Source organism: Clarias gariepinus, chromosome 21, assembly GCF_024256425.1.
Source record: "Clarias gariepinus isolate MV-2021 ecotype Netherlands chromosome 21, CGAR_prim_01v2, whole genome shotgun sequence".
Taxonomy (NCBI): Eukaryota; Metazoa; Chordata; class Actinopteri; order Siluriformes; family Clariidae; genus Clarias; species Clarias gariepinus.
In genome coordinates this window covers 12,846,444-13,114,549 of record NC_071120.1, presented here as the reverse complement: position 1 = coordinate 13,114,549, position 268,106 = coordinate 12,846,444, and the positions used below count along the sequence as shown (strand labels likewise).

At 37.8% G+C, this 268,106-nt stretch overlaps 9 protein-coding genes and 1 long non-coding RNA gene across 19 annotated transcripts; 3 read left to right on the top strand and 7 right to left on the bottom strand.

Annotated features, from left to right (window-relative positions):
- Positions 1-10,224: 10,224 nt before the first annotated feature.
- LOC128509807 (uncharacterized) lies at positions 10,225-12,899 on the bottom strand. Its single transcript, XR_008356073.1, has 4 exons — positions 12,850-12,899; positions 11,529-11,661; positions 10,975-11,063; positions 10,225-10,504 (listed from the first exon to the last, which is right to left on the bottom strand). It is a non-coding gene; the product is annotated as an uncharacterized LOC128509807 (long non-coding RNA).
- A 42,512-nt stretch (positions 12,900-55,411) lies between these two features.
- prdm12b (PR domain containing 12b) lies at positions 55,412-59,230 on the top strand. The gene is made up of 5 exons (XM_053481443.1): positions 55,412-55,755; positions 57,107-57,297; positions 57,385-57,540; positions 57,733-57,847; positions 58,107-59,230. The coding sequence occupies exons 1-5, from the start codon at positions 55,536-55,538 to the stop codon at positions 58,532-58,534; spliced, it is 1,110 nt and encodes a 369-aa protein (XP_053337418.1). The 5' UTR covers positions 55,412-55,535; the 3' UTR covers positions 58,535-59,230.
- Positions 59,231-60,115: 885 nt separating this feature from the next.
- Positions 60,116-81,483, top strand: c5 (complement component 5). Its single transcript, XM_053481655.1, has 43 exons — positions 60,116-60,194; positions 60,417-60,612; positions 61,000-61,150; positions 61,262-61,332; positions 61,412-61,506; positions 61,613-61,695; positions 61,782-61,872; positions 62,158-62,263; positions 62,368-62,500; positions 66,888-67,003; positions 67,117-67,317; positions 67,630-67,833; positions 67,921-68,127; positions 68,228-68,386; positions 68,560-68,686; positions 69,256-69,324; positions 69,772-69,966; positions 71,602-71,673; positions 71,757-71,948; positions 72,076-72,163; positions 72,256-72,338; positions 72,516-72,655; positions 72,855-73,076; positions 73,294-73,354; positions 73,456-73,545; positions 73,689-73,895; positions 74,975-75,053; positions 75,269-75,428; positions 75,864-75,962; positions 76,102-76,273; positions 76,415-76,620; positions 76,891-77,043; positions 77,174-77,236; positions 77,641-77,734; positions 77,817-77,856; positions 79,670-79,772; positions 79,865-79,939; positions 80,052-80,157; positions 80,352-80,435; positions 80,595-80,684; positions 80,829-80,912; positions 81,003-81,147; positions 81,273-81,483. The coding sequence occupies exons 1-43, from the start codon at positions 60,133-60,135 to the stop codon at positions 81,409-81,411; spliced, it is 5,313 nt and encodes a 1,770-aa protein (XP_053337630.1). The 5' UTR covers positions 60,116-60,132; the 3' UTR covers positions 81,412-81,483.
- Positions 81,484-83,171: 1,688 nt separating this feature from the next.
- On the top strand, positions 83,172-118,141 carry cntrl (centriolin). The gene is made up of 41 exons (XM_053481278.1): positions 83,172-83,816; positions 85,075-85,202; positions 85,332-85,462; positions 85,539-85,680; positions 85,766-85,952; positions 87,051-87,244; positions 88,725-88,844; positions 89,361-89,532; positions 89,965-90,083; positions 93,853-94,047; positions 95,346-95,499; positions 96,632-96,852; positions 96,961-97,137; positions 97,276-97,410; positions 98,432-98,577; positions 98,672-98,882; positions 100,768-100,923; positions 101,060-101,239; positions 102,344-102,451; positions 104,237-104,378; positions 104,466-104,608; positions 105,588-105,768; positions 105,856-106,154; positions 106,405-106,562; positions 107,369-107,531; positions 107,633-107,763; positions 107,853-107,990; positions 108,117-108,243; positions 109,340-109,504; positions 110,237-110,396; positions 111,446-111,561; positions 111,706-111,893; positions 112,007-112,164; positions 112,672-112,745; positions 113,338-113,517; positions 115,283-115,508; positions 115,695-115,885; positions 116,724-116,921; positions 117,020-117,082; positions 117,225-117,404; positions 117,595-118,141. The coding sequence occupies exons 1-41, from the start codon at positions 83,699-83,701 to the stop codon at positions 117,709-117,711; spliced, it is 6,492 nt and encodes a 2,163-aa protein (XP_053337253.1). The 5' UTR covers positions 83,172-83,698; the 3' UTR covers positions 117,712-118,141.
- Positions 118,142-121,641: 3,500 nt separating this feature from the next.
- On the bottom strand, positions 121,642-153,167 carry atxn2 (ataxin 2). 10 transcript variants are annotated; one of them, XM_053480694.1, is made up of 25 exons: positions 152,481-153,167; positions 145,044-145,077; positions 144,860-144,919; positions 144,508-144,579; positions 144,240-144,390; positions 143,482-143,496; positions 138,667-138,791; positions 138,468-138,559; positions 137,999-138,178; positions 137,535-137,710; positions 135,657-135,854; positions 132,466-132,648; positions 132,118-132,291; positions 131,918-132,007; positions 131,691-131,761; positions 131,261-131,601; positions 130,514-130,580; positions 129,021-129,167; positions 128,197-128,214; positions 126,653-126,722; positions 125,745-125,935; positions 125,541-125,655; positions 125,005-125,351; positions 123,645-123,816; positions 121,646-122,792 (listed from the first exon to the last, which is right to left on the bottom strand). In XM_053480694.1, the coding sequence occupies exons 1-25, from the start codon at positions 152,603-152,605 to the stop codon at positions 122,764-122,766; spliced, it is 3,243 nt and encodes a 1,080-aa protein (XP_053336669.1). In that variant the 5' UTR covers positions 152,606-153,167; the 3' UTR covers positions 121,646-122,763. The 10 variants fall into 10 exon arrangements, with proteins under 10 accessions (XP_053336676.1, XP_053336667.1, XP_053336668.1 ...); XM_053480692.1 differs by having other exon boundaries at positions 121,643-123,816; XM_053480693.1 differs by having other exon boundaries at positions 121,643-123,816; positions 126,659-126,722.
- Positions 153,168-158,008: 4,841 nt separating this feature from the next.
- mapkapk5 (MAPK activated protein kinase 5) lies at positions 158,009-180,110 on the bottom strand. The gene is made up of 15 exons (XM_053481485.1): positions 179,895-180,110; positions 179,450-179,658; positions 171,783-171,856; positions 167,684-167,759; positions 165,945-166,042; positions 165,755-165,863; positions 165,291-165,380; positions 165,031-165,126; positions 164,835-164,915; positions 164,293-164,480; positions 163,065-163,185; positions 162,763-162,893; positions 160,813-160,928; positions 160,606-160,710; positions 158,009-160,176 (listed from the first exon to the last, which is right to left on the bottom strand). Exons 2-15 carry the CDS (start codon positions 179,492-179,494, stop codon positions 160,082-160,084), a joined length of 1,425 nt encoding a protein of 474 aa, XP_053337460.1. The 5' UTR covers positions 179,495-179,658; positions 179,895-180,110; the 3' UTR covers positions 158,009-160,081.
- Positions 180,111-182,500: 2,390 nt separating this feature from the next.
- LOC128509103 (aldehyde dehydrogenase, mitochondrial-like) lies at positions 182,501-206,533 on the bottom strand. Its single transcript, XM_053480672.1, has 13 exons — positions 206,309-206,533; positions 201,575-201,679; positions 201,275-201,415; positions 195,561-195,640; positions 193,963-194,074; positions 189,068-189,196; positions 188,813-188,926; positions 188,334-188,436; positions 187,961-188,145; positions 184,377-184,541; positions 184,104-184,261; positions 183,257-183,371; positions 182,501-182,892 (listed from the first exon to the last, which is right to left on the bottom strand). The coding sequence occupies exons 1-13, from the start codon at positions 206,423-206,425 to the stop codon at positions 182,860-182,862; spliced, it is 1,557 nt and encodes a 518-aa protein (XP_053336647.1). The 5' UTR covers positions 206,426-206,533; the 3' UTR covers positions 182,501-182,859.
- Positions 206,534-208,990: 2,457 nt separating this feature from the next.
- LOC128509102 (acyl-CoA dehydrogenase family member 10-like) lies at positions 208,991-222,372 on the bottom strand. Its single transcript, XM_053480671.1, has 13 exons — positions 222,271-222,372; positions 221,941-222,098; positions 220,350-220,498; positions 220,037-220,231; positions 217,625-217,783; positions 215,894-216,044; positions 215,637-215,751; positions 215,492-215,560; positions 215,177-215,361; positions 214,716-214,866; positions 213,364-213,509; positions 212,048-212,212; positions 208,991-209,798 (listed from the first exon to the last, which is right to left on the bottom strand). The coding sequence occupies exons 2-13, from the start codon at positions 222,092-222,094 to the stop codon at positions 209,689-209,691; spliced, it is 1,749 nt and encodes a 582-aa protein (XP_053336646.1). The 5' UTR covers positions 222,095-222,098; positions 222,271-222,372; the 3' UTR covers positions 208,991-209,688.
- Positions 222,373-227,773: 5,401 nt separating this feature from the next.
- Positions 227,774-240,470, bottom strand: tmem116 (transmembrane protein 116). Its single transcript, XM_053480513.1, has 11 exons — positions 240,338-240,470; positions 239,936-239,982; positions 239,770-239,833; positions 238,376-238,504; positions 234,666-234,770; positions 234,502-234,551; positions 234,234-234,317; positions 233,416-233,551; positions 231,256-231,400; positions 230,930-231,009; positions 227,774-228,861 (listed from the first exon to the last, which is right to left on the bottom strand). Exons 1-11 carry the CDS (start codon positions 240,401-240,403, stop codon positions 228,679-228,681), a joined length of 1,089 nt encoding a protein of 362 aa, XP_053336488.1. The 5' UTR covers positions 240,404-240,470; the 3' UTR covers positions 227,774-228,678.
- Positions 240,471-260,246: 19,776 nt separating this feature from the next.
- zgc:153044 (uncharacterized protein LOC751678 homolog) lies at positions 260,247-261,955 on the bottom strand. Its single transcript, XM_053481221.1, has one exon. The coding sequence runs from the start codon at positions 261,637-261,639 to the stop codon at positions 261,106-261,108; it is 534 nt and encodes a 177-aa protein (XP_053337196.1). The 5' UTR covers positions 261,640-261,955; the 3' UTR covers positions 260,247-261,105.
- Positions 261,956-268,106: the final 6,151 nt, after the last annotated feature.

Genomic DNA, 268,106 nt, shown 5'->3' with positions numbered 1-268,106 from the left:
GGGTGCCAATCTATCACAGGACATACACATATACACACTCACACACTCATTCACACACTACGGGCAATTTGTGAACGCCAATTAGCCTAATCTGCATGTCTGCCCACCAAGCACAGGGAGAACATGCAAGCTCCATGCACACAGAGACGGGAATCGAACCCTGACCCTGGATGTGCAAGGCGGCAGTGCTAACCACTAAGTCACCATGCCGCCCAGTTTTATATACTATATATTTTAACCATACTAAAGAACTTGAACTGACACTCCATGTTTTTTTTTTTTTCATATTGTTTAATCAGTTGCAGGGGAAATACTTGTGTAGTATATACAGTGAATATAAAACGTCTACACACCCCTGTTAGTTTTTTTTATGTAAAAAAAAATGAGACCAGGGTGAAGAATTTCATTTTCAATTTCAAAATTTTTTTTATTTGTAACCTACAACGTGTACATCTCTACTGAAAAACAAACTGAAATCTTCTGGAGGGGGGGGAGTAAAAATAAAAAAACTGAAATACTGTGGTTGCATAAATATGCACACCCTTATACTAATTCTTTGTTTAAGCACCTTTTGGTTTTATTACAGCACTCAGTCTCTTTGGGTAGGAGTCTATCAGCATGGCACATCTTGACTTGGCAATATTTGCCCACTCTTCTTTGCAAGAACGCTCCAAATCTGTGAGACCGCGAGGGCATCTCCTGTGAACAGCCCTCTTCAGATCACCCCACAGATTTTCAATCGGATTCAGGTCTGGGCTTTGGCTGGGCCATTCCAAAACTTTAATCTTCTTTTGGTGAAGCCATCCTTTTGTTGGTTTGGATGTATGCTTTGGGTCGTTGTTATGCTGAAAGATGAAGTTCCTCATCATCTTCAGCTTTCTAGCAAAAGCCTCGTTTTGTGCCAACATCGACTGGTATTTGGAACTGTTCATAATTCCCTCCAACTTAACTAAGGCCCCAGTTACAGCTGAAGAAAAACAGCCTGAAAGCATGAAGCTGTGTGTATGCTTCACTGTGGGTATGGTGTTCTTTTGGTGAGTGTTTTTGCACCAAGCATACCTTTTGGAATCATGGACAAAAAGTTCACTTTTCCAAATGCTTTTGTGAGACTTTAAATGTGTTTTTACTAAATTAAGCCAGGCTTGGATGTTTTTCGTCACCCTAGCTTATACTGTAGTCCAGACATATGAAGAACACGCAGGATTGTTGTCATGTGTACCACATAACCAGTACAGTACTTGCTGGACATTCCTGTATCTTTTAATGCTGCTGTAGGCCTCTTGCAAGCCTCCCTGACCAGTTTTCTTTTCATCAATTTTGGAAGAACGTCCAGTTCTTGGTAATGTCACTGTTGCACCATGTTTTCGCCAATTGATAATGACGGTCTTTACTCTGTTTCATGATAAATGAAATTCAAATTTAAATTTTATTTGTCACATACACAGGCATACACGGTACAATATGCAGTGTAATGCTTATACGACCGCCCGTGACATTAAAAATAAAAGCTTATTGATATAAAATAAATATGAATAAAAAAGAAATACAATAGAAATTTGATTTAGCTAGGATCAAATAAAACTAAAATTAAATAAATAAAAATAAAAAATAAATATTCTGTATAAGTATATCTTGAAATTCTTTTGTAGCTTTCCTCTGGCTGATAAAATTAACAATGAGATCTCTCTGCAGCTCTCTGGCTTTTGCTGTAAGATGCAACTACGAAAATGTCACGAAAAGCCGATTGGACTTTATTGGGAATTAATCAGAGGCAGGTTTGTACTGACTCCTATTTAACATAAGTTTGATTATGATAGCTTAATTCTAAACACAGCCACATCCCAAATTATAAGAGGGTGTGAATACTTATGCAACCTTATTAATTTAGTGCTTTATTTTTACTACCCCCCTAAAAGAGTTCAGTTTGTTTTTCAGTTAAGATGTACAGGTTAAAGGTCATATTAAAGGTGGGAAAAAATCTGAAATTATTTATCTTGGTCTAATTTTTTGCATCACAAAAAACTGGCATTTTAACAGGGGTGTGTTTTTTTTTAATATCCACTACAATGGTAGTGATGGTAAAGTGTTCAATAAAAATATTAGGATAATACCATATAGTATAGTTTAGCACACTTCCTGTTCTCTAATATTAACACAATCCGGTCATTAGACAAGACCTTAATATTAATAATTTTTTATGCCTTAAGAGCCACTTATAACATCAGAAACCAACACCCGTTATATAGAGTTTTTAAAAACACAGTTAGAGTTCTCATTGCATTTGTTACAGCACTTTGTGAGACCTAAGTTCAGGCCACACTCTATGTTTGTCTGTACTGGGTCGAGATTTAGTGCACGTAGGTGGCAGGGTCAGCCACAAAGAATCATCAAAAAGTTGTTTCTGTTCCCCCATCTTCAAGGAGATCTAAAGACATACAGACAATGATTTGTCATCAGAAATGGCCCTGGTAATTTCCAATTTCATGGGAGACAGAGACAAGGTCGGGCCAGTCAGCCACAGCTCTGGCTGTGTGTGTCCACTGCAGGCCTAGCTTTTGTCCTAAAGCTGTGCCATGGGCCTCTGGGTGTGGGGGGAAACTTCTCCTCCTGATCCTCTGACACCAGTGTGTCACCAGAAAGCATAAGATGTAGAATTGCAACTATTCATAAAGAACACTCTTCACAGTCATCTAAAGGGCTCACGGGTCAGGGTGAGCCAAGTTCAGAGAGTCAGAGTTGTGCTGAGATTTGCTGGTGTCATGCTTGTTCTGCCCTTTGATGTCTCTTCAGGGCAAATATGGACCTTTTCTCACACCCTTTACAAGTGTCACTCATGTCGGTGAAATCTTGGGTTAAACAGCTTCTCGTCAGTGCCAGCAGTGTGAAATTAATGATGCAGACAAATTGGCACGTAATATAATCCACTGGATGAGCACCTCTGCTTGGTCTTTTGTCCAGTACAATAATGTACTGTATAAGCTTATTTGTCAAAGCCGCATGTGAAAAGCGACATACCTACCTTCCCTCGTCACTGGTGTTGTACCATATTTTGTACTGTTAAGAAGTACATTATATTGTGCTTCTAAAAACAATTTGAATACTTATTTATATGCATATGAACTTTTTATAAAGTTAACATTTGTTTTTAATAGCAAAGTTATAAAGGTACTCTACACACATAACAGATTTACAATAGTTCCTTCCATCCGCTTACCTGTTGCCAACAGACCCACAAACTTTCATATGCAAACACACAAGTTCCAGGTCAGCAGGTTAGTGGCTGCCATTGACTGTCAAAGCCCTCAGGGCATCACTTAGCATCACACCAGGGAGGATGACCACACCCAGGCTTCTCCACACTTCCTACCTGACTAAAATTATGAGTAACATTGCCTCTTAACATCAGTGTTGGATAAACATGCGAGCCTCTTTGATCAGAGCATGGGTGACTTGTTCATGTTGATAAGAAGAGAAGGATAGGATGGATGTAGTGAGAGAATAGGTTGCACCATGATGAAGGAAGTAAGACCAACCAGTCTGTGATTTCTATTGTCTTTGAGGGGTTTTGATTGACGAGACACTAAGAAGCTTCAGCCTGAGGGAGATTACACTTAATTACCCCATACTCAGATTACTTCTGAGGTTAGGTGTTCTTTCAAAGCCATATAATCAGTCTATCCAGATAAATGAAAATTATAACTGAGAGTGTGTGTAAGTTTTCATCTTGCATGAACTCTCTTGGAAACCTAGAGCCTTGTCCAACTTTCTGGTATTCCATACTTTCTTCTCAGCCCTTCCACTCGCCTTGCTTTCTTCTGATTATGCCCATGGCTCTCTCTTTCACTCTATTCTCCCTCCTCTCTCTTTTTCTTTCTTTCTCCACCAGATTCTTTTCTCTGGACTCTCAGGGATTCAATTGAAGAGCAATGAGGCAGCTAATGTGCAATAAGATAGAAATTTACTTGCTTTAAGTTCATGCTACAAGCCTCTCAAAGAGAGCATTCAGTGGCCCGCCGCTCCACAATATGGGCCGAATGAATAAAGCCTGTACACAGGTTCCTAGCGGCTACATGATGATTCAGTTCACGGCCCATTTGGCTCCAATGCTCCCCTCTCTCTCTCTCAGCTTCAGGTTTTTTATCCTCCGTTTTCTTTCAGAATGGCATCTCAGAGCTTTCCAGCTGTGGAGGTCGAAAATTAAATGCACTGATATAGACCAAACCAATTTGTCTCCTAAACTGTTTTTAGAGTTTGTGTGGATGGCAATTTCTCCTCACTGTTTCTCTTTAACAACAATTGATAACTATGACCTTAATCAATGTCTTCAAACAAGAAGAGGATTGACTATAGACATATAACTAATGGTCCTCATATGAGGATTGTACAGTACAAGGATATATAGACAAAGTAAATGTGGAAATACTTACATTAGGTTATTCACGTCTTAAGATGTTAAGGGTTTAACTTTTGAATCAGCATAGAATTTAAAGTATGTAAGTATCCTCACACATTAAGTCAGTCGCTAACAGTTGTGTTAGCGTTTTTAAGTGACTGAAGAACACACTCATAAATAAAGCCTTTCCTTCTGTATTTATATGCCTCTTATTCTTTTGTGTCCTACCGAGATACTCAATAGGACACAAAGGATTCAAGAATCACTGGGACAAGATTCTTGAGGTAGAATGCAGGTAATGCCTTCCGAGTGAGGCTTTTTTCCTTTTAACGCTCAGCCTCACACTAACTGCAGCTAGGAAGGCCAACAATCGAAGTTCATTCACTCTCCACTCCACTTCAATAGATGGGCAACAATTGCTTTTATCAGAGATGCAATCACAAGTTTTCTTCCATTGACTGTTACACTTTCTCATAAGATCAGGTATATGTGACCTCACCAACAAAGTGGTACAAAGAGGTATTTGACCTCAGTAGTATGTCTGTTCTGTGGCTGTTCTGCTCTCTCTCTCTCTCTCTTTCACTCACACACACACACACACACACACTCACACACACCAGTTATTCTCCATTGACAGGGAAAAAACATGTAGAAAAAGAAATATAGTGGGTACATTTTAACTTTACTTTATCTTGTTAGATAAAGCATCCTCTTATTACATTTTCCAACTTTAAAATAACCTTTTCCATGCTTTCCCTGTAAACATGTACTGTATGTGCCAAAGTGAAGAATAAATTGAGCATAAATAAATATCAACACGAATGCAATTTCCTTTGCAATGACTAACCTGCTTTCTTGAAGCTCTCCATCTACCACACTGAGCACATTGTTCCTTGCTAGCTCTCTGGTAACATTAATGTATATCACAGCTATTATTGACAATTAAAAAGAATTTTAATAGGCATTAGGGGCATTGTTTAACCACAAAACTCCCTTTTTATCCTGCTTTGCCTTTTTCTCTGTCTTCCCTATTCATCCAAAGGCTATGAATTCCCATAAAGCACTCAGGGGAAGAAAGAAAGGGCACAAGGCTGCAATTTTTTTCACCAACAGGGTCTTGGGTTCTATTGTGTGAACTGGGAGAAATCCTTGTGATAGGCTCAGAGACAGATTGCAAGTAGGGAGACTCCTCCTGGCTAGCCTCATTCACTGTGCCACTTAATTTATTTGAAGTTTTAATCTAATTATTAACTATTTGGGGGGAGATAATAAGCTTTGAGGCTGTAATAAGCGAGTGGTATCCCAGCACTCTTTGACCATTCAAAGCTCTGGCACTGGGGCCAACTTTAGGGGGAAAGTGAGGTCCTTGACAAAGCCCTTGTCCAAAAATATTTTGTCAAGTCTTTTACGTGTCATTCTAACAGGGCTTACATTGGGGTGCTGAAAGGAGGCGAGAAAGCCGCTTATAAGGCTTGATTGGCAACTGCAAGCACGCTAAATGCTAATGAGGCCCAGATGGATGGAAGATTAGTGCGGACATATTTTCCCTGCTTTTTCTCTTCACACCCACAAAAGTTTGCCTGTCTGTCTCCATAAACCCCCCCATGACCCTTTTTGCACACCACCTTCGCAGTCTGCCACCCTTGCTTCTACCGCTAAGCCCCTTTTATTGCTCATTTCAACTATTAATAACCCAGCTAATAGGACCCCCTATTCACATTGAGTTGGGGGACAGTAATTAATTCATGGGATCCAGCCCCTTGATCTGGCTACAGGAGGGGCCTTTGAAGAGGTCCAGAGGCTGAGGCTGGAGTGTGCAGAGGAAAAGTGAGCAATGTTGCATTTCCATAACACCCATGGAAGGATTTTGGGGCTGAATTTGTGTGTCAATGAATTTTAAAGAATTGAACAGTGGCCAAAGTCCTATGTGCAATGCAGTAGATGTTATGTCTCATCTATGATTACGTTCAGAGTGTTTATACCCAAATGCACACACGATCCAACAGAGACAGAGCGATAATAAGCTCAGCTTCAATGTGGAGCTGGTGGGACAGAAGGTGTGGTGTACATGACAAAAGCAAGCCATGAAATTCAATTAAGAAGGGCCTGCCTGTGATTTCACAGCCTTCATGGGAAAGAATAGCTTTTGATAGATTGGTTCTCCTATTTACGGCCCATCTAGGCATTGCTTGTCATTAGCAAGCGCCACACCTCCAGCTCCTCCTTCTCCTTTCTCTCTTCCTTAACCTCACTCCATCTCCCTCTTTCTGTCTGTCTCTCCTTTGACTTTATGCCCCATTCTGGCTCTTTTTTTCTCTCTCTCTCTCTCTCTCTCTCTGCCTCTCAGCTGGTTGCCGATCGAACAGCTTGAAAGCATTTATATTTTGTATTTACTGTTAAAGAATCACCAACTTGGTTTCTGTCACAAAGTTTTAAAATGGCACATTTTTTTGACATGAATATCTGAATTTAAATCTATGTACCAGCAGAAAGTAATTAAATGCAATTAAAAATTCATTATCTTATTTTGTCAATTACAAGATTATTCAAGTCGTCATCTAAACTGCTAATTATAATATCTTATATCAAGTTAAATCTAGTTATCTAGAATCTAATTATTCAATGCATGTATACATTTAATCTGATTTTATTTTTTTTTTTATGTATAGAAGCGCTGCCTAAGATAGACATGGTATTTTACTAATACCTTTAAAGCAGTAAAAATGAGGTAGAGCAGGTTTTAGGCACAATCTTACATACATGTTTGTCAGTACGACTCCATTTTTTTAAATGAAGGTGTTTATAATAGGAATTTAAAAGAAATCCAGAATCTTAAAACCAGATCCAGATTCAGAGTTGTCATATCAGATTAAGTTATTGTAATCATGCTTAATAAACAATTTTCAAATTCAATTTTTTTTTAGTAGTCATTAGATGTTTGGTACACATGAATATTTAAACTAGTGAAAGGAAATACTAGGCTATTATTTCAGTATTGTTAAAGTACTCCTGGAATTGAGAGGTCTCTGCATTCAGAGTATCAACATAACATAACATATTATAATGAATATTGTTGCCTTTCTCCCTAAGACTGTCCATATGTACAGCATAAAGGTAGAGACTTGGACTTGTGCTACAGCTTACGTATGCCTTTTTCCATCACATTCTCCATCAGCTTCTCTTGACCTGAGATAAAACAGGAGAAGAGGGATTGAAATAAGCTATCTAGGCCCGACAATTCTGTGTCTTTTTATATAACTCCATGAAATTATGATCACTCATTGAGATTCTTTACGTCCACTCCTTTCTTGTGTTTTTGTTGCTTATAGACCATTGAGTAACTGGTGACTGGGAAGTAATTAGGGCCAGACTTGAATGGTGGCAGGTACTGGCAGATGTCCTTTGTGAAGCCTTCAATGTGAGGGTGTCTGGGTTGCACAGGGAACACAGACCAATGCACGCACGCACACACACACACACACACACACACACACACACAAACATATATATAGGCAAGCAATTGATGCTGCACATCAATCTGGAAAGAGTTATAAAACCATTTCCAAGTTTGGAGATCAATTTTCTAAAAATGTTCAGTTTTAATGCATTTAATCTTCCCAGAAGAGGATGCCCCAGCACTTTCAACCCAAGGTCAGACCATGCAATTCTCAGAGAAATACAAAAAAACATAAAAGTTACATCTCAGACCTTACAGTCCTCACTAAGCATGTTAAACTCCATAATAGCACAATTAGAAGAAGACTGAACAAGTACAGTTTGTTTGGAAGAGTTGCCAGGAACAAATCACATGACTTCTGGAACACTATCCTATGGACAAATGAGACCAAAGTGGAGCTGTTTGCTCTTAATGCCTAGTACAGAGTTTGACAATAAAACAAACGGCCTTTCAGATTTTTGAGCTTGATCTGGGCTTGTTTTCCTAGGCACCTTGCAGTCAGCGAGTTAACGGTGAACTCCTTTGTATACTAGAGTATTCTAGAGGCAAATGTGAAGCCATCTGTCCCACAGCAAAGGCTTGGTCGAAATTGGGTCATGCAACAGGACAATGATCCGAAGCACACCAGTAAATCTACATCAGAAAGGCTGAAAAATAAAAGAATTAAGGTTTAGCAATGACCAGACCTCAATCCAATCCAATAGAAATGCTCTGGTGGAACCTGAAGAGAGACATGCATTAGCAAATACCCAAAAGCGCCAATAAAATGTAAAGAAGAATAGACCAAAATTCCTCCACAATGTGATGTACGATGCCTGTCTATCAGAAACTGCTAAAGTCATGAAGGAATTCCTTCACTTTTGGTACTTGTTCGTATTTGTTAAATAAATAATGGTACAGTAAAATAAACTACTATATGTTGTGTATATACTGTATGTTGTGGTGTTTCTCTGAGGTTGTATTTTCCTGATGCTGAAACCCACAATTTAATTTTTATTATTTTTTTTACACAAAAAAACATGGAATAAAAAGGAATTAAAGGACATATATAGTAGTCATGCCTTAAATGTTTGGACTCAGCGATATTATATTAAAACATCTTTTTTTATCACTTACTTTTTCATTTAAGTGGGAAATACACTTTAGTGAAATATATATTCCTGGAAAGTTCTTTTTATCAGTCCTTTTTCTGTTTTCCTTTTATAACATTCTTATATCTATATGTAAAGAAAAAAATCTCTTTATTCTACTGACTGAATTTCCAGTTACTATATCATTACATTTTTTTATAATTATAAACCTGAACAGTAATTAAGTATCTTTTCATCCTCAGTCAACTTCAAGGATTTGCTCTAAACTCCTAACCAATTTAAAATGCAACAGATGTAAGAGCAGAAATCAAGCGTGATACCCATCACTGTAATCTAGTCTGTAAGTTTAATTGGTAGAATATTAGTCTATATTTTCTATATCATGTGTTGTTCTTACTGTAAATATGACCTGGTTTAAAAAAGTGATCTACCTTGCTCTGAAACGTAATACTAGATAATAATAATAAAAGAAATGATTACCTTAGATATTATATGACAATTACTGAAGGTTTGTTAGAGGTAAATAACTTTAAATAATTGTTTTTTAAATCTGTGTAATTGAAAACGATACTTTCTGTCCATTAGATGGTGCCTGCAATTTAATCTATAAGTCTAGAGCTAAAACATCCCTTTGTGTTTGTGTTTGTAATTTAAATATGAAGATGTGGCTTTGTGTGTGTGTGTGTGTGTGTGTGTGTGTGCACTGAAAAAAATATAACACTGGTTCAACTTAAAAAAATTGAAGTAATCTGTCACACCTAATTTTTTATCATTGATGTAATGTAAATAAACCATTTACATGTAACTTAAAAATTTTAAGTTCATGTAAACTGATTTCTAAAGGTATATCAAATTAAAAATTTTAAATTGTTCTAAATTAAAATAAATTAGTTGGCTATATTACTTAATCTAAATATTCTGCTAAATCTAACCTAAAATTATAAACTTGATATAAACTACTTTTTGAATGTTTGAGAAAATTAACTTTTTTAAGTTGCATCAAATAAAGATTTAAGGCATTCATTACTTAAATATATATAAAAAAAGATACTTTGGATCAACTTAAAAAGAAATTGCAGTTGTAGAGAAGTTACATTTATAAATGAAGACAATGAACAAACAAGTTCTCCTCCAAAAACATTTATTACCATCCTTGAAACCATACCATGTTTTACTATTAAATAATTTCTCCAATAAAAGACAGAAAACAAAAATAAAATCAATAAAACAATGCATTTTTAATAACTTAGGCTTAAAAACTGTATAATCCTATTTGCTAACCATGTTAAAATCTGACAATTGTTTGACAAATAGTGTGACCAAAATTTAATATTTTAATGCCAATATAGAATACGTTCCCTAAATATTTTCTGCCGGGCCACAAATGTGTGTTTGAGCTCACCAGGATAGCTCAAGTTTAACGCATAGATAAGGCCAAACATGGAACATTCATGTGCGACTGACTTCCTGTGGTGGCTGAAGACAGTCCTCTTCCTCCCTGAGGGCAAACAGGGCCATCGTGCACCTCTCAAGTTCAGCCTGAGCTTCACCTTTCTGAACAACCTAATAAAAGAAAGCACATTTGTTAGACAAGTTGCTCTATTTGGCAAAACAGTGTCTGATGTATGAATGTAAAAATCACTTAATGCTCCCTATGAGTGCAAAAAAACACCTAGGATTATGGTGCATCAAGTTAAATTTAATTATGTCAATAAATAGGCCAAAACAACAAACATACATATATACACACATTATATATTACATTATATTGCCAAAAGTATTGGCTCGCCTGCCTTCACATGCATATGAACTTGAGTAACATCCACTTCTTAATCCATAGGGTTTGATATGATGTTGGACATTTGCAGCTTTTTACAAGTTCAATGAGCATGTATGTAACTAATGTAAATACATACTATGATTTAAAAAAAAATAATGGCCCTGTGTGAAGGTTGTGCTGCAGCTAATAATGCCACTGACCTCGTAACATTTTTTAGTCCTAAGGTTGAAATGCTTCATGAACAAATGCTTACCAGTGTTTAAACAGTTGGTCCACTTCTTCCACTAAATACACCATAAGACATTTCAGGAGATACTCTCTTCATACATTCACCTCCAGGCTCTAGGCATGTAAAAACAAACATAGTATTATGTTAGGCTTTTAAAGCGTAATAAAATGAACATGGCAAACATTGAAACCTGTATTCAGACAGCATTCACTAACCTGTAAACAAGTTAAACTAAAATGTTTTATTCTGCTACATTTACATTTAGGCATTTGGCAGACACTCTTATCCAGAGCGACTTACATTTTTATCTCATTACACATCTGAGCAGTTGAGGGTTAAGGGCCTTGCTCAAGGGCCCACCAGTGGCAACTTGGTGGTTGTGGGGTTTGAACCTGTGATCTTCCGAACCGTAGTCCAATGCCTTAACCACTGAGCTACCCCTGGCCCGGGGTATTCTGCTAGTTTTGTTTTAATTTAGTGCGTCACAGCCAACTTGATTTAAATGCCTTGCTCAGCTCCATTCACAATATTACATCTAACACCAAGCTAATTTCTGTTATTTTTAAGTGAGTACATACCAGATCAAGAACTTGAAGATGAAGATTATATCTCTGTTCTTCTCTCAATGAGTTTGTAGTGTTGCTTGTCCAAGGAAACCAGCAATCTTGCTTGAAGTGGAGCAGTTGTAATTCTCAGAAACTCATAACTGATCTTAAAAAAAAAAAAAGTAAAAACAAAAATTGGACTGGCTCAAGTTCTTAGCAAATCATAATTACAGTATGTATAGAAAGAATCACCACCCCACACACACCTTTAAAATAACTGCATTCTGTTGCCTTGTAAGTGCTCACTACTGATAATACAATAAACATAATTCAGTTTTGCAGGATAACTAAAATTATTCTCTGATATTATCAGATAATTCAACTACTAACTCTCATTTCGAGAGAGTTTATTTTAGGATATTTAGATTACACTGACATTTAATAAATTCACGGCAATTCTATTGTATCATTTCCATTTCAAAATTTATCCACATAGGGTTTTTATTTGTGGATTCTGGGACTTATCAATGTCTGCAGTATGGGTAAAATAATGCCCTTTTAGAAAAGCTAACAGACCTTTAAACACAAAAGTGAATAAAGATTTCATGTTTACTTTTAAACTTCACAGTAATGGGTAACCTCAGCTTGTTGGTCTAAGTGACCACTAGCTCGAAGTGGGACAGTGCTCTGCCTATTAATCCATGCTACTATTACCAAGCAAATTGGAATATATATACACACACACACATACACTGTTTTTGTGTTTTATTTCACATTTTATTTAATTTACATGGTTAATTTAATCGGTCGACTCCTGGACTTTTGTACTTGTAGTAACGTTAAATCAACGTGTAAAATTGCTGCCAGTATTAGGGATTATATACTGATAACGTTAAAAACATGTAATAAAGTGTTACCAGTATGTCAGGGACATGTGCTAATGCCCCGTTTCATACGAGGGAATATAGTTTTAGTGATATTACATTACTTACACGTTAGCAAGTCCAGAAGGTTTTAATCATAACTATAAGTACACTACAAACATCACTCACTCCAAACTGGCCGTTCTATGTTTAGGTCACTTTCCTATTAATTTTTACATCGTTAACCAACGGTAGTTAAATATAATTTATTTTATTTTATTCGGCACAGCCGACTTAGTGTAGAAACTCCGTTGTTTTTGAAAATAACCGCGTTAGTTTGCTAATGCTAAGTAATACTGTATAGGTGTTTTTAGCCAGCAAACACGGACGCAAAACTCAATCTACAAAGTAGTTGTTCCTGACATAAATCAATCGTTTGCTCACGGAAGAAATACATTTAACATAGAAATGACGTGAGTTTGCTTTCTTACCTGTTATTTTCTTTAAAAAAAACGATGGCCGCCAGCAGAACGGGATTCAGTCCTCGATAATACTACGTCATGAGGTCACGTGACACTGCGACCTTTAGGTTTGAAGTAGAAATTGTCCTTTGAATGAACGAATTAAATTCAAGTTTAACCAGGAGCTGAAATGTTTGCTTTTAAGCAACGTACAAATATCAGTTTCGTTTAGGAAATTCATTTTTTTCCATCAGATCAATGTAGAAAACATACTTTGTATCAATGACACAGCAGTTTACTTTTTTCAGTGTGTGTGTGTGTGTGTGTGTGTGTGTGTGTGTGTGTGTGTGTGTGTCTAGTAACACTCTTTGTGATGAAAGGGATATTTAACAGCTAATTAAGCCTCAGCCTATTAAGAGCAATTACAGCCAATTACCTAATGTTGTTTCAATATCATTTTGATTTGGTCCTTGCATAAGCCAAAATGCACATAAATACGATGTTTTGTTAAAAGGGTTCAGGCTTTGGCTATCCCCCCTGTATACAGAATTGTTCTGCTTCATGATTTAATACACTACAAATTCAAAAACTATCCATTGTGTCTATGACACACATATATGTATAGATACATTTTTAAACTGATTTATGACTGGACATGAAAACTTCACAAAATCTGGAAAAAGGCCCTTCTAATGACACAGCCTACCCACCACAATAAAGTGTAAAGTGCGCTCTTAGGTTAACACAGTAAGGAAATGAACCCTACTCTCCTCCACAGATAAGCAGAGCCTAATTACTGGTTTAAGTTTCCTCCAGCCCCTCCTGGCTCTTACCCTGACAATCCTGCCCCACATGAACGAGCATGTGACGGATGAGGCGCTATTAGGTGAGATGCGAATCGTAGATTATCAGACCAGATTAGTGTCCTCTCCCTTTCAGCCACACATGCATGCACACCTGTGGAGGAACCAGGAGCTCCCTCCCTTTGCCCATGTTCCTGCCTCAATCTGCTCCTCCTGCTGCCTCTTCCTGCCTCCCCCTGCACTGGCAGCAACAAAGCCCCTGTGTTCTTGTCCCACTGCATCTCCTAAACACTGCTGCATCGCCTGAAAGGAGAAAAGAGTGGACAATGCAGAAACAGTTCCGTCAGGTCAAAGGTGGCCTCAGTGGCAACGGTGCCTGGAGGTTCAGATGATGCATTCCTCTCTCACAGAAAAAACAAATTGTCAGATATCTGATTGAGGAAAAAAGGGATAGTGATTGATTTCTCTGGGAAAAATCAACATGGTAATATTCAGTCACTCACATCAACATGCCATTATTCTTTAAAGACCTTGCTGAGATTTTTATGCAGATTTGGAGATGTTGTTTTATAGTAAGGGATACTGATGCTACAAAACCCAAGTGCTTATGACGTTTGTTTCATTTACTAATATATGAATAATAGCTACTGATATTTCATATAAGAAGCTCACCAAAAAACATCATTTAGGATTATTTGTGGACTATTCTCAGCAGTTACATGGTGTGTTGTATTAACATGCTACTGGTTTTTGTGTTTGAAGTGGTAATTCAGTGGTGGTACTCCAGTGGTGGTACTTTCCTCTGATGGACAGGATCTTTAGACTTTAGATTATTTGTGCATAGCATCAGTTGAGTTGGTGTACCTAATCAAATAGCAATTATACAAAGTCACCACTAAGTTTATGACCAATGACATTTACTAATGAAAAATAATTATAGAAGCATCCAACCACTCAACAGCTTGTCAAAGAAATATGGAAGTTAACATTTTTTCAGCTAACATCAGTCATCTTGTAGAAAGAATTTAATGCCCCTAATATCTTAAAATATAGCTGTTTATATTTATGCAATGTTTATAAAGATGGCTTCATGACATAATGCAGGTGTGACAGGCCATATATTGTTCAGAAGCAGATGTAGAGATTCTCTATTCACAAAAAAACAGTTCATTCATTATTCAGTATTTCCACATCTTTAAAACCCTCACCTGTAAACCGTACAACACATCAACATCAAGTTCGGATATTAGAAGGTCACATGTTAGAGGTGCATCGCTTTGCATTTTTCTTATTAATAGTACAATAAAACAGCAATTCCACACAAACAGTTATAAAAGTTCACAGATTTGGGACTTAAAACTGCTGTGGCCATTAAAAAAAAAATCACACTAGTGAAACTAACCAAAAAAGCCTTTAGTTTGCGAGGGAGGATAAAGATTGGATTGGGGGCAATGGAAAAAAGATCATGTGGTGAGTTTAGGCTGACCCCATTCCAGAGTGACGGACCCATTGGGATAAGAAGGAAAGAAGCCTCAAGAGGTCTGTACAGTGTGCACTATGTATGGTGGGTGCACACTTACAGGCCTCTTAAGACAGTATTATGATCTGGGTTGGTCAGGTTTATGTGGCAAGAAAATGAAGTCAGCTGACTACCTGAATGTAATGACTGACCAGGTTCTCGTGTTTTTCCCGCCGATGCCACAGGCATATTCCTGGACTCCAATTATAAATGAATTATGAATTATGAATTGGCCAACACATTGCATCTGTTATCAATTTTTTTTTTTAAATGTATGACATTTCTACCTGTCATGTGGAAGACTGGGTTGTCAGTCTCCTTGACAGCCTAGCCAAATCAATTGTACAACTCTTAGTGCTGGCCCCAAGCCTAGATAAAATAGAAGGGTTGTGGAAAGAAGTGCATCCGGTGTAGAAACTCATGCCAAATCAAATATGTTGATCAGATTATGCAAGTTCAGTTTGGGCAATTTTACACAATGTAAGTGTGCTTATTTTCAGTGCATAAAACTATACTAGAATGCCCTTTAAACATACTAAACTATGTTTTTTTTATGTTTCTAATTTGCTGCAACTTATATTGCTTTTAGAATATAATAGAAATACAGTAAAAGTTTGAGATCAGTAAAGATTTTGTATGTTTGCAAAATTATACTTAATATTAGTGCACTATTTGGTAAGCCAAAAAAAAAAAATAGTGTATTTAAGCAGGTTTCAAATCTTTCAATATATTAAGTAAAATTTAAATGATTTTATCTTAAGGCAACTTGAAGCAAAAACTTGAAGCTTGAAGATAAGGAATATATTGTTCATACATACATATACAGTATATGATGCACCAAACCTAGTTAATGCTTTTATTACCTTCAGGTTGGCTTACTGTAATGCTTTACTGTCTGGACATACACATACTTCTAGGTGCATAAACAAGATTCAGTTCTTCCAGAATGCGGCTGCCAGAGCCCTTACTAGAACCAGAAGATATGAACACATCACCCCTATCTTATCCACACTGCACTGGCTCCCAGTGAAATTTCACATTGATTTTAAAATTGACCAACAAAGCACTAAAAGTTTCACACTAGTTTCAGTTTTTCTCTGATCGCTTGTAACTACAGTACTCAATAGTTTAAGACTAAAAATTCCCACAAAGAGGTTATTACCTGAGCCTCCAACAACAAAAGGGGACTTCATATTAACTTAAACACATTTCTCATTAGTGAACTTTAAACCTCATAGCATATAGTAGGGTTGCAAATCAAGCAGGAAATGCAATCATCAAAGACAAACTGCTAATTAAAATGAATATTTTATATATTTTATATATTTCCTCCTGTTTCGAAATTGCTCTGTGACTTTGTGTGGTATATAAACAAAATAAGTAAAAATACTTTTAAAAAATGTGCATGAGTATATATCAACCGAGTGTGTGTGTGTGTGTGTGTGTGTGAAACTCTCTACACTGACTATGTCCATATTACCTGGGTTCTATTAGGATTCCCATCCTGCAAATACATTCTCGATCCTAAATGCAGTGATCCAGGGATGGGCTCCCCCATGAATCTGACCAGGATAAAGCAGTTAATTAAGATGAATTAATTAATAAATCCTGGTTTGGGTCAGGCAACACTGCCCCCTAGTGTACACATTCAGAGTACCTACAAGTATGATGACAGAAACATATGAATGTTTGCACATCATACCCTGAGATGTTTACAGAGGAATAAACATTGCTGTATATTCACAATCACCCTGACCTTGTCCAGTCTGACCTAGTCTACAGATTTGACCTAGTCTGCAGAAACTATTGGAAAAGTGTAAGAGGGACACAGTATATTATGTCTTCCTAGACAAGTGTGACCACATCAAAAAATATATAAGTACATCAACAAAGTTTTATTTTGACTTTTTGGACACTGGATAATATCTTAACCATGCAAATATACTGTACAATTGCAACAACAACAACAACAAAAAAAATGTTTCAGCAGATAATAAGTTATTTAACTCTAACTAGTGCAATAAAAATCTTCTCATTTCTTAAACAACTGTAATGGAAGACATATGCTGTGGTCATGGCAAAGATGTTACTCTCTTTAGGAAGGATCAAATTTTAAGTCAATCATTAAAACAAACTAAAATTGGGTTAGGACCTGTAAAAACACATAATTAAAACCTGGAAATATCTAAATAATCATGATGGTTGATTACGTAAGTGCTTAGTAAAATCCAGAGGTGAAAAGAGTTTGTACTCAAGTAAAAGTACTGTTACTTTAGTGAACTGTTACTGAAGTACAAGTAAAGTTAAATCTACTCAAGTGAAAGTAAAAAGTAGCTCATTAAAAATTTACTCAGAGTAAAAGTTACTGAGTTACATTTTTTTTAACAGCGGGGGTGGGATGGGGGATGGAACACCCTTCCATAATAAATCTGTTCCCTTTGTTGTGCTTGAAATCAAAGTGGTCGTTTAAATATGACCAGTGGTTCGCTTCATAAGAATTTATTGGCATTTCACTTTCAGCTGTGTCTGCATCACTGGCACCTGTTTTGTCCGTCTCCATCGTTCTTGTGAATTCAGCGCGTTGGTTCTCCACACCCATCAATCAATCAGTGCAGTGGTTTCCGGGTGCAATTTTTTCCCTTCCCTGTTGTATAATTTGTGTTATTTTTCATTTTCATTAATTTATTTTTTACTCGGTAGTGAATATGATTTAAAATGTAGTGAAGTACAATACTTCAAACAAAACATACTTAAGTAAAAGAATTAAAGAAAATGTATAAATTAGCTTGGAAGCATAAGGAATAGACTTTGAAGCAATGGAAAAAGGTCAAGTGGTCTGAGTCATGACTCCAGATCTTGGACCGAAGTGATAGGCACATCAGGGTAAGAAGAGGGGTGGATAAAATGATGCACCCATCATGCCTAGCGTCTATCGTATAAGCATGTAGGGGTTGAGTTATGATCTGGAGCTGCTTCCATTGGCCTAGGTACAGCAATGTTATGTGTCCAAAAAATTAAGTCAGCTAATTATCTGAATGTATCGAATGATAAGGTTTTTTCATAAATGGATTTTTTCTTCCCTGAAGACAGTCCATCATTACTTTAAGAAATAGTCGAGCAATCTCAAGAACTTTGAATGTATTTCCAACTGCAGTCATCAAACCCATCAGATGCTATGATAAAATTTGACTGTGCAGGCAAGGAAAACCAAAAGCTACCTCTGCTGCAGAGGGTACGTTTATTACAATGACCAGCCTCAGAAAATGCCAGTTTATGGGGATTAGAGCCTACATACATGTGGTTTCAATGCATATGTAGGCATTCCACTGCATATCGTATTGTGTATGACTGTGTATGTGACAAATTAAATTTGAATTTGAATTCATGCTTCTCAGGTGTTTAAGCAGCAGACATAGTTCAACATCCACTGTTTAGAAGAGATCTCATTAGTCAGGCCATTACTTTGGATGAACAACTAGCAAAAGAGACTTGTGTGGGCCAAAAAAACAGGAATGGACATTATATCAGTGGAAAACTGTCATGAGTCCAAATTTGAGATTTTTGGTTCTAAGTACTATGTCTTTGTTAGATGTAGTGAGAATGAACAGACGGTTCCTGAATGTATGGGTCTTACAGTAAAGCATGGAGGAAGAGGTGTGATGGTGTGGGTTTGCTTTGCTGATGAAACTGTTGATGGTAGTCAAAATTGAGGGCACACTTAACAAGCATGGCTGCCACAACATTTTGCAGCAACATGCCATCACATCTGATTAGTTTTCCAATGGGTCAATAACCCCAAACACACCTCTAGGTTATGTAAGTGATACTTGTCTAAGAAGAAGAATGATAAAGCGCTAGATCAGATGACTTGGCCTCCAATCACCTGATCTAAATCCAATTGAGATGGTTCATAATGAGTTGAACCAGAGAGTGAAGAAAAAGCATTGATCACCTGTTTAACATCTCTGGGAATTTTTAGAAGATTGTTGGAAAACCATTCCAGGTGACTACCTCATGAATCTCACTGTGAGAATGCAAAGAATGTGCAAAGGTGTCATTAAAGCAAAAGGTGGCTACTTTGAAGAAAAAAATATGAAACATATTCTGGGTTATTTAACAAATTAGTTTGACATTGTACCGTATTTGTTTTGTCATCCAGAATATTGGTCTTCTTTTCATGGGACAGGCCTCAGTGTTTGATGGTTTTGGACACTGCACTTGGGGAGATATTCAAAATTATATATCTAAAGATTTTTCAGACTGACTGACATTCATTCTTAAAGTAATGTCGAATGTCTTTTCTCTCAAGTTTTTTTTAAAATAATATTATAATACCCACTTTTCTTCTGCGCATACAACTGATGGACTAAAGCGCATTAAGAAGGCAAGAACTGCCTCAGAGAGAACATGAGTGTGCCAACGTGTTGTCAAAGCTAAATGTAGCTACTTTGTAGAATCTAATCAAAAAAATAATATTTTACGTTGATTACTATACATATTCTGTATTCAGTTGGTGTAAGATCAATAATTAATATTCTTATTCTGGAGGGACGAATACTGATCTTTGGAAAGATATTTTATCTTTGTTTTGCTTAAAAAGAAAAGTAGTGGAGAATGCTGAATACATCAGTACACATCTCTTAGAGGTGTTCAGTTGCAGTTGGTTTGAGGTTTGGTGACTGCAATGGCACTGGCTTGAGTTTTATATAATTTTCGCACTCATCAAACCATTACATGAGCCCTTATGACCTGTGAATGAGGACATATGGATGAAGTGACCACTCACATCAGGATAGAAATGTTTTATCATAGAATAAAGCTGGTCATTTAAAAGGATTTTGTATTGATTTGCAGTGATTACTCCCTTTTAGAGAACAATTGGACCCAAACACTGCAGTAAAATGGCTCCAACAGGAATTTTTTAACCACACAATAATATATAACATATTGTACTGTGCAAAAGTCTTGGGCACATTTCTATACAAAGAAATGGGCCTAAGAAACAAAATTGTTACAACCAAGTTAAACCAAGAGCATATCTGAATGATATGAATTTGCAGATTTCCTTTCAAACCTAGTCGTTTCTGTAGACAAGGCGTTAATTGCTGGAGATTTTAATATTCTTTTTGAGAATCCAGAAGACCCTGTGCGTGAAGCATTTATGTCCATACTGGACTCAGTAGGAGTAAATCAATGTGTAGTAGGACCCACTCATAAAGCAGGTCACACTTTAGATTTAATAATATTCTTCTGATTAAGTATAAGAAATTTATTTACAAGTCCATTGTCTGAAGTTATATCAGATCACTATCTTGTCTCAATTCAAGTGTGTCATAGTCATAACGTACGCACAGCGCCGCGCTACCGTATGAAACGTACATTCACATCAACTACCACACAGAGTTTTATCAGTAATCTCCCAGAGTTACCAACTTTGATTAGATCACCATCTGACCCCACAGAACTCGATCAGGCGACTGAATATTTAGAGTCAACGTTCTGTTATACCTTAGATAATGTAGCTCCAGTTAAAAGAAAAATTATTAGAGATAAAAAACTCGCTCCCTGGTATAACGATCATACACGCTCTTTAAAACAGACCGCTCGGAAATTAGAACGTAAATCGCGGCAAACTAAATTATTAGTATTTCAAATAGCATGGAAGGAGAGCATCCTGAACTATAGAAAAGCTCTTAGTGTAGCTAGATCAACATATCTCTCCACTCCTATAGAAAATAACAAAAATAATCCTAGATTTTTATTTAATGCTGTAGCCAAATTAACCAGAAATAAGACCCTTGCAGAAATCTCCACAACAACATCATGCAATAGTGAGAACTTCATGAACTTTTTTAATAATAAAATTGTAAATATTAGGCATAAAATTGAGGTTTTGAAACCGAACAATGTAATTGATGCAGATGTTAATCTAGCCATGTCAGATCAGAACCTAGAATACTTTACTCCCTATGAAGAGAATGAACTAATTTCACTTATCTCTTCTGCAAATTCATCAACCTGTATATTAGATCCTGTACCGACACATTTTCTTAAACAGATTTTTAAACCCCTGTTGAGAATAATTAATTCTTCACTCAGCATTGGGTATGTTCCAAAATCTTTTTAAATTAGCAGTTATTAAACAGATTATTAAGAAACCTGACCTCAACCCCTGTCAGCTGTCCAATACAGGCCAATATCAAACCTCTCCTTTATCTCTAAGATTCTGGAAAAGATAGTAGCGGAGCAGCTATGCTCATATCTACATAGAAATAGCATAAACGAACTGTATCAGTCAGAATTTAGGCCTCATCACAGTACAGAGACAGCACTCGTTAAAGTAGTAAATGACCTCCTATTGGCCTCTGATCAGGGTTGTGTAACTATGCTTGTATTACTCGACCTCAGTGCAGCTTTTGACACCATTGATCACGCTATTCCTCTTCACAGATTAGAAAATGTAGTAGAAATCAAGGGGGCAAACCCTCTCCTGGCTCAAATTCTATTTGACCGATCGTTATCAGTATGTAGACTTACTGTAAATGGTAATTATTTTGCATGTTCCCTAGTGGAGTTTGGTGTTCCACAGGGTTTAGTTTTAGGCCCATTGCTTTTTTCCCTATACATGCTTCCTCTAGTCAACATAATCCGTAAGCATGGTATTAGTTTTCACTGTTATGCTGATGACACAGTTATATGTCTCAGCAAAACCTGATGAGAAAAAACAGCTTACTGAAGTTGACAATGTGTGCAGGACATAAGAAATTGGATGCTAATTAGCTTCATTCTGCTTAATCCTAATAAGACAGATGTTCTAGTCATAGGACCGCATACAGCTAGAAGTTAGATTCTAGATCACTCTGTAACTTTAGATGGCCTTTCTGTTCCATCAAGTGCAACAGTAAAAGACCTCGGTGTGATTATAGATTCCAGCCTTTCATTTGAAGCTCATGTAGATAATATTACCAGGATAGCATTCGATCACCTCAGAAATATTGCCAAGATAAGAAATATATTGTCGCTAAACTATGCAGAAAAAAATAGTTCATGCTTTTATCACCTCTAGGTTGGACTATTGTAATGCCTTACTGTCTAATTGTTCAGCTACAGTAGGTGCATAAACAAGCTTCAGCTAGTCCAGAATGCAGCAGCGAGAGTCCTCCCTAGAACCAGAAGATATGAGCACATCACCCCTATCTTATCTTCACGGCATTGGCTTCCTGTAAAATTTCGCATTGATTTTAAAATACTACTTTTGACGTATAAAGCATTAAATGGTCTCGCACCGCAGTATCTGAGTGAACTACTAGTGTCTTACGATCTGCCACGCCTACTTCGATCAAAGGATGCAGGCCGCTTGTCAGTACCGCGTATTATGAAAACTACAGTTGGGGGCAGAGCTTTTTCTTAAAAAGCCCCAAAATTATGAAATAGTCTTCCAAATAGTGTTCGGGACTCAGACAAAGTCTCAGTGTTTAAGTCCAGGCTAAAAAACTATTCATTTAGCCAAGCATTTTTATAAATTGATTAGCCTTAGGTAAAGAAGCAGATCTGGGGGATTCATGGAAGTAGAGTATTATGGTGAACTGGTATGTTTAGATGCTGTCCTCCCCACTCTCATTGATCACTCAGGTTTGTTGACAGTGAGGTGATTGTTTGCTTTACATCTCAGGGAGCCCTCATGTTTGTGTTTCCTTCTGGCTCTCCCTTTTAGTCATGCTGTTATAGTTAGTCCTGATGGAGTCTCTGCTTGCACTCTACAGTAAATATACATTTACATTATATGACTGTGACCAGACCTAACTGTTATCTCTTCTCTTCTGCTCTCTCTCCTGCTTTTTCTCTTCCCTATCTCCCCCTCTCTCTCCTTCCCTCGCTCTCTGTCAAGCTACACATGTCATTCCTGAGCTGCCGGTGATCCAGACTCCCTCTGCCCTCTGGACCTGTCTGACCCATCCTGGTGCCCCGCTTCTGGTTGTAGATCTTGTCACATGGATGCCCTGTCTGGTGTCTGGGGATGGTTCTCTCTACCTAGAAGACGGTTCTGGCCTCGACTGGTGTTGGCAGCTGTTTCTCTGAGGACTTGACTGTTCGATAGTTCAGGGCTGGAACTTCATACAAGTCTACCTGAGTTTTCAATAACTACCTGAACTCCATATTAACATCAATTAACATCAACTGTTATGCTGAACTGCCTGCCAACTAACACACAGTATGAATGCAGATTAATTCCTGCTCTCTGTTTCACCCAAATGAGGATGGGTTCCCTGTTTAGTCTGGTTCTTCTCAAGGTTTCTCCCTACCTACCCCCGATGGTAAATCACAGAGTTTTTCCTTGCCACTGTCGCCCTCGGTTTGCTCACCAGGGACTATCTGATTATTTCGATTCATACACATTCAAATTACATATAAACTTAAATAATTCTTTTGATTGTGTAAAGCTGCTTTGGGACAATGCCAATTGTTAAAAGCGCTATACAAATAAAATTTTATTGAATTGACAACGAAGCAAATGGGCTACAGCAACAGATGACCATACTTGGTGCCACTGCTGTGAGTTAAGAACAAGAAATTGGGGTTACAATTCACATGGGCTCACCAAAATTGAAAAAAAGATTGGCTGCTCGGGTAGTAGGGTCAAAAATTGACATAAACAACATAAATCCATCAAATCATGAATTCATCCTACCTGTATTAACGCTTCTGGTGATGTAATGATGTGGGGGATATTTTCTTGCCACATTTTGGTCCCCTTTATGACCACAGGAAAAAACTCCAACTACTGTAATTTCTTGAACATAACAATGAGTGCACTGTATGCAAATAGCCTCTATAGTTACCAGAACCAGTAGAGCACTTTTGGGATGTGGTGGAAGATGCATGTACATCTGACAAATCTGCAGCAACTGTGTGATGCTATCATGGCAGTATAAACTACAATCTTAGTATACAATCCCATTTTATAACACAAGTCGAGATCTGACCATGTAAGAATTGATTTTCACAACTAAAGTGATCTTAAGATCACAATTAAGTAACATTTTTCTATGGAAATATTTAATAAAACATTTGGAGACATATGATGACCATATGGTTCTAGCAAGGAAACCTGTAAACCTCCACCTTAATGCATGCAATGTAGGTATCCAAGCAGCAAATTACATGGTAGCAAATACATGTCAAAAGCTTCAGTTAATTTTTCATCATACATTGGAATATGGAAATAGTTTACTTCTCTGACCAAAAGTTATTCTGTTTGTTTGTGCCAGAGAGGATGGTTTAAGTATAGTAACAGAAATTATCAGAAATTAAGGAATTATCAAATGCAACAGTTAGAGAGAGAAAAAAACACCTGTGATGTGTGCAGGCCAAAAATCCTTGGTAATGAGAGACAGAGCAGAACAGAATGACCAGATTGACAACAACTTTGATGATAAGAAAAGCATCTCAGAAGACATGAACAGATCAAACACAAGCAGACGACCACTTAGGGTTCCTCCCCTGTCAGCCAAAAAAGCAATATACAGTACTGTAAGGTTTTTATGGACACAAACCCACCCAAATCTGATCATTTTGATTATCCAAAATTTAGATTTTTGCCAGTTTTTATTTGTTTCCCAAACTTTCAACAATCCAGCATTTGGATTATTTTATGTATTGTGCTGGTGCCACATAATTGGCTGATTGGATGACTGCATACAGGTAAATGAGTGATATAAAGGTGTTTATATTAAACTGGATGGGGAGAATATAAGCTATAGCTTGATTATACTGCACAAGAACTTAGCCAAGTGTGAAAATACTGTTAGCTGTGACCATATAAGCTAGTGTCTAATTAGGCTATAAATTAGCAGTAATTTGTTAGTCAGTTTATATGTTTGTATGGTTACATACAGTACATGCTTCGGAAAGCCTGTGAAATTGTCAAATTGGCATTCCTAAGCTGAAATATCTTATTTGCACATATCTTAATCACACGTAAAGGAATGCTAAGTATTATTTTATTATGAATTATGTTAATTTTAATAATTATTATTATTATATTAATATTAATAGTGGTAACATTATATTGTACAGTATATTATGTTAATGCATAATATTCTTGACATTAGTATTAGCCTAAAGTGGCAGACACCATTTCGATTTGTTTTTAATATTCCTGATGTTTCTACATTAAAGCTAATGCAATGCAAAAAATAAACATATGAATTGTTTTCTGAGAAAGGTTATTCATTGTGTGTGCTATGCAGTGTTCGTAGAATCCATTAACATAGACAGCGAGGCCTTTTTCCAATTGTTCTCATACTGATAGCTGTAGGACAATCACATTAACGAGTGCTTATCCTTTCATTGCGCTAGAAATTAACATCCTAATATGACTGGCTTTGTTTTTTAGCTATTTACTGTTATAAACACACGCATTGTTTTGCCCACCTTGAACCAAATGAAGTGAATGTTTTTTTCCCCTATTGTGCTTAACATTGTGTTTGTCTGGATAGTCAGCCCAGTGTTCTTAGAATGACAAATATAAAAAAGAGGGAATTTTATCTCTGCAATTTGAATGTTGCATGTAGTGTAATCAAAAACAAAACAACACACAATGTGTCAGCTGTAAATATAAATTTAAAAAAGCACAGAGACATTAACGCATCAAGGCAACAGAAAGCATCAGACTGTTCTGTGAAAAAACAAAGGCATTAATTATACTTTTCGTCCTGCCGGTAGCATAGCACCTTCAATGAATTGCCTTTAGAAATGTCCCTCTTTTCAGGCCCCAGTGCATGTTTAACAAATGAAGCAACAGCAATTTAAAGAAAATTTTGGCAATGAGAAAAGATGTTCGGCCTCTATGCCTTATCAGAGATGATGTCAAGAATGCAGAAGTGCACAAGGATCATTTTTGCCTGAGTGTCTTTTTTCTTTTTTTTTTTTAGATGATTTTAGATGATTAGGTAATATCCTTATGATAACACCAGGACTAAATCAGGTGCCTTTTTGGGTATGTTTGAAAGCAAGCTGTATTGCCTGGGGTAATTCTCTCTCACATGTTCAGCAGTCGCTTTTCACTGGCATACATAAAGATATTTCATATTTTATTTATGAAACTCACAACCATCAGAACAAGAGATAAACTTAAATATTTTTTTCGTAACATTAAAACCACTAAACATTATCTCATTACATTAGTACCTGTCAAGGAGTGGAATTTATGAGACAACCAGCTAACAGTTATTGAAGTGTTTAAAGCTGAAAAAAGGGCGAAAGGGCCAAATTGTCATGGTCAGAAGACCGGATCATAGGGTCTCCAGAAGAGTAGATCTCAAAGGCATGTGTGTCACCAACTGATCATCTTGTGATGTGCTAATGTGTATCCCACAGTGTGAAAGCATCATCATAGCACTATCTCTCTGTTTAAGTTTCAGCTTGTTTTAAATATTACAGGGCATCAATATTCCCAATGCATCAAACCCAGTGCTAGTGAGCGTCTAAAGAATAATGTACTGTATAGCATTTTCTAACAAAGAATGTTTTGTTGTAGATAACCTTGTGTGCTATAATTTTAATATAAATGTTTAATGATAAAAAAACAATGATATACTACATAAAATTGACCACAGATTATTTTTATTTGCTAAGATCTGACAAGACATTCACTTTAGTTTAGGATTAAAAAAGGGACCATGGAGTTGTGATTAAGGGAGAATAAAAGGTAAAGGGTTAATTTGGTGCTGGGCCAAACTGCCATATTTCTATATTTATTTTTAGTTCCACATTACAGGAAACAACAATAATAGAGCTGAGGAACTGATAGTTAAGGATAACGATAAGATTTTAAATCAAAACTTAATGTGGCTTATCCATTGACCTTCTGCTGCTTTAAAATAAGAAGAGAAACTGACAATGAAAGGTAAGATTGCAGCATTCGCTTTCTTCTTAGTGAGACTGGAGTGAGAGCAGTGCAGCAGGTAAACTTTGTGAATGCTTTAATTGGCCTGCCTGTTTCTGTGGTGCCTCCCTGCCACTCTTCTCTAACCCTATCCTCCTCCACATTATCAAATTAGCTTCACTCTCCAAAGGAGGGACAATTACGGGTGCAAATTTGAGTGTGTTCATGTACATTTGTAGGTTTACTTTTAACTTTCCATCCTTGAATTTAAATCCTTAGTAAGGGATCCTTAGCACCATAACATAACAAAAACACACACACAAAAAAGCATTACAAAAATTATATGAACATATTTATCTTTTGACAATTTTGATAATGTCTAGATCATTTATTGCGAAGATGATATCAGATTGTGTTTCTGTCAGCCGAGAACAAAAACCCCAAGCTGCCATGGGCACATCCCGGAGATGTAGAAAGACCAGGTGATTTTTGTTTTTTCAACCGTACAATTTGACCGATGCCCAAATTCCTGTCCTGGATGCTACGAACCAATATAAAATCTTCTCTTACTTTTTTTTTCTCAGTTGATTGATTGTGTCTGAAATATATACCGTAACAATGGCTGTGCATTTGTGTGTATCTACACCCAGGAGTGCATGTGTGCGTATGTGCATGTAAGTGAAAAAAAAATGTATACATACATGTGTGGAATACACAGCAGTAGTTGTTTTTTGGGCTTCTCGACAGTGTTTGTGACTAACAGTGCAGTGACAGGCTCCCCCTGTGCAACACAACACACTGATTGGCAAATTGCCAAGCTTATCCACTCTAGTTCCAGCTCTGTGTGGCAGGTAGAAATTGAAAAATGTGAAGCACACTTTCCTGATGATTGCCCAGGAGATTACCATCTCCTCTCTCTGGGTTATTTTCAGCTTCTTCCTCTTTATATAAACGAAGTAAATACATAACTAGCAGCAACTAGCGTCAACTGTGACAAGCACTCTATTCACCGCCGAAGTGTTAGACACCGACTTCAAAAAGGCGAAGTGTCATATTTGTCATGGTGTTTTCACATGGATGATGGGTTGAGAGAATTGAGTCTCAGCAGCTGTTGCCCCATCATGATGTCAGTCTTGGGCTTCAGTAAAGCCTCTATCTACCTGTCAGCCAATCTGTCAATCCTCTCATACGCCATGATGTAGTTTATTGGTTTATTTACTTTGCCATTTGTATATGAACAAATCAAATTCACTTCGGTGGGAATGAGATGTCTTTATCCGGCTCTAGATCTTCAGTATAGTGATGAAGCTTGTCAGCTTCCAGGCCCTTTAAGTTCACAGTGGACACTGGCAGCCCCTAATTTACTCAGATTGGTCTGAGAGAATGTGGGAGAGTGGCAGCTTTCTCCACAGCAGGTCTACCTTTCCTCTATTAAAATTCTCCCGCTAATAAAAGCAAATTTGATAAATGCCTTTTCTACCTGTTCCATTACTGCCCCCCTGCAGTGCAGTCACACAAGAGCCTTAAAAGAGCCTCCTACCAGAGAGCCCAAGCCACCAAGAGAGCAATTAAATAAAGTACCTTTACTAGCCTGCTTGCTTCTCTCTCTCTCTCTCTCTCTCTCTCTCTCTCACTGTCATTTTGCACCTTGAAACATTCAAAGCTGGCCACCTCATGCTGTTCTTTCGAAGTTACTGAAATGAGAAAAGATAGACGGTAATTTTGGAAAGAACTTTGGTCATCATATAACCGTGGCACATTTTTTGGTACAGTTGAAAAAATTTTTTATATATATATTCTTATTTTTTTGTTTGTGTACACATTAAGATGAATGTATATATATTGTTTTTTTTACTGTTTATCCTGTGTAGTGTTTACAGGAGCCTATCCCAAGGAGCTCTGGGCGGGCAGAAGATGGCAAACTCCCTGGATAGCCGATGTCTTTACACTGTTGGGAGAAACCGGAGTAAAAAAAAAAAGCCACAAATCACATGCAACTCCATGCATACATACTGGAGGAAAGAATTGAACCCCCAGCCCTGGAGGGGTGAGGCAATAGTGCCAACTGCTGAGCAACCAATCCTCATTGATTTTCATGGACTAATGTTGTAGTTTAGGTTTAAGCATAGACATCCCCAGGGGCAGAGTGGTTACCTTTAACCTTTCTCCTAAATCTAGGGTAACTTAGTGCCTTCAGTGCCAGTGCGTATGTTTTTGAACAATTACACTTAAAGGTTGCTTTTTACATGATGGCATTTTTTGAAGTGTTAGAACTAGGAATTCCTTTTCTTCCACCTTTTTTTCTATCAACTCAACATTTGAAGACACTTATTTCCTCACTTAGTTCACCTTCAGTAAATTACTGAATCTCCTTCCCCCTGTCAACATTCAGTAAACATGCTGTCTCATATAGTCATTCCTCAGAAACCTATGAAAAAAATCCTCCTTTCACCTGTGAAAAGACACTCTATGTTAAGAAAGAAGGAGGGTATAGGAGTAAACCCCCCCACCCACACACACACACACACACAAACACACACACACAATTTCTTCTGCTTCCCTCCTTGTCGTTGTTCATGACACTAAGTTGACAGCTTCATTTTCACACTTAAATTTTTCATTTGACTTATTTTCTCCCCGTGTTATTCCACCCCCATCCCCTCCGTTCAGTCCCCCCATCACCCCTACTCACGGTAGCGGCTTAATTGTAGGGTTACCGGAGCGCAGATCCCTTGATGCTGGGCAGCCGTACATGGCCCTACCCTGTCATTTAGCGACTTCAAGCACCACTGAGCCACAGAGATACTGGAGATTTTCACGGTGGGCCCTGAAAGTGGAGTGGACTTGTCTGCCCCTCAGCAGGACCATAATGACAGATGCCTTTTAATGACTGCACAGGGAGCGGGGAGAAGGGGGAGAGCCACGGGGGCGCTCGTCAACTTGAAGGGGGATCATTTTTGTCACCAGTGTTAGACAGACATCAGCCACCCCCCCAACCCAAACTCAAGCTCCTTCAGCTTAATTCTTTTTTATTATATGACTCAGTTGGTTTTGTGCATGTGTGTGTGTGTGTGTGTGTGTGTGTGTGTAAGCATGCTTATTGCAAGTCAATAAACAGCATGACAGCAAAAAAGTCAGTCTGCTTTTATGACTGTTTTGTTGATTAATCTATTGATTTAAATATTTAGAAAAATACATATTACTGTAAGTGTGACTGCCACATAGATTTCCCTGCAGACTGCAGAACAAAAATGTAATTTTTCTCACTCAAGTTATTTTTGTAGTTTTATCCATTTTATTAGCTACTTACTTTTTAATGAAGGTTTTGTTAATCAGCACTGTTTAATGTTCATTGTTTTGTTCTGTTGCATGCATTATCTATTCATCAGTCTTTCATAGCATAAATCAAGTCAATGAATAAATCATGAAAAAAATATAATATCAAGCCTGATACTGGATGAAAGCATTAAAGTAAAGAGTTTTGCAAAATGCTCATTATCAGATGGATGTACCGTTAATCACATGACAATAATGATCTTGTGCTGATTGCACAAGAATTTTATACACATATTATTCCAAAAAAATGGCTGGGAAAAAAATTGTTTTAGTGTACAAAGATAATGATTATCTTTTCATCTATATGCACTATATTGGATAAATTACATAAGATGAATGAGAGAGGCTGTTGTCTCTGTCCCCAGGCTGTGTATGTATATGTGTGGTGACCGCAGCAGGAGCTATAGTCAACTCTGAGCAGCATAAGGAGCCAGATGGTCCCAGTGAAAGATCTCATTGAAAGAGCCTGTCCTCGGGCCCTGGCTCCCCAGCTGCTGGAGAGCTTGCGGTGGCAGCATAAGGTGAGCAATACCTGCTTAAGAGAACTACACACAGACAACATATGTTTCAGATTCACTAAGCTCATCAAGGAATGAAGCAAAAAGCAGAGCCTAAACACTTGAAGATCCCCAGGCTCTCTTGAAGTTCCACCTACCACCAAATAAAAATGAATGCAGAGGAAAATATGCAACAATAAAGGTAAGGGTGGGTTTAACAATTGTACAAAATAAAATAAGGGTAGATTCCAACACCATTACCATCGCTTGGTTGAATCTAAAATATTTTATGACATCAGACTATCTGAAGGTAAATAAAAAATACTTCTCATAAATAAAAAATAATCTCATAAATCACAGTCCCCTTCAAAACTACTGGAACAGCAAGATCATTATTTTTTGTTTTTGCCATATACTAAATATAAGTGCATTTAAGATCAAATATTAATATAAAATAGTAAAAATCTAGATGTGTTACATAACTTAGCACTTTAACTCAGTAAATTGAAATGAACATCACTTACTGTTTAGTTTAATGTCCTTTGCAGTAACTGCATCCAGCTTGGGATCCAATGACATCAACAAACTGTTGCCTTCTTCTTCTTTAATGCTTTCTTAGGCTTATACTTCATGTTCTTTCACTTTGGAAGTGGAGAGGTGTTCTCCCCTCAGGAGGTGAAATGCATGTTCATTTGGGTTGAGAGCTAGCCACTTAGCCAGTCTAAAACCTTTCACATTTCCTGCTGATGAAATTTTTTGATGTGTTATTGCCTTGCTCTAAGTTTTTCAAATTCTTATAAATTAGATTGTATGTCTTTTTCTGTAAACTAAAAGATATAATGTTTCTGCAGAGTTCTTAATTAATTCCCTTATACTGTAAGTTACATTATTAGTTAAGATTAATGAGCATGTTCCAAAAGCAGCTGTGCAAACCCAAGCCATGACACTACTGTACCTCCAGCATGCTGGTTTTGGATCATGAAAATAGCCCTTATTTCTCCACACACTGGCGTTTGCTTCATGCTGTTGGAGGTTTATCCTGGTTCCAGAACTTTTGAGGCTCATCCTCCCTCTGCACTCCACCTGTTTGACTCATCCTGGTGTCCGGCTTCTATTTGGAGATCTTGTCCCATTGAGGCCACTGACTCGCTGCTGAGGATGGTCTGATGTGGTCTGCTTGGAATCCATGTGGTCTTACACTTGGCTGATGCAGACAGCTGTTCTCTGATGGTTTGTGACTCCATACTTCAGTACAAACCTAAACCTCTAATACCGAAAGTGAAGTTAATATTAATTTAAACACCTCTAGTGTTATATTGAACTTCCAATCTCCTAACACACAGTATGACTGAAGATCAATTCTGGCTATCTGATATTATCCAAATGAGGAGGTTTCTTCTTATTGTCATCTCAGGGACTGTCCACTGTCACCCCCGGCTTGCTTTTCAGGGACAATCTGATAGTTTTAGTATTTATATATACATATATATATATATATATATTCCATCACACTTTTTAAACTTATTTCTATATTTTAGCACTACAGGTTATCTTCAAACAAGACTGTGATTCCTTTACCCTGCCTTATGGAGGGTGTTGTTGTCACTGACTCTCATTTTGAGGTTTTTCTTTTTCTTTTCTGTTCTGTTATCAACTGCTGTTTTTTTTTTCCCTAACCTGTGGTTGTTAATACACCAGTGGTTTCTTTCTGGGTTCTTTTCTTCGTCATTGCTAGGGTGTTGTATTCGCAGTTCTTACTTTCTCAGCTTTTTGATGGCTTGCTTTTCCCCGATCCAATTCTCTCTCTTGTCATTCTCTTGTTGCTTTATCCTTTTTACAATTTTTTACTGCAAGTGAAATCCTGAGCTTACACCAAGAGAAGATATTCAGATGTATTAATTGTTTAAACAGTGGATGTAACAGGACACACTGCGGAAACATGAAACGTGTTGCTTGAGAAAAAAAAGTACCACGTTCTAAGTTGTTTAACACACCTGGATGTAAATATCTGGGGGGATTGAAAAACACACACACAAAAACCTAAATTCTAATCAATTGACTTTAGTGCTGTTCCAAAACTTTTCTCACAAAATTGAATTTTATAGTAACTCAAAGTCAACTGATTCTGATTACTTTACGCTCTTGACCCTCACCCTCAGAAATCTTTATGAAATCCCTACGTGTGAATTAATGACTGCTTTTCTTGAAGCCTTGTTACAGTACTGTACATCTAATCAATTGCAAAACTGTCAACATTTGGACTGTGTTATTACGGCTGCACCTACAGACGTTGTGTGATTTAGGCAGGATGTGAAAGTGACCAGCTTCCCTCCACTGATATACTGAAATGATTCTGAAAGAAATACAGAGAAAGCCTGAACATACTCCTCACCTTCACTCACCAGACATAGGTGCAGAGCTGTAGGTGCAGCAGACTGTCTCTCCTGATCACGTTCACTCTTGCGATGTTTATCACGTCCTCTGTCTTCTTTGTCCCTCCCTCTTCATCTGTCTTTTGATTTCTGCTTGGCTACCCACCAAAGCCTTTGAGTGACGGCGTCACATTAGGCGTGGGGTGATGCCGTCGTGCGACAGAGGAAGAGAGAAAGAGCGAGAGCGAAGGAGATGTGGGAGCTCTTTGGCACAGTAGGTAGAAAGTACCGTAATTATAGATCACACACACTGGGGAGGAGAAAAGAACCCCATGCATGCGACTCACATTTAAAAAGAAAGGCGCAAATATAAAAGCAAGTGTGTTTTTGCTCCAAAAGAAAAGAAAAGGAGGACATTAGGTGAGAGAAAAGAAGAGAGTACTTGGGTGTGTAATAGAGGATGAAGAGCTTAAGCTAGAGCTGAAATGCTTGTTTGTGGCTGATGCATGGAGGGCTTTGTAGAATCTCAGTGTTTGTGACAGTGTGTGTTTAGGCTCTTTGGACCGGAGATGCTTTTCTGCTGGTGTAGTGGAAACACGTAAGTCATGTGTATTGTGGGTTTTAGAGATAAGCTGGCCTTTTGGTAAAAACAAAAATTAAATAAATAAAACAAAACAAAGCAGCAAAAACTAAACATGTACACCCAAAAAAAAAAAAAAAAAAACTCTGACTAATAGCGAATAAAATCGGTCTGGTTATTTTCAAGAGTTAAAATAGAAATTTGAACATCACACACAAAATAATGTTATTGCTGTGATAGTTTTTTGTAATATAAAGCCACCTCCTAATCAAGCATCGATAAAGAACATCCAGCATTGTCTATAAAAAGATGCCGAAAAAAATCTTTCTGGTGTGACTTATGAATGATGGGATCAGGTTGATCCAATCAGAGGTCTGTGTAAGAATCCAACTCTCTTGTCAATAGCATGTGAATTTGGATATAATGGCTCATGTCTGAATTGGATAGTTATGTCAATAAACAGAATAAAGTCAAAGCATCTGACAGACCTCAGTGACAGGGTTAGCAACCTTGAGGGCAATGTCAAACACTGCCATTTCTTTAGTACAGCCTCTATTCATTGCTCTTCATTCAATCAAGCACAGAGAATCCATAGAGTAAAATACTGTCTGTGAAAGGCAGCCGTGTGCATAAATGAGTTCTGACATTGATTAAACAATGAGTTACTGCTAAATGCTTTTCCAAAGCTAATCAAGAGAAATCAAAGTAAAAAATAAAATTGAAAATAAAGAACAATATATAAGAAATAAACAGCTTTTTATTTAATTAAAATGTGACTTTCTGAAAGGATATGTCATCAGCTGTCATTTAGGATGTTAAAAGTAATATGTGACATTTCATCATTTGGGTGAATACAAAAACTCAACAAAGTTGCAGTGACTTTTTAATGGTCTACATTGATTATGAAAGCTGTTTCCTTTCTCCTCATTTGGTGCTTAAAATATTTAAGTGAATGTGAAGGTCGCTGTTTATAGTGATGGCCTTGACAAGCTCTTTTCTTCATCTCCTGGCCTAATGGCCCTTAGTTGCTTGTACTTACTCTGTCTGTAAAAGATTCAGGGCACCTGCTGCACTTTTGTGCACAGCATTAAATGCAATTATGGTGGATCTTATAAAAACAAGTCTACTTGTGTATTAGAGCACCTTTTCATGCTAATCAAACTTTCAGCTATGATTTCACTATTGCGGAGACATCCATGTAAGTACATAAACATGTCTTATGAAATCCTGTGCGATCCAAGACTACTGTATAACTAATAGAGGTATAATAATGTAATTAATTAGGCTTTTAGCACATATTTAAAATCAAGGGAAAACAATTCTTTCTCTCTCTCTCTCCTCTCTTTCTCTCTCTGTCTCTCTCTCTCTCTCTCTCTCTCTCTCTATATATATATATATATATATATATATATATATATATATATACAGTATATATATATATATATATACTGTATATATATATATATATATATATATAGCAAAAAATGAATTCACTCCAATAAAAAATAAGGCATTTAAACTTCAGTGCCTTTTTCACATAACTGCAAGTCTTGTTTAAGATTTTGCCAATAACTCAACTCAATGAAGTCTGTCGCAGATTATAAATACTTAACTGTGTCTAATTCAGCTACTTATTATTTTGCAATTATTGTGTACTTTCAAGCAAGCACACTAAAAGATACAGTCATACGTTTATCTTTCACAAAGTAAAACCAGGTCTCGATTTTGGTGGGGCAGAAGTGTGTGACTGAGCTGAAATTGACTCACATTGCATATATCTATATGTATAAAGATGTGGGGTCAGGCCTGGTCGATAGGCAATCTCTCAGCTGTAGCGGAAGTGATGGAACTATTTGAGGCTGGAATGGCTCTGCTCTAGTGGAAGGAAAGGCTAATCTGGTGCAGATGGGAAAGACCCCAGCAGGTGTCTGCTGGTCATGCAACCTGTTCGGACATGAGCTCAGTGAGTGCGTCTGCATGGCAGATCACTCACTCCATCCTACTCCTCCAGAGAAGCTATTTTTGAACTTTCATGGCATTTGCCTTTTGCTTATCTTTTTTTTTTTTTTTTTTTTCAGAATGGTCCCTGATCTTTTTAGGTTTGTTTGCAAAATAAAATATTTGTTGCTTTTGCTATAACATATTTTTCTTGGCATTTTGAGAAGAAAAGGTCATTAAGTTAAAAATCAGCACAGTCCCTATGGACTCTCCTGCCTAATTAAGCTGTAATTAGCTGCCTGATCCTATCTTTCAAGCAGCTTATCTCAGGCTTTAACTAGGCTCTCCAGTGCATCAGAACTGATCATGATTAATTAAGAGATGCTCTCATTGTTTTCTTTTCTAATTGAATGCAATTACTTGGACAAATGTTGTCAATTTGTCTGTCAATTTGTTTTATTTAATTTTTGTTCTTGCCTAAATGTTTTGACTGCCACAAGGTAACTAAAGAGCCAGTGATACAAATGTAGCTGTATAAACAGTATGCTCATTATTCATATTTTTCATATTTATATATTAAGTTCCATGTAAATTAAATAATTAAACATTCATCTCTTTTCACTCAGTGTTTTGGTGTCTTTCAATAAATTAGTAATTGGAATTAAACATTTAATACCATGTGTGATTAATGTGTATGATCAGCTTTAAAAAAAAAATTACATTTCACAAATTTCACATTATGAAGCATTTCCCAGGTTGCCACACATATACTGCAATTCATTTTTTCTCATTTTTGCTAACTTATTGCACATGAAGTAGCATGGTAAAGCCTGAGTGTTGTTTTAATATATAAAACCATACTATAGTGCAGTTTAGATTTGGGTTTAGAATATAGCTTCTTAGTCTCTGCCCTGTCTTGCTCTCAGGTTGCCTGAAACGCCTACAGCTAAAGAGCTACCTGTCACAGTGAGTGGGAAAAGTGCCTTTGAAAGAGGAATTAATGATGCTTGACTTACACCCATTATATCTCTTTAACAACATCAACACAGCCGTTACAACAACTCATGGGAAGCCTTTGAACAATGACAAAGATATTAGGTGCTGTTTTCAGGGGAAATAAAGATTGAGAGAAGACACTTGTACTGTCTTTTGTACATTTCTTTCTCTTGTTTATACTTTTGGGGTGCCACTGTGTGCAAATGTAGTTACGTGCAAAACAGCTATCTCTCCCAAAGCTAAAAAAGTATTATTATTATTACTATTATCACTATAATAATAATAATAATAATAATAATAATAATAATAATAATAATAATATTATTATTATTATTATTAAATCAATTTATTTATGTTGTGTTTAGCTTGCTGCTTATTAATCTGTCATGCAATTAATTCTTTGCTTTTTGGTACTTTTTAAAGGAATCAGCTTTTTCAGTGCTTTGTCTGGTAAAAACATAAATCATTGTAAAAATGTATTCACTGATTTGTTCTTGTAAATGTTTTTATCCTTCACATAATATGGAAATTTTGCTGGGGTCATGGACACTTGATTATGTACATCTACATCGTATAACATAAAAACCATTTCATTGGATATGGCTACCAGTAGTTCCACTTTATAGTTATTATAGGACCACTTTATATTATTATTTGTAAAAACCTGTGCCAGATCAAACGATTCAATGCAGCGACCCCAAGGATAAAACGGACAAAGCCCAAGAAAAAAACACATATGATTTGATTGGAAACATGATCAAGAAGAAACACACAGAGTTCTTTACATGCTTTTGACCAGATGGTTGACATTGTTTATGATGGGTCAACTTTATAAATATACTGTACTAAATGAATAATAAAAAAGTATAACTAGGAGGAGTCATGGTGGTGACAGATAATATTCAGTGATTTACAATGATTCTTAAAAGAATTAAAAACGCTTGTTATCAAGTTGCAGTTGGCAATAAATAATAATTGTTTTAATTACGGAGGCTTCTTATAGTTAAACACAAGCACATGTTTACACTGTATGAGATAACTATATAGGAAATGAAAAATCAAAAGTGAAAGGCTTTAAGAAGTGCTTTGTGTTTTTTAAAATGAGACAAACATGTGTGTGTGTGTGTGTGTGTGTGTGTGTGTGTGCGTGAGTGCGTGTGGTGAAAGAGAGAGAGAGAGAGAGAGGGAAAGAGATCATGGCATCTTTTAAATAACAAAAAAGTACATTTCTCATAAATTCCAGAGCGACATTAGAAATAAACCACTCTCGAACTCGATGCTATTAAAGAAAAAAACTAATTCACATCAAATATCATCTTAATTATTTTTTATAGTAAGTGAAAGAATGCCTGCCTTTCAATAAAAATGCTGTTTAAACCTGTCAATTAACACAGGTCTTTAGTTCTGATATACTTAAATACTCTTATCACATTCTAGTATCTGACCACAGGGGTCAAGTTAAAACAAAACAATGTGTGTTTTTACTCTTCCCAAATGGGGCAGTATATCACAGGGGAAACATTAGATGTGGTAATTCAGATGAAATCAGCAAGCCATATGGACTGCAAAAGAGTAATCTCTCTCTCTCTCTCTCTCTCTCTCTCTCTCTTTCTTTCTTCTCCCCCAGGACATTCAATCCCAGCTGACCCTCATGTGCCAAGGTCTTAGTTTGCTGACCTCGTCACTGTGCACCAGATTCCACCAAAGCTAGAGGACAATCAGGGCGGGCAATCAGTTCCTAAATGGCAGTGTTTGGCTGCTGTAACCTAAGTCCTGAGCCAGGGCTGTGCGGTTGTGAAGAGGAGATGGCTTTTTAACACAGGGTTCAGACATTAGTCACAGTCTCTGCTCTTATGGAACCAAACTGAAGTCAGGGGAGATTCAAGAAAAATGGATGAGTCAAAAATTCGGACGAACTTACTTTAATATCATCTTTCATATGATGATATGAGACATTGCTATGTACAGTAGAGTAAGTGTTTTAAACTATATAGTTTATGCACTTTTCATGCATTACTTTTTATTCGCTTGCTTGTGCGTCTGAGAGCAATATGGCTTGAACACGGATATTCGTTAGAAAAACTTTAACTTCTGTATAACTTAACACCTGCTGTTGTGAATAGCCCTAGATCTCAGAGCTCTCACCAAGTGAGAGTAAAATATTGGTGAGACATTATCAAGGTCACAGATCTTTTCCTTTGGGCCACGTGTGGGGCCACTGACAGAGTCCTAGTGTTCCCCTGTTCTGCAGGGCACAAGTAGATCTTATCAGCCCATAAGGCGCTGCTCATTCCCAACCATCAGATTACTCACCTGCTCACCTACTGGCCACTAAGGAAGTCTCTGATTTCTCTTGACATTCTAGGAGTTGATGTCCTGAGCTAGAGAGTTAGAACTTTTTTAATTTTTAGATGATATTCAAATTAAAAGTAAGCGTTACTGGAAATAGCATATATAGTACTACATATGTCACATTCTGGTATGATTTAGCCGATGATAATTATTCCTGTTCTTTTTTCCCTTCCTGCCTTATCACTGCAGTTAATATAATCAATAAAATGTCTAATAAACTAATTAAATACCATATTAATGAATAATTAGAGATAATCCTGTCATAGAGCAGGGATCACTCGAACGTTCAGCATAAAGAGACTATTTTTAATTGTATCTCCACCGAAACTCTCAATCCATATTTATTTTTAATGAGCATATTTCACATATACTGTAATTTACACATAAACACCAAGTGTATGATGAGGCAGAAAACACATCTGATATTTATTAAAGTAGAAATTATCAAGTGAAAATTCAAATTCCTAAGGAAACACTTATTTAATGTTTGTGTCACCATGATGAAAATTCGGGCTTAGTCTTTTTTTCCCCATGTCTCTCTTTACATTCTAAAAATTCATTCTTAAACATAATGATTTGTGTAACAAAAATAGTTTATTTAAATGAGTATCTGGCTTTACGGTATGTTAGTCTGTAGTCTTACTCTAAAGAGCACACATTATTTTTCTAATCGGTGCCTTGAGGCATAAAGCATTTTGGCACTTACTGTAATTTCTGCAGAATCCTGAAATATTAATATTCTACAAGATTGTAGTGAGCTGCCAGTAAATTCACTCATTTTACCTTTTTACTGTTACACACTATTCTCGCTCCAACCGTTTAGATTTGCTGAATGAGCAAAAAAGACTTCTTTTAAAATGTAATTTATGTTGAATCGAATCGGATTTTTCATTGTAGCGTCAGCAAACTAGTTCCCACTGCCTCTCCAACGAAAATATACGTATCAATCAGGAAGATGTCAGCCTTTCTGTTTCTTTGCCTCCCTCCTACAGAGCAGCCACTCTGACTCTCAGCTTAGATCTAGTCAAAACACTTATCCGGACCCCACTTATATGGACTAAAGTGTGAGTGTAGTGTCAACTATTGACCACAGCCTGAATGGCAGTAAGTGTATGTTGGGAGCGTGCAAGTGAGGGGGCTAAAGAGGTCTCTAACCTCTTGCCAGCTGCTTGACTCTTCAATGGCTTCTGAGTTCACCACACCCTGGGGTGGTAATAATGCAACACCAGCTTATCCTAATCAATATGCTCATTTCACTTGTGGGAACTTTTCAATTCTCCAGAGTCCTGTAGTTTGTTTGCCTGTTCAATTGTAACATAAACTGTTTGATTCTGTTTCATGCACTGAGGCTGTGGTACACTTGAGACTGACAGTTATCCTTATGTACTTAACTTTTAGAATAAAAAATGTACATTGTAAATAGATTGTCAGCTAACTGCATTGTTTATTGATTGAGGCTCCTGAGTGTGCATTTGTCGGCTTGTCCTTGGTTTGAGTTTTTCTTCTGTTTTCAGATATCCAATATCTGTGCATTGGATTTTGTGCTGTGCATATGTGCATTGGCTTGTTTGCTTGCTTATTTATCTGTATGCTTTGTGCTCATTAGAGCATATGTTACATTTACGTTTATTGAGGGGTTGATCAGATGTGCATAAAAAGGCTTTGCCAAGTGGAAAATGGTCAATGGTCAATAAAGTGCTCTTCAAAACAAAAGCATGCCAAATGCAAGCATAAGAAGTGCCTCACTAAGCTGTGTGGGACACATCTGACATCAGTGTGTTCCCAACCCTTCTCTATCCCTTCAGCTCCTCTCCCGCTCAAATAAAAAACAACAACAACAATTCAAATGAGTGGAAAATAAATGTCATTAATGGCTAGATGCTCTTGACTATTCAGGCATTTCCAGATGGGACTCAGACAATATAAGAGCGACAGTCTGTTAAAGTCACATGTTTCTAAATGATAGAAATAAATAACTGAAAGATAGAAGAGTGAATACTTGCAGTTCCAGATAGACAATAGTAAGCCAATTACCGCTAACAAATGAGATGTAACATAGAAAGGCGTACTGACTGCACTAAAACGCTACTTATCCAGGAAATGGACTGACTTCTTTAGAAAACTGTTTCAAGGACATGCAGGCTTCCATTAGTGGAGAAGAATGGATAAACCAAGGATGTTAATAGTCTGAAAAGAATTGGTTGCATATATAGACAAATATAAGTGATATCTTTTGAGAAAGGAAAACATATTTTAACCATTTAAAAAGCACGGGTTGACTGTCCGTTATAATAAAGAAGGTTATGGCAAGTAAAGTATGCCTTGGTATGAAGTGCATTAGTCTTTGCCCTGTTATGCAGTGTATTGTGCAAAGAGTTAATTAAAAATGTCTCAAGCATTTATTCATTAATTACTTAAATTATTTAGCTGGCATAGCCAATGCGATCAAAATATTATTTTAGATTTCTCACAGATGATTGCTTTATTTTACCAGATAGACCATATTACTCAGTTACCCCAGTGTCCCACTAATTGTAACAAATGTAATGATTACACTGATTACACTGAGATATCATCACTCAAATCTTTGGCCTTTTTATGACAAGCTGAATAAACTGATGATTTACATGGAACAATAATATATGTAGTAACAGCGATTACTAAATATTCAAAATTGAAAATAAAAAGCATAAACACGGCCATATATATATGTGTGTGTGTGTGTGTGTATTATATATATATATATATATATATATATATATATATATATATATATATATATATATATATAATGTTTTCTGTTTTTCCCATGCGCAGCCTATCACTCATAATCTGGATGCATTTTGCAACAGATGGAGCAAGAAAAGGTGGTGAGAAAAAAGATGGAAGACAGAGAGGGTGGGGGGGGGCGGTGGGGCAACCTGAGGTCCCCATGTCCCAGTCCCAGAAAAGGAAATATGGGGGAAACATGTGTAATTTTCACCACAGGGTTCTGTGTAATTGAGTCATTTTAAATACAGATACGTAGATGAATAAAAGGGAAGTGCAAAGGTAATAAGATGGGAGAATACACTTAAAAGATCAAATTGGGGATTTCTTCTAAGATCCGCAACTGTTTTATTTCTTTTCATCTCAGAGCTTTTATATGTTATCATTTCAGCCAGATACCTATCTTAAGTAATTTTGTTTTCATTTAGCTCTCTATGTAATGCTCTCCTTTTGTCAAAATGAAGAATATTCATCTTTTCCGGCCTTCTTGATATTTGGGCTAGATTTAAGCAACCGAATGCTTCTGTCCTTGGTCTGCCAATAACATTCATACTAACATACTAACAACAATATATAAAATGATGGCGTATTAAAAAGAGTGTTTCTTTTTAGAACATTAGGTCTGTTATATATTTTGTCAACTTAATTTTGTAACATATATTGATGAAATTGTTCAATGATGTATTTTTAAACTCCTTTGATTGCTTTAGGGGACACATATAATTAACTTCTGTCAGGTCAATTGCACTCTATTAGCAAATGATCATTTATAAAGTATATTACATAATATGATATTCCTACACTACTCACACACACACACACACACACACACACACACACACACACACACACACAAACAAACAAATACAGTAGGCAAAAGGAGTACATCTCTTTTCTGCACTGCGTTTCCCTTTAGTGCCATCTACACCTCTAGCCCAGGTAGTTGGGGAGCTGCACCATGGGGTAGTTAAGGAGCTGCAAAGGAATAGCATTGATCATGAGGATACACATGATCATGTGTTTTTTTATTGTTGTTTTCGGTTGTTTCTATGACCAAATAATAATACCAATATGCTTATTTATTTTAGGAGTTTAACATTTTTGTGACATCATTCCCTATTTAAACATTATTAAAGTGGTGATAACTTTCATTCTATCTGCCGTATCTGTAAACCCAAATATCCAGTTTGAAGTCTGAAGCCTCCCAGTTAATACACACTGGTGAGGCTTCCAAATAAGCACATATTCTTTTTATCGACATTGACCTATGCTGTGTTGCTGGCATGTCCTGTATCTGTCCAACTTAAGTTTTAAGGGTTTTAATAACTGCTGCTGTAATCATGAAGAGTATCCTGTGCTCATCTTATGACATCTAAGTATGTTCAGTATGCTCATACTACACACACACAAACATACACACATAACTAAAAAAAACAAACATTTTTTTTATTGAATATAAGACCCTTCCCACATATTACATAAGTAATATTATTACATTTCATTACATTATCAGATTTTATTACACTATCACATAAGTATTTTTTTCCATAATACCCATAAAGGGTGTTTTAGTCTCATAAAACTAAAGAAAAAACAGTATTTACATAATTTTGTTTATACTCTGGCAGGTTTTTTGCTGTGCTGGAGTCTGTTTAGATCAAACACAAAAAACGCTTTAAACGGCAGTCATTTGGCATATAGAAGATTGCAACTCAGTCATGCAGGGAAGAAGGTAGATAGGGAAGGAAGGTAATTTTTAAAAGTGCTAAGAGATGTAAGGCAAAGCATTTGCCAGCTCCTTCTTCAACACTCCTCCCTAGGCTGAAGAATAGAAAGAAAAACAGAACCACTGGGTCTTAAACAGTCATTTGGCTTTCAGAGAGACAGACAGAGAAACAGAGACATTTTAAGTCACCATTGAGGGAAATACTATTATCCACTGCAATGCTATTGTGCCCTATGATGACACAGTCCTGGGATCTTCTACTATGTTATATCTTTTTATATCTTTTCACATATTAAGATTCCTAAAAAGCTTATCATGGGAAGATACATACTGTGGTGCTGATTTAATGTGGGAGAAAGCAGAACTAAGTATCCAATGTATTAACTTCACATGAGACTCAGTGTGAGGAGGCTAGTGTAGGATTTAAAATGAAGGAAGTTTCAAAAGAGAGATTAAAGAAAGCATTCAAATCTTGCTTTTCAGTTTGTTTCACCTCTTAGCTGCACAGAAATTCCTAAACAGCAGGATGGGTCTGATATTGAGAGCTATTACAGGATAAGTCCCAACAAATTTTTACTTTAGCATGTAAAACTTCTTTGTAAACCTGTTTTTTTTTTTAGTTACTTTACAAAAAAACAAGCAACAAAAAAGTTGCTAAACTGTCCACCTTGACTACTTGAAGGATAGCAGATCAGCATGGTGCCACATTCTACAAATTATTTTCAAACTTGGTACAACATGGTTTTTCTAAACAAGAGTTTTGAGTCTGGTTCCTTTCACGGCTTCTTCCTCATGTTCGTCTCATGGAGTTTTCCATGTCACTGTTGCCTACAGTTTGTTTATTTAAAGATAAACATTTTTTTATTTATATCCAGAATTTAGATTTTTGTACAGCTGATTTGTGATTCTGTTGACTTCTTAATCAATTAAATTGAATTTGAATTGAAACTGAATTGCAACGGTTTGCAAAAAAGCCTTAAATGAGTGTGATGATCAAGTGTTCACATAGCTTTGGCTGTATACTGTAGCATAAAAAAGGGCATCATGTCTTTTGCTCTTTGTGTGCACCTCAACCTTAAAGTGATGTCAGGTGTGTTTTTGTGTGACTCCAGGGCTTTTATTTTTACGTGTTCTGTTTATTTTTCTGTTCCCATTGATTTCTCTGTTTCCAATGCATTCCATTTTTAACTCAGCAGTACAGCCAGTGGTCAATCTGCGGGACTCTTTATATTTCACTTGACCTGCCTCAATCTCATCAAAAAAAAATAATTAAAAAAAATCCTAGTACACTGTTACTCGCACTAACTGCCTAGCTCTTGCCTTCACATAGAGCAGTTGGAAGTATGAGGACGTCATGATACACTATCAACCCAGCTTGCTATCCAATCTGTTTGCAATCATTGGCTCAAGTGTCCACACTTCTGCCTACAGTAGATATATTGTGCGTGCAGGTGAACCAGAAGCCGCACTGGGCTCCCTAGCTGAGAATCTGTTATAGAAAATATTGACAAAGCCTTCTCATTCCATTTTCATTGAATCAGTCCTGAGTCAATACACACTGAATTTAGCACTTTGGCACCCTGGCTACTAAAATTGTTTTCGCATTAAGTTTTTTAAAGAAGTTGAAAGTTTGATTAACTTGTGATCTAATCTCTCTCTCACACACACTCTTTCTCTCTTTCTCATTTTCTCATTTCAACTTCTGCCTCCTCCTTCACAGTAGGTAACCAGCTTGAAGTGATGGAATATCAAAAGTAAGTGAAGCATGCTCAATTTACCCAATATACTGCCAGAGTAGATATTGATTGAGACATCTCATGGATTGCCTCGCCCTTTAAAACACATACTGTATACAGCATATTAGGTCTTCATTCTATCTAAACATGAATGGTCACCCTCAGTGAAATATTATACACTATTTTATGATAAAATTATGTCTTCACAGCTGCATTGCTGTGTTGTTTAATGAAACTATAAAAATAAAATGTATATATTAAATAAATTGTAATTATGCAGATGTCAGATTTTTTTTAACTAATCCTCTAGCTACTGATCCTGGAGCACATTCTACAGTGTTATTATCTTTTGCAATGGCAGTCATTTCTAAGTGAATTACACATTAAGTGCAAAAATATTCCAGTATCTTAGAGCCATAAAGCTTTCTTTATTAAAAGACATGGAATGAAATGGAAAAATTTAAACACAAAGCATCACTAATAACTTCCAAGCCTTCCATTACTACTTATTTTCTATAAAAATATAACTTATCATAAATGACAAGTGCAGGTTTGTATTTTCTTATTACATATAGACTTTCTATAGGCTTTTATTATGTAAATCTTTCCCTATATGCAGATTTTCCCCACTTCACCTCTTGTAAAGGAAGTCATCTCAGGTTTAAATAATGAGACAGAAGCACCTGGGTGGCCATCTTCCTCTTTCTGTTTTTCAGGCTTTCTATTTTCTGCCATTCCCAGCTCTGTTCATGTAGATACGGCTTTTAAAAGTTCCAATGGGTCTCTACGTAAAATGCCTAATGAAGGGGATAATGCATTTAAAGTAATGTGACATTAATTGTTTGAGGTTCATAATAACAGCCCTCAATCATCTGGAAGATTGCCTCGGGTTTTTAATGAGCGCCGTTTTCAAGGCAATGGACTCGAATGAGGGAATGACAGAGTCAAATTAGCTGGTCTGCCATTCATGCTCACTCTATTGCCTGCTATTTAAAAGTCATTGACCATTTAGGAATGGACCATTGGTCTCAGTGAGCAAGCAAGATGCACCAGTGCTTATGTTTGTGTTGCGGGGTGGAGGATGGATGGTTGGGTGGCAGCTCCACCTATGATAATGCTTTAAAAAAGTAGTAGAACTGTCAAGTCCCTATGTGGAGGAGAATGGGACAAATAGGGTGATTTTGAGTGGGCCCCATCCCTGCATTAACATAAGAAACAAGCCAATATGGATGGAAGTCAGCCGGTCTGGCCGCTGTCAGAGAAGGCTTTTGGCCGAGAGTGATTAATGTCTTTACGATACCACACACAGCCGGCGCCGTGGCCCTCCTGCTTGCATCATCCTGAGCTCTCTCTGGAGCACACTTACCAGAGCTGGAGGTGCCCAGCAACCTGCAGAATCAGCATAATGAGGAGTTTAATGTGAAGTTTAATATGTAAGAATGCACTGAAGTATCAATATGCATCACATGACAGTTATTCGCATCTTCATTTGTTTTGGAATAAGAGCTTGTCATGAGCCAAATAACTTCAAAGTCAAAGTAAAAAAAAAAAGATTACATCTTAGTTGTCTAATGTGGCTGGCTGAAATAACTTTTTCAGAGTTGAGGCTCTTTCTCAAAGACCTTACTTTTTGAAATTTTGAAACTCTTACACTGATCTGTGTCCAGTTCTTTTTTGTCTCCTTAACCCTGGTTCATTGAGAGTCTCTTATTATGTCTTCTTGGCATGGCCTACTCCATGAATTGAATAGTTAGTGTCTTTATTTTTCACATTCTCTGACTGGAGACCTCATAATAGGTTCATTAATGCAGAAGTTGCATTTGGTTGACAATGGGTTAATGGCCCAAGGGTAGTCTATTGGCATCGGGAAAGGCCCAACAGGAGGAGGAGACGTTTTTTTGCGGCCCTTTCAGTGTAGGTTCTCCAGGGGTCAACCGAGTGTCACCCAAAAGTGAACAAACATGTAATTGATGTTCGGACATATCTGGCTGCCTCTTTTGAGCTGTGGCTAAAAAAGGGGCTGCTGTCTGGGCTTTGACTGTCCTTTGCAGAATAATGGAAACTGATTTGTGAAAGCGTGGGATGAAAAGAGGTGCAATCTGCCAAGCTGCAAAAAAAGGGGGGATACGCTTGAATTTTTCTCCTCTGTCTCTTGCTGAAATGATTGTGTTTTGCCTGGTGGTTAATTGCTACCCCCCACACGCAGGTCGTGAAGAGGGGAGTCATACACTGCTGGTGTTCCTTTCTCTTCTGTACTGGGAACAGTGTCTGGTTTTGTCTCTGATTTTCATGGACATTAGAAGAAAATGTAGAGAGGAGTTGCAACCCTTTTATAAGGCCATGTCGGGCTGGGTGATCTTGTGCCTTTATTATATTCACCTCTGCATAACAACGGACAGCAATTTGTTCACTGTGGATCACTAATGTGAATGTTTGGGAGAAACCGGTATTCCTATGAAATACATATGAAAGAAGGATGATCTACTCCTGATTTTTTTTTTTATGGTAAACAACCAACAATTTCATTTAATTGTTGGCAAATGTTTTTAGCCTTTACCATAATCCTCGACGTTACTCAAAGGCCATCAATTAACAACCCTGGAAACATTCTAGTAATATCTTAAAACAAAATTAATTTTTGAAGGGTTATTAATGGCATTAGAGTTCAAAATCAGTGTTTTGAAAAGAAAAAGTCATGTGTCCTGTGGTTGGCTTGAACTGAACCCATGTGCCACCCCACTTTACCCTGTGGTCGGAGCAGCGATGATGTCAGTCGGCAAGCCCTTACCAGTAATTACACATCAGATGACAACAACTTGAAATTGATGTTCAATGCGGGAGAGCTAAGTGGGCATTTTAAAAGTTAGAGACAGGAAGCCAGAGAGAGAGGGAGGGCCCACAGTACGAGAAGGGTAGCATGGGAATTGCTGGGGCAGCTGCACTGTATGCACACTACACTAATAGTCATGGAGAACCCAGTGCTAAAAGCGCATTTGGCATCAATAGCAAATGAGTATTTATTTGGTAATGACCCAGAAGGTGTCTCTTAATTGAATAGTGAGAGTGGTGCCAAGCAGTAATAAAAGCAGATAGATTAGGGCAGGAAATATCTTCTTAAGTGGAACTGTAAATACATAAGAACATGCATTTATTTCTCTGACCTTGAGCAAGATAACCACAGATTAAAAATTTAGCTGCTGGTGGGATAAATGGGGATTTTGCTTTTAGTTCTTGACTTTTTTCTATTGCACACAGTGGACCACTCTTGGCTGCCTTGAATATTGAATTGTATCTCTTAAGTGCATTAGGCATTAAATTGACTGAAAAACTTTGAACAAGGGTCTTTGAATAAGCGCTGTTTTATGAAATGAAAGCTCTTTTGTTTTGAGAGCACATTTACTACATTTTTCTTGTCTTGTAAATGTCACAATCACATGAATAATAAAAATGATCATTGGCTACGCATGTTAGATAAATGATAGGTAAATTATGTAAATGTAAGGGTCATGTATGTTAGCTTTTACTTTTCCTATCCAAGGTTCTTCTTATGCATTTCTGTTAATGCTGCTAAGAAGATTTGCAAACAGCACTTGCACTCTGTGGACCCAAGACTTCACTGACTCCAGCATCAGTAAATCAGCAAATAGCCTTATGGGACAAGCTGTTATTTATTTATCAAAGAAAAAAACTCTTTTCATCAAAATCACTGCATTTATAATATATTTCTCTCTGTCATTTTTTTTTGTGTGTGAGTCATTTTGCAGATTACATTGCAAGTTGTTTAAATTTGTTTGTTCAGTTGTAACCAAGATTCCCCTCTCTCTGGTTCAGTGGCCACAAGTTGAATTTTAAAATGTGTTGGCACCCTTTCAAGGGTGTACAATGAAACTCTACAATATAGACAATAGATGGATGGATGGATGGATGGATGGATGGATACTCTTACTATAGCAGTACCTTTACAAAAGGAAGTATATTTTATCTTTTTTCACCATTGGTTGTAGCTACCAGTTAAGCTCAAATTTGTATAGGAAAAACATCTTTAGCCAGTATTAAGACCTTAGCGCAGGGGTTAATAGGATAAACTTTTGCTAAAATCTTATTTTTGTAAGTCACTCTGGATAAGAGTGTTTTCCAAATGCCCAAATGAAATGTAAATCCACAGACAAAAAGTATTCTTTAATACAGTCTAGAAAATGTGTTGGCCACAAGAGAGGAACAATTTTCTGGCGTATGTCCCATTTAAACGACCACAATTAACTAATTTAAATGTTAACTACTACTGTATATGCAAACCAAGTGACAAACACCAGTGATAAGAGATGTGTAGAAGACACTGGATAATAAATAACTTCCTCCTGTGTAATTCTGTCATGGCAGAAGTATTTTTCTTTATAGACATCAACAACTAGGTGTTTCTCCACTACAAAGGGTCCCAGCTAGAACCATTTTAGCAGACTACCCTATATAATATAAATAATCCCATTATTCTTTAAAGAAACAGTAGCACAGTACAGATTAGTGCTCAAGACAGAGAAACTATTGTCACCCATCAAGAAAAATTTCAGATTTAATAATAATTTTGAAGCGACATGTTGCTTTATTTCTCTCTGTGCCATGGTGTCTGTGTTACTTTCTAGCTTTACCTTTTATTCATCATGCAAAGCACTATGTACATAATATACACCCTTTAAGGTAAAAGCATACCTAATAAATTGTTCACACTCTTTGCGAAGTTATTCATCATTGCTAACGCCTGATATATGTGCTTGATCCTGAGTCAGTTCTACGGATGTAGCTTATCATGCTCCCAGAGCAGTGTGATTCACCCTGATTATTTACTTCTCCTTCTACTTTCATTATCTGGACCTTCTGCACCTGTGATTCATGTTCTACTGTTATGGATAGTCCCACTGCTGCCATCACAAAGCCTGCTCTGTGCTCAGCCCAGGACTACTATTTACAGTATATACATAGTGAACATCTTGTTTGACTTTAATTTCATATAATGCAATAGAATTACAGAGTTGATATAGATAAATTAAGTTCCTATTTGTGTCTGGCTCCTTACACAGTTTCTAATTCTGTGTTAAATTTGAGTGGCATGCTTGTGGTCTTTTTTTTTTTTTTAAACTTTTTTATTTTAATATTGTGTGTTTTGGAGTCTGTGGTCTAAATTTTGTTGAACTCTTCTTATTGTTACTTTTCTAAACTTTGTAGTGGTATAAGCATAATAATGTAAGCTACATGAATCCTTGTCTTTAAAGATACAGGTTTAATACACATTAGTATTAAGATCTATGCTTTTCAGCTTCACAAGAAGATCTAAATATGGTGATTTTTTTAAATTGTGTGGAAATGAAGATGCATGTGTTATGTACAGTATGAGCAGCAAAATGTTATATTCATAGAGAAATTATGGTGACAGGTAAAGAATCAGCACACTCACAATTTAAAAATTGTATCTTTTTTTTGTTAAGTACTGTCTATCATTGTCCATTTTAATATGTCATGGTGATTTGCTAAATCCATCCAATGTAGGTATTGAAGTGTCCACCCACTGAGCAAGTCTGTCTCTGTCTCCCATGGACTCTGTCAGCAGCTGTTTCCAAATCCAACTCTTTCAATCTCATTCTGCTTCCAGAATAAATAAATGTATTGATTAATATACAGCGAAATCTCATCATTTATCAAAATTGTATGCTATGTTTAAAGCAATGTAAATGTATGAGTTTTGTGTTTTTGGTGTCTGCTGGATGTAATGTGAAGACTAATAATATTTGCACTGTCTGGTTTTCAAGTTCAGCTTAAAAAGAGTACATTTTTAAAGCTAAAGTAGGAGAGGGATTTATTTTTCATGTTCTGCACCAGGGCTGAGCCTATTCAACACCGTGAAACATTTCTCTATAATACAGAAAAACGGAAAAAGCACCGGTATTGAATGTGGATAATTAACTCCCACTTATGAGTACATCAACTAGGCAGAAGTAATTAAACTCCTTGGTTGATGAAGGAAACTCAAGTTTATTTTCCCCCAGTATTGTTCATAGGTATTTTTAAAAAAAAATATGATAGATTTAAAAGCAGTAATAAATTATGTGCAAATGTATGTGAATAAACTTGTAATACTCTGCGCAGTTTTATCAAGAACCTTGGCAACTTCAACAGTTCCATCAAGGTTCATTTGAAAGATTTGTTATTGGTATCATTAAAATAATGTTTTAAGAAAATAAACTAGCTGTTAAGAATAAAATGGTGAAAAAAGAATTTGTAATTTATATGCGCCAAGGGTTCAGAATAGATCAGTGCCTCTTTGTAGAGATTAGTCTACCGCTTAATGTCAAGATTCATATTGCATTTGCAATTTATAACCAAGGGCAGGCTTCTGTTTTTCAACTCTTCTTGTGCTTTACTTTATTTTATTGTACTTTATTCGTGAATTACAGTTATTAAAGCAGTAAGTACATTACAATCAAATGACCTGGTTGCCTCGAATATATTGGTTGTGACAAAACCAGAACTGTCTAAAAGATTTACACCAAAAAAATAGAAGGGGTATTAATTTAGCATTCTTACATTTGAATACACAAATTTTCGTTTGCATAATATTGTTGCAACAAAAAGGCAATTCACTTAAGCGTATAAATGCCCGTATAAATGAGAGTAATTAAAACACTCGAGCTAAACGCAGACGCTCCTGTACGGGTTCATTCGATTTGTGCACGTGCTGCACTGCGGTCCATTCGTGAATAAACGCTCGGTGCTTTTGCTTTATTGTAAGAAAAAATAATAAACCTCGAGCGATGAATATGCATTACTAGTCGCGGGACGATGCGGGTCGGCGGTGTTAGTCCAGCATTTGGGTGCGTTCCCAAGAGCGCGCGTGTGGAGTCCCCGAGCTCTCTGTTCGAGTCTCCTCTTTCTGTTTTCTTCTCTCTCCCCGCCTCAGCTGGTCTAAGTGGGCCAGACCTGAAGAAACCTCTGTTTTGTTTTGCTGTGTCTCCTCTCTCTTTCAAATAATCAGCTGTGTGCCAAAAGTGTCCCCCCTTGTTTTTACGCGTGCCAGTCACCTGCCGTCCGCTCCGGTCCTTTCCCCGCTTTTTCTGAAGCTCGTCTTAAAAAAAAAAAAAAAAAAGCTCGCCTTTCTCTCTCTAATTCTTTTGACTTTGCGCGGTCTGGATCCCAAGTGAGATTCAGATTGGGTACGTATTGAACCCCCTATTGTCTTTCAAGAGCTGCACTACGCTAATTAAATTTTATATCCAACCATATAAAAACCCACCTTTTCTCCACGCTCCCAATTCAGCTTGCGGGCAGACTCGTCTATTTTTCTTGGTCTGAAAAAATCCAGTGTTCATTGAGTCAGATCAGTTGAAAAACATTTGCAAATCTCTATTATTCCAGGATTGTTGTCCCCTTTCTTTTGTGATAAAAGCAGGACGAAACAGCTTGCCGCTTTGTGCACACTGAAGCGCTCTGGGAAGCAGGATAAGGCCATGAATGCTAAGTGCATTACGCACAAGGAGAACGTCTCTTTATCCCGCTATTATTAGGCTTACATTTATATCCACAATATCATTTGCATCTAATATTCAAATTAAATATTAATTCAAGTCTTTTTAGTGAGATGTAGTACTTCAGGGCGAGCCGTTCTCCGTTAGCATTAGGCTACTTCTTAAACAACTTTTTTCCTCACCTATGTTTAAGACTGAAATACATTTGTCATTTAATAGAATGTTAGCGCGTCACTAGGTACCTGAAACTATTATCAGTGTTTTATTTTCTCTAAAAAGTTGTTATCCAAGCTAATGAATCCAATCTAACCCTACATATCTGTTAGTGCATTATAATCAATTTCTGAGCATGCTCAGCCCCGTGACCAAGCTTTTTGAATAAATAGAATAAAAGAAGATAAGAGTCCGTTGAGTTGTGTAAACGTCATAAACCTCCCTGGATTATTTATTCTATAATAAATTTAGGCAGCATCGGAAAAGGCTCAGTCTACATATGAACAACTTGGGTAATCCCAAAACTTGTTCGTCTCTTTATGTGCGCTTTTACGCGTTTGTCGTGCCGACTGTTAATAAACGTTTATAACTTTGTTTATGAATGCTTGATATGCACTCAAAAGTGCATTATTGATGTAAGGTCCGATACCTCATTATTTTACGCCGTATTTTGAATTGATGTAGATTTATCAAGTAACCAAATATATTTGTTTATACTTCATATCCAATTTTTATTTTCAAGTATAAACTTGAAAATATTTACACATTGATTGAAACAAATAACAGTGTAATAAATATTTAATTACAGTAAATATACACCAATCTAAGTGTGTGCAAATCCTATTCAGTAAAGAGGGGTAAATACCTAATAAGGGGAGAAACAGGGAGGGGGGTTAAGGTCCCTCAAAAAGCAGCTGTTGAGTCCTAATCTGTTTTCATGCCCTGTCACTCACCTACTGGCTCCCTCTCTCTCCCTCTATCTCTCTCTGTCTTACTTTTCCTCTAGATCTCTCTCTCTCCCCTTCTCTGTCTCCCCGCTCTTTTCTTTCTTTATTTTTTTCTATCTCTCTTTCGTCCTCTCTTTCACCTCTCTTTATCTCCTTCACTCTGTTTTCATCTATCTCCCTCTCTTTCACTGTCTCTTTTTCTGCTTCTCTGTCTCTCTCTCTCTCTGTCCACCTCTCCCTTTCTGTCTCTCCTTCTGTCTCTGTCTCTCCCTCTCTCGCCCTAAGGTCCGCGTCAGCACTGCGCTCTTCTCTCCACTCTTGTGCTCAAGTCCTGTTTCACCCTCTCCTCTATCCCAGACTCCAACCTTGACCAGACTTTTATTCGGACTTTACCCTTGTAGTCCCACTAAAGGGAAAAAACACAAGTGCATGGGATGTCAAATCGCCCTCAAAGAACACCGTGAAAGATTGATTTTTGCGGCCGACATTACATCGGAGACAGTTGAATGGGAAAGCCTGCAAGCCAGGGGACGGAATAAAGATGTCCTCCCTGTTGGAAAAGGGGGGAAACTGCCCATTTAAGCTCAGTCCATCAACCTTGAAAAAGAGAAGGGAGAAAGACGTGGAGCTATTCAAAGAAAAGCCCATATTCCCCTCTAACAATACCTAAAGACTTTAAATTAATATCCATGAATATTAAATCACTTTGGCCTGAAAAAGAACGAAATAAAAGACTTGACCCAAGCGGCTTTACACATTATTGAGCTTACGAACGTCATTAAAATCTATTCAACTGGAATATATGCTTTTCATTTCGATATGTTGATATCACGTTTGGTTGTGTTGCCAATACGTTCTTTTTCCTATGCTAAAAACTGTATATTACTGTTAAATATTTAGGTTTTATTAAATGAAGAAAAAAAATATTATTTTCATTGTTTACAAGTGAATACATAAAAAAATATATAAAAGCACGAGCCACTGTTATATTTAGTTTTTATTAATTGGTACAATTTTGTTTAATTCTTGGCTTTTGTTTGTTTGTTCGTTTGTTTATTTGTTTGTTTGTTTGTTTGTTTGTTTTTCTTAATATTAGGAATTGTGGTACATATAGTATCGCGGTGAGATAAATAAGCTCGGCTGTCAGCTTGCTTAACTTCTGCAATTTTGAACGCTTCTGCCAAAATTTAAGTGGCATCATTTTTCTGTTAATCCATCCATCGTTCCAGCTTGTTTTCACGCAGAGACTCCGTGTTGTGTCTCAGGTTAGCGCTTTCCCTGCCAGGAGCGCCAGTGTGTGTGCCATTTTCACAAGTGTCACAGAGAGGCTGCTTATTTTGGTAAAATGTGCTTGTTGAATGTTGAGCGCGCGCGCACGCGCACGCACACACACACACTGCCCCCACCTGATGGCCACTCAATAAATAGAGTGCGTTTTCCCCCTGCGCAAGAACAAGTCTACAAACACAGAGCACACAAGGGTGGGTCATTAATAACTAATTACCGCAGGTCAGACCCTCACGCATATATAAAGCCCACCGGGAGCCTGCAGGAAGGAAACATTTTCAGCACTGCGCAGCACCAGGACAGATCGGGTTCAGACAGAGATCTGTTTTTTTAATAGATATATATTTTTTTGTTAAATAACATTGTCCATACAGTTGCGTAACCTATTTATTTCAGATAAGAAGATACATTTATTAAGATACATTTAAACTAAGGGTGTTAAATCATAGTAAGATTAGAAATCATGGGTTCCGTGTTGCCCGCTGAAGCCCTGGCCCTAAAGGCTGGATTTAAGCCACACACACTGGCTCTCTCAGACATCATCACCTCAGATATCCTGCACAGTTTCCTGTACGGCCGCTGGAGGAACGCGCTGGGAGAGCATCTGTTTGAGGAGAAGAGCAGCGCCGCGGGTCCAAGAACGGCCTTCACCGCCGAGGTGCTGGCGCAGTCCTTCTCAGGAGGTGAGAATTTTTTTTCTAAATAGTTGGAGCGCTTTTTCCCTATAAAATTAAACTTCCTAAAATGATTGTCCATCAATCCCCAAAACTTTTCTGTTGTTCTTATCCATTTTTATTAGTGACGCTGTTGATTATTTCGATTTGTCGGTGCGTTTTCCCCTTAAAACTGTTTTGGGAATCCAGAAACCAAAATGTCTCCTAAAAAAACAAAAATGTATGCTATTTTATTAAGTCCTAATTTATTAAAAGAGTTTCACGTGTACAAACTAAATTATTGAAACACTATACCATCTTATTTTATTTGTTGTATATTAATATTTGTACATATATCTCTGTATATATATATATTTGTTTTATATGTATATATATATTTATATATATATATATATATATATATTTGTTTTATATATATATATATATATATATATGTATATATATATTTGTTACATTATCAATCTAAAATGTATGTAATATGTATAAACATTATATATAGGCAAAAGGCAATTTGAAAAGAAGTATTACGGGCAAAGAAAAAGTCTCTCTGTACTATACTATATAGACTATAAAGTTCTCTGTTCCGACATTATTGCAGCGTGAAGCTCCGATTTTATTACTGTTCACATCTTGTCAACTGTCTAATCTCTTTTTTATTTGAAATCTGAAATCCACCAGGCATTTTCAAAGCCCTCCTTTTCAGTGCAAATTTATTACGTTACCGTAACGTTCTTTAATAGATAACGAGTATGAAATAAAGCATTTTTTTCAAAGCGTGCGGAGTTGTTCATTCACAATGGCATTGAAAGCATAACAAACCCCCTTTCAATGTTTTAAAGAGCCTGTCGTATTTCTCATTCATTTGGGACAGGGTTTTTATGCTATGGTGGGATGTTAGAGCCAACCGTGCAGAATGCTTTAGACACCTATTTTGCTGCAACATATTAATTGAAAGGCTTTTTTCAATAGAATAGTAAGTAGGTACAACCTGTGGATGAATGAATGCACGATTTCTGTGTGTATGTGTGTGAGTGTTGTATAGCTTCTTTTTTATATACATTTTTATGGATTTATCCTTTGTAAATTTTTATATACTTTTACTTTTCACGTATCGCATTTCTTTTTTAGGTATCACTGAAGGCTGTAAATTACTCTTAGCCAATATCTTTAATATGAGTTCTATATTAATTAGCGCCTTTGATCGAAAATAAACTGTTCCTGAAAATGTATGTCTAAAAACAACTATGATCTGTTTTTAGAGACAATTTTTTAAATGTTTATATAGTTTTATTTAAATATCTCTTTTAACTTTATATGAATATCATTGAGTTGTAAACTTTTTTCTGTATCTTTTCTGCAGAGGTGCAGAAGCTGTCAAGCCTTGTGTTACCCAGTGAGGTGATCATCGCACAGAGCTCAATTCCCGGTGAAGGTCTTGGCATCTTCTCCAAGACGTGGATCAAGGCAGGCACTGAGATGGGACCCTTCACTGGCAGGGTTATTGCACCTGAACATGTAGACCTCTTCAAAAACAACAACCTCATGTGGGAGGTAAGGGCAACAGGAGGCTGGAGGTTGACAGTAAACAGGGGTTAAGGGTTGTAAACTAAGTGTTAATTTGTCCGTGTTTGCTCTCAGGTTTTCAATGAGGACGGGACAGTGCGCTACTTCATTGACGCCAGTCAAGAGGATCATCGCAGCTGGATGACCTACATCAAATGCGCACGGAATGAACAAGAGCAGAACCTAGAAGTGGTGCAAATTGGAAGCAGCATATTCTACAAAGCAGTAGAGGTATATAAAAAAGAATACGAGTTAGAACAGGAATAAATATAAAGGACAATCTTATTTAAATTACATAGATATCTAACAGTTATACAATGAGTATACTGCTTCAACTATACAATAAATATAAGTATGGCTTTATTATAATTGTAGGTAATATTTTCATATCATTAAAAAATTATATCATATCATTCTATTTAGACAATCCCACCAGATCAGGAGCTGTTGGTGTGGTATGGAAATTCCCACAATACATTTTTGGGTATTCCTGGGGTTCCTGGCATAGACGAAGAGCATCAGAAAAAGCATAAAAACGGTAAGATATTCATTATTTCGTTATGCGTGTTCCCGTACGTAGAGTTAGCCTACATTTAGATGTCTTTTATAGACAGTGCATGAGCAATCATAATTAAAACTTTTTTTTTCATGAGGTTAGTTTCTCAGCTCTGTTTCTGAGGATGTGACAAAGTTCATAACATTCTTAGATAAATGTGATGCCATATATATATGACCGTTTCCTAATTATTATTAATTTATAGACTATATTTCGACTAACATGGTCCCTCCGTTCTCAGATGATTTTCACGTGTGCGACACCTCGTCCTCCGCAGCATCTCTGGTCACGGCGGGCCGCATGCGCTGCGTGATTTGTCACCGCGGCTTCAATTCACGCAGCAATCTGCGCTCACACATGCGCATCCACACACTCGACAAGCCCTTCGTCTGTCGCTTCTGCAACCGCCGGTTCAGTCAGTCATCCACGCTGCGCAACCACGTGCGCCTGCACACTGGCGAGCGCCCCTACAAGTGTCACGTGTGCCAGAGCGCCTATTCACAGCTGGCAGGTCTGCGTGCGCACCAGAAAAGCGCGAGGCATCGTCCACCCAGTTCCGGGTCCGTGGTGGGGCTCCAGACCCCCTCACCTCCTCCTCCTCCACCTCAGATGGCAGCGGTGCCTCACCCGGCCTCGCTGGTGCACCACATACCCACCATGGTGCTATGAGCTCTTAAATGTCCCTCTGCTTTAAACTTCATAGAGCACATGGCGCTGTTTGAAGCTGCGCATCATCTTAGCGGGTGCTGTGTTGTTCATCCTCTCGGTTGCGTGTTGGAGACTGTGTACTTGATGCACAGCGCGGAGGAGCTCAAGTAGTGACAGGACTGACATGAGCGACAGAGTGCGTTTTTGTACGTTTGTTGTGTTGAATTCCCAGAGGCAGAATGGCAGACTGTGCTGCATATACAGTAAGCCTTGAATCCATTGATTTCTGCCCTATAAGGGTCATCCTGAAGCAATCATTGTCAATGAGGTGGTCAAAGTGTGTAATCGATTAAACTTTGCATGCAAATTTAAAGTGATGATTTGATAAAAGGAGTGACAGCATGTAGCAAACCCCCCACCCCAATATTGAGGTGATCTAAAACAGCCACTTTTTTTAATTATCATTAATAAAATCCCCAAGAATGCACACTATCAGTTTTGCGATGTATATTACTGAATATGGGGACGGTTCAGAAATGAAAACGTTTTAAGCCTCACCCTTTTCCACCGACTGACTCGCATGCGATCACCAGTGAGTAAAGTTCAGGAGCACAAAATTGTAAATTATTTGTGTAAAGTAATTTGAATATAGTTTTAAAATCTACTTCTGCAATTTACTGAACAGTCACTTTATTTGTGTATGTATGTAAAACATAAATAATAATAATAATAACTGGCTATATTATATTGTAATTTGTTTGCTGAAATAAACTCTTTGAATATTCATATTGTATGCTAATAAATGATTCCTTAATCACTTTTAGTATATGCTTATTTATGCCTTTGCTTTTCTTCTCATTATTAATAACAACTCATGCTCTATCTATTTAATATGACATGCAGTTTTGAAAATTTAAAACAACACATATAATTTAGAAAGAAAAAGTGGAGTGCCAAAATGGTCTATATTTAACAATTTACTCTTTCAGTTTTTTATTTACTATTTCAGTCAATCAATAGTAGAATTAATGTGGTGCCCAGAAAGTCATATGACTCTATCTTGCACAATACTGAAAAACCCCAGTCAAAAAGCAAATACAACATTAGACTTTTATATTTGTTTTTACTGAACCACATTTACATTAGGTCATTTCGGACATGGAAGCATTATTTTTTATACATTTACATTAAGGCATTTGACAGACGCTCTTATCCAGAGCGACTTACAAAACGTGCCTCTAAGTTCTGTCATTGTATGGATACTTACACTGGGTTATTGGGTTACTTACACTAGGTTACTAACTAAATAATAATAATTATTATTTTATTTTATATTATTATTTATTTTTTCACAAGCAGAAGATAAGTATCATGAGATGTGCAAGGGCAAGAAATGTGCATAGTTATAGCATTTAAATAATTGTGCCTAAAGTTTGCTTTTTACTGTGTGGTATTTAGACCAAGGTCCAAACATCATCACTTCTTTAGCTCATTTTTCTGTTAGTTCTTGCATCATGAGACACTCTGGTTTGTGATTAACTAAAGCAAGCAAAGAACGTCAAAACGCAGCAGTGTTGTTCTATTCTTTATCTTTCACTGAGTGGAACTAAGACTGCACTATGGTGGGGCTTTTATTTATGATCTGTATTATACATTTGCTGTCAGTTTCTGAGGCTAAAACGTAAGTGTATTATTATTATTATTATTATTGAAAACAGTTACATGAACACAATATTTGAACACATATATATATAAAACACATATTTGAACACATATATATTTGAACACATATATATAAAATTTTAAAATAATTATTGAGCATTAATACCCTTTGTGTGATACAATTGTTGTTGCAAAACTTGTTTTGATTATCTTACTGAGATTAATAATCAGGTTTTGTCAGGTACCTCATCACGGCACCCAAAGTTCTGCGAGTTGATGCGTTAGAGACTGTGGTGGTGCAGTTGTTTGACTATGACCAAGAAACCATAGTAACTCTTGACCTTAAAGAGAATCTGGCTTCTGAAGGCAGAAGTTATGGATCCCAGATTCTCAAACTCAACACCAACAATAATTACCAAGCTGCAGCTACTCTACGGGTACCAATAATGCACTCAATTTATCTACTATAAAATGCTGACTAAATGAAAGCAATTTTACATTGAATAATGTCACAGTACAATATTATATTTACACTGAGCTTATGTAAGTCTATGAGTCACTGGCTTCACAAATCTAACTTTGAAATAAGGCATCATTTTGTATCACTTCATTAATAGCATTAAAACTGTATAACATGATCTGAGCATTCACAATGTCAAAGAATCTCTGTAGATGCTCATATATCATTCTTATGTTTTACATGTTTACAGCGTACTGTAGAACAAGAACACAGGACATCTAATACATTGTAGCACAACATGAAAAAGATCTTCTTAGTATTTACCAGTGTCTCTGTTTTAACACACTTCACTCTTTGTCCACAGATTTTTCCAGACATTGATAAAAAAGTCACACATCTCCACCTGCAGGCCATATCTAGTTCCTTCACTAGAGACATTAGAATACCAGTCATTCATGAAAATGGTTTTATTTTAATTCAGACAGATAAACCATTATACACCCCAGAACAGCCAGGTGAGTGTATAGAAGATAGGGAATAGTGCAACTGAATTTGAATATGTGAAAATCATAGACAGGAGTGAGTATATGCACATAACAATTCCTCTCAATGTTATGGTTGTGCAGTTGAGGTGCGAGTGTACTCTTTGAATGAAGAACTGAGAAAAACAAATAGACCTGTTTTCCTAACATTTAAGGTAAGCTTTTTCAACACATTGCTGTTTCATATTGGATTCACCACCTATACCAATATGAACCCCCATTATTGTATTATAGGACCCAGATGGTGTGAAAGTGGAAATTGTTGAAATGAATTCCATCACTGGTGTGAAACCATTGCTTCCACCATTTAAAATACCATTGAAACCTAAGTACGAATAGGTTTTGTGGCTTTGTTACTTTATTACTTATTAATCAAGTACAGTGTTTTGTGATAAATGTGTAAAACTGCTCCTTGTGCAAATTCATCATCCTCAGATTTGGGGTTTGGAAAATTGAGGCTGCATATGATACTAACTTCACTACAACTGCCCTGGCTGAATTTGAGGTCAAAGAATATGGTAGCTATCACTTCAGAGTTTAACATTTTGATTATTGTGTATGCTGTTTGTCATCTAGTAAGTTGTAATAAATCTTTGTTTCTCAGTACTACCCAGCATCACAGTCCGCATTCAGCCAGAAGCAAACTACATCAGCACAGCAAACTATGAGGCTTTCAAACTGAAGATATTTGCCAAGTGAGTTTCTTGCTCCAGTAAATTGATTGATATTACACCAAAATATGTTCACACAAATTTGATATGACCAAATCATAATAATGTCTACCTTATTGCAGTATATTTTTCCTGTTTAAGCAGTAACTATGTGGTGTTCATATAATCTATGTAGAAATTTATTGGGAGAACCTCAATAAATAAAATATAACTCAATAAACACCCTTATCCTACAATAAACATTGTACCCCTATTAGTAAGAGTTCTATATCTTTGTTTTGATAATTTTAAAAAATGTCTTAACTGCAGATATGTCAGTGGGAAACCAGTCAGTTCAGCAGATGTCTACATTCGGTTTGGATACATTATCAATCAAAATGTGGTCATGATACCACACTCGTTAAACTATTATAAGGTAATGACAGCAATCATGTAAGCTTATAATTAAGAAGGAATAAAGTATTTAAAATTAGAATCAGTGCAACCAGATTAATTCTATTATGTTATTTGTGACTTCAGATGGATGATGGTAAATTGGATGTTGTGTTGAGGATCAAGCAAGCTCTGTCCAAGGTAGATTCTGGGCCTCAGGACCTGTCGGAAATGAACAACCATTTTCTCCGTGTGGCTGTTTTGCTAAAGGAGGCTAAAGGTTAGTCCTGATTGCATAAGAAATAGCATGCAGAATGATCTATTTGTGTAGCATCCTCTTGAATCAACACAGCCTCTGCACTAAGGACTGAAGCATTTTTACAAATGGCCAAAGGAGGCGGTTTAGTGACACATTTTAGGGAGTCAGATTTGGTATTCAGTAAGCTTGGTGAGCTCCAATTACTTTAACTAAGTATAGCTAAGCCATATTTAAGCAAATAATTTCCATCTTTATAAGCTCTTTTTATTAGATTATAGTTTACAGTTAATTATATATCATATATTTGAGAAGGAAAATCACAGATGAAGGAAAATCCAGTAGCAACCTAAACTTGTCATTGTTTTGGTGTTGCAAATGAGCAAGCAGTGTACACAAATCAGGTAACAGCTCAGAATTTAACAATCTAACCTCTGGCTGAGAGAAGCATTAAGGGGGGGGGGGACAATGGTTATGGTTTCAATTATGCCAGTCTACATGATGTGACAAACACAAGCCTGCTTTCATTCAGTAGTGCGAATAACATAGCCTGTATCACTTAATTTCTTATAGGTATAGCTTGTTTAGCCATGAGCCAAGCTTTATATACATTTTTACATGTGTTACTAACATAGCCCAGCGCATTACAGGGGATGGCAGCATTCTTAGACAGGAGGTCTACCTTTAAAATGTTTAAAGGACCTTAAATTGAATGACCACACACCAATTCTGCAGGGCTAAAACCTAGTGACTGCTGCATTGCTTATTGTATTACAAATAAAATCAGTGGAACCTTTTTAATCCCAATCTTTATTAGACTCTTTGCAATTTTTTTAAAATTGCAGTGAAACTGCCTTACAGCACCTGTGGTACTTAAGTGCTAGAGACCTGATAACAGATTTTCAAAGAGGTTAATGCTTGAAAAAAGTTCCCTCATCAGTCTGCAGTCCTCGGAGAAGTCCAAAATTTGAGAAAAACTCAAAATCAGAGTTTTCACAATAACTGGTGCAGTGACCTTACACAATGGGATGGCCTTAGGAAAACACATTGCTGTACAAATAAGGGTCAGCAGGTATTGATTTTCAGATTTTGTCTTTGGTCGAGGACCTACATAGTCAACTAAAACCAACACAATCTGCTTACATTTACAGTATTTAACAGATACCCTTATCCAGAGGGACTTAAATTTTTATCTCATTATACACCTGAGCAGTTTAGGGCCTTGCTCAAGGGTATTGTAGGGACAACTTGGTCGTCATGGGGTTTAAACCTGGGACGTTCTGAGCCGTAGGCCAATGCCTTAACCACTGAGCTACTCCTGATCCCTCAACTTTAATTGATGGCTGGGGTCGAGGCTCTAGAAATTGACTCTCCTGCAATTCAAGAAAGAAGGGCTTAGAAGGAAGTTAAGCTACAAAGAAGCTCCAAAGAAATTACGGGAGCAGGTGGGATAAATGAACAGGGACATCCATTTCTGCCTGAAATTCTAATTTCTAATCTCCTTCTCTGTCTCCAGTTTCAACTTCCAAATAACTACCTGTAGCTCTCTTTTCATACTGCAAGCCTTTTACTTAGCTTCCCTCTCGATATGAGCAAATTTTACATTCAGATAAGGTTTATCTCTTTACCTTTAGGCCTAAACTGCTTTAAACAAAACACATATCAAATGGACCCATATTCTCCAAACTGTTCCAACCTTGCAAGTTCAAACAAACCACCACTAAGAGCACAATTTCTTTTAGGCAATGACACTAGCTTTATGTATTTTATTTTAAATATATTGTTTAAACCTCCAACTATACCTGGGATATGTAATGTTACCAGACGATCTCCCACTTGTTATGGCCATGCTACAGTTGGGCTCTGTTGTAAGGGGGAATAGTGCAACGGTTGTAACATGAGCTGTAGATTTAGGATGTAAAGCTGGGTAAGTGGGGAAATTAGTAAATTTTTAGAACTGAAAAAGGTATTTACAGCATTTAGTACAATGTCTACAATACATACAGTGGCAAGAAAAAGAAGGTGAACCTTTTGAAATTCATGGTTTTCTGCATTATTTTGTCATAAAATGTGATCTGATCTTCGTCTGCATCAAGAGTATTGACTAATATATTGTGCCTAAAAGAATAATACAAAAAATCTGGTCATTCATATCTTTATTGAGGACAACCATAAAATCCTCATAGTGCTAGTGAAAAAAGTATGTGCATCCTTGAATTAATGACCTCAAAAAAGCAAATTGAATTCAGGTGTTAGCATACCTGGGGTCTTGTTACGAAAATGAGTTTGAAGGTGTGGACTAGATCTACTTATTAAAAAACACAAACCCTTTGGATTTTCTCTACACAAGAAGAATACACTAATGTGATGTATGTCTCACTGAAAATAGTGGATCTATGATCAAGAATTGTTGATTTACATAAAGTTGGAAAGGGTTACAAAGTGATTTTAAAGACTTTTGAAAATCACCAGTATACAGGTAGGTAAATGGATACACTTTGGGACTACTCTACCAAAAAGTAAACCCAATCTACTAGCACAATGAAGACCCATGAATGAGGTAAAGAAACAACATAGACCACAAATTTAAAGGCATCATTGTAACCGGCATTGTTACATCAAGAACTCCAGCAGAACTATAACAGCTATGACAGCATGAGGACATGAGCACAACTGGCATGTAAGGCAGCCAGCCAGAGTAGGGGGAAGCAGGATGACAGCATCCGAACATCCCAGCTTACAATAAAACTTTATGCCTGTGAAACTTCCAGATATACAGTGAGGTCAATAGGTATTTGATCACTGTGTGATTTTGCAAGTTCTCTTACTTAGAAATCATGGAGGGGTCTACAGTTTTCAGCATAGGTGCATCTCCACTGTGAGAGACAAAATCTAAAAAGAAAAATCCGGAAAATCACATTGTATGATTTTTAACAATTTATTTGTGAATTACTGTGTCAAATAAGTATTTGATCACTTGCTTATCAGCCAGATTTCTGACCATCAAAGACCTGTTATTTTGTTTTTAAATAGTCTATATGCTTCTTACTGAGCCACTCCTTGGTTTTCCTCCTTTGGGTCATTGTCATGTTGGAAGACCCAGCCACGAACCATCTTTAATGCTCTGACTGAGGAAAGGAGGTTTTTGCCCAATATGTTACAATACATGGCCCCGTTCATCCTCTCCTTAATACAATGCAGTCGTCCTGTTCCCTGTGCAGAAAAACACCCTCCATGCTTCCAGCCCCATGCTTCACTGTAGGTATGGTATTATTGGGATGATACTCATCATTCTTTTTCCTCCAAACACAGCAAATGGCGTTAAGACCAAAAAGTTCTGCTTTGGAGTTATCTGACCACAGGACTTTCTCCCATGACTCCTCTGGATCATCCAGATGGTCCCTGGCAAACTTCAGACGGGCCTGGACATGGGCTGACTTAAGCAGGGGAACCTTCCGTGCGATGTAAGATTTTAAATCATGACGTCTTAGTGTATTACTGATAGTAGCCTTGGAAAAGATGGTCCCAGCTCTCTTCATGGCATTGACCAGCTCCTCCCGTGTAGTTCTGGGCTGATTCTTCACCATTCTTAGCATCATTGATACCTCATGTATCTACTTGTGGGGTGCACAGGTGTCTTTATGACAGCTAACGACCTCAAACAGGTGCTACTAATTTAGAATCATGAGCAGAGTGTAGCTGGACTATTTAAAAGCAAAATAACAGGTCTTTAAGGGTCAGAAATCTGGCTGATAAGCAAGTGATCAAATACTTATTTGACACAGTTATTCACAAATAAATTGTTAAAAAAAAATCATACAATGTGATTTCTGGATTTTTCTTTATAGATTCAGTCTCTCACAGTGGAAATGCACCTATGCTGAAAATTGTAGACCCATCCATCATTTCTAAGTAAGAAAACTTGCAAAATCACAGGGTGATCAAATACTTATTGACCTCACTGTATTCCTATTCTAAGACAATCTATTCAGAAAACCCTGACTAAACAAACAAGATTTTCAGAATGTGGGGGCTTTGTAAAAGAGTTCTGTCCTTGCTGTTGTCTTCATTATATGAGGTACCAACAAACAGCCTGCACCTTTTAAACAAAAACCGATCATATATACCAGTGGTTCACCACAGACAGACAGACAGACAGACAGACAGACAGACAGACAGACAGACAGACAGACAGACAGACAGACAGACAGACAGACAGATAGATAGATAGATAGATAGATAGATAGATAGATAGATAGATAGATAGATAGATAGATAGATGCCAGTTTTGTTCTCCTTCCTGTTAAATTGCATTTACAAAAATATTTACTTACGTAAATGTGTGGCATGACTGCTGCCCTTCCACATGTTTTTTTTTTTACTGCAAGTGTTATTTATCCTTTATGGTCAGGTGGTATTTCCCAGGAGGCAGTTCTGTCCAGTGTAAAGTTTGTCCACACTCCGTTTACCCTGAGTCTTATTGCAACACCTCCTTTTATCAAGCCAGCTTTACCATACAGCATCAGAGTAAGTCATATCAGCTACTTGTTAATGAAACATCTTAACACACAAGCTTTTGGATTATATATTTTTTGATATGCTGCAGTTCTTCAGCGTTTTTCTTTTTTTCCTCTTTATAGGTTTTGGTGACAGACCCACTGGGTGAACCAGTAAGAGGTGTGCCAGTAAAATTAAGGGCAACAGTAACTAATGATAATAATGAACAAGAAGAGCAAATGTGCCAAGCACAGCTACATGAAATCACACAGAGATCAAGAGATGATGGTGTTGCATATTTTGTTTGCAATATTCCAACAAATGCTATAAAAGCTGTATTTACTGTGAGTAAATATGTCCAATACTATACTAGTGTAGAAATGGCAGACAATTGCAGTGTTTTTTTTTTTTTTTAGCAATTTTTGTTTCATGAAATTATTAAAAAGTATAATAAAACTGATAACCTCTTATTATTATGTAATTTATTCACTTAAAATTCTACCCTCATTTATAAATAATTCAGTTATTTTTAAAATTATGTGTTTTAAATTATATAAAAAATTATTTTAAACATGTTTAGGTATAGGAAAAATGGCTTTCATGGTATTTGAACCTGTTTGATCAATGTTTAGTGAGTTTTAATTTTGTTTTTTTAGTTTCAAACAGATGACCATAATTATCCACCAGAGAGCCAGGCTCACCTTACACTCAATACTGTGGCCTACAAGTCTGTCAATCAGCGCTATTTGTATATCAATTTACCTCCATATTCCTCAGTTTTTGACGTAGGCAACTATGCCAATATCAACATCAACTTTCATTATCGTGACTATCTTTCACTGAAGACCTTCAGTTACCAGGTAGGAGACTGCCAAATATCCAGACTTTTCAATTAAAAAAGTATTTGTCTAATTTTATGCATTTCCTTGTTTATTAATTTTTTATAGATCATTTCAAAGGGCAAAGTGGTAAAATTTGCCACCGAACAACGGATATCTGATAAAGTCCAGAGCATTAACTTTAAGGTGACTTCTAACATGGTGCCCTCTGCCCGCTTGGTGGTCTATTATGTCCTTACTGGAGCACAAACGGCTGAATTGGTTGCAGACTCTGTGTGGTTCGACGTCAAGGCCAAATGTGTCAACGATTTAGATGTAATATTATAGATCCCTAATTATTAAATGACTTTGACAGTAGATACTTTGACAGTGTTTTTAGAATGGCTTCATTGATATTTTCCTTTTTTTGTTTTAGGTTAATCTGGAAGCTCAAAATAAGGACTACAAACCCAAAGAGAAGCTTACATTGTCAGTACAGACTAAGAGTGGGAATGAAAACTCCCTGGTGGCACTCTCAGCTGTTGACACAGCCCTGTACGACCTCAGAGCCAATGATAAAAACCCACTAAACAAGGTCAACAATATATGCTCTTCTATTTATGTTGATTATTTAAACAGTCTTTAATCATTTCACAAAAATAATTATGAGGGTTTTGTGTATGCTAGCTATGGATGATGCATCATGAGAACAGTGATGATAAAGATGATGTAGTATATTCTAATAGTGTGCTGGTGTCATTTTTACAGGTTCTGCAGAAGTTTGAACGCAGTGACCTTGGCTGTGGAGGAGGAGGAGGCCGAGATAACGCTGATGTCTTTAGCCGCGCTGGACTGACTTTCCTTACAAACGCAAATGCTGATGCCTCCAATGCAGGTAAGTATTCAGTTTTCAGGACTTTAGGAATTAGGATGTCCATTTCAATCTGCAATGAATGGAGATCAACCTTGAAATGAACCAGTCTCAGAAAGTATCCCATCTGTGGTATTATAAACCATTACACTGTATAGGAGGAGAAGAGAAAACGTTCACAGTACAAGGTTCAAGATTGTTGCAAGAATATTTAATATGAAACTGTGAATGGTTAAAGAATAGTCTTTATCATTATAGCTGCAGTTCTTAGATAATACAAATCCACAGTATCAAGGTGAGATTCATTTACATAAGAACACATCTTTTTTTTAAGCATCAGGATGAACAGGGTATTATAGAAAGTAATGGACAACTATTTATGCCATAGTGTCTGTTTTTTTTTTTTCAAACGTTGTTTACATATAAATTCAGTAAATGTATACATTCATATAGCTTTAGTAACCATGTTGCGATGGTCAGGGTCAAGGTGGAGCCAATCTCTGACACATGGGTGTGCTTTTATTAAAGTAGAAACAGGGAAAACAAGCTTTCTATGATTTACGTTTATTAAAGGAGGTGTCTTTATTTCTCAGATGAGACTTGCACAGCTGTGCTCAGACCCAAACGCTCCACTCTTTCAGCCAAGGAAATGGAACAACAAGGTCAGTCCTTCTGTGTGCTCAGATTGATCAATCAAAACTATAAGAACCCTTTTCAGTAATTATGCTTCCTTATAAAAGTTTTATTTATTCAGTGGCTTCTAACAGCAGTGTTACATACACTTGGTTCTTTTAGACAACTAATCAGAACAAGGTTGTCATGAGGTCAGTATTTCTGAATAAGCTTTGCATAAATGGTAAAATGCAGACTTCCTGTGCAGCACAGTGTGGTTTGCGGGGGTTATTTTGTCTATTATAGACAAAATAACCCCAATCCACTTAATCTGATTGGTCACCTATGAATATAAACACTGATTGTAAATCTGTCCTAATAATGTTCTTCAATAAATAACTACAGGTAATAGTACAGTATGTAGCTGTGCACAACTGTGGATGAAAAAAATATACATTGCAAATGATTTCAAATAAATACTTTTTTTCTCTTCGTAGCCAGTAAATACAACGCTTTAAAACCATGCTGTCTGAAGGGAATGGAAACCACCCTTGTTCTAGAAACCTGCCTGGATGCATCCAACAAATTTAAAACTCCATACATGGAATGCAAGAAAGTTTTCCTGGCATGTTGTAATTTTGCAGAGAAACATCGGAGAAAAAATGAGGGTCCTGTCCTTTTTCACAGTCCAGGTATTCTTTGTTTGCTTGGCATAATTTTCAGCATTGGTTATAAGAATCTTATGTGAATCAAATGGCATGTCTGGTCTAAAGAACTTGGATGAATTTTAGATGTACTCTCGCTGATAAACTGTGTAATTGAACATTTGCAAAAACTGAGCAAAGAAAGGTCCAGGACTTTATAACTATACAGTGCATCCGGAAAGTATTCACAGCGCATCACTTTTTCCACACTTTGTTATGTCACAGACTTATTCTAAAATGGATTAAATAAAAAAAATTCTCAGAATTTTACACACAACACCCCATAATGACAACATAATTTTTGCAATTTTTTTTTTTTTTAATTAAGAAAGCACATGTACATAAGTATTCACGGCCTTTGTAAACCTGAGCTCAGGCGCATCCTGTTTCCCCTGTCAAATTTGACTTGCCCTTAACTGTGACCCAGCGACCTGGATTTAACTAAGCAAATAGGTAAGAGCCTTTCATTGGATAACTACTGCTGTGATTAATATGGATCAGATGGCAACAACTTATTTAACCATAACTGATGCATTGAGTAGCTTCAAAACTTTACAAAAATGTCAGAAGACATATCCTTTGATCGTGCAAAGATGTTTCTCTGTTTCAGAAGAGTTCAATTATTGTCCTGCATCAAGCAAAGAAAACTAGCAAAAATCTAGCAAAAACCCATTATAAAAACCAACAGTAGAACTCACGGCTATGTTTACGCACACACAGTGAACAGTAGAACTCACGGGACTGGGACTAAACAGCTGTAAAGCCTTAAGAAAATGTCATTCTGGCTAATCTAAAAAAGGGTTTAATTTGCTGGGGAGCATAAAGAGTGGATTGTCGAGCATTGGAAAAATGCCATGTGGTTTGATGAGTCCAGATTTATCCTGTTCCAGAGTTCTGGGCACATTGGGGTAAGAAGAGAGGGAGATAAAGTGTTGTACCCATCATGCCTAGTACCTGCTGTGCCTGTGGGGGCAGTGTTAGGATCCAGATAGCTCCCCCCGCTTCCAATGCATGCAGCATTGCTGAACCTGGCCTGTCTAGGTTCAGCAAAGCTGTGTGCCTAAAAAATGAGGTCAGCTGACTACCTAAATATACTGAATGACCAGGTTTTTCCATTTAAGGACTTTTTCTTCTAATGGCATCTTGGGCATATTCCAAGATGACAGTTACAGGATTTATTGTGCTCAAATTGTGAAAGGTATGTGATTCAGGGAGCATGAGACATCAGTTTCACACATAGGTTGACCATCACAGAGTCCAGACTTTAACCCTGTTGAGAATCTTTGATATGTGCTGAACAAGGCTTTATGTCAACTTTCCCATCATCAATACAACATCTACTGTATGGTCAAAATATTAGTGTGTTTGATCATTTTCACCGTGCAGTGTATCCGATGACAGTAGAAGTTCTGTAGCACCTTTTTGTTTTGGGAGGCAGGGGAGGATATTAAAGCATTATGGAGGGTAGCCCAACCCAAAGGTTCAACATGTAACTGAATTATTAAGTTTGCTTCGTCTTACCTGGTTTCTGAAATTTTCTTTGTCTTTGGGGGGAAATGTCTACATATTAAACTCAGGTACGTACTTTACTAAAATATAATTTTGTTTTATTGTATTTATTAGGGATTGAAATTGAATCTGCTATCCGGAAAAAGCGGTCTTTACCCGATTTGAACGAAAGATTACAGGAAAATGGTGGGTTGTCTGCTAGTATCAATAATATTTTTTTATTTTTGAACAGAGATTTTGTAGATATTTGGACTGTTTCTTCTTCGCAGCTGAAAGATACAAATCTTTTAAACCATGTTGCTTGGCGGGAACTGACAGTAGCCCGACTATGGAGACCTGCCTTGAACGTGCCCAGAAATTAAAAACCCCGTACCAACTATGTAGAAGAGCTTTCCGTGAATGTTGCAGCTTTGCTGAAAAGCTTCGGGCAGAAAGTATTGGCATCACCCTTGCCCGTACAGGTATTCTTTAGTTGCTTGGCACCATGAGCATTTCGGTTTTATGCAAATGTGAAATACTTATTTTAACTGTAAGATAAAGAACTGCTTAATATGAAGGGGATAAATGTCATGTCTTATTTGGATGCAGAAATTGAGTTTCTGCTGGACTTGAAGACAGAGCAGGTCCGCAGCTATTTCCCGGAGAGCTGGTTGTGGGAAGAACATGAAACTGAAAAGTGAGAACATTTTAACATTAACATTATAACATTACCTTGTAATTTTTAACTTGAATAGATTGAATTTTTAATTTGAACAAAACAACATGTAGGTCTGGATTGCTACACATCACTAAAAGCCTTCCTGATTCGCTGACTACTTGGGAGGTCAGAGCTGTTGGGGTGTCCAACAATGGTGAGATACGGCATTTGCCACTGCCGTTAGAATTCATAAAATTACATAAAAAAATAAGATGAGAAATTAATTAATTTACATAATGATCAAGTAAAATTCATTTTGTCTTCATAGAAGATCTTGATATTTTTTGATGTGTTCTATTAATGTATCTCATGTTTTGCTGCCACAAAAAAGGAATATGTGTCGCGCACCCCCTAAAGGTGTCAGTTCAGCAGGCAGTGAGTGTAGATGTGCCTCTGCCTTACTCTATGGTTCGGGGGGAGCAGATCGAGCTCAGAGGCTCAGTCTACAATGAGAATTATGCAGCTACAACAGTAAGATTTTTAGTCTTCTTTCTTAAAAACCTTTTTGTTTGTGTTTAATATTTTTGAGGTGAATGTGTCTATTTCATACCATAATGAGGTACAGTCTTTACATGAGTAAAAGGTTAGAATGTATTACCATGGCCTATAACTAATACCCATCTTTGGGTCTCGTCTTTCTTTTTCTCTTTCTATTTTGCACCATGATCAGTACAGTGTAACTTTGTCAGCATCAGAAGGGGTTTGTGTGTTTCGTGGAACTCTTCTGGCAGATGATGGTTTTCAACAATTTAACCAAGGCAAGATTGAGGGCAATTCTGTGGAACTTGTCCAGTTCTTCATCATGGCATTAGAAGTGGGCAATCATAAACTCAGCTTCACTCTTACAACCAAATGGGGAAGAGAAACAGTGGTCAAGACACTGAGAGTGGTGGTAAGAAAACACCAAACATTCCTTAAGTAAAAAATAATTTACAAGTCTTATTTTTAATGCCTATCAGGTCTGAACATCAACATTTTCACTATTTTAAAAATAACTACAGTAGGTGCTGGCATAACTTTTCTTCTTCTCATGTTGTCAACGTAGATAGAAACATACTGCAATGCTATATTTTTTTAACAGCAGTGTTATTTATTTACTTTTTTATTAGCCAGAGGGAATTAGAAAGGAAATATTAATTGGACGCAGGATTGATCCAAATGGCATCTTTGGTAAGAGCTTTCATATGAATTCCATTTTGTCCTGGAAAGATGTAATGTGTGAAGTAGTAACACTACGTGTCAAGTAGTAATGCCAGGCCTTTTTCAATCAGGCACATCTGTGCTGCGTATTGAGCTAAGAAACTCCCTTCCTCAAAAGATTGTGCCCAAATCCACTGTGGAACGTCTGCTAACAGTGAATGGTGAGTTGCCTAGAGAAGAAAACCCTAGAGGTTTAAACAATGTCAAGCTTAAAGATTTCTTAGAGGTTTTAAGGAATAAGCGTCAAATACTCTATCTTGCCCAAGTTCAATACATTCAAATATCCTACCCTGTCTCTGTTCAGGTGAAGTTCTGGGAGAGTTGCTGTCCATCATTGTAAACCCAAAAGGGTTGACACAGTTGACTAACCTGCCCAGAGGCTCTGGAGAGGTGGAACTCATGGGTCTTCTTCCCATATTCTATGTGTATGATTATATCGAGCAGTCTGAGCAGTGGGGGAAAATAAGGGGATTTGAAAACAGCGTTTTTCTAAAAAGGAAGCTAAATGAGGGTAGGTCATGTTTTATACTAGACCAGATATTGAAGGACATTATGTCTCTAACACACTAATTTATGTTGATGATCATGAGGATTTAAACACCTGTAACTGTAGAGCTTTTAAGAAGATCTATGTTTGTGGTAAAATTAACAATACACACTAAGACTAGAGAGCTGTGTAGCCATAAGAAAATCACTTGTTAGTAAGACAAGTCGGCGAAGATACTCCCATTTTTTTTTAGTAGTATAAAGATTTTGCTTTAGAGAAATGGAATACATTTTGCTTGTGTTCTGATGAGTCCAGATTGGGTATGTCAAGGTAAGAAGGGAGGTTTGTATGATGTGGGGTTGCTTCAGATGGTCAGGTCTAGGCTCAGCAAAGTTATGTGGCACTCAAAAGTCATCCTGAATGTACTAAATGACCATGTTATTATGCAATCCAAAAATCATTTGAATTGATCATCATTAAATGTCTTTTAGAGCCTATAGAGTGGTTTGACTCTCCCATACATAACTGATATATGATACTGTTATAACAGGCAATATATGCAGATATGTGATGAATTATAGAAAAAGCAACAAAAATTACTTAAATAAAGGGCTGGACCACCACAACTTTTGTGAAAAAAGTAATACCATTGTTTCTTTGATATATTCCCCTTAACAGGTGTTTAAATAATGGGGTGAGAGCACTGTATGACACATTGCTACAAAATCTCCCATTGGTTTCAATGGTGTTGAGATCGAGTGAAACTGTGAAAACTGTGAAAGCTATACCATATATTTACACCATTTTTATAATTATTAAACGATTCAATAAGATCTCATGTTCTGAGGATGGGGCGGGTCAACATGGAAGAGAATGTTCCAAATAGGATAGAAAAAAATATCATGACAAGATAAAGGTGATCAGTCAGAAAAACTGTAGCCAAACCATGGCAGCAAATCACACTCTGAGTTTAATGACAGCCACTGTTTTTTCTTAACCTTGTCACCCATTTTGTACACTCCATTAATAATGTAAAGACAAATGATGAAACTTGTTTGTCCTTACTGTAAGCATGAATTAAAAGCATCTGCTACTTCTTTCAGGTATCACCAGTATTATGTCATTTAAGATTAGATATGAACACTGTTTCAGTTTATGGAGGAACAAAGAACCCAGCACATGGTAAGTAACAATCTGAAGATGCAGAGGTTTTATGCTTTCTTCACCACAAATTATCTAATCTTATCCAAACCCAGATTTATAAAGCATCATGGTTTATCCTTTTTAAATTACTGTGATTTTTTGATATCATGCACATAATTTAATTGCTGCAATCCTAACTAGACTGATATGCATTAATAAGCGATTAAACCCACTCAAATTTAATTCCTATACAGGTTGACTGCTCTGGTGGTGAAGACTCTGGCATCTGTAAACAAATATGTAACTGTGGATCACGATATGCTGTCTGGAACTGTTCGCTGGCTGATTTCAAAATGCCAGAATCCAGATGGCTCCTTTAAAGAGATATCCAGCTACAAACCTATAAAGCTTATGGTACAATCATCATACTATTTATGCATATTTTTAATTTGACATTAAATGTAACAACATTTTTCCACAGTAATACACAGAAACAGTAATTGCTTGTATCAGGTGGAATGGCTAAAATCTAATAACTATCAATAGCTTTTCAATTAACCATTGTGTCTAGAGGACTCTTGTAGGCCCTGAGTTCCACGTGATAGGTTCCAGAGTCCACATGACCCTATATAAGATAAGCGATTTGAAAGAAGGATGGATAATAATAAAAATAATAATAATAATAATAATAATAAAAATAAAAATATCCCCATTTCTCATTAACAAATGCTATAAGTAATAAATGTAAATAATGTAAACATAAGGCAATTATGTGCCTGGCTGTGTCTAATAAGCTGCATCTATGCATTTTAATAGTATATACTGTATTGTGTTGTCTCGATTTTCAAGGGTGCAGGGGCGGATGCCACTGAACAGTCTGTGTATCTCACATCCTTTGTTGTAATTGGGATCAAACATGCCTTGACAGTTCCCAAGTCCAACCTGGAAGTAAGAATTATCTTGTCTTTAGTTCATTCATCCATTAATATGCTCTGCACAAAAAAATAACATCTTAATAATCTATCAATATAGTGATGTAGTATTTCATATGCAAGAGCCTAACAAGGAAAATCATCTGTCTCACCAGATGTACGCACAAGGAGTGGAAAGGGCAGTACGCTACCTGTCTTTACATGTTACAAAGGTGAAAAGTTTGTATGTAAGAGCCATAGCGGCATATGCCATGACCCTTGTTGACCTCAACGACCGACATGCAGTCACACTCACTGATAAGCTTAAAAAAGAGTCACAAGTTAAAGGTAAAGAGTAATTTCTCATCTTCAAAACACCAAGCATTAAATGTATAACACTATTAAAAACGGTCACATTAACTATTATACTGTATGTGGAGTGACACACCCATACAAATAGTATTATTTTATGGAGATTTCTGAATTTAGGAAACCCAGTAACTGTCCGGTTTTGGGAGGAGAGCAAAGCCCCTGAGGACCCACTGAAGCCAAATAGAGCCACTGCACTCTCAGTGGAGACCACGGTCTATATGCTACTCAACACTTTACTCAGAGGAGACTTAACTTATGCCAAGCCGATCATCCAATGGCTCACTGATGATCAACGATATGGAGGAGGCTTCCATTCAACTCAGGTACGTAGCCACAGTAGAAAGAACTAAGCTAAAGGCAAACCAGGGGAAAAAAAGGATGGCATGCAATATGCCAAAAGCAAGCACAGGCCAGTAAACATAAGATATTTTTCTAAATTCATATTCTTTCTCGCATAACATACTGTACAGTAAAATTACAGAATATTAAAGACCATTATAGCCTCATACACAAACATACTGTACGATATACTGTAATATGGTAAAATGTCCAAATTCTAATGCCTCTAAGGATGCTTTTGCTCTGATTATCAGGACTCTATTTTAACACTGGAGGCCTTAACCAAGTACAGTATTTTGGGTCGTAAAGCCGTTTTACAAATGGAGATTGATGTGTCATACCGAAAAAAAGGAAATATTGGTCGTGTTACTTTGACACAGAGCAACCCTGTGGGCAAACCCATTGAGGTAAGAATCCTCTGTGCTGTGATAGTATTTACTATTCTTAAACACTGTGAAACATTTTTGTTAAGTGTATAAATAAGTGTATTTATTCCTAAAAAAAAATAAATAACATTTTGACGTTTCTATTAAAAAGATAGAACATGCTGAGGATGTCATCCTGAAAACAGGATACAGCACAGGGGTGTCATTTGCTAATGTGAGTGTCATGCAAATATCACCAAAATACTATCAAAGACAGATATTTCTCTTGGGTGACATTTTGTCCTTGTTAATTATCCAGATACTGTAAATCTGTCAATTTGCTGTCGAAATGTGTTATTTTTGAGGGGCATGTGGGTATAATAATTCTTCCATTTCTTTCTGTGTTTAATATGAATTTTCTTCCATTTTCTTTCTTCCATTTATTTCTTTAATAAGTTGATAAAATTGTCTTTAATAAGTTGATAAAAATGCCATTTTATACTGTATGTTGCTCACAAAATCCTTAATATCATACAAAGGGTTCTTAGGGCATATGCCTACAGTATATGTCTGTGTGGCTTTCCATTCCATGGCTTCCAAAAACAAACAGTTCATTAGCTTATGTTTTTTCTTTCACAGTTGAGAACAGTGTATTACGAAATGACAGAGAGCAATGATAATTGCAATTTCGACATAACAATAGAAGTTTATCCCCGTAACCAAGCTTCAAGAGGTATGTTGACGTAATGATAAATATATTTTTAACTCTTTCAAAATAAATATCAATTATGACAAAGATCATTTTATTTCACCAGATCCTATTCTTCTCTCACCACGAATAGTCGCCTGTGCCAAGTGAGTACCCATCTGTTCTATAGAACAGCAAATTCTGTGATCATTTGAATAGGAGAAATCAAATGTTTCCGGAACGTTGGGGTACCCGTTTCTATCTATAGAGCTGTATAACAGAAAGGAGTAATGTAAAAGCTTAATCCAGTGGTTCTTAACCCTAGTCCTTGAGGACCACCTGCCCTGCACAATTTCTCAGCTCCCAGCACACCTGGTTTATCTAATCAGCTAATAAACACCCGTGTATTTTACTACTGCAAATGATGAAACAGAAAGGCCATCCAGAGTTACTGTGTGATCAGAAAGCATTTGTATAGATGCATGAAATCATAGAACAAGTAGAGGAAAGTTAATTAGCATTTAGTGTCTTCACACATCCCTCAACTTCATCTGGCTTCGCGGAGACTACTATGCGCCATCAGCAAAACAGTGGAAGCTAATACCATGCTTATGAATGATGCTGTGCAGAGGAAGCATGTAAAGAGAAAATAGCAGAGGCCCAAAAACTGAACCCTGTGAAACACCAAACTTTACTTTAGTATATATAGAATAGTCACCTAAGATCTAAGCCAGTCACATAAGTCAGAGTCACATAAGATCTAAGCCAGGAGAGGGCCTCCCTTACCTACTGCAACATTTGATGCATGATCAGTGATGTCAAAAGCTCCTCTAAGGTTGGGTAATCCAAGCAATGGGACACAACCCTGATTTGAAGGAGATAATCTACCACTTTAATCAGCAGACCCCACAGAATGAACATAAATATGGTGTGTCGACAGAAATGACCAGATTGAGAGGAAATCTGAGTACAGTCATGGGGGTCTGTAAATAATAATCCACTGAGCAGACTTATTGTTTGTGGATACTTTTTATGTTAGTATAGATAACTTTAAATGCATTAAATTTGCATTTTGTACCATAGTCTGAAATATCATTATACAGTAAATAACTGTGATGCCTCCCCTCCTTTAATAGTTGTACACACACAATGCAAAGACAACTGTAGGTATTGGGACTAAACAGCTGTGGAGCCTTAAGAAAACCACTTCTGAGTGAGGTTTATCAGAAAACAAAATTGCTAAGGAGCATAAAGAATGAACTGTGAAACATTGGGAAAATGGTCACCTGGTTTGATGATTCAAAATTGACTCTGTTCCAGAGTCGTAGGCCCATCAGAGTCAGAAGAGAGGTGGATAAGGTGATGCACCCATCATGCCTAGTATGTTCTGTGCAAGCATATGAGGGCAGTGTTATGATTTGGGGTTGCTTATGTTGGTTAGGTCTAACAATGTTATGTACCCAAAAAAATTAGGTCAGCTGCCTACCCGAATATACTGAATGACCAAGACTCAACACGCTCAAATTGTAAAAAATAAGGCAGCAGGTTCAGGGTTCATAAGACATGGATTGTCCACCACAGAGTTCAGACCTTTCCCCCATTTAGAGTCTTCCAAATGTGCTGCAGAAGCCTGAAAAAAAGAAGGCTTTATGCAGAGGTCTCTCATTAATACAAGATCTCTGGATGTAAATAAATCTTGTGTCGTTGCATATAGTCCTGCGTTGACAAAACCAGTCCTACAAAATATTAGACTGTGAAACTTTTTTGGGCCAGCCAGTGTATGATATAAAAGGATGTGTAATTATAGCACCCTCTATTGGCTAACAGGACCATAGAAACAATTCTATGTACAACTGTCTCCTCTACTTCTTTACAGCACATGTTAACCCATATGTAAAATAATTTCAAGCATTGCTTGTGTGTGTGTGTGCGTGCGTGTGTGTGTGTGTGTAATGTCCCAGTAATGTTTATGTTTTACAGATATAAGAAACGTATAAATGAGGTTGAGAATGAGGCAGGTCACACAGTAATGGAAATTAATCTTCCCACTGGTGTGAGACCAATCCAAGAGGACCTTCAAAGGGTAAGGGACAGATATAAGGTTCTTTATTGCTGCTGAACTCCAGAGTTGTAGGAGAAATTTAACAGTGCTTTATTTACTACACGTATTTGCAGTTTACTGATGGACTTGAGAGCCGAATTTCTGACTATGAAATAACTGGCAACCAAGTGATTGTGCAGTTAGATTCTGTAAGTATAAATTCTGACATTTTTTAGCTGATTAGTAACAGACACTGAGTAATAATACTAGTGTGTTCACATCTGTTTGATTCTAAGTTGTGCTTTTTTCTGCGTCTTATAGATCCCTTCAGACGAATTCTACTGTGTGGGCTTCCGTATTCAAGAGGTGTTTAGAACTGGCTTGAACAGCGGCTCTGTGTTCAAAGTGTATGAGTATCACGATCCAGGTGAAAATCATGTTTATAAAGGGGACCTGTGGCCCATTCTTCTGAATTAAAGTATCACTATACTTTAATTCAGAAGAATGGACCACAGGTCCCCTTTATAATGCTTTGATACTATATGATGAGTACCATATAGTATACATATATACTAAAGTATATATATATATATACACTGTATGTCTTGTTTTTGTCTACAGACAATCAGTGTACAAAGTTCTACTATAGTCAGAGTCGCAGGCTTCTCCGTCTCTGTGATGGAGACCAGTGCCAGTGCATGGCAGGTAAGACCCACACACACACTTTTATACTTACCCAGGGAAATACAGTACTGTAGAGGTTTACTAATGGAACCCAATGACTGATAAGCTTTGTAAATTCTAAATAATAAAGACCAAAAGGTATTGACATACCGTCTACCTGTCTGTCTCCTGCCCCTTCAGCTGAATGTTGCAATTTCAAGGCCGGCATTGACCCGAATCTTACTGTCGAACAGAAAATACGTGATGCGTGCAAAGAGAACATTAAATATGGTAAATACACAGTCAATAAACTATGGAACTAATAATAATGTGCTAAAGTAATGAAAATAGTAAACGTTTCACATCATCTACCACTGTAGTCTGACATTTTTAGTAACTGCTTCTGACAAGTTCTGAAAATGATCTTTCTCCCAGTTTTAAAAGTAAAAATAACATCAACTGAAGCAGACAGTGATTTTATGACATACAATGCAGAGGTGGAATCTGTCATTGAAAAAGGTGAGTGCACACATCTCTGGCTTCACCTTCTATAAAATTATATTTCATACATGTAACCTTCATAATTCCAACTAAATGTCTTCGTCACAGGGATATTAGACATAACTCGGGCAGGTTCCTCTGAGGTCAGCTTTGTAAAGAGGGCAACTTGCACATCAACAAATTTGGAAATTGGCAAACAGTACCTGATTATGGGTGCAGATATCATGCAGCTTCGGGTAAACCGTAGATACAAGTAAGTCTCTGACTCTAACTTATGCATACCTTATGCAACTGCATCCAACATGATTTCTGGACTAATTTTCATTAATATATTTGAACAATTGAATGTTGTATTATGGTTTGTTTTTCTCTAATCAGGTATAAATTTCTATTGGACTCACAAGCTTCGGTGGAGTGGTGGCCCTTGGATTCTGACTGCCAAACAAACTCTTGCAAACAATACACCAATGTTTTAAATAATTTTGAATTTGATTACCTTACTACAGGCTGCCCTTAGGGTAGCTGTTCTACTTTATAACAGCTGTATTTTCATTTATTCTGGAACATAATATCAAAGCATTGTTATTTTGCATTGTATAAAGCATTGTTGACTTTCACAAATGAATGAATTTGAAAAGTTGCTTAAACATCTATACAGACTAATTGAGAAAACATTTTAGTTGTTGTAATTATCCAAAATACACAAAAGTTTGTTTATACCTGACCTTCACACCCAAATTTAGTTCTTCCAAAAAAAATGTTTGCTACAAAGTTGGAAGCATAAATTTGTATAGGACAAATGTACACTGTGCTGTAGCATTACAAATATAATCACCCTTCATCAGTTTATCAGACCTCATTCATGTGCCTGGAAAGCCTTTTTGTATTTGTGGACGTTATTACTGTATAGCAGCAAATTTGAACTAACTTCGCAATGGCATGTAAGAAAATACAAATGGGTTTGATGCACAGGTGTCCACAATATTTTGGCATTATCAACTACTGATCTACTGTTCCAATATGTTAATATATCACAGTAACATTATTCCCAGATACCTGTATGGCGATGTGCCACACTCATTGAAATGAATAACCCTAATAATATCTTCTTAAAAAAATAAAACAAAAAAACATATGCATAAACATATAACAATTGTTGATGTACAATATTTGTAAAAAGATACATATTTAACAGTTAAGAAAGGAGTCAGAAGTAAAGCTCTAACTTTATGGCTTTCGTCATGAGTGTACTCAGAGTGAAAGGTTTTGCAGTAATATGAAATGTTGTTAATATTTCTGCTAACTTCTCATGAGAAAAATAAAACACTTGAGGGTAAAAATATGTTTTACACCATCCCATAGCTCACCACCCTGTTAATAGATTTTTCCCCGCAAGAGTCTTATTATTATTATTATTGGATATCAAATTTATCAGGACATTCATCTTAAATGTTTTCTACTTACAGTACCTCAAATGAGCTCAACTTCTGAGCTGGAGTGTTTTCTCAGCTCTTAGTACACCTGATGTAAATAATCAACTAATTAAAAGCCATTTTATTTCAAGTGGGTGTGGTAGAGCAGGAAAACACTAAAATATGCAGGGCAAGGGGCCCTACATAAATAAGCTTGAGAAGCAATATGGTAATGTTTGCAGGCAGTTAAACTGGAATATTATTGTGTAAAACCATGTAATGTGTTAATTTCCTCAAAAGGGTTTTACTTAGAGTTTAGTGTACTATTACATATGCAGTCAGTTTAGTTATATTATTACTTAGAGAGTACTGCCGTACAGAAAGACAGACAGACATGTACATGGGCTTCAACCTAAAATAATATCATGGATTACATTAAAACTGATCAGCTTATTTTTAGCTTTAACCTTTCTAAAAAAAAAATAAATAAATAATAATAATAATAATAATAATAATAATAACTATTTTTCTGTCAACGCGAATTATGCTAGTATATTCTAAAACATAGGTATTGATAATGCTATAAGCACGTTAATACTTTGTACTGGCTTCGTTTAATAATGTAATTTGTCTGTTTTGTGTTCCATTAAAAATATTACAGATTTTCACCTTTTATTTTGTTCGGACTCTTATTTTGACAGAAGTTTATTGGCTTATTTTCGAGTGCGTTAAACCCACAGAGCTCAATCATTATCTGAACTGAGGATGTGTTAATAAATAAATACTGTCACAAACCACAAAACTTTTAACCAATCAGGCTATTAAGAGACTGCCTGTTTTGTTTTTGTTTCCACCTCCAAGAAATGTTTAAGAAATCACCCACAGCTGCAGAAATGCACAAATACAGCGTTACCGTTAAACGGCATTACCTCTGTCCCGCTGTGTAGCTCAGTCTCCATGGAAACATGGACAGCACGCTGGCAATGCTGCTTCTTAACCGAGCTAACAGCTTCTAAAAAAAACTAATGCTACGTAAATGGCGATACAGTGAGGCTAAAGTTTATAAGGAGATAGCGACCTGATTAGTTCATGTTATTAAACTATTCGGGGACAGGTGGAGCGGTTAATTAGCAGCCTAATTAGTTTAGTTAAACACGCTAGCCAACTGAGTTCAGGGGTTTACTGTAGCTAGTTAACTAAGTCACTATCCGAAATTATAATACTCATTATCAGAAGACTAAAGCTATGACGTAGCTGAGTTATAACGCGCTAGTATACGGAATATTGAGGTTTTTTTTTACACGAGGTAGTTTGTGTTGTGAAGGCGAGCTCATGTGTTTAGCGAGCTAGCTAACCCTGAAACCTAGCATTGTGCTTTTTTATCAGGTCACTATGAAGCGGATAAGTGATTCACACAGAGCCTGGTCTGTGGAGGGACTGAAGGTGTTGAGCTCAGCTTCTCCTCCTGACCACAACCTAAGTCTCACAGCAGCTGAGCACAGTGAGAAGGGTAAACTACACCTCATATCATCCTAATATATATTCCTTACACAGCGAGACAGAACTGTCTGTAGACAAATCTTACAGTTATGCAGTGATTCTGTATTTCTTCAAAATTTTTATACTGAGGGTTTGGATAAGGAGCAGCATGTGATATTCATTCATTCATCTTTGGAAACGGCTTTATATACCAGTGAGCATCCTGGTGGATCCAGAGCCTAAACTGGGACACAAGGCTGAAAAATTCACGCCAGATAGGGCACAAGCGCTTTTTTAGCGCACCCTATGGGCACACACTTTCACACCTAGAGGCAGTTTATGATATTCAAGGTGGTGGAAAGAAACCAGACAACCCTGAGGAAACTTGCAACCTGAGCTTAGTATTGATTGCTGATGCTGTGAGGTGGCACTTTTTAAGTGAAAACCAATTAAACACCTCACCTCACCTCACCTCACAAATCTGTTCAAAACCTTTTTGCATCAGTGGAAAGCCAAGTGAAGCAAGTTTATGTATTTTATTCTGAGGGTTTTTTTCTGGATTTAGTAAAGAAATAGCACCCTGGGTCCCAGGAATATTAGCAAGGACAGTAAGCAAGAAGAAAAGGCAACCACTTTAATTTTCATTTTTAAAGCAGCCGGTGCTGAGAGAAATCATAAATTTAGGTTAAGTGAGGTTTAATGTCTATTTATTTTATATTTTACTTAATTCACATGTCTTTTATAAATGGTTTAATCTATTTTATATGCAAAAATATGATTATATTATAATATGATTTGTCTGGCTGTAACGGATTATATGCATTTACATTATTTCCTATGGGAAAATTTGTTTTGCAATACGAAATTTTGCCTTAAGAACTTGCCTCTGGAACGAATGCTGACACTTAACATTATATAGTAATAAAATCTGCTTTTAAAAAGAACATGGATGTTCATTCATTAAAAAAAAAAATACGATCATAAACACCCAACCCAACAAGAAATAGCTTGTGTCAGTCTGGGTTTGACAGAAAACTGCTGGAAGGTGTAATAGCTACACTTCCCTGCTCTTTAGTTGGGAACATGCGTGTACTGTATGAGTGTGAATGTCTGTGTGTGTTCCCATAATCTGGAACAGGATAAAGTGGTTACTGATGATGAATACATGAATTCATATAAGTGCAGTACTATAAGTGTGTCAATCATTTGCTTTTTTGTCATTTCCTAGCTTTCCATGATTAAGGTTGTAATACTGCTGGCACGTTCACTTACTTTCATTTGGTTTGTAGATAAAATAAAATGTACAGGAACACGGTACATTACAGAAGACTTTATTAAGAAGTTGAGCAAGCAAGACAATTTATCCCTTGTGCGCTCCTTAAATCTGTCCACTACTCATGGAGATAAATGCTTCAGGGTAAGAATGACAACATTCTTCAACATAAACTTACTGATTATAACATATTCCATCAAGTCTGTGTTCAGTTATATATTATATATTTTCATTGTATGTTATATATTTTCACATGTGCTTTTTATCTTTAAGTACATTGAGAATTTGGACAAGTGTGACCGTGTTCAGGTTCTCAACCTTAGTAACAACATCATTGAAAAAATTGAGAAATTGGAGAGGCTTCATCAGTTACGAGAGCTGCACCTTTCTAATAACAGAATAAAGTAAGTAATTTTTCTGATATAAGTTTTGATTCAATTGAAATGTTGTTTAATTAAATTTTAGTTTTCTGTCATGCAGGAAAATAGAAGGACTAGAGCAAATGGCAAACCTACAGATTCTGAATCTCTCCAACAATAACATTGAACAAGTGCCGGTGTGGTTGGGGAAGAAACTTAGATCCCTTCAGAAGCTAAACCTTCAGAAAAATAAGATATTTTCTGTTAGTCTTTTCTCATTCTTCCTACAATATTTAGCAAATATTTGTGCATGCCTCAACCTAACTTTCATCCTCTTTTGCCTTTTAGCTTCATGAGCTTGCCAAGTTAAAGCTTTTAAAAAGCCTAACTGAGCTGACATTAGCAGAGAATCCTGTGTCTGACCTTCCGCACTACCGCCTTTTCTTAGTCTTCCATTTGAGGTCACTGGAGTTTCTGGACGGAGAGCCAATCAGCACGCAGGAGCGAGAAAATGCACATCAACGCTTTCATGCTGGTATACAGTTACTTCTGGCCACAGTCTCCTGTGAATGAAGGGGGAAATATGCTATTTGATAAAGTTCAGGTTGTTATTGCTTCAGCAAAGTTGGTTATAATTGTGATACATCTCGGACTTAATGTTATTTATAGTTCTGCTAGTAAGTTTACATACCCTGGCGAAATTTGTGAAATATCTGCTGTTTATGACCGATTAGACAGAAATTATTTTCTTTATCCAGTTATCACATTATTATGTGAGCCATTGCTAAAATAAAAAAGATAACGGAAAGCACTCAAATTACTCTGATCTAAATTTTTAATACCTACTGTATAAGTGTTTGACCTTATATTATACACCCAAGTTGACAGACACTGATTTAAATGGGTCCACACTTAACTTGACTGTAATTAGTGTCTGTGTATAAATAGCCAATGGGTTTTTGAGCTATTTGAGTGTAGACCTACGTATGCATATTTCATCCAGCTATGTACTAACATGGCTGTCAAAGGAGCTTAAAAAAAATGGTAGTTTATTTTATATATAAGGAAAAGGAATTAAGAATATATACCTATTAAAAAAAAAAAAAAACTCTGAAAAAAAAGTGGTTTTGTTGACACAAAGCGATGGTCAGGTAGACCAGCAAATTGGGATTCTTAGGGAACTTACAGACAACTTTAGCTAAAATCTCTTTAAAAAGGGATACTTTAGTTTCAGTACATGCAGTGCAGGGAAGATTAAACAAAAATAGATACGTTTATTACAATCATTAACTCAGATGCTAACAGCCAGTTCATGCAAGACAAACCAAGAATTTAAAGGACCTGAAGGCATTTTGCCAAGTAGAATTGGCAGTTTTTTAACATAAGAGAATAAACGCTCATCCACAATGATCACAACGACCACAAAGCTATCATTGATGCTAAAGGGCGACACCCATGATTTGAAAGTTATGAGTATGTAAGTGGATAATACTTTGCACAGACGATCTAATTATTTCCGTTATTGTCATGATTTGTTTAATCAAAAATTACAAAAGTAGACATTATGATTATTATAAAAAGTCATTTTGCAGCCCTGTGTTCGGCTACTCTCACCTGTGCTGCTGGGTTGTAGAGGAGGTAGAGCGTCTGGAGCAGGAGCTGGAGGAAAGAGGAGCAGAGATAGAACAACTTCAGGAGGAGAAAGCTGTAGCTTTAAAGGACTTGGAACATCAAGAGAAGCTGCAGGAAAGCCTAAAGCAGCAAAGTCAGGAGCAACAGCAGCGACAGGAACAGCTTGAAATGGAGCTGGACACCAAGTCCGAACTGGTGTGTAACAGAGCTGTCTTGTCCCTCAGTGCTAACGATAATATTTGAGTTTATAATATGAAACAACTTTGTTATGCCAATTTTCAAATTGTGGTAACCGAGATTAAACTTTTGTGTGTTTACAAATTTGCCTGTTTACGAAAAACAGCGTACTGTTAAACCAATTTATCATAAAGACAATCTCTCCTTGCACTTGATTCCCTTCTTCTTCTTTTTTTTTTTTACTAGCCAATTTCTTCTTCCTTTCTCACTACTTTCTATAGACATCTGTCTGTCAGCTGCTTTAAAGGTAGTGTTAAATACTGAATATACCGTATATACAACTGGTACTGCTTTGTGAACATAATTGAGTGCAGTGTATAGTGTTTATCTTAGTATTATAATTTCCATATGTCTTGATTGCCTTTATTGTATTGACAGGTGACAAAGGAAAAAAAATATATAAAGTGTCTTAATAAGAACAGTATTTAAACTAACTTTGTATTGTTTAGATGCTGCCCTTGGTTTTTAGAGAAGAACTAATGCTACAGTATAAGGAACAGGCTACCTTTAATCAGTCAAGTTCAATTCAGTTGTGAACCTATCGAATAACGCTAAAGTACAAAACTAGTAATGTTATATAAAAGTTGTGACTCACTTGCTTTAATGTTTAAGGGTTTTAATTTGTAACAAAATAAGAAAAAAAACATAAAATCAGGATACTTATGAAATGATGATAGTTACACAATGACAATATGAATCGGTGTCATGATAATATCGTGCCAGTTGGTCTCTGGTAATTCCCATCCTTAATAGGTAGATATAGCTGTCTTAGAAGCTGTCCTGCCCGTTGTGATATATATGTTTAATCACAGGTTAAAGGTGATCAGTCAGATGAGCTTTGTGTATTGTTGGCAGTGACTCATTCTTCAAGGGCACAAGCAGACATGACACACGCCAGCAGAGTGAATAAACAGGCTTGCACAGCATAACAGCCACGATTTAAACTTTGTCAGCTGTCTGTACATTTTATTTCTATGTTTTTTGTTACAATCTTATCAGACATGCATGTTCTCTTGTAATCTGTGCATGCCATTTCTGTCTGTATGCTGCTTTCTCATGCTACATTCTCAGCCTTCATTTCCCGCTTCCCTGCTGGATTCTTTCTACAAGGTATTTATTTGTGTCCAATCAGTTTTTGTTAGATCAATCACCAACCAGTTCCCGAAGTCCTAGTGAAGTGAAATGTCATGACTTTCTCCTGTGCCACCAGGTAGTTACTTAGAGTGATGTGAGTGATGTAATGTCCTTGTAAGCATGCTGCAATACTCTCTGCATGTATAAGTCAAGTTGTTAGATCAGATACGTACATGCATTTTACATCTGCACTGAATATGTCCAGTGGCCTTTGTGGAATATGTTTGCAGTGCAGTTTATGTTCTATATTAAATGCTTTGTACCTGAAGTATTGGCGCTTAAATACACCCAATTTTTTTTCCAGCTTAAGCAGAAGACTATGGAGCTGACTCGGGCCTGCCAGAAGCAGTATGAGCTTGAGCAAGAACTGGCTTTTCATAAGATAGATACTAAGTTTGAACCACTTCCGTTTTATCCTAATCATGTAAGCTTTATCAAGACTGGATTTTAAATATGCTTGTGCATTTACAAAATGGTCATCTCCTTTTATATACAGTACCAGCCACTTTTTCAGATCTTACATTTACTCAGTTTGCCATACCCACATAGGAATGGTGAGGGCAGTGTAGCATGTTAAGACACTTTAGCAGCACACTATTTAAACAATGAGGTGCAAATGGAACTTGACCATGAAAACCTGTCCCCTGTCCCCATTTTAATCCTTAATATTCATACAAAAAATATAAAATTTAAAATTATTAATTATTAATCAAGCTAGCCATGTAGCAGCCAAGTGTGCACATTTACACATAACGTATAGCACTGATTCTATATTGTACTGCAGATTTTTGAGCAGTTCTATCTATTCTATCTAGCAGTCTGTTATCCTGATGCATCATGATGATATTTTATTTTGTGAAGCTACTTTGAGAAAATAACCATTGTTAAAAGCGCTATATAAATAAAATTTATATTGAATTGAAATGCATGTGCTGTTCAGGACCTGAGGGCAGAAGATGTGCTGGGTGAGAGTCCATACATTGGAAAAGCCCGCCACAAAAGGAATACATTTACATTAGACAATGTCGATGCAGGGGACAGACGTCTGGCCACAGGAGGTGTCATGGATACAGACAAACTGGAGGAGGAGTCTAGCCATGACTTGGCAAAAGGTACCGGCATCCAAAGAGTACAGTTGTTGTTTTTTGTTTGTTTGTTTACAGCAGTTAGGGCTAAAGCAGACTAAAGCTTGTTGCTATATGGTATATAGTGTCAGCATATTCCACCCGTGTGTGAAATATTTTTTGTTTAAATACACAACCTGGAGTGTATTTTTGTTTATCACATAACATCACAAATCACAGTTTTAGTGGTTTATCTACAAGTCAATTTAATTCCTGTTATAATGTACATTGCAATACATTAACGTGAATTACAAGACCCTAAAATTCTAGCAGAAGTGCATAAATTTACTATTTAATAAATGTTACACCCAGAGCTACTGCCTGTGACATCAGTTATATTAATAAAACCAATGTATCTATTTTAAGATTCTGTTACTGCATTGGTTAGTAAACAATTTTTTTTGTATACAATACATGCAGTGGCTATAGCAGAGGAGCGTCTACAGCAGCTTCGCAAGGAGATGGAGTTTACAGAGCGACAGATCCTGAGAGCCAGTGAGGAGCTGCAACAACTAGAAGAAGCAGCATCTCAAAAACGAGTGAGTGTTTTAAAACTATCCAAATTAGATTTTTTTTTTTATCATGCTCATTATACTGTATATAAGGTATATATGGTGTGGCAGCAGTGTGACTCATTCTTGCACTCAAGCAGATACAGGTCACTACAATACAATACTTTGGTTAATGTTTACATACAGTATCAGAATGGGGAAAACCTGTGGCATGGTTATTGGTGCCAGATGGACTAGTTTGTGTTTTAAAAACTACTAACCTCCTGAAAAAAACATGCAGTTTTAGTGATTGTTGGGGGTGTGGGGGTGTTTAGAAGTGTTAGTTACAACAGTGGAAGACTACATAGAGTTTTACTCCTGACAACCAAGAGCAGGAATCTGAGACTCACTGACATTCAGTAGGCAGTATGAAAAACTTTGTATGGTCAACATAAATCTTAATTTTTGCTGCAGCAATATGCAGATTTTATTGTCAATATTTGCTTGCATGCAACATTTAGACAATTATACGGTAAAAATCATATACAGAAACGGTGTTTCTTGGGGATGCCACTGAAAAATTGTAGCCAAAGTAATCAAAATACAAAACAAAACAAAAAAGAACTAATAGGCATACAGCGAATTGTCAAATCTAACACCTTACCAGTGTTATTGTAATGCTAATTATAAACTGTGTTTTTTCTGCTGAATCAGTCATCCCAGACAACCCCAAACAATACTGTCTGTTTAGGTTCAAAGTGTGTGTATATAGAGGAGTGCACAGTAGCTAGCATGTGATTTGAGGAAACGCTACGGTTAACTGTTGGTGGCTCCTCCTGCTGGTGGTAATGTAGTGGGATTGGTATTTTTCCCTAGTACAAATTAATTCCAATCAACCATTATTCAAATACTTGAGCCTATCTGAGTGTTGTTGCTGACCCTGTGCATCTATTTATGTTTGCAGTTTACCATATGATACATAATTCCAGCATTATAAGGTGCCTATAATGAAACACAAGACATAAACTGGTATCATGAACCTTGACATTGAGTTCAGTGGAGCATCTTTTTGTTCTTAGGTGACTTCTGCCCCCTTATTTTTGGTTGGTGTTTCTTAGTGAATGCACAGCGGTCAACCATAAATGCACAGCGATCGCCCACAAACTGTTTTCTCTCCTGCCTTCTGGTAGGCGCATCAGGTGTCCCAGGTCACGAACCAGCAGTCTGAGGAACAGCTTCTTTCCCAGAGCTGTCTCCTTATTGAACTCTGCCCCCCACTGACACCTGCCCACACCTCACACACCTATACTCTTCCCATTACCATTACACTATTTAATATGGACTGCACTAAAATGTACATACCTGTTTGAAAATATCCACGCACAATACATTTGTAAACTTCCGACTGAGTATATATTCGCACATGTCTACTTGTAAATTCCTGTCTATAGAAAATAGCAACCTGTATATTGTGTTCATATCTATTTGCAAATTCGTGAATATAGTTAATAGCAACTTGTATGTATATATAGTTTATCCATTGTAGATTTATAATTATAGTTACTAGCAACCTGTATATTATGCCCACACAGTATCATTCTGTAATAGTTACCCATAGCTTCTCTCTGCACATATACCTTTTAGGTGTACTTAGAACTTATACCTTTATCCTGCACTTTCTGCTAATTGCACTTCTGGTTAGACCCAAACTGCATTTCGTTGCCTTGTACATGTGTAATGACAATAAAGTTAAATCTAATCTAATAATCTAATCCAATAAAATTAACAATAAAATAACAATAAGCCACTGTTGTGCAAGCCCCCCTTGTGCCAGCAAAACAGCTGTGATTGCTCAAGTGACATGACTCCACAAGACCTCTGAAGGTGTGCTGTTGTATCTGGCACCAGGATGTTAGCAGCAGTTCCTTTAAACACTGTACATGGGGCCTCAGTAAGGTGGGGCCTCCATTGATTAGACTTATTTGTCCTGCACATCTGGGGAATTTGTAGGTCTGCTATGCCCCATATGCAGCAAGGTGTGATGCACTGAGTGCTCTGATGCCTTTCTACCTGACATCCTAGCCTCTGGTCCCCACAGAGGTCAATTTACCTGACAGAGGTATTAGTATTGTGGCTGATTAGTCTATATAATTTAAGATTGGTCACATAGTCTTATTCCAGTTTTCAATTGACCAGGTTTAATGAGTCTTTGCCTACTGAGCCACTGATACTTGATATTTCAATATGAAATTGGCTGACATCAGTGGAGCCTGATGTGGTCGTCTGCTTTTAATTTTTTTGTCATGCTGCGTATGTGAGATACTTTTTCTGATCAAATTTGTAAGTTGTGTTTGTTTAAATTAAAATAGTCTTCCTGTCAGCTTGAATCATTTTTCTCTGGTCTCTCTCATCAACAACTGCTTCTTACTGGATTTTATTTATTTTATGTAAAAATACTAAACTACTAATTAAACAATGCGCTGTGATCACATTCCTCCCCATTCTGATGTTTAATGTGAAAATTAACTGAATCCTTTGACCTGCATCTACTTGATTTTATGCATTTTCAATGCTGCGTCATGATTTGTTAATTGAATAGGGAGTGTGTACATCAACAAGAAATTTGTTTGCTTTGTGTTAAAATAGTGTTTTTATTTATTATAGTAATGGATTAGGGGGTTTTTACATGTGTGCAGCCTTATAGCTTATTTTTTTGCAATAATTAATTGCAAATTGTATTTTATTTGATTATTTCATAAAAATATCCATAATTCAGGTACATATCTTTTGAGAAGATGAAATAAATATTTGTAATCAGAAGTATACACCTATTTTTTCACATAGAAAGTAGGTTTAGTGTGTAGTTAATACTGTTTTTTATTTATTTATTTATTTGTTTGTTTGTTTGTTTGTTCATTTATTTTTCATTTCATTTCATGAAGGTGCCAATATATATCACATGTTCCACCCACTTGTCAGTTGGCTATATTAAAAAAAAAAAAAAAAAAAAAAAAGTGTTAATTTTTCCCAGCACTGTATATATTATGTGCCATCCTGTTTTTTTATTTTATTTTTTAATATTTGTTACACTTAAATGATTCAAATCTTCAAACAAATATAAATATTACAGAAAGATAACATGCGTAAATACAAAATTCATTTTTTAAGGTTATTCTATTTATTAATGGAAAAAACATGGTTTAATCAACTATGGCAAGTCGTCCAGGTCTCAAAGCCTTATAAATAGTGTTATAACCCTTATAACCCTTTCCAGACTGTTCTTGTATTTATTCAGATTGTGTTGCCTTTTTAGATGCTTCATATTGCTGGACTGGTTCAAATGATTTCTTGATTCAACAGGTCTGGCAGTAATCAGGTCTGGGTGTGGCAAGTAAAATATAACTCAGCTTTCCAAACATCGCAGTTCATTCATGATTTTGCAAGAAAGGGGCAATTTTTTTGACATATGGCCAGGTCGGCTTGGGCAGCTTGTCCCTTAATAAATGAATTAATTATTTAAAAACTACATTTTGTATTTACTCGCGCTATCTTGGTGTAATATTAAAATTTGTTTGATGATCTAAATCATTCATTTGTGACACATATGCAAAAAAAAAAAAAAAAAACTATTAGGAAGGGACAAATACTTTTTCATGGCACTGGAATGTATTATGATGATCTGTATAATAATATTATTATGATTCATTTTAATGCTGGATTATCACAACAGTTATTGTAATCCTGATTCCCTTTCCCCACATGATAAAGACCCAAGGTTAGCTCGAGACAAATTAACAGTGCATGTGGCCTTATACAGATTACAGAAGCTGAGAAGGATAATCTTAGACAACAGCTGCACATGAAGATCCAGAAGCTGAGCGAGATGCAGCAGGAGGCGGTGACCCTGGAGAAGCAGCTGGATAGACAGAGCTCTGAACTCAGTGAGGCTCAAGGGGAGCTGGACCAGCTCCAGAGCTTACTGCACACATTAAAGCCAGAGGACCTCAGACACGTAAGTAAAACCTCTACCTCAGACACTAGATTTTGTCATCATTAATCTCCTGGAAATGTTGAATTAAAAACAAAAGGTGATTTGACTGCTAAAAATATCTCTGCCTGCAACCTTGATGATAGCAACTATCCTGAATGTTGCCTTGGTTCCACACCATGGCAAACAAGCCCTGCCTCCCAGTGGAATACACAGATAACCAGAGGTGTCTAAAAAGAATACTGAAAGCGGCAGCGAAATACTACTTTGTTTGTGTCTCTTTAAGGAAATGGGAAGAGTCGTTCTGTAGGGAATTTGGGTGGAGCTTAAATAGTTTTTTTAGGGGTATTGTCATAGCTGGGTTAAAGGCAGTGATTGGTTGGACTGAGAGTTTCCTGTGTTGATTCAAAGCAGGAGCTGAAGAGAGAGGGGGAGAATACAGAGGAACAGTGTGGTGTGTGTGTGTGTGTGTGTGTGTGTGCGCGTGTGTGAGATGGTTCGGGAGGTGGGGTGATGAAGTGCAAAGCAGGGGAAAACCCTGTACTATGGCTAAAGTCTACTAGCAAGAACTTTGTGGCTAAAAGTCTGCAAGGACAAGGAGAGGATCAGAGAGACAGGAAATGCTAACTGTCAGCACACAGCCTACATGCAGCCTCACTTCAGCCAGTAATAGAAGAAAAGCAGGATTTGTATTTGTGTCAGCCACTTTACGTTAGTAAGTACCCCAGCAAAGTTAGGGAGGGGTGCATAGTTATACGGTTGCATGTTATGTGTTTTCACAATGCTGTGTACATGCCATTATTTCATGCTTAAAGGAACATTTATTTTTTTGCTTGATGATAAAAAGTGTTTGATTCAGATATCCTGGCTCAAATAACATTCTTCCTTTTCACTATCTGTATGATTCATAAAATTTTATGACAACCGTTTGCTTTTTGAAATATGACAAATATTTGATTTTTAAAAATAGACTACCCTGCCACAATGTAATAAGAATAGGGCATGAACAGTAACACAAAGCCTTTTTTGTGTTTGTAAAAAAACTGTATTTGTTAATGTTGTGATAGTGGAAATTTTAATAACACCGTGTAACACATGTATAATACAGGACTATGTTTTATGTAACACTAAGAAAGTGGATCTATATGTCCTGATTTTCATTTATTAGCAGTTGTCACTCTCTTAAATATTCTTTTTCTGTTTGTTTGTTTGTTTTTTTTTCGGGTTAAATGGTAACTGCCTATGGTAAAGACTGCAGTGGGAGCATATACTGAAACCAGATTTTTTATGTACAAACTCTTTTTCTTCTGCTTTTTTAACAGGCTCATGTGAAGGCACAGTTAGCCAGTAAGAATCAGCTGCTGGCCATCATGAGCAGGAAGCAGCATGAGTTGGAAGGCCGACTGGATGACATGCTCAGTCGCATCGCCGAGGAGACACAAGAGATCAAAGATCTGGAGCAACAGCTTACTGACGGTGAGAGATGTTCTGACATAGTTATGATGTCTAATTGTTATGAATGAATGGAAAGATGCTATTTCAAGCTGCAGACAGAAGAAGATTTTATAACATGGGTTGTGCTGAATCGTTTCCTGCTGTGTGGATTTGTTTGACTGCTGAGTGCCAGGCATAGAGAATTCCCCAACCACTTAATTAGTAGTATACCGAAATAATAACGACACAGCAATCATGTACTGACAAACTACACTTACTGAGCACTTTATTAGATTGAGTCCTTTGAATTTTGGTCCTTTTTGACATGATTGCATCACACAAGTGCACTTAAGTGCTGTGTATCTCCTATTCAACCTCATCCCAAAGCTATTCTGTTGGATTCAGAGCGGGTGGCTGGGAAAGCCACTGCAGCCTCACTTTCTGTTCTTAGTTGACCCCGATGTGGTCTCCTGCTGTTGTACCTCTTCCTCCCAGTGTTTTCACATGTTGTGCATTCTGAAATACTTTTCTGCTCACCACAGTTGTACAGACTGGTTATCTGAGTGCCTGTAGCTCAAACCAATCTGGCTGTTTACTGATGATATCTCTCAACAACATCCGCAAATTCTTTTTAAAAAATTTTTTGCACTATTTTGAGTAAACTTACAGTACTACTAAATGACCCAGGTCACATTTTCACTATCACTACTTGACATGGACACAGGCTCGTATCTGTGTGATTTTATGCATTGTCCTGGTGCTGTACAGTTGGCTGATCAGATAACTGCATAGATGAGTAGGTGTACATGTGGAATATTAATAAAGTGCCCTGTGTGTATGTATTATGTATTTACCAATATTCCAAATGTTTACCTACTTATCTATGCAGTTATCTAATTGTGTTTTGCTTTATATGCTGTAGTTTAAAATATAAACGAAAGTGCATTTGTCTTTGTCAATGATTAAAGTCTGTACACTTAATTTCTAATATTTCAGTATAAACATCTTGGTTGGTCAGTTGGTTGAGTATTAGTTTGGGACTCTTGAGTTTTAGTATGGGATTAATAGGGTTGACTTTGCATTATTCATTATAACATGACCTTCCATGTTAGCAAAATCTAGATTAGAAACTCAACTGAAAATATTTGGTTTCCGATTATTTTCTCTCATGCAGGTCAGATAGCAGCCAATGAAGCACTGAAGAAGGATCTAGAGGGCATTATCTCTGGCCTTCAGGACTACCTGCATGGGGTAAAGGATCAGGCTCGACAGGCCCAATTTGACTGTTTACGTCTCCAGAAGGATAAAGATGCTTTACAGCAACTCCTTTGGGACAAAGATCAGCAGCTCAGTCGACTGCAGCAAGTAGCCCAGATATGTGACAACACAAAGAAGGTTTGATGGAGATATTTTTGTGCAGCTATAAGACTAGATTTGATGACCAGAATTACCAGTTGTGTAAACTGCATGAAAAAAGTAAAATGGTTTTTGTTTTTTTGGTAGGATCTGTTGCAGCACCAGGATGAGTTGCAAGCTCTCCGAATGGAAAATATAGAGCTGAAGGAGGCTCAAGGTCAGGTCAGTGCCTATGAAGCTGAACTGGAGGCTCAGCTGCAAGAGAGGGACTCTAAGGCCAGCCACCTGAAGGACGAGCTGTGTCGTTTCCAGCGGCTTAGTCAGGTAGCTTTGTGATGATTAGATGAAATTAGATATCATCATATGTGCCATTGTGAAAGGATTTCTTCCTGTTCACTAAATAATGCTTTGTATATTGAATGTAGTGCACTGAAATACTTACAGTAACCTTCTTACTTCTAGCTAGAGCAATCTGCACTGCAGGCTGAACTGCAGAAGGAGAGACAGGCTAAAGAAAATGCACTGGCTCAGCTGCAGCTAGCTGCAGAGAGCGAACTGGAGAACACTCATCTCCTGCAACAACTTAACACACTGCAGGTACATTTTCATGGACAGATGCAGTTCTCTGGCTATGTTCACAATAGGTGTTTTTTTTGTTTTTGTACCCCAGTGTTTAATCTTCTTGTGTACAAGACAGACAGTGAGACCAGCTCTATTGCTTAGAGACAGTGTCAATGAAGAAAAGACAGAAGGCAGAGTTGAAGGTAGCAGAGATGAAGGTGCTAGGGTTTTCTTTGGGAGTGACAAGGATGGATAGGATCAAGAATGAGTTAATCAGAGGGACAACCCATGTTGGCTGTTTTGGAGATAAAGTCAGAGAGGCCAGATTGAGGTGGTTTGGACATGTTCAGAGATTGAGATTGAGATTCATCAAGATTCAATCAGAGATTGTGAGCATATTGATAGAAGAATGCTGAGGGTGGAACTGCCAGGCAGGAGGTCTAGAGGAAGACCAAAGAGGAGATTTATGGATGCAGTGAGAGAGGACATGAAGTTAGTTGGTGTGAGAGAAGAGGATGCAGAGGATAGGGTTAGATAGAAGCAGATGATTCGTTGTGGCGACCCCTGAAAGGGAACAGCCGAAAGACAAAGAAGAAGAATGTTTAATCCTCTGGCCAATTCTTATCCACTATCTTACTCATACCTATCAAGCACATAAGAGACTTTTGAGACATGTGAAACTAGCTACCATATTTTTCCAGTAAGGGTTGCAGCTCAGGGGAAAGAGATCTTCTGTAATCAAGATAAAGCTCAGGGTGGAAAATTATATTACTATTATGTTACTACATGAAAATGAGCAGCTAACAGAAGTATATTTCAATGTTTACCAAAAGGAAACACTCGGGTATCATTGAATAATTTTTGGGACCAGTCTCTGCTCTTGGGAAACTTAATTAACTTGTCATTAGTGCTGTTATGGTTACCAGAAAGACCTAGGTTAAACATTACCTTGTATGTTTGCTTGAATAAACCCTGTTAAAATAAATCATAATGCTGTCTCCATCAGCAACGATTGACTGTTTACTTTTCACAATAATGTGTTCATGTGTTACTGTAGAGGGAGAAGGATGTTCTATTGGAGAAGGTCAAAGTCCTGCAAAAAGACTTGCAGCAGAGCAAGAGTGAGTTGTTGTGCCCTAAACAAGTGGCTAAGAGTTTGCAGGGGCTGAAGAGAATCATTGCCACGGGATCAGGGGAACTGAGGTGTGACATCATGAATGTATTAAAAAAAAAATCTATATCTCTTAAATGATACTGAGGTAAATGTTAATTATGTGGATGTGGGCTTAACTAACAGCAGAGCGAATGGTGCTGGAGATGTGCTGAGTAAAAGCTTGGCTGAACTACAGGAAGAACTGCATCTCACAGTGTCTGCTGCGTTGAGAGAACGAGATGAGGCCCAGAGTGCTCAGGATAGGCTGGCACGTGAGATGGCCTTTCTCAGAAACAGGCTTACACACTATCAGCAGAAATACCAGAATGCATGTGAAGAGGCTCAACAGGCCAGGGTGAGTTTAGTATTTTGCACCGTCCTCTGACGATATAATTGGTCTTATATTTGGAGTATTGAAGTCATTTTTTTAGTTCTTGCACACAGACAATGTTTTTTCACATCACAGCATGAACAGAATTGCTGCTTCTGGTTTATGGGAGGATTATTTGTTTTTTAGCGTAGTACCTCCCTCCCCCCCAATGCCACCGAAAATAGAATGAAGGTGTATATGGACATTACACAAATTACAAGATAATTTGTTTTTTTCAAATGGTGAATGGTGATAATTTCATTAATGCCCTATGGAGGTTATTGTTGATATCACTCATATGACTCATTTTTAGTTTTTTCTTCACGTCTTGGTCGTCAACTGCTATTACCTTCCTTGGCTCATCTGTTTGATGTCTCATTTGTAATACACAAGTGTGTTTTTTTTTTTTTCAGTCATTCCACAATTTGGCTCCGAGTGTTTTTTCTTAGCTTTAAAATGACTTGCTTTTATCTCACAGTTTTCTCATCTCCATGGTGCTTTATTCTTTTAAACAACAAATGCACTACTCACAGGCAATACCAAGGTTTCTGTTCAAGAGAAGACATTCAGAGCTATTAAAGTGCCCCAATTATGCCATTTTAAAGGTTGCTAATATTGCTTAATGAGTCTCTTAAAACTGGTTTACATGTATGCAAGGTCAAAAAACACTTTAGTTTTCTCCAAAAGTAGATTTAATTTTACCCCATTTCTAAATGATGTAAACGACTCGTGTGAAGCAGTTCGAAGATTCAGTCTGTCTAAACCCCTCCTTTCCTTGAGCCCTCACTGCTGTGATTTGTCAGATGGCGCGGTGATTTATGATTGGTCTACCGCTACAGCGTGTGTCGGAAAACGAAACGCCCATGACCATAACTGAACGACGGCTCTGGAGACCCGTCAATACATAGAAAAGATGGCGTCGGTTTTACCGTGTAACAACCAGCTAATTTTATATTAAATGTGGCTACAAAAATCGGGAGGTTTTTTATCTTTGTGTCGGTGTTGCGGTAAAAGGCTGGTGAGCCTAAAGGACAAACACAAACAAGTAGATAAAGCAAACGTGTATTATACAAAACTAAATAAAGTAAACTAAAAAGGTGCACAACAACCAAAAGATATAAACGATTTTTACAAACTATATATAATAAACTGTATGTGTGCGAGTGAGTGGAAAATGTTCGAAGTCCGTGTTTATTGTATGTGTGTTAAGCCGGATTCGGACGGGACTAGTTTTACAGGGGGTCGTTAGAGAAATTTCTGTTTTACAGACGTACTTTGTGATTTTAATCCCGCCCAAATCTGCCATGTCTGTCTTTCTCTCACCCGACCTCTGTAAAAATTCCAGAGCAAATTACCTACTGTTTTTCAGCAAATTTGGAGGTCCTCTGAGAAATCGAATCCCGTCCGAATGCGAATGTCTGTTATTGCCGGATTTTTTTTTTTTTAAACGCGTTTTCTTTTGTGTTTTGTTCAACGTGAGCTACCGTACTATCACTAGCGTGCCGGTATTCAAGTTTGCGCACCAATAATGGATGTAGATGTGGACATGTGATCTTGTGCAACGCCCACATGTAAAACACAGACACTTCTACCTCCGTAATAAACACGGGGATGTTAGTCCCGTCTGAATGCATACATGAAATGACAGACGTCGTCTGAAAAAAATTCAAACTCGAACGTCGTTTGCAAAACTAGTCCCGTCCGAATAGGGCTTTAGAGGAGTATGGTTCGGTCTCATCGGGGTTAATGAAGCTTTGCCAGCTGAGTCACTGTATTTTAAGAAGACAAAAATTCTTATTCTAGTAAAACCTACCTCATATAGTTGTATAAAAATTAGTTTGGTGATTTTTAATGCATTTAGTCCCAACAGGCAGCAGAACGGCATGAGGACGAGGCTGAGCTCCTCCATCTCAGGCAGGAGCTGCAGAAAGCACAGGAGCAGCAGTTCCTGACACTGCAGCATCTGCATGAAGTCGAGAGTGAAAAAGATGGTTTGCTCTTGGAGTTAAAGAAGCAAGACAAACAGGTATGTGAGCATGTGCTATGTAGGTTCACTCAAAGATTTTTCATATTAATATATAAGTATACAGTAATTATACTTATACTATAAGTTGCATTGAACAAATGTGTGCTGCATATCTGTTTTCTGTCTTTGTGCATAGGTAAAGGCTGAGGAGACTCTAACACAAGAGCAGTTACAATCCTTGGAGCTGGAGTTAAGAGAGCTTAGGAAATCCTTCACCATCGCTGAACAACTGGCTGCTGAGCAGCTAAATGCTGCCACAGATCAGCTTCGCTCACTCCACAGCACAGTGCAGAGGATCAGTCAGGAGAGAGCAGAGGTACAAATGTGCAAACCATTTCATTGCTTTTATGTGTTTGCAGTCACAGAATTTAGTTAATGTCGTTTTTGGCCTGGATTACACCTAGCATTAAAACTTGTCTAAAGTTATCCTATTAAAACCAGTCAGTGCTAGTAGAAACACGTGATCAGTTCCACAACAAAGACTGATAAACGCCATTTTCAGACTTTTACTGATTCTGGAAAACCATTTTTCTATACCCTGTTGTCTATAACAAAATGCTGGTTTTGACAACTATTACAGTACATATCCTTCTCTTAGAAGCTTTGGTCTTTTACTTTTTTTGCCAACCGCACCACAGAGTGCCTGCATTACATAGTCGAACATAAACAATGAAACATTGCTTCTCTCAGTCACATACTAAAGCGAAAACGTCACTCTTGGCAAAATTGCAGTTTCTGTTAATGAACCTAATAGGTTCAGTGGATTTTTGGAGAATATTAAAGCCAACAAAATGCCTGCAGTTATCCCAGCATTAATATGGTGCATGTATGCATTACTTACCATCCACCATATATGCTGCACCTTAATGATTTTGTGTTGTTTCAATGTTTTTCATAATCTTTAACAACCTTTCATATATGTTGACTTAATAGTTTAAATATTTGTGAGTGTAAATGTTCTGTTGTTAACTGTTCTGGTTAAGAGAGCTGTGGTTATTCAAGGGAAAAACTAACAGCATGTACCTGCTTTCATGCAACCCATGTTTTGTTTTTGATTTCTATCCCTTGGTTAAGAGCTCTTTTGTGTTTATTGAATTGATAAATGAACCACCAATCAAGCCAAACAGCAGAGCTTTACCTTGTACAATCCTCGTATGAGAAAAAAAGTTTTTATTTTTATAAAAAAAAAATGTTTTGCCAAAACTCCAAATGCAGTGTACACAATAGTAGAGTCTGGGCCCCAGGAGGTTAATGTACATGTGCATTGAATAGGTTTTTATTTTAATAATGTCTTGGAAGTGATTATCAGGTTGTTGTAGCAAATTTGGTAATCCACCTTAGTCAAAAAGCTCATATTTTCTTTGTGATCACTCAAGACAAATGTTAATATTAGGTGTAAATGGGGCTTTTGTGTTTGTAGGATGCAGAGCTGCTAGAAGAATCCAGGATGCAGGCTGCTCAAGCCATGCAAGATCTCACCAAGGCAGAAGCAGAAATACAAGATCTGCAGAAGCTGCTTCAAGACAGGGTATGTTTCACACAATGTTACACACTAGTAATTATACTGTATAAGAAGTTTCAATAAATATCCCATCATGCTTTTTAAAAGCGGATTTAAGTGTTTTAACCACATAACCAAGTACACATAAGGATTACTATTACTACAATAATATTACTAAGTATTACTTATTTAACTCCATTTATACTATAATTTAGCAGTATCACATAACAGTGCTGTTGTGCTGAATTTTAGCATAGCTGTAATGCAGCCGTGTGTGGCAAAGATAATTTAGTACAACATCACAACCTTGAGAGTGATATTGCCTTTATACAGCAGTTCCACAAACACCATATATTATCAACAGATTTAAATTTGTTATTTTAATTTAACCGGTTATTTTGCTCCCAACATCCTTCCACGACTGGAGAATACTGTATGCGTTAGTGTAATTACCAGGGGTGAAAGTAATTTTTTATTCTTACTGGTACTATGTAGTAGGGCTGCACAATATTGGAAACTGACATGGGATTTTTTTTTTCTGCAACGTATTGAGAAATACAGGAATTTTCATCAGATGTCTTAAATTATTTAAAAAATAAATATTTTAAAATCCTAGAATAATTGGGATAATTTTGTAAGCATCTTCATAGAAAATAAATATAACAAAAAAGTAGAATAAAAAAACCTGAAAAATGGCTTTCTACTTTTTGCCTTATTTTGGGCTGTATACACTATTTGATTCAGTTTTCTCACTATGAATTCACGCAAATCAACAATCTAATATGTTATGATAATAATTAATTTTGCTTCTTACCCTAATTAAGGGAGCTCATTTTTGAATGAGTTTTTGAACAAGTACAGTCTTGCATCTAGAAGAATTCCAGTTATGGGGAGGCCGTATGTGTGCAGTACAGAGTGACATCTTTTTTTCCAGCACAACCTAGGCAATATGATAAACTAAATTTTATTTAATTTTAACCAACTATACAAACATCCCTTAATTTGAAAATGTTCTTAAAAAACAGATCCGTGCTGCTTCAGTTTTAATCCGACTGTGTCTTTTTTTTTTTTTAAAGTGCAGCCCATTTACTGTGCAACTGTGTTTTTTTGCAGAGGATGTGCGACCGTCAGTACGTCATACTTTTTCTGTCAGGTGGCATCTAATGCATTCCCTGCATCTCAGTTCACCGCCCTGGCACTACCTGTTTATTTTGATAGAGCATGAGGGAACTGTTTGCTACTAGTTAATCGATCGTGGATGGCAGATGGACAGGTTTTTAAAAAGGGCACGCAAATATACTTACCGCCTAATGCATTACCGGCCTAATGGCCGTCAATATACTTGGGTGGTCCATCCATAAAGTTATTTGGGATTCAACCTTGTGTTAGAAACTAATTAGCTTTGTGGCCAAAATTGAAAGAACATGGACAGTTTAGAGTAATTTGTGATGACTTGGAAGCAATTATTGAGGAGACAAAGTGTTCTTTAAGATAATATAACATTATCAGATATCACCCATGCTGCAACTGACAGTCTAATTAACGATTGGTAGAACAGCTGTGATGTGACACAGCAGTTAAACGTCCTAGTTATATACAGTACTCTATTATTACGACTCAAGAAACGCATCTCGCCCAATCCAAATGAACTGTTGTATAAAGGTTAATATTTCATGTCTGTGTTGTATTGTCAGTTAGCATAAGCAGCATTTACAATTTGTTTCCTGTCATGTCATGTGATGTGGTGGCAAGTCATTATTGAAAAAATGCTGGCATATTAAAAGTGTATCCTAATTTGAATTTTGTTTTTAGGTTGCTCTTTCAGACATCGATAGCCTCAGCATCCCACACCTCAGTTTTCAAAATCAAGAGTTAGCCAAACTGAATCAAGTTTTGAAAAGCCAACAGATTCAGACCAAACGTCTTCGAGAACAGCTCGCTCAGGCACTAGAAGGTAAGAGCATCAACTTACACATTATTGATTAAATCTGTCTCTTTCAGTGAACTGGGTTATTAATGCTTTTACTACATGTATGTGTAGATAACAGCGGAAACCTGGATGAGCTGATTGAGGAAATTGAAGCCCTTAGAGATACTCTGCTGCAGCAGAGCAATTACCTGTCCAGTTTCGAGCGTACACCACACAGAGGAGGATACTGGTACTACGTACCACCATACCAAGATGTAAGTTGATTTTAAAACCTAGACAGCTTTCATGCTTGTAAAACAAAAAAAGAGAGAAAAATGTGACGGACGTCAACAGTATCTTGATGTATAGGAGCTCTGGCAGGGCCAGGCGTAGTTCAGTGGTTAAGGCATTGGACTACGGTTCCGAAGATCCCAGGTTCAAACCCCACAACCACCAAGTTGCCACTGTTGGGTCCTTGAGCAAGGCCCTTAACCCTCAACTGCTCAGATGTGTAATGAGATAAAAATGTAAGTCGCTCTGGATAAGAGCGTGTGTATGCCTAAATGTAAATGTACTGTAAATGTTAGGAGATGTTAGCTGCATCCAGCTGCTGCTCACACAGGCACATTAGCAGAATTTTCAGTCACTTCAGAAGAAGTCATTCATTAGTTGGACATATTTAAACTGATATCTACATTGATCAGAACTTACTCTTTCAATGATATCCTACATTTAATATACATTGGAGGACACGAAATCAGTCTCAACATGCGCGCAGCAGTCCGAGGTGAGTGTTAGCTTTTAACTTATTTACAGTAAAAACTCTGTAACCGTCTACTAATGGTAGTTTGTAATAAAAATGTAATGGATATTTAAAATAATTATTAGTATTGTTAGCATAGTCAGAAATAGAAAAGGAGAATCGGCTACAATTTATGTATTAGTGTGGCTAAATAATATTATAAATTATCTGCTAATCATGTTTAACTGTGATAGTTTATATGACAACGTTGCATGTAAAGCAGTTTGTACAATATTGTGCACCTTGCCTTTTGTGTTTTAGGGACTTTAGCTGCAAAATGGCTGCATTGGTAGCCCTGTTCTTTTCATTTTCATCTCTATTGCTCAGAAACCCGCAAAAATTATAGATTTAATTACTTTAATTTAGAATTATTATGCCTACTCGACAAGTATCCTTAGACTTTATACCTCAGTTTCAGAATTTTTCTGAAAGCTATATTTTTATTCCTCTAGCACCCCAGTCTTGGTTCTCAGGCTACACAGGACTCTGGCCTGGGTTCTCAGTATGTCTCATCACCTGACAGAGGCAAACGTTACAGACGCCATCAGCAAAAAGAGACAAGATCCTCTTCCAGCTCTGGATACTGGGTTTATTCTCCCCACCCACATGACCAACACAATTATGGGAGAACAGGTGATTAATGTTAGCTGTGTATATTAATCTACTGCTTCTGATATCCTGTCCAGGAAAAAAAAAACTTTCTCTTTCTGATTCTCATAGAATCTTCATACAGAAACAGTGATGGTGAGAGTGATGTGGATGGTGTTGGAGGAACTAATTTTTCTCCTCCACCGGGCTCAATCATCTACACAGTCCCCCCTGATGGCACCCATCTTCCCCCAGGCATGGTCATCTATGCCCCTCCTGTACCAGGCCTGGCAATAGGCCCTGGTGCAGTGTTTTATGGCCCTCCACCCGAAGGGGTCAGGCTGGTTTATGGCCCTCCTCCCAGTGGTCTACATAGTCCTGTAATCCCTAATGGCGCTCTACACTGCAATGTGCCTGGCCATCTGAAGATGGTGAGAATCATAGATACTATTGTATCACTGATAGCTATTGTATTTAGAATTAAATATTAAGTAGGTAATACACATTTATAATTGGGATCCTATTTTGGACCATGGTTTAGGATGGATAGTCTTCTTACAACTTAATTTTAGTTTTAAAATTAAGTTATATTGTAGCTGATTGTGGCTTTGTATTTTGTGCTTTGTGTATTGTGCTTCGATTTTATGTCATAAGTCTGGTGAGTGTGGGCTTCTTTTTCAGACACACTCTTCAAAAGTGACAGACCATTCTTTAAGAGAGCAACAGTCAGAAAACGTGGCATGTGAGGAGGAACTGCTGAGGCTGGAGGAGCAGAGATCAGATTTCCAGATGGAGCTTAAAGAGCTGCGGGGGGCTGTGAGCCGACTTCAGCGCCACAAGTAAGAGAAAACTGACCTATTAACAGTCTACACCACACTCTCACCCCTGTCCTCGGTCTCCACACTACTCTCACCCCTGTCCTCGGTCTCCACACTACTCTCACCCCTGTCCTCGGTCTCCACACTACTCTCCACACTACTCTCACACTCATATGTTCTGAAACGATGATGCTAATTAAAGAAGTGATGTGGAACATCACTGTGAGATAAAACACTTGTTGTTAGAGCGATGTGCACAGCAGTCCAAGGTGAGGGCATGTAAAATACCCAAACTGAGATTCTTAGCCTTTAACTTATTTAAAACTCTGAAACTATCTACTAATGGTAGTTTGTAATGAAAATGTAATGGATATTTAAAATAATTAGTATTGGGCCTCTCGGCCTCACTCTCCACACTAATCTCACGCCTGTCCTTGGTCTCCACACTACTGTCTCTCTTTCTCTCTCTCTCTTTCTCTCTCTCTCTTTCTCTCTCTCTCTTTCTCTCTCTTTCTATATATATATATATATATATATATATATATATATATATATATATATATATTAATAGCTACAATATATATATATATATATATATATATATATACGATTTATATTCATCATTTTTGTGTTTCCATGCTTACTATACTATAATTCAAATTATACAATTTATACTCTTTGCTTATTTGTTCCAGAAATATTTGGTCAAAACATTTATAATGCTACAATTCTCATTTAAAGCACATCAGTCAGATGTGTTTCTTAAGAGCACAGTGTGTGTATATATTTCATTATTATTGTTGTATTTTGGTTATTTCTAACAACAGGAAGCTGCTAGAAAAGTCATTGAGCCGTGCAGAAGAAGAAGACACTGTAATGAATGAAACTGAGGTTTTGGAGAAAACTCTGCTCAAACGCCGGACTGATCTTCGAGAGGTGGAAAGCCTGCTATCAGATGCAGAAGCAAACCTAAATGGTACCAGAGCTAAGGTCTGCCACATCCACACATTACCACATTGATGCGATTAAGAAGTTTTCACATCACAACTATAGATTTTAACATGATTATTTGTTTGTCTGTGTATATGTAGAACAAAGATACTTTGAAACGCTGCAGTGAAACTGAGAGGCAGTTAAAAGAGGCAGAATGTGAGCTTGAGGAGATTAAACTGCAAATTCAGGATAGCACCAGGCAGCTAGGACACACCAAACAACAGCTTCGGTACCACCTGAACATATATTACAACCTTTAAGATTATTTATTTTGCCCAATAGAACCCGCTGACAGTTATGTCTAACTCTTTGAAACAGGGATCTTCAAGAAGAGATAAAGGATCTGCAAAGATGTAAGCGGGATCAGGAGAACTCACTAAAACATGTGGGAAAAGTATTTGCAGTTCAAGATGAGTTCCAAGAAGTCAACCGAAATCTGAGGAGAGTAACTGATAAGTAAGAGTCCTTCTGGTGTTAGATGATAGCTTTCCTAAAATCTTTTTTATTTATTTACTTATCTATTTATTTATTTATTTATTTTTTATTTTTTGTCCCCATCATCTTGTCTGTATGGTGTAAAAGAATGGATGACATGCAAAAGGAGCTGAGAGCAACACAGAGCCAGGAAGCAAATGTTTTCATGGGCTACAGGGACTCTGAGGACATCCTGCACACCCGCAGGAAAGAGCTGGAGCATCTAAACACCCAGGTAATGTAATGCATATAAAAAAAACACATGTAACATGTAAAAAATTTAAAATACTAGGATTAAATATATTGGTATGCTTACACATCTTTCTTTGTTTTAGACTTTAGTTATAGCTTCAGCTCTAGCTCGGATTCTGTAGCTGTCACATGAGAGCGGACTGGTGGGTGGGAATTATCAGGTCACCAAATCGGGCCAAATGACAAATTATAAAAAGAAATGTACACACTGACTGACAGCAGAGCAGAATGGCAATGCATTTTTAGTGATACTTAAATAGGTTTTACTTGGGATGATTCTTCCAGGGTGCTTAAATAAACAAATAATTTCTTTTGTGGGTTTTCTTTAAACTGGCAGAAGGATTGTGATGAAACACATCCATCGTAAGGGTTACTTCACATTGAGATTTTTCTTTTTTTTTGTTGATTCATTGAAGGTTTTTTTGTTGTGATTTCAGATTTAGTTTTGAAGTGTGGTAAATTTGTAGCGTCCTACATCTCTCGGTGACTGTCGTATGTAAATTTTTTACTTCAAACTTTGCAGACTTATACTTTTATTCCCCAAGTGCAAAGACACATTGTGCTTGCCTATCGCACAAAACAATTATACCCCAGTATGGGATCTAACTCCTAGACACTTCTGCTAACCCTAACTCACTTATTATTCTATAGATTTCCCTTTTTTTTTTTTTTTTTTTTTTTTTAATTTTACGTTTTTCCTGAATGTGGTGCACAGAACCCAGAAAAAGCATGCTTCGTCATTAAGGACAGATCTGAGTCACTTCCATGTGTGGACCTTAAGCGGACACTTATCAGACGTGTGGTCATGTGACTTGAATGAAAACAGGCACTATAGAATAATAAGTGAGTTAGGGTTAGCACAGTCTTAAGAAGTGTCTATGAGTTAGATCGCCTACTGGGCTATAATTGTTGTGTGCGATAGACAAGCACAATGTGTCTTTGCACTTGGGGAATAAAAGTATAAGTCTGCAAAGTTTGTAGTAAAAAAATTTGCAAAATTACTGGTATACATACGTCGCTAATTTTTAGTTCTCTTAACTTTTCTTGTTCTTGTTAACTTTTCTTGTGCATGTGTGTAGGTGCTGCTGCAGAAGGAACAGCTGTCTTTGCTGGGGCGAAAGCTAGAGCAGTGGCGGGAGGAGGAGAGCGTTGTGAGGGCAAATGTGGAAAAGCACAGGCAGAGCCTGGTGGAGGTGCTGAGGCAGGGAGAAGAGGATGCGCACAGCCTGCAGCAACACATTAAGGTTCACAGCTGTAACTACTGTCATAGCAACCTATTAGCATTGCTGCAAATGTTATCTCTTACAGGAAATACATCTTGATCATCTGTATCAACCATGTCTGGGGTTTATGATTGATTGAATTTCTCTGTAATAAGAAAAGAATGCAGAAACTGTCTCTCAGATTTCTTTTAGGGTCATATGTACACACATGGGAGCTGAATTCTGTTAATACTATTTAAATACGCAACTATTACATTCAAAGCTACAAATTTAAATCTATTAAATGTTCGCTAATAACATGAGAGAATGTCTTACAAAACCTGCTGTAATGATATGCCACTTTATCCACTCTGACATGGTTTGTTTATATGCCTACATTAACAACACTGTCTCACTCATTCTCTATACTGCTTATCCTGGCCTCATGGGAGTACTTACTCTACACCGCTGTGTCACCATTAGTAACACATTAACAACAAATTCTTTCCCCGGAAAACATAGTCCAGTCTCTGAAAAGACACATGATGCATATTTAAAACTTGACTGAGTCAGTGTGTTGGGTAAGGGCCCTGAATAATGGTGTCTGCCAAATGCAATAAATATAAATGTGCTGTATAAAACTTAGTTTTCAGTTTGCATGTGGTTTTGTTTAAACAAGTACCTGGATAAATATCTGCTTCTCAATATGGAAATGTCATTGTTCGAGGGAATGCCCAGGCTATCAATCATACATGTGCATGTGCAAATATATAGGATCTGCGTGCAGATGTGCAGGCTCTTGCTGTGCAAAGGGGGGAACTGGATTCCCAGCTCTCAGAGCGGAGAGGACGACTGGCTCAGTATAAAAAGGAAGAGAAGAAAATGCAGGAGAAGGTGCACAACCAACGTGCAGTCATTGACAAGCACAAAGCAGGTAAAATTTAACACTTTTGAATATTACAATAAAGTTCTGCAAAGACAGTACAGTCTCTCTTTCTCTCTCTCTCTCTCTCTCTCTCTCTCCCCCACATACATGTTAACAGACTCACCATCAAGGAATTTTGGAGTCTCCCTGACTAGATTAGATGTCAGGGTGGACACATGCAGACCCAGCAAGGTTTTTTATTTGTAGTGTAAAAATACGGATAAATGACCAGAAGTAAAAAAAAAAAAAATATATATATATATATATATATATATATATATATATATATATATATATATATTTTTTTTTTATATAATGAATTTATGTCATGTCTGTTTAAACTTACTGTACACACCTTGCTGTAGCTATGAAAATTGGTTGATTTTAGAATGGTTTTTGATAGACCTTTTCACTAGTATGCACAGACCACAATCATTTTAGAACAAATTAATTAGATTTGTGAACAACGAAAACAGTATATAATGCTTTTATATGCTGTAGCATTATAATTTCCTGGAACTAAGAGGGCCAAATTAAGTCAAGCATGACATTTCCTAAAAAATGCCCTAAGCAATGCTCTGTGCATACAAAGCAAAATATGGCTTGCCAAAGTATAAATAGAAAAACTTGAGTGGCCTACACTGAGCCCTGACCTCAAACCAACCGAGTTGGGATGAACTGGAATGCCGACTGAACTCGGGCTCAACATCAGTGCCAAACCTTGATAATGGTATTTGTAGCTAAACGAACACATTCCCACAGTAGGGCTATACAATTTGATAAAAAGAAAAATATTTTATAGTTACATATTTTAACAAAATCTACATACATTTCAGACTATGTGTGTGTTACCTGTAATAAATTGCCTGCTTTTGCGATTAATTAACATTAACTTGGAACATATAACTTAGATTTGGCCTCAGAAAGAGAGTGACCCAATAAGAGGTGTTTGGGGAGTGAAATTTGGCCCTGAGGTTATGCGTTTCTGATTGACAGAATAGCTGTGGCATTAGTATTAGGAACTATTTTTAGGAGCTTGTGTTTCTCTCTATGTGTAGAGCTAAAGCATGTCCTAGACATGATCCAAATGGAGAGTGTGGAGCTAGAGAGAGTGAAGGTTCAGCACAACCAGAAACTGGAGCAGCTGGAGAAAAGCCAAGAGACTTTGCTACAGGTGAGACCATTTAAGCCAGAACTTCCCATTCTTCTCATACCTGGTTTGCTGCTTTGCTTATCGCTGAAAATAACCATTTCTGCTGCTCATCAATTACTGTTTGCCAGAAACATTTTAGCGGAATTGATGCGTTCTGCCATGCAGGTACGCCTGGAACTGCAGGAGGTGGAGAAGGAGCTGCAGGAGCAACACGCTGAGCAGGAGAGGCAGCGGAGACTGCAGGAACAGGAGCTCCTCACATTAAAAGAGCAGTCTAATGCTGCAGCTATAGAGAAGAACAGCCTGCTGGAGCAGTGCTCCAACCTGGAGGCCCGCCGCTCACATGCTCAAAGGTGGAACGTCTTAAGTATTTAGACTTTTGACTTTCTTATCCTTAAAAAAACAAAACAAAAAAACATTATTTAATTTATGATCTGTATTAAAACACTGCTGTCTGATGTGGCAGGAGTCAGGAAACAGCAGAGGAGGGGGAGCGGAAAGCAGAGGCAGAGTTGCTGAAACTGCAGACGGAGCTGGCCAAGCTGAAGCAGGAGCACAGACATGCCATAAGTATTCGAGAAGAGATCACCAGAGATTCTGCCAGAACCCAGAAACAGCTAGAAGGTTTAAGCCTTATTTACATCTTACATACAGTAATATGGACAGTCTAAAGTTAAAAGATATTTTTGTGCCAGTGAAAGCGCAATTAATGATTACCTGAAGCTAAATCTATAGTAAATTAGTCTAGAGTAAATTGTCACATACTATATCAGAACAGAAGCTGTTCTAAAGGCCAGAAATCCTTTAAAATGCCCATTAAGGTCATGCATTATAAAAGTCCCCTACATCTATTACATATACTGTATATGTGATAACACACACTCACACACATGCTCATCCTGCTATATATATACTTAGTTCTGAATTTACCAATTTATCGTCTGCATGCAGTAAGCAATAGTGTTTAAACAATAAAAAGAACAAGAGTTAAAGACCAACCACCCACATGCACAGGTGGAGAGCTCAACACACTCCCTTCAAAGTTGAACCCAAGGTACACCCAAAGTTCAGCAGTTATGGCATGAGTTACAGTAATGTGATGTGTAGTTAACCTGATTTTTGCTCCTACAGAGAAAGCTAAGGATCTGAATAAACTGAAGGAAGATATTGAACACTCAACAATTCAGCTAGAAAAAATCAGAAAGGTCTGTATAAAATCCACATCCATATGTTTCTGAGTAGACATTAGACATCCATATACACTGCCTGGGCAAAAAAGTCACACATTCTTTCCTGTGGCATCGTTTAGATAAGCTTATGCAAAATTACAACATTTGTTTTTGTCCAAAGTTGTTTACGTAATATTCTCTCCAAGATCTTGTATTGATGATGGACAAGACCGATTACTGCGTAAAGTTTTCTTCAGCACATTCAGCAGGTAGCTGCTGTTATACACGAACCTACTTTCACCCATGTGGGTTATTAGAACACCCATGATGCAGTGCGATACATATCATTTAAAGTCAGAGTGCTGTTACTGTCTATTATCACCTCATGTGCAATGCGTGTGCAATGTAAGGACCACTCTCAACTAACTGTTGTATAATAAAATATTATGTAAATTACAATGCTATTTAAAATTATTTGTTTTAAGTGAGTATCAATACTGAGCGAACAGGCGAAAATGTTTTGAAATTCTTTTTCATGATAACATCTGAAGTAGCCAAAGAAAAGAAAGAAAATATTGTTTTCCTTCAAGTCCTAACTGCATCTACTGTGTTGCTTTTCCTTGTACAGGAGGTAGAAGGTGCTCAGCGAGAGCTGGGTGATGTTGTAAAGCAGCACCAGCATCAGAAGGCTGTGATGCAGGATAAAATTCAGAGGAGGCAGCAAAGAATTGACAAACTGGAGCAGCAACTAAAGGAAATTGAATCATCTGTGGAAAAGAAAGAGATGCAATTTGAGCGACAGGAGGAGGTAGAGTAATCTTTTGTCTTTATTAGAAATTACCTGGCAAAAACGTTACACCTACTAATTTTTTGTTTGACTTCCTTAAGATTTGGAGGGTTTTATAACCTAATTATTTAGTACATGCAGGTCGCTATTTTATTGCCACATAATTAGCTGACCATGCAACTTTACCAAGCATTTTTTCTGACCACATAAATTTCACAAAGTTCATGCATCACTATGCTTCTAGGTTTTTGTATAATGTGTTGGATAATTTAAACCCAATTCCAGCAATTCTGATGTTGTCTTTGTTTGATGCAGGCCAATAATTTGACTATTCTCAAACAGCGTATTAGTATAAATTGCATTGCTTGTCAAAAAAAAAAAAAAACACAGTTTGGAATTATATAAGCAAATACTTAAGAGCCTTTGTTTAGACAACTGCTGCAGTGATTATAATGCTTCAGCTGGAACAATAACCCTAACTGATGCAGTCAGTAGATTCTCATTTCATGGTCTTGGAAAGGGGTTCACCATTCTCCAGTGCATTATTAAAACCGGGGAGGATAGTGATAAATCATTAATTTCACAAAGAAATATGGAATAAAGAAATCATGAATGAGTGTAATCATACATCACTTATATACCTGAAGTTACATTGTAAAAAAGATAACGGTACAATTAAAAGCTAGTGAAAGAAAGATCTGAAAATGTTTCAGTTGTTCAGGTCTAGACTCAACAACATTATAATGCAATAAGATCAAGTCAACTGATGATCTAAATGTACTGAAAGACCAGGTGATCATGTCAGTGGATTTTGTTCTTCTCTGATGGCCCAAGCATATTCCAGGATTTTAATTGTCAACGAGTGGTTCTGGGAGCATGAGGAATTGTTTTTACACATCAATTTGCCACCATGAAGTCTTGTCTTTTGTAGTACAGCCCAAAGACTTTCAGAGTGGTTTGACTCTCCTGTCTTGGTTGCTCTGGGATGCCCAAGGTCCTTTCACCTGGTTTCATAAAACAACCAATTAATCTTGTAGCATTTCTTTGAGGCAAGCCCTGTGTTCCTTGTTGTATCTGTTTTTGTTACCTTAGCCCAACTGTCACAGAGGAAAGACACTTTACTACACACATACTGGACATCATTACTCCTGCCCATAGACAGCCCCCTAAGGTTACATGCCACTGTACATGAAACACCTTCGATCAGAACAGACTGGCCCGATCCGGAATGATATGAAGGAATTTTCAATTGAAATCTTCTTCTGTTGAACAAATTGATTTCCTCAAAGTTGGGGATTGGGGATAATTCTTATTATTGTATTTTTGGCACATTAATCACTTCACAGCAACCAGAAGCACTTCAAGCATGTCAGTAAACTTATGTAGTGATGAAACTTGTGTGTGATTGCCAGGCCACAGTTGTAAATAAGAAACCTTTTCTTAATCTGTCTTGCCTGGTTAAATAAAAGTAAATAAATAAAATAAAAATAATAAACCCTTTAAACATGTAAACACAAATCTTGATCCCTCAGCGTCCATGTAAACAGTCAAGTTAAAAATCAGAATCATTTTCATTTGTATTGAAAAAAATATTGTTCATGTAACTGCAGCTACTGTGGCATATACTGTACATGATCTGTGATTTTTAAAGCCTGTCCAGGACAGGAGAAATAAAAATAAGGTTACCTGCATAGTAAATATTCTATGATACATTTTAAAATAACTTTTTTATGGTAATCGAAAATAGATAATAGATAATACTAAAGTGCAGTGTTTTTGTTTTTAGCGCCTGATGATCCAGCAGCAGCAGAGTTTAGAGCTGGAGGAGCTACAGAGACAGCAGCAGCAGAAGTTGCAGTCTCAGCTGCAGGCACTAGAGGAAGCTCTGTCAAAGCGAGTGGAGAAGATGGAGCAGGTTTCGGTTGCTGTGGAGCAGCTAGAAGTGCAGAAACGCATCCTGTTGGCAGATCAGCAGCAGTGTGCTTTACTGCAGGACAGAATAGCACAGCTGGGTAAGTTTACATTGCCTCAATACTGAAGTATACTGTAGGACCTTACTGACTTTTACAAATGCACAATTATTTGTAACTCATGTGGTTGACATACAGGTTTTAAATACAAACACCATTTACGTTTATACTATATTTAGATGTATTTCATTCAGGTGATTAAAGGCAGTGATGTGTGTGTGTTTGTAGAGCAAGACCTGGCTGAAAGTGAGGCGAGGCTGCGTTCTAGCACAGAGGAGCAGAGAGGAGCAAAGGAGGAACTTGAGACCTGTCGCTCTGAAATCCAGATTCTTCAAGGGAGTCTAGCCACCGAGAGGGAGCGTGCTGAGACCCTGATAAGCTTCAATCTTACTGACCGGGATAAACATCAGCAGGCTGAGGTGAGAACCATTTCCTCAACTGTGTGCCAAATGGTTTAAAATAACATTGTATAAGAATTCCTGAAGCTGTCTATAGGATGGTTTATTTTAATCCCATGTCCTGCTTAAGCCCTGACTTTGGCCACCTCGCATGCAAACTCTGCTCGTATAATGTATCTTGAATATCTCATGACGTATCTTCAATATCTCGTGGAAGATTTGTGAGATAGATGTAAAATTATCCTTATAACCAGCAGATTAACTGATTAAGTTAAAAACGTATGGCCAACTTAGACATCTGAAATAGTTTTTCTTCGATAGTTTACTTCCTGTGTAAAAAATGTTTGGAGGGGATTTCAGGCATGCAGGTTTGTAATAAGAAGTAGACTTGCTGCTGATGGAGGTATTCTTGTTGGTATCAATTCCACTTGTCTACTTTTTTATAACATATAGAAAATCCCCTACTTTAACATCTCCTTAGATATTAATCTAAGTTTTTAGCTAAAAAGCTAAAAATCAAAACAAACATATCTGTCTTGGAATCCTTAAAAAGAGAGGAACCGCATGTTTAAGTCCTGTTATTTATACACCATTCACCATATTTGGATGTAAATACACTTAAATTAAAGTTAAAATTCTGTATTATGTTCTTATATTCATTATGTAATATCAACTACTATATGTAGTTGTAGACTGCAAAAATAATAAGTTTTTGAATTTGCAGATATTTATGGACCCGTCACCTAAATGTGTGTTTGGCATTTTAATAGAATTAGGTGTAAATGACACTTATTCATGAAACTCATTCATAAATCCTATGAGCTGCTAATTTAGAATTTGTGTGTATTTGTGACCTCAGCTATGGAGTTGGGGACAGGAGGAGAACCACATGTGTGAGATTAAGGACACAGTACGCTCCCTGAGGGCTGAAGTCCAAGCAGAGCTGGACAGTGGTTTGAAAGAGCTAGAGTTGCAGCCAACATCAGACATGGCCAATGACGAGGAGAAGCACACATCAGCTGTGCGGAATCCGGGGAAATTATCCTACAGCACCAGAGTACGGCCCGAGACTTACAGAGAACAACAGTCATATAAACAAAATAAAACGCACGACTGTGTAAAATGCTGATGAACTGTTTATATTCCTGTCTGCAGGATGAGCAGTGGAGAGGAGAAGTGCTAAGAGAGAAGCTGAGACAGCATGAAGATAATCTGAAGGTACAGCAGAATAGTGTCCTTTAGCCACTATTAAAATATAACTTTGACATTTATTTTTTAATTTATTTAAATTTAATATTATTAACATTTCTACTAAATGACAAAAGATTTTTTTTTTTTTAAACACTTTCTTCCATGGAAGGCGCAGCTGCGCAGGTGCATGTTCTCTCAGCAGGAGGCGCTGAGTCTGCGCAGGCAGCAGACGGAGGGAAGCATCCAGGGCCTGCGGAGACGAGTAGACAAGCTGGACCAGCTACTGACCAAGTCCGGCCATGATTTTCCATGCACAAGTGACTTCAGCCTTCTGCCCAGTTACATGTGTGTAAGTGAGAACTGAAGATTTGGAGTCTGCCCCAATCCTTGCACTTTTATTCTGCTGATTAATTGAGAAGAAAAAGAACACAGTCTGTTTTCCTCGCAGGTCATTATTTATGTTTAAAGACTCAGAAGGTGTAATGATGTGAAGTAAATAAAAAATGTCCAATTTAATGCTTTGCTTTAACTTCATGCAGTCCGACACTGAGAGGAGGCGGCAGCGAGAGCAGAGAGAGCGATCCTTAAGTCCAATCAGGCTGGACCCCACTATTCCTGAGAAAGAGCAAACACACATGCTGAGCCAAGTGCACTGAGGCCAAATCTTTCACTCTGCGTATAGAAGATTCACTCCTGTGAGTACATGAGGATGGTAAATTTAAAGGTGCAAATATTCTGGGTTTGTTCATGTTTACTACCTCAGAGCCAAAAAGAGTCAGTGTTGCTTCTTTTGCTTGAGGGAGACTGTTGAAGTGTGATGTTTATATGTTTTTTTAAAGAAGATTTTTAATAATGTTTTTAATAAAATTATAAAATGTGCCTTAGATCCGTAGTAAATGTGAAGGGTTTAAAACTTTTATTTCATCTTGACTGTTAAAAATGACTGGTGGTTTGGTGCCTTTTTACTATTTTGTACTATACATACCCATGACAAAGTACCACCAAGTAAAATATTTATTACAGCACTTAACATTTTATATACTATATTGTTACTTAAATATGACAATTGTGTGCAATAAAATTATTTTTGTTAGTACCCTCATGTGTCATTGTTCATTTTACTTAAAGTTTACAGCATTGTGTATATTTGTACAATTATTTAAAACCTGAATATATTTATTGAGGAAGGGAACTTCATGGCATTATACATATTTGTAAGACTCATAAGGGATTATGATGTAAATAAAAAGTGTACAATTGAATGCTTTGATTTAACTGCAGTCAGTGCTTGAGAAGAAGCGGCAGCATGAGAGAGAGAGAGAGAGAGAGAGAGGGAGTGTTTCTTACATTCAAATAATTTAAAAGCAGCCAATTTTTCTGTTTATGCAAACAAATTCTTCAGACTTAAGAAACCAGAAACATTAATTTAAAATGTGATTAGCTTGTTACATAATCTTCATGTTGACTTTTAGCTCTTTCAAGTCCTGGAATATGCCTGTGCCATCAGGGAGAAAAAAATAGCAAACAGTTCGATTCTTTTTTGAATGTTGGAGAAAAAAATTTTACTCTCATGGTGTCACACGTCTGACATACTGTACCATGACCCTCACTAGGGCTGGAAGCACAAATCTCAGCCTGACATGGTAAAGCTCATACTGTCTATTTTGTACTAATCTTTTTTTTTCCTTCCGGGAAAAATAAAGCAAAAACAAAAAAATCCACAAAATCCATCTCAGAGGCCGTTCAGGAACTGGTTTGCTGCTGCTGATGTTTTGTTCGGTTTAAAACGGAGTGCCTGAAGTTTTAAGATGAATTAAAAGAAGATAAAAGATTCAAAGATTTTTAGTCACGTCTGCCGCACCTCGAATACACTTACCAGCTAATGTTTGATCCGGGAGAGAGACACACACACACACACACATGTATGTGTATATATGAAGATCCTTGTTTATTATCAGCAAAGAGAGTATATTTAAGCTTTTGGCCAGGAGCTGTGCCACATACGTGCCCACATTCAAGAGAACCAATCAACATGTCAGTCCCAGAGAGACCCAGGGAGACAAAGACTATAGGAAATTCATTAGCATTTTCTGGTTAAACAAAAGGGTTCCAGCAGACATAAGCTTTTTGAATGTAGGTTCTCGTCATATTGTAAAACCTTACAAGAGTGAAAATCTCATACGTAGGTACTTTCACAGTTTTGTGATGATCAGGAAACAACTTGAAAATGTCACCGCTTTCTTAAAGGTTTTATATTTTACTATTTCTTGAAGTAGCTGACGACGATCTCAAAGCTCCCCCAAAGTGTTAATGCTCCAGCTGAAATACTACTCAAACAATGGATTTTTTTTCATATCTTAAATTTCCTTTATTTTTTACTCCTCCTGCAAACATGGCATTTCAGTGTTTACAGTCAGGTCTATACATTTTAAAACAAAAACATGAGCAAAGGCTAGAGCATTTTGTTTTAAACTAAATGTGGTGGTGTACAGGAGCCAAATGGCAAAAAAAATTATATATATATATATATATATATATATATATATTTATATATACACTCAGCAAAAAAAGAAACGTCCCTTTTTCAGGACTGTGTATTTCAACAATAATGTTGTAAAAATCCAAATAACTTTACAGATCTTCATTGTAAAGGGTTTAAACAATGTTTTCCATGCATGTTCAATTAACCATAATTAATTAATTAACATGCACCTGTGAAATGGTCGTTAAGACCGTAACAGCTTACAGAAAGTAGGCATTTAAGGTCACAGTTCTAAAAATGCAGGACACTAAAGAGACTTGTCTACCGACTGTGAAAAACACCCAAAGAAAGATGCCCAGGGTCCCTGCTCATCTGTGTGAACGTGCATTAGGCATGCTGCAGGGAGGCATGAGGACTGCTGATGTGGCTAGGGCAATAAATTGCCATCTCCGCACTGTGAGACACCTAAGACAGCGCTACAGGGAGACAGGAAGGACAGCTGATCATCCAGGAACACACAATCCCTCCATCAGTTCTCAGACTGTCCGCAATAGGCGGTCCATGAGGAGGAGATGCACTGCAGTACTTCAAGCAGCTGGTGGCCACACCAGATACTGACTGGTACTTTTGATTTTGAGCCTCCCTTCATTCAGGGACACATTGGGAAACATTTTTAGTTTGTCTTATGGTGTTGACTCTTTTAGTGTTCATACAAATATTTACACATTAAGTTTACTGAAAGTTAAAACAGTTGAAAGTCAGAGGACGTTTCTTTTTTTGCTGAGTATATATAAATGTATATATTTTGTTCCAAAATGTATGGACCTGACAGTATGTAAAACATGGAACAATGCAGGACATCAGGAAAAACAATCAATGCACTAAAGCAATTCGTGATGTCTTTTTTTTTTCAATAGTTGTTATGGAACATCCACAGAAACAAGTAAGTTCCTGTTATCATTTGCATTATAACAGCTAAAACACTCATCAGCCTGACCTTTCATACCTTCAGGTTATTAAGATGCAATGAAATGTAAGCAGCTTCTAACTGCATAACTTCAATTATAAAAATTCTCCATCCTGAAGGTACTGCTGTGTTGGAAAACTGCGACACTGGAGACTTCTTCCATCAATGTCCATCAGATATCAAAAGATCTTTGTAAACATCTTTATTAATAGTTTTAGATTACGTAGACGGAATGAGTGTAGAATGAACATATTGAAACAGCTTTCTTCTGGCTGCTTCCATCAAGGGGTCACCACGACTTTGACTCAGGTTTTACGTCGGATGTCCTCCCTGACGCTGCCTTTCCATTTTATCTGGGCTTGGGCGCGGCGCTGTTCCTCAAGTTACAGCTGGTATTACTAAGCTGCTGAGCGAACAGACTCAAGAATTTAACAGCACTGTAGTGTAATGAACAATGCATTAATAATTGTAATAAAAATTCTAATCACTAATAAACTCCAGAAGTACAGGAATTCAATGATGAGTATGATTGAGGCCGGTTTCTTTCAGCGGGATTTCGCAAACTGGACTACTGGATTATAAGTAATAAAAAAAAAAAGAAACTCCCTGTTCTCCTAACTGTTGTTGACTACTGATATCCTCCCTGCCTCAACACACCTATTTATCCAGGCTTGGGGCTTGCACTAAGGATGCCCTGCATCTCCAGTGACTATGAATTATATATGGGCACAGGGTTAAAAGCCTTGCAGGGTCAAGGGCTTTTACAACCCAACAGTGGTCGGGCTCGAATCCTCCGATTAGGAAGCCAGAGCTTCAACCCCCTGAGCGCCATACACAATACTTAAAGAAATAAGTGAAACATGACAAAGTACATGGATATACTGTATTTACATTACAAATAAAGTGCCATGAAAATAATATTTTTAATATGCGTTTTATACAATGAAGTTTATTCCACAACATGAATCATATATTCATATATATATATATATATATATATATATATATATATATATATATATTGGGTGAACAATCAAAAACCAACGCTTACTAAATCTGGACAAAGATTTATAGTAGACTAAAAAAATGACACCATAAAGGTCCTTAAACAACCATAAGTTGAGACTGTTTGGATCTTGCTGATTGACTTAACTGGCCGGGTACGAATATTTATACATAGTGTCAGTTCAACGTGCAAGCACGCACATGTGCACACACACGAATTGGAAATGCCAGTTATCCTAATCTGCCTGTATTTGGACCGTGGGAGGAAACCAGAGGAAGCCCATCAAGCAACAGCCTGCTAATCTCTACAATGAGTTTCTCTACATACACATCTGGTCTCACGTTGTGTAAATTTAGCCAGAGATTTCTCATTATTAGGCTCGCCGTAGGTATCATCTGTGACAGGCTACAAGACAAAATGGTGAAATGTTTTGATTGTGGATCACATGACCATAAGAGCTCTACAGGAGATTCTAGAGTTGTGTGTTAGGAAGCATTCTCCATCACTTTCCTGAGAGAATCTTTAAAAAGAATTGGTGTTCATCACTTTAGTACAGTTCCAGCAACATTCAAGCTTTTTAAGTGTGAAAGTGTGAAGAAAAACACTTCATTCACTCAACAATGATGAAACACATAAGCCATTACCACTTTTTACAACTTTTTTAATGTTTTTATTCTTTTTTTAATTTATTTATATTATCTACAAAGTAAAATTTTCTTTAACTTAGCAGTCTTTTGACAGTCAAATGTAATTGGGGCCCGTTCAGTTTGATTAATAAATTGTAATTAATATTTTTTGCCAAACATTTTAATCATTGTAAGTTTTTTTTTTGTTTAATTTGGTTAGAGTAAATTTTGTTTTGTATTTTTTTGTATGTTCCTGAACATGGCAATAGCAGCAGCATTTAACAGTAATGTTAATACTGTCAATTTACTGGAAGAGTTTGTTACATAGAAGGTGCAAAACAAAATGCAAGTCCCAGTTTCTTGACATTCAGTTTCTCACTCATGGCATCTAAAACAGTCCCCTCATGTTAAAACATATGTAAAAAAAAAAAAACATCTGGTCACTGCAACTTTGCTTGTTAGCATTAATTTCTGATAGATCAGCAAAAGTGCAGTGCGGCAAGATGGCGTTTAGTGGCCGTTTCACTGGGCATGTAGAGAAGGAGCAGGTGAAGGATCGCTCAGCCAGTGGCTCACAGGGACCGAGCACGTCACTGGAATCAGCTGCAACGAGCCGATCTTCATCCTCTAAAGCTGCTGCTGATGGTGAGGTTGTACTGAGAAGAAAAGGGGGAAGGAATCCATTTTACAATGTGCGAACTGCATAATGTATATTTTTACTTATGGCAGTATTTTGAGAGTACAAGGACACCCAATTACTGCTCAGGAAGATTAGGAAGCTAATTTGGATGTTACACACGCATCAGGAGGTCTTCACCTACGAGTGTTCAAGTCAAACTGGGACTTGTGATGAAATCTCTTGTGAATGAAGGAATACAACCGAGATATTTACTTCTTTTTTGAGATATTGGCTTCAAGCGGAGTACGGTGATGAGATTCAGTAAAACATCTGAACTGTGCAAATGTTTTAAAGGAGACCGTACATCGGTGAAAGACGATCCCGGGCGAGGTGGCTCAGAGCACACAGCAGTCGTTCCTGTGAACATTCAGTGAGTGGAACACCTGAAAGTTGTGTCTCTCCGGCATGTTGGTGACAAGTTGTCTGTGGGAAAGGAACTGTTCACAAACACCACTTGCACATGAACTCGGCTGGTAGTTACTGCCGCATCCCATGTATAGTCTTAACCTCGCTCCACATGTTTCTACACGTTTGGGCCAATAAAGGAGTTCCTGGGAGGCCAGCGTTTCAAAAGTGAAGCAGGCAGTATGATCATGGCTCCGGTGTACTCAGAAAATGTTCTACCTTGGTGGATGCAAGCACTAGTGAAACACTGGGATAAGTGCAGTAGTGTAGCAGGGGATTAAATAGAGAAATAAAGGGAGGATTTTACCCTCATAACTTTGTTGGTATTCTGTACAATCAAAAGTCCCAGCTTGGCTTGAACAGTCCTCAAAATATGAACTCTACTTATGTTCATAGTGTTTAGTCCTGTTGATAAAGTTGATACCTTGAGGATGTGCCATGTAGGAGAAATGTGTGGTTGAGGAGACAGGGATGGGGTTGAGTGTGTTCTGGGGTAAAGGTGGCTGTGGACCAGCAGGTGCTTGTGTAGCCATCAGCATCACGGGGTGAGACGGAGTGCCATGATGTTGAGGCACCATTCCTGACTGCATGTGTGCCTGCAATGTTCATGGATAACAAAGACAGAGGGTTAGGACACTTAATGCACAGTTCGTAAAAAACAGCTACGGATTAATGTTTAATTATTTTAACTGTGCAATGTTTGACAGCCTAAAAAAGCCCAATACTTGTTTAGAAAAATCATTAATAAAAATTAAGATTATTTTTTTTTTAAATTGTTACAACCATAAACACGGATGAATGTAAACAGGCTCTAAAAACCCACTGAAGTTGCTGCCTATGTATGGCCACGGTAAAGCTGAGGCCTAATCAGTTAAGTTCATGACCAGATTCTGCCTGTAAAAATGGCTGCAGTGCTTCTGTGTTACATCCTTCAGTGGATTTGGTTATAATTGGGGTTTACAGAGACGACTTACAAGTACATATTAAAACAGATTATAATAAAACCTCGGATTACGAGTAACGTGGTTTGCGAGTGTTGGAAAACGAGCATTGTTTTGGTTTACGAGCACGGAGTATCATATATCACGCATGCAGTTCTTGAATTGACGGCGAGCATCACGTGATCACACAACTGACCCAACGTTTTTTCTCTCTCTTGCGCTGCGGGTAATCGTCTACCCTGCTGGGTCTTAGTGCTCGTCTCTTACTGGTATACCCAACATCCGTGTGTGTGTGTGCGCGTTTTTCTTTCTCTTGCGCTGTGGAATGTGTGTTATGTGTGGGCGCGCGCAATTTGACACCATGCCGGTTCTCTCACACACACTCTCTCATCTTTAGTGTGTGTCAGTGTTTGAGTGTGTGTGTTATGTGTGCTACAGGTGCACTAATTTAACACCACGCCGGTTCACACGCGCACGCACGCACACACTCCGCAGCGCAAGAAAAAAAAAAACACAAACACAGCGCCTGTGTGCATAAATGGAAACACTTATCTGTATGGATTTATTTTAACTTTTTTTAAGGTAACGTGCAGGTTAATTTGTTTCATTTTTACTTTATATTTTGTGTTAATTATTTTTATGTATTTATTTTTTGGGGCTGTGAAATGAATAATTTAAATTTCCATTATTTCTTATGGGAAATTTTGCTTTGGTTTACAAGTGTTTTGGATTATGGGCCCGCTTCCAGAACAAGTTATGCTCATAATCCAAGGTTTCACTGTATAGCACTTGGTGAAACAGTTGCCAAAATAACAACTAGGTAAACAATTCAGAAGAACTGACCTGCTGCACATGAGCCATGTGGTTGGGATTGTACGAGTGCTGGACCTGCTGAGGGTGGATGTAGACAGCCTGCGGGGACTGAGGAGATGGACCGGGAGTCATGGATGGCGGGGTCGGCGTCAAGGCCGAATACATCTGTTGCTGTGGTGGAGCTGCACCGGCCAGGTGGAGAGATGCCTGGTGCTGCGCATGCTGGACAGGGCTAGCGGCGGCGTGGCTTGCGCCACCATGTTGCCCACTCTGCTGGGCCTGAGCCGTGGGCGTGGCTGAGGGCTGTGGGGGTTGAGGGGGATGTGGGTGGAGGGTGGCACCAGGATGCGGGTACTGCTGGTGGATGGGGGTAGAGACTACAAGGCATAAGCAAGAGAGATGCAGTAGTTACTTTAGTTGGAAAATCCAACAGATTAGAAAGTAGGCTGGAACAATTTGGAACAAGTGGTAAAAATTACCCAGAGTCTAGGCGGATAGACACTCTGTCCAAATACACTAAAAGTAAAATAATAAAGATACTCAGCAGGGTAGGGTGGGGTTCTTACCATACATTGTGTGGGTCTGTTCACCATACTGGGTAGTGGAGGAGGAAACCAGACTGTGCTGGCCATGACCAGGTGTGAGCATCCTCGCTCCTCCCTGCATGAACACATGCTGGGCCTGGAAAGAGAAACATTTTTTTGCAACGTTGGTTTCAGATAAGTGTATTTGGACATGCAATAATTTACAAAAAGGTTAAACATCCATACCTGGGACTGGAAGTGGGGCATCTGTTGCATAAGCGGCTGGCTGCTGAACTGCTGAGGGCAGGTGAAATACTGAGTTGTGTAAGCTGGGCTCTGGGCTACGATTGGAGGACCTGCAGCTGTGGCAGGGTGCATCATGGGTGATGTGCCTGCTGGGTGATGCTGCTCAGGTCGTTGCTGTTGGATATTGGGTACTGGGGCACACAGTATTGTGAAAAAAAATAATGAATTTCTTTCTTATGCATATTACTATAAAATCATATTCAAAGGTCAGTGTCCCTCTTAATTCTTAAGTGTCCCTTTTAATTCTATATTGTTTTTTGTTGTTTTTAAAATCATAATAAAAGTCATCCATCGTAGCATGTTTCAGCATTAAGCAAATACAAGCTCATAAGAAAAACAACATTACTTTTCACCAGGGCGTTATTTATTTACCACAAATGAAGCCCCCGCCAAAAAAAAAGTGGGCAATAATAAGTATCTCTATGATTCAAGAGATTGTAGATTTACCTTTAGCATCAATAACTTAAAATGTCTTCTTTACAACAGTGCCTCATTTCAGAATTTTCAGTTGGGTTGAGGTCTGGACTTTGACTTGGCCAAAACTTTATATATATTATATAAAGTATATTTACTTTATATGAAGTATATTTAGTATTGCACACTTTTTTTGCTTCATTTTTATTAAATAAATTATGTTTTTACACAAAAAAACCCGGTACAAACTTTTGAACATTGCATTTGTTTTTTTGTTTTTTGTTTTTTTACAGATACTGTCTTTATTTGTGATCATTGAGACCAATTAAAAAATTTAACTAATGACTCTTAATTTAATCTGTGCATCTATTTAAAAGTTAAATCCATGATGCAGTCACACACATGCAGACACCTCTGGAAAAATGCATTCTCACCTTTACCTGGTCTGTACGGCTTGGACTGGCTTACAGTCATGTGAGGAACTGGAAGATGATACACAGGTGGCTGAGGGAGGAGAAACAGCAGTTAAAAACAGCATTACTCTAAAACACTACCTGAAGAGCTGTGTGATGCTTCTATTCATAAGCAACCTCACATTCACTTCAATCAGCAGTCTTTAAAAGGACCAGTGATCTTTAATGGAATAATGACGGAGTGAAACTCTGTTTTGTTTCATACTAAGTTTCTACATGTCTACTGTGCCAGACTTCATGTTCACTCATTGACCAAATGACCGATCAGCATTACAGAAACTCTCATGTGCAGTTGTCTCTTAAAATTCTGTGCACTCTGTACACCTAAGGAGGGGTGCAGTTGGGTGAAATTAATTCATTAATTGATGTATTAATAGTAAAACTCAGCTATTACAAATAACATGAACTTATGTATTGTAAATCCTATTTTAAGTGATCTAATATTTTAAGAATTAATTTTTATTAAAATGTAAAAAAATACAAGGCTGTAAATATTTCACTTTACATGTAATGAAGATAAAATATAAAAGATTTCCATTGCAAATTCAAAAAGCAATATTTTTAGGACATTTACATTTTTTGAGATGAACTATGCACACTTTTTTCCAACTCTACAATGCTTATACAAATATTTAAGTTAATCTGTATCAGCCAATTGTTTGATCACAAAAGAATGAAGAGTGAAAGAAGCACCTCACCTCGCAAACCACGTGACAGCACTTAAAATAAAGAGCAAAAACTTTACTGGAATGATTCCTTTTGGTCATTAACTCGGCTGACATTGATATAATAATTTTATTGGCTTGACGTGGGTCTGTGTTGACTGTATAAGTTTGCATAAGGGACATTTTGTGTCATACAAACGCATCATAAATGTGCCAGTGTATCGGTCATGAGTGCCTTTTCTGTGCTAGCTCACTTAATAGTGAGAAGGAAGCCCAATTAAAGTCTATTATGTTGTTATATTTCCTTAGAAAGGTGAAGTCTCAGTCCTTTATACTAGGGCAATATTCTGTATAGTCAGTTGCAATTATTTACAACCACCTTCATTACTAACGGTGGTGGAAAAAACACTGCAGTGCTTGTTACACAAATGTCCCGTGTGCTGTTCTGTTGTGGTGCCTGATTACACATATACCTCATAAACTGTACAAAGACAACAATCTCATAAATATTCCACACTATAATGTTTTAAATGATGATCAATCATGCAAATAAATACTTAAGGCTACTTAAACAAGAAAAAAAAACAAAAAAGTCTCATTTATAACTAATAAGTTAAACAAAGTGCCCATTTGTAAATTATAAACATTAGGAAAAAAAAAAAAACTATTGGTATAGTTATTCTTTTCTTGTTGAATATTGAAGAAAAACAGAAAAGAAAAATCCAAGCTTAATATCTATGGTTTAAAATAGGCAAACCATTTTCAGGGCACATGAGCAAGCAAACATCTCAGCATTTGATCAACAGGGGAAAAAAGTAGAAAGTTTAGAATTGCACAAACCTTCCAGATAATGCTTTTCTAATGGAGAGAGGAAAGAAGGAACAGAAAAAAAGAGCCAGCCTTTAGTTTGATAATTGTACGTCTCATACCATTTGAAACTATTGCTGTATCTATGTTCAGGCTTTCCTTAGGATAGGATGAATGGGTTTCTACAAAGCTGTGATTTAAAGATTATTTAATGTTCGCTGTCAAATATTAAAACAGCAACAAAAAGACTGGCAACACATTTCTGCACACCAGTTTATAAACTGAAGTTATCAGGAATTAGATAACTTTTTTTTAAAAAAGTAAGTAAAACATGACTAATGTACACAGACAGGTTCATAAATATTTGGACGCTGACAAACTTACCATATTTTAGTCAGCACAGTATACTGAAGCTAAAATAACTTGACTTTCAACCCTAATTTAATAATATTTACATCCACATGAGGGGAACATGTAGGATTTACCGCAATTTTAGCTCATGTACTCTGTTAAACAGCTAAAATTACTGTCAATGTCAAATTGAGGCTATTAGTCATCAAACTGTATAAATCCTCATGATTATGAGTACATGACACTGGTTTTCAGCAATTGACTAAAGAAGCAAGATAGTAGGCATGAAAAAAAACAAAAAATATAATGATCTTACAAATGGCAGGCATAGAACGAAAACAAATTGCAGTGGTAAGCACAAAGCAGAGATGGAGCGTGAAAAAGGTGTAATGCCGAAAAACAAGAGCATTAGTCTGAAAACAACAGATTAGTACACAAACCAAAAAAGGGATGGAGCACAAAGGCATTCCTGAGCTTATAAAGATGGAATTGTGGGAAATGTTCACCTGCACTCCAGGGCTGACAGGGTTCAGTGGGTACATCTGTGGGAAGCACATTGGCTGGGTATAAACTGTAGGAGGCTGCTGCACCACAATAGAAGGACTCGGCTGACCCTGGGGTCGTGTCAGAGTCGGAGTAGTGGCTGGTTTGGGCTGAGAATGAGAAAAGTGAAATTTTATCTGTTATTTACTTCAACCTTTTCCACATCTGTAGCACATTTTCTGCTTATAAAAAGACATTTCTTCACTTTAAATCTGTTTTGGAAAAGCAGCAAATAATTTAAAATGTTTATTAAAGTAGGTCAGTATAGTTTAAAAAAATAATAAACATAGAAAAATGACAGCAATATTATAGGTCTGCCAGACAATTTTAAATTTGCTGTTATTTATATATACACTCACTGGCCACTTCATTAGGTACACAAATCTCTAATCAGCCGGTCACATGGCAGCAACTCTATACATTTCGACAAGTTCAAGACGATCTCCTGAAGTTCAAACCATCATCAGAATGGGGAGAAAAAGTGACCTTGAACACAGCAGGGACGTTGGTGCCAGACTGTTCTGGGTATTTCCAAAGAGAAAATATCCAGCAAGCAGCAGTTCACGAGGTTTACTCAGAGGAGTATGGCCAGACTTGTTCGAGCTGATAGAAAGTCAACAGTAACTTAAACATCTTGTTACAACCAAGATATGCGAAAGCGTATCTCTGAATGCACAACATGTAGAAGACCACACTGGAGACTACAGGCTACAACTCACATGGGCTCTCCAAAATGCACAGGAGAAAACTGGAAATATTCTGCCTGGTCTGATGGGTCTCGATATCTACTTTGGATTGTAGGGTCAGAATTTGGTATAAATAACAAAGGCATAGATCCATCCTGCCTTGTATTAAAGGTTTACCCTGGTGGTGGTGTGATGGTGTGGGGATATTTCTTTGATACCCTTTGTGCCCATTAGTACCACTTTAGCATTGTTTAAATGCCACGGCCTACCAAAGTATTGTCCCTGACCATGTCCAGACCTTTATGATCACAGGATAACATGTGATGTCACAATGCTAAAATCATCTCCAACTAGTTTCTCGAACATGAGTGAGGGTTCACTGTACTCAGATGGGCTGCACAGTCACCAGATCCCAAGCCAATAGAGCACCTTTGCGATGTGGCAGAACAGCTAATTCACATTGTGGATGAGGAGCTGAAAAATCTGCACCCAGTGTGTCATGCTATCATATTAATATCGACCAAAATCTCCAAGAAACTTTTTCAGCACCTTATTGAACCTATGCCATGAAACATTACAGCAGTTCTGAAGGCAAAAGGGAGACCAACCCATTACTAGTAAGGTGTACTTAATGGTGTGGCCAGAGAGTATATAACAAATATATTTACAGAACTTTTAATGATCTAAAGACAAAACTAACGATCAGTGCAGCCCTAAAGTAAAAGTATTATTTAATTATTAATTCATTACTGCATCAGTTAGATACTCACTGGAGTGCTGAATGGTCTGGGGTTAAACTCCTTGGCGTTAGGATTAAGAGTTGATTTTCTAACACTCCTGCATGGGGCAAAAAAAAAAAAAGATATAAACACACTTTTCTAAACATAAGAATACAAACAAGACTCATTAACTTGCTTTACATCGTAAACCTTAAATACAGAGTACTAGTGCAGTATGGATGGAGCTTAAAGGTCTGTTATGTGTCTGGTTTCGAGTTCAGATCGTGTTTGGAGTTGTTCTAGTGCACCAACAGGGATGATTTTGCTACTGTGGTAAAAACATTTAAAAAAATGACAAATGCAACTGAGGTACTGTTGATTAGTCATGGCTAATTCCCACACCCATAATTAGTGCCACTAAATCCCATTAAAGGACTCTAAAGCTTAAACTAGGCAAATGACTTAATTACACAATGCTCTCTAGCTTCTTCCAGTAAATAATTAATGAAGGGATGAGTGGCTTTTTTCGAGATGACCTCCTCCCCAGGGATTACACAATGGGTGGCTAGTGATGCAAACAGTGTCCAAACACATGTCAGGACAAAATTAAGATAGCAATTGTTGCTTACTAAACCTCTGACTTAATCATTTTTGTGATTCTATTGCTTAAATAAAACAAGCAGATGATTTTGAGTACACAGCCTGGACTACTAAAGAACAGCAGCACCGACAACCTTCCTGAGACCCTACATCTCACTGTTCCTTAGCAGCACTTATGAGGGAACCACGAGAACTTACTCTGATACAAGGTCCTTCTTGTCCTCTTTATCATCTGACTTGACAGCAGTAGGCGAGGAAGTCTGGACACCCTGAGATGTCACATCAGGTGAACGTTTTTGCTCTGTGCTGTGAGTGGAGGATGAGGGAGAGGGAGAAGGAGTTCCAGGTTTACTCCCGACAGATGCACCCATAGATGCCGACACCTCTTCACTGCCAGAAGACTCTGAGCAAACTTTGGGTCCTGTGGACTCCGTCATGCTCTTATCACTGGCCGACTCCTTAAGCTTCTCTCCAGAGTCCCTTGGAGACTTCGTCATCATTGTCTCAACTCCGAGGTCTGGATTAGAGCTGGACTGCAACTAAAAACCAAACAGACAAACAAAAAAAATTAGTGTGTACAAAGAATTATACATAGTGCTAAGGTACTAAAGTTGCAAACTGAACTTACCCTAAAATCCACACTGAATTTTTTTAAGTTGTCTAATTGCTTTCTATGGTCAGATGGCATGCTTGGAAATCCTGCAAAAAGAAGAAACCAAAGAATCACTTGGATGCCAATTACCAAAAAAAGTGATATATTTGGAGATATTTGGAGAACCTGAAAGTTCTACGAGGCTTGTTGTCTATAAATAATAATAAAAATAAATAAATAAATAAATAAAAACCCACACACACCTTTACTAACTGGTCTACTGCTTGGGGAAGATTCCACAGGCTTTACATTCTCCTTGTTGGCCGAGGGAGAATTGTGCCTAATTTCTTTTGCTACATTTCCAAATAAAGAAAAAGAATCAAAATAAATTTATACATACAAGTCTGGAATCTACAGTCACTAAAACAAACATTATATCTACATGTTTTAAACTGAACAGAACCTTCAGTTACTGGTATTGCAGCCATGTTGGATGCAGGACTCGCTGAAATCGGTGATGTTGCCGAGGTGGGTGTGGCCACTGAATCGACTGGTACTGTGCCAGCTTGAGGCGACGAGGAGGAGCCAGGAGGAGCTCCTCCCACAATGTGTTGTCTAGGAGAACGAGGTCTGTGTCCTGTGGGGGAAACAGCCACAGTTAAATTATTTCCCTAGTGCTTTTAACGATAAACAATAGTTTTAATGGATAGCTGCAAACCACTGCCTGCATGTGTGATGATGATGAACAAAGATCATCAAAATTCACCTATAAAGTTGATTAATACACATTGAAGTTAATCAACTATCTCACCTCCACTGACCACTGAAGACCAAGTGCCACCTGAGGAACTGCTTCGGGCAGGAGTCGTCGTTGATGCCTCTCCAGATCCACCCTGAGACATGAATTCCACCCCAGGAGGACCAGCTCCCCTACAGGAGGGCCCTCTGTGCGCCCTGGGGGTCCGCTGGGACTTTGGGGACATCCTTGGTGGACCTATAAAGAAACCAATCATGATGAATGACCGCACTCGAAGTAGGAGGTGTGAACAAAACTGTTTTAGTGGTTGAGGTTCAGGGTTGATGGATAGAAGATTTTAAACTCAATTCCCAAAACTGCCAAAAAAAAAAAAAAACACTATTAAACCCCTCACTGATTAACTGTGTCAAAAAATCAAAGCAGGGACTAATTCACCTACCTACGAACAACACATACATTCACCGTACACTTTAATACCTGTACATCTGCTTATTCATACAGGTCTCCTATCAGCAAGACATGTTGCATTAACACAATAAATAAACTCATCTTGATATAGTTCAAGTGTTTCGGTTAAAGCCCAAACACCAGAATTAGAAGAAAAAGTGTGACTTTAACAGTGGTTTGAGTATTTTAGAAATGGTGATCGGGGAATTTTAACATTAGAACAGCAAAACAGTGTAATTCCTAAACAGAAAGAAATTACACTGTGTCTGAGTAATGATTATGTGGCCTGAAACACCTCACTGATGAGAAAGAGGTCAAACAAAAACGGCTAGATTGGTTCAAACCGCCAGGAAGGGTATAATACCTGCTATAATCATAATTTCCACTCAAGGTGAGGAGAAAAGCATCTTAGCATGGCAAAACATTAACCCTTGAGGTGGATGGGCAACAACCGCAAGAGAACACACTGGGTTCCACTTCTGACAGCCAAGAACAGAAATCTGAAACTGTCTATACAGTGGTACAGGCTCACCCAAACTGGACAGGGAAAGATGGTCATTTGTCCAGTGTTTGTGATTCATGATTTATAATAACCTTAAGCTTTGATGTGTTATGCATCACTTAAGATACTTTTCTCCTCACTGCAGATATAAACAGTGATTATCTGATTTACTACAAACTTCTTATCTCTCTCATCAGCAAGATGGTTTTTTTTTTGCATCATTCTGTGTAAAACACTAGAGCTTAAGGTCCAAACTCCAGGTCCAGCCCACACCTTGCGTTAGGAATGCAATGATTCAGTGTAATAAAATGCGTTACCTACTTTGAAATGAAATGTGTTACGTCCATCAATAAATTTAGTTTTGTAGTCCATTTCAAGATTCTTACTGTGTCTTGGATAAAGCACATGACGGACATCATATTCATTAACAGTAGAACATTACTCCATGGTTAAATGGGATAATTTATACTGCATAAACCTTTTTTATGCACCCAGCCTAGCTGCTCCTATTTTACTATAAGCATGCAAGTGAAAACATCAATCTTCTGTTTACCGATTAAAACGCATTGGTTTAGGATTGTGACAGTTTATAACTAACTGAAAACATGCAGACCCACACACACACACAGTGCTCCATGGTACATAGAAACACTTCCGCCAATAACCTGAGCAGCAGAATTCTATCCAAAACACAGGGTCTATAAGTTAACATTAAAGTGTGTTTTTGTAAATATAAGTTCACCTCTACCTAACAGCAGCTCAACCATCACTTAAAACATTCACAAATAGACAAAACATAGTATTGGTGCTGATTTTATGTCATGTATATTATACAATGAGTATATGCTACTCCTGAGATTTTGCAACATGGAAGTGACCAATCTTCTTTCATAAATATTTCAAGTTGTTAACTTCAGCCGTTTTGAAGAGCTGATATTATATGTGCCCCAAAAATGGTTATTCAACATTATACTGTCTCGCTTCAAACAATAATAATTAAAAATCGCAAACTATCCATAAATAAAGTTGCTTAAATTAATGCGTTCTGTTTTTTGGCAAAAGCTTGCAAAGTAAAAAATGTGTAGTGGCTGTAACCATATCAAATTTATGTTGCAATATCTTCACAATTCTGCATTTTAGCATAATACACTTTTTCAGGTTTGTGTCCTTTTATGTAAAATCTAAAATGGCCAAGTTTTATCTGAATGACAATTAAGATCATTAAAAGATTTAAAATCATAAACAGTTACAGGGTATGAAATTGTATTTAGCAAATTAGTTTCTTTTTATCTGATAAAAATATAAATGTGTATGCATATTTACAAAAAATAAAGCACTGATCGGAAGATAAGAAGCATCATGTAATTAAATGGTGTTAAATGATCCTATCTGAAAATTACTTTTTCACCCAGGTGAGAGGCTTTTTAGCACCAATGCCATGTTTTGGCTAAAGGCAACACGACCCTCTTTAAGCTGTGTGTGTCTGTTTACCAGCAGCTTACCTTCAGCTGAATTAATATTTCACTGTTTTTCAATTGATATTTCATTTTACCAAAAGAATTCTCCATAAATAATCCAGAAAGCATAGAAAAACCCACAAATGTAACCTAAGGCTGTGAAATAATACTGCTGTATGGCAAAAGGTTTTATATCTAAATGACTCTGTTGGCAAGGTTTCTGTAGGCATGTTGCTCTGTTAATTATGATTAGATGCATTCTTGAACAACAGACTCAATAAGGCTCTTGTAAGGTACCAGGTTACTGTACTTGCAGTTTTATACTGAAGATATGATACAATGTGAGTGAGAATGTAATAGAGAACTGCTTGCCAGAAACAGAAATCATAAAAGCTCATAGGAATGAGGGATTCTGGGGTTTGTAGTGTTACTAACTTTAACATCTGTTAAAGATTTTGTTACATAAGAGCAAACTATTCAAGAGCAAATTGAATAGTTTGCTCTTTTCATCAGGGTTAAATAATTCCAGTCTAAAATTGTGCTTTTTATTTTTTTAATGTAGTGAAATTTTTAACTTTCTAAATAACCACAACAGGCTACACCAATAGAATAAAAGATGCCACAATCCTGTGCTTAAGCAAAACCAGTGAGTCCAAGAGAAAGCGAAAAGGTAGAGGGAAAAGTTCACAAGTGGTAAGGTGAAATGTTAGGAACACACCAGCACTCATAACCAAACAACACATTCCACACCCATTAGTTAGAGCTCAGAAGAAAACCTTCAACACAATGTCATGCCAAAAAAAAAAAAAAAGTGGCCCACTCCAGGTGTTTTCTAATACCTTCCAGGGAGAGGCGTTTGGGAAGAATGGAGAGGGTTGCTGGAGAGCCATGGGCAGAGGGGTGAGAGGGTGGCCGCGAGGGCCTGGATGGGGGTCTGGAGGGAGGCCGAGTGGGAAGGGAGGCGTTGGAGCCTGACTGGTAGCGAGAGGAAGGGCGAGAGGAGGGAGATGGGCAGTGAGAGAGCCAATGCTGAGCACCTGACAAAGAGTGAATGGGGAAAACAAATGAGAGAGAGGGAGCAGAAAAAAAATCAACAAAGATGTACATGTACGTATAAGAGCGGAGGTCAAACATGAGAAAGGGAGATTTAACTATACAGTGGGGGGAAAAAAGTATTTATTCAGACACAAGGTATAATTATGGGTATACCTTAACTATGAGAGACAAAAGAGGGAAAAAAAAATCCAGAAAATCATATTGTAGGATTTTGAATTTAACAGTTAATTCATTAAAAAGCCTACAATGGAATTTTCTGGATTTTTTTTCTTATTTTGTCTCTCATAGATGAGGTATACCCATGATGAAAATTACAGGCCTCTCTCTTCTTTTTAAGTGGGAGAACTTAAACAATTGGTGGTTGACTAAATACTTTTCTGCCCCACTGTGAATGTAGTAAAAATGACAATGAGAAAATGTTTTCCGAACAAAGCAGAAAAAAATTAAATATACTAGGAAAATAAGTACTGTAACAGGCTAGCTGCAGGAAATGTTGAAATGTTGTACCGCAGCTAACTATTTAGTCCCATCAGCAATGGAGAGCTAAGGTTTACACTCATCATGAAATGACTTGCTAAAGCTTTCTAACAAAATCACTGAATATAAAAGACACACGTATATAAACCATACCAGAGCAGACCAAGATGGACCGCCACAAATATCATTAAATTTCTTTAAAATAAGATTCATGTGTAATGGTTTTAAAAAGGTTTCCTGCCATATGATTTTTTAAAAATAAAACTGTGCAATTAAAACTTTTGCATCAACAAAAACTGGCGGCAGACAAAGCGCTGTTTTAGTTTGCGACCCGCATTTCAACCCTAGATGCCTGCATCTTCATATGCAACAATGGTTGAGGCCAAGCTCAGGCCCCATCATCTCCTAGTACGAGACTTACTGTTTAACAGTTGATTGGGAGCAATTGGATGTCATATGGTCAGATGAAAACAAAATAAAACTTTTCAAGTGTAATTTCTTTAGAAAACATGAAAAAATCCCAAATAAACATCTGAGCAGCTTATAAATACAATAAAACCAAAAAGGAAAAGCAGATACTTGTGTTCAAAAGGGCACTGGAAATAGCAAGACAAAGTCGAGGAACGCTACAGGCTAGCAAGAGGTGGGGGAACGGTCACTGTAAAAACTACTGAAACAAGGACAAACAAAAGCAGAAAACAGCCATTTTTCAAAAAGTTCCACTTGACTTCATTTTCTTTTTAAAAACAGCTCCCATCAGCCAAGAAATAACTTCCATGGAAAAACCTGAGTGATGGAAGCTGTTTTTGGCTTCAGTGACCAAAGGTTTATTTTTTTCAGCCCTGTAATACAGCATAACACATAACTTGACACAGTATTGCTTAAAAGCGTTTGCTGGAAACCTCAATTCCCCAAAACATTACCACTTTACTGGTTAAACTGGCATTACATGTGTTGTGACAGACTCTGAAAGAGAAGCTAACCTACATGTTTGTGTGTTTATATAAAGCTTCAAAGCTGTTACTGATAATAACCTGATAATAACCACATGTTCTTTTGTGCACAGAAATCTCTCAGCGCATCTGCCAAGCTCAGCTCAGGAACAGCGTTCTTGAGTTACCAACAGTTTAACAAAGAATCTTTATGGTCTTCACAATAAATCTGCTATTTAGTAGTGACCATACCTCCATTGACAACACGCTGATCCACACCAGTAAGTGTGCTGTAGTCGTGAGGTGAAGCTCTGGGTGTAGCAGGTCCAGGACTGCACTGCACCAGTCTGGGTGAGTTCTGTCGTCCTGCTCCCCATGACAGTCCTGCTTCTCTGTTCCTCTGGCCTGGAGGAATGTATTTATTTTCCCTGTTGTAGCAAAGAGGAAAAATGGGAGCGGTAAATCATGGCGAACTAAAGCATCTGAAGCTTTAATCTTTAGGTGACTACAGTAACTGTTTTATCCTGAAATTTGACAAGTGTACTTTGAATTTCTTGTTGGCTCGTTTCAAGGGGTTGTTCATCCTTTGCTGAGCAAGTAAAGGTATTTTTAAATTAAGGTAAGACAATACCACAGGTTCAAATTATACCAATAGTTCTATATGCTTTTATGGGCATATTTTAATAAAATATCAATACCCATGAGGTATATCTAACCTGCTAAGTGTGTGCGTGTCCCGCACTACAGCTGAGTATTTTTCCTCTTCTGATCGCTCATCGTTCTCTAGTGCCACACGGGCCTTATAGATGGCACTGGCCTCAATCTCCTCAGCCAGCTGCGCTGCTCGAGCTTCCCGCTTGAGGAATTCCTCGGAATTGTCTCGCTCCAGTGGAACTCTGGGGAATTGTTATTTGAAATAAATAAACAGCAGGAATATATAACTAATGGTGTTTAAAAGCTGCATTCACATATGCTGATACTGCAAATGATGAATAACACGAAGAGATTATTGCATTTGAATAAAGCACATTCAGACCAAAATATTAAACACAATATTTCGAAACCAGAACCAGGTGGTTATATATATATATATATATATATATGTGAATGATGCATCATAAACAGAGACCTTGTTAATATATCTGTTTCATGACATGACAAAGGAAAAGAAATAAAGATACTCACGTGTATGAGGACAGGCTGCTATCATAGGTAGACTTCACACCATACGTTTCCTCATTGTATTTAAACATGTCATCAGGGTCCCAACCATTTGACTAAAAATGCAATGAAAATGTCCAATTAGTAAAAATATTAGATTAAATATAGTTTTATTGGCAGAAATTTAGGTTCCATCAAGTTAACTTAGTTTACTAAGTTTTACCAAGTCAGTATCAAGAGACTCCAAGCTGCCAGACGCATGCTGATCTCCTCCATCCCAGGGCTCCAAGTCTTTCTCTTTATGCTCTCCATTTAAACGGGCGCTTAATGAGTTGTCTGTAAGGTTATCTGGCTCAAAGAGAAAGCACACAGACCGTATTAGGAAATGAAACGCACATGACAGTAATAACGGCCAGAGGTGTTAATGCTCAGGTAAAAAGGTGCACTGGTGTCCATTTGAGATTGATGCAGTACTAAAATAAGAGTGCTGGTACTACAGTATACACTTGGCTGCATAGCTTATGTACAGTAGGATTTGGATGATTAAAACCAATATGCATTAGATGGCACATCAGAGCAGATTTATCATGCTATATGAGTCATGTGAAAGTGCATGAACGCTTTTATTACAGAAATATAATTATCGATTTTAAAAGTGGCACCTCCCTCATCGGTAAAAGGAGAAAAATACTGAACGTAAATGTTTAAGTTCACTGTGTCTTGTGATGTGGGTAGGTCAGTGAGGAAAGCTGTAGTGCTTACTTTTCACTTGAGATTTTTAAGACTTCTATTCTGAACCTCTTGATAAACTTGCAAAAGGAGGTCTGTTTAACCTCACACACTCACTGCCTAAACTTACTGCCTAAGCTTATGCATGACGGATGCACAACACAGTCATAAATATGCAATAAAGTTTGTGCACCATAAACTCAGTTTCTGTGTCACAAAGAAAATATAGTCAAGATTATAATGTATAATAATAATTACATATTACATTAACAGTATGATAGCTTAGTGGTTAGCACTGGATCCGGGTTCGATTCCCACCTCGGGGTGTGTGTGCATGGACTTTGCATGTCCTCTCCCCATGCTTGATGGGTTTCCTCCGAGTACTCAGAGTTTCTACTCACAGTCCAAAAACATGCAGATTAGGCTCATTGGCATTCCCAAATTAACCGTAGTGTGTAAATGAGAATTAAGTGTATGCGTGTGCCCTGGGATGGATTGGCACCCTGTCCAGGGAGTACCCCGCCTCGTGCCCCAAGGCTCCTGAAATAGGCTATAGGAACCCCCACGACCCTATATACAGGATAAAGCAGTGAGTGAGTGAGTGAGTGAGTGAGTGAGTGAGTGAGTGAGTGAGTGAGTGAGTGAGTGAGTGAGTGAGTGAGTGAGTGAGTGAGTGAGTGAGTGAGTGAGTGAGTGAGTGAGTGAGTGAGTGAGTGAGTGAGTGAGTGAGTGAGTGAGTGAGTGAGTGAGTGAGTGAGTGAGTGAGTGAGTGAGTGAGTGAGTGAGTGAGTGAGTGAGTGAGTGAGTGAGTGAGTGAGTGAGTGAGTGAGTGAGTGAGTGAGTGAGTGAGTGAGTGAGTGAGTGAGTGAGTGAGTGAGTGAGTGAGTGAGTGAGTGAGTGAGTGAGTGAGTGAGTGAGTGAGTGAGTGAGTGAGTGAGTGAGTGAGTGAGTGAGTGAGTGAGTGAGTGAGTGAGTGAGTGAGTGAGTGAGTGAGTGAGTGAGTGAGTGAGTGAGTGAGTGAGTGAGTGAGTGAGTGAGTGAGTGAGTGAGTGAGTGAGTGAGTGAGTGAGTGAGTGAGTGAGTGAGTGAGTGAGTGAGTGAGTGAGTGAGTGAGTGAGTGAGTGAGTGAGTGAGTGAGTGAGTGAGTGAGTGAGTGAGTGAGTGAGTGAGTGAGTGAGTGAGTGAGTGAGTGAGTGAGTGAGTGAGTGAGTGAGTGAGTGAGTGAGTGAGTGAGTGAGTGAGTGAGTGAGTGAGTGAGTGAGTGAGTGAGTGAGTGAGTGAGTGAGTGAGTGAGTGAGTGAGTGAGTGAGTGAGTGAGTGAGTGAGTGAGTGAGTGAGTGAGTGAGTGAGTGAGTGAGTGAGTGAGTGAGTGAGTGAGTGAGTGAGTGAGTGAGTGAGTGAGTGAGTGAGTGAGTGAGTGAGTGAGTGAGTGAGTGAGTGAGTGAGTGAGTGAGTGAGTGAGTGAGTGAGTGAGTGAGTGAGTGAGTGAGTGAGTGAGTGAGTGAGTGAGTGAGTGAGTGAGTGAGTGAGTGAGTGAGTGAGTGAGTGAGTGAGTGAGTGAGTGAGTGAGTGAGTGAGTGAGTGAGTGAGTGAGTGAGTGAGTGAGTGAGTGAGTGAGTGAGTGAGTGAGTGAGTGAGTGAGTGAGTGAGTGAGTGAGTGAGTGAGTGAGTGAGTGAGTGAGTGAGTGAGTGAGTGAGTGAGTGAGTGAGTGAGTGAGTGAGTGAGTGAGTGAGTGAGTGAGTGAGTGAGTGAGTGAGTGAGTGAGTGAGTGAGTGAGTGAGTGAGTGAGTGAGTGAGTGAGTGAGTGAGTGAGTGAGTGAGTGAGTGAGTGAGTGAGTGAGTGAGTCAGTGAGTGAGTGAGTGAGTGAGTGAGTGAGTGAGTGAGTGAGTGAGTGAGTGAGTGAGTGAGTGAGTGAGTGAGTGAGTGAGTGAGTGAGTGAGTGAGTGAGTGAGTGAGTGAGTGAGTGAGTGAGTGAGTGAGTGAGTGAGTGAGTGAGTGAGTGAGTGAGTGAGTGAGTGAGTGAGTGAGTGAGTGAGTGAGTGAGTGAGTGAGTGAGTGAGTGAGTGAGTGAGTGAGTGAGTGAGTGAGTGATGCATGATACATGTGATAGCCCCGTACGCAAGAAGTCACTATGCACCATGTCTTCTGATTCCTTTCCATCAAAACAAGCATTAACTTTTCAGTAGTTTGAGTTACAGTAGCTCTTTTATTGGATCGTGCTAAACGAGTAAACCTTCTCTCCCAATGAGCCTTGGCCGCTTATGACCCTGTTGCCACTTTTCCTTGCTTAGACCACTTTTGGTAGGTCGATTGGTAGGCAGACTGGGAACATGCCACAAGAACTGCACTTTTGAAGTTGCTCTGACCCAGACCTCTAGCCATCACAATTTGGCCCTTGTCAAAGTCGCTTAAATCCTTATGCTTGCCCATTTTTTCTGCTTCCAACACATCAACTCCAGGAACAAAATGTTCATTTGCTGGCTTATATACCCCACCCACGTGCAGTTGCCATTGTAATAAGGATCAGTTATTCACATCACTGTCAATCATCATAATGCTATGGCTGATTCATGTCTGTACTATAGCCAAAATTCTAACCAATGCACCTTTAAAGAGAGATATATACATGTGTTAAATCAGCTTCAGGGTATCAGATAACACTATGCTTAATTTTTAAATAACCTCTTATAACAGCATGTTGCAGTATTCTTAAGCCTTCTCAAAAGAAAGCATATAAAGCACATTTCCATTAGCCACACTACATTAATTCAAAATAAAGCATTTACAGACTCAAGGTTTTTTAAGTCTATCCAGTTTACATGCATGTTGTATGGGACAAAAAACTTAACTTAAAGCCAGTTAGTGATAGACAAAAAGCTTTTCTTTTCTTGAGTATATGTCCTAGGTCACTAGGATCATAAAAGCATGCCAATGAACCAAAATCACAAAACACAAGTGTATAAATGGTAAGAAAGAAACCAAGCGCTAAATCAAAAGCAAATGCAAAGCATAAGGGCCATCAGGTTTTTTAAAAAATGATTACAAGGACAGCAGTTCAATTTTAATATCACTGAAAGCAACAGAAAACTCTTATTTAGTTTGAAGGACAAGCCTGCACTTATACACGTTTTTATGGCTAATCTTGCTCAATGGCTTCATCAAGGAATTTAGATTTTTCTATGTATTAGATAAGGTGCAACCCGCCTGATCCAAGCATTTATTTATTTCTAACACTTCAGAAGCAATGTTAAGAATGTGTGAGAAACTGATGGAAACCAAAGTCTCTCTGCAGAGAGTCAAACAGTTCTGAGCACAGACAACTATACCAGTAGGTCTTAACTAGCAGTGTTTCTTCTGCCTGTTTTTATCCAATATCTGTAAGTACTAATCAAAATCAGTCCTGTCCATTCTGATGTACATCTTTATATATATATTTTTTATGTCTGCCAATCACATAAATTATGAAGAAACATACTAAACAAAGTAAGTGTTTTATCCAACATGAGTATCAATAATATAATTAGTACAATAAATCATGTGTGGCATTAAATACTCAAACTTGGTAAAGGTCGTGGCTTCTAAACAATTTATTTAAAATCTCATGCTTCGCATGACCCGTGTCCATGCGCTGCACATTACTGACTAACTGGATTCATTCCTTTTTTGTCCTTCGAGCTTGTATTTGATCACATATTAAAACAATACCAGAGATGGATTTAAAGTGATTTCAGTAGTCTTATGGCTGCCTCATGAAGGCAAACTGGATCTTAAACTAGCAGTTACATGCATGACAACAAATGTGATAACATAAGTTCATCATGAGTGGGAGACACGACTCCGTGTGTAAGGTGAAGAAATGGCAAATCATGCAAACAATGTTTAGTTAAATAAAGTAATGCTGGCTGTAAACCAAGCACTTTTTAAGATACTAAAGGATTTTCAAGCCTTCTCATTACCCAAAAGTAACATTTTAGTCCAAAATCCAGGTTTGCTCCTATGTAGAAATGCAGTATTTTAGGTAGATCTGTCTCACATTAATCTTGAAGTTTTAAGAGTTACACTTTGTAATACAACACCTTGGAGCCCTGCAATTCTATTAATTTATGATTTAAGATCAAACTACAAAATGAATGAATGAATGGATGAATAAATAAATAAATAAATAAATAAATAGCACTATTACAGCTCAGCTTCTTAAACAAGTCAGTCAATCACTGGCTATAGCACGTACTGGTTTATGTCAGTGTCATCTACAGCATCGCAAAAATAATAAAAATAATGTCAAATGGGGTAATAAGCCAGATTACCTTGCTCTGAAGAGACTACAGCCATTGAAAAAATAGGAGAGAGACAGAATAAAGAATAAAGATCAGCGGGACAAAATGGAGCAGATTATAAAACAGTACTTTGCAACTATGATAAACACAAACATTTAAAGATAAATAAATAAATGAATATTTTTTAAATCAATACTTGTAAATGAGCAGAGCATGTCTTACAATAGTTTAAAAGCAGCAAAATACTCCAAACATCAGAAACGCAAATATAAAAATGAATTTAAGACTATAAAAGGTAAATAAGTGTTATAAAATCAATGAGATTTGATTGAACCAAGAAAATGTAAAAAAATTCTTTGCCTCCAGTGGAATTGATCATGTGACTAATATCTTAAGGGTGACTTCTTTAGATTACTGTGCATACAGCAGTTTTCAAGTTTATATTAAAATAATCAAGAACTTAATTGCATTTTTTCCTGGTCTCCCCCCCCCCATAATCATAATGTTAACCATTAGCCAGATAATAATTTACTGGCATAGCGTCACACTACAGCAGCATTTTTATAAATAAAAAAAAAAAAAAAAAAGATTTTGCACCTAAGAGTTTACACATTTCACATATCCAACCCAGTTCATTTTAACACACCTACATTTCATCACATTATGCTGCTCATCCCAACCCTAGTATACAAAATAAATACGCAGACTAAACTCTCGTCCACACACTGCAGGGTAAGATTAATGAAATGCAACCTCAGCAAAGTTTAGCAGATAATATAATGTTTCACCTTTTTTGGCATAGCCCAGGTCCACATCTTTAAAATGCACCACCACAACGTCTGAGGCCTTGAAGATGATGCTCTCAACTATGTCCTCACGTCGAGGGCCTACGCTCGGCTCTGGGCTCATCCTGTGGGCTGCATCCAGAACCAGATCGCACTGCGTGCGCGCACACACACACACACACACGTTAGTCAGAATGACTAATTTAAAGTAATGTAATAGTGGATATAAATTTTTAAGCTTTTGGGATTTCATTGAACTATCTTTCTGTACCTCTGGACCGTAGGTTTTGAAGACGCCTTCATAGATTGCCCCATTTTTCACTTTCAGTTCACACTTGGCTCCCTAAAAAAACAAGTTAAATAGTAATATCATCTTAAATGCTTCTTTGTCTTTTGTACAAAAGTAACAGAGAGAAAACAAAATGAACTTTCTAAAAATCTGTGAGATAAGCACCTCACTGTGAACACGTTACATCTGTACACTATAAAAAACAAATGACCTTCTACTAGACCACAAGTGTGCTACAGAGTAATAATGCTGGGGTTTAAACCTTAAAAAAATAAAGAATTATTCCTTTTATTATTATTTAGAAGGGGGAAAAAAGGTGCGCCCTTTAACTTACCACCACAGAAGTTAAGACGTGGACCATCCTCATATTTGCATAAACTCCACTGAAGGCCACCTAAATACAGAACACAGTGATCAGTGTTACAGCCGGCGCTAGCATGCATAGACTCCATTTCATCTGAATGAGTCTGACTCTGTGCATACATGGTGGCAAGCTTTAAAAAGAAAACTGAACTTACTGGTGTGGAGTGTGTTTTGGCGCTGTTGCGTCCCCTGCAGAAAACCAACAAAAAACTAATTAAGTTCGAAGTAAAACTTAAAGATATTAATTAATAAATAATGATGGATGTCAGGATACTGCAAATTTCATTTTCATTTATTACAAAGTTATAAAAACAGAAAATGTCTTTCATAACTCTGAGACTTCACTACTATAAGCTCTTAGACCACCGTCAATGAGGAGGCTAGTGTATCACATCGAAAGGTAAACATTCCACTCCGTCCCGAAAGCAATAGGCACATGCTGAGACTTTGAGTCTTTTTAGATATTTTATAGCACAATATCTGCATTAAAATGCTTAGCAACAACACCTTTCCCCGATAAAAAAAATTAATTAAAAAAAACACTAATATTTCATTTAATCACCTTTAGCTTTGATAAGAGAACACCATGAGGTGGCCAGGTCATGTGTAAGACCGATTCCTCATGCTCTGAGAACCACTCTCTCATTATTTGAGTCCAGGGATAGTCTGTGCCATCAGGGAAGAAAAACCCCACTGATGTGATGACCTGATCATTCACTAGATTCTGATTTTATTTTCACATAACATTGTTGAGCCCAAACCTGAGCATCTGAAGCGACCCCAGATCATCACACTGCCTCCAGAGGCTTGTAAGGTGGCCGCTATGCATGATGGGTGCATCGCTTCATGTGCCTACTTTCTTACCCTGACACACCAAACACTATAGGGTCAGTCTGGACTCATAAGACCACAAGACATTTTTCCATTGCTCCAAAGTCCAATCTTTATGCTCCCTATCAAATTCAAGCCTTATTTCTGATTAATCTCTCTAGTGATTTTTTCCCTTATGGCAACACATCTGCTTAGTCCTGATCCTGTGGGTTCATCACATTGTGTGTGTGGAAATTATCTTAATGTCTCTATTAAACATAGCTCTGGTTTTTGGATGTTGATTTTTTTACCATGCAACTTCATCAAGTCTTTAAGTGATCATCAGTCATTATATTTTTCCTACCAGATTTCCTCCACAAAGTTCAGCACTCTCCTTCCACGTTTGATAATGAACTGAAGTATTCTTAAACCAGATCCAGTCAATTCAAAGCTCTTACTAAGTAGATTATTAAGGAGACATTTTCTTTGCTTTTTCTTCAGCCCAATAACTTGACCATTCTGAAATAGTGACATTTTGGGAGGAAGGGGCGGGGGTTGGGGCAGTGTACATTAGTGCAGGAAAATTGTAATGCTGCACAGCATACAAAAGACATGGAGATAGAGAAAGCTGATGGAGAAGTACAGAGAAGGTAACAGGGAGTTGCATTGTGTCTTTGTAGATTTAGAGAAAGCGCATGACAGGGTGCTGAGAAAGGAGCTGTGTGATATGAGGAAGTCTGGAATGGCAGAGAAGTATGTTAGTGCCAGGGGTAGCTCAGTGGTTAAGGCATTGGACTACGGTTCAGAAGATCCCAGGTTCAAACCCCACAACCACCAAGTTGCCACTGTTGGGCCCTTGAGCAAGGCCCTTAACCCCTTAACCCTCAACTGCTCAGATGTATAATAAGTTAAAAAAAAATTTAAGTCACTCTGGATAAGAGTGTCTGCCAAATGCCTAAATGTAAATGTTAGAGTGGTGCAGGACATGTATGAGAGCTGTAAGACAGTGGTGAGATGTGCTGTAGGTGTGACAGAAGAATTTGAGATGGAGGTAGGTCTGCATCAAGGATCAGCTCTAAGCCCCTTCATGTTTGCTATGGTGACGGACAGGATGACAGCTAAGGTTAGACAGGAGTCTCCATGAACAATGATGTTTGCAGATGACATTGTGCTTTGTAGCGAGAGCAGGGAACAGGTGGAGGAGAAATCTAGAGAGATGGGAGGTATGCTCTGGAAAGAAGAGGAATGAAGGTTAGACATAACAAGACAGAATACATGTGTGTATATGAGAGGAACCTAAGTGGAACAGTAAGGCTACAGGGAGTAGAGGTAAAGAGGGTGCAGGACTTTAAGTACTTAGTGTCAACGGTCCAGAGCAACAGAGAGTGCAGAAAGGAGGTGAAGGGGCGGGTACAGGCAGGTTGGAACGGGTGGAGAAAAGAGTCAGGTGTGTTATGTGACAAAAGAGTATCAGAGAGAGTAAAAGGAAAAGTGTTCAAGACAGTGGTGAGACCAGCGATGCTCTACGGCTTAGAGACAGTAGCATTGAAGAAAAGACAGGAGGCAGAGTTGGAGGTAGCAGAGATGAAGATGTTGAGGTTCTCTTTGGGAATGACAAGGATGGATAGGAGCAAGAATGTGTTTATCAGTGGGACAACCCATGTTAGATATTTATGAGATATTCAGAGAAGAGATTGTGAGCATATTGGTAGAAGGATGCTGAGGTTGGAACTACCAGGCAGGAGGTCTAGAGGAAGACCAAATAGGAGATTTATAAATGCAGTGAGAGAGGACATGAAGTTAGTTGCAGTGAGAGAAGAGGAAGCAGAGGATAGGGTTAGGTGGAGGCAGATGATTCGCTGTGGTGACCCGTAAAAAATAACAGCTGAAAGACAAAGAAGAAGACAGCATACAAAAGACATTTTCCACTATTGTGGGCTTCTAACATAATGGCAACAGTTTCGGGAAGAACAACATATGGGTGTGATAAACAAACATCCACAAAACTGCTCACAAAGCAGTAGACTGCTGGCTAAGTGGGAGTTTATGTTTCAGTGCCTCTGTGTTTGTGAACACGTGAAAGAAGGCGAGAGAAATAATTTGCAGTAGCACTCCGACACCCTTCATAAAGTCCTACTGACGCACAACACTCTGCATTGTGACACAAATAAGGCAGACGTATAGACCAGTCTTGCAACAGCATTTTGTATCTGCAAAGTGGTTGTGAGATCAAATCCCTTCCAAGTCCCTTGGAATACAAGCCTCAGGCAGATGAGCTGAAGATTAATGTTTCTGCTCCTATCTGCTGTTGATTTTATACAGTGATTGGTTAAAGTCCTGCACGGAATTTTGAGTCAGAGCGAGAGCAGTCAAAACAAACAAAAAGGGAAAAAGATGAATGAGACGTGAATACTGGCAAGCAGTGATTAATCAGATCAGTGAACATGTTGCGGTCAAACCACTTGAAATCAGTTCAGTATAAAGCGAAAGAGAACATAATCCCAGTGTTATCTGGTTTCTCCTGCGCCAGAACAGAGACCTGTTGAAAGCAAAAGCACCTACAACACTGCGTGGACTTCACGCTTAACAGATAAACTCTCTAGTATTTTAAACAACATGGTGCAAATTGCATTTCTGTTGGTGTTACCGTCCATTTCTTGCTGCGTTTTATTTCACTGTGCCATGAAACAACACACACGCCTGGATAAAGGTGCACTCACAGCGAAACAGCACAGAAGAAACACACAGCACAGATCCAGCCATTATAAGAAACAAAAATAAGACGTTTCTGTGCATGTTGTGGGTGACAAAGATAAGGGAAAGAGATTACAGTAAATCACACGAACTGGTAAATCAAGAAAATTCGATTATTAGTCAATCTGAAGAAAGTGATTATGTCGCTGCTATGCTGCATCTCAATGTTCATCGCCAATGACACAGACTTTTGCACTGGAAGGTTAATTTTTTTAGCAGGCTGAGCTAAGTGCTGTCAAATGGCTGTGATTTAATTATATATTAGTTAACGTAGGTCCTTCTGAAACTGGAAGGCAATTTACTGATTTTCACAAAAACCAAAAAACATCTAAATCGACTCAACAGTCAGTACGTTTACATGCAGGGTTATGCCGAGCTATAGTTATTTTTTTGTAACAGGTGTAAATGGCTCAACTAGGCCATTTAACTGGACTACTGCTCTTGTCCTGGTATACAAGCACAACAGGGGAATTGATTTATTGGCCCAAGCATGTCAGACTCTGCTACAATAAGCAACGATATCCCTTTTAGCTTGTTAGTACTGTATTCCCTTTTGAACCGTTGCATCACCAAACAAAACAAACAGATAAACAAGTCAGCTAGCGGCAAACTTGTAGCATGTCGAGAGGTGAAAACAGACATCTTTAAAGCTCTGTACATTTCACGTGAATGACTTTTTGCACAAAAACGGAGTCTAAAATCAGTCTCCGATTGAGGTATACAGACAAAAGTAGCTCGACTTCTATCTGCATTAAATCTGGGTGTACTAGTGCGACTAAGTAGCACACACTGAAGTTCGATTTAGACAATTTCAGTCGGACAAATGTCTACAGTTATTTTCAAAAATACAGTTTTAGTCAAACTAACATCAATAATTACAATGTCAGGAAAAAAAAATATTACATTATATTATATTATATTATATTATATTATATTATATTATATTATATTATATTTTTGCAACAAGTAAGGAATTAGGAAGCTTTCCACCACTAACTGACAAACCATGTCACAAATTTAACAAAGTCTGATTTTATCTAAAAAAAAGTACACAAAAAAACACTTTACTGAAATCACACTCGAGGACAACTCGCTGACTGTAACCGAAGGTTAAGCTACTTTTGTTTAAATTTCTCATTAAATGTCTTCGAGGCCTGTGCTTTCATTCAGTATGTTGATATTTTCTTTTAAAACAGGAAGTCAGAGTTACAGGGTGACAAAATATTTGACTTGATTTCCACAACAGCTACAGGCATGAGATACATCCCAGCCAACCCAACAGAACATTCACAAATATAAAGAGCAATACTGTCAAAGTCTAGGTGCTGTGTGATCTTTGAGTTATTCCATACACTCGAGCTAAAGAAAACTGTCAGCAGCATGGCAGTAATTGAAAGCGGTGAGATCGCCACCAAGTGGCATCTGAGCAGCAGGTAACAGGAGATTACTGACTCTTACTGATTGAGAAGCCGTGACCGTGTATAAAGACAGAACAGTGATCAAAAACAGTCAGTTAGCACTGTTTGACTACCGTTAAAAAAACAGTGCCAACTTGCATAAACTTCATCCTCCTAAAAAAACTTAACAAAGAAGATTTTCTCTCAGCAAATAAGCGACTAAAAAAGTATACATTATACGGCAAACGTGTTAACGTTTAACGTGGCACTGATAACTCCTGTCTTCTGTTAACAACCTACTGAGACACTGGCACAAGGGCAGGGCGGTCGGTTACAGGATTGACTCCAACAACCATGCGACAGATTCAATGGAAAGAAATTTGATTTTCCTGGAAATTATGTCTATAAAATGGCAATGTCTTAAACACTTTGTTGGGAATTTTATTTTTCTTTTTTTTGATTAATCTACTGAAAGATGCTGTTTAAGAAGTGCTGCAAATATTTCTTGCTGCCAATTTTGTTCTATAAAATAAAAAAAGAACTGTAAAATATCTGCAGAAACCCGTCAAATGTCACAAAGGATGGATTTTTAAGAAAAAAAAACTCTGAAAACTCACATTTACCTTCATGTTTTTGTTTTCTGATAAATATAGACTTAATAATTACATTTCAAGAAAGCATATATGTTGTTAGTCTTTCAGCTGCACACGTTGAGGGGTCGTTACAGCGGACCATCCGAGGCAACAAAACTTGGCACAGTTTCGGCTGCACACGTTGAGGGGTTGTTACAGCCACTGCATCCAGTCGCTGGAGTTTGGGGTTTGGGTGAGGATCAAACCCTGGCCTTCCGCATGGCAGGCGAGTAACCTACCCACTACTGAGCCCACTACCACTGAGGTGTATAAGGATCCGGTTTAACACAATCATTCGTCTAAAGCTACAAGCTTGCTGTATGTGCACTCCTTAAGTCCAAAACTGAAAAATGCACTCACACACTGCCAAGGTGACACAAACAGTCATTTTAAAATGTTCAAATAAACTTGCATGAATTTTTTTTTAATGGAGCAAACTGAACAGACGTCTGGCTCTGATGGGGGTGTGACCCTGACCTCAGGTGACACGACTGCGTCCTAGTGCAAACCCTTTACGATTCAGTAATCTTGGTGCTATTGTGCGCACGCGCGCGCGCAGACACACTCACACACACAGAGGGAGACGATCATCTAGTGGAGATGGACATAAATCTTTTCATGCAATCTCTTACAGTTAAAAAGGTACCGTGACTTTAACCTGTCCCTAATTAAGACCTGTGTACTCTCACACTGGTGCGTTTATATTCAGAAGACCAAACGTCTGACACACAGCCATATATATATATATATTTTTAAACACATCGTGCATCTTATAAATCCTACATCTTACATTTTATATACATGCTGAATTGAGACTATTTCGTGCATAACAGCGCTGCCCAGTCCAAAAACGTGCTAAGACAAACGTCACGTCTGTAGGGTGTATTTTTACGATCAGCGCCACGGTTGGACCGCCTGACTTTGGCCTCCGGATCGCTCGTCTTGTGATGGTGTGACCGGACGCCGACACGCACCGAAACGCCTACTACAAGGGAAAACTGGCGTGTTAATCCTGCCTACCTGTATTCAGACAAGGCTACGCCTCCTGTCACAGAATTGGCTGGCTCGTTCGTTCTCGCCGGCAGTAAAAACCTCTCAGCCAATCCCAGCTCAGAGGGCGGGGCATGACTGGCCAATCACGTGGCAGAATGCAGACCAGGGCCGCACAAGAGGAAGGACGTGTCGGAAAACGGGTAGTAAAGTAATGCTAATCTGCAAATGACATTACTGCTGTGCATCACAGCTGCAAAATCGAAACAATCGCACCTGAATGCTGGTTGTGATTACTAACATTAGTAAAATAGTAACCATAATTTAGATCTGTTTTTTTTTTTTAGCGAGCTACTCTACTACATGAGGGTGCAGAAGGCTAGTGCTTGCCCTGCTAACTGCACTAAAATCCCCGAGTGTGTCAGTATAGTGTTTATTTAAACGCCTGTGTGTGTGGTTTTGGGCAGTGTAATAACTCAGCAGCCTGCTAGTGTAAGCGTGTTAAAGGTCAGTGCTGTAATGTGGAGAAACTGCGTTAGTCTTACACTGGACTTTAATACATTCATGACTGACAGAGTTCCTGTAAAGTGGAAAATGATAATGTAAATGTTAAATGTGACCAATAACATCATAATGAGCTGTGACTCTACAGAGAAACTAGAGGACACGGCTCAGTGTACCACTCGCACGACTTCACCCTTTCATTTGGCAAACATTCAAATGCATTTTTCCCTACACTTTGACGTCAATTCCAGTCTTTTCCCAAAACCGAAAGAGAGAAGAGCAGAAGCAGAGCCCAGCCTCTCCCTGCACGGCCTAAGCTAAACTCTCCCAAGCTAAGCAGCTAATCACTGAGCTACAGCCCTGCCGCAGACACCAGAAACCTCACCATTACAATGTGTGAGTGTTACACATCTGACAGTCACCCTGCCCACACTTTGAGCTTGTCTCTAATATACCCAGCGCCCACAAACACACAGACACCCAGTTTGGGTTACAGTGAGCTCACCTTGTTAAAGCGTGTCGCCCCGCAGCAGCTCCTGCGCATCCCCCGGCTCCTGAGGCCGCTGCGGCGCCGCTACCGCTACTGCTACCCGGTTTGCTGCGATTACCGCCTGTCTGCTTCATTGACATGATTATCCCATAAACGAGTCCTTGAGCAGACTATTTGAGCAAATGTGTTAGAAAAGATCTCCGTACGTAATGCTTTAACGGTCTAATGAGAGTAGAGCTAGCACGCGACAGCTCGCTGCTGTTGCTAGGTGCTGATTATTCCAGCCTGCTCAGTGCGACTGACGCTAAGGCAGAGACAGCTAGCTCCTTTCCTTCTTGTCTCCTTTTATCAGTGAAACAGATGTATATTATTCATATATATATGTAGACTAGATAAACACTAAAAACGATTTAAGTAATTATTAACAGCTCGCAGTAGATGTCTGCGTGTGAAAGACACAGACCTAAACAGTCTGAAAAGACACGGAAAGCTAGCGGAAGGATATATACACAAAACAGGCGTACGCTTATTTGTTTATCAGTCGTGTTTCGCTTAAAACGTTTTTAATCTAACGTAGGTTTTCTACGCATGCGCTAATTCAACATAAAACACAAGAAGAAGATAACTGTGGCATTTAAATGGAGTGTTTTTCTTTAAAGTTTGCCTAAATGCGGTTTAGAGCGCAGCGCACTATTTACAGGAAGTGAAGTCGCTCACAGCGGAAGCGGGACGGCGGTGCTGCGGCGTGGTGCACGTGAGCCGGTCAGGGTCGGCTCCTCGCTGTGCGTACAGATCTCCACAACCCGCTTAAAGGAGACGCGCTGCGTGCACACACAGCCTTTTAACATAACTAAGAATGGGGGGGAGACATTCTGCAATTTACAGAAGTATAAGAACGGGACTGTACAATCTGTGAGGTCAAAAGTTTGTGGACATCTCACTGTCCCTCTTTACTCTTACGATAAGCTCCATTGTCCATGGAAGACGTTCCACTAAAGTGTAGATCTGTGTGTTAGTGAGATCAGGTGGTTTAGTGGTTAGCATTGTCGCCTTGCACCTTAAGGGTCGGGGTTTAATTCCCAAATCTGCTCACATCGTTTGAATGAGCATGGGAGTGAGTGTGTGTATGTGTGGGCCCTGAGATGGATTGGGACCCCATCCAGGGTATACACACAGCGTGCCCTTAGTCTCCTGGGATAGGCTCCAGGCCACCCGTCACCCTGTACGCAGGATAAACCGGTATAGATGATGAGTGAGTGAGATCAGGCACTGAGGGGCCCTGGGGTACAGTCGGTGTTCCAGGTCATCTCAAAGGTGTTCAGTGGGATTGAGTTCTTATGTTCTTTCACTCCAACCTTGGTACACCATGTCTTCATGCTGTAACAGGTTTTGTTCCAGGAATATTGTAATGCTACAGCAGGTAACATCATCCTCTACAGTTGTTTGCTCAGTTTGGGGCAGGAATACTCTGTCTAGTGTCCACATGCTTGAAGTTTTAAATAATGTTCACATTAAACGTTAAAATGTCATTTAGATTTGGAAACGCCTCTGCATGTCTTTGGACTGTGGAAAGAAACCAGAGGAACAGAGGTTAGTGAATCACTAACTGTTGAGTTTGTGCTCTTAAGTCCTGCCTAATTCAGGCTATTAAAAAATGTCAAAGAAGATAATACAAGCAAAATCCCTGATTGGAATCAAAAATGCATTGCAATTTTTCTTATTGTTTAGAAGATTTTATTTAAATACTTGGCAATTACACTGCCTGACCCGAAAAGTCCCTATTTCAGAAGGGTCAAATTATTTAGGTGCATTAATCAAAGAAAACAATTAAGGAGATTTGAAATTACTAGAGAGGCCTTCAATGCATAATCAAAAGCTGGAAGGATAGTGCTGAACCGTCAAGTTTAGGAAAGAAATGTGGCCATAAATGGAATGGAAATCCCTTCCCTGCACACAGTCTGATGAGAACTTTCTGGGTTGGGACTTAACAGCTGTGTGGCCATAAAAAAAAAAAAAAACACTTGTCAATGAGATTAACCAGAAAAAAGGCTTTTGCCAGGTACAGTATCATAAACATTGGACTTTGGAGCAGTGGTAGGTTGTGTGGTCTGGTGAGTCCAGATTGACTCTATACCAGGGCGAAGGGCGTGTCAGGGTAAGAAAGGAGGCACATGAACCGATGCATTCGTCATGCATAGCGGCCACTGTACAAGCCTCTGGAGGCAGTGTGATGATCTGGGGTTGCTTCAGTTGGTCAAGTCTAGACTCAGTTATGTGGTAATAAAATGAAATCAGCTGATGACCTGAATGTACCGAATGACCAGGGTCATATCAATGGAGTTTTTTTTTTTTACTGATGGCACAGGCATATTCCAGGACATAAATGTGTGTGGGTATGAGAGCATGAGGAATCCTCCTCTCGCATGAACCTGATACCACATTGTGTGCTGTAATCAATGCTAAAGGTTACTGAATGATATCTTGTGCGATTTCCTTTGTCCAGAAAATTTACTATAAAAAATCATGACCTTTAGAAACAGTAAGCCAAATTGGTGAAAAAACAGTCCATAATACTTTCTATATATTGTCTATTTACTATCAAATACTATCAAATACAATATACTATTTGATGTTGTATTTATAAAATACTGTACTATAAATAACAGAAATATTTTTATAACAATTTTAATGGGGAAAATGATGATGATTTCTAGCCAGGATTTCTAACTGAATGTGTAATTTCCTAAAAAGAAAAATCCAATTTACCCTCTTCTCATGCATAACAAATTAGCTGAGACACATGTTCTGCTCACGTGACGGATTCTTCTTCAAAAGCTTTGAAATTCTTCCTCGTCTTCCAAGATTAGTAACACAGGAAACTCATTTACATCAAATACATTTACAGCATTTGGCAGACGCCCTTATCCAGAGTGTCTTACATTTTCATCTCATTATACAGTTGATGTAAAACGTCAACACACCCTGTCAAAATGGCAGGTTTTTGTGATGTAAAAACTTAGACCAGGATAGATAATTTCAGAATTGTGATCTATAACCTGTACATCTCACCTAAAAAAAACAACTAAAATCTATAAGAAGGCAATAAAAAAATTAAACTAAAATCATGCAATCACATCTTGTTAATTAGGATTCAGTACACATCTGCCATCATTTAAAGTGCCTCTGATTAATCCCAAATAAAGTTTATTATGCCATTATTTGTACAGTTTGTTTATTTTACTTATTACATTAATTTTTTCATATTTCTTTTTATTAATATTTATTCCTTATATATAGTTTTTATTTTCTTTTTAAGGTCACCGGCAGTCGTACAAGCATTACACTGCATATCGTACTGTGTATGACTGTGTATGTGACAAATAAAATTTGAATTTGAAGTTTAGCTGTTCTAGTAGGCTTTTCCTGACATTTTCTTAGTTGCATCTTATAGCAGAAGCCATGGTCCGCAGAGAGCTTTCAAAGCATCAGAGGGATCTCATCGTTAAAAAATGAACACAGGTATCATTAAGTGGAGAAAATATGGTTTAACTGACATTACCACGCACTGAGGGAGTGGTGGCTCAGGTGGATAAGGCTCTAGGTTGTTGATTTTGAGGAACCCCGCTGTTGGTGGGTTGCCATACCCCCTACTACCCAGTGCCAATCCCAAGCCCAGGTAGAAAAATGGGAGGGATGCATCGGGAAGGGCATCTGTTGTAAAAACCTGTGCCAAGTTGTGTGTGGCTTGGATGGTTCGCCGTGGACACATGCTGTGGACTTGATGTAAGCAGCCGATAGAAAGTTTAGTAATGTTACCAAGTGTCGAACTAGACGATCCTCCAAAATTGATGAAAAGACGAGAAGAAAACTGGTTCGGGAGGCTGCCAAGAGGCCTAGAGCAACATTTAAAGGAGCTGCAGGAATGTCTGGCAAGTACTGGCTGAGTAGTACATGTGACACAAATCCCCTGTATTCTTCTTATGTCTGGGCTATGAGGCAGGATGAAGAGAAACATCCAAGCCTGGCTTAATTATTGACAACGACCGAAAGCATACATCCAAATCAACAAATGGATGGCTTTAGAAGAAGATGATTAAAGTTTGGCTCAGCCAAAGACTAGACCTGAATCTGATTGAAAATCTGTGGGGTGATCTGAGGACTGTTCACAGGAGATTGATGCAATCTGACAGATTTGGAGTGTTTTTGCAAAGAAGAGTGGACAAATATTGGCAAGTCAAGATGTCCATGCTGATAGACTCCCACCCAAAAAGTGCTGTAATAAAATTAAAAGGTGCTTAAACAAAGTATTAGTATAAGTGTGCATATTTATGCAACCACATTATTTCAGTTTTTATTTTTACTACTATAAAATATTTCAGTTTATTTAAATAAACTGTGTAGACGTTTTATATCCACTGTCCACCTATGCAGTTGATGGCTTTGCTCAAGGGCCCAGCAGTGAAAACTGGTGGAGTTTGACCCTGGGACCCTCTGGTCAGTGATCCACCATCTTAACCATTGAGCTGCCCCTGCCCCCAGAGGCCTACTGTCCCCTTCTACTGTTTGACTGAGTGGTCTCCTGTACAGACAGACATAGGGATGTTGTATTGCTGGTTGTCTAAATACTGTGTTTATCAATGTGTCCGTCAGATTGCCTCTTTCCAGGTGGTTTGTGAAATTCTACTTTAGACTTAATCATCCAGACCCTATCAATTTTTTTAATGAAGACGGGTAATATTCTTCACTGACTAGACAGAGGTTATCCATCATAGATGCAGTATTTGACTTTGCCTAATAAAGGATGTTGCCATGCTAGAGCTAATTAAAGAAAACCATAGGTAAAAGGAAACCGCTGTAGGATCTTTTTCAGGGGGGCAAAAATGATCATGTTTGAAGTTCAAGAATGGAGGTCTCCCTTTCATCATTTCAAAGCTACTAAAATGGTTTGACAGAGACATAAGGCCTACAATAAACACTGTCCGTTGATCATTTTGTCCCAATATTTATTGGAAGAGTAAGAAATCTAAATTCTACCCTATCCTCACCACTGTGAGATCTACCCTGATTAAGAATCTCTGTGCAGCATGGCCTTTAAGTAAATTCACTAGAGAGCCTTTTCCCCCAGCTTTATCCTAGTGCATGACCTGCATGGACTATCTATGAGCCTACTAAGCTTTGACCTTAATGTATTGCTTTAGTACTGAACTTGTGAAAAGGCTGTTCAATGCCAGGGATGTGTCATTAGGACTGTGCCACTCATTGGTAGAGTCTATGGCAATCCTCTAAAATAATAAAGGGACACATCTAAATTACAACTTCAACCAATGGCATTTTTCTTAAAAGAAAAATCAAATGTCCCCTCTCCTTATGCATTAGCATTAGACACAGCTAAAAGGTTGACGTTATAATCCGACTTTTAAAATCAACCAGTGAGACTCACCCCTGTATCAATATCCTGCAATTCATACAGCTATTGATTAACTAAACATATATGTGATAAAAACCATGAAAACATTTTCAATTTTTAGCAAGGAATTCCTTTAATACAAATATTTCAGCATGGTCAGAACCCCCCACCCCAAACCCAACCCAAAAAAACAAACAAACAAAAAAACTGTCTGAGGTCTACATGTGTTCCATCATGAAATGATAGTAAGTGCTCATGTGCCACATCATAAAACGGTAAGATATGAAATCAAATAAATTAAAATACATTAAAAAAAAAAAAAACAGGAAGCACTAGAAACACATGGATTTTGTTAGTAGTAGCAAACTTGGTATAGACACAAAGCCTTTCTGTCCAATTCAGAGAGAACAAAATATCACCATATTAAGATGGCAGTTTTAGGATTTGAGAATTTGCTTCGTCATGGTTTGCAAAGGGCTGGGAATAAGGCAACCTGACTATGGCTCAGCAGTTTTGTTACATACAGAGGATCTTCCCCAGGAGCACTGCTACATTGTAGAATAATTGTCATTTTCTGACCGAGAAATCAGCAGATACACAGGGTGTGTGTGTGAGATCTTTGGGTTCAACTCAACAGCTTTTGGTTCTAGAAAAGTGTTTACAGTAATCTAAATAACACTGTAACTGAAATAACACTTTAAAATAACAATGTCAAGTGTTATTAAGGTAGACTGTACTGTGTTTGTGGGTTCATACCTGGAGGAAGGCGTGTGTATTTAACGATGAACTTCGAACTGAACTTATTAACACACATTCTTTGATATGAAGGTTAGTTAGAGAAAGAAAAAAATCTGTTGGTATTTTCCTGCACTAGGGTAGTGCTGGATCTGAGGATTAGTATTATTTGGGGACTTGTTGCTACAACATAAATGTTATTTTTAGCTCGATATTTAGGTGATATCGCCTAGTTAATAATAACTTAAATTGCATTTCCAATGCATCAAGGTCTAATGATTGATAAAGTGTGTTACATATTTCTTTGCATTTTCTATGTTGTCTATAGGTATGTTTAGATAAACTGTATAAAGAAAAGGTCTTGGTAAACAGCTTATTATTACATCCATCGTTTCATATAAAGACAATGAAAGCAAGTAAATTAGGCCCTGGATTGTAATCCTTAAAAAAAATACATTAGTATGTTTTTACTAAATCAGATTAATAATATGCCACAATTAAAACTTACCAGACATCTTTAAATGGGGAATTATTTTAGCATGTGTGGACATGAGACCTAGTCAGGCAGCACAGGTGCCTTATGCAAAATTATTAAAACTTTAAGGCTGACACAAACATTACACAAATTATAACTATACAGGTCAAATGTTAGACTTATTTAAATTATGCCATGATATTTGGTTTGTATGAACACACAATATCAATAAATATTTATGACCCTGATGCTTTAGGAAAACCAAAAAAAAACAGTTCATGTAATGCAAATCGTATGTTTAATAAAATTAGAGCGAAATCCAACAGCCCAACAGCCTTGTCAGAGCTGAACTAAAGGGCGTTTGGTGATAAATCAAGTTGATTGAAGAAAGATTACACCGGCATGGCTTGATTTTGCAATAGTTTTTGTGATATAGGCTATAGGAATTATTTAGCATTCCAATTCAGAGAACTGCTGTACAGTTTCAGGGAGCAGAAAATGATGGATTGATATTTCATGCTGTAATTCATAGTTATGTGATATGACGTGGTATGAAATTATACTTAATCATAATTTCATCTTTAACTTCTGTCCAGACCCCCACCTCAACCCATTTTTGAAGCCTCCATATGTTAATTTGTCCTTTGCAAGCTTTGTGGTAAAACAGCTTTCGTTTCTTATAAATAGATTTGCAAGCATCATTAAAACAAAAATAAAAATAAATCTCTTAAATGAATTACAAAAGGCTACTGCCTCAGTTGGTACTTTTTCCTTGCAAAAACTAAAATAATCTTCTTGAAATGTTCCGTCACTGTCGTCTGTAGAAAAAAGTACTCGTACCAACAGCTTGGCGTTATCTACAGCTGTACAACAGGTTCACGAGCGTGTCCGTGGAAGGGGGAAAATATGCGCTTCAATTTACATAAAATTACACTTTACAGTTATTTGCTTAAGAACAATTAATAAACAGTACAAAAGGAAATAGAAATGCAGCACTTTCTATTGGGAGTCTTCAGAGTTTGTTTTTTCTTCGATAGCCTGTTTTACAATCTCTGCCAATTTCAAACGATCCACTTTATCAGAAAAAACCCGACCTGAAAGAACAGAAGAAAAAAAAAAGTTTTTTTTTATTGATTGATACTTTTTATCATCATTACAATAACATCAAAAGCGGTTAGTACAATTGATTGATCAACAGCTTTTTTTTAATTATTATTATTTTGGATTTTTTCCCCAATTTTCTCCCTAATTTAGTCATGTCCAATTCCTTTCCGTCACTAGGGGACTCCCACATTAAGACTACTATAACCACTCAGTCAGGAGGGCCGAAGACTATCACGTGTTTCCCCCGAACCACGTGACGCCAGCTGACCGCATCTTTTTGAACTGCTCGCTCACGCACCGTTGGGGGCGGAGTAACACACTCGGAGGACAGCGCTATCTGCTCCTTCCTCTTGCGTGAGCTCGGAGGCCCCAATTAACAACTTTTGAAAGTATGATGATAATACTAAGAGAACACCTACCATCCCAGGTCAGTCCCTGCAAGCCATCGCGGAGCAGCTTGCAGTCTCTGTTGAAACGCCATGCTTCATACATCACCTCATTCAGCTTCTCGTCCTCATTTTCTCCTGTCAGAGTCACAAACCAAATAAGTGTACAGACAAGTGTGACATGCCCATATGCCATTTATCGGTGCTTGTCCGGTCTGTGTGTTTAGCCAACTCGCTCACCGGCCTGAGGGAAGATGCACTGAGCGATGACATCCCGCAGCTTTTTCAGGGCCACATTGGAGTCTTCTGCTCCATTTTCAGGGTCATTAATGAAGAAGCCATCACTGGGCTTTGTACTATAGTAATAAACAAACAGAAATCACACCAGTCACATTTACTGAGAGTGTAGAATCAGGCTCATGCTTTTTTTAACACGTAACTGAGAAAAGCTGTTAAGTTTAAAGGAACATCAATTCTGCAAAATTTACTTCTTGATCATTTTAGTCCCATTTTGGAAGACTGCACAGGACTGCTTAGTCAATCAGAGATAGAATGTATTTGCAAAGAAAGAAAGGTAAATCGTGTCTAGATAAGTCAAGATGTCTCAAACTAATCGTCTCACCTAAAAAGACTGATTATAGTTATAAAATAGAAAGGTGCTTCAACCAAGTTTTCTCGATTAAAGCAACAGCACCACCAAGCTGCAATCTAGAAATCCTCTTCAGGGCCACTTTGTCATAGCTGACCCTGCGCTCCGACCCCAACTGACCAACACGCTGGGATATGAGAAGGGAAATAATTGTGTTGTAATGTATAGGAGGCTCCTTCTAGTAAGGAGATGTATACACTTATGCAAGTAGCTTAATTTATTATTTTTTATGAATGTTTATCAGTGTAAAAATTCAACAGTAAAATAAATAAATAAATAAATACATTTTCAGAAGAGGGGAGTGAGTGTTTATGCTCTTACTCTCTTAACCGCTTTATCTTGTATACAGGGTTGCGGGGGCCTGGATATTTCCCAGGAGTACACCCTGGATGGGGTGCCAATCTATCGAAAGGCACATACTTATACAATCACATGCTCATTCACACACTACAGGCAATTTGGGAGGAAACCGGAGTACCCAGAGGAAACCCACCAAGCATGGGGAGAACATGTACTCCGACCCAGAGGCGGGAATTAAACCCGGACTCGAGGTGCAAGGCGGCAGTGCTAATTAGTAAGTCACAGGGCCGCCATGTGTTTATGCTGATATGCTTAATTTTTAAATACAAAATCTTATGCAAATTTTGATGAAATCTACCCACAGAACATGAAGGTGAGAATAACTAAAATAAAAAGAGTAAATTATTATATCAGGCTAGAAACGAAACAATAATTAGACACAGCAAGTCCTAATCATTTTAAACTCAAGATGTTAAGTCAAACTCGTTAAAAGATAAATAAATGCTCTATGTAGACAAATGCCTTCATTTTCCAATAGTTTAGTGAAGGTGTATTTACAGTAAGTGTTTTTTAGACCAAATGTCACCAAAAATTACCACCACATTTATAAGCGTTTCAGTAACACCACATTTTAGTTTCACTAAGATGCTACATACTCAGGTGGATGTCAGAAAATAACCAATTACATTCATAGCACAGCTGATCAGCATTTTTTCAAGCAATTCCTTAAGCTCACAGACCAAATGACGATTCGTAATGGCAGAGTGAGTTGGATCTAATGCAACTGCAGTGTGGCATCAGAGGCTCACACCAGCCCTTCCACATCTCCTTTGCCATAATCAGACAGTCTTATTTGTCTATATTGATGTTTTCTTTTGGATTGCTTTCTTTCTTGGCCAAATTTATAAATGCATATATATGCAGGTTTATGCAATAAATAAGCATAACTCTAATAATTCTATAATCTAATTTTATATTGCAGTAACTCAAGATGATTACACAAGTTAAAGCTAATCAATCAAGGTTCACATTAGTGAGTCATTCTATATACACACATTTCCCTTAAAAAAAATAATAATAATCAGGAGTTCTCGTAAGATACGACAAATATTTCCTTTTTAACATTTCATGAATGACATTTGTCATCTAAAAGTCCCAGCAAATGATTCCCAAATAAAGCTCATCATAACCAGGTCGAAAAATTAGGTGACCTAATTACTGATGAAAAGTGCAAAACCAACCCTAGCAGCTTTCTCTTCCTCAGAATGGGGTTGTTTACAGAGCTGAGAGGCTTCAGGCTGACGTTAAGGTCCTGTATTCTCATGTTGGCCAGTTGTTCTGCATGAGCTTGCTGGATCCCAGCAACCACCGCCTGCTCACACAAAACAAGACACACACACACAGTCCATGTTATTGCTAAAAGTGTTTCCACTCTTCTGAGAATGCATATATTCTATTTTTTATGGAGTGTATATTTCTATTTCCTACACACACACACACATATATATATATATATATTTCTGATGCATCAAACAGTCCTAACCTTATCCATCATCATCTGAGCAGAAGGAAGCACATTGTCCAAAGCTTCAGTGCAATTAAGCCAGGGGTGAGCCAAGACCCCCTCGATGGTTAGCCTTTCTTCAGGCTTTACCTTCAGCAGCCTGACACAGGATGGAAAAAAAATATTGTTAATAATTTTGTTGCCTCCCAGTCATATACTAAACCTGTTACAAAATTAACACAGCCTTATTTCACACTTATTTGAACAGAATGAACTGATGATACAGTCCATCTAATTCTGGGGAATAAAATCAAAAACTGATAAGCTAATATCATATGCTGAATTGCTCCTGATATTCTGTGCCTCTTACATGTACTTAGTTAGTATTAAAGACAGTGAACCCATGTACGTGTACAAATCTGTACGTTTGACTATGCATTTTTCTTTCCATCTTCCTATTTTATCGTATTTTCTATTTTGGGTCACAAACAGTCCTATAAGCATTTCACTGCATAGCATACTGTGTATGGTTGTGTGCGCCACATAAGATTGAATATGCATTTGAAATTTGATATCAAACCAGAAAATTGTGTTTGTAGACACTGAACCAATTGTGTTGTTTCGTTTTAGTTGGTATGCCCTTCAACTTCCATACATTTAACTTCTTTGACTGATCAGATTGTTTTCTCGTTTTCTAACCAGTTCTGCAACTATATGTTTACTTATCCAGTTCAGGGTCACGGGCAGCCTAAAGCCTATCCCAGCTAACCTGTGGCACATGGTGTGTGGTACAACCTAGTTGGGTTACACAAACATCGTGGGGCACAGCCACACACACACTCAAACTATGGACAAATTGGAAATGTTTTGGACTTTGGGAGGAAACCCACCAGGCAAGGGAAGAAGATGTGAATTCCACAAACACAGGTCCGGGGGTGAAATTTTAACACTGACCCTGGAGGTGCGAGACCAGTGCGAACCGTTGTCTTGTTCAATTCCTCTCAGATAGATGCCAACTTAAAGCGAAATAAAGATGCATGGTCTCACTAACTGAAAAACTTCAATCCATGCCATCCAAAGCTTTGGGGTAGGCTGTTCAATACCTGGGATCATTGACTCGTCTCTTTGGGGTCGACTTTGATGTGAATATTAAAAGCAAATATTTTATATCAGTGGCCAAACTATGTTCATAGCCAAACTGTACTGATTGCGTAGCCTTACACCACACAGACTTTAACCCAGGCTCATGACTCTTTTCCCTACTCACTTGCGGACAATGTCCTTCGCCATTTCAGATATCTGGCTCCATTCATCTTCAGGAAAATCAAAGCTGCCCGTCATGATCTTCTTGCGCATGTCTTTCGGGATGGTGCGGCTGTGGTGCTTGGAATAAAACGGAGGATAACCGCACAGCATCACGTAAATGATAACGCCCAAGGACCATAAGTCACAGCTCTGCAAACAAAAACGCATGAATGTCAAAAGGATAGCAAAGAAAAAATATCTTGAAATGAGATCACATGTCCATTTCATCATTTGTGAATTCACATTCATATTTTTTTTTATTTAACTTAAAATCACGTTATTTCATTTGTCTTCCCCACTGGCAAAAATTTAGGTACTGCACCCAGTTCGCCACGGCAACATGTCCTGTATTCACAAAGCTCTCTCGTGTACGCAATCATGTCAATTAAGTAAATTATACTGTAGCACTAAGAAATAATGTCACTAAAACACTTTTTTTAGCTCGTTTATTTACTACAAAGCTCCACAGGGAAATGCCCGCCACCTCCTCCTGCAGCCTCTTACCTTGTTATATGTGTAAGGAGTGGGTGAGGTAGGTATTATTCCAGACTTTTCTTTCTGGTGGCGTCTTTGTGCCTCCAGTACCTGTAAAAAACAAACAAACAAACAAAAAAAAAATATATAAAAACTATGATATTAGAACAAGCAAACAAGCAAAAAATGCAAGGGATTAAAAATATAACATCCTGATTACCCTCACCTGAGGTGCTACATAGTAAGGAGTGAATTGTGGGGTCATCAAATCACCTTGGTCGATTTTGGCGAAACCAAAATCGCACAACTTTACAGGAGCGTCCTGAAAGGTGGAGTTTATACGGCTGTAAGTAAAAGTGTTCTGAACCAGTGTAAGGATAGATTTAATTAAGGAAAACTCAATGCACTTAAGTAAGTCGCTTTGGATAAGAGCATCTGCAAAATGTCTAAATGTAAATGTATTCTGTACAATAAACCATTACTTACAAGTGAATTGTCCTTAAACAGCAGGTTCTCCGGCTTTAGGTCTCGATGTGCGATGTTAAGTGAGTGACAGTGTTCCAGAGACTGGGCAATCTGAGCAAATTAATTACATGGATGATTAACAAAACAAAACAAAAAAAAAACACAAAGAATGCCAAGAGCTGAACCTTTGGCCAATGACATGCTAAATTTTTTTTTAAATGTGCAAACAGGACATGGTGTGTATGCTGAACCAACACACTCAAGTAGCTAAAGCACTGGATCTTCATTAATGCACATCATTTTCATTAATATAGCATTATTATAGCTATGAGTCTAGTCTTACAAGCTTTAAGATAACCAGTACATGAGACTGGGAAAGCACAATAAACACTTGAATTATAAATGAATATATGATTCGTTCACCCCCCGAGATCAGATGGAACATAAGTAACATGTGAGCCGTGTGGAAAGCTGCAGCATGTTACCTGTTTAGTGACTTGGCTGGCCATCTTCTCTGTAAAGTGCCTGTGCTGGCTGATTCTGTGGAATAATTCTCCTCCCTCCATCATCTCCATAACAATTAATAATCTTGCTCTGTAACTCAGGATAGGGGACAAAAATAAACCAGGGACCATTTAAGTTAAGAAGAGACAGTCGGTCTGGTGTGCGTCTTACCGTGGGCTGGACTCATGGGGAAACTGCACACTGTTGGCATAAACCTCCAAGATGCGTACAATGTTGGGGTGTGCGGCACACATCATGTGAAGTCTCACCTAATAAAGAGAATGATGAAGGTGATGATTAAAATACATTTTAAAGTGGTCCAAAGAATGTTTATTGTTTTTAAGTAAATTGCCTAATACCACATTAACTTTGTGATACGTGGTATGGTTTAAATTTGAGGACTAAACATCTAGTGACCACGAGCCATTCACATGTTCTACTACAGTTGTTTAAATTAATTTTCTCTCATTAATCTACACTCAGGACCTCATAAAGACAAAGTAAAAACTAAATTTAAGAAATGTCTATAAATTTCAGAACCCTTTACACCACCACATGATATTTTGCTCAGGTGCCTCCCATTTCCCTTGATTGTTGCGGAGAGGTTTCTACACCTTGTCTGTACTCCATCTGTGCTAAATTAACCTGCTTGGACATGATTTGGAAAGGCACACACCTCCATGTAGAAGGCCTCAGAGCTGACAATGCATACTGTATCAGAGCAAAACAAACTGCTTGCAGAGCTCAGAGACAAGACTATTATAAAAGCACAAATCTGGGGAGGGCTATAAAAAAAATCTGCAGCACAAAAAAATTTCAAGTGCACAACGGCCTCAAAAATTTAAAATAGAAGAAGTTTTGGCGCAACCAGGACTTGTCCAAGAGCTGGTCAACCGGCCAAACTGACCAACAAGCAGTTTAGTAAAATAGCTGACCAATAACTCAAAGGTCACTCTGACTGAGCTACAGAGATTCCGCATGGGGAAGGGACAAAAATCCAAAAAGACAACCATTACTGTAGTAATCCACCGATCTAGACTTAATGGCAGCGTAGCTAGACAAAAGCCTTTTCTCAGTACAAAACACATGAAAGCCTACTGAAGATTGAACTGTTTGGCCTCAATTCTAAACGTACATCTGGAGGGAACTAGTCAGAACTCATCAACTGCCCAATACCATCCCAACAGTAAAGCATGGTGGTGGCGGCATTATGTTGTGGGTGTGATTTTCAGCAGCAGGAACTGGGAGTCTGGTCATGGTTAAGGGAAAAAGTACAGAGATACCCTCTTATAAAACCTGTTCCACCGCACTCAGGACTCATGTTTACCTTCCAACAAAAGGCACATAGCCAAGACAACATACATGTGGATTCAGGGCAACCTTGTGAATGACCTAAAGCAGCCCAGCCAGGGCCCTGTCTTGAACCTTATTAAACAGTATTTAAGTATTCCTTATTAAACAGTTTCAGTATTTCTTATTGAAGTTTGTCAGTTCTCTGGAGAGATTTGAAAAACGACTGTCCAGTGAAGGTCCCCAATCAACCAGACTAAGCTTGAGCAGATTTGTTGAAGAAAGGCAGAAAATCCACCATCCAGGTGTGTAAATCTCATCGCGTTATACCTACAAAGACTCGAGGCTGTAATCACTGCCAAGGGTGAAAATTCATTCCTACTGAGTCGGATTACGTCTAACTGAAGCGTTTAAATGATGCACTTTTATTCTGATTGGGCTATTATTCAGAGTATTAGTGACACAATAGGGTTCATATAAACACCAAATGTTTATAATAAAAGGTAAGGAAGGCAGAAAGGCATTTTCACTAATTACACTCCAACAAACTATAGAACTGGATTCAAATTAATGAATAAAAAAAAAAAAAATCTTTTGGCAAAAATCAAGACCCTCAGTACCTCATTGCGTGCTTTAGGTCTGTCAATCAGGATCTTCAGAGCTAACCGTTCTTGTGTTGACTTCTTCACACACACCCTGGAGAGAAAAAGAAATTAGTTACCTTAATTTAATAGGTATGTTTTTCACATTTTACAACATTCTGTTGCTCATAAAACAACATTAAACAAGGTTTTCCAAAGGCCTGCATGAGCATGGAGGCTGAGAAGAAGTGCTTCAGTTCCATTTAAAAAGTTGCACCAAAGCTAACAGGAGAATGTACAGTTAATACACGTGTGACTACTAAAACACTAAGTTATGTTCTGCTTAACATAATAAGCTTAACATTTCATTTACATGAATAAAAAATGCAGTACAGATGCATTACAGCACAAACACAAAGTAGCTATAATAACAGTATTCAAATATAATTACAAGAAAAGAAAAGGAATAACTGAAAGGTAAATAAAAGGAACAATAAGATGGATATAGAATGGTAAGGCAAAGTGGGAAAAGGGGGCGTTTGTGTTTTTTTAATGAAAAATAACTTCCTGGGAACGTCAATAAAACATCTGTTTTGAGGAAAGGCTCTACACTACATGATGCTCAAGACGGTACATGGAGGAAACAAATGTAAAGCAGAAAACATCCAAACAATCTGGACAACTAGGAGTTTCTATTTATTTGTCATCCACCGTCTGTTAATTTATTTTATATTTTATTTAAAAAAAAAAAAAAAAAAAAAAAAGAAAAACTCCCACTGTTGCTTAAAATAAAGCAATTAAGTATACCAGTGTGTTGGCAGGGGAGGGAGGCGGCACACATGGGCTTTAGCAGGAGAAAACTCCAAACAGTCAGGACCTTTCGACGCAAAGTTTTATCGCTCGACCTGATGTGCGAACTCGCACTGATGCTGTTTTGCTGCAGTGTATTTCTCAAACAGGATGATTACGCAGCCAAAAGCGAGCTATTAAAAAGGAGACGAGCAAAAAATTAACCCTCCTGCTAAGGACTGATTTATACTGCTGTATATACATCTTCAACATTTTCCGTAGGAGTTGCTCTACACCATCTACAGAATAAATGACCACATTACACAGAAAGGAGAGTTTAAAAGAAATGCTAGTTTTGTGTTTCACTCTGAGAATAATAAACAGAAGATAAGGGACAAGTTTGTTTTGGGAAACATTCATAAGAAAAAAGGATCCCTTCTGTGATTAATGAGAGATCACCTGAATTCTCCTTAAAAACATTCCACTTATTTCAATAACATTTTGAATATTTTGTATTCTGCAGCAGGAAAGGGAATTAGTATTTGTTTTTAAATAACTAATGTTTAAATCCAGTGTGTTGTAATCCTGCAGGATGAAAACTTTCATTGTAATAAAATGTAACAAATCATCACTGATCAGCCATAACATTAGACCCCTGGCTCTGCAGGACCTCTATGGGTGTGCTCTGGTGTCTGGCACCAGGATGTAGGTCGCGGATCCTTTGGGCCTCTGTGGATCAGACTTGTTCTGTCATAAACAAACCATGAGTGCTCAACTGGATTGAGATCTGGGGAAGAAGGACGCCGGGTCACAGTCTTGGGCTCTTTGCATGCCGGACTACGTACATGGGCGAGTGCTGGGTGCCCATGAACCTGTCACCAGTTTGCTGGTGTATTGTGTTGTTCATTTCACTCGTCAGTGATGTTAATGTTATGGCTGATCTGTGTAATTATTGATACATAATCCCTTTATTGCACATAACTGAATTTTTTTTTTAAATGGCATTAAACAGAAAAAACACACTTGGGATTTTTGCAATAAGCTGGTTAATTTAGTTTTTCCACTTGGGAACCTTTAAACATCTTATATCTAGGCATGCACCGAAAGATACCACTTTTTCTCAAAAAGAATACGAGTACAATTAATTCCTTTTGGGTACTCATTGACACCAAGCACTGATATCAGTACCTCGCAGTGCACCATGTGAGTACAAATTTTTTGAACGGCAAAACGCTGTTCCAGCCAATCAGCACTAAAGGGAGGGAGCCTGTGGTCGAGCACAGAATGAGGGGAAATGTTCCATGTTGAGCTTGAGTACTAAACTGGTATCCCTATCAAGACTTCCCAACTTATATCTGAATTCTTAACATCAAATATTTTATTTACGTTATCCACTTAACCTGTCAGTAGTTTTAGTGTTACGTCTGATCTAGTTTTTAAGTACTGTACAGCTCATCAGTCAGACTCTGCATGTAACGCATCAATAATCTACCAGACAGCAGAAGACATGTATCGCAACCTATACAACAAGTTCTTAGGCAAATATGCATCAATACTGTAATCAAATGCAAAAACATATGTTACAGGGTTAAATCCAGTAACTAGAACTGAATAACGTCTTTCACCACAGTTTAGCACCGTCCATACTAAACACAAAACACATTTTTGCAGAAACAGGAGAACACAGGAGGCCAAAAAGGAGGATTTGTTTTATTCGATTTCACAACGGTTGCATGCACTGCCAACAGAGCTAAGAAACAAAGATAATGGAGGAAATGTTCCACTAAGTGCAGTTTTGGTTTGTTAAGATCACCAGCTCAACCTTCCTCTGTCAAAGTCAATGAGCAGGCAAATTCGCACTACTTTTCTCTGTTGAGTTCTCAAGCTGTCAAAGTGAAATCAGTAATCTGCAAACTAAAAAGAAACGCTCGACTGAACCCGAACATAAGAAACCAGTGCTTGGTGAAAAAGGTTGCAGGAGGGACCACAATGCCAAACAGATAAGGCATGGTGCAAAATATGTTGTGGAAATCCCAATCATGCTAATAAAAACTGTGAGATTTATTGAAGAAGAAACAAATTGTAATCATGTAGCTTTTAATAAGCATGGGGATAGTAAAACGATATTATTATTATTATTATTATTATTATTATTAAGTGCAAACAGTCAGCATAACAAACCCAGCTGCCCATTTGACAAGTGGCAGAATAAACTGGACGTAGAACAGCGTTAAACATTCTGTAATATTTTCCTACTGGCTTTCCAAAAAGTGAAACATGCATTCATATGAGGTGGATATTGCACATTAAAAGTGTCTTAGAGTTTATATCAGCAGGAGAGTCCTTTTGCTGGGTCTTTGACAGGACACTTTCTACACTGGGGATAGGTCAAGCAAACTGAAGTTTCTCTCAGACTTCTTTGGATTAATTTATCTGGGTGTGAATCAAACAGTGCAGAAACTAGGGAATAGACTCCTGAAACTTTTCCATGCTTACGGCTTTGGGGATGATGGGAAAAAGTTTTATAATATTATGTGGTCTGCACAGAGACAAGAAACTCGGATGAAAATATGGAGGATTTTACCTGCCATTTAAATGCAAGTGAGGATAGTCAGTGGATGTCTCCAGAGCGGTTTCAGTGGTTTCTAGTCTCCCTCATGCTCCAAAATAGGATAACTGGACAATGAGAGCATTAGGCAACATCCCTTTAAAAAAAAATCTGCACTCCTGATGATAACGCTACCTGCACATTAGATGTGTAACTACGGTACACACACTAGAAGGCAATCAGAGATAGGACATCCTTGGCCAACAGCTTCCCATGTGAACTTGGCAGTAACATGTTAAAGGTCCTATATTTTACCACTCCTTTAACAAGTTAACATAGGTATCAGATGTTCCCCCTAGGTGTGTGTGTGTTTATGCTCTAGCAGATATATGCCTCCGATATATAGTCTATATTTTTTACATCTCATACTCCCTTTATTTCACATCTCTTTTAAATGCATTATTTCAGTGTCTATGTGACTGAGAGACTGCAGAGTTACGCTCCACCAGAGAACCGCGGACAAGCCCGAGCAACAAGAAGGAGTAGGGTTTCCCCTTTTATGACGTCAAATCTAATCTAATTAGCTTGTTTAAGCCCTGGCCAATACAAAACTAATAAGAAAACAAACTCTTGTTTGTTTGTTACACGCAGACTCAAGACCCACCTGAATGGCTTAAACTGACTCGTAAAAGTATTTTGTAAAACAACTAAACTTTAACGTCTATATTAATTCCCCAGGCAGTTTCCCCACTCAGGGAAAAAAAAAATAATCATCTAGATGAAGCAGAACCATAATCTTACCTTACAGGTCCACTGATTCCAGCACCGAGCTTTTGGGTCCAGTTTATGCTATACTCTTCCAGGATGGAGCTCTCCTGTGGGTGTGATATTAACGTTAATTCAGCAGACCATAATAGGTTGCTATTTCACATAAACAACAAGAGACAAACAAAAAAACATCTTTACCCACTAGAGTCATGACAGAAGTAAAGCCTGACAAAAATGTGTGTTTAAACCTAGTAAAGCGATAAACTGTTGGCAGGCAGAAGTGACAGGATGTGACATGTTACCACCCTGAATAAGTGTCTTATTCTCATTATAGGACAATGACCAGCAAACCACCAGCCAAAGACCCCACAAGTCTTAAGGGTATTCAAACTAACAGCGAGGTGAAGACGATCACATGCTTCCTATGAGACGCGTGACTTCTGCTCACGCAACCTTCTGCCTCCGACTGGCCAGTATGGCTCTAATTGAGGTGAGAAAGCAAGCATGCCACAGCTTTTAACCTGTCTGCTCCTCAGTCTCCCGGCTACGGGTGCAAGACTACTCTGGAGTTCTCCAAATAATAAGGCAAACACTGTTGTGTTGCACCACTCACTACTCATTTTTTTATTTCTTAATGAATGACATCATTTATAACTCTTAGGTTACAGCAGGTACAATTAATTATATGATTATCATTAATAAACTGCAATGTGCAAATCCTGACAACTTACACAAGGTAAAAAACACACTTAGTATTAAAACTCGCCAACACCTGAGACGCTTTACATACATTTTTTATCAACATCCTCTAACAGAAAACCATATCAATATGCACTAGAGCTGAGCTATTAAATCACGATGCCAAAAATCTAACTGAATCAAATCAGCAGTTTATGTAGCTCTCTTTATAAAAAACAATGTTCTCTTAATCTGTTTATTTTTCTCGGATTATATGGATCATCTGCATCTGAAGTGAACAAGTTTTCACTACAGGAATGATACTGAGTTAGAATCAGCACAAACTCATTCTTTACATTCCAGCTGAAATTACTGTCAGAGCTACACTGTATAATTAATGCACACCTTCTGAGGAGAACCACTACTGCAGTTGGTTGGCAAATTAATAAATAAATCCATAAAATTACTCACTCGCTGACTGTAATGCAGTGTAGTGCAGCACAGTAGGTTGGTACAGGAATTATTTGATGTTTAAATTGATGAGTACAGTGTGAAAAATCTCAAGCCACCACTTATTTCTTCATATTGAATAAAAGAATGAATAATGTAGATAAAATAAAAAGAAGTGCCAACAAATGGTTTTTGCAACATGCCTCTTAATTTTACAATTTAAAATTGGTTGTTTATGTAATAATCTCAGCAGCTACCTCATTTCCCCTCTCGTCTTACCAACCACTTAGCACTCAGCATCACCAGTATACTAATCATCTGCACCTGTTTCTCGCTGGTTCATGCCTGAAGTTAGATGGTTTTTGGTGCCTAAATGATTTATAGGTCACTGTGTGGCTTAACAAATAAAACGCATTTCTCTGAAACTGCTCATGTACGGAGAATAAAAAAAGTCTTTCTGAAAGCCCAAGAACTATTCATTAAGACTACATAAAATACTGTAATAAAAGACCATTTGGAAGCATAATACAGTGGAACCTTGGCATACTTAAGAATTTCCACTGAAATTATGCAAGAAATTTGTCTTGGCATATGAAGCATTTTCAACATAAGAGCGAACAAATCGATCCACCAGTGAAAAGCCAAGCAAAGTGATTTTAAATATATATTTTTTGCATTTTCTTTCATAATAGATCCCAAGAATGTTCTCAAGGATGGCAAGGAGGAAGAAAAGGGAGCCACTTTCAATTCCTTTTTTTTTAATAGGCGGTGTCAAGAGGACTCAGAAATTAAGATTAAGTGAGGTTTAATGTTTATTTATCTCATATTTTACTTAATTAACATGTCTTTTCTAAACGGTTTGATCGATTTTATATGCAAAAAATTATTATAATGTTGAAAATCGGTAATATTTTGGGTGGCAGGAATGGATTATCTGCATTTACATTATTTCCTATGGGAAAATGCATTTTGCAATATGAAATTTCACCTTAAGACCTCGCTCCCAAAACGGATCAAATTCGTATGCTGAGGTACCGCTGTATAAGGGGAAACGGAGAGGACTAGATTTTTGCACAGTACTGTACCTTTTAACATAAATTTATTTTTAACCTAAATACATGAGCTATGTTAGTTCACTAAGCAAAGAGTAAAAGGTTGGAGCATTGAGACTATTTACACACCATAACTATCTGCCAAGAACAGATTGTACAAGGCAGTTCTCTTGCAATATAAAAAGCCATCAAATAAAATATAATCATAAACAACAGTTTCCTCATTTGGAAAAGGTAATGGTTGCGTTGAAACTTAATTGGCTTGCTTACTCAATTATACAGAGGAGAGGAAACTCAACAGAGATGTGTCTGGTTTATTAACAAACTTGTTCCACAAATTGCTTTTTCTTATTATTATTATAGGTAAATAAAAATGATTTATTTGTTTTACTGGTGTTTTTCAGTGTTCCCAGGTCATAAAAAAGGCACCTCAAACATGTGTGTCCAATTTAAATCCATTTGCAAATACAAATATTAATATTTTGAGCACTAAACATATATATATATATATAGTATACATTGTCAATGTACACAGACAAGATGCTCGTGCAGCAAAACAACACAATGGCTGTAAACGAAGTGATAATACAGCTGGTGCAAGGACAACGATGTGAAGAAAAACAGGACATAATGCAATCATTTCAGTCGTGACAATTTGACCTTAATTCCAAGCTCTGTGAACACTGTATGTCTATCGGCTAACAACTTTCTGAATGCTGCTGAGACAAGAATATTCTGTAAATTACAAAAGTTATAGATGGTGCAGCTACATCAGCGCAGTCAGCTCTCCACAATTTCATTCCAGACTGGAACAGAAGCACCAGAACTGGACAGAAACGTCATCTACTTAATGAAAGTTATTGATAAATTAGAGAGTTAAGACTATTACCAATCAATTCAATTCCAGTGGAGTAAATCTGCTAAAATCCTGTGTACTGTTTCACAATAACACATCAAAATTTTACATAATTGCATGTAAATATACAGCATTTGTCTTTTAGATAAGCTACTTAAGCATGGTACATTTAGACAAAACCCACACAACCTACAACTACTTCTAATAAGTTTGCGTTGACTTTGTAACAATTATTTTACTTTTATTTAATAAATATATTGGGAAACCTAATAAAATCAGCTACCCATAAAATAAAGCAAACAATATTGGCTGATTTTATTTGGTTTATACACATCATAATAAGAGATATAATGGTAAAAAAATAATAATAATAATTTGTGGGTAAACTATTACTTATGCAATTTAGGTAAAGTAGACCCAAAAAAATTGAATATTCCTTGGGAAAAAACAGAAGTTGCTGCAAAAATTCATAAAGAAAAGAAATGACCATAGCTAACGTCCATGAAAGTATCATCAATTAGACTATAGAACATTGAAAAAAATAGTATGGAAGATTAACATTAGCCACTTTTCAAAGAACTGAATAACCCATCATGAGTTTAGCCTTCACAACAGCGATGGTTAAAATGTTAAACATTATTATTATTATCAGGGATTAAGGATGAGAGATATAACTAGATTGATAGTGTAGTGTAACTGATAGTGTAACATTTTTTTGAGATATACAGGACTGTGCTTTAAAATATGAAGAACTGATGAGTGGCTCAAGACATTTGCACAGTACTGTATATCTCATAAAAATGTTTCAAACTTTGGTGTATTTTTTTTTATGTAATTGTGCAAAATAGGTCTGACCAAGTTCAAAGGAATGTTTTTATTTGTTAAGCCACACAGTGACCTATGAATCATTCACGATTAAAAAAAAAACCCAAACATTTAATTTAGGCCATGAACCAGTAAGGAACAGGTGCAGATGATGACAGACGATCAGGACGGTGATCGGTACACTGGTGATGCTGATTGCTATGTGGTTGGAAAAGACGAGAGGGGAAATGAGGTTGCTGCTTCGGTTGTTACTGTACATAACAGATTTTTAAAATGTATTTTTAGGCACTGTGCGAGAAATGTTGTTTATTATATGTTTATCCAAGGATAATTGAATAGTGTGTTTTTCTTAAAGTGAATCTATTGTGAAAATGTAAACCTTATTACACCCCCCCCCCCCATTTATAAATTGGCACACATTTTCTTTAGATTTGTCCTTATTTATGACAACATTCCTGAAGGGAATATTTAGAAAATAAATACATTTCCCTAAGTGATTCACCATTTATTTATGGTAATCCAACAACTATCCTGAAATTTGCACCTGTGTATTACCCATTTCACATTAGACTGCTTTCTCAACGACTAACAATTCTGTGCTGGTTTTGCGAAAATACAAAAGTGTGATTTTTTTTTTATTTTAGAACCTGAAGCTGTAAATTAACTATTGTATCGTTATTGTTTGTAAGGTTAAGTGTTGTCTTTAGGCACATTGTGACACTAATGTTGGTAACGATAGCTTGTATTGCATGCTAAAGAAGGATAAGCATTAGTCATTTTAAGCAGTAGTGATGTATTCCAGAGGATCAATGCAAAACTTTTTAGGCTAATTTCATGGGCTTTTAGTAGCAACAGGTCCATTGTGGGTGTTATTTCACAATGATATGGTCAATTTTATTTTAATCTGTTAAGTGATAAAATGTTTAATGTGACTGATATGGAGGTACATCTCGTTGTGTTTTAACTTTTACAATTATGTCACCGAAAATAAATACTCTGTTACTAAAAACTGTTCTTCCGCTTGTTTTATGTTATGCACGGTTAGAAAAGCGTTGTTGAAATTAGGGATGCACCGAAATCAAAATTCTGGGCCGAAAACGAAACCGAAATTTTTGGATGCACTTGGCCGAAAACCGATACCGAAACCGAAAATGGCTTCATTAAAAAACATGTTTAAAATATTTTCTTTTTGTTTGTATTAAAAAATGTTGCATATTGCAACTTTGCTGTCCTCATCTGAAACTTTGAAGTGCTTCCAAACCGCCGACATACTCCGTGTTTGATGCGTAATGACAGCGCGAACGAGACGGGAGGATGGGAGAGGCGTGGGGACAATTTCGGCTTTTATTTTCGGCGCTTTCTTACGTTTCGGCCGAAACCGATAATGCAATTTCGGCCGAAAATTTTCGGCGGCCGAAATTTCGGTGCATCCCTAGTTGAAATAGTGTCAAAAATGACAAGGTGATATTTTGCTCCATACTGCTCACCTCAGTCAGTTATTATACTAATGCGTAGAGAATTCAGTCTGCTGTTGAGTTGAACAGGGCTGAGGTGGTGTAACACTACTCTCACCTTACACTGAAGTACACAAAGACAAAACATCTCAGGGCATGCGGCTGAAGGAAAATAATCAACCACTGGGTGGTACGATGCAGCTTTCTGCTTCTGGATATTTTACCATACAACCATTAAGTTGATCATTTAACAATAACATCATATCCCGGCATATTCTATTCCTCTCATACCCCAATCATCTGCCTACGCTGCACTTTTTATATTTACAAAAAAACAAAAAACAAAAAAAAACAAACACCTAATTCGTTTTCAGTTTATAGTTTAAATTAATGTTGTGAAACATCAATTAGCTCCTGTAAAAGCTTTTGCCCTACACTATGAGAAATCACTTCATCCACTCTCTCACACACACTGCTTGCTAATAAGAAAACAAAAGGAGCTTGTCATAGAACTGAGAAAGGTTTTCTCTAGAGTAAACAAAACAGCTTTAGCTCTGACTGAAGTCTTCCTTTATAAATGTTTTTTTTTTAATTTTATTTCAAAGCGTACAGAAAACATTTATACTTTTTTCCATGTTGAATAACCACAGCTTATTTCTGCAACCTGCTTATTATTAGGCTTGTGAGTGTCTAACACACAACTCTGTGGATATGCTGTACTTGCATAAATGATCATACTACAACCAATGCATTACAATAAACCCTGTACATTTACTCTATAGTCAGGACAACTACCAAAGTTGCATTTCTTACCCCATTTGGTGCGAGCATTCACTGTGTTGGTGTACAGACATTTATTCTATCCCAAAATCTAAATCAGCTCACAGTTTTACGGCACAAATCAGCACAAACTCCTGTTGAGTTTGTTTTAAATGTGAGGTGCCAAGTCCAGTGAGGTTATTCGGATGCCTTGCATGGGTTTCCTGTGCAGCTGGACTGCAAGACGGCATCTAAAATGACATTTGTCCTGCCAGAGGCTCTAAACTTAAAATCACTTTACTGCTGTGGTCTGGTCTCGATGGGATGAGTTAGGATTCTGACTATAGCATGGGGTTCGGTTTTCCACACCACCATCGAGTTACAATAACGTCAACTATTTCCAACAGTGTTTTGGATATGGAGGACTGAGAGGTGTCTACGCAGTTTTTTTGCACCCTGATACTTTTGAGTAACAAGAGGACGGCCTTTACTCGAGTCGCGTGTGCCAAAGTTCGGATCAGGCGTTGTTAATGGAGCCGTTTGGCTCAAACCCCAACACAGATTCAGGTCGAAGCGTTCCATGTACTGGGTATGAATCATTTCACCATAAAATGTAAATGATTTACATTATCTACAACTTAAGAAGCGTGGACTTTAATCAGGAGAGAAAGGACAGGAATTCCGCAGATACAGATAAAATCATCTGGTGTTAATGTGAGGATAAAAGAACCTGATTAGTTAATTGCATCATTCCTCATTACATATCCAATCCAAACATTCTGCACACTACATTACTTTCAATTGCAGTGTTTGTGGTGCAGTGTGTATTACATGTTCGATTTGTGACATTTTTGCTTTCCCTATGTAATCTGTATTTTTCACTGCATTATTTTAATTATTATTAGACTGGCTGAAGTACCTGTCATTGATGGAAAAAAGTTTTTAGAAATAGTTAAATAGTTAAAGCTAAAAATAAGCTGATCAGCTTTAATGTTATTAGTGATGATATTATTTTAGGTTAAAGTTATCCCAGTGAAAAAAAAAATTTAGTTTAGCTTTTCTTATTAATATCCGGCAGATAACTTTTCATAACAATTTTATTCAATATTTTGGTTTCATTTATGGTGCAGATTACACTAATCAGTTTATTAGTACTGATAAGGGAAATATTCAAGTACTGCAAAAGTTTCATTACATTCTGTCCTGCCAGTTTTGCGTAACGCAACAAAATCTGGGACATAACTGTTCATAGCATTTTGATTTTATTTATGCCGCAGATTTAACTTCAGGCAAATACCTAACTACTGCCAAAGTTTTATTAAATTCTGTTTTTCGATTTTGCCTCATTCGGTGACAAAATCAAGCTGGACAAACAGACAGAACATTTACTGAGACTGGTTTCGGGTCCTCCAGTATATGAGACGTAAAGATCCGAATGAAAGAGCGAGTTCTAACCAATGTACAGACTAAAGCACTTTTTTTTATTTGTACATACTGAGCTGTATTTCTGTTCGTGTCACAGCTGCTTTGATCAGCATGTAATGATGAAGTCATGCAGAAACACTACAGACACTAGAGGGTGAATGAGGTCAGAATAAGACAGACTTCAGGGTAACCAGCTCTCACCTTAATAAACTTATCTGCATTGTTGTCCTCAGACATGGTGCTCATGTCCTGCTGCGTCTTCACACACGGCCCCGTCTGATCAGTGTGTGTGTGAGAGTGTGTGTGTGTCCGGCCTCGGGTGATCGACTCTCTGGTGTTTTTCCCGAAATGCAGCGGTGACTTTCCATTAAATTTGAGACAGTCGAGTCGGCGTGCTGATGTGTGTGTCGCTGATTCAGGATCAGTGACCGTCAGAGTTCAGTACAGAGACACAGAGAGAGAGAGATTGTCTGTAGCCACTTTTAGATGGACGGGAAACAAAGCCGTGTATTTATAGCTGGGCTTCTCCCTCTCGGCTCGGTACACCGGCCCGGCTGAGCCTCAGCACTGTTGCTGTGTCGCTCGGGACAAACAGCGCTGATTAACGGAAACCCGGCGATCAGCAGCGGCTTTACTCAACACTTACCTGCTGTTTAGCTCGCTAGCACACGCAGCGCAAAACAAAAGAAGCGACGGCGCCGTCGTGTGAACAGGCCTGAACTCCAGCCAGGCGTGAGCGGTTTAAGCGCCGGGTATCAGGACACTGTGTGCGCAGTCCGCTAAGCGCTCGGGACTTATTTGGCGAGTCGCTGTGTCTCGGCGCTAGCAGGAGCAGCAGCAGTAGGCTCATCCCTCTGTTAGCGATTCTCCCAGGAAACGGGCAGAGAGCGGTGCGGACGCGGGCTGTCCCTCATAGCGCCTGAGAGCATCAGAGGAGAGACTTGCATCATATCTTCCCAATTAATCTCCTATATTGTGTGTTCGTTGTGCTAAAAGGCTTACGTAGTCTATCTATTCGAAATAGTGTGCATATCTATTTTTTTTTACTGAACATGAAGAATGTATTTGAGTCAGGCAGGTTGATGGACTACTGCAGCAGCGGCTCTGTTGGTGACGCGGCGGGGTCCTCACCCATCTGCTCACACGCGGTGCGTGTAGTAATGCAGACTGGAAACCTAAACACTGGGTGTGTGTGTACAAAATATATAGTCTGACGTACCTTACCGTGGGGTTACAACTGGCCTGTGACAAGACAGTGTCCTGGAGCCCTGCGGCCTGATCCTTAATTTCATGCACTCTTCCCTGGGAGTGCTGTTAACGGTCCTTTCTGCAGGGATTCAAGTAACGATTATTTTCAGTGCACTTGAACTTTATTGTATAAATTAACGTCAGTGTTCTGGTCGCACAATCACTGATGCTTACTGTATATAATCAGCACTGAACACAAGAGCAAAAACTCCCCTGCATTGTCAGTTTTAAATTCAATTTTTATTTGTCACATACACAGTGAAATGCTTAGACAACTGCTCGGGACCTTAAAATAAAAGACTATGAAAAGGAAATAAATATGAAAAAATAGAAGGTAAACTTAACTAAGACAGAATAAAATAAAATTAAGATAAAAGCTGCAAAACAAAAATACACAATATAAAATTATATGAAGAATTATAGAACAATAAGAACAGCTGTACAAAGTGGATATAGATTTATGGCATTTTTATGCGGAATGAAGTTAGATATAAATGGTGATAAAAAAAATGCTAATGTTCAGGGTTGTGCAATCCACATATCCCTGGACATTACCATTTTTATTACCATTTATATCTAACTTCCTAAAAGCGGCTGTTGGTTTAATTTGTATAAATAATTAATAAAGCATGGGTTATGACTTTATAAAAACATTTGGTTGCTACATCACCACTCTCAGCTGTTTTATTTATTTTAGAGGTAAATTAATACCACTAATTATCTACTATAATCATACTTTAACTTGACTTAAATTTATAAGTGCTGTCCTGTCACTCAGACATTTTATTTTTTTTTTTTTTTTAGAAATAGCAGTGTCTATTAAACTAAACGCTTTATTCCATCAGTTACACAGAAAACTCCTGGAGAAGGAAGCTCACAGCAGGCTCTAGCAGGAAGGATTTTGCTGGATATCAACAGAGCCGAAAGTTTGTGGACACTAAACCATTACACCCACATTCCTTTCTCAATCTGTTGCCACAATTGTATAGATTGTCTTTGCATGATGTAGAACTACAATTTCTCATCAACTGAATCAACAGGTCCAAACCTGTTCTGGCATTACAATACGCCTTTGCACAAAGCAAGGGTTCCTAGACGTTTTCTCAAGGCTGGAGTGGTAGAACGTGTGTGTCCTGCACAGAACCCTGACCTCAGCAGCACTGAACACCTCTGGGATGAACTGGAGTAGAGACAGCAGCCCAGGCTTCTTCCAACACCACCTGATCTCACTTACGCTCATGTGGATGTGAACACATTCCCACAGCCACAAAGAGTAGAGGTTACTAAAACATTGTTAATGCCACAATAAAAACAGTTGGTCACAGGAGTCACAATGACCTAACGCCAGTGGTCATTGTTGTAAAGGGAAGTTATGCTGCTGTGCACCCCAACCACTTGCAACCCATAAACACACTTAAAATGTGGAAGAACCAATCAGCCTAGAAGTAAAATAAATAAACAAATAAATAAATAAACAAACAAACATCAAAATGCAACCTCTAACACACAGTCCTAAGACAAGATTTAAACCATCAACCCCGAAGGTCGAGGTGACAGCACATGGGGTGATGATCAAGTGTTCAGGTTTGATTCCCGCCTGTGTGAATGAAAGTTGCATGTTCTCCATGTGCTTGGTGGGTTTCCTCCAGGTACTCTGGTTTCCTCCCACAGTCCAAAGACATGCAGATTAGGCTAATTGGCGTTCCCAAATTGCCCATAGAGTGTGTATGTGTTTGTGTGTATGCCCTGCAATTAATTGGCATTCTGTCACCTCATGGGATAGGGTCCAAGCCCTCAGCAACCCTGAATACGGGATAAAGCAGTATAGATAATGAATGAGTAAGTAAGTCTGGTACAGAAGGTCACTAAACTTGAACGCATGTTACACAATGTTTTTTCCTTCTATTTTTTCCTTGTTCATCTTATCTACACTAATCAGTTCTAAAATGGCAATATAATCACAATGTACAAAAATGCATAAAATACTGTACACAACCACACAAATGAAGCTTTGAAGCATTTATTTCAGAAAAATTCCATTTCAATACTTGTGGAAAAACAAGCTGTATTTCTGAGTTTCTATTAAAATGAAACAGAAGTAACATTGGAACAGGAATAAGAGTGGAACAAAACAACTATATATTGGATAAATGTTTGCGTATAACTTGTACATTTCCATAGGTATTTTTAAAGATATTTTTTAAGTGCTTGAGGTTGAGTAAATAAAGACTCTTGAAAACAGAACAGCTTTAAACATTACCAAGAAATTCTCAATCAATCCATCAGCCTTGTACTTGCACAGGGTTTTATTCCATTTTATTTGGCACTTAGTCACTGGTTTCTTCAAAGGATGTCGAAGGCACTTAGGAATTTTTCTCTGGAATTTTAACTATTACCTGTAGGACCAGAAAATTTTTTTTATTAAAAGGCCACAGTATGATCATACACTGATAAGTTGTGATTTATGTTTTGAGCTGATAGAGATCAGCACATAATACAGTACACATCAGTGTAAATCATGCCATAGTCAATTAACCAGGAGGCTTAACCATGATTGCTACACTGCAACTTGACTGAAACAGTTCACAGATTATAAATTAAGGCAGGACTGTGTTTAATTTCAATATTGTAAACAATATCAAACATTTTTCTGTCAATCACAGATGTTTTAAGTTATCTTCTCACATCTTATCAGATATGAATATATGCTAGATGTAATACATTTCTTGTACTGTTTCCCAAAGAGGTGTGCATGCTTACGGTTTTGACTTCAGTGTAGTTTTCCAGGCCATACTGTCCCATTTCACGTCCAGTCCCTGAGGCTTTGTAGCCACCAAATGGTGCCTGAACTTCAAACACATTGTAGCAGTTAACCCTGTAGACATGAAAGATATGAAAACCTTATGCGTGGTATTAATGTCACCTTCACTTTTCATATAAACTTTTTTTTTTTAATAAAAAGTACTCCATAAAATGTGCAAAATGTTTAAATTTATTTGAAATCAAAATCCCATCCAGTAGAATGTCAAATGCAGATTGTTGACATTCTTTATTTAATTTAATGGGAAAAAAGCTATGATGTTTATATTTTCACCACATGGTGGCACTGTATTGTTGTTATTATTGTTTTATTCTCCTCACTTGTTAAATTAGTTTTTATTCAAAACCACCACTTCAAAATTGTAATCTCTACATCTAATATTTAGGAATATAGAGAAAAACAATGCACTAAGCCTCTTCCTGTAACGTCTAACAAGTTTGGAAAGAACTTTCAGGAATTCATGGACATCACTTTTCAATTCAGACAACAAACTTTCATTCAATTATCTTCAGTCCAGTCATGGATCCAGAGCTTATCCTGAGAACACAGCGGATTGAGCACCAGTCCACCATGCACACACATTTACACCAAATTCACACCAAATTAATATTAGCAGAACCCACTCAAAGTATGTTTAGGATCTGTGAGAAAAGTGGAGAATCTGGAGAGAACATGTGAACCCAATAAACATCAACGATCTCTACTGACCGACCAGTGCATTGTTTTCATGCTGCACAGCTCGGATTAACACCTAACCCTTTGAATGAAATGATGTTGCTGACATACCAGACAGTGCCTGCACGAAGGCTGTTAGAGATGTACTGCGCCTTGTTGATATCTGTTGAGAAGACAGCGGCTGCCAAGCCATACTTGGTGTCATTGGCTCTCTCAACCACCTCCTCTATAGTCTTAAACTTCAGAATTTGCATAACTGGACCGAAGATCTATTAACGAGGTAACAGTGTAATTGAGCGTTCACATTGAATGAAGATGTAGTGTTTCTATTGAGTTTTGGTATAAAGGAAGAGTCAGCTAGGAGGCTAATAGCTTCAGCTTCACCTCTTCACGAGCGATCGTCATGCCATCCTGAACCTCTCCAAAGATGGTAGGCTGGATAAAGTAACCGCGGTCTCCTGCTGCATCGCCTCCACACATGAGCTTGGCTCCCTCACGTTTCCCATTGCTTATGTAGCCCAGAATCTTCTGGTACTGCTCATCATCAATCTTAAACCAAAAGAGCAAACAATAATATATTATCATTATTAATAATAATAATAAAATTAAGAATAAAAAATAATACATCTGGGTATGGATGCAACTTGGGGTCAAAAATCAGAAATGAACACTTTAAGCAAAATGTAACTTCACTTACCGTGTATATTATTCTACAATAAATATACATAGTAAAGTCCATAGAAATGTACAGTCGTGGCAAAAAGTTTTGAGAATGACACAAATATTCTCACAAAGTTTGCTGCTAAATTCTGTGATGTACTGAAATATAATTACAAGCACTTCATACGTTTTAAAGGCTTTTATCGACAATTACATGACATTTATGCAAAGAGTCAGTATTTGCAGTGTTGGCCCTTCTTTTTCAGGACCTCTGCAATTCGACTGGGCAAGCTCTCAATCATCTTCTGGGCCAAATCCTGACTGATAGCAACCCTTTCTTTCATAATCACTTCTTGGAATTTGTCAGAATTAGTGGGTTTTTGTTTGTCCACCCACCTCTTGAGGATTGACCACAAGTTCTCAATGGGATTAAGATCTGGGGAGTTTCCAGGCCATGGACCCAAAATTTCAACGTTTTGGTCACCGAGCCACTTAGTTATCACTTTTGCCTTATGGAACGGTGCTTCATCGTGCTGGAAAATGCATTTTTCTTCAACAACTGTTGTTGGATTGCTGAAAAAATTTGCTGTTGGAGGGTGTTTTGGTACCATTCTTTATTCATGGCTGTGTTTTTGGGCAAAATTGTGAGTGAGCCCACTCCCTTGGATAAGAAGCAACTCCAAACATGAATGGTCTCAGGATGCTTTACTGTTGGCATGACACAGGACTGATGGTACTGTAGCGCTCACCTTTTCTTCTCCGGACAAGCCTTTTTCCAGATGCCCCTAACAATCGAAAAGAGGCTTCATCTGAGAATTTGACTTTGCCCCAGTCCTCAACAGTCCATTCACCATACTTTCTGCAGAAGATCAATCTGTCCCTGATGTTTTTTTTTGGAGAGAAGTAGCTTCTTTGCTGCCCTTCTTGACACCAGGCCATCTTCCAAAAGTCTTCGCCTCACTGTGCGTGCAGATGCGCTCACACCTGCCTGCTGCCATTCCTGAGGAAGCTCTGCACTGGTGGCACTCCGATCCCGCAGCTGAATCCTCTTTAGGAGACGATCCTGGCGCTTGTTGGACTTTTTTAGACGCCCCGACGCCTTCTTAACAAGAACTGAACCTCTTTCCTTGAAGTTCTTGATGATCATATAAATTGTTGATTTAGGTGCAATCTTAGTCGCCACAATATCCTTGCCTGTGAAGCCATTTTTTTGCAACGCAATGATGGCTGCACACGTTTCTTTGCAGGTCACCATGGTTAACAATGGAAGAACAATGATTTCAAGCATCACCCTCCTTTTAACATGTCAAGTCTGCCATTCTAACCCAATCAGCCTGACATAATGATCTCCAGCCTTGTGCTCGTCAACATTCTCACCTGAGTTAACAAGACGATTACTGAAATAATCTCAGCAGGTCCTTTAATGACAGCAATAAAATGCAGTGGAAAGGTTTTTTTGGGATTAAGTTAATTTTCATGGCAAAGGAGGACTTCGCAATTCATCTGATCACTCTTCATAACATTCTGGAGTATATGCAAATTGCTATTATAAAAACTTAAGCAGCAACTTTTCCAATTTCCAATATTTATGTAATTCTCAAAACTTTTGGCCACGACTGTAAAAACAGACAATATTTACAATAGGTGAAAGTATACCAACAGCACACGTGTCTCTATATAAAGAACCAAAAATAACTAAGTGCACTGTTTAAGCCAGGTTTAATGTAAAATCCACATTATTTCACTTAAAATTCAAATTTCAAATGTCACATACACAGTACAGTACGATGTGCAGTGAAATGCTTGTACGACCTCCGGTGACCTTAAAAATAAAATAAAAACTATATATAAGGAATAAATATTAATGAAAAATCAATGAAAATAAATGTAACTAGTAAAATAAACAACCTATACAAATAAGGGCATGTAAAAATATCACAAAATATAGAAATATAGGAATATGGCGGGGATATATATATATATAAAATTTAAAATGTTTTAAAATGTTTTAAAGTGGCATTAAAATATTTTAAAGTGCTTTAAAGTAAAATGACTAAAATTCACCTGCCACAGTTGAAATCTCATAAAGTATCTATTTCTAAGAGATCAAAAGTAATTTGGAAATCTTTTGTAAGCCAACGAGTGCCTGAAGCAACAGATGCTTCCCTGGTGATGCTCCACCAGACCATTGCTGTAGCTGACTGTAGCTCCTGTTTGTTCTTTGGGTTTTGTCTCCAGCAAGTTATTTGCTAAAATGGATTCAATCAATCCACTTCCTTGCCTTAAAAACATTCATGCATACATATACATACACACACACGTACATATACAGTATATTTACAGTACTGTGCAAAAGTCTTAGGCACCATATTATATGATGTACCAATTTCGTTATACTGTATATGTTTATCATCATGTGTGCATAATTATGGACAAAATAAATAAATAACATTACAGAAGAATATATGCGTGGCTGTAAAGAAAAAAAAAAAGTACAAGACAGACCAGTTTTCAGATGGACCAATTTCCTTTCATTACACCATTACATGGGTGAGATGAAGACGTCAAAGGAGGAAATCTATACAAGGTGAATTAAGTGGTCATCTGAGTGTCATAAACTGATGGAAATTTATACCTCTACGCTAAAGATGAAAAAAAAAAGAAGTGGGGAAAAAAAAAAAAAAAACCCTAACTGTTATGCAACCATCTGTAACTGTCAAATTGCACACATGCAAGATGATGAAAGTCCAAGACGATAAAAAGTGGATGTGGGTACAAGGGTGCTTTTCCCCAGCAACACCATGAAATGGATAGTATTCTGTACAGTGGAATCTAAATTATTCTAAACCCTGCTTTCATACTTTGCGCTGTGGATTTAATTCAGAATGGACATTTCCCATTTATACCCATTAATCTACAGTTAACAGTGCATAATGACATCAACTTTTACTGAAAAATCACTTAAAAATAAAAACTAAAAAAAAATAATATATATATTTTTTATGTATTTGGACCTCTTGCTTTGACACTCCAAACTGTAAGGAGATGCACAAGATGGAACAAAATATTCCTCTTGATTTTACAACCTACCCACCCAGAACACTCCAAAAATAAATATAAATATATATATATATCAAACTATTCTAGTGTGAACTTCTCACTAGAAAACCACAACTATAAGGATTTGGCAAAAATCTTCCAGAAAAACAGTCATATCTTACAACACCTACTGTAGCAAGCCAATGTTGTTGTTTTTTTTTTTTTAAATAAAATGTTTTATTCGGTAAAGGTGTTCATTGCAGTCTTACCTGTGGTCCATGTTCGGTTTGAAGGTTAAAGGGATTTCCCACCACTCTCTTCTTTGCTTTTTCTACACTGCGCTCAACAAACTCATCGTAGATGCTTTCCTGCACGTATGTGCGTGAACCTGCGCAGCAGCACTGACCCTGGTTGAAGAAGATGCCAATGTGGGCCTGGTCTACTGCTTGCTCCACTGCAAGAACAGAGAAGCAATTAACAAAACATGGACTTTTGTCCTGGAATTAAAGGTTAATAAACAATGCACAATGATTTCTGCAACAATGGAACTGTAACATTTTTTAAACTGCTTATTAAAGAGATTCACTGAATTTATTAAAAATAAATAAATAAGTAAACAATCTACACAGAAAATGTACTCACTGTTGGCATCAGAGAAGATAATGTTGGGACTCTTTCCTCCTAGTTCCAGAGTTACTTTCTTTAGGTTGCTGGTGCCAGAGGCTTGCTGAATCAGGTGACCTACCTACAGAACATGTACTGGAGTCAAAAATATAGCGACAAACCTATACTTTATTAGAAAGTATGAAAAGGAACAGCCATGTCTGGAAATAATTAGGCAGAGAGCAGCACTGTCTGGGGAAAAGTATTCAGGAATGAGTATTTTGTTCTTTGCACAGTGGCATGAAAAGCTGCATTACTTTGTCTTATTAAAGACAATGAGAGAGCGAAAGAGAGTGCATGTGTGTGTGTGAAAACGAGACAGAAAGTGTGTGTTATGTTTTAACTTCTTAAACATTAAATGGACATTTTACTTAGCACTTAGTTAACTGAATCTGGCAAACACACATCAACTGACGGATAAGGCATTCACATTTACTTCTGGAAATCTCCGATGTTACCTCAGTGGAGCCGGTGAAGGCGATCTTGTCCACATCGGGGTGAGAAGAGATGGCGGCACCAGCAGTAGGACCCATTCCAGTGATGATGTTCACAACGCCAGGAGGGAAGCCCACCTACAGGTGAAGGATCAATAATGATTAACGCACAATTTTGTGTGTGTGTGTGTGTGTGTGTGTGTGTGTGTGTGTGTGTGTGTGTGTGCTGTTTATCTGAAATGCAGGTATCGTGGGCCTATTCAGGCCTACAGCTCAAACCTCCTTGATAAGTTTGGCCACGTAGAGCGCGGTGAGAGGTGTCTGCTCCGCCACCTTCATCACTATGGTGTTACCCGTAGCCAGAGCGGGGCCCAGTTTCCATGCTTGCATCAGCAGAGGGAAATTCCACTAGCAGAGAAAGGGAAAGATGATAACAGATGGTATCATTACATGGGTGAGATAAAGACGTCAAAGGAGGAAATCTATACAAGGTAAATTAAGTGGTCATCTAAGTGTCATAAACTGACCAAAATGTATATGTTTACACTAAGGATAAAAAAAAACAAAAAAAAACAAAAATTGCACACATGCAAGATGATGAAAGTCCAAGACGATAAAAAGTGGATGTAGGTACAAGGGTGCTTTTCCCCAGCAACACCATGAAATGGATAGTATTCTGTACAGTGGAATCTAAATTATTCTAAACCCTGCTTTCACACTTTGCGCTGTGGATTTAATTCAGAATGGACATTTCCCATTTATACCCATTAATCTACAGTTAACTGCGCATAATGACATGAACATTTTTTGAAAATCGCTTAAAAATAAAAACTGATTTTTTTTTATTTATTATTATTTTTTTAAGTATTTAGACCTCTTGCATTGACACTCCAAACTGTGAGCCAATGCAAAAGATGGAAGAATGTTCCTTTTAATTTTACAAACCAGAACACACCAAAAATATATAAATAAATAAATAAATATATAGATTTAATATATACATATGAAATAAATAAATAAATATATAAGGATATACACACACACACACACACACTCAGACATAGACACATACATACACAGCTTTTTAATTATATCATTATATTTTTTTTGTTTGTGGGAAAGGTTTTGCCCTTTATAAAGTATGAGATCGCCATAGATAGAAAAATAGCCATTTCAAAATTAAGTCTGCTATCCTCGACATATGACAAGATTTTGAATATAGCTGTCCAGAAATCAAACAGTCTGGGGCAAGACCAAAACATATAAGCCGCTTTAGCAAAGTGACATCGCTCACACGCATCATCTACATTTGCGTACGTATATCTTTGATAGCCTAGCCTTGCTGAAATAAAGCCTGTGGAGAACTTTAAATTAAATTAAACCCAAGAGAGTACAGGAGGTTGTATTATTTACTCTAAGCAAAGCTTTATTCCAGGTTTCCTCAGAGATTTCAGCTGCCAAATCCCTTCCCTTAATGCTTATTAATGAATATGTTATAAACTTTTGAGATTATACCCTTTAAATGTAAAAGAATATTTATAATTGCATCCAAACTGTAGTGGGAGGAATGGATGTGGAACAATGACTTTAACTTAGATCAACAAAAAGATCACCAAACTTAACAAGACCCAAAATCGTTACCAATGAGCAAAGGCTAAGTCTAGTTGAGCTGGGACTAAGAGGTGTTTCTTACATATAGGACTGGCTATGGAGAGATCTTTAAAACCAAAGCATTATATAAACTGAAACAAATCCTGAGGGTATTTGCTACGACTGGGATTTGAGTCTACAGTGAAATACAGAGGGGTAATTTACTGTAGATAAAGCTAAAGCAGGAAGAGATGAAATAGTACAAGAATTTGCCTCCGAGATACACCAGACCTCTTTGCAGTTTTGAAGCCAATTAATTACTTTAGAGATGTTTGGTTAATTTAGTAATAGCCCCTTTCAGTTCATTTGTTGTTATTTCTGCTATCAGTAATTTATTCTGCTCATCAGTAAGGGTCGGTAATTCCAATTTGTCTAAAAAACAATCAATCAATCTAGATGATTTCTATTATCAGGCATTTTAGAGTATAATTTTTTATATATAAAAAAAAGTTTCAAACACCTCTTGAATATTCTCTTGTTTATTTCATATTATATTGGTTATAGGATCCTTGATTTTGTATATTGTTTGGTTAGTTTGTTGCTTGCTAAATTTTCATGACAATACTTTCATAAATTTTGACCCATTTTCATAATATTTTTGTTTAGAATAGATCATTTTTTCTCTGTCTCTTGAGTATACAGCATATTAATTTTGTTTTTCATTTTTTTTATTTGTTCTAATATTTTTGGATTTTGCCTGTCTTTGTGTTCTTTTTCTACTGTGATTTGTTTAGTTCCTGTTGTCGAATTTTCTTTTTATATGAGGCAAATGCTATAATTTTGCCTCTTAATACTGCTTTAGCAGCATCCCTTAATATTTGAGGTGTGACCTCTACATTATCATTATTTTCTAAATAACAGTGAATCTCATTTTTAATATATATTGTAAATGAAGCGTCATTAAGAAGGTTCAAATTAAAGTTTCCACAGGGTATCTTTAAATTTATTATCTAGTTTCACTTTTAGATAAATTGGGGCACGGTCACTAATATCTATTGTTCCAATATCACAGCTTTTTACTCTAGTCCTCTCTCTATTAAACACAAGATAATAATTAATCTTGGTATGACATTATGTGAGGGAGAGAAATTAGTCTCTCCATATATCAATTATGCCAATATCATTCATCAAAGCATTAATTTTTCAATGTATGGGTTTAGGAGTTATTGCTTTCTTGTTTGTAGAGTCTAATTCAGGTTGTAGATGTATGTTTAAATCACCTCCACAAATCAATATACAGTACCCTGTGTTTCAGAGGCCATCATCTGAAAAATATTCTACCAGGTGGGGCATAAATATTAAATAAGGTGACATGTGTTACATTTAATATTCCATGGACAAAAATAAATTGACCTTCTTTATCAACATATTTAGATTTCTTTTCAAAAATAACCATATGAGAGATCAAAATGATAACTCCTCTCCTATGCCCTGTATGGTATGATGAGTAATAGATCTAAGTAAAACCCATTCTTTTCAATTTTTCATGCTCATTGTTATTTAGATGCGTCTCCTGTAAATATACTATGTGAGCATTTTCTCTTTTCATTTTACTTAAGATTTTTTTCCCGCGGAGGTGGGTTTTGCTCTAATAATCTTTGATTAACTGGAGTGGCTCTATAATCTGAACTAACTGTATGCACTTTGGAAAGGAACACATCAGGGAGCCACAATTTATACTGCACTGTTAGGACATAAACCAAACTAAAGTCCAAGCAATCAAACTGTGGAAATATATATATAGTAGATGTAGGGTAAGAATACAGAACAATTTAAAAGGCTGTAAGGGTTTAACATCAAATCATCCAGGGAAGGAGTCCAGTGTAAAAGAGCTCAAACTTGTTGGACATGTATCTCTTCAACACTCCATAACTCAGACCTTCACTGCTGAGTGAAGACACATGGACATGTTTTTTCGGTCTGAACCTTTCTGGAAAGAGCAGCACACACTACGCCTGGCAGGGTTAGGGAGATTGGCAACAATGAATCCAGACAAAATTAGAAACAAACCAGAAGGAAAACTTTCCAAGTTAACCTTTCAACATATCATTGACCTACTGTACGTATACAGCCAAAATAATACTGTAGTAGATTTGCGGCACAATTCTTAAAATATGCATGGTGCAAAAACAACAAAGTTTATCGCACAAAGAAGACCAGGACATTTATCCAACAAAAAATTTGCTGGCTTCTGTGAGAACAGTTAAATGAATGCATTTATTTATTTGGCCCATTAAATTCAAACATTCAGTTCTTTAATATAATACACCGTTCAGTGCTTTTTACAGAAACATACCACATCATATCAATGCAACACAAACATGACGCCAAACTGAAGTCCTGTTTTACCTATTTCAGGGCTGATAGTGGAAAAAATTCTTGAGCCTGAACTTTGTTTCCTTGCCCCCGAGGTGAGTAGGGGTGGGGGTACTATGTATGCGACGCACTTTTAACACATAACTTGTTGGCCCCTGGGCCCAAATATATAAACAGCCTATGTATAACCCTGATCATCATTATTGTCAAGTGGCTCTTTTTTTTTTTTTTTAGATATTTTCATATTTGCATTATGCCCCCAGTAATGTTCAAGAAAACACAGCATTTTCTTCTCAATATGTTCAGTGCCTAGATTGACATTATTTGCCCATCTTAGTACAATTACTGGAAGTAAATGTTACAGATGCTACAGCCATACCAAGACAGGTCAGTAAGTGGCAATAATAGTACTCCAAAGTACACAGGAATTGATTAACTAATTGATTATCCTCCTCTAATTTCTTACATAAAGTGACGAGTGGGTGGGCGATATTAAATAACAGGTCAAGCTTAGCAATGAAAGAGCACAAGCTCTTTTTTAAATCAGTCACACGATCGGTCGCTGAGGGTGGAATATTATGGCGTTATATTCCTGCCACGATTCTGCGCGTGCGGTGTCTCCCCTGCTCGCTCAACATGTTCTCCGCGCATGCGCGACTTCTTGATTTTGTGCGCGCTCGACTCTGCCTGTATGCTCGCTCAACTTTGTCCAGTGTTACAAAACAGCCACAAAACTAGCCGATCACAGACTTCCACACACTACTGCTGATTTTCTGTTCCTTCTCTATCACCTGCGCATCTCAGATCTAGAGAAATGACAGATCAATATCCGCAAACCTGATTTTGTTTTTTCCCCCGCAGCCACAGTACGCCGAAAATCCAGGGTGGTGCCAGAACGCTATCACCCCTGCTTTTATTCACGTGTAGCTTTGCTCAGAGTATAGATATAAGTCATGGACCTGCTGTGTATACGGGTGCTTAAACTAAGTTTTTGGGTTTTATTAGTGTTCTTGTTAGGACAGCAAATCATCAACTTTCTACTCAACACTAATAGAAATGTAAAAGTAACATCTAAACATACCTCCAAAAACACAGTTTTTTATTTATTTATTTTTACTGCTTTTCATGCATGATGATAAAATATTATTAAATAGTTTTTAGAAACTATGTAATCTACTGAAGCATAATCATCAATAATCAATACTTACAGGAATAATCTGGCCACACACTCCGATAGGCTCATGCCGGGTATAGCAGAAAACATCACCGTCTCCTGGAATGGTCTTTCCCTCCCATTTATCAGCCCAGCCAGCATAATACCTGCAGAATTCCCAGAAACAAACATCTAAAATATTTGTAAAAACAAATCCACAGATATTGTACATTGAAAATGCTTGCACAAACATATTGCCAGTTGTTATGTTGGTTAGACATTAGATTTATATATACAAGAGCTTATACAACACACCTTTATTTCCTTTTATTTACATTGGGCAGATCCTCTTATCCAGAGCCTTTTAGTTTCTATCATTAAATTTACCCTTACACTGGTTCACTGGGTTGCTAACTAGACGAACCATCAATCAAACACTGTGGGTAAGATTTTTTTTTTTTAAATCACCTTCATATCAATCTAATATAAACTTACACACTCACTCATTTATCGTCTATACCGCTTAATTCTGTATACAGGAACATGGAGGGCCTCGTTAAACCCTCTTTAAATGTGGAGTTTGCAACCTTTCTAGGAGGGTCCTGGTACAAAAAAAGTCTCACAAACATGAAACCCATGCCATGAAAAAAACTGAGGCTGTTTAAGAGTAGTGTTGCTCCGATCACTTAACGGAAATTACTCGCGCGACTTTTTCACACGTGCATGCACGGCGCACAGGTAAACAACAGCAGAGCAGAGCTTACCAGTGGCAACATGAGTTCTTCCGTCTGGAAGATTTTCTAAGTGTCCAATAAAGACGTAAAGTTAGCCGTTTGCAATGTATGTCGTGATGAAATCCCCCGAGGTGAAAGCAAGTTTATTTTATTTTTTGGGTCTGATGTAGTTGGTTTCTTAACTACATCAGACGTTCATAATAATAACAGAAAAAAACACTTGCCATAGTTTTGTCCTTTGTGGCAGTAGCCAGTTTAGATGTAACAAGTTTTACATTTTGTTGCCAATTATAAAATGTAATCCGTGTATTAAGAGGCTACATCCCATTTAGCTGATCTGATGTGTGTTGATCTGCCCGCTCCTCTTTGTTTAGAATAACTAAGTTACTCTGCCTTATTTGGGAAAGATGGCCTACAGTAGCCTTAAGTTCTCATTTTCTAAAATAAACACTTGGTGGTTCTTTTAGATCTTGACTGTAGCCTATTTCTACAGTTTTTTTTTTATATAGTTAATTTAGAGTTAGTTTTATTTCTACAAATGGTGCAAACTGCTAGATTATAGATAAAAGATTCCCATTCCCCTGCCATTCTGTGATCGGCAATCGGAAGATCATGATCTTGGTGATCGTTAATCAAAGATCATCCCCAAAAATGCTGATCGGAGCATCTCTATTTAAGAGCAAAGTGTTAGTAGTGTTCTTTAACAAATGATTGGTAAAATTTAGCTGTGTCATTTTAATTAAAAGCATTTAAGTAAGACACACTGATATTCTAACTATTGCTAGATCTGTTGTGGTTCTCCACTGTTCCCTCAGTTCAGTCAAGTACGAGACTTTTTCAATATTTTTGTTACAATAGTACAGCGCACTGCTGTCTTGGTCACAGTTCATCACTCGAAAGTAAAACCATCAGCTCTTACCTTAATGTTTTGACCACCATGGGCAAATCGACAGAGTAGGCCACAGCATATGGCTTTCCATTGTCCAAAGTTTCCAGTTCCTGCAATCCAAACAGCATGAATAAAGGCCACTGTTGGCCTCGGATTTTGACGGAAATGTTTATTTTCCACAGGTTGTCTAGTACAATTTATTAAAATTCTTTATAAATTTTTAACAATACATAAAGTTTGAACTTTTAATATGGGGTACAAATAAAATGATTATATACATTTAATTCCACAAGTACTTAATTTTTAAAATAATTTTTGCTTCTGTATATCAAGCAAATCTTAAACGAAGCAGTCAATGGCCTACAAGCAATTTGAGAACACCTATTAGCCCCATCTGCATGTCTTTGGACTGTGGAAGGAAACCGGAAAACCTAAAAGAAACCCACCAAGCACGGGGAGAACATGTAAAGTCCAGGCACACAGACCGGGGCAAGAATTGAACCTAGAGGTGCAAGGCAGCAGTGCTAACCACTAAGTCACTGTGACGCCAAATACTACTATTACTATTTTAAACAATTTACCACCTAGATAGCCCGAAATTATTCATACCACTGGCAAATTCTTACTTAAAGTTACTTTTTTTTCAACCAGCAAGATTTTTTTTATTTCTATCGGAAATGACACAGACGTCTTTTTAAAGATAAGATGATGCACAAGAGGCATCACTGTGGAAAAAATATATTTCTCAGCTTTTACTGACATTGAACAAAAAGTGGCACATCCAAAATTATTAATACCCTTTGGATTTTTATCTATTTTCCCATAGACAGTTTGCAAAGTTCTATACCATTCCAAATAGTTCAAGCTGTTCTAATGCATCCTAATTACCCTGATTCATTGGGAACAGCTGTTTTAAGGGTTGAATGTAGGTATATATGTGTATATATATATATATATATATATATATATATATATATATATATATATATATAAAAATACATATATATAAAAATACAGAGGCTTAAATACAGGAGTTGGACAATAAAACTGAAACACTGGCCAATTTAATGTTGGAGGGTCAATGTACATGGCCAGGCTGCTATAGCTAAACCTTTGGTCACTCATGCCAATGCCAAACGGTTTCAGGTGCCAGCAGTGAAAATCCTGGGCTTATGTAAAACCTGCATAAGTTTTCCTCCACCAACATCAAGTAGTAACCTGGCCACCATTCTGCAAGAAAAATGTCTCAAAATCCCTCTGGCCACTGTGCAGGACTTGTATCCGTCATTCAGGACGAAATGATGCTGTATTGGCCACAAAAGGAGGCCCTACACCATACAGTGGAACTTCAGATTGCAAGTAACGCGGTTGGCAAGTGTTCTGCAAGACAAGCAAAGAATTTTAATAAATTTTGCCTTGAAAAACGAACAAGTCTTGGTTTACGAATACCGAGTATCATGTAGCACGCATTCAATTCAATTTAGTTCAATTTTATTGTTATAGAACTTTTAACAATAGACATTGTCGCAGAGCAGCTTTACACAATTAAACAAATTATTCAAGTTTGTATGAGATGTGAATGTGTATGAATCAAAATAAGTAACATTCATGGTGTCATTAGCGATGTTCCTTGTTAATTTTTCAGATAAAGCAGTCTTTCCATTAATGTGTGCTAGGGCTGCAACTAACGATTATTTTGATAATCGATTAGTTGGGCGATTATGTTTTCGATTAATCGGATAAAAACCTAACCACTTCTTTAATTTGATATTTCGCTTATAACTAATATATATATATATATATATATATATATATATATATATATAAAATCAGGGTATTATTTATGTATAAAAATAAAGTTTTAAAAATGCAAAAGCCACATAGAGTTTAATAATCTTTAATTTTGACATTTTAAACCTTAAATGAAATGCAGTATAGTTTAAAAAATACACTGATATATTCAGTTGATAAGGTTTAAACAGCTAAAATAATGTAATTTTGTATAATAAAATTATGTATGCATAAGTAAAACCACAGTTAATTACAAGTTAACTTTGTAATGGACTATAAAAAAAAAAAAAAAAAACTGTAGAAATGCAAAAAGCTAATAGTCACAAATGTACTGTTATTTGCATTCGCTGAAAACCACAACAATCACTAAATGTAATATTCTACTGTTATTCACACCGTGTAATTTAAGCTAATCTAAAATAGCGCCATTTAACTAATCACTATTGCTCATGAGGTGATTGCGCAATGTGATGCTAGCGAGTTGCACGTGAACAGATCTAGCGCGACTGTCCCGAAGTTAGCAAACAGTTTAAACAAAAGCACTTCAACTTTTACACGATGAAGGGATACAGTTTTACTGACCCTGCTGACGTTTCGCCATCCGTAACACCAACATGTTTTTTTTTTTTAAGTGTTCGTGCATGACATGCCATGAAAGCTCGGTCTTGCATAGCGTGCAGGTTACCGTCTTCTTAGAGGCATTTAATGTAAATCACTTCCATACCTTGGAGGACTCAGGGCGCGCGCTTTTTCCTGCAGACGCTTCTGTAACCTCCATTGCACGAGCGGCTGTGTATATTTGTGCATCTTGTGGTCGCGCGCCTCAGTGACGTGAGCAGCCCAACTAATCGATAACGGCATTCGTTGACAACAAATTTCATTATCGATAATTAACGATTTTCTCGATTAGTTGTTGCAGCCCTAATGTGTGCGTGTGTGTGTATAAAAAACTCAAATAAGAGAAGATGAAGAGTTGCTGTGTAAGATGAGAAGAGGGTCTGATTCCACCTCTTCTCTTACTTTAGCTTTACACACACACAGACACACTGCGCATAAACGGAAACACTTATCTGTCTGAATTTATTTTGACTTTTTTTTAAAGGTAAAGTACAGGTTAATTTGTTTTATTTGTACTTTATATTTTGTATTAATTATTCTCAAGTATTTTTTTGGGGGGCTGTGTAACGAATAATTTTTATAATAAAGTTTTCATTATATCTTATGGGGGAATTCACTTTGGTTTATGAGACGTTTTAAGTTTTATTGTCCAAGCCCTGTATGTATATATATGTATTTTTTCTTAAAGAAAGGTATGCGCCCTTTTGCACATTTCTCCTTTCCTGTGCTCAGGAAATTACTGCCATTTTTCCACAGTTTACATGTTTTAGAAGTTTGTATATTTACAATTGAATTTCATGAATGGAAAAATTATGTCTTTTTTTACACTTCGCTATGTTTTCGGTACAATGAATCATGACTTCCAATATTAACCAATGTCCATGACTTCCATGTCAATACAATGCTTTTTTTCTTTGATATCAATCCAACATTTACACCCCTAGTTTACACACATATGTATACATACACAGTATAACTGTTGGCAAATCCAACAGCACCAAATCAGGGTCTCTTATTACATCTGCAGTTCTTTAGTCTAAAAGTGTGCAATTTTGTTCCAAGTATTTTAAGTTAACTGATGTCTATTATACCTATTAATTATCACAAAGTCAGTGCCACTGTGGTCTCTGTACAAGCCGAATCTGCTAAAACCTTGGCTAAAATGCAAATATGTAGGTAAGACAACCAAGGGTTTGGTGCTTAATATTGGCAAAAAAAATCCTAATATGATTCATTCACCATCCCTATATATATACTAAGGGTTGGGCTAATCAGTATGTAACTAATTGCTAAACATGACCTGAAGTTGACATAAAAAATTGGAGAACAAAGCATTCTCACATCTGGTAAGATTGCTGAATCACTGTAGGCATTCATCTAAGATAAGCTTCTTTTTTTTTAAACACATGTTATTCACCGCTGAAGCAAAATCATGATGACTAGGCAACCTTTATCAAGCTCCAGATCTCTTTTCCTAGAATACATGCATACACTGTCCCAATACAAAATATTAGTATGCTTAAAGGCAACAAACAGCTACCAGTGCATACTGTTAGTAAGTTTTATTATTGAGCTAACCAGTTACACATGCCACATTGTAACATCATCAAAAAGGCTCTAACAGTCATTGTGACCACCTCTGAGTATCTTAAAAAATATACACTACCGTTTGGGGTCACTTTCTGACTCCATGATGGTTCCTTATTTTTATTTCTTTCTACATTGTAAAGGAATGCTGAAGGCGTCCAAAAAATGCATTAATCTCCTTTGACCAGTTAATGGTGAGATGTGTCTGCTACTTGTGCTCTGTAAAGACTTCATAACGCCTCTAATCTGAGGTGCTGTTAATTGGTCATTGTTCAGGCTGATAACTCTAAATTAACTTCTTGTCTGTGGCAGAGGTAGGTTTTGGTCTTGCCCTCCTGGGATGGTCTTCATGAGAGCCAGTTTCATTATGGTGCTTGACGGATTTTGCAAATGCACTTGACAATACTGTTCTTGCAAGAACTATTACAGAAAGGCTGACCTCTGTGTCTTATAATAACAACTAACTGTTGTTTTTGTTGTTGTTACGTAATTACCTGATACCATATGTGTTATTTTATAGTTTTGAAATCCCCAGTATTGTTGTAGAATGTAGAAAATAAATCACTAAACAAAAACAAAGAAATTTGCAGTGGAATAGTCAAAGTCCAAACTTAATTCCAATTGGGATGCTGTTGCATGACCTTAGACACCTTCTCGAAGTGTGGGGCGCGCCCCACTAGTGGGGAATACAGACATGACAGGTGGGGCGCAATGAACGGGAGGGAATTAGTGGAAAATTATAGGAAAGTACCTATTCTAATCCATGTTTTTCTTTATTGACAATAAAGATCGGACACTGCGTTTATGCTTTAAACATGTATAATTTATGGCGGATGTAGCTTAAAGGCAATGTAGAGAGGAAATATATGTGGGTATCATATTTGCGGGTTTATTTACGCAGCTATTGAATTCGGAGATGCGAATATCAAATTAACTTTACTGCGTACACAAACCGGGTCAGTGCGCTTGGATTCATGGTGGGGATGGTGGGGGGCAAAGGAGAGACCCGTGTGTGTTTTGTGTCTTAAACCGCTGGCAGCAGACAGCATGAGACCCAACAAAGTAGGAAGACACTTGGAGACAACACACCCCAGTCACGTTAATAAGCCACTCGACTTTTTTAAAAGAAAGCTCTAGATAAGTGACAAAGTAAGCATGTTATAACAATTGCATGTGTATTTGATCTGTTTTAAACTTGTTGTTATTTGATCTAATTGGTTTAGAAATTGATATTTTAATAAATAGTAAACTTGGCTGATTTCGGTATCATTTTGTTGACAAGTGGGGCTTGAAAATTCACCCACCCCTTAAATAGGGAATGACAGAAAATGAACCACTGCCTTAGACTGTTCATACCTAAAACCTCTTAAAAAAAAAAAAAAAAAAAAAATTATTTTATTGTTGCTGAATTGAAACAATTCGAAATGACAACTAGGCCAAAATTCCTCCAAAGACTTATTGTCAGTCATTGCAAACATTGGCACAACCAGCTATTAGGATTAGGGGGCAATTGCCTTTTTACATAGAGTGGGTTTGGAAAATATTTCCTTAATAAATGAAATCATTTAAAGACCTAATTTTGTATTTACTCTGGTGATCTGTGTATTATACTAAAATGTATTGATTATCTCAATCATACAAGTGTGACAAAAGTCTGACAAAGTCAGGAAGGGGCAAATACTTTTTACAACACTATAGATTCATGCACACAGTTTTCATTACAATAGAATAAAGCAGTCATCACTCACTGCGAGGTAAGCCGAGTCCCTCTCAATGCAGTCAGCCAGACGGAAGAGGAGGAGTCCTCGCTGAGATGCATCCATGCGGCGCCATGGAGAACCGAGTCTGAACGCGTCCTTTGCAGCCTTCACTGCTTTATCTACATCTGCCTGAGAAAAGAGACCAACAATTAAGGTAATATGCACATGTTTTCTAGAACAACGAGAAGGTAAAAAACATTGTTGACAAGAAACCTCATGGTTAAAAGTGACAAGTCCAAACACGATAAAACTGAAAAGTTTTAACATGCACAAAGACACAGCACCAACCTTATCTCCTTCTGCGACCTGGCAGATGACTTCACCAGTGGCAGGGTTGATAGTTGGAAAAGTTTTTTTGCTCACTGCGTCATGCCATTCATTGTTGATGAAGAGCTGAAAGAAAGTAAACAGAGAATATAATGAGCAACTCCATACAGTACAAAAGCCTGCAAGTACAAGTGTTAAAATATTCACACACATATTGCCCAAAAAGGCTGACTCACGACTGTGTAGCAACACACAGTTCGAACCACATCATTAAGTTCGCTGATGACACGACCGTGGTGGGTCTCATTAGCAAGAACGACGAGTCAGCGTACAGAGAGGAAGTGCAGAGGCTAACGGACTGGTGTAAAGACAACAACCTGTCTCTAAATGTTGACAAGACAAAGGAGATGGTTGTTGACTTTAGGAGGACACGAGGCGACCATTCTCCACTGAGCATCAACGGCTCCTCTGTGGGAATCGTCGAAAACATCAAATTCCTGGGTGTTCACCTAGAGAAGGACCTCAGCTGGTCCCTCAACACCAGCTCCCTACACAAGAAAGCCCAACAGCATCTCTTCTTTCTGAGAAGACTGAGAAAGGCCCAGCTTCCACCACCGATCCTGACCACCTTCTATAGAGGAACAATCAAGCATTCTGAGCGGCTGCATCACTGTCTGGTTTGGGAATTGTGCCATATCGGATCGCAAAACCCTACAGCGGATAGTGAGGACAGCGGAGAAGGTCATCGGGGTCTCTCCCCCCTCTATTGAAGACATCTACACCACACGCTGCATCCGCAAAGCCACCAGCATTGTGGCTGATCGGACACACCCCTCTCACACACACTTCACACTCCTGCCATCTGGAAAAAGGTACCGAAGCATTCGGGCACACACATCCAGACTGTGCAACAGCTTTTTTCCACAAGCCATCAGTCTTCTCAACAAAAAGGGACTGGACTGATAAAACACACACACACACACACACACACACAGACACACAGACACACAGACACACAGACACAAACATTATCACACAGCTTAACTCAACTACCTCAAAATATTGGGACTGGACTGACTAATCAACACAAGTGCAGACACACTGACCTACACCACCAAATTATCGTACACACCAACCTGTAAATGCTTCACTGTTTATCTTTTTGCACAATGATCATTACTGGACTAATTTTTGCACTAATTCCTCAATTCTTGCTGCTGTTTTTAAAGAATGTTTACGTTTACCCACTACCTCAACACCATATTTTATGTTCTGTAACTGTTACGTTTACGTTTACCCACTACCTCAACCCCATATTTTATGTTCTGTAACTGTTACGTTTACGTTTACCCACTACCTCAACACCATATTTTTATGTCCTGTTATGTCGTGGTTGCGCACTGTCACTTTGTTGGTGCTCTTGTTTGCACATTTGCACGTGCACTTTATGTTGTCTGTTAAAATAGTTATACTTAGCTAGTTAGTTTTTGTTAATTTATGTTGTAATTTATGTTAGGTCTCTCTGTCCTGTCTCTGCTAGCCAGTTAACTAGGCCTCTTGGTTAGCTAGTTTAGTGTCTCTGTTAATTTATGTTGTAAATTTATGTTGCATGTAGTAACTTGGTCCTGGAGGAACGTTGTTTCGTTTCACTGTGTACTAACTGTATATGGTTGTGATGACAATAAAGCCTACTTGAACTTGAACTTGAACATTATGTTTTACATGATATTTTAGATCACAAGGATATTTTGATTATATTCTCAGGTTCATAAACGTTGAAACAAAGATGAATTGTTTTTGGTATTTGGCCACAATGATTTTGAAATGAAACACTCATGGTGTGAGGCAAGTTAATACTTTCAAAAGTTTGTCATTAACAATTTGGGTATTGTAGCCATTTTCATACACCCCACCCCATACACCCATTTCGGGGGTTTATGAATAATGGAACAAACTAACAGTTACAAACATAAGGATACTTATTTAATTTTTGGATGAAAGGCAATGACTGTCTGAATTATAGGACCAATGGACATGACCAAATGCTGGGTTTTCTCTCTCTCAGCTTTGCCAGGCTTTTACTGCAGCTGCTTCATACTGTATGTGGGTATTTCTGCCATCAGTCTGGTCATAAATAAGTGAAAAGCATGCTCTGTTAATATAAGGTGGCCATTAAAAAAATCTCTCACTTCCTTCCTATGAGAAACTCTTGGGTAACTTTTACTGTATGCATTATGTTATTTTTCATTTGCAATATAAAGTGTATTCTTCATCAGTTTTGCAGCATTTTGCTGAATCTGAGCAGAGAGTGTATAGTCATATACACTTTAGAATTCATCCAGCTACTTTTATCAGCAGTCAGGTCAGTAATAAACACTACTTATGTCATAACACTGCCTCCAACATATTTGTTCCTTTTTTTCCCTCTTCATAGTTATCTCTTTTCATTATCCTGGTACATGGTACAATTGGGTAAATCATTAGTTCAAAGAATAATGGAGGCTTAATGCCAAACTTGTCTCAGTTCTTGAATCAACGCTGGAACACTCGTCCCAAATTGTAAAACTGTAGATAATTACAAGGAGATTAAGTGCAATCAATTGTTTAAATTATATGTAAAAGAAAATATCCCTCTTTTAACTCTATTTTTTATTTATTAGGTTTTACACTCTTTAATGGGGCAAAGTAACACTAAAACCAATTTAATACAATTTTATTAATAAAACAAATCAATACCTTTTCTTTTGAACAATCAGAAACACGTTTTAGGCACAACATTATGCACCATTTCTGGAAAATATGGTATGTGCCAAAATATACAATCCTGAAATTTGTGCTTCTCTGTTAATGGGGTCGTAGCTCCAGCCATGTGCTACAGAAGTCTGCAGCAACCTTTGTTCCGGGAATCTGTTGAGACTTTGCGTGAACGATATGAACACTGTCTACAGGAAGGGGGTGCCACACTTCAAACACTTATATTATACACACCCTGGTAAATCAAACTGCTAAATGTTGGTTTCTTTCAAGAGAAATAAATTCATAGATGACAAGGTGATATTGTCCACCTTTTATTTCAGTACTGTCTATTTTGGCACATACTGTTTTGCACTTCTTAAAAAATATATATTATCTGTTAAGCCAATAGTGGCTTCATATGGCGTGCCGTAAAATTAATATGTCACCCAACACTCACTCACTCATCTTCTATACCACTTTATCCTGTATTCAGGCTCGCAGGTGCCTGGAGCCTATCCCAGGAGACTCAGGGCACGAGGCAGGGTACACCATGGACAGAGTGCCAATCCATCGCAGGGAACACACACATACACACAATCATACACACACTACGGGGAATTTGGGAATGCCAATCAACCTAACCTGCATATATGTGGACTGTGGGAAAAAACTGGAGTACCCGAAGGAAACCCACCAAGCACGGGGTAAACATGCGAACTTCATGCACACAGAGACAGGAATCGAACCTGGACCCTGGAGGTGCAAGACCACTGTGCCGCCTGCCACCCAACAACAAATTCAAATAATATATTTTGTATGAATTTTTGCACATTATGACAGAAAAAAAATCTATTATTGCAATAAATGTCAATGTTACATTTTGGTCTTAACATATAAATAAGTATTAAAAAGTAGTAATAGAATTTGCATACAATAGTATTATTTCGCACTAAAATATTTATAGCATTAATTAATGTACTAACCAATTTTGTTTGTTTAATCTGAAATAAACTGTCCAGAACACGTTCTTGACGATAGATAGATAGATAGATAGATAGATAGATAGACTAACTAAGATAGATAGATAGATAACTGATCACAAAGAAAATTCCAGATATCCAGCAGCAATAAAGACAGTAACACAAAGAGGAGTGAGAGCGCACTGTGTATCTTAAACACTGTACAGCCAGAATACATGTGAGAACTGAGCAGAACTTATAGTGCAATTCTAAGAACAAAAAAGAACTACAAGATACTGTATACAAGAACATAAATCACAAGTAAAAAAACAAAAAAAAAATTGATAACAAGTAAGATTAAGTTCACTGCAGTGAAACGTTGATGTGCAATTGTACCAAGTGTGTGATGACAGTGCAGACAGCAGTAACTGTGCAAAGAACAGCAAGAATCTGAGTGAAATATGTAATAGAATGAATATGCAGCTGTGGTCTAATTGTGATTATAATAACTTGCACTACAGTCTGTTTATTTAGTCATTAGATTTTCGTTACAAACATTCAAGTTAAATAGACTGGAGAAGGCCAGATCTACTGCTTGAATTTCATAAAATGATTTGCAATGTTTAATCTGTGAGTATGCAGTAACACTAGTGTGGTGAAATGTCCTGCACTTTCCCTCTGCCAGGCTGTAAGATGATGCTCCCAGTCTCAGGGTCTCTCTTTTCACATTTTCTCTGGCGCACTTTATCGACGGTCCCCGATGAGTTCAGGCTCGTGATCAGGAAGTGTGGAGTAAATGCGGAAAAAGAAATTCTACGCGATCTGAACTTACATAAATTAATGAAACAACTGAATTCTTAATTTTAACCATATGCTTTAGACATTAAACTGAAACTTGTGCTGAGCTGGGTGTTGTTCAGTTTAAAAGTAATGGAGAGTAAATACAGGAGAGGAGTGTGAAGTGTTCAGTTAGAGACTGGCGGCCGTGGAGTGTGCAGCACTGACACGCAGAGAGCAGTGTGTGGGAATGCTCCAAACGCCTCATGGCCTGATACTCTACCTTGTTGTGGTGAACCTCGGGTTGCGGGTTTGGTGCGGGGATTGCTGCAGCGGAAAACCTGCACGCGGAGACGCGGGAAAAGTGCGGGCCGACCCGGGAGAGCGCGGTGCGGAGCATGGCGGATTCACACAACAGGTGCTTCTCAAGTTAAACTCCGCAGACCGAGGATTTAAGACCGACGCGATGTTTGCTATCCCACAGTTAGTTCAACACATCCCGCCCCCCGTGCAGTGATAGGACGGTTTACTAACGCAAAACCCCAGACTTCCGCCAATCCACGCGCAGGTCACGGGATTATGCTGGTTGCGCTAAACTAGCCAATCAGAAAGCAGGATAAACGCTGGGATTCCATGTGATCCGCTGCTTATTTTTACAGGCCAATCACAGCGCAGTGTGCCAGCCAATCACAGCGCAGGAGGTGGGGTTTAGCAGTGTCGCACTTTTGTTATTCTATATTAATAAATATTATATGGAACTTTAGTACAGTATAGCATAAGCCATTGTCTCAGAACAAATGTAATGCATAGATAAAAAAAAAAAAAACAGTTAGCTATCCTTCGTGGTCTGCGTTTGGACTGGCCTCTCCTTTAATCATTATAACATCATTATAACTTCTTATGAGGAGAAGTTGAATGATTATAGAGCTGTAAATGGCTTTCAGACGTCTGGTGAAGCAGTTAAATGCACTGGCGAAAACACTTAGTGTTAGTAAACATTAACAAGATGATGTCACTTCATATAAATACAGTGTGGAGTTTAAAGATGTCTAATGGTGACGCATGATTCCTCATGATGAACTGGTCCAGATTCTGTGATTCCCTTCTTTACAACAAGTTGTACCTCTTTTGTCGTCAGCCAAATAAACTGACTGTTCACATGAGAAATCGAAAAAGTAGATCGAATAAAGGTGAAGTTTTGTATGAAAACGACTCCAGCGAGTTAAAATTCACTTATAGCACTTCAGGGATGTTATTTGAATTGTATTAACCCCAGTATAAAATTAGTTTAGCCTTTCTAATTATTATCTATTGGTGCAGATGTTTGTTTACATCGAGCAGGTAGTTTATTATAAAGTAGATTATTAAATCTGTAATATAACTAACTGTTCATAACATCACTTTTACTCAACATTTTGATTTGACTTGGTGCAGATTCCCAGCAAACACTGGGATAATACAGATTACACTGAGGTTGCATGTGTAGCTGTGACTTTGACTTTTAGCTAAGTGTTGTTCAGTTCATTCCCTCTAGCAAAACTGTGGACGATTGATGACGGTTTATGACAGCTGTTGTGAATCAGATAACATCAAACACGTCTATTCAACTTTCATTTTGAAACTATTTTTGCACCACGACGAGCATGTTGGAGTGATACTTTTAACTTTACCCTTTAAACTAATGCCCTTTTATTACCTCATGTATGTGTTTACTCTTACATACAGATGTTGTACATGTATCTGGCACAATTATATCTACATAACCCCCTTTGTCTTTTCCCCTTATGATGATTTTTAATAATATCCTTTTTATGTTTGTATGGAGATGTGGATATAAAGTATGTATAACTGTATATAGTATTTGTAAAGTCCTATTTATTTCATTTATTATATCATTACTTAGCTCAGAAAGCAGCAGGGGGTCAGGGTGTGTGTGATGTGTGACATTCAGGTCATGGCACATACTTTACTCATCATTACATACATGGGTAGCACACACAAACTTTACTAAATGTACCTATACATGGCACTATGGACACACACACACTGTACAAAACATGCAGGCACACACCTACCTCAACAAGAACAACACACTAATCTAAACATGGTCTTACAGCAGAAGCTATACACAACCGTCACTGACAGTTACAGATGTTAAGATGATATTTTCCCCACATTCGTCTCAATCTTAAGTAATTTATAGGATACAACTGTTGCATTTCCCTCTGTTTTATAATGATCTTATCCTGTTTACATTCTTGTTATAAAAATCCCTTTTCACCATTGGAACATTTAAATTATGCAGAACATAAACTTAAACAAATATTTCATTGGTCCTTAGAAGGGGGTGGGGTATCTGACTGTACAGTCTCCGTCATCACTGGAAGAAGTCTTGCATGCTCGAACATCTCAGCTTGCCTGAACATGCCCTTAATAATAACACTGACGCATGCCAAGGTGAAGATGGTTGCAGGAAGATCATCCTGGTTCAAATAGCCTATACACTTTAGATCAGTGCTCAGATTGGACGCTAATTTTCATCATAATTTATCAGAATACTAAAGTTCACAACTTTGGATGTAAATAAATGAACATGTTACCTAGAAACATTTAGGTCATGTCTAGGAAAAGCAAAAACTAATTCCAGTTCAAGTAAAAAAATTGCAGTTCAAGACTGAAAACGCATAATAAAAAAAAAAATACATAATTATTTCACAAGCATTTACGCTTACATACAGAGAACCTGTTGGATCTAAATGTATTTTTCACAATTTAAAACTTTTTTACATTTTTGAACAAATGCTTTGTTTTTGCCCCACTTTCATCTCCACTGACTCTTACAGATCAATTTAAGCCTGTTTATAAAGAATGAATTCATCAGTTGTTTATTTGAACCGTTTTATTTCATTTTAAAAATGATAAAAGACCTTAGGCACTCAGGTAAACATGAGACAACACCAGTCACTTAAAATCAGGAGTGTTTTATATTTTTGTCACTGAAACGCATTAACACACTAAAAGCAAAGAACATTAGTGTAATAATACAGTTTTACAAGCATGATTATACCTTGTTAAGAGTTTATCAGGCTACAATACTGTAGCTGACCTTCAGACTGTCAAACACAAGCTGGGTGGATGTTGGCACGGCAGTGTTGAGTAATGACAGATTAAGGTCTTTATGGATGAGTTATGACTATTTTTAAAGTGACACTGCAATTTATTTAAAGCCATTTCCTTAATTTTGTCTTTATACCTGAACACTAATGAAAGGTGCTGGGGCAGATCCATAGCGAGCTCTATCTGGGGATTGGGGTGGTGAATATATTACAAACATAATATACTCTTATAAACCTTTATGGTAACTAATATAAAGAAACCATTTTATTTTACACAAAAAAACATGACAATTAAAAGACAAAAATTACAAAAATAAAGGCCATGTATAAAAACAGGTCACTATTTGGTGCTCGACAGTGATGCAGCAAGAGGATCTCTGTCTCTAGACAAAATGATTACTGAACCTTGGCTACACTGTGCAACCCTGACCTCATGGTTAGTACACAAACCAACTGATACCTCCCTGATTTTAAAGCACTGTGAAGCACTCAACAGTTTTCTCGGCCTGCCTTTTGATTTAGAAGTATTGTTGTGTGCATCATTTCCTCAAAGGCTGGCTTCTCCAGGCAAAGCTTTAAAGATACGGAATCCTTCCTTAGTCGCAAAATCCCACGCCAGGTGTGCAATGTCTTCTACTTCACTTGTCTTTGTAGTGCCTTAACAAAAATGAAACAATATAAAAAATATTGCAATTAATAAATATACAAGTTAAAATGTTTGGACGAACCCTCTTATTTAATGTTTTGAATAAGGTCTGGTATTTTACAATCTGCTCAGTTACTGGGATTTTCACGCACAACCATTTCTAGGGTTTACAAAGAATGGTGTGAAAAGGGAAAAACATCAAGTATGCGGCAGTCCTGTGGGCGAAAATGCCTTGTTGATGCTGGAGGTCAGAGGAGAATGGGCCGACTGATTCAAGCTGATAGAAGAGCAACTTTGACTGAAATAACCACTCTTACAATCGAGGTATGCAGCAAAGCATTTGTAAAGCCACAACACGCACAACCTTGAGGCGGATGGGCAGCAGAAGACCCCACCGGGTACCACTCATCTCCACTACAAATAGGAAAAAAGAGGCTAAAATTTGCACGAGCTCACCAAATTGGACAGTTGAAGACTGGAAAAATGTTGCCTGGTCTGATGAGTCTCGATTTCTGTTGAGACATTCAAACAGAATGAGAACATGGATCCATCATGCCTTGTTACCACTGTGCAGACTGGTGGTGGTGGTGTAATGGTGTGGGGGATGTTTTCTTGGCACACTTTAGGCCCCTTAGTGCCAATTGGGCATCGTTTAAATGCCACGGGCTACCTGAGCATTGTTTCTGACCATGTCCATCCCTTTATGACCACCATGTACCCATCATCTGATGGCTACTTCCAGCAGGATAATGCACCATGTCACAAAGCTCAAATAATTTCAAATTGGTTTCTTGAACACTAAAATGGCCCCCACAGTCACCAGATCTCAACCCAATAGAGCATCTTTGGGATGTGGTGGAACGGGAGCTTCGTGCCCTGGATGTGCATCCCACAAATCTTCATCAACTGCAAGATGCTATCCTATCAATATGGGCCAACATTTCTAAAGAATGCTTTCAGCACCTTGTTGAATCAATGCCACGTAGAATTAAGGCAGTTCTGAAGGCGAAAGGGGGTCAAACACCGTATTAGTATGGTGTTCCTGAGTGGTGTATAGTGGTGTAGGTGAGTGTATATTCAGCTCTTTGAAAACTCTTTCATTCTCTCAGTGATCCTCATGAGGTAGTCACCATCTTGAGTTCCCAGAGGTGCGGAATACTTTTTAGCAGCTTTTCCTTCACCCTCTGGTCGAACTCATTACAAACTATCTCACCTGGATCAGGTGATTGTGGAGGCCAGGTCATCTGATGCAGCACTTCATCACTCTCCTTCTTGTACAAATAGCTCTTACATAATCTGTGTTCCAACAGGTCAGTGACCCCAAAAACAGATGATCGCCCACTAAGTGCAAAAAAGATGGGATTGCACGTCGCTGCAAAATGCTGTGGTAGCCTCGCTGGTTAAGTGTCACTTATTTTTGACCAAGTCACCAACAGTGTCACCAGCAAAACACCCCCACACCACCATGCCGTACCTCCTCCTCTATTCTTCACAGTCAGAACCACACATTCAGAAACCATGTGCTTACCCTCTCTACGTCTAAGAAACATGGCAGTTAGAACAAAAATTACTTCAACCAAAAGAGACTTGATCTAATGTCCATTCCTTACGTATCTTGGCCCAGGCAAGTCTCTTCGGCTTGTTTACTCTGTACAGTAAATGTTAAGAGATGTCTCCTGAGGCTCTGTGTGTGGGCTCTGGTCATTCTAATAAACCTATCCTCTGCAGCAGAGGAAGCTCTTGGTCTTCCATTCTTGTGATGGTCATCATGAGAGCCAGTTTTATCATAGTGTTTGACAGTTTTGGCGAATACAGTCTTTTCTTTTCACTTAACTGTTTCTTGCCATAAGATCGGTTTGTACAGTAGTTGTAGTAACACTAATAGGGTTACTGACTCTGTACCCAAGCTTTCCCTGCACAAGTGATGATCTAAAGCACATTAAGAAGGCAAGAACTGTAACAACTCTTGACAAGACACACCTAAGAACTGAAAATCATTCCAGGTGATGAATCTGATGAGAGAATGGCATGAGTGTGCCAAGTTGTGCCATGGTTGTTTAACACATTTTTATTTACTACATACTTTCATACGTGTTCCTTTAATATTAGGACACCTTCGGTATTTATTTTGAAAATAATACAAATAAAGAAAAAACACTGAAGGAGGGTGTGTCCAAACTGTTGACTGGTTGTGTGTAATTGTAACACAATGCCTCAGAACGCTGTATACACTGTATCTGTACTGTATACTGTATGTTACCTGTAAGTGATGTTTTATATTTCGTCTGTAAGATAGCAGCCTGGCGGAAGAAGCAGAAAGCCATGTAGAACTGCCAGTTTGGAATGTCCTCCAATCCCATTTCTTTGCCATACAGCTCAAACATTTCCTTTGGACTTGGAATATCCATCTGAACAAACTTCTTCCCTTTAAAAGCATAAAATATAGCAAGGTTCATTTAAGATTATGAACCACAGTACCAAGCAATCTAACTGGATGAGAAGCATTTCAGGAGAGGTGATAATGGATGGTAAAACCCCTTCCTGGAATTTTAACTATATCAAGAGTGAAAGTAGGTCAGTGTGGCCCACCATACTGAGGAGAGAGCGGCTCCATGCCAAAATGTACACCGGAAACTAGTCAGGGACGCATTTTAGCAGGAAAACACACCTGATAACATTGTCTTCTTAGGGCACTTTCACACCAGCCACAACTGATTTGTATCGTGCTTAGGAACAGTTGCTCAACTGGCCAGCGTTCACATGATTATTTTTCTTTTAAATGATTAATTATTGTATCCCTTTTATTTCTTATACTCTGGTACAATACAAAGCTTTAACCTGTGTAGTTTTCTGGATAGAGAATTTGCATCAATAAAAAGTAAATTTAGTTATTTAGTAATTGTTTAGGCAACACTGTGGCTTAGTGGTTAGCACTGTCGCCTTGCATCTCCAAGGTCCGGGTTTGATTCCCGCCTCCATGTTTGCATGTTCTCCTTGTGCTGGGTGGGTTTCCTCCGGGTACTTCGGTTTCGTCTCACAGTACAAAGACATGCAGATTAGGCTAACTGGAGTTCCCAAATTGCCTGTAGTGTGAGAGTGTGTATGTGTGTGTGCCCTGCGATGGACTGGCACCCCATCCAAGGTGTACCCTGCCTTGTTCCCCAAATCTCCTGGGATAGGCTCCATGCCCTCGTGACCCTGTATACAGGATAAAGCGGTATAGACGATAAGTGAGTGAGTAATTGATTACACAGACATTTGCCAGTCTATAGTTGTACTTTACTTTTTTGATTTCAATTCGAGATGGACACAAAATAGCAATAAGCCATAAAGTACATAAAAAAATAAAGTTTTGTGTTTTATTATTAAACTATATTAGGATGTCTTGCATTACATAGTCCAGGGTCCAGTTAAACTGATTTTGCACAATGTTACCTGCTGATAACTGTTGATTATTGTCCTGATTCTTTTTTTTCACAGCATACAGCTTCAGCGAGCTCTATCTGGTTCATCTAGAAGAGTTCATATTTAACAACTTCTAACCAACTGTCTTTGGTGAAATGTTCTTGTCCTTACCTGGTTGTCTAGAAGCAGTAGGGGGAAAGGAGAGGGACATACAACAGGAAGCCACATCCACAAGTGGGTCTCCTACAGTAGAAAGACTCCAGCCCAATACTGCCCTCACATCTGGAGTCTCGGAGTCAAACACCAACTTGTTCAGGCTGTAAGATGATAATGATGATTATTATTGTTATTATATTTTATACTCTGTCAGTTTACTGTATGAAATAAGAAGGTTAGCCCTAGGCTTCTCTCATCCCATCTATAGTCTCCAGCTTCCTCTAAGGCACACCAGACATATTCTAAAATGTTACAATAGGGAAAAAAGTCTAGCATTTCAAATAGGTGCTCAATAAATAGTTTACAAAATTACAAAACAGAAGGCTACAAGCAATGCAATACAACAGTAGGCTCCATAACCAGATACTATTCACATAACACAGTTTCATTAGACAGCAGAATACACAACACTGTTTTCCCAACAGGTTTCTTCACACGCAGTCTGATGCATGTTAACAAAAGTAAATGATTATAAATTACTCTCGTATATGTACCTTCGGCGTCCTGACAGGCACTTCATGAATAAAATACTATTATTAATAGGGGTACAACTCAGGGTGCAAAATAAAAAAAATTATTTTGTATAAACGAAGAATTCTACTCTTTTCCTCGTGGTATCTGATATTAACATGTTAATTCGTCCTTGCTGCTTCCTTCCTGTCTCCTCTTGCATCTGTTCTTAACGCCCCCATGCTCACGCTCTCTCTTTCTGCCCCCCTAACTTGAGCCAACGCTCCTGGATAAACATCATTTCTTCAGGATTTCACCAGGACATTTTACAATGGTTTATGTTCTCCAATCCCATTACAGATAGTAACAGATGTGGATGGCACAGGCGTTTGGTCATCTAAAGCATATAAAAACTCTTTTCCCTGTTAATAGACAGAGACCTTCCTGACAGTTAAATAAGGCCTGCTTGTGTGTTTAACTGTGTCTCTCCTGGTGCTAGAAAAGCTTACTGAAGCTCAGCGGACAGACCGAGCGACTCGCTTATTCAACAATACAGCTTTAAAACTTTATGACTCTTAATGACTCGGTCATTGGGCTGTATTGTTTATTGTTTTTTTGTTTATCCTTGACTGAGATATTTAATATTCATTAGGAATTCGTGCACATCAGCCTGGTGAGTAGTGTAGGAGGTGGAGAGTGTGAGTTTGGCAGTGTGGATGTAGAAGCTGTGTTAGATATGGGAGTACAGCATGGAGCACCGCTGTAAATCTAAGCTGCAGAAGGTCATGATGCAGTGAGTGGCGCCCTGGCTGGAACGCGTCACTGTCAGCACTCCTGTGTGCATGGACATATCACACCTGAAGCTTCCATGGATCAGTGTGCGTCTCTGATGTTTAGGGAGATGCATCAGCAGCCAGTCCATCAGTCTGTCCATGGCAGGAACGGGCTGGATCTCATTTTCCTTGAACTCTTCTGCCCACATTTTCACCTGAGATTCAATGAAGTCACCTAAAATACAAACTACTGATCAAATCACATTTTTTAAGTAGCCAAGTTATTCTATTAAACACACAGAGACTGGGGTCTCGCTAGTCATCAAACTTTATAATCTGTTAAACCACTGGTCTTCAATATGCCATATAACCTTGATAAGAGAATTAATGCTAAAATCATACCGAAATATCACCATTTATTTCTTAAATAACACGTTACAAAAATGTGGAATATTCATGTGGAATAATATTTTCAGTTGTAGCTTAAACTGGTCCCCTTTATATAATTTTCGTCTTTAAAATGGGGGAAAGTGAAGACGTCCTACCTGGATCGCTACGGTTCTCTAGACCTGCAGTTTTCAGATCAACTCTGTGTATCTGGCAGAGGGTTCTCATCATAGCCTCATATACACATCTCTTCCCATGAGGACCCTCTCCTGGTACAGAGTGGTCATTAAACACTCGACCCGGGCAGTGACTTGTCAAGTAAAATGGAGCTCCTAGAGGATTGCTAAAGGACGAAAAAATATACATATAAAAATATGAATAAAAATACATAATGCGGCTTATTAAAAACACCAAAACATACAGCAATTACACATTATATATATTTATGTGATAATTTATGAATGTTTGCTTACCTGGACGTCTCGTCCTGGACAAGAACACTCGGCACAGGGACTTTGGCCTCTTTAAGGGCCTTGAGAAGTCTACAGATAAAAAAAATACTACTAAGTAGTACGCAAAAGAAATAATACAGATGCTCAAAAGCTCATTTAAACAAACCTGCATTCCTTCTGCAGAGCTTCAGTAGTTGGTTTCTTCCTCAGGACAAACTGATGCTGTGCAGAGCTCAACAGGAACGTAGAATCAGTCAGATAACTCTGCTTTACATGGTGGTCTACAAAAACAGAGTAAAGATCAAAACAACTAACTTCAATATGAACTAGCAATGCAATAATGCAAGAAATCGATTCATGACACACAACATTAGGCTGTTTAATGTCTAGTTTTACAAAGTATAATAATCAGCTCTGCTCTACCGGTCAGTGGGAGCGGAGTAGTCTTCTTGAGATAGTGGGTCAGCTGTTTCATAGGGAGCTGCCAATCAGAGCGAGTTCCAGCACTATAGCCAGACAACGGGATCTTTAGCACCTGCTCCAGCTCCTTCACAGCCAATCCAGGATCTTTAACCTGAAGATAAACAACACTATGAACGCCGGAGCGAAACGACAAAACAATAATAAATTTGCCATGTGGAGAAAAGTCCATCCACGAGGCTTTGTGTCCCTGACTGGGCAATATGTATTGGAACTCCACTACAACTCCTAAATAAATCTCTCTTTTGATGGAAAAAAGAGATAAACTCTCTGGATAAACACTAATCAGGCTACGAGTTTCACAGATAGCAACTGATCTGGAAAATATCCCTTAAATAAAAACATACAGGATTGTAGATGTTTACTTTGCACAGATTATGGACCATGGACATATACACTCACTCACTCATCTTCTATACCGCTTTATCCTGTATTCAGGGTCGCGGGGACCTGGAGTCTATCCCAGGAGGCTTAGGGCACGATGCGGGGTACACCCTGGACAGGGTGCCAATCCATCGCAGGGCACACACACACCACACACACTACGGGCAATTTGGGGACTCCAGTTAGCCTAACCTGCAGATCTTGGACTGTGGGAGGAAACCGGAGTACCCGGAGGAAACCCACCAAGCACAGGGAGAACATGCAAACTCCAGGCACACAGAGACGGGAATCGAGCCTGGCCAGGAATTCAACCCGGACCCTGGAGGTGCAAGGCGACAGTGCTAACCACTACACCACCTATGCACTTGTACACTTCCTGGTCATTTCCAGTTATTGCCATTTAAACTTATCTTTATATCCTTTTCTCATTGTATAGATAAGATTTTTATATTTCTTATATATTTTTTGAAGTTTTTATATTTTGTTCTATTCATTTCTTGTTAACATTTTTAAGGTCACCGGCAGTCGTTTAAGCATTTCACTGCATATTGTACTGTGTTAACTGTATATGTGACTACTAAAACTTGAATTTGAATGTCAAAGGCCATATTCAGAGCAAACAGCGTATATTAGTATTCAGACCTCAGACCCGACTACAACTGGGGATCTACTCAGAAACTATGCGAAGACTTGGGTTTGCAGGGAAGAATAGTGCCTCAGTTACAGGACACTGACCCTGGATTTCCTTATCAGCAAAATGAAGACCAGCACAACTCGCGGTTGTGTGACATGACCACAAAATGTCACGGTGAAATTAGTTTTAGGCAGTAAAAATACAGTCACAATAAATAAACCAATGAAATACCTATTTAAAAGGCTAAGAAACACATCTGGCACTAATTGCCCACTTTAACTAATTCCTATTTAATGTGCTTCTGGTAAAATTGCTGAAGCGTCTTTCTTTCATATTTAACTGACGAGCTTCCGTCGTATAGTCAGAAGTCTCAGTGCAGTTATAGGAAACACAGGACCTCTGTATTAGGCTGCACGTAGACCAACTGAATTAGTGGACCAGAACAAACTGCTGTATGAATTATACACGTACACTCATGTATAAGTTGGGGAAAGATTACATTTCTGATGAACACTATGTGCCAGGTGTGTAAGCAGACTGTCTCTGAGGCTGTAGTGAAACCAGTAGACATATGAAATGCTTTAAAAACATTAAACTATACTATCTTAGTGTGGGGAAACACTCGCAACTACATTCCTGGGAGAAAAGAAACTAACCGTGATGCCATGCATTCCTAATTGTACTGCAGCCTCCACATTGAAACTCAGATCATCCAGAAACACTACTTCATGAGGCGACACCAGCAGTCTTTCAGCACACAGCTGATAGATCCTCACATCTGGCTTACATAACCCCACTCTGCAGGACTCCACTACCTAAAAGATAAAAAGAAATGATTTTTTAAAAGAAAATCACGTTATAATGATATGAATTGAGAGAACAGTCAGGGAGTTCAGTGTATGTATCATGAAAAAGAGAATTTATTGATTGAAAAAGTTATGAAAGTCTTTAGAACAGAAGAAGTTCTGAATTTTTTCATACAGTTATTATGTTCCGTGTTGTTCCAAATTTGATTATTCACTATAGAACGCCTGATAATGATAACCTGGATAGGATCGGTGTGCATACAATGGTTTGTAATCACACCACTGAATAATGCAACATTATTTTGTTTATTTCTTCTTTCATGTTAGAATGCTTTTTCTGGTTTGCATTAATGACTTTGTCTGAAGCCCCATTACACACATACAGTCACACCTAAGTGCGCGCACACACATGCACGCACAAACACCATCAACATGTTAATCTGTTTTTTGTAAAAGGAATTGTTAAAAAATTAATACATACTGATTTGAAAAGGAATTAATTTATTGGAAAAAAAAGGATACATAAAATAAACCTTCATGTGCTGTATTTAGGACTTGGATCGTGCTGGTCCTGACAAAGCAGGGTTACTTTCCGGTTTTACTGCATAGTTTAGTTTAGAGCCATCAGAGCTGAAGCAAAGGTACCGGAAAAACTATTTACAATATGCAAGGCAGGAGGAACACAATAGAAAACAAATGCCAGGTTTAGACCGGTGGAATTAAACCCTGGTGTTTCCGCACAGTTAGTTTGTGCAAGTAAAAAGCAATCAAACTTGGGCGAAACAAACATACAAGGACAGTTTCCTTTTTTGGTTGGGCCTTTTTTTTTTTGGTTTGATTAATTTTCTGCAGTTAATAAAAAAAAAAAAAAAAAACACAACAGGAACTGCACCAACAGTATCATTTTCTCTAATAATAACTTAAAAATGAGGCATTTCTTTTCCCCAGACATCCTGACCCCCCCTTTCTCTCTCTCTCTCTCTCTCTCTCTCTCTCTTACACACACACACACACACACACACACACACACACACACACACACAAAATAGATTCCTAGTTTAGATAATGCAATAACACTGCTCTTGTCACAGGCTTTTCGAACTTATTGTTGCCATGTCTCATCATATGAATCCTTACACTTCTTGCAGGAGGTATAAAGTGCTATATTCGTTTCCTGCTGGTCTTTTGGCTGCTGATCCAGTATGTCAGAGCAGTTCTATAAGAATAAACCGAGGCCTCTTACTTTTACTACTTCTATGCTCTAGAAGTTATATAGTGTTTGGCAGTAATATGGTAATGTGACACCGCAGCAAAGTTAAGGCTCGTTAACATGGACAGGGGTTCAGGAATTCAGTGAAATATAAGCAAATAAAATAGAACAAAGAAAAAAAGAAAAGAAATTTGGATAAATGTAAACAGAAGAATTGTCAGAGGTTCAGCCTGGACAGTTGTATATTCTGAATACATTAAGAGACTTTACTGCACTGAGATTTGTTCATTGAGGAAGGTTTTAAACACAGGGTTTCTGTTCTAAAATGTGCTTTATGATTATAGAATACTTTGGAGCCTTTCTTTCCAATCTTCATCCCTCACAATCTTTTATTTTTCAGTCCATGGAGAAAGAGAAGGACCTCTCAACTTATCTCTTCATTTATTTTTTAAAGATTCTGAAATGATAGTTATATGCATAAACATTGGATTTTTAAAACACACACACACACACACACACACACACACACACACACACACCTATCCATAATGAACGCAATATTACAGCTACATGTCCATATTAATTGTGCTGCCTGCAATCACCCTCTAACTGCTACACAAATTGTCCACTAGATGTCATGAGCTCATAAAGGACGCTTCTTAAAATGAACTTAGTGAAACTATTGATCTGTTACAGTAGACTATCAACCTAAAGCTACACAGAGATTTTAGTGGCACAACTTTTACACACTTACTGATAACAGCACTGGCAGCAGAGGCCGAGCACTGCAAGCATAGCAAGTAGACTTTATACAAAACAATGATCTGCAATGAATAAGTAACAAAATCAACACAGAACAGTCTGAGTTTACGTCCCCTCACTTCCTCCAACAATTAGTTTGTCAGGAAAATGTAAATAATGCCTGAAACCCTGAAACAAGACAAAATTATAAAAGCTTGTTTCCATTTCCAGTTGTGCAAGTCGTATTTGAAACGACTAATTAAAGGAGCATAATCACAATTACCATGTTTGTTTATAGTTAATTCACTCACAATATCGAAGAGAGAGGTGTCCACTGGGAGGTAGGACTTTCCCCCAGGCAACAGGAAGTTGTTGCTGAGAACAGCGGTCTTGAAGCCCTCGGCACGAACACACCGCACAGCATCGGTTACAGCGGTCACAGGCCGGGACATGGAGTCGCTGGTCAGCGCAGAATGGAAAGAGCCAATATGGAGCTGGAAACCAGCCTGAGAGCAACATGCAGTTTATAACACAGGCAGATTTTAATCTCCTTTATTACACCAATACAGTTTAACCCGGGTCCTTATCTACTCAATTGAAAAACGACAACAGTGAGAAACATACAATTCGACTGCAGTCCCGACTAAAGGCTTCCACAAACTCCTCTGCCCCCAGCTCTCCTCTCATGTATTTCCTCCAGGAGTTGTTGTTGCCCCCTGCCCGTATAGCTCGGCCTATCGTGCCACGAGGGACTCCATTCTCATCTTCCCATTCTGCCAAAAAAGTGGAAAAAATATGCAAGTTATATCACACTGATCTTGGCCTTGTTTTGGAGTTGTGGTATCACCAAAGAAAAATAGCCGTGATGAAAAAGGCTGCAATTCATTACAGGTGATATAATCATGCACTATAGTGCCAAAAGTATTCGCTCACACATCCAAATCATTGAATTTCAAATCACTTCCATGGTTACAGGTGCATTTATGACTATTTATCACTTTGGACTCCTCACACCCAAGCCACCTTCTCTTTGAACTTTTGCCGTCGGGTCGACGCTACAGAGCACCGAACACCAGGACGGTCAGGCACAAGGACCGTTTCTCCCCAGGCAATTTACCCTCATGAACAGTTAAACATTCTTCTCACGTTGCAATTAATATATCTGCAATATTGTGTGCAATACCACTGTGTAATATACTGTGCAATACCGCAGATATTTATTTAACTTTTGATAGAATCCCACAACATACTCCTTTTGTTGTTAACTTTTTGGTTCGTGTTGTTTTGTCTTGTCATTGTTTTGTTCTGGAAGCTCCGTCACAAAAAACTAATTCCTTGTACCTGCAAGAGTACTTGGCAATACAACTCTTTCTGATTTTGAAAGAGTGGGTCGCTCGCAGGAGCTCAGTGAATTCCAGCATGATAAGATAAGATCCACCTGTGCAGTTGAGTTTCCTGGCTACTGAATATTCCACAGTCAACTGTTCATATAGTGATATTATAACAAAGTGGAAGTGATTGGGAACGACAGCATCTCAGCCACGAAGCGATAGGACACGTGAAATCACAGAGCGGGGTCATCGGATGCTGAGACACAGAGTGCACAGAGGTCACCATACTTTCTGCAGTCAATAGCTAGAGACCGTCAAACTCCCCACAAATGTGGCTTTTAGATTAGCTGAGGAACAGTGCATAGAGAGCTTCATGGAATGGGTTTCCATTGCCGAGCAGCTGCATCCAAGCCTTACAGTATATCACCAAGTACAATGCGATGGATTAGAATGCAGTTGAATCACACTTCTCTGTCTGATGATCCGGTAGACGAGTCTGGGTTTAGTCGTTGCCAGGACAACGGTACTTGTCTGACTCCATCATGCCACGCTTGAACCGCACAAGTTTTCACAGGCTTTACGCCAGATGCCCTACCTGATGCAACCCTCCCATTTGATCTGAGCCTGGGACCGGCACTGCATCCAGTGGCTGGGAATCAAACCCAGGCCTTCTGCATGGCAGGCGAGGCACCCGTCACTGGGCCACCAACACCCCTTATGTGTATCAAGTAGAGTCATGTGCAAAATCTTAAAACCAGCATTATGTTAATACAAAAAGACATTCTATATTTCCAATCATGACTAATCCTAAGAAAGATCTGAATGTTTCAGTAAGAGTGTATTATTGGGAGGACACAGTGAGGAGGTGCAGCAGTCAGTCCGACCTGTGGCTGTAGGGAGAGGTGAAGGGATCAGCACCCCGAACATGTCGAACACAACAGCTCTGTAGCTGGAGGACGAGCAGACTCGCACATGGCGCTGGAGGACACGGAGTGGCCTGACACGGAGAACCCACGCAGCTCCACGCTGCAGCTCCATCACGCTGCGCACACACACACACACACACACAGCAGAGGAATAACTACTGATCCCAGACCTGAGTATAAACAGTTTAAGCGCTCAGCAGCTCCACATGCAACATAAACACTGACAACAACTGTTCAACCGGAATCAACACATCACATAAACATCGCGCCGAATAATTAAACACACACCTGCCGCTTCTTAACCTGCTCTTCACACTGACCGCTGCTTAAACTAGCAGAACTTCAGCACTTCATCATTAACGGCTGCTGGCGCGTGAGACTGCGGCATTACGTCATAGCAACAAAACACCACGTGAGCTTTACTTATCAAAATAAGAGTCTCGTTAGAACGAGCAGCGTGTGTGTGTGTGTGTGTGTGTGGTTACTCCCAGGTGAATAACTTCAAATTAAAGAATAACTTTATGTATGAATAACTTCAAATTAAAATAAATAAACTTATGACTCAGCTTTGTTTCTTATCTTTTTATTAGAATTCGCTCACCCACTCTGACTAATACAATATGCTCCAGTGTACTCACTACTTGTGCCTGTAGGGGGCGCACATCGTCTTTTTAAAATATATTTCGCGAGAGAGTACAGTATTGTGAACAGCATGGGGTGTGCTAATTACACCACACAGAGAAGCTGTATATCTTTAAACTGTGGGGGGAAACCAGAGCACTCAGAGGAAACCCACCAAGCACGGCAAAAACATGCAAACTCCATGCACACAGACCCCGAGGTGGGAATCGAACCCGGACCCTGCAGGTTGTTTGAGGGTAGAACAAAGTAAAGAGAAGGTTTTTATTTGGACCTTTCCATTGGTACAACTACCATGTTAATTTATTTAAAATGCCCAGTTTATCAGTCCATCCATCCATCCATCCATCTAGGAACCTCTGTAGTCCAACTAGGGACTGTGGAAGCCATCGGTGATTACCGCTGTTATATTCCCATTTTACAACAATGGTGGGACCGCTGGTCAACATTTACACAAACACACACTCACACTACGGCGACAGTGCTAACTGCTAACCCACTGTGCAGCCAGTTTTACAGTATGAGACATGAATAATCAGCCTTGTGTAAGGGATGGAAACATCTCAAGCTGCCAAAAACTAACCAAAGTCTAAAGGACCTCCTGGAAAATACCATATGTCATATAAAACTGCAAATTTAATCTTTTCAAAATTAATTCTTTTCTGCAAGAATGATGCATTTTGCACCACTAAAATTTCAATTATTCTACACTATGTGCAGTATAATACTGTAGCTCTTTCATTATACTAACCAGTCCAGAGTTCAGTCCACCGGTTACAAGATAAATATCCTTAGTCTGCTAGGACAATCTGTAAGTACTTGATAAAAAATTTTTTTCTTTTTTTTCTTTTTATTATTTTCAGTATGTAAATAATACCAGACCAGACCCAGAAAGATTGTGAGGATTCGTTTGCAAGGGATTTATTGACAATGCACAATCCAGATCTTTATATGAAACACACAGAGATAAAAAATAATGGCAGATTTAGAGAATAAATGAGAGAACGATTATCTTGTGGTTTCAGGCAAGCTTCATCATGGTGAGTCTCGTGACTGTGTGACACATCGCTCCCATTTGTGTGATTTCTATCCAGGTTTCCCTAGCCACGCTGTTACCACCTCCTCCATCTGTTTTCACTCCCTTCTGATGGAGGATATAGCACAGAACTTTACCTGGATATACAATTTGCTTTTTCTAATTTGAAAAAGTGATACATTTTCTCCAATTTTTAGCACTTTTTGAACTTGGTATTTGTATTCAAAGCAAGAGAAAATGGCAGAAGATTATTTTCCAAACGTGAAAAAAGCTACTGTAGTTCCTATTGCTAAAAAGACCAGTTGTCAACAAGTAGAATGATTATAGACTAAAATATTTCCTCAAAAAGTGGTATCAATTTTCATAACAGCAGGACAATGATCTATTAAAAACAGGACAGGATATTTTTGGGATTGCGCTCCTCTTGTTTCTTAAATAAATGTGGTGCACAAACTTTTCTGAAGATTAACTGAAGCTCTTGACTTGCATAGTAACTGTGCTGCACTGCTAATACACAGTTGACTGAATTGATAATTGCAGAATAAACTGTGTACAGGTGTTTCTAATAAAGTGTGTGGGGGGGGGTGTGTGACTGTATATGACACACAAGAGAGTGGAATCGGCATTAGTCTCTTCTCACATTGTGTACACACCTCAAAAAATTTTCAATATTTCACTAAAAGGTAAAACACATCTAAGAGGCTAAAAAGGCTAGGTCAGCCATTAGATAACTGCTAACTGCTAACAGCTGACCTAATCATACTTAAGCACTAAAAATCACTAGGTTAGCAGTGGTTAGCTGCTACCTGTTAGCCTAGCCTTATTTACCATAGCTCTTTAAGATGATGCCCAGAGAATGGCAAAGCAGAGCACTGGGGGAGGGTCTCTTGGTATATGAGGTCACTATAGGGGGGGAATCTGATTTGCTTGTTTAAGCCCCGGGCCAATCGACAATGGAAAAAGGACAACAGCAGCAAATGTTTTTTACTTATCTTTTTTTGTGTGATTATGCAGACTGGTGAGGCTTCTGGTTGTCTAAAAAGTGAATTTTGCATAACAGATTTCTACTAAACATAAAATAATCTGTGTGTAAAATTAGCACTCAGTCATGCTCTTATACCTCCAACATCATGTGAACATCATATGCAATCCCCTGCACTGGCCTACCTCACAGATACTTCCAGTTCTTCTTTCTTCTGCTTTTTTTTCAGCCACTCCCATTAGGGGTCGCCATGGCAGACCAACTGTCTCCATCTAACTCTGTCTACCACATCTCCTGCATGTCCTCCCTCACCACATCCATAAACCTTCTCCTGAGCCTTCATCTTCTCCTCCTGTCTGCCAGCTTCATCTCCAACATTCTCCTCCCAATATTCCCCTCATCCCTCTGCTGCACATGTCCAAAGCACCTTAATCTGACCTTTCCAAATTTGTCCCCAAACCGTCCTACCTCCCTCTAATAAACTCATTCTCAATCCTGTTCATTCTTCTCTCTCCCAAAGCAAAATCACAGTTGTGTTTAATAATAATTATAATAATGTAAACTTTATTTCTGACAAAAATTTTTTTGAGTCTGTGAATCTCCATTGTGACAATGTTGACCATAAAATGTCCAGAATAATACAAAAATACATAACTAAACTCAGTATATAAAACAGACAGAATTCATAATTCAAGTGATTACTGAACTAAAAGACCTTGTTTAAAATGGACTGGAATATAAAATAGAGTGCAATTTAATAATAGAGGTATTACACTACCTCAGGTTTGCATTGTATTTCTTTATACAAAAACACACAAGACACTAATTCAGGTCAATTGTTTTGTACAAAGTTCACCAGAATCATATACTGTATACTGTATATGTTTACAATACAAGACTTAACATAGAAATAAAACATGACAGTGGATCTGGCCAATACAAACATATTGAAAAAAACATAGCTCAACCCTAAATTTCCTGTTACAATGACACCTATTCCATGAGTATTAAATGAGTATGCATGTCTTACAACCAACATCTGTTTCCTCTTTTCATAATCCCTCACAGTCTTGACCTTTCTAACACACTGCAGTCACTTATTCTCCACCTCCACATCTGCTGTACATACAGTAATCACTAATTTACTGATCCCAAGTGGTTTCAGTTAAACTACAAAAAACTGTAGTCCTGAATTATGAATATGCACACACAGATGTTGATATGGATTTAAGCTATGTTTGCAACAGATAAGCATGTGATATAAATCATTGATTACACTAATGAAAAATACAGTAATAAGAGTACAGGACTGCTCTAGATCATGTGGTTAACAGTTGCCTGGTCCTTGCCCGGATCCAGTCTTTGATTATCAAATTTACAACGTGGATTTCTTTTCTCCTATCAAAAAAATCGGAAAAACATACATTTGGTCTTTGCTGCTATGACATTTCTGTGAAAGTTCAATTCACAAACACTAATGTGGTTAATAAACCACACACATTAATTTACAGTATATCACATTTACAAAAGGTGCTTTTTAAAATTGTACAGTTTGCCGTAGTCACTTCTAAGATCAAAATCTGAAAATCTGAAAACAACTTGTACAAATTAGCCAACATTTAGACACATCATAAAAGCAATGGCTCATTCTTTTAAACTAATTGTAAATGCTTTGGAATGTTGGAAGTGTTAGATCTACCAATGACCAATCAGTTTTCCAAATATCTGGCTGCCATGCATGTAACACCAGCCGACGCCTGAGGAAGCTGGATAGGACTTTTTTTGGCCAGATGCTATTTTGCACCCAGGGGTCCCAGACAATGCTGTTTGCACCTTGTGTGAAATAACTCATGTGGCTCGTTTTTGTTCCCATGTGTTTGTAGACAACCATCCTGTTCTCTCCCTGGCGTTGTATACTCACACCCCAATTCTATGTGCATCCTTATATTTACTTTGACTGTTACTTAATGTAAAGACTACAGACTTTTCAGTTTATCGCTACAACTTCTGTACATTTGCAGGTCAGTAAAAACACCTAAAATACCTACGAACTTTTCAGTGCGGCATTTCATGGGAAGATATGCATTACAACGTGGAAGAGAACCTGTGGTTTAACAGACAGGAACATGTAGAAAGACTGCACTGTAATTCCCCATAAGGGGTGTTCCCCCATTTTACATTTCTAGTTTTCTATTTGTTTCCAATGTGCTGTGCAGTACTGTAAATAGTCATGCTTTTTTCCTGCAAATGGTGGAAATGTGAACCTGCCCAATTTCTTGCAGTCAGTCTCCCACCTACAGTAAAGTGCAACTTTTTACTGCTGAAATTGATATATGCCCCAAATAGAAAGTGCACTGTCAATCATTTCCATCTAATCCAAGCCAAGTTAATCAGCAGTATATAATCAGCAGTTACATACAGACTACACTGTTATACTGACAACATGGCTAAGCAGTTTGACTATCCTGTTTCTAACGAACACCTCCATGATTTGTCATTCTTCTGAGAGACAAACTAAGGGTTATGAGCAAGTTAATGGCTTTGCTTGTATTCCACTGAAAAATGCTCTTACTATTATACATAAAGTGTAACTGTGCTGGGTTTTGTAGTACTTTACAGGACATGTACTACTCAGAATACTCTATCGGTGGAGATAGACACTCTGATTTGTTCAAGTAAAGATCCCTATTTTGTCGACTTTGTGGCATTTCCTGTGGGACCTTTTGGGAATTTGTCTGTCTGGTATCAGACTAAAGTACAGTAAAGATACTTTCTTCCTTCCATGCCAGTGGCCAAAGGGATGTCATATATCACTTTTCAGTCTCTAACCTAGAGATGGGAATCAGCAGTCACAACCCAATGTGATATTATCACCATACATCAGTGCCGTATGTAAGTATCATGATTTTATAAATATCCCAATTAAATCTTACATCTTTTTCCTATTCTTATCTCACTTAAAAAGAAGGGCAGCGTTTAAAAAATACAAACTAACTTCAAATACAAGAGTTTAACAACATTTAACTTGAAATTAAACATAATAAAAAGCAAATTCTTAATTGAGCAGCACGTATCTCTGTCATCCACCATAATTATTATTTCTAAAAAAAGCATAGAGTTAAAAATAACTCAACACGACCTGAGATGCTGATGTGTGAATAGTTTTTAGTGTAATGCCTGTAGAATTATAAAAAATATTATTTTACTGCCTCAAATGCCTCCAAAGTCTTCACCTCATGTTAATTAGTTATGAGAACATGGCCATGCGTGGCTTCTAATTCACGTTTTGAGACTTGAAGTGCACGTGGAGTTTTGATACTGGTATAAGAGTGTGTAATGAGTGGGTTTCAGGACTAATTCACTCACAGGGTTTGGAGAAAAAGGTCAATCGGAGGCTTTTTAACACACGCAACTTTTAATAATGTAACGGCTTAAAAATGTGTTCCTGTTGCCGCTCAGAAGCTCCTGCACTCGGCACAGCATCGGTTGTCCAATGTGATTGGCTGATCAAAAACCGGCCAATTCCGGTCACTGGCTGATCAACTGGTGCATCTCTATAACTATTATAATACATCATTAGAGAAAAAAAAGCGATTTTGGAGTCAATGTGGCAATACATCAGCACACAAAAGAAGTATGCTTCATGACTGACCCTTTTTTCCATCTCCACTCTAACCTTGTGTAAAGTTTGCTGCTGTTTATAAACCTAGCTAGAGGTTCTGCAAATAAACTCGCTGACATGGCTTTCTGGTGGCAGGTGCAGCAGCAGGACTCATAACAAAACCAATACTAGACCTCCTCCTTCGTGATCATTGTCACAACTCTCAGATAAGTTTTTTTTTTGGCCCCATCTTGACTGGCCACCTGGCAGTGTTGCCAGAGGAACAGGTGTACTGCCCTGTGTGTGACCATAGAAGTGAAAAAAAAAAACATCTTCAGAGACGCATTTCACGCATGGATGTCCAGATTAAATTCCCTCAGGACAAAACATTAGTCTTGTAGATTAGGCTTTGAAAAGTACTTTTCCTTTTTGCATTCCTTAGAAGTGTTGCAAGTCTGTGCTGGATGAGGCGAGGGTGTTATAAGCTAGCTTCTGGGAGCGCAGCAGTGGTGTTTGAGTATCGGCATCCCGCACAGTGGCACTGCTTAAGGTGCGGAAGTGCTGCTGGGTCCAGCCATACACCAGACAGTTCAACAGCCCCTGAGAGCCTGAGGTAAAGGCCTAAAAAGAGAGAGGGGAAGAATAAAAAAAAGACAAGAAAGGTTGAGAGAGAAAAAGTGTAAAAAGCAAAGAGAAAGTGCACTGTCAATCATTTCCATCAAATCTTAGCCAAAGTTATAATCAGAAGTTACATACAGACTACAGTGTTATACTGACAACATGGCTAAGCAGTTTGACTATCCTGTTTCTAACGAATACGCTGTTTCTAACGAATGCGCTCACACGAGTGGCATGAGCGATGTTCCTTTCTAATTTTTCAAACAAAACAGTCTTTCCGTTAATGTGTGTGTGTTTGTGTAAAATTCAAATAACAGAGGATAAAGGTTTACTGTGTAAGATGTGAAGGGGGAGACGGGACGGGCTGAAAGAAAAAGTCTCCTTTTACTTTAGCTTCACACACATACATATACACACACACACACACACACACACACAAACACACACACATACACAGCGCCTGTGGGCATAAACGGAAACACTTATCTGTTTGGATTTATTTTTACTTTTTTTAAAGGTGAGGTGCAAGTTAATTTTTTTTATTTTTACTTTATATTTTGTATTCATTATTTTTAAGTATTTATTTTTTGGGGGCCGTGGAACGAATAATTTGCATTTCCATTATTTCTTATGGGAAGATTTGCTTTGATTTACGAGTGTTTTGGAACACGAGCCCAGAACCTTGGATTACAAGCATAATTGTGGCAATTATGGCAATTATGCTCGTAATCCAAGGTTCTACTGTATTCCACTGAGAAATGCTCTTACTGTTATACGTAAAGTGTAACTTTGCTTGGTTTTGTAGTACTTTACATGTACTATTGAGAATACTCTATCGGTGGTGATACACCGACTCAGGAAAAGTGTCAATAAGTAAGAAAAATAAAACTTTTTTGCTTGTCTGAATTCTACTAAATTATATACAAAGTATTACACATCTTTTTTTTCTTCACATGACCGTACGAGCCACCAGTGATCTTGCTCATATTTTTCAGGCTGATATAATCAGGATAGAATTCCTACAGGAAGTCTGGCACTGATGTTGGTTGAGGTCATAGCTTTGTGCCACCCACTGGATTTCCTTCTCACCAAACCCGTCAAACCATAACTTTATAGACCTCACTTTGTACACAGAAGCAGAGTCCTGCTAAAACAGGAACTAGCATTGACCTTGATTCCACAATGTAGGAAGCATTTCATTGTTTAAAATGTATTTGTTACAAACTGTGGAAACCAAGGGGCCAAAACCCTGAAAAAAATTTGGCAAAGATTACTGTCCTTCCTTTACTTTTAGTTATTGTGCTCCTAGCATTTGCCAAACTCATATACACTTTAGCTTGCCCTTCAGTTTAGCATGATTCCTAACTCCAGAGAATGTGTTTCTACTGCTCCAGAGTCTAGTGGAGGATCGCTTGACAGCACTCCAGCTGATCCTTCACACTGCCTCCTGTCTCTTTCAGGCTGTAGTCAGAGATACAGCACAGGATTAGCTATTTTTATTCTCTATGTGGGTCTGCACTCACCAACCAGGCTCTGTGATTTTGCAGTCTCTACTCCTGCGTCATGGCTGAGGTGTGGTTGCTCCTACTGTAGATGCTTCCACAAGAATCACACTTAACAGTTTCTGAGTAAATCCAGCAGTGAAGATATCTGACAAACTGACTGCATCCTAAGACAGTGCCATGTTCAACGTTACTGAGATCTGCAGTAAAACTCTACTACCAGTCTGTCTATAGAGACGACATGGCTAGGTGATGATTTTATGTCATGGCATAAAGCCATTTTTCAAATTAATTTCCTTAGTGTCTATTTTTTGCTATCTTATTTGACTTTTGACCTTCCTTTTTTGTTTAAGTGCTTAGTAACTCTGACAGTGATGAAATGTGCTTTATATGTTAATGAATAAACTGAATTGCTCATACTTTATATTTATAGCACATTACATAGCATTTATAGCATTTTAACCTGGGAGTAACAAGGTAGTAACAATTTAAAAGGACATAAACAGCTGCTGTAAAAGTTAATTAGATTACTTTGAAATCAGTCGTACACCAGATTTATTTTGGCTTACCTGGAGAATGTACAGAATAACTCCCACCTTTCCTTCCACTTCCTCCGGTTTGAATAAAATCATAGTGGCCAGAATAATTGCTGTTCAAAAGAGGAAGATACAGATATATGTTGCTCAACAACAAGACACATGTTGCTCAAAATAAAAAATCTGGTACTTTTTGAGTTCCTCTTTTGCTTGGAACCCAAAAAAAAAAAAAGATTCCACCAAATCCAACTGACATTTGGTTAACAGTGTACTTAATGAAGTATATTTATGATCCGGGACATGCATAGCAGAACTTAGTTGCAGTAATAAATAAATATTCCTTTTAAACTGGTGTTTACCTGGTCCCCAGCAGAAAAAGAATGCAGATGGGTAGAGAATCATGCGCTGCTCCAGCACACGAAGTGTGGCCCATTGACGGTCAGCGAAGAAACCGTGAGAAGTAACGCAGCGCTTGTACAAAGAGCGAGCTTTTACCATAAGCACCTGGAGCAAGAAGAGCAACAGATCCAGCGCTGAGTGGTATCATTCCAAATAATTAAATATATGTATTCTATGATACACATAGCCAAATCACTTTTAACCACAGAGACATTAAACAAATCACTTGGAATGTGAAAATTCAATAAGTGAATTTTTGGAAGAAAAAAAAAAGTACAGTGGAACCTCAGATTACGAGTAACATGGTTTGTGAGTGTTCCACAAGAGGAGCAAAAATGGTTAATAAATTTTGACTTGAAAAACGAACAAGTCTTGGTTTACGAGTACCGAGTGTCATGTATCACGCATGCATTTCTTGTTTTGACACCGAGCGTCATATACACTGTGACCACGTGTGTGTGCGTAAAACATATTTGATTTTTATTTTTTATTTTATAAGAACAATGAAATAGAAGCCGATTCAAAAAATAAATAATCGGATTAAATCTTTTAGGCTGTTTTTGGAACTTCTTGGATTTCCAAACATTATTATTAATACCATTTTGTAAATCCACCACCATTGTCACTGAGTTGCTGGGCCTAGTTAACATCCTAGGCCTGCAATCAAGCAGATGACGGTAAGAGTAATTTTTGTAAACAGTTATAGCAATTGTATTTTATTTAGTCATCTGTAGATGATATTAAAAGGCAGTTTTCCAGAGGGTGCTGCACAACTGTAGGACTTTGTGTTGTTTATTTACTTTTTAACTGTATGTATTTTATATTTAGCATTTTTTCCACATATAGTATAGTTCCCAGTTTTCTGTTTGTTTTCTGTCATGTCTATGGTTTATGAGGGTCAAAGGGTGCATGGAGAGGCTAAGAGGGTGGACCAATATTACTGTCCTACTATATTTGCAGAGACACACTCCCTGCACGGTGTACAAAGGACAAGCTACAAATTGGACAACACTGTTTGTAAGAGCTGTAGCAGCAAGATCTAGCTTTCTAGCTCACTGAGCTGGTTCAATACTGGGCAGAGGAAAAAGTCCCAGCCTAAGGTAGTTGAACTAAGTAGAACTAGGTCTGTTGAAGACAGAATTATGTCACGTTGCCAAATCTTATGCCAGGTTGTGCCCAAATTATGCCCTGTACAGCCATGGTATGCTTCCCTGCAGCAATACTCTGCACTTAACCAACTCCAGCAGTGCCGAAGACGTTTTTGATGGGCCCACCATAGCCAAGTGCATCCTAAATCCAGTCCCAGTCCCCTAGCCACGTCCTGGACCAAAGTCCATGTTAAGCTCCTGCCTCGCTCCCATGTCAAGCACTATTTAAGTTCCTGAGTTAAAATACAGTCACTGGCCCAAGCTCAAACTGGGTCTCAGCCTTAGCACAAAGCCAAAGTCTCTCAGTCCCCACTCCCTGTATCTCAGTCTCTGTATTAGATCCATCAACCTGAAAACTGGGTGGGGTTACCCTTCATCACAGGTCACAGGTTCATAGCTGTTTGTGTTTTAGTTACCCTGGTTTACCATCTTGTATCTATTTAATTAGTGACTGTTTCTCAGTTATGTCATAGTTCCCAGTTTAATTAAGTTTGATTGATCTCAATCTTTACTTGTTGTACTGTACATAAACATCTGCACTTATCCCTCGTTCACACACAACAATCCACAGTCACATTGTGGGCAGTGATATAAAATTTTGCTGTATGTATGTATGGTTGCTACCACATACTTCTATCTCGTACTCCACGGCCGCATCCTGACCAGTGCTATTTCATATCTCATCACTTCTCATTTTCAACAAAGCAGAGAAATTCTCATTTTTTTTATGAGAACTGATGCTTTGCAGTTGTCTTACCCAAATGATTTAGGGTGTAAATGTATGATTTAATTTAAAGTTTAATATACTGTGGTAGACAGCTATAATAATAAATAAAATGTAACAATAAAATCTATAAAAAACAATTAAATGTATGATTATCTAAATATTTATTGAGTTTTCCATAGGTTAAACTTTATTAATTGTGTTCTAGTCATATCTAAAACCTTCACACAGATTAAAAAGCAGCTCACCACAATTCCAGTAAGCGTGAAGAAGAAGGTTATTAGGAAGATAGCGATGGAGTAGTCACTGATGGTCTTACAAGGCTGGAGTGTCTCACTCTCCTGTGAGGTTAGGTAGAGAGCACCGGTGTGTAACAAAAGGCATCTGGAAGTAAACATTAAAATTATATATTTACACTATACAGTATATACAGTACGCTATATGACCAGAGGTTTGTAAATGTCTGGCCATCACACCCGTACTGTACGTCCCCGTTAAGACAGAGTTCAATGGGTTTGAGTTCAAGGCTCTGAGACTCAAGTTCTTCCACTAAACCATGTCTTCATGGGCCACACTTTCAGCAAAGTCAAGGTTAAACGAAAACGTTTGAGCCCTTCAGTTCCAGTGAAGTGCCTTTTCTGTGTTACTTCACGGTAACACTGTGTCCATATGTGGGTGTGTTTGTCAGGTGTCCACATATATGTTCACATATACCTTTCTTTAGAAGTAAATTCTATTGTCAGTAAACAAAACCTCTTTTGGCAACTAGTTGGTAACAAACTAACGAACCATTCATGCTGTTGTAATGTCTGTAGTTCAACAAGTTAAAAAATAACCAAAGAAAAGAGAAGACATGCACACAAGACAACCAAGTCTGGGCTTAAATAGCTGCAGCCTTGTAGAATCATCCCCAAACACGGAGCTTTCCTTCCATATAATCTGAGGTTTGAGTCATTCTTCCGTGTACGCTTTAAGTTTAAAGTATCTAAAGACTGGGGATTATTACTTTTCCAATAAGCTTTGCTGGGGTTTTCCAGAGGAACACAGAAGTTTAAAACAGATTTACCTGTAGGGCTGGGTAAAGTTCACGTAACAGTGAGCCACATTTCCTGTTATGAACACTGGCACTGTGAGGATCAGGGGCAAAACACTGGAATGAGAAAGAATATAAGACTGAATGCCAAATTGAAAATACAGACATTCATGCATAATACAGTGCACTTAATATACCGTACTACACAGTCATGCATTCTGGTGGAATAAAAAATAGTTGTTTAATATTATGGGATTTATCATATTCTAGTATAGAGAATCTGCAATAATGTTCTACATACCAGGACATAACTGCTGCCAGCTGATTGCATGGGTTTACTTGGGCTGGAAGCTGAAATAACAGAGTCGCTTAAGGTTTATTACACAGTGTACAGTCCTAAACATATTATTATTATTTTATAAATGAATGATCATCAGAGCAAATTATTATGACTATTTTTATTACCTGAGCTGGGAAACCATTCAGTCTGCACTGATGCTTCTTCTTCAGACCAGTATAGAGCACCCACACATAGTGGAGTGTATAGAAAAAGGAAGCCATGAAAAAAGTCTGTTTAAAAAAAAAAAGGGAAAGTTACAGTGGAGTCGAGGAGAAGATTCGATTAGAATAATACTATTTTGCTTTACACTGGTGCGTATCTAACTGTTGCCATTAAAACTCTACACTTCTGCTGGATTTCATGTTACGAACTGTGACAGACCTGAATTACATTACAGGCAAGTGAGAAACTGTAAAAGGTAGAAATCACGGCCTTTCCCCAAAGCTTGTGACATTATGAAACCGTATCTTCCATACACATATTGTAGTCATAAGACAAAAAATGAAAAATAAAAATGTGACTGCCTCATACATTATATCAGACATTTACAACAAATAAATCCTGAAATGAGTCAAATGACTACAGTATGTAATCTGCCTTTCAACCCTCCCAAATCAAATATTGTCAATCCAAAGCTCCAGGTTACAGGGCAGCAGTTTGTCATGGTGTTGCTAATGTATGAGCTGCCTGTGTCAATAGTGTCAGGAATGTTCAGCTGCCAACGTGTTTGCGCACCGATACACAGTAACTCACTTGCGCACTCATTCTCTATAGTGCTTATCCTGTACAGGGTCGCAGGAGGCCTATCCCAGTGGACTCGGTAGGACTAGGCAGTGCTCACACAAGCACACACACTCACACACTACGGGCAGTTGTGAAACACCAGTTACCCTAATCTGTGGGAGAAAACCGGAGTACCTGGAGGAAACCCACAGGGGAGAACATGCAAACTCCACGCACAGACCTGAGTAAAGGACTCCAACCCTCCAGCCAGAAGGTACAAGACAACAGTGCTAAGCACTACGCCACCAAGCCCTGTACACAGTAACCTGGCGAATAATTACCATAGACATTTAGCTAAAATTTGGTGGCATAGTGGTGCATTATAGAGAAAAGAATTTCTAAATGTAGAAATACGTGATTGACCAAACACACGATCCCACTGATCACACACATGTACTAATTACATCTAATGAGAACGATCTTTAAATCCCTTTTAATTAAGGTTCCTTAAGTTCCTTTGCGTAGTTTGTAGTGTGTTCACTGCCTCGTTTTCACGTTTTATAATTAATATAATTACAATAAAAATAAAATCTGTTTTTATCATTTTTTTGTTAACACTAACGCTTGCATCCAACTCTAAGTCACCTAACAATAAGCCTTAAAGACTTCTTCTCCTAGCGGACCTTTTGACACCATTAAAATGTCCTACCTTTAATATACTCATTCCTGTCCCTGTCCATTCATGGTGATAAACTGAGAGAAAAATTCTAGTCAAACTAATTGTTCTGGCTAGAATTTCATTAAAATCAATTAGAAGATAAACGAAAAAATCTTTGGGTGCAGTGACAATAGAATTTTACTGTTGTGGTGAGGACTATAACAGAAGAAACAGCCCAAATGGCCTCCTGCCCCGTCAGATTTTTATTACGTCATTTCAGGGATTAAAACTACAATAAAAGCTTTCAGTAAAATAATAAAAATGCAGAGCTAGGTCAGTCATGATGGTTTCCTAAAATAAAAGTGAGAACTGGCGAGAAAGGGGTTTGTGAATAATATAAACAAGATAGCAGGTTAAGCCTACAACCTACAGTATAGGAGCATTTTTCTCTAAACAGATGAAAAGATTAGTGATAAATTTGGCCTTTTTATGAGGCGCCGTATAGGGCTTAAATCAAACTTTACTCACGCACACACATATGAAACACTTGCATACACATATATGAAACACTCACACAAACATATATACTACTAACTGCTCAAACAACTACATATGAAATGCGCGCACACACACATACATACTTTCCGCGCACATACATACAAACTCTTCTCGCACATTCACCTATGAGATTCTCAGTGTAACCGGAAGGCATTTCAGTGTAAAAGGAAGGCATTTCAGTGTAGACGGACTTGTCGCTTCATTCTCCCTGAATGGTAGTACTGGTTTGTATCATCACTGCTCAATCACATGGCATATTCAGAACTATCCACATAATGTCTGAATATTTCAGCGGCAGAAAACGCAGGTGATGATTTGCAAAAAGAAAATTAAAGCACGGAATCTGTGGCTAATATGTCGGATCCTACAACAGAAAGAAATACTGTTTTGTGAAATGTGTTTCCTCGCCTTCGCTAATATGAACAACTCATCGGAATCCCACGGGACAAACATTGTTCCGACCCCCCATATCACCCACTTTTGTGGTGATAAATAAATCACTCGTTGTCTTCTAAACTGTCCATTAACGGTCTATTTAAGAAACGCTACTACTAATCAGGGAGAATGAAGTTCATATACATTGAAATGACTACTCCCTACACCCTACTCCCTGCGCAGGAAATGTCTGAAAAGGGAACTTCACTCTACAAAATTCCACCATTCAGAACACCATGCAACGTCACTTCCTCCTTGCGTTACCATGGTAACACAAGCACCTCGGATACCTGCTGCTGTGGAAATTTCACGCTACGGACATTAAATATAGATTATTTATTGAAACAAAAACTGATACCATAAAAAAATATAAAACGTATTATTTATTTATTTATTTTTACAGATTACTAGCCTATATAATACGAATGGTTTCTTTATTAAATCAAAATGTAAATTATTGTGTTCTATTTATATGATGTCCTCGCCTCGATAATAATTATAATAAAAATATAAATTCTTTTTCGAGTAAAATTTTTTCACACTCCAGCGATATGTAATGACTTATAGGAAATTATCCATTCCCTTTTCCGCTAAACTAAAGATCCGTTGTTCACTCGTTCCCTACACCGCTACAGTTGGCTTTGTGCGCGTGCACAGAAAGTATGTATGTGTGTGTGCGTGCGTGTGCGCGGAAAGTGTGTATGTATATGCGCGGAAAGTATGTATGTATGTATGTGCGCGGAAAGTATGTATGTATGTGCGTGAAAAGTATGTATGTATGTGCGCGGAAAGTATGTATGTATGTGCGCGGAAAGTATGTATGTATGTGCGCGCGCATTTCATATGTAGTTGTTTGAGCAGTTAGTAGTATATATGTATGTGTGAGTGTTTCATATATGTGTATGCAAGTGTTTCATATGTGTGTGCGTGAGTAAAGTTTGATTTAAGCCCTATACGGCGCCTCATACCTTTTACTATAAAACAAGGTTTAAACTTTAAAACTCATTTAAATTAGATCTTTTTAAATACAAATTTTAAAATAATGTTAAATACAATTGAAACAGCTAAACATCAACGCTAACAAATATGCCAACTGTCACGGCTCATTGTGTCTGTGCTTATTGTGTTTCCCTAATTCAAGCCACATGAAGCAGGCTCTGGTAAACAGGCTGCACCATGTGGGTTATGTTAGACAGGAATTAAGTCCTAAAGGCACTGACTCTCTGCTACAAAACACAACCCAACATATTATTTATATAATCATCAGAAAAATAGCAAAACATGAATGCCTATATACATATTCTTCTAAATAACAGTGTGTCAATAGATATAAAATAGAATAAATAATCTAGTCTGATGCAGGGTAATCATATTTCAAGGCAATATCATAAAGTATGTACGAAAAAGTGAAGCTTCCTGATGGAAGTGATGATAAAGTTCTAGTGATGTTATTTTATTTACCTGCTCTACAGTGTGGAGGTTGTAACAGGTAGCAGGAGTGTCACAGGAGTTGCTGAAGAGAAGCGCGCCACTCAACCAGCTCCCGGCTAACAGCATGTCCGTTAAACTCAACAGAAACAGGGGTTGTACCTGCAACAGCAAGTGCACACACACAGAGAGAGAGAGAGAGAGAGAGAGAGAGAGAGAGAGAGAACTTTGTTAATCCCAAAGGTAAAGCATACACACCAATCAGCTAAGAAATTAAAACCATTAGTTAATATGTCTGAAGCAGTAAAAATGGGCAAGCATAAGGATCTGCGTGCATGGGCAAGGCCCAAATTTTAATGGCTAGATGACTGGGTCAGAACAACTCCAAAACTCCAGCTCTTGAGAGGTAATATAGTGGAAATTGCAGACAATCTGAATGCTGGCTGTGGGAGAAAGGTGTTAGAACACACAGTGTATCACAGCTTGCTGTGTATGGGACTGCGTATCTGCAGACTGGACAGAGTGCTTGTGCTGGTCCACTCTTCTTGCAAGAACTCTTCCAAAAAGGCTGACCTCTGTGTCTTAAAATAACAACTTACTGTTGTTAAATAATTCCATGTGTGATTTCGTAGTTTTGAAATCCCCAGTATTATTGTAGAATGTAGAAAATAAATCACTAAAAAAAAACAAAGAAGTTTGCAAGTCATCCCAAATTTTTGAGCGTGTTGTGTTTATATAAACCAGTCACCTGAACATGGCATGAACATGATTTATACGTCTGGGAATCACCGTCATGCACCACCCGACACAATATCCTAACCTAGGTGCTGATTCAATTTGTATTGCTATTCTGTAAATATCAAATTTTATAAACATCCAAATATTCTAATTTGATATATTAATTTTGTTACAATTCTAAGCAAATGTGGTAAATAATTTGCTCCTGCAGCACAGGATACTGTGTTGCCCATCAACCTTTAGCCACCTGTAGGATCATAAAGGAACTGCATCATTTTACCAGCTCAAATCTATGACGAATTGCCACATAAAAGGAATTTGTGATACACGACTAAAATGATTTCCCCAACCCGTAATAATTTATCTAAAATGAATTATAATTAAATATTAACAGTTTTATCCTGGTCAGAGTGGATCCAAAGCTAGCTCTGGAAACACTGCGTGTGAGAAGGGAGAACACCATAAATAACACCATGAATAACACCATGAATAAATGCCAGTCCAATGTATTGCAGCGCACCATGCACACACACCAGTCAACTAAAGCAGAAAAATACTGCCAGTAGTGTTTAGCTACAACCTTTACAGAGTCAGAGGTTATTACTGGGTTAGTCAGCATTAACTCTAAGGCGAAGCTTTATATATTATATTATATTATACCTACAAGACAGAAGGTTTGTACATCTCACCTCAGAACTTCTCACATGTCTTTGGAGAACAGTGTAGAAAATGATGGAGCCAGAGCCTAAAATACTGGATTGAAAAAAAGGTTCGAACGATATACAAATTTCATCAGTTTACAGAACACACAACATGCATTTCTGACATTTTAAATAATTAGGACATTTGCTTTACCTGAGAAGTGCCATTGACATTTGAATCCACCGCACAGCTGAATAAACCTCAGGGAAGAAGGGGAAAGGAGATGTATAATACAAGAAAGCAACTTAATACAATAATGTAATAAACAGTCTAATAACACAATAATATAATATCATAAAAATATTTTTTTAAAGTAATTTATACAATAAACATGTCCTCTGTGTAAATATCTAACCAGTTTACATTATTTTAGATCATTACAAAATTATATATATATTATTGTTATTATTATTATTATTATTATTATGATCAGCCCCCTGTGTGTTAAAGCAGCTGCTCTGTCCTAAAGCCTGCCTTCCATTATAAACCCTCCCTTCCATTATAAAGCCTCTTCACCAGAATAAAAAGACAAATCTTATAAATATCGCTACTTACAGTTCTCCAGTCTTCACTCGGCAGTGTGGTATTCATCTGAGGGCTGATTAAATTAAACATGTCCATCCTTAAAGTCTGTTACAATACGGACTAAACCACAGGATCAGCGCGCGTTACTGAGTCAGAATCTAAACTAGACTTGTGTTCGCACTTTCACTCCGCCCTCATCAGCTCAGGAACACGTGACTCGTCATGACTCCGCCTCTCCGGGGGTGAAAACTTCTGCCGTGGAAATTCCGGCTGTCTGTACCGCGTCAGTGCGCTGCGCTCTCTGTACTGTACCGCTCTGTAGGAACTGCACTTCCTTCAGTTTCAGTCCCGCTTCTCCCGAATGTAACTGAGCAGTGTTATAACCTGTACATAACAAAGTGCACTGCTGTATATACAGTCATTATATGGTATATACAGTAATAGAAATATAATCGTGCATTGCTCTATACTGTATATACGTTTGTGTAGCTATATACTATATATACCGTATGCATACTATAGAATATCATTTAAATATAAATGTCTTATATAGACTCAATATATAGGGTGTAGAATATATCATAACTGTAATTGTGCATTGCTTTATATACTAAATATTTTACTTAAAATAAGTTAATCCTATTAATAAAGTACTATAGTTATAAGAATTTACATTTTGTGTAAAATTAATAAATATAATTGTGCATTGTTGGGTGTGTACATACATGTAATTATGCATAGTAAATTTGTATGTATACTAAATATATGCTTTATAATATAATATAAATATAACTGTGTATCATCATATATACAGTTAATATATATTTCTGCATTGCTTTATATGTAGTAAATATATACTATAGAATATGATCTTAATATAATTGTGCCTGTTGTGTCTGCTTAACTTTAAGCAACTAAAAGTTAAATACTGATGAGGAAAATCATATTATAATAAAATTATGTTCTTGCTTAATGTTTACTTGTAAAACATGTAAGGAATACCACACTGTGAGTGTTTCATGTTGGGTTGTATTACACCAGCACTTCAGTGACTTTCTATGTATACTGTACCACAGCATTTTGCCAAGGATTACAATTTTTAACCTATTAATAGTCATTCTTCTCTCTCTCTTTCTAAAAGTTAACTCAACAAAAAAAAGGAAACTGAGAAGCACAAACTTGTCTGTCCTAAAAACTTTCCTGGGTGAGGAAACTTATTGATTAGACATGCTCCGTAATATTTCTTTCATGATCATAATAATGGCTCAGGCAGAAAAATTAATGCATTATATATATATATATATATATATATATATATATATATATATATATATATATATATATATATATAGTGTGGCGTGGGCGGGGCGGCGGCTGACGACCAGCATGCCTTGCGGGGATGTCGGTGTGTTCACCATGATGGGGAAAGGTGTTTGGGTTAGTGACTTGGGCCCTGTTGTGTGTGTGTGTGACGTGTGAAATGTGCTCCAGTTCAAGCTAGTGCTGAATTGGATGTAGGCTCCTGAGTGAAGGTGCTGCTCATGCCTTTCATTCTGTGTGTTTAATAAAGTACTCCCAGCCATTGCATTGGGTAGCAAATAAGCTCGCTCGTCTCTCCAGCATTCTTCCCGGCGTAAAAACGCTACAATATATATATATATATACTGCATTAATTAACACCTCAGTCGGAACATTGAGGATCAATCGGAATGAGAGGGGGTGTGTAAACCTTTGATAATCTGTTCAGTAGGTAAGCGTAAACACTCGATCTGATAAACAAGTTTATTCTTCTATTATATTTCAAAATAAAAAATCATTACATTGTAAAATTCTAATTAAATGCTTGGAGCATATAAACATAAATCTTATCATATCAGTGTTTATGTAAAGAGTGAAGCTGGAATCTCTAATCAGAATGATTTCAGTCAAATTGAATAAATGCTGTCATACTGAGACACTTTCCACCAATTTTACATAAATATTTCCCAACAGAAGACTCCCCTATATCAACAGTTATATTGTTTTTATAAAATTATAATCAAGTACCATAATTTCATTCAGAAGAAAAAAAATACATTACACCCTTTACATGCTTTAATTCAAAAACCAGAAGAGCCAACTTTAGCAACAATAATCAGTTCATTAATGTTTGAGGTCATCTATTTATACACAGCTCCATTCCATTTCAACATTTTGATTTGCTTCTTCCTTTTAGATGTTGATTTGCTGGTGTGCTTGGAATCCCTGTCCTGTTGCATGACTCAGTTTCAGCACAGCTTAAGCTCCAGGGCAGATGACCACACATACATGATTATACATTTTCAGGTCCTGTTGTTGTAAGCGAGCCCAAATCATCACCCACCACCAAGATTTCTTCCAGCTTGTATAAAGTGTCTGTGCGTGATGAGCAAACATCTCCACCTTCATCATATCAATGCAAAAAATATTGTTAGAAAACTTTTGTGAGTTGTTTAGATGCAATTTTGCAAATGTATATCAGGATTGATTGGAAGCAATGATGACCTAAAAATTCTACATTCTACTGAATTCTACAAAATACCAAGTTCTGTTTTTATAGAGGTAATCAAATTTCTTGATAATTTACTCATAATTTATATTCCATTAGATGACATCTGGTAAACAGTGACTCTCTTAATGATTGCAGAAGTAGAAGGTGTGTACGTACTTATTTTTTGCAACCTGGTTTCTGAATGTTAGTTTTTATTTTTTTTGGAATTAAATATCTACATATTGAAAATTGCTGTTGTTGTATTTAGTTTTTTTGTTTGTTTATAAAATATAGTCAGGACCACACAATCATTTTTTAGGCCTTGAAAAAAAGGCCTAAATAAACCTATAGGGCAATGGTTATGTTGTACTGTTTTTTAATGTGTGCAGAGAAAGAGAAAAGGTGTTTAATGCTCGTCAGGTGATTATTACCCGTCTAAACTTGTGTCAGTGACTCACTCTGTGATGAGCCGAGGTCCACTAATCCACTAAACTACAGGTTTAGTTTTTTGTGTTTAGATATTTTAGTTGCTTAAGTCATATTGTGATTTTTGGGTGTTTAGTGCTGCTACTGTACATGACTATAAAGAAAATTATCATATATCTTAGGTAGCTTCAAAGTAGAGTGAAAATGACAAATGCTCTTCTTTTGTGAGAAAGCATTAGACCCATGTGCAGAGATGTTCAGTATAAAATAAACCTTAAAGGGAAACTTTGCCCATTCTGACATTGTCATGTTAACAGATCTGTGTGTCCTGAGTGATGTTAGAGCCAAGCAGTCAAATAATGAATAATATTGAATTAAAAATGATATTAATATATAATTAAAATTTTATATTAAAATAATGTAATGTTAGAGCTATAATAAATCACTCACTCTCTTTCTCTCTCACTTATACTCTATAGCGTTTATCCTGTCCTAGAGCACAAGGCGGGGTACATGCAGGATGGGATGCCAATCCAGCGCAGGGCACATAAACACACATTCACCATATGAGCAATTTAGAAATGCCAATTAGCCTAATCTGCATGTCTTTGGACTGTGGGAGGAAACCGGAGTACTCTGAAGAAACCCACCAAGCACGGGGAGAACATGCACACAAAGACGGCACTCAAACCTTTGACGGGTGGAGGTGAGAGGTCACAGTGCAAACCGTAATAAATCACAGTATGTTAATTTGATGATAAATGCTTTTACTTAAATGCTTTTATATATTAGTAAAAGTTCTACATTTACTGGAGAATTATTTTATCTAGGTTGTCTCTACTTTGTTTCCAATACAAGCTGTGTGTTCTCCATCCACCACTATTTTATGAAGTAAAATATTTCATGAAGTGCTTTGAGCGGCTCGTCATGAGACACATCAAGACCCTGCTGCCCTCCTCACTGGACCCACTGCAGTTTGCGTATCGTCCCAACCGCTCAACGGACGACACCATCTCCACTACACTACATCTTGCCCTCACACACTTGGACAAAAAGGACACATATGTTCGAATACTGTACATAGATTTCAGCTCAGCATTCAACACTATCATCCCCCAACAACTGATTGGGAAGCTGAACCTGTTGGGCCTGAACACCTCCCTCTGCAACTGGATCCTGGACTTTCTGACCGGTAGGCCTCAGTCAGTACGGATCGGAAACTGCACCTCCAGCACCACCACACTGAGCACTGGGGCCCCACAAGGCTGCGTGCTCAGTCCCCTGCTGTTCACACTGCTGACTCACGACTGTGTAGCAACACACAGTTCGAACCACATCATTAAGTTCGCTGATGACACGACCGTGGTGGGTCTCATTAGCAAGAACGACAAGTCAGCGTACAGAGAGGAAGTGCAGAGGCTAACGGACTGGTGTAAAGACAACAACCTGTCTCTAAATGTTGACAAGACAAAGGAGATGGTTGTTGGCTTTAGGAGGACACGATGCGACCATTCTCCACTGAGCATCAACAGCTTCTCTGTGGGAATCGTCGAAAGCATCAAATTCCTGGGTGTCCACCTAGAGAAGGACCTCAGCTGGTCCCTCAACACCAGCTCCCTACACAAGAAAGCCCAACAGCGTCTCTTCTTTCTGAGAAGACTGAGAAAGGCCCAGCTTCCACCACCGATCCTGACCACCTTCTATAGAGGAACTATCGAGAGCATCCTGAGCGGCTGCATCACTGTCTGGTTTGGGAATTGTGCCATATCGGACCGCAAGACCCTACAGCGGATAGTGAGGACAGCGGAGAAGGTCATCGGGGTCTCTCTCCCCTCTATTGAAGACATCTACACCACACGCTGCATCCGCAAAGCCACCAGCATTGTGGCTGACCGGACACACCCCTCTCACACACACTTCACACTCCTGCCATCTGGAAAAAGGTACCGAAGCATTTGGGCACACACATCCAGACTGTGCAACAGCTTTTTTCCACAAGCCATCAGTCTTCTCAACAAAAAGGGACTGGACTGATAAACACACAGACACACACAGACACACACAGACACACACAGACACACTAACACAAACATTATCACACAGCTTAACTCAACTACCTCAAAATATTGGGACTGGACTGACTAATCAACACAAGTGCAGACACACTGACCTACACCACCAAATTATCGTACACACCAACCTGTAAATGCTTCACTGTTTATCTTTTTGCACAATGATCATTACTGGACTAATTTTTGCACTAATTCCTCAATTCTTGCTGCTGTTTTTAAAGAATGTTTACGTTTACCCACTACCTCAACACCATATTTTATGTTCTGTAACTGTTACGTTTACGTTTACCCACTACCTTAACACCATATTTTTATGTTCTGTTATGTCGTGGTTGCGCACTGTCACTTTGTCGGTGCTCTTGTTTGCACATTTGCACGTGCACTTTATGTTGTCTGTTAAAATAGTTATACTTAGCTAGTTAGTTTTTGTTAATTTATGTTGTAATTTATGTTAGGTCTCTCTGTCCTGTCTCTGCTAGCCAGTTAACTAGGCCTCTTGGTTAGCTAGTTTAGTGTCTCTGTTAATTTATGTTGTAAATTTATGTTGCATGTAGCACCTTGGTCCTGGAGGAACGTTGTTTCGTTTCACTGTGTACTAACTGTATATGGTTGTAATGACAATAAAGCCTACTTGAACTTTAAACACATATACAGTTTTTGCACAGTTAAAACATGTGTTACTGGTTTGTACTGTAACTCCTGGAATTTCAACGAGCAAACATGCTTATACTTGTAGACCAAGAATGAACATGATACAGTATATAATCTTTTTATATAATACAATGCTTGAATGGATCAGGATTTTCCAGGGACCCATCATGGGGACTTTCCCCTGTGGCATTGGCCTTTTTTAAATATCTGCACTACTGTAGACAACACCCATTTTAGAAGAATGTATTTTGTAAGAAGGAAGTGACTCACATAAACAACTCTTGCAGTAACTTGGTTTTACTTTTGCTCCACCAGAGACAAGATCCTAAAATAAAACAGGAAAGGAAAAGAAAAACTGATTTTTTAGGTGTAATACCCTGGAACTTCACTTATACATGTACCTGACTTGATTCTCTCTTGGAGAAATGAAATAGTTGAGTTGGTTGACTAACAAAAATTTTTTAAATCATACATTACAATACATTAAGTAATACATTCTCCCAAGAGTAAACAATCTATAGTCCTTGTTTTTGTGAAACATTTAGTAAATCTCTTAGAGGCAAATCATGTCACTGCTTTTTATACCATCACTTACTGTTCAAAAGTTAGTACCCCCTCTTTTAAATCATCTGGGCCCGTATTCACAAAGCTTCTTGGAATTCTCTCAGAGAGCTTCTATCTTAGCCTAAAAAGTCCTAGCTGGGAAAAGACTAAAAGTGATTTAGAAAACTTCTTAGAGCAACTGTGAGGAAGGAAAGTACAAAAACCTTTATCTTAGTGAAGAGGCGTAATGGACCCCATTGCTAGGTATGATGCAGCAATTCAAGGACTGTGATTGGTTGATTAAAAAAAATCTGTAAAGGTCTTAAAATGGACTCTTGGTAAAAATAGAATATATGAAAATAGAAATTATAATGTTTGTATATAAAGAAATTGTATAATCATGACTCCAGGCTACTTTATGCAAAGTTAATTAAAACAGCCAAATATTGAAAATGTGTCTACTTTTAAAGCAACCAATTTCCACACAGCAGGTACTATATTAACGTTCTTACATTTATTTACCATACTGATTTTATTACTTGTAAATACCTTTTAAATTGATTGGAGCAAAATGGCTCAGCTTTTACCAATTTACATGATTGCAGGACAGTCTATTTAAGCTGCACTTTTGCATGGTATGTAGCCAACAATCCAAGAGAGATGGACGGAAGTAAAAGACCACGAAAACCAAATTGGACAGAAGAGCAGTGTTTACTTTTAGCTTAGTTAGTTGAAGAAAATAAAGCAATTTTAAAAGGTAAATTTGGCTCTGGTGTCACAGCTCAAGGAAAGAGGCAGACCTGGGAGAAAACATCTCAGCAGATAAACTCGCACCAGTGAGGAATGTGAAAAGCGGTGGTCTGTGTTGCAGTCTCAAGCCAGGAGGGAGATTGCAGCACACAAACGAGATTCTTCAAGCACAGGTGAGTGATTATTGCAGTTTGTTACTACATCTGGCTTGATTGAATATGCCTACAGAACTACTGTGTTTTTAGGTGGAGGACCACCCGCTAAACAACTGTCTCAGGTAGCGGAAACTGTATTAAATGTACTTGGACACTCAGAAATATCTGTCACTGGGCTGAAGGAAGGCACAGACAGCTTAATGATCCAGCTAACGAAAATACAACAAAGGTAGGACAAAATTTTTAAAGTATACAATAGGCAAATCATAAGATATTTTTATTTTTTATTTATACTAAAATTCTGTATTTTCTATATTGTACAAAATATTTTTAACCTAACTAAATTTATTTTCTATTGTATTTCTTTATATTCATATTTATTTTCTATTCATAAGCTGTTATTTTTAAGGTCAGGGGTGGTCGTATAAGCATTTCACTGCATATCGTACAGTGTACGTGACACAGGTGTGCGACCCTCGGCCAGTGTACCAGATAAGCCAGTCGGCTGCAGCCACCTCAACACCATCCCTGCTGGACAGAAAATTGGAGATCAAAATTGATACTCTCACACAGCACAAAAAATTCTCTGTTTACAGGAGGAGTATTATAAGCTGAAAATTGAGCTGCTAAAATATAAAAAGAATGAAAAATAAAAATTGTATTATGGTCATGTGTTCTTTATAACATCATTTGTGCTTAACTATAGTTGTATGGAATATTTGTTCAATGGGCTACAGACAGCAGTTACTGTCAGGTTACTGTTTGTAACTTGAGCTCTGTGACGAAGCCCACTCTGGGACATGTCTCTCCCCTGGGTTACCATGGCTGCTTTCCAGAGGTTCGGGGATTTGTCGTAGTTTGCAGATGTTGTGAAGCACTGCACAGGCTGTAATGACTTTGCAGACCTTAGCTGGTGACAGGCGCACTTCTCCATGCAACACATGAAACTTCCTCTTCAGCTGGCCAATACCCCGCTCAACTACTGAACGTGTTTTCTTGTGGGCTCTAAAAGAGAAAAAATCAAAAGATATAAGTTAAGGTGGACTAATGTACTCAACAATAATGTGGATATGTTTGATTAAAGAGCCTTCTCTTGTTTGTAGTATATTCGAGCACATTTCAATTCAATTCAATTCAATTTTTATTTGTATAGCGCTTTTAACAATTTCCTTTATTTTACACAATCAAAAGAATTAAGTTTGTATGAAATGTGAATGTGTATGAATCAAAATGATATGACTGTCTCTGATGAGCAAGCTGAGGACGACGGCGACAGTGGCAGGGAAAAACTCCCTGAGATGGTAATAGGAAGAAACCTTGAGAGGAACCAGACTCCACAGGGAACCCATCCTCATCTGGTTCAGTATAAGAGGAGATGTGTAAGATTAAAGTCCAGTTTGTTCCTGGAGGCTCAGGTAGACTGTAAGAAATTCCAGTCCTAAACTTTTGAGTGACTGAAGTCACAGGTCCTCAGAGAACAGCTGTCTGCATCAGTCGAGGACAGGAGCACTGTCATGGAAAAGTGGAACCAACCCCAGTCACCACACACATTCCAGGCAGACCACACGGGGCATCCATGCGATGAGATCTCCAACCAGAAGCAGGACTCCAGGATGAGTTAGACAGGTCCAGAGGGCAGAGGGGGTCTGGATCACTGGCAGCTCAGGAGCGACATGTATAGCTCGACAGAGAGATAGGTAGAGGAAAAAAGAGACACGGGGAGAGAGAGAGAGAGAGCAGAAAAGGAGAGAGCAAAAGAGATGGAGAAATAACAGTTAGGTATGGTCACAGTCACACAATGTATAATGTGAACGTATATTTAGTGCAGAGTGCAAGCAGAGACTCTGGCAGGACTAACTATGACAGCATAACTAAAAGGGAGAGCCAGAAGGAAACACAGACATAAGGGCTTCCAGAGATGTAAAGCACCAATCACCTCACCGTCAACAAACCTGAGTGATCAATGAGAGTGGGGAAGACAGCATCCAAACATACCAGTTCACCTAATACTCTACGTCCATGAGTTCCCCAGATCTGCTCCTTTACCTAAGGCAAATCTATTTATAAAAATGCTTGGCTAAATAAATAGGTTTTTTTGGAAGACTATTCCATAACTTTGGTGCTTTTTAAGAAAAAGCTCTGCCCCCTGCTGTAGTTTTAATAATGCGCGGTACTGAAAAGCAGCCTGCATCCTTTGATCAAATTAGGCGTGGCGGATCGTAAGACACTAGCAGTTCGCTCAGGTACTGCGGCGCGAGACCATTTAATGCTTTATACGTCAAGAGTAGTATTTTAAAATGGATGCGAAATTTCACAGGAAGCCAGTGCAATGTGGATAAGATAGGGGTGATGTGCTGATACAGTATCTTCTGGTTCTAGTGAGGACTCTCGCTGCTGCATTCTGGACTAGCTGAAGCTTATTTATGCACCTAGTTGAACAACCAGACAGTAGGGCATTACAATAATCCAACCTAGACGTGATAAAAGCATGAACTAGTTTTTCTGCATCATTTGGTGACAATATATTTCTTATCTTGGCAATATTTCTGAGATAAACGAATGCTATCCTGGTAATATTATCTACATGTGCTTCAAATGAAAGGCTGGAATCTATAATTACACCGAGGTCTTTTACTGTTGCACTTGATGGAACAGAAAGGCCATTTAAAATCACAGTGTGTTTAGAAATCTTACTTCTAGCTGCTTGTGGTCCTATGTCTAGAACTTCTGTCTTATCAGGATTAAGCAGAAGGAAACGATAACGATCAGTCAAATAGGATCTGAGCCAGGAGAGGGCCGTTCCCTTAATTCCTACTACATTTTCTAATCTGTGAAGGAGAATAGCGTGATCAATGGTGTCAAAAGCTGCACTGAGGTCGAGTAATACAAGCATAGTTACACAACCCTGATCAGAGGCCAATAGGATGTCATTTACTACTTTAACGAGTGCTGTCTCTGTACTGTGATGAGGCCTAAATCCTGACTGATACAGTTCATGTATGCCATTTCTATGTAGATATGAGCATAGCTGCTGTGATACTACCTTTTCCAGAATTTTAGAGATAAAGGGGAGGTTTGATATTGGCCTGTAATTGGAAAGCTGACAGGGGTCGAGGTCAGGTTTCTTGATTAGTGGTTTAATAACTGCTAATTTACTGTAAGGGATTTAGGAACATACCCACTGCTGAGTGCACAGTTAATTACTTTTAGGGATTCTATTATTGCTGGAACTATCTGCTTGAGAAAATGTGTCAGTATAGGATCTAATTCACAGGTTGAGGATTTTGAAAAGGAGATAAGTGAAATTAGTTCTCTCGCTTCAAGGGAAGTAAAGTATTCTGATGTAATGGGATTCATTTATCATCTTTATCACTTAAATTGTCTGGTTTTAAAGCCTAATTTTTATATATATATATATATATATATATATATATATATATATATATATATATATATATATATATATATATGTTGTATTGGAGATTTCTGCAGTGGTCTTGTTTTTAGGTTATTAAATAAAAATCTAGGATTATTTTTGTTATTTTAAGAGATACATTGATCTAGCAGCACTGAGAGCTTTTCTATAGTTCAGGGCCCGTATTGACAAAGATTATTAAGCCTAAAAGTTGCTCCTAGTGAGGAAATTCTAAGAAAATTCTTAGAATTATGACATTTTCTTAGAATTTTCCCTTAAATTTAGGATTAAATCTTCGTTAAGATAAAAATGATTCACGAAAGATCTTAGCCCTAAAAACAGCTTGTAAGGTAAAAATTGTTACGAGTAGAGAGGAAGACTTTTAAGAGGCTCTAGAGTTTCTATAGCAGAGGACAAAATGGTGGAAAGACGAAATATTCTCCAAATACTGAACATAAAGATAAAAGAAAACACTGCTTTTCTGTCCAATTTGGTTTTCTTGTTGTTTTACTTCCTTACATCTCTCTTGGATTGTTCGCTACATAATCTCCATTTGCAAACATGCAATCATGTAAATTGGTAAAAGGTCAGCCATTTGGCTCCCATCAATCTGAAATGGTATAATAAAAGTAATAGAAAAAATAAATGTAAGAACTTTAATATAGTAACTACTGTGTGGAAATTGGTTGCTTCTAAAGTAGACATATTTTCAACATTTGGCTGTTTTATTTTACTTTAATATATTTAGTCTATACAAACATTATAATATTATGTATTCTATTTTCACAAAGAGTAAAAAAATTTTTTTGTATTTCAAAACATTTGCAGAGGTCAGAGGTTATTTTTTATCAACCAATCACAGTCCTTGAATTGCTGTATCATCCCTAGCAACGGGGTTGACCACACCCCCTCACTAAGATAAAGGTTTTTGTACTTTCCTTACTCAAAGTTGCTCTAAGAATTTTCCTAAATCACTTTTAGTCTAAGACTCCCAGCTAGGATATTTTAGGCTAAGGTAGGAGCTCTCTGAAAGATTTCTAAGAAGCTTTGTAAATACGAGCCCAGGATGCTCTCCTTCCATGCTATTTGAAATACTAATAATTTAGTTTAATGCCATTTACGTTCTAATTTCTGAGCGGTTTGTTATAGAGTGCGCGTGTGGTCATTATACCAAGGAGCGAGTTTCTTATCTCTAATCATTTGTCTTTTAACTGAAGCTACATTATCTAAGCTATAATATTGATATTTAGTCACTTGATTGAGTTCTGTGGAGTCAGATGGCGATCCAATCAAAGTTGATAACTCTGGGAGATTATTGATAAAGCTCTCTGTGTGGTAGTTGATGTGAATGTACGTTTAAGGCGGCAATTAAGGCTTTGTCTACGAAAACAACAAGCTTGAGAGGAAATCTGCAAATTCACAGAGAAACTCAGAGTACGGTCCTGGAGGTCTGTAAATGATGATTAGCGGAATCGTCTGAGCTGACTTTATGTTACTATAGAGAATTTCAAATGCATTAAATTTACATCTGTGTTTTTGTACAATAGCCAGATTATCGTTTTAAATAACTGCGACGCCTCCTCCTCTACCAGTTAGCCAAGACTGGTGTATGTAGCTGTATTCAGGAGGACTAGCACATTTGTAACTACACTTTATTTTCATAAACAATGATTCACTGTTAGCCTACTGTTTAGTTCTGTACCTGTTGTAGTTTAGCTGTGGTCCTGGGTCTGGGTGGAGGTAAGGTGTGAGGAGCCATGGTTTGCATGGATAGCCACTGTACCCTAACAAATGACAGTTAACTGGCACATACTGTAATGTCCTTTAAAAAGGGGGACGAAGGACAGAATCCTGGCATCATGTGTTGAGCCTGGCCACTTTGCAACAATGTCTAAAATCTTGTAATCTGCACTGAAAACAAGTTGTGTATTGATGCTGTGAAACTTCATCTTCATCGGTCATTTTCCGAAGGTGTGATTATGCAGATGTGTGTCCCATCAATTACACCGACAACACCGGGAAACCCTGCTATGTCCATGAATGCCCTTTCGTGAGCCTGCAGAGTGTGAACGTCCAGTGGAAATGAAATGAACTGTGTCACTATATAAGACTTTATGTGAAAGCGCTTCAATAGTTTGTGTGATCGCTCTGCTGATGGAAGATTGTGACAGACATAAGTCATGACTACTGCACTGTTGCATTTTTCCAGTTGCCAAATACCTCAGTGTTGTAATCACTTTCATTTCTGGCGTTATGGCATTACTATGTTGAGTGGGAGATGTGAGCGCATCTCTAACAAGTTCCACCACAAACATTATCCCATCATGATCCAACTCAACTGAATTAACTCACGATCATTCAGTGTTTAAAGAATATTTCTCCTGTCTGCCATTTTGTCCTTTGCTATAGAAACTCTTGAGCTTCTTAAAAAGTCCTCCTCTCTACTCTTAACAAATTTTACCATAGGAGCTGTTTTTAGGGCTAAGATGTTTTGTGAATCATTTTTATCTTTACTAAGATTTAATCCTAAATTTAAGGGGAAATTCTAGAAGATTTTTCTTAGAGGAGCAACTTTTAGGCTTAAGAAGCTTTAAATAAATACGGGCCCTGATTGTTGCAGGTCTTGGTATTAGGCAAACACAACCTCAGGTGTCCTACAACATATAAACATGTAGGCAAAACTAAGTACGCCCATGATTCAATAGCTTGTAAATCCACCGTTAGCAGCAATAACTTGAAGTGATCCTCTAGCAGTCTCTGATGTCACTGTGCAGGAATTTTGGCCCATTCTTCATTGCAAAATTGCTTCAGTTCATTAAGATTTTTTTGGGAATTCGGATATACATAGCTCTTTTAATGCTGCTGTTTTCATCTTGTGGTTTGTTCAGATGCAGTTTTGCAAACCTCTGTCGTACTTTCTTGTTTTTTAGACAGAAAAAGCTTTCTCCTGCAATGCTTCCATCGAATCATACTTTAGTCTTGTTCTAATTGTGCTGTTATGGACTTGAACATTTACCATGCTTGGTGAGGACTGTAGGGTCTGAGATGTAGCTTTTGGGTGTTTTTTATTATATATTTCCCTGAGCATTGAATTACAAAAAAAAGTAGCGCTCTGGAATGCAGCTTTGCAGGTTACTTTTAGAATTGAAAGAGTTTAATGCCAAAACTTATTTTAGCACTAAGGCATCATCAGCATTTAATCCACCTCTGTAGATTTGCAAGCTGATCTCAAAGAGGACTCCACTCAAGCAATCAGACAACAAACACCTATTTGCTACAACATATGAAGTACAGTATATCAATAAATACCTAATGCAGTATATTAATAAATACCTAATGCAGTATATCAATAAATACCTAATGCAGTATATTAATAAATACCTAATGCAGTATATCAATAAATACCTAATGCAGTATATTAATAAATACCTAATGCAGTATATCATTAAATACCTAATGCAGTATATTAATAAATACCTAATGCAGTATATCAATAAATACCCAATAAAGTAGATCAATAAATACCCAATACAGTATGTCAATTAACATCCAGTAAGATACATATAAAATTGTAGTTATGTACATGAAATTGTAAAGTATATGAATCCAACTTTATTTTTATGACAAACAGGAAGGATAAGGGCAAAACGAGCACAGCAGGCTGAGGATTTAGAATCAGAATCAGAATCAGAAAACTTTATTGATCCCGCAGGAAATTGCTTATGTGATGACGACCATAACACACAAAGACACAGAGACAAAAACAAAACTAAATATAAGTAAATAGAATAGAATAAATCTAAATAAAATCTGAATAAAATCTGTAAAAAGAAAACAACCACAATACAATATACAGACTATGCTACACACAATATCTATCTATCTGTAAGTCCCGCAGCTGAGTGAAAGACTACTGACATAAGTGGAAGTTTAGTATAAGTTATTGCACTGTGGAAAATTAGTGGTAATTAAATACTATTTGTTATGATTATAAATTATTGTTATGAAAAACAATTACATTCATAAAACAGCAGTTTATGCTTTTCTATTAAACTTCTTTCTATAAAATTTTATTAAAACATAACCTGTTAGTACAGTGCAAGTATCTCTGGGTTTCACAAAGAAGACAGGAGTTTGATTCCCGTACAGAGAACCCAGCCATACGTGTACACAAGTCAGTGCAGTCAGGCGTGAATAAAGGGAGTGGTGTGTCAGGAATAGTATAATAATCTTTGCCAAATCAAATATGACATTTTACTACCAGAAACAAATGTCGCCCAATTAAATAAAATAGGTAGAAATGCTCTTACTTTCAGTATTAAACATAGCCGTGTTTTTTAAGGATTTGATTTCACTTAGTGTTACAGTGTTTACAGTAAATTATTTCCCATGCAAATGTTTTTCTGACCACGCGTTTTCCTCAGAAATGATGCTTCACCACTATCCTTCCAGGTTTTACCCCAATTTTAGTAGGTTTAGCAATTTCCTTAGTTGTAGTCCTCATTCCAAGTTGCTGCTATGATTCACTACAAAAACAATTTTCACTCAAGTAAAAGTACTGTTACTTTAGTGAACTGTTACTGAAGTACAAGTAAAGTTAAATCTACTCAAGTAAAAGTAAAAAGTAGCTCATTAAAAATTTACTCAGAGTAAAAGTTACTGAGTTACATTTTTTTTAACAGCGGGGGTGGGATGGGGGATGGAACCCCCTTCCGTAATGAATCTGTTCCCTTTGTTGTGCTTGAAATCAAAGTGGTCGCTTAAATATGACCAGGGGTTCGCTTCATAAGAATTTATTGGCATTTCACTTTCAGCTGTGTCTGCATCACTGGCATCTGTTTTGTCCGTCTCCATCGTTCTTGTGAATTCAGCGCGTTGGTTCTCCACGCCCATCAATCAATCAGTGCAGTGGTTTCCGGGTGCAATTTTTTCCCTTCCCTGTTGTATTATTTGTATTATTTTTCCTTTTTACTCATTTATTTTTTACTCAGTAGGGAATAGGATTTAAAATGTAGCGAAGTACAATACTTCAAACAAAACATACTTAAGTAAAAGTAAAATTACAGATTAAAAAAAACTACTTTAAAAAGTAGAAGTACACAAAAAACCTACTCAATTACAGTAATGCGAGTAAATGTAAATCATTACTTTTACTTCCGACTATACTTTGCAAAAACACAAAGTATAAGTTGCCTCTATTTTTTTACCCCATACTGTGTAAACTCTAGAGAGTGTTGCATGATTAGATTTCAGTCTGTGAGAATTTCTGGTTCTGCTCAGTTGTCATCATAACAAATCATGAGATATGATAGTTAGATATAAAATAAAACTTCTGCATGGGTAACATTACACCACTCTGCATGGGTAAAGTTTTGCCATTGTTTATCTGAAGTAGAGCCTGTTTTAGCTTTACTGCCTGACACATGGCTTGTTTTGCCCAATGCATTCTCTGCACCATCTCAGCCATGGCCCACCACTTCATGGCTTATAGAACATAGCGATGCACAGTTGTCTGGCTTGGAGTACTCTGTGACTGCAGCACACACCAGTTTCACTCATGTTCATGTTCCTAACGGATTATGCTGGTTTATGCTCCTAACAAAGGCAAGAAAAGCAAACAGCCAAAACACAGTATTGTTGCTATTTTTATTTTATTTTTATGTTATACATATAAAACCTGTTGCTAAGGATGATGCAACAATTCAAGGACAGTGATTGGTTATTAAAAATAACCTCTGACCTCTGTAAAGGTCTTGAAATGCACTTTTTGTGAAAATAGAATATATGATAATAGAATAGACAGTGAAATCATAATGTTTGTATATAAAGAGATTGTATAATCTTGACTCCAGGCTACTTTATGCAAAGTTTCTGTTATAGGCAAAATATATTAAAGTTAATTAAAATAGCCAAATGTTCTGACATTTTAAACTGCTCCTTTGTAACAAGTATCATGACATCAGAGAAGGCAGTACAATAAACTGTTTGTCTGTAATAGTGATAAAGTTTTCCCTTTTGAAAGTTCTTATGCGACACTTACAGCAACTGCAGCAGTTTCCTGTTTAAAAAGCAAATAAACACAATGAGCTCAAAGAACACATCCAAGAATCTGAAGTGGTGCAGCTGTAAACTCAAATCCTTTATATTTAGTTGGTGTAATTATGACATTTATTTCTGAGCTGAGCAACTCCACCTTGATTGCTTCCTGATTCACTTCCTGACGACGTCATGGGCAAGCTAAAAACTGTCCACATCCTGTCCAGAAAGGAGACGCCTTATCCTCTTTTATGTCTTCTCACTTAACACTAAATGTGTGTAAGACAGAACTGGGTGAAAGCAGCACTCACCTGTTTGTTGGCTGCCACTAAACACATCAGTAACTTCTCCCAATCACAGACAGGAAATTCTGATTGTGGATGCTTTCTGACATTCTCTAAATACAAGAACATGCAACATGAGTCAGGACAAAACAGAATCTATTTCTTTAATAACAGAACGTTTTTAGAGAAACACCTTGCAGATGGCAGCTTTAGGCCACATCTGTAACACCGCTGTCTACAAACTAAAGTCTGCAGTAAAAACACACTGAAACTAACTAATAGTTAGCTTTGTTAGCTTTATATGAGACACTATAAAAATGTGAAGACAATCCTACCTGGCCATCATGCCATGCCCTGTATAAAGATTCTTTTCAATTTACTGCTGTGGAAGATACAAGATTCCAACCTCCCACTAATGTGGGACTGAGCCTGAAACACTGAGTTACCGAGTCAGCATTCTGAGAGTTCCTCTTCCTCCTGTCCACCTGATCATCTACACTCATGTGCAGGTAAGAGCGACTCACCCAGTAGAAGGTTTGCTTAGGACAGCAGAATGAACTTACCATGAGTTCCTCATAATGCACGTGGACGAGCGTCTCCATGCGACAACAAGAGCAGCTCGTTCATTCTCCCAAAAACTCATTTACAAGAAAAAAGAAACTATTTGTTTCTCTTCTTACTGAAGTGCAGTGTGCACTGTTACAGGTAAGCTCTTACCTGTATGCTGGTAGTTTTTATATGATGTAATTATCATCTATTCTCAGATTTAATGTTATATGTGATGTGCACTATTATGTGATGATTCCAGCAGCGCATCTTGCCGAGGATAAACCACACACAGCTGACCTACTGTATAACTCTGCTGATTCTCTGCTCAACCTCAACTGACTAGCAAGAGAAACACATTATGCTTAAACATACTCACAAGAGGGTACATTTCTCTGATCATCTCTGATTTTAATAAATTATCTAAAACAGGAAGATTGAACTCTATGTTTTCATAAATATTGTGGCGTGGGCGGGGCGGCGGCTGACGACCAGCATGCCTTGCGGGGATGTCGGTGTGTGTTCACCATGTTGGGGAAAGGTGTTTGGGTTGGTGGCTTCGGCCCTGTTTGTGTGAGGGGTGTGTGACGTGTGAAATGTGCTCCAGTTCAAGCTAGTGCTGAATTGGATGTAGGCTCCTGAGTGAAGGTGCTACTCATGCCTTACATGCTGTGTGCTTAATAAAGTACTCCCAGCCATTGCATTGGGTAGCAAATAAGCTCACTCGTCTCTCCAGCATTCCTTCCGGTGTAAAAATGCTACAATATTATTTGCAGTTTTTATGAAAAAATGTGGGGATGTATGTTTGGCAGTTGATCTGGTTACTTGGTATTTATTGGTATTTACAAAAGCACGAAGATAAGTTATGAACTGTATAAAGTTAGATTATCTGCACAAAGTCATCCAAGTCATTCAACACTATTACATAATTACTGTTTTCATTTGTTTTCACAACCTGACATTATAAGGGTATCATAAGGGCAGGTCAGGTAGTGATGTTGGCGAAGAGCACTGGGGCGCAGTTGGCATTCAGTTTAATGAGGTTAAGGGCAATAATAGAGGCAGTGTTCACCTGGTGATTGCAGCCAATTAAAAGTGATTTAGGTTTCTGATATTTAACTTTTTCTGCACTGGTGCTATGATGGCTGATTTGATGCACTGGGAAACTGACGCTTAAAAAAGAAAGGTTTAAAATAAAACAACTCAGCCAGCTCTTCAGCATCGTCCTTTGGAATATGTCCCCAGGCTCGTACCTCTGTTTCTTGTTGTGGATTAACCTTTCACAGAACTTACATTGTGGGTGTTAAACCCAGGCAGGCAAAGTAGTTGTTTAGAAAGAGGTTGTTTAGCTTATGCTTGACATCTCAGTGAGGGTCTCAGAGGGATTACTCTTGTAGTTTGCAGTGGATGGGATGCCTCGCCACACTTGTTAGGTGTATGCTTGAAATGTGTCTCAATTAGTGATTTGAAGGAGTCTTTGGTGTTCTTTTTGTTTGAACCTAGAAACAACCTGTACTCATTAGTATTACCAGTATTACCAGATCTAGATCCAGATCATTGCACGGTTTAGAATGATTTAGGACCTCCTTGTGCATCCGTGATTTCTGGCTGGGAAACATGATGACATACTTATATGGATTATTATAAGTGCAATGCAATAGGATACAAGTCTTTTTTACAGTAACCTGTATTTACCTGTATAAGCCATTGCTTCATAATTTTCTTCTTAGAACATATATTTTTGTTCTAAATGCAACTGGTTTATGGGAACAAGAACTCTTCAATGATTTGCTTGTAATTAGAACCATCCACTTTGTCTGTGATTGCAGAAAGCTTTCGGTTCCTGTTTATTTTTTCCCACCAATTTAGCACTTTGTCTTAATACCAAATGGTTCAAATTTAGTTTTGATAAACCACATTTTTCTTCCCTAAAACTTATTTTTAACAGTTTTTTTTTTCTTTGTAGTGGCTGTTGATCAACATATGTCAGAGAGGTCTTCACAGGTTTTACTATTTTAGCCAGTGAGCTCTGTAACCCTTCATTGTGGTAGTTAGACTCTTGGACACTTTCTGACAATTTCCCTTCTACCTAGGCATTTAGTTTGGCCTGATTATGGTGGTAAATCCGTTGTGCCATATATTCCTAACTTTGTTTTAATGTTTTTCGCAAGTCTTTTAAGAAGATTTAAAACTTTGTCAATGATCTTATGAGTTTTATATTTATTTTCATTTTTTTTTTACTTTTAAAGCTGCATTTCCGTTCATTGGTCTTAGGAACTGATCTGATCTAACAAATTAGCTGGGAGACCTCCCCGACACAGTCAAACACTGTTTATCGTACATTATGTAGAGTGAGCTTTGGGAAATAAAATACTAGTCCTAAATCAGATTGATAAAGCAGTGTGTGTGAGAAAATGCAATGTTCAGCAATTATGTACATTTAAGACTTTGAAGGGAAAACTACATTTCCCATAACTTTTTGTCTGAGATTTATGTACCATCTTAATGCTACAACTTCCTCTATTGTGCTTAAAAGAAAGCCACAAAAATAGACATACGCTAAACAGGCTTATTGACGAGCGCATTTTAATTTTTTAGCATTTATAACCTCTTAAGTTAAAAGTTATACTACAAAATAATTATTTTATTAATAGGATACATTTTAAATAAAGTTTTTTGAAATGTAACCAAATAATGTTCTCTTCTTAGAAGACATTTTATTTCCTTCTGAAAAGCCGCTGGAATGTGAATACGAACATCCGTTGTGCCAAATAACTGTGCTTTTACTCTAAAATAAGCCAGATATAAAGGCCACCAACACACAGTTCACAAGGCAAGGACTATAAAGACATGGTTTGATGAGTTCGGTGTGGAGGAACTCGACTGGCCTGCACAGAGCCCTGACCCCAGCCGGACAGAGCACCTTTACTTAAAGTGAACTGGAATGGACATCATTTATGACCTCATCAATGCTCTACAGAATGAACGGGCATGAATTCCCACAAAAATACTCCAAAATCTTGTGGACAGCCTTCCGAAAGAAGTGGAAGCTCTTATAGCTGCAAAAGGGGACCAACTCCATATTGTAATGTATGTATTTGGATACAGTGTCATAGCAAGTTTGGACAAACACTTTTATATTTTTGTATATATGTTGTGTATCATTTAATTACAAAAATGTTTTAGAAATGAAAGAGGTTAACTGAGGTCAAAAAAGAATTAAAGCATTTTCACATATTTTTTGGCAAACCAGGACTGACGTGTTTAGTGGTCTTAACAGAAAACCAGCCTCATCATGCAGTTTCCCACTCAGGCGATTGTGTAACTCGGGTGATCTTTGGTGGGCTTCATTTCCACAGATGGTATTTAGAGTTAGAAGTGGTATTAAATGGTATTAAAAGTGGTAAAGGTTTAAAGTGGTATTAAATCTCTCGTGCTCTTTTCATACAGATCCGGAATCAGTCCCAGCGGCGAGTCCACCATCATCACAGAGTTCACTCCGCGTAATCTGCGCTCGTAGTCAATCAGCTGTTCCCAGAAGCCGCTGTTGGGGCGAATGATCGGCCTGCGCGCCCTGACCAGCGCGTGCGCGTCCACTAGAGACATGTCGCGGTGTTTCAGCAGGTAGGCGAGACACAGCGTGGCGGAGCGGCTCACTCCTGCACAGCAGTGCACCAGGACTCGGCCGCGCTCAGCTTCAACAGCATGGATCTTATCTGCGACTCTGTCGAAATGTTCGCGGATCTGAGCTGCAGGAGAGTCTGCGACAGGAACCCGGAGATACTCCACAGCGGGGCCGCAGGGCGTGTCCGCATCCTGGGTCGCGTTAATGACGCAGCTGATGTGGAGGCGGGTCAACACCGAGCTGTCTTTAGCCGTCTTACCGTTGCTGATGTAAAGGTAGTCGGTTATCTGTCCCGGCCCAGACAGTCGAGCTGCAGACATGCTGTGTCCATCAGGTGTTTCCCCTGTAAACAAACAGAACGGTTAGACTTAGCGCCTCAACTTGTTTTTAGCTACCAGCAAAGCGAGCGTGTGCACGCGGTCTAAGTCCTCGAATAACCGCCAACATAAAGATATCGCGTTAGAATTAGTTTACTTTGGTGACGTCACGCTCGATACTGCCCCCCACAGGCCTGGTGCTCTTCTGCGCTTAAGTGTAACGATGGGTAATTTTTTTGTACGTTGCACCACCGCCACCTACAGGCCACATTGTGCCCCACAGTTAATCCACCAAATTCAAATATCAAGTCACATACGTACACAGTATGATATACAGTAAAAATGTTTTTACAGGCCATAATCTAAAAATTAACCCTCCCCTTATATTTGGGGTCAATTTGACCCCATTCAATGTTTAAAGTCTTAAAATAAATGACTGATCTTTTTTTTTTTGCTTCATATTCATTGGCTTTTATACATAAACTTGGGCAACAATTTTTATTATTTTCTGGAGATTAAATTGCTGGGGTCAAATTAACCCAAGGATAAAAGATGTTACATACATAACCCTTGAACACTATCTTCACATACTGTACTAAAGTACAATACCAGTCAAAAGTTTGGACACAGCTTCTAATTCAGTGTTCTTTGGTTTTGATTTATTTCCTACATTCTAGAACAATGAAATGAAAGAACACACCAGTCATTCTTGAGAACTGGGACAAAACATGTTCAGCACCTAATATTTTTTGTGTTTTTCTGTAAAATTTGGGAAATAATTCATGTTAAAGTTACGATCAATTTTATGAGCTGAATCACCTCAGCATAACAAAATACTGTACTGTAAAATGATTAATATGTTATTTGTTAAAGTGTCCCCACTAGACCTGTAAAGACTATACTACAGTATACTGCTGTAGTTACAACCATAACTTGTCAACACCGTATGTCTTAAATTATATTTAAATGAATAAGTTTCAAGCACATAAAATATGCACCTGCCAACTTATGCAAAAACAAACTTGCTCTTACAGTATCTCACAAAAGTGAGTACACCCCATACATTCTTGTAAATATTTTCTTATATCTTTTCAAGGGACAACACTAAAGATATAAAACTCTGATAGAATGTAAAGTTTCAGTGTACAGCTTGTATAATGGTGTAAAGTTGATGTCCCCTCAAAATAACTCTACACACAGCCATTAATGTCTGAACTGCTGGCAACAAAAGTGAGTACACCCCTAAATGAAAATGCCCAAATTGTGCCCAATTAGCCCTGTTCCCTTCCCGTTGTCATGTCACATGTTAGTGTGTTAACATGGCACCTCATGGCAAAGAATTCTCTAAGGATCTGAAAAAAAGAATTAGCATTGTCCCTTGAAAAGATATAAGATAATATTTACAAAAATGTGAGGGGTGTACTCACTTTTGTGAGATACTGTACATACATTTCATAAGTTATCTAACATAACATAGAAATTTGTCAACACCTGAAGACATCAACACCGTCAGGAAATTCATTAGATGGTGGTAACTTATTGTGTGATAGTGTTGACAAATACATCCAGAGTAGGTTTTATTAATAAATGAATAAATTAATTAATTTATTTATTTATTTATTTACTTACTTAAAATCCTTTTTTTAATTTTGTTCAGCAAAACATTAGTTTTACACTGCAGACAACACTGTCTACTGTTACAGTAAGGAATGCCTGTGACACATTGATAGTATGACTTAAAAGTTGATGGTGACGCTGCATACCGTTACAGCTGGTCAGGTACACCTGTGACATCCCCACAGCATGACATAAAAGCTAATAATCGCATGTGACTACATGTGCAAACACCACCGCTAACCGACCGGCCATGCACAATATCCCTGGGAGAGTGCCCAGCGAATGTGCTGAACAGATGCCAGATGTTCTTACCGACATCTTTAACATCTCTCTGAGCAGTGCCGTCGTTCCCACGTGCTAATAGACCACCACTATTGTCCCTGTGCCAAACAAGTTTCTTGTGATCTGTCTTACACCCTTCATCATGAATTGCTTCAAGTGGCTCATCAAGAGACATATCAAGACCCTGCTGCTACCCTCACTGGACCCACTGCAGTTTGCGTATCATCCTAACCGTTCCACAGACAAAACCATCTTCACTGCACTCCATCTGGTCCTCACACATCTAGACAACAAAGACATTTGAATGCTATTCATATATTTCAGCTCAGCATTCCCATCATCCCCCAGCACCTGATTGGAAAGCTGAGCGTGTTGGGCCTGAGCACCTCCTTCTGTAACTGGATCCTGCACAGCACCAATCACATCATTGAGTTTACTGATGACACGACCATAGTGGGTCTCACTAGCCAGAACAACATGTCAGCATATAGAGAGGAAGTGTGAAGGCTCATGTACTGATGTAAAAGCAACAACCTGTCTGTGAACGCTGATAAAATGAAAAAGTTGATTGTTGATTTCAGGAGGACACGGAGCAACCACTCTCCGCTGAACATCAACGGCTCCTCTGTGGAGATCACTAACAGCATTAAGTTCCTGGGTGTCCACCTGGAGGACAATCTCACCTGGTACCTCAACACCAGCTCCTTGCACAAGAAAGCCTAATAATGTCTCTTTTTCCTCTGGACCAGCTTCCACCACAAATTTTTACAATCTTCTATAGATAAACTATCGAGAGCATCCTGAGCATACTGGTTTGGGAATTGTTCCATCCCGACATCTACACCACACGCTGCATCCGCAAAGCCAATGCAATACAGTACTGGATTGTATTGAATTGTGTAATGTTGTTTGTTGTGTTGTCGCCCTTGGTTGCACGTTTGCAAGTGCAGTTTATGTTGTCCTGTTGTCTTTTTGTGAGGTACTTAGTTTTTTGTAAATTTATAGTGTTAAACTGTTTTGTCTCAGCTAGTCAGATAATTAGGTGTCTTAGTTCTCTAGTTAGCTTTTATTCATTTATGTTGTAAATTTCCTGGAGGAACACTTTTTGATTTACTGTGTACTGAACTGTATATGGTTGAAATGACAATAAAAGCCTACTTGACTTGACTTGACTTGACTTGTTGTGATGTCAACACTGTCAGGTAGGAATTTGTTTCAAAACAGGGTTTGATAAGTCACACCTCACTGTTCTACAATATATAATAGGTTTTTAGGAATAATTTTTTTTTTTAGAAAAAAAATAAAATAAATCATCCTTTGTCCCAGTTTTCAAAAGTGACTGATATAAAATTAGCTAATTAAGTAACAACATCAGTCAATTTTAAGATTCCCTCGAATGACTTCATCACAGCTTGAGTATTTAATTTCAACTCCAATATGGTGATGCAAAAAAAACTCCTTGTCGTCCCGATATTTATGCTGTATATGTTCAATATTCTTGCTTAATCATTAGCAAACAGTGATCTTTCTACATCCATGGAATGTTTACAAAATTATCATTTATATTAATGAAGACTGTATAATGCTTTTCAGACGTTTCCATGTTGTAAATTCTTTAGAAGCTCGATCTTATGGAATATTCAAATCTTTTAAGATACTGTATTTATGATTTTCATGAGCTTCTTTCCAGCTCCCTGGAAATCTTCCCTACTGTCAATTTCCCCACTGCTTCTTTACACTAATCATCCCATCATGGTACTACGTTCTTTCTTATACCACCTTTAGCTATGGATTTTGTTGTTGTTGGTCTTTCGGCTGCTCCCGGCATGCTATGATTTTAAAGCAGCCAATATTATATTTTGCTTTATTATGCTATCTATTCTTTTTCCTGTGTGTAATATACCACATTTCTCCCAGTAGTTTCTCTGTGGTACAGGTGGTTTTGATATTTATTTGACACCAGGCTGGGTAATGGTCCCTCCCTATAGAGCACTTGTGGTCACGTGATCCAGAATCAAAACATTCACTATTTTGTCTGGCAATTATGCTTATCACCGATACAGTATTACTTTGAAGCCAAATAAAGATAAATCACTGGCTACATTTATCCACCAGGGATTTTACTGAACAATAAAAGAAGAAAAAAGATAGTGCCTTATGTTAATAAACTTGGAGATTACCAATGTTTGTATGTAGCTCCAATGACTGTACCAATGACTGATGCAGCTCATTCTTGCATAACCATTTGGTGGAGTTTGTCAGAAATTGGGGTTTTTGCTTGCCCACCTGCCTCTTGAAGGTTGACCACAAGTTCTCAATGGATTAAGGTCTGTGGAGTTTCCTGGCCATGGACCCAAAATTTCTTTTTGGCTTTATGGCGGGGTGCTCCTGCATGCATACAGGCATTGTTCATCACCAAACTATTCTTGGATGGTTGGGAGAAGTTGCTCACAGAAGATGTTTTTGTACCACTCTTTATTCATGGCTGTATCTATAAGCAACCCCACACATGAATGGTCTCAGGATGTTTTACTGTTAAAAAGATGTAGCACAGATGGTTGCGCTCACCTTTTCTTCTCCGGACAAGCCTTTTTTACGGATGCCCTCAAAAATTGGAAGGGGGATTCATCAAAGAAAATGACTTTACCCCAGTCCTCAGCAGTCCTATCACTGTAGCTTTTGCAGAATATCAGTCTGTCCCTAATGTTTTTCCTGGAGAGAAGTTGCTTATTTGCTGCCCTTGACACCAGGCCATCCTCCAAATGTCTTCACCTGACTGTGCATGCAGATGCACTCACACCTGCCTGCTGCCATTCCTGAGCAAGCTCTACACTAGTAGCTGGGGATCCTGCACTCGGGTTAACTTTAGGACGGTCCTGGGGCTTGCTTGACTTTCTTAAGCACCCTGAAGCATTTTTCATAAAAATAAAACAACTGTCTTTAAAATTCATGATTACCTGATAAATGGTTGATTTAGGTGCAATCTTACTAGCAGCAGTATTATTGCCTATGAATCCCTTTTTGTGCAAAGCAATGATGCCTTTTAGGTAACCGTGGTTAACAAAGAAGACACAATGCACCACCCTCCTTTTTAAGATTCCAGTCTGTTATTCTAACTCAATCAGCATGAGTGACCCCCAGCCTTGTCCTCCTCACCACTCTCACCTGCGTTAACAAAAGAATCACTGACATGATGTCAGCTGGACCTTTTTTATTGCAATGCAATGAAAATGTGTGTTTTTAATGGCAAAGAGGGACGTTGCAAATAATTGCAATTCATTTGATTACTCTTTATAACATTCTGGAGTATATGCAAATTACCATCATAAAACCTGAGTTTGCAGAATTAATGTTTGTTTAATTCTCAAAACTTTTGGCTATGGCTGAAATGTGTTTTTCATATCTTAAATTTCTTTTGTTTTACAGCTTTTATCAGTTAGGCACTAGTTTAGTGTCCACATACATTAAATGAGCTACTGCTAAAGCATGCCTCATTATTGCCAAGCCAGAGCTTGTTTCTGCCAAACCACGCCCCTCTGTGCTCCTTTGCTGAAGTGGATGTCTGCATTCCGTTCAACCCATCACTGCAAATGTTATCATACGACATAATTAAAAACAAACAACCCTAGAAATTGATGTATATATTATTCAAGTTTTAACTTAACTTAAAATTGAGCATGTCACCACCTAACAGCCGCTAACAGCAAGCACACCCCTTATTTTGTTATTTTGCTTTTGGGAGAAAGTCGCTACAGGGAGGGGTTTTGTATTGAGCAGCTATTAGTGCCTAGCAAACCTGCTTGTTCTGTTTCAAGCACCCTGTTGGCATGACACGATTGCTCTCGGCTCTTGAGTTCCCCGGTGGTGTGGAACTTTTTTTGCAATATAAATTTTTTTTGTTTAAACAGTATTCACTCCAGTCTGCAATGATCTGTACAGGTGCTTGGTAGTTTTAATAAAACTTTGCCCTTGTTTAATCGTCAAGCTAGATTACACTATATTTGTTACTGTTAGTAGCAAGAAAATGCCACAGAAAACACCGATTCTCTGGTACATCTTGACCACATACCAAACTCTTTCACATCACTCACTTTCAGCATGTAGTCGAGTTATTAACTTTAAAATTGTGGAAAACATTCTGATGTGAAATGTCATAATAAATTGAATTAGCTTGCTTCACTTTAAAACGAGGTATTTTGGTGTTTTTATTACCAGCTACCAACAGAGCATGTCTTGCTGTTTTGTCATGCTTTACACATCCAATACGTAACTCGGAAAGTTTGCTGTAGCCGAATATAATATGGCGACCCCTGGGCAGGGCTGAGCCCTGAGCTGGAAAAGGGGCTTTAATAAATTACTACCCGTTTTCCCAAAAACATTATAAACCCATAGCGAAATCTATGCATTTTTAAATAAGAAAAAGCTTCTCTTATAACTTATAAAATTCCCCAGACAAATATGCTCTTTATTCTAGTTTTTATTATATTTTTTAAAATATGTTTTATATTATTATATTATATTAATGTTTTTAATTTTTTCAATTGTTCATTCTAATGTCTCTGTTTTTGGTA

What these genes read in the sequence shown, in the direction of transcription:
- prdm12b (XM_053481443.1), top strand. Translation starts at nt 55,536, where the DNA reads ATGGGTTCCGTGTTGCCCGCTGAAGCCCTGGCCCTAAAGGCTGGATTT. An exon ending in TATTCTACAAAGCAGTAGAG is followed by an intron (nt 57,541 to 57,732) that starts GTATATAAAAAA and finishes CATTCTATTTAG; the next exon opens with ACAATCCCACCAGATCAGGA. An exon ending in TCAGAAAAAGCATAAAAACG is followed by an intron (nt 57,848 to 58,106) that starts GTAAGATATTCA and finishes CTCCGTTCTCAG; the next exon opens with ATGATTTTCACGTGTGCGAC.
- c5 (XM_053481655.1), top strand. Translation starts at nt 60,133, where the DNA reads ATGGTGGGGCTTTTATTTATGATCTGTATTATACATTTGCTGTCAGTT. An exon ending in ACGTCTGCTAACAGTGAATG is followed by an intron (nt 73,546 to 73,688) that starts GTGAGTTGCCTA and finishes GTCTCTGTTCAG; the next exon opens with GTGAAGTTCTGGGAGAGTTG. An exon ending in CAAAGAGAACATTAAATATG is followed by an intron (nt 80,685 to 80,828) that starts GTAAATACACAG and finishes TCTTTCTCCCAG; the next exon opens with TTTTAAAAGTAAAAATAACA.
- cntrl (XM_053481278.1), top strand. Translation starts at nt 83,699, where the DNA reads ATGAAGCGGATAAGTGATTCACACAGAGCCTGGTCTGTGGAGGGACTG. An exon ending in TAAATGGTACCAGAGCTAAG is followed by an intron (nt 107,532 to 107,632) that starts GTCTGCCACATC and finishes GTGTATATGTAG; the next exon opens with AACAAAGATACTTTGAAACG. An exon ending in CGCCGCTCACATGCTCAAAG is followed by an intron (nt 111,894 to 112,006) that starts GTGGAACGTCTT and finishes CTGATGTGGCAG; the next exon opens with GAGTCAGGAAACAGCAGAGG.
- atxn2 (XM_053480692.1), bottom strand. Translation starts at nt 152,605, where the DNA reads ATGTCAATGAAGCAGACAGGCGGTAATCGCAGCAAACCGGGTAGCAGT. An exon ending in AGTCTCTTGATACTGACTTG is followed by an intron (nt 138,560 to 138,666) that starts GTAAAACTTAGT and finishes TTGCATTTTTAG; the next exon opens with TCAAATGGTTGGGACCCTGA. An exon ending in TGCCCCACTTCCAGTCCCAG is followed by an intron (nt 125,656 to 125,744) that starts GTATGGATGTTT and finishes TTCTCTTTCCAG; the next exon opens with GCCCAGCATGTGTTCATGCA.
- mapkapk5 (XM_053481485.1), bottom strand. Translation starts at nt 179,494, where the DNA reads ATGAGCACCATGTCTGAGGACAACAATGCAGATAAGTTTATTAAG. An exon ending in GACCTAAAGCACGCAATGAG is followed by an intron (nt 166,043 to 167,683) that starts GTACTGAGGGTC and finishes TCTCTTTATTAG; the next exon opens with GTGAGACTTCACATGATGTG. An exon ending in CTTACTATGTAGCACCTCAG is followed by an intron (nt 164,916 to 165,030) that starts GTGAGGGTAATC and finishes TGTTTTTTACAG; the next exon opens with GTACTGGAGGCACAAAGACG.
- LOC128509103 (XM_053480672.1), bottom strand. Translation starts at nt 206,425, where the DNA reads ATGCTCCGCACCGCGCTCTCCCGGGTCGGCCCGCACTTTTCCCGCGTC. An exon ending in CCGAGGTTCACCACAACAAG is followed by an intron (nt 201,680 to 206,308) that starts GTAGAGTATCAG and finishes ACTTTCTTTCAG; the next exon opens with CTCTTCATCAACAATGAATG. An exon ending in ATGGTGGTCAAAACATTAAG is followed by an intron (nt 194,075 to 195,560) that starts GTAAGAGCTGAT and finishes GGAATTCTGCAG; the next exon opens with GTATTATGCTGGCTGGGCTG.
- LOC128509102 (XM_053480671.1), bottom strand. Translation starts at nt 222,094, where the DNA reads ATGGAGCTGCAGCGTGGAGCTGCGTGGGTTCTCCGTGTCAGGCCACTC. An exon ending in TAGGAATGCATGGCATCACG is followed by an intron (nt 216,045 to 217,624) that starts GTTAGTTTCTTT and finishes GTTTATCTTCAG; the next exon opens with GTTAAAGATCCTGGATTGGC. An exon ending in TACTGCTTCTAGACAACCAG is followed by an intron (nt 212,213 to 213,363) that starts GTAAGGACAAGA and finishes ATGCTTTTAAAG; the next exon opens with GGAAGAAGTTTGTTCAGATG.
- tmem116 (XM_053480513.1), bottom strand. Translation starts at nt 240,403, where the DNA reads ATGGACATGTTTAATTTAATCAGCCCTCAGATGAATACCACACTGCCG. An exon ending in CGAGTGAAGACTGGAGAACT is followed by an intron (nt 239,983 to 240,337) that starts GTAAGTAGCGAT and finishes TTCTTCCCTGAG; the next exon opens with GTTTATTCAGCTGTGCGGTG. An exon ending in AACTTTACCCAGCCCTACAG is followed by an intron (nt 233,552 to 234,233) that starts GTAAATCTGTTT and finishes GTTTACTTCCAG; the next exon opens with ATGCCTTTTGTTACACACCG.
- zgc:153044 (XM_053481221.1), bottom strand. Translation starts at nt 261,639, where the DNA reads ATGTCTGCAGCTCGACTGTCTGGGCCGGGACAGATAACCGACTACCTT.